Source organism: Carettochelys insculpta, chromosome 27, assembly GCF_033958435.1.
Source record: "Carettochelys insculpta isolate YL-2023 chromosome 27, ASM3395843v1, whole genome shotgun sequence".
Taxonomy (NCBI): Eukaryota; Metazoa; Chordata; order Testudines; family Carettochelyidae; genus Carettochelys; species Carettochelys insculpta.
In genome coordinates this window covers 9,624,912-9,913,269 of record NC_134163.1, presented here as the reverse complement: position 1 = coordinate 9,913,269, position 288,358 = coordinate 9,624,912, and the positions used below count along the sequence as shown (strand labels likewise).

Sequence of the window (288,358 nt, the reverse complement as noted above, 5' to 3'; positions counted from 1 at the left end):
GTGTATTTTTATTTATTTATTTTTTACTGTTTTCTGCAGATTCTGGTCTGAGCAGCCCTCTCAGTGACCCTGAGTTTGACTTTGAAAGTTAGTTCCTGTGTGTTTTTGTTCCTGTTGGTTTATAATTTTTTTCCACTTTTTTGTTTGTTTGTTTCTTTCATTGTTTCTTCTTTCCTCCCTTTTTTGTTGGTATATTTTTTTCTGTTTTTTGTTGATCTTTCTGTGTGTCCCTGCGGCTCTCGCCATCTCATCCCTCTCTTGTGCCATCTGTTTGTCTGAGCCACGCTTCCAGTTTTACAGTATTAAATGCAGGTCTTGTGCAGAAAAACAGCAGGTGGGACAATAACAAAGGGACAGGGTTTGTAGTGGCAGAGTTAAGAGCCCTCGTCCATCCCTTTGCCTGTGTCTTTTTCTCTCTCAGAAGAAAAGTCTGGGTTTCAGGGTTGCTTGTTAAACGTATTTCAAGTATGAACTTAGAACAGTCGTCAAATGCTCAGCTATGTGTGCATCATTCTGATTTGTGGGAGAAGGTAGCTCCTCGTACACTGGTTTGTGTGTGTGTTTGTTGCTCCATTGTATGGGTTAAAGTTCTGTAGCTGAAGACCGGACTCCTGCTTTTTCCTCTCAAGAGACCCACACTGACACCCTTTGATGACACTAGGGAAAGGCCATTTTCTGTACCTGTCAGGTGTCGCTCCTTGGCAGAGCCCTGAAAGCACAGTCTGTATCTGCACCCCCTTGGGGTTTCACAAACAGCACCATCCTGCTGCAGGGAGTTTGCTGTGGCCCACAGCCGATGTCTGGGTGAGGTTCTGGCCAGCACACTGAGAGGGGAGTCCTTTGGGATAACCTTAGATAACGCTCGAGTGATTGAAATGTGAGAGGAGAACCTGCCGTAAGACTTTGCCTCCATAGAACCTGGGATCCCGGCTCCTAAGTCCTTTTGCCATGTTAGGCAATTACTTACCCCTTGGCTAAGGGCTTCCAACAGATGCTGACTTCAGTTAGAGTGGCAGCTGCACCCCTACTGCCTTTGCATGGAACCCCAGATGATAGTACTGGAATAGGTCTCTAGACAATTGTCTGTTGTTGACATTGAGCCGAAAGAACCCTCTCCTCTTGGTACGGGTGTGGTCCCAGCTGGGCCCATCTGTGCTCCTCTGCGAAACGAGGTTACCAGCTGCTTGTTTAATCCAAACCCATATCTTTCTTCTCCCCCTCGACACAGTGCATTTCAAGTTCTTATGGGAAACCCTGATGTGCCTGGCAGCCTGGCCGGGAAAGCGTTGACTCATTTCAGAAAACTCCAGCCTATTTTCCTGATAACGAGCCCTCAAAATGGATCCGACATGGGGTATCTGCCTTAACAGACCACGCATTCCAAGGCGCTCCCAGCTGCTGTTATGAAGTGTGGGGCAGGGGCAGGGACACTGGCACTGAGAGCTTCTGAGATGTCCGCAGCTCGATCGGGGCTCAGGTTTTTTTTTGCTGGGGCTCTAACAAAGGAAACCGCTCCTGAAATCCCTTAATCACTTCTGTGGTGAAAATCTGGGATGGGCCTTTCCCATCGTCCCCTGCATGATGAGACAGACAGAGACCTTGTACTGTGCCAACTATTCCAGGAGCTTTTCGTTTTCTTGCTTTGTTTGCTCCTGTTAACCTTTATATTTATTGTGTGAGGGTTTAATTTATGACTCTGTTTCTAATTTCTCTTCAGTTAATAATATGTAGCTCCTCATGGCAGAGTCAGATTCAGGTGGCAGCAGCTGGTCCATATGCTGGCTGCCTGCCTGGCTGCCTCCCGCCCCAGGTGGAAGGAAATCAGGGGCAGGAGTGGGTAACATGTACCGATCTGGAAACAATTTAAGTTGCAAGTTGTTTTGAATAGAACTCCATTTGCACAAATGATCGAGGGTGTTTTTGGCCCTCTGTACACCTCCCCATTACACTCCAAGAGGGCACAAGGAGAAATGAGGGCTCTGCACTGAATGTTTTTTATAACATTAGCATCGCACATCACTTCTCCTCTATGTGGAGAGGCCACTCGTCAGCCAAAGCTCTTCACACAGACAGAAAAAACCACTTCATTTCTGCTCGTGGCACACAGCTGTCTCTGGGGTGGGATGTGGCCACGCACCAGGAACAGAAGGGAAATTCACACATCCAAGTCCAGTCAGAGGTGTGGAGAAAATCAGGCTAATTAGAAGGGACTGTTACCCCTTCTTTCCATGAGCCAGGAGAAACCTGACCCCGTGGGGAGTGAGAGGCCATACTGGCCCACCTGTCCTCCAGCTAACTTTTGCCTCCTGGGTTTTTTTCCTCCCCCTGGCTTCCCAATTCCTGAACGGATGAGTTGATAGTTTGCAAATAAAAGTGTCTGACTCATGGCTCCGAGCTCGCGCCAAGCCCCCTATCAGTCTGCGGTGAAGCCTCTCTGTGGGTTGAGAAGTAAAAAACACCACACTGTAAAACTGAGGACTCTCATGCTTGCTTTGCCATCTCTGTGCTGAGTTTTCAAAGTAACTGACCATTCTGCTGCTGCTGCTGCTGCTACTTTATCACACACCACCAACGGGGCTCGAAATTCTCCATTGCTCCCACCTCCCCTGCTCCCCTTTCCGTTCTGGGGGGCAATGTGATGGCTTCTCGAAAGGTTGCCCATGCCCTGGCTGGCTGGCAGGGCAATGGAGATGCTGCTGGAGCAAGAGACCAGAACTTCCAAGGTATTAATTGCCTACCTCCCATTGAAATCAGTGGCTGTTCATTGTCTAAATACCTTTGTAGCATCCCGGCCAGAGTGGTTTGGTACAGATGAGCAGAGTGTGGAAAGCTTTTCCATGCTGATTTCTGTTTGAGCACTTGAGAGCAAGGCAGTGGGTGGCAGGGATTTTTCTGCAGAGAACTGACTCCATGAATCTGAGTTCCTGCTCCCTCAATCAAGTTTTCTGCTGTCCCTTCTCTAATCATCCCAGCTACAATCTGAAAGCGGGTGTGGAGAGCAGAATGATTGTAGTAGAAATACCATTTTGCTCATCAGGCCAATTGCTGGCTGAGCCTCCCCATCTTTCTCGTTAACCAGCTGTGACAGCCTCCTCAGTACCCAAACTTCACGGGACCGGGTGCCATTTTATGCCTTTCCACAGCTATGGCCAGACATGCCCATGCTGCTGCAAAGGGGGTTTCCTTTTTGTTCAGAGACCTCTGCCATGCAGCACTCAGCAGAGCATGGTGTAAAGGGCTTAGGGTGCTTCAGCCTGGCAAAATGCCTATTAGGTGCCTGGTTTGGAGAGGACATGGGGCATTGTTCTTTCATTGTGGAAGGTGAAAAGCATCCCCTTCTGGTGCCACTTTGAGCAGTGTGTGTCCTCACCAAAATGGGCTTGAGTCACCAGAGTCTGCCTACAGTGTAGGCGTTTTTCCCTGCACAGCTGCTCCTTTGAGCTGGTCAGGGGACTCAGGGAAAGAGCACTTAGATGAGAAAACCACGTCACAGCAATCCGCTGACTGGGTGCTTGGAGTTTTGTTGGCAGAGGGAGCCTCTCCCAGAATAATGTGACGTTTCCTACATGCCGTGCAGGGCAGCTCTGGATTAAAGGCAGTTGTCCCAACCTGGAGCATCAGTGCTGGAAATGAGGGTGCTTCTGCACCTCTGGACCTTGCTACCTACAGGGTTTACAGTTTGGTTCAATGGCTCTCAGCCACACTGCACAAATTACTGAGTACTGAACCTAGGCCAGCATACTCCTCAGTGAACTCAAGAGGGGTTATTATCCCCCCCAGAGCCCCAACACCAATTCTGAAAAGCCTCCACAACTCTCCCCTCTGCACGCCCATTCTCATCGGTCAGCGAGAATTCTGCCCCGTCCTCATCTTCCAGTTGGTGTTTGTTTATGACCATGCTGAGCGTTGTGACATTTGCTGCGTAGGTTTCCTTTGGCAGAGTTTGCTCATTTTAAGGCCACTACTGGAATCACTAACAAGCATCTGCTCTTTGGATTCTGTTTTCCCTTTTATTTTCTTTTGGTACGTGTTGTAAATGGGGCCATCATGAGGGAAAGCTAGCTTTCATTTTCCTTTTGGTTTTCTTATTTTACTTTCCAAGGACACAATTTCGAGCCCTGAATCTTCTCTCTTCTAACCTCCCTCCTTTCATTGCAGAGCTCACATTGTAATTTTTTTCTTGTTTTTATTGTTTCCCTTATAAAATATGCAGCATCTATAAATGGTCGGGAATATTTCTTAATTAAATGAAATGTCTTTCTCCTGCTCTCTTTTCTGCTAGGTATGCTCAACCACCCGCCAATCCCCATCTCTGAGCTGGCAGAACACACAGAGCATCTCAAAGCCAACGACAACTTGAAATTATCCCAAGAGTATGAGGTATGGGTGAACAAAGACCCTCTGGCTAGGCCCTGAGAAGCATGCGATTCGGAATCCACCCAGACCTCAGTCCAGCAAAGCGATGAGGCACAAGCTTAATTTTGTGCACATGCATAGTTAAGCTGAAGTCAGTGACACTAAGCTAATATGTAAAGTGAAGCTTTGCTTTGTTTGGGCAGCACAGAGCAAAGAATGTAGTATAGAAAAGTTGCCTTGCAGGAGCTGGCTCGTAAGTTCTTTGGGGCAGGCACCATCATTTTGGTCTGTGTTTGAACAGTGCCTAATGCAATGGGTCTTGGTCCATAACTGGGGGGTTGCCAAGAGCACCTCCTAAGGTGTTTTCAAATACCTGTTGAGGCCTACAGGTTGTAGGAAAGTCTGGGTGAGACTCAGCCAGCTGCTGCAGCAAAGGGAACTGGGTGTCCATTGCTAACAGAGGGGAGAGGACTGTTGTAGATTGATAGCTCTACCTCCCCAGTCAATAGCAGGGCCCTTGAAACATTGCAAATAGAGCTCAGTGAACGGGATAAAAACCCCAGGCCTCGGTCACTCCTCCAGTTTGCATTTTGATTTGCCTACATCCAGAAGGATCCCCTTATTGTTCTCTGCAAACATTCTGGTGCCATGCATTCAAGTGGTAGCCGAAGCCAGCTGGTAACTCAAATGTTACTGAAGGTCAGTTTCAGAGCTGTGTGGGTGCCCATAAAAATTCATGCTGCATCGGTGAATTAGGTAAATCCCAGCACCAAGTGCAGATGTCACAATCAACTGTCCCTGCGTATTCTGCAACGTACATTACGTAAACTGCAAATGGACCAGACAATTGAATTGTTCATAATATGTCCCGGTAGTTGCTAGCCAAATGATACAGAAACATAAGACGCTAATGTCCTCTCTTGCTGTTTAGCACTTCTAACTAATGGGCATTTCGTAATGTGTCCTGGACCCTTACTGTGTCCCAGCAGGAACCTGCTAGCTCCCTTGCCCTCCCCTCAGCACCCTAACCTTAAGTGTTCCCATTCGCCTCTGGTGTGGCTCAGATCTGGGTCTGCTCCTTGTTGAGTATTCTTGGCAAAATTGGAAGCCTCTCTCTAAAAACCTTTCCACTAAAATGCTAATTAGCAATAACATTTGGCATCATGTCCTGCAGTCCTCTTCCTAATTGTAGGAGTGGACAAGACCTCGAGTTATCTAGTCCAACTCCCTGCTCAAAGTATGACTGATCCTAACTAAATCGTTCTATACAGGGTTTTGTCAAGCCTGGCTTTGAAAACCTCTAAAACTGGAGATTCCACCACATCCCTAGGTAACCCATTCCAGTGCTTCACCAGTGGCTAGTGAAAGTTTTTACTAAAATACAGCCTAGACCTCTCCCTCAGCAACTTTAGATCAGTCCTCTTTGTTCTGTCATGTCTCCATTGAGAACAGCCTCTCTTCATCCTCTTTGGAACCCCACTTAAGGTAGTTGAAGGCTGCTATCAAATCACCCCTCACTCTTCTGGAGACTAAATAAATCAAGTTCCTTCAGCCTCTCCTCTGAAGTCATGTGCCACAGCCCCCTAATCATTTTTGCTGCCCCCGTGGGACTCTCCCCAAATTGTCCGGGTCCTTGCTGTCATGCCGGGGATGGTGGTAGCAAAACTGGATGCAACCCTACAGCACTGTTTAGGGCATGACTGAATAGAGGGGAATAACACTTCTGTCCATGGAGAGCTCACAGAGAGGAAGGAGAGATTTGGTGAATAAGGGACTGGTTGTGAGTTTTATCCCGTAGCTCTGCTTGCTTGCTCCTTGCCGTAGGAGGCGTGGGTGTAGAAGAGCAAAGATCTGTTGGCTCTGTTGGGGTCTTTCACCCCCCATGTCAGAGTTTGGGGAAGAATACAGAAGCCAGAAGCCAGTTAATGTGCTCTATGCAGATTTCAAAGTCTAATTTGCATAATGCAATATCCCAAGTGCCCTGGCTTAGTGCCAGCAAAACCTCCTCTAGTTGGGGAGCCAGAGCTAAACAAACAGCACTAATGAAATGAAAGCGAGGCAAGATTAGAGGGATAGAGAGCAAACAGACACATTACAACAGTATAAATACCCATTAGTTAGAAGCGCTCTGCAGCAAGAGCGCGAGAGGACATTAGTGTCTTGTGGTTTCATACCAGCTTTTCCACCTTCTCTCAGCTGCATGGCTCATAAAATACACACCAAGAGCTCCAGATCTAAGCCAAGCCAGAGGAGGATAGGAATGTTTGGGGTTAGGGTGCAGAGTAGCTGCAGAGCGAGCTAGCAATTGCCTGTGTGCGCACAGCAAGGGGCCAGAGCTCATGGGAACTGGAGTCTACTTCTTCAAACAGTGTGCTTGTATCATGCCTGTCCTCTCCCCACCTCAACTCATACATCCCCAAGACTCTCCAGAACCATGACGGAATTAAGTCCAAGTTGTGTTTAATTCTCCAGCTGAGGATTTAGTGGTAAACATAATTAACCTAATTTCCATATCTGGGACAGCTGGACTGAAAATACACCAACCCTGGCATAAATCACCAGGACAGGCAGAGAGGGTTTTGCTCTCCAGTGCATTCCACTCTCCCCCAGCCACCACCCTCCCCATCCCTTTATCCATTCCAGGAAAGAGCTTCTGTTGATTCAGTATCTTAGGACTGGATTCCTTAACCGTTCTCTGCCCAGGCAGATGCACCTTTTTTCTCCTGCCCAATGGGCACGTGCCACCTACTGCAAGCAAAGTTGCCCCAGGTCCTCTAGTCTATTATTTTGCTTATTCAGAAATGTTCCTTGCTTCTCAGTGCTCTGTCCAGTTTTCAGATATTCCAAACAACACTGCTTACTCCCCTCTCTTGAGATAGGGCAGTTCCCTTTCCACTGTTGAATCCCCCTCACTGATAAAGACGGGTTTCTCTGAGATTTAGCTTGAATTTTCCCTTCTCACTTGTATTCCATGTTGCCTCGTTACAATTCTTTGCCTCAGATAACAGAAGATTGAAGTCTCTCCATTTAAGAATTTCTTAATCAAAATATATAAATCTCGCTCTTCCAATTAATCCTCGTAAGTCCATCCCTTTAGCCTCCCAGTTAGATCTCTTTTCCCAGCTCCCTCCCAGCTGTCATTACCTTTCCAGCAATATGGTGCTCAAAAGAGAAAGTGGTAATACAGATTGAACCTTGCTCATCCAGCACCCTCCAGACTGGTGCTGAATGAGAGAATTTGCTGGACTGCAGAAGGTCAATATTGTCTAACACGTTACCAATACTTTCGCTGCTGACTGGGCTCTTAGAACGCATTCAGGGGTAAATTAGAGCTAAGTAACAGCACAGAACACTGAGAGCCAGGACTGGTGGCTGTAAACAAACTTCATGGGACCACAGGAAACTTGGCCACAACCATGATAAGTGGTTGTCCGGCTAACTAAAACCATGCCAGATTACAGCCATTGCTGGATGAGAGAGTGCCAGATGAGAGAGAGAGAGAGTCAACCTGTAATAATATTTTGAGTCACAGTTGTGCCAGCACTATAGGGAGAAGAGTTTATCACCTCCCAGTGCCTTGACTTTGTGCCTCTGTGTATGCAGCCTGAAATTTCAGTGGTCTTGGGTTTGTTTACACTGTGATAGATTAGAATGGAAAATACCGCAAGTGCCCCTCTGGATGTGCCTGGGACACGTCACAGAAAAGGAGGGGGGCACAGTCCTGCTGCACCACAGGGATGTTACTGAAAGCAGTGAGGAGAGGGTCTGTTACTGCTCTGCAGGTGGGAGATGAAGAGTACTCCATTCATTGGCTAGATCTGCAGAGCCCTAACTTGACCCGCAAGTGGCAAGATGGACAGAGTTGACCAGCGCTGCTTCTCCTTTCTAACTATCTTGTTTTCTTTCCTGATTCTTCCAGTCTATTGACCCCGGACAGCAGTTCACATGGGAGCACTCGAACCTTGAAGTGAACAAGCCCAAAAACCGCTATGCTAATGTGATTGCCTATGACCATTCCCGTGTCATCCTGCTGCCCATTGAAGGTAAGACACAGATCTCTCCTCCTGGACATTTTGACTAGAGTGGCTTTTCTCAGGAGAACACAGGGTACCATGGTCCACAGAGTCCCAAGATACTGCTGTCTGCTCTTCTCTCACTAACTCCATGGTAGGAGAGCAGGCAGATTCCCATGTCAGTCATGAGAATAAGTGCTGATCCTGGTCACGTTCCCTGGTCCTACATTCTTAGTTTCAAGCAGAGGTGGGAAAAGTACTCAAAAAGTTACTTGTGAAGTGCAGCTGCTTTCACTTCTGGATACTTGAATACAATCGTGTGTGTGTGTGTTCTAGCAGGGCAAAAAGTTTTCTAGAGTAACTTTTTGGGGTACTTTTTCACCTCTGATTTCAAGGTACCATTTATTTAGAAGCCGCGTTCTCTTTACTTGAATGTTCAGCAGCCAGCTGGGTATATTCCAAAGCAACAGGAAGAATCCAGCTAATATACTGGTTGGAGGAAACCCGAGGAGAGGTGGTGGTAGTTTCATAATCCGTTCCAGACTTGGAATAAGAGTCAGTAGTAGCTTCCGAGATCCAGCTGGTGTCCTTGACGTGGGCAGTGCTGGTTCTGCTCCTCGTCAAATATTTATGGCAAAATTGGAAGCCTCTCTCTAAAAACCTTCTCCACTAAGATGCTAATTAGCAATAACAGTTGGCTTTGTAGCCTACAGTCCCTTTCCTAAGTAGTTTTCTGAACCCATGTAACTGACGAACCTGAGGTCATCATAAGACTTGCAATAAACTTTGCAGCTCCTGGTTCTCCTGGCAGCTCTAGCCACCAATTTGCGCCTGGAGTTAAGCGGTGCTTTAGTGCAGTAGTTCTCAATTAGGGCTACACGCATGCTTGGGGTACACTGTGATCTTCCAGAGGTTACATCAGCTTATCTAGATATTTGTCCATTTTTCCAATTGCCCACCTAAAAAGAACTACCAAAGTCAGCACATACTAAATTTCATACAGACAATGGTTTATTTATGCCTATTTATATATTATACAGTGCAATGTAAGTACAATATTTGTACACCAGTTGATTAATTTTATATTTATATGTTAAAAATGAGAGAGGAATTTTTCCGTAAAACTTCTGTACTTTTTCTGTCTGATTTTGTAAGCAAGTAGTTTTGAAGTGAGGTGCATTATGGGAGGTGTATAAGACAAATCAAACTCCTGAAAGGGGTACAATAGTCTGGAAGGATTGAGAGCTGGCGCTTTACTGGAGCACAAAGGGTCATGCTAACAAAGTTCTGCATTGGGCATTCTTGGAAGGCTGCCCTTGAAGTGACACCCTGCACAAAGCCTCTCACCCTTCTGTATTGCCTGGGGGGAGGTGCCATTCACAGCTGGCCTTCTTCAGGCAAGAATTGTCCATCGAGGCATCAAGAGCAGGCAGCACCTGAGACAAGTTCTAGTGTCCCCCAGTGCCGAGCAGGTTAATTCAGAAGTTCTAGAGCTAGAATCAGTCCCATGGCAAAATCATTCTGGGGTCTGCCCATTCCCTTTCTGAGGAAGCCTTGAGAATGAAGGTCTGCCAAGAAACCGGCATGCATTTGGCTCAGCCCTGGCTGTTGCTGAAGGAGGACTGCTAACATTTTCATGACAAAGATGACTGTGCCTCAGCTTGTTTTCCTCTGAAATTAATATTGCATGAGCCAATTAAACCGTAGAGCTCAGCTTTCAAAAGTCACATTGTCAGATTCAATGGAAGCAAGAAAGAATTCCTGGTACTTTTGGAACACCTGGCTTCCAGCAAGGAACAGTCTAATTCTGCCCAAAGCCAAGGGAGGCGCCACCAGTTGGGGGAGTGACTGATCATTCTAGTTAAATATAGTGTTCGCTGCTGGCTTGACAGTCCTAGGTCTAGAGTAGACACCTCCATCTATAGAATAAGCAAAGTCTTTGCATCTCTGCAAACAAATTGGTGTTGGGTTGTACAGCAGGGACACCTGCATCCTAGAAACAGGACTGAGTCCCAAGTTATCTCTCACAGGCACTGAAGAGCCACCACATGTTAAGAGCTTCCCCTGGTTTCATCCAAACAGTGCAGACACCCAGCAAAGCCCTCCAGTGAGCTGCTGGAGATGGTAAATCTCTGTGCCTAGGTGTGGCATGCTCTTCTGCTTCTTCAGCTCAACCCCTCAAGATCTGTGCTAGGCTACATCTACACTTCCAGGAAGACAACCTGACAACCTGGTCAGGGTCGATCTTCTGGTGTTTGATTTCATGTGCCTGGTAGAGACATGCAAAATTGAATGGTCTATAGCTGGCAACCCCCGGGCTTCTCCTTATCACAAGGACCAAGGGAGGTTGATGGAAAATCTTCTCCTATTGACCTCCCTCCATGTGGATGGCCAGGTAAGTCAATTGCAGATAAATCGATTCTAGCTATGTAGTTGTTGTAGCTAGGATTGGAGAGGTAGCCGAGTTAGTCTGTATCTTCGACAACAAGTAGTCCTGTGGCACCTTTATAGACTAACAGATATTTTGGAGCATAAGCTTTCATAGGCAAAGACCCGCTTCGTCAGATACGTCTGACGAAGCGGGTCTTTGCCTATGAAAGCTTATGCTCCAAAATATCTGTTAGTCTATAAGGTACCACAGGACTTCTTGTTTGTAGCCAGGATTGCATATCTCCAGTTGACTTACCTGCCTGGTGTAGACCAAACCTAAGCATCCTGTGCACATGAATAAGCCTGCACCCGTGTAGCACTGGGCCGTTGGGCAGTAACCAAAATCACTGTCAGGGGAGGCATATTTTGCTCCAGCAGTTCCAAGACAGCAGTGGTATCTTCCTGTCTTGTCTAGCCGTTTTCATGCCCTTAACTACAGAGAGATGGTAATGTGAAAGAGGAGCTGGCAAGACAGTACGAACATATTTGCAGCCCTACTTGAATGTTCTGCAGAGAGAATTATTGAAGCCACCGTCCTTTCCTCTGCACTAGCTGGTACTAGGTTCCTTCCCAGCATGCTGGGGGGCTTTTTTTTTTTTCAGTTCTTTACATTCTGCTTTTGTCAAGTCTGCAGCACGTCAGCTCTGCCCAGCGAAGTGCAGGTAGTTTTCTTGCCGCGACTTCTCTGTAGCAAGGCCTGTGACATGGCAAAACGTTGCCTGAGTTCCCCGCCACCATTTTAAACGGCACAGCAGGCCCAAAGGGGCAGCGGAGGAGATTAATTCCAGAAGCTCAGCTTTTGTTGACACTCGTGCTGCTGCTACACAGCTGCTCTTCAGCTTTGGAAATTTTTACACTTTGGAGGAGTGGAGGCTGGGATCCCTCTAGAAATTCAATCAAAAACTGGTTACACAGGCACCTGAAATTATCCACTGCCTTTGAAGACTGGCAAGCAATTCCGAGTGGGTTTAACATTGCACATAAAGAAGTCTAACGCTGCTGGCAGCAAAGAGCACTGGAAACCCATTTGGTATTGGGGCGCCCTCCCTTTTCTGAAACTTAAGTGAATGTTTCTCTGATGAATTAATCTAGGGATAACAAAAACCTGTCAGTACTGCCAGCAGCTCTGGGTATAAGGAGATATGGGAGAAATCCCTGCAGAGCAGTAGTCCTCCTGGCCAGATGTCTAACGGTATGTCTACACTTAACAGGAGATTGATCCTGAATGGCTCAATCTCCCAGAATTCGATTTCATGCTTCTGGTAAAGAGGCGTGAAATTGATCTCTCCGTGGTCCGTGGTTGACTGTACTCCTGCTCTCGTGAGACATAAGGGAGGTTGATGGGAGAAACACTCCTGTTGACCTCCCTCAATGAGGACAAGACCTTACAGTGGACGGCAGATATGTCAATTTTAGCTATGCCGTTGCTGTAGCTAGAATGGTGTGTCTGCAGTCAACTGTAAAGTCTAGTGTAGACCAAGCCTTAATCTAACCCTTAAGACAGGCACGTGTCAGGGTCCATTTCAAGTCTGATGTGGCTCTTCTCCCACCATGCATCCTGCTTTTCACCATCCACCTAAAAACTCTTTGCCAAAGACTTGGGCAGATAGTTATCATACGACACCCTTCAGTTTGTGCATATGAAAAAAAAAAACGTCTTAAAAATTGCAGTTCATCATCTACAGCAAGTCACAGTCTGACATTTCCAAACCAGCTACTTCCCCTGCAGACTCCCAGTCACTTTTTCCATGCCTCGCCCAGTCACAATGCAACCGTGTCAGTCTGTCCTGTGCATATAAATAAGCCTGCTCCTGTGTCATGCTGGGTAGTACTCAAACATGCTGTCAGAAGAGGCATGTTTTGACCATCGTCCACAGACAACCCAGCGTGTCAGCCACAACATCCTAAACCCCCCAGCAGAGAGGCGTGTAATATTTGATATCCTCCCACACCACCTCCAAAAGTAAACGTCTAATAGAGATGTACTTGGCCAGATCCCCAGCTGGGGTAACTTGGTAACTTGTCACTGCTGACAATGGAAGTACCCCGATTTACCCCAGCTAGGGGCCTCCCCCGCTGTCTGCGAGCAGGAATTCAACCTACTGCAAAGCTCTTCCCTCTCCCCTTCCTGCCTGCCAGTCATGCAAAATCACCTGACTCCTTTTGCAACTTTCATGCAGGGATCGTGGGCAGTGACTACATTAACGCCAACTACATCGATGGCTACCGGAAGCAGAACGCCTACATTGCCACACAGGGCCCGCTGCCGGAGACCTTTGGAGACTTCTGGCGGATGGTGTGGGAGCAACGTTCAGCGACGGTTGTGATGATGACTAAGCTGGAGGAGAAATCACGGGTAAGGAACTTGAGAGAGATGCCTGGTCAGTCAGGATCTGGGGAGGGAGAAAGATGGAGACACCAAGGTTGAAGAGGTGGAAAGCAGCAAATCAGCTGCATTGCAGCCTGTATCTGCTCCGTCGGGAGATTCTGAGCTGTTGTGCTGGCCCCCTGCAAACGCTGATTCGTTGCGAAAATACTGCCCAGCTGGGAAGTCTCACATCCTGTTGATGTTCTAAAGGACCCAGAGGGAACATGCTCTAAGTCCGGCTCTGCATTACATCAAGTGGCAAATTCAGAATCCTATTATGTCGTGCGACATTATATTCTGGGGCATTCTGCCTGGCTCTTCGGAGTCACTTAAATCCATCATGCATCAGGCCGCCAGTGTGCTCAACGCAGTGTTTGACGTTTCGTGCTATTTCGCTCTGCCTTGCCTGGTGCCTGTATTTAATGTCATGTCACCATGGCTTTAGGGAGTGTCCCCTGCTGCGTGCTGTGCTCCAAGGATTACGTTCTAGAACTCATCAGTGGCTTTTGTTTTCTAGATCAAGTGTGACCAGTACTGGCCAGGCCGGGGCACGGACACCTACGGAATGATCCAAGTGACTTTACTAGACACCATTGAATTGGCCACGTTCTGCGTTCGGACGTTCTCCCTTCACAAGGTGATGTTTCTCTCCAATGCCACGTCTGTTGCCCCATACCTACATTGTATAACCTGCCGCCTAAGCGCCCCAGTCCTGGCCTAGCTCACCCTACTCTCGATTCCTCTGCCCCTCCTCAGAACGGCTCCAGTGAGAAGAGAGAGGTGCGCCAATTTCAGTTCACCGCATGGCCCGACCACGGCGTTCCCGAGTACCCTACCCCGTTCCTGGCGTTCCTGAGAAGAGTCAAAACCTGCAACCCGCCTGATGCTGGCCCGATCGTAGTGCACTGCAGGTACTGACCTGCTGATGACCAAAACCACAGCCTCTCCCTGTGTAGAGCCCCTGCTAGAAGAGAATCTCCCCTTTGCATACAAACACGTTCCTATCACACCTCTCAGCTGGCGGGAGCTGCCTCCTCTCAGGCTCCTGGGTAACGTCTGAGGAGGAATCTCCCATTTTGGTTGCTGTCAGAGCAGCATTTCCCGAACAGAGCAGGGCTGGAGTTGGAATGGTTGTGCAACAAGCTCCAGTTGCCAGAGAACTGCCCAGTATGTACTGAGTTTCAGGAGGATGTAGGTTCGTTGCTGTCACGGCAGGGAATGGAGAAAAGATGAAGTGGGACGTAGGAAGCAGTGTGGCCATGGGAGGCCGGGAGGCCAAGTTGGCTGAGCTGGCCAAAGGGAGAGAATTAACAGTGGTTTGAGCCATAAGCATTCTGAGTGGAGTAGCGGGTGACAAAGCATAGGTCCCCTGGGCAGGTAGCACTCCCGAATTCAATTTGCCATCCAATGGGGAGCACTTGCAGACTCAACACAGACAAATCCCCTTCATGCCTCAGGAGAGACCTGCAGGTCACTCGTTGGTGGGGAAAGCAACATTTGAATTTTACAGGCAACCAGGGACTTTAATCCTGCCTCTCCTAGAGGCCGTCTTTTAAAGTCTTTGTAAGTGGGCAACTTGTCACCAACCCAGCAGATGGCAATTATCTTGTGCCTCTTCGAAAATGAATAAAAAGGGCCATCAGCAGGTGACTTACCATGGCCAGATCCCTGATCGGCATCTCAGATCTTGCCAAAGCTCCAGTAACCTGCATGGTTCAGCTGTAACACAGTCTGATTAATGGAGATCAATGGAGTTTTTATGAAAAGAGGCACCCCATTTAACTAGGCAGAGGGATCTCTTTATTACTAGTGGTGAGTGTGTAGAACCACAGAGCCCTGCTGATTCATATGCAAGTGTGATGTTAAGTTTTTTGTGCATGGGAGGGACAAGGGTGACGCTTGTTGCTCATTACACAGCATCAGTAGTTCCCAAGCTGCCTGAAGAGCTGAGTGATGAAACAAGCTTTTTGAGCCATTAGATCATTCCAGGCCTTTGTTCAGATCTGGAGCCCTCTCGCTAGAATGATCGTAATTGCATCTGATGGGCGATCTCCCATTGGGGTGATGTTGCAAATGAAGATGGGTATCTAGGAATGATGCACGTTAGCAGACGGAACTTTCCATATTGTGCCATACTCTCTGAAGTCCTTGGTACGCTGGGCTCAGACTTGCATCACACCTCTTTAGAGTGGCAGCTCTCTGGGGCAGTGTGTGTGTATTTGCTTAGTGGAGTACATTGGAGTTGCCCCAGGGCTCATAAAGAGGTGAGGTGACCTTTTCGTTCATAGTTGTGACCACCTCTTTCGCTCATAGATTGGCAGACAGTTGGCACACAGCTGTAGCTCACAGCAACATCTTTCTGGGTTGCAAGGCTCTATTTTAATGGTGCCTTTTGGAAAGGGTGTATTCTTGTTCTCTCTTCCTAACCTTTCTCCTTCATGTTTCAGATCCTGTGCCTACAAAAACTAGTGTGTATGTTGCATCTCTAAAGCGTGGACACACTCTGCACTTTTGTAGGCCCCTCCCTTGGAGAATCCTAATGCTCATGATAAAAACGATTAAGTGCTGCAGCTTCAGCAGCTGTAAAGTGGTGCGACATCCTTGACTTTGTTGGTGCTCCATCCGTTTATAGCTGCTGAGGATCTGGCCCTTAAACACCCTGGTGATGCAGGGAAGTGCTGTTTTCCCTTATGTGTGAAAAAGAGGGGAAATGACTGAATCATTTAGGGCAGTGTTTCTTAAACTATGTTGCATGGAGCACTGGTGTTCCCTGAACAACTTGCAGGTGCGCCCCGAGTGTTTGACACCTTTCTGATATCATACACTGATAGTCAATATTTTCTGTTTTTAAAATGAGATAATTTATTACTTCTTCATTGCTATGATAACCTGCTAAAATTATTCCTGTGGTTTTTGCTGTATGTGTTGCTGGTTTTTGGTCTGACAGTTTTTTTAAAGAAAATTTTCAGACGTGTTCTGCATAAAAAATATTACTGTTTGATGTTCAGCAGTCTCAAAAAGTTTAACAAACACCGATCCTCGCGTGTCTCCCCTGAGTGCATTTTTCTAGTGATTTGTCTCATCCAGCTTTAAGTGACTGAAGCAAAAGGCTTTTCCCCACTTCCTGTGGAAGGCTATTTCGCTGCCTGATAGATTTGACATCAGGAAGCTTTTCCTGAGATTTTGCCTGGATTCTTTTCTCAGTTCATCGTGTCTCTTCTAACTTTAACCGTTGGCTTTACATCCCCTCCACATAGTCACACTCTTCAAATGTTTATGACTAGCCTCATCCCCTTTAACAGTATACAACTTCCACACAGCCTGACTGTAAAGCCCACCCCTTCATTTTCATTTCTGCTAGCCCCTTTCTCATTGTTCGTGCTCTACTCTGAATTCTGTGCTGTTGTGGGGCCTAGGATTAAATGTAATGTTACAGGTGTGTTCTTACAAGGGTTACTGTTCCCCCGCTGCTCACGGATGAGACACATACACCCAGGCATCCCCAGACCTCACTGGGTTTTCTTTTACTGCCACACCACAGCTGGGAATTGGTTTCAAGTCTGCTGTCCATTGTCACCCCCAGTCACTCTTGGCATTACTGCTTTCCTTTCTCTCCCAGTATGGAAGCTGATGGTGAGATGATTTCTGCTGTAGATGCATTAACAGGACTTTTGCCAAGTGGAACCTCATTTGGTTATTTTTCTGCCCCTAGTTCTAACCTGTCCCCAGGTAGGTCCTTTGTGTATTTCTGTCCTTCCTGGGGGGCTGCAATGCCTTCTGAATCAGTCTCATCTATGAGTTTATGATTCCGTTTACTCTGCCCTCTGATCAATAATGGATATGATGATAACGTCCCACCAGTTTGTTTAGCACCCATTCAGTCCCTTCCCCCAACTCGCTACTTTGCAGTCCTTTCAGCCATATGAATGTTTGCCTCCAACCCAACCCGAATCCTTTCAGAGTAAGATTTTGTGAGTCTTTGTCTCCGATGCTTTACTAAAAATCAGGATATTACATCTCCAGTGCTGCTCCGCATCCGTTAATTTTGTAACTGTCAACAAATCATGCCAGGCAAACTTGATTACTTTTTATTTTTATTCATAAAGCCACACTGCTTATGGCTCAGAATTCCATTATCCTGCATGGCTACAAATCATTTCCTCTCAATGGCAGATCAGTTGATGTACCTACCCGGCTTGCAATTAACTTAGCAGATAACTGGCAGGATGACTTGTATCCTTTTGTATAAACCAATAGCACCTTTTCCTTTTTTTCCCCCCCATCACCATTACATCTCCAAATGATCAGATGCTGTGTGATCGGCTGCTATGGCAACGGGACAGAGGACAAAGCCCTGAAATGGGGAAAAAAAAATATTCTCCCTGGGTGATATTTTAGAAGCTGGTTGGAGAATATAGCCACACAACTTCCGCGTTGTTGGTAGAGCCCTGCAAACCAGCAACTAGCTGCAGCTCGTTTTTGTGGCTACAGCTGTAAATGAAAATTTTGTATCTCGAATTCTGCAAGTTTGCAGTTATCTGCTTTAGAGCCATGGATCATTTTTGCCGACACAGCCACAGATACCAGTTTTGTATCCGCACTGGGTCCTCGTAGTGGAGTCAGTCATTTAGCAAGTTCCCCAAACACCCCAGAATGAACAAAATATCTAGCCCCACTGTTCTGTGTTCTAGTCTTCCACTAATGCATCCCACCTGTATTGTTTTTTTTTGTCTAACTATATTCACAAGGTCTCCATTGTTTCCGACTTCCCTTTCATGTCCTTCACATACTGCACGCATTGTCGTTCGTTGTCTACCTCTCACATACACATCTGGCAATTCTCCCACACTCACAATGGCTCACTCCCTCCAAGCTACTGTCCCTTCCCATGTGTTCAGCCATGAAGGTAAATTCTTCCGGAGAAAGGGGGCACTGGGGTTTGGATTAGGTCACCAATCTGCCAACCTCTTCTTTCAGCGCGGGAGTCGGACGGACGGGCTGTTTTATCGTGATCGACGCCATGCTGGAGCGGATCAAACATGAGAAGACCGTGGACATTTATGGACACGTCACCCTCATGAGGTCCCAGCGGAACTACATGGTACAGACCGAAGACCAGTACAGCTTTATACATGACGCTTTGCTGGAGGCAGTTGCCTGTGGGAACACAGAGGTCCCAGCCAGGAATCTCTACACTTACATCCAGAAACTGGCACAGATTGAGGTGGGCGAGCACGTGACAGGCATGGAGCTGGAGTTCAAGGTAACCATGAGCACTAAGCGTGCAGTGGGGGGGCAGGGAGAAGAATGGGGGCAAATGATTAGCACATAGCTTTAACACGGGGGTTCTTGGAATGCTTTAATAGTGGGAGTGCTGGAAACCAGCCCCACTTCCTTTGTCCACCCCCTCTACCCACCTCCCGCAAACTGGGACTGTGTTTCCATGTGGAAGGGACCTGGACAGGGGTAAGGGGGCTAAGGCTGGGGGCACAGATGGAAGCATCTAGTACCCTGGGTGTGGGGTGCCACGCAAAATGTGGAAGTACGGCAGCACCCCTAGTTCCCAAGCCTGCATTTTAACCCACTCCAGGGCGGCCAGCACCTAGACAGCAGACTGAAGCCTACCTGAAACTGCTCTTTTAAGAGAGATGGTATTAGGAACGTAAAAAGAAAATCCCGGCCCCTAAGGAACCTAATCATAATTACCTCCTCCCATTGGAAAGGAAAGGTGGGGCGGGGAGGGGAGCTCTGTGCTGACAGGAGCTTTTTGCAGCTTAAGCTCCACTGGATGACAGACGACTGGCCCCTTGGAGTTGAAAAGGATGTTTCTGTGTTTGTATATTGAAGAAGTAATTACATTTCTGACTCAGGGGCTGCTGCAGTAGCTCTCAGGGGAAAGACCAGCTGCTGTTGCAAGACTTTGGTCCAGTTCTCTGAAATCCAGGTTGAGTTTCTCCTCTCCCTTCCTCATACATCTGATTTTAATTCTGTATTTCAAATGTGAAATGTCACTGAAGCAGAAGCCTTTTCAGTGGGGAGGGCCCTGGTGTGTCCAACGCTTTGCTTCTGGAGTTGCCCTCCAGAGAAGTAAATGAAAGCTAGAACCACACTGGGGAACTAGGAGGGGAAAGAAGTTCACCTGGTTTTGGGCTGGCTCAATGGGAGGGTGCAAAAATGCTGGTTTTGAACCATTTGTCTAAGATCAGACCCAGACTAATGGAAACTTTTTTGTCCTGTCCACCTGAATAAGCCAGTCTGTCCCAGGCAGGTGAGCAGTTCTCCCCGTTTTCTGAGAGCTGGAGTAATACCTGTTAAAAACAAGTGTGTATGTGTGTGTGTTTTTTCCTTCAGCGACTGGCCAACTCCAAAGCCCACACATCCAGGTTCATAAGCGCCAACCTCCCCTGCAACAAATTCAAGAATCGCCTTGTCAACATCATGCCATACGAGACCACCCGGGTGTGTCTTCAGCCCATCAGGGGCGTGGAGGGATCAGACTATATCAATGCTAGTTTTATCGATGGATACAGGTAAACAGCAATGCCTGGCAGCCTGCTGTAATAAGAGGGAGTAATTCAAGCAGATTTCCCTTTTTGCAAGGTGCTCAGACACATGCAATGTAAATGGGTGAGGAAAAAAAGGGAAGGAAGGTGGAACAGACTGATTTGCCAGCCCGAGTCAGTGCAGCAATCTGTCATTGGTCCGATCCAGGCCACACCTGATGCTTCAAAGGAACTCAAATCCCATCCACCCACCCTCTGCCTCCTGTGCAATCATGAACCTTTGCTGGGCTGATTCCTCCCCGATGTTGTGTTTACATTAATGGTCACAGCATTATCGACCTCTTCTTTAACCATCCAGCTGCAGTACGACAGTATTAGACTGAGTAACTTGAATGGATGGATTTCATTATGGAACAGCTCATTCCCAACTCAGCCTTTCATCAGCTGCAGGGAAACCATCCTGGCTGCTGGGTGTTTTGGTGTTTAGAGCCAGCGAACACCCACATGGCTGTGCTCCAAGACCTTTTGACTGTACAGTCTGGCCAGAGGCTGTCTGCAGAGGAGGGAGGGCATTGGGCAGCATCAGAGGCAGCCTGGGCTCTCTTTCCTTCATGCCTCCAAGTGCACAGCCAGTAGTCCCCAGAACACGGTGCATGCAGCCACTAGCCCTCCCCCATGTTTGCTCTGACAGTGCGAGCAGCAGGATGGCCTCTGGATCCTATACACTCATGTGGGAAGACGCTGGAACCTTCTCCTGTATGATTCATTAAGATTTAGTCCATAGTCTCATAATTAGGGAAAGGGAACTAGGAGTAAGCCCTAGCACAGGAGTCAGCAACCCCAGCACGGGTGCCAAGAGTGGCATGCAAGCTGATTTTCATCAGCATGCAAAGCTGGAGCTCAGCCCCACCCCTTCTCCCCCATGCAGCCGAGAGCTTGCTCAAAGCCAGGCCACCTGTGGATTAACAAAAGACCAGCTAATGCCACCTCAGCAGGAAAACTCTGCAACTTTATTTATTAGTGAAGCTGTTGTGAGTAGGACTGTTAGTGAATTTAAAAAGAATCACCAGCACTAGGACCATACGTAGAGGTCAAAAGAGAAAATTCGGCATTCTGCCTTGGAAAGGTTGTGCCCTAGCACAAGGCCTTTGAGTCACAGACCCATCCTGGTGCAAACCTGGAAGATGTCTAGGGAGCTGTCCTCCTGTCCAGTTCATGGGTCTTCCAAATGTCTGGACCAGTGGGGAAAGAAACTTACAATTTCTTGTAGGTACTGGCCAATTGCAACCCAGGTCCCTGCCAATTCTTTAAATAGCTCCCTGCTGGCTTTTGCCACAACTCAGCCCGCTCTTGCCAGAGCTACATAGCAGGGCACACCCGCTGACTTTCACCTCTGTCTGCTCTCGTGCTGTCCCACAGTGCCTCAGCCCATCACCCCGCACTCTGGGCTAATAACTCCTCCCTTTGTGTGGGGTTTGTGCTTTCTTTCAGACAACAGAAGGCCTACATTGCCACTCAAGGGCCGCTGGCAGAGACCACCGAGGATTTCTGGCGCATGCTCTGGGAGAACAACTCCACCATTGTGGTGATGTTGACCAAGCTGCGAGAGATGGGTCGGGTAAGCATGGCTCCATGGCCAGGGCAGTTGAGGGATGGGAGGGCAACTCAGCAACATAAGAGGGTATTTGTGTTGTCCTAACGTGGTGTCTCTTCTCTCCTCGACAGGAAAAGTGCCATCAATATTGGCCTGCTGAGCGGTCAGCACGGTACCAGTACTTCGTGGTGGACCCCATGGCTGAATACAACATGCCTCAGTATATCCTACGAGAATTCAAGGTTACTGATGCCAGGGTGAGTGCTCTGCCTTCTCTTGTTTCTGGGCTTGGAACTGCAAAGTCTGTGTCTGTACATATCTGTCTAGTTTGGAGTCTGCACCAGAGACAATCCAGAGAATAGCCCCAGCTCAAGATTTCCAGTGTGGCAGAAATGCAGATGGGAAAACAAGCCATGAGCTCCTTTCTCCTGCTATGGGGTGAGGAGCAGAATTATTAAGTGAACATTGATATTCAGAACCTGTTGAAATCTGCTCTCTAGCTTCCATCTTCTTGGGCTCAATGCTTGTCCCAGGATGCAGCTGTTTGCAAAACCTCTCCTAAAGCCTTGACTCCACCACCACGTTCCAGCTGGTGGTATTCCCTTCCAGCTGTTGGGTAATGCCTTTGAATTCTTTTCCAAAGATCATCAAGTTCTAGGGAAAAACAACACGATGCACTGACGAAGAGGGTCTTTGCCCACAAAAGCTCATGCTCCAAAAAATCTGTTAGCCTATAAAGTGCCACAGGACTTCTTGTTGTTGTGCGTATACACACTAACACAGTGACCCCTCTGAGACTTGTCACCATGCAAGTTCTAGGGCGCTTCTGGAGCAGCGTCAGCAGTGCCTGGTTGGATGCTTCAGCACAGCAATAGGCAACCTGGGCTAGTGAGTGGGCCACATGAGTGGCCCTCCTTCATCTCAGAGGGCTGTCAGATTGTCGTCAACAAGACAGTCTCCCATAATTGTGCTTAAGTACATAGAATTTGGAGTTGTGGCCATTGAACCATTGCAGCACTTTGGATGCGGTGGGAGCCGACAGCTCTCAGTCCATGTTGTGTGCAGTCAGCACATGCCCCATTTCACGTACCCTCGTTTTATGTATGTGCCACTTCAGTAATAGTGATAGGTAAAAAACTACATGGAGGGAAATGAGTGGAATCTGGGAACCCTGCCTGTGGACAACAGCAGACAAAATGTCTCGCGATCCACACCCAGAACCTCAATGGGGCCGCAGGTTGCCCACCACTGCTTCAGCAGAGTTCTGTATAAATCGCCATGGCTGGGGAGGTGTTTTGACAAAGCATGTGTGGCTGTACTTGGTCTCTCTGAGGTGGGGAATGATCACTAAATAGACTTTTTCTGGACATGCCATCCTCACCGAGCACTGCCGTCCAGGTCCACTTGTTTTCATTCATAGCAAGTGAATGAGGATGTTGGCTTTCCTTGCTCCACTATCTCCATCGTGTCTTTTCCACGTGCTGAATGCCATCCTGCTTTTACAGGGCAATGCCATTGGCATCCAACAGGACAGAGGCATGCAGGTGAGATGCATCCAGCTCAGAATGGCAGAGAGATGGGGAGCGGCTGAGGGTGATACACAAATGCTGTTGCAGAGATGACCACGTGAGAGGACAGGGAGGAGCCCCGTGCTAAACTAGGGGAAGAAGCAGCAAGGAAAGGGGGCACACAAGTATTGTGATTGGATTTACAAAGAAGGGAGGGAAATTTTGAGCCACATCTTGAAATGAATGAAGTAACCCCTGGAGGCGTCCTAGGTTAGGAGCGATGGGGCTGTGCTGCTTTGCTCGGCTGTGGGGAGGCTCTTTGGTATGTGGAAGGTGGGGCATGGAACTAGATTCACAAGAGCAGTTTTGTACTAACACACAGTGCCCTTTGGATCCTGGTATGTGCAGGAACTGAGCTTCAGTCTACCCAGTGCAACAGATTCTACTACAGTCTTCAGGTCGCTTCTTTCCTGCTCTGCTTTCTAGAGCTGGCCAAAACTCCGAATTTCTGTTCCGTGGAAAAATCTGAAATTTCCTTTCATCCTGAGCTAGTACAAATCCACCAAATTTGACATAGCCCACCAAGCCCAAAATATCTAAAAACAGTTATTTGATCAGCTTGTTGTGAGCACGTGGAGAGAACATTTTCCTTTGGAAGTCTAAACATGATACATCGTCACATTTTGACAAAAGGGGATGCATTTCCATTTCATCAGTTCAGCATTCCTGATGGAAAACTGGTCCCTTGGAAAAAGCTTGACAGGATGGCTGCCTTCCTTTTAGAATGGGATTTTAATTTCCCTGGAATGGGACAGAGTGAAACCAGAAGCCACCTTCTCCTTCAAAGAAATATCCCATAATGGACACCTTCCTAGTCTGGAGCTGTGAGGAAAAAAGAAGAATGGCGCTGTCGGCTCCTTCCTTGATTAGCAACTGCATAGGTTCCTGATGGGGAGAGATGAGCTCAGAGTCTGTAGACTAACAGTATGGAAGAGACTTCCTTGGTATCAGCTCCAAAAGATTTTAAAGCCTTCCAATATCATCTTAGTAGAGCTGCGAGGCATTGAGCTTTCCACTGTGCAAGTGATGGCAGAGTAGCTTTATCTATAAGGATCCCCACAAAGGCTTGTGGATGGCACCAGCCTACATACCACTCGCTTCTCAGAAGACTGATTAGATAGCACCCTTCCCTGCAGCATTTGATTATTCTTTCCGGCGTCAAAGCCGGCTGAGGGTCAATTTGATAGCAGCCTTCAGCTTACTGAAAGGGAGCTCTAAAGAGGATGGAGAGAGACTGTTCTCGATGGTGACAGATGTCAGAACAAGGAGCAATGGTCTGAAGTTACAGAGTGGGAGGTGTAGGCTGGATATTAGGAAAAACTATTCACCAGGAGGGCAGTGAGGCATTGGAATGTGTTACCTAGAGAGGTGGTGGAATCTCCATCCCTAGAGGTTTTTAAGCCCTCGCTTGACATTGTCATGGCTGGGATGATTTTGTTGGGGTTGATATTGCTTTAGGTGGGGGGCTGGACTTGATGACCTCCTGAGGTCCCTTCTAGCCCTAGGATTCTGTGATTTTCTGATTCCTTAGTTGTCACTGGAAAAACAAAGTCAAGAAGCAGACTCAGGCAGACCTGCTAAGATCAGGCCATGAGACACAGATAGGAGGAAGAAGAAGCGGCTGTCCCAGAAGCTGTAACTCTATGGCCACTTCTGATATCTGGGACAAGCTTGTAAGAGCTTTGGGGACAGGAACTGTCTTTTTGTTGTGTGTCTGTGCAGCACCTAGTACCCTGACAGCCAGGTCCATGACCAGAGCCCCTAGGTGCCACCCAGCAGTAATATCCTTCCTGAGGAGCTGAAGTAGCACCAGAGTAAGGAAGTGCTTCCTGTCAGGCTTCAGGGGCAGGCTCCTGAGGTGTAGCCACAGCTACATCATGAGACAGTACGCTAAGCTGAAATGCTCCTTTCCCTCTCTCTGGACCATTGCAGACTTGCCTTTGAGAATCCATGGATTTAGTTAACCGGTAAGCCTCACCCTAGATGCGGCCCAGCCTGGCTGAGGGGCCCTCATCTGCGGTGGGCCTGGAGTGCTGCTGTTCCTGCCTCTCCATTTATCCAGTTAATGAATTCAGAGGGGAGTTTACATCCCTAATTTCTGGTGACAATACGCTTTTAGGTGCCTGTGCAGGTTTTACAAGTCTCTGGGCCTGTATCAGCTCTCTTTTGATAGGGGCGCACCTTTCAGGCACCAAACGCCAGGTGCACCTCCTTGCATGTCATGAAAGAGATCGGTCAGACAGCCTTTTATGTCAGGTTGGCACGCTGACACCCTGTTGACAGAAGCATGGCTCTTCCACCACAGCTACGTCCCTCCTCGGCCAGACAGAATATCAGCAGCTCGTGAGTTTTTCTACAAGCCAATAGAAGTGGGTTTTCTTTGTCCTGACCACCTCCGCTCACTTCAGCAACAGTATTTTTTTTTTCTTGGCAGCACAAAATAAAACTACCTCCAGCACCCAGGCAATCCTAAGCGGCTCTGTTGCCAACTGTACACTGGTTGATTCCTTTAATGAGAAACTGCTGAGGGGTGAAATCACCTTTCCCAGATACAGCTCAGAACAATAGAATTGGCCCTCAACAGTATGGGGTGTGCTTTGGATATCTCCTCCACCCAAAACCCAGCGTACCATTCTTGTCTTCAGGTTAATCAGGATGGCCCTTGTGTCCACAGAGCCACGTGGCCAGCACACAGGAGGTATCTTTGAGTCAGAGGGGATCATTAACTGTACAAAGATTTACCCTGTGGCCTTTCTGCTGCAGTCAAGTGAGTTACCAGCTGCCAGGCTTTGGAGGCAGTTTGTTGGAGATGAAGGAGAATTCACATCTTCCTGTGTCTCATCGACTGGCTAGCGCAGGTACAGGAAGGTGCATAACTTGTGCAATCTGCCCTGCCGTGGCCTGGTATCTACTCACAGCCTTTTGGTTTAAGGATAAATTAAGATGAAACCATGAGCTTATTCACTGCAAAGATTTCGGGTGCAATGACGGAGGTTTTACCTACCACAAGTTTTCAGGATTCATGGAGCATGATTCAATGCTTTTTCTTGGCGGGCTAGTCTGCCTTTGATAATGTCCTCCCCCCAGTCGATTTAATAAGCCATCTCCCGGGCATAAGGAGTTCTGCCCGTGGGGAGCGTTGGCCTCTCTGCATTGTGACACTGCTTTTGTGTGCAAATAATACTTATGACTCTTTACTCTTTCACTATGTCAGCTCACTGTCAAAGTGATGTGAGGGAGTGGAGTGAGGAGTGCTGCACTGCCAGGAAACCCCCCAGCCTCACACCTAGCTTTGTGGCGTCCTGAGGCTGGGGGGTTTCCTGGCAGGGCAGCCAGATTTGGACCTCTCCTCCATCCTGGTGGAATAAAATGTACTTGCTGTAGTGTCAGTGGGGCATGACATGGGGGGGGCACAACGTGATCAGCCTCCCCCACAGCAGCTTCTGCTGCCTCTCCTGGCTCCCCTAGCCTCCCCTCTCCCCGCCTCCTGCCGTGGCCTCCACTGCTGCTGTTGCCAAGGGAGGACAGTGACCGATGGGAATGGCGCCCCACACGCCTGGCCAATCAGACCCTGTGGAGGTGTCACCAGCAGGCAGGCCCTGAGCCAGGCGGTGGGGGGGCAGCTGGCGAGTTCCCACCTAGGTAAGGGGGCCAGTCTAGTCCCCACAGCCCACTGGCACCTGGGACATGCCCCCCCCCGAGATGCCAGTGCGGAGCGAGTGCTGCTGACCATGGGGGCTGTGGGATGGCACTGCTGCCACCCATTAATATGGCACAGGCTGGGGTCAGCACCTGCCCACCCTACAGCAGCACCAAGCTCTGCGGCCAGCAGCACAGCAAAGGTGACAACTACGAGGCGGAGGCAACTTTGAGTCCCTCGCGTGCCCTCCTGGGCTCTTCTCCCTCTGCCCCCCTCCCCCTTTGGGGCACCTCCTGGAGCTCCCCAGCCCTTCCTGTGGTCCTCCATCCGGTTGGGAGTGGGGTGGCCCTGCTAATTGCAGGGACAAAAAGTGGAGCCCAACGTAAAAAGGTTGCTCCCCACGGCTTTAGAGGAATCTATTTGTCAGAGTCAATGGAGAAATTAGTCTTCTGCTGGAGATCTTTCTAGGGGAGGCGGAATGGGGTCAGGACCCCAGAATGGTGGGCACTTTCTGGGCATAAGTATGTGCCATGGGCTATTCCAGTAACTCCACTTACAAGCTAGTAAATTAATTTGGCCTGTCGCTATGGAGGTGTCAGAGCCCAGCGCAGTGTGCTTCAGGTATCAGCCCCTCCTTCCTGAACTGGGCAGCTGGGAGAGGTGGCAGTAGTATTTATTCTAAGGGCGTGAACACACCACCCATTTTTAACTGCCATGTTTATTCTTTCCTGCTGCTCTTCCCCAGGATGGTCAGTCCCGAACCGTTCGTCAGTTCCAGTTCACTGACTGGCCCGAACAAGGCGTGCCAAAATCTGGAGAGGGTTTTATTGATTTCATTGGACAGGTGCATAAGACAAAGGAGCAGTTCGGTCAGGATGGGCCAATTTCTGTCCACTGCAGGTAGGCAAATGAGCATGCAAAAATGTCCTTCAGTGGGGAATAGAACGTAGCTGGAATCTCAGCTGCTGCACAAGTTCCTCAGTATAGCCTGGGTCCCTCTCATATTTTGTAATTTCTGTAAGCAAAGCTCCTTGGACACACCAGGCGCTCCAGGCATTCCCCTGTACTGCGTCTGCGTGGGCCTCATGCTCCTTCACTCCACCTCCAGTACTTACTCCCAAGCAAAATAGAATTAATGTTATCATGTTATATGCAAACAGAGAAATGCCATGAACAAGGGGTGCACGAGGGGTCTGAAGGAGGGCAGGGCTGGCCAGCAGCCAGCTGGGGAATTAGCAGGGCTGGAGGGCCAGCGCTGACAGGAAGACTCTGTGTCCCCTTCCCCGCTCTCTGAACTCACCAGCAGGGGTGAGGGAAACACAGCTACTGCTCAAGGGGAGGGGGTAAAATTACCCCAGCACTCCCTGGCAGCAGAGCTGCACAGCTGGAGACCAGCTTGAGCTGGGGCCACTTTGCTGTGCTTCCACTCCTTCCCCCTCCTGCCAATGAGTGTGTGGGGGAGGGTGTCACGGATCCCTACTATTAGCACTGGCCCTCCAGCTTCGCTTGTCCTCCGGGCCACCTCAGATGGGGAAGAGGCAGAGCTGGGGTGGAGAGAGGCAAGGCTAGGGGAGGGGGGGGGGGTGTTCCTCTCCCCATTTACCTCTGGCCTTCAAGTTGAGTGAGGGGAAGGGGGCTTGTTTTGCTCACCCAACAAATGTGAATGAAAAAAAGATGACACAGCAACTGGCAAAGCCCAAGGCTACACTGAAAAATGAACTATTCTTGCACCCTGACTGGCTGGAGCAGACAACAGAGGGTATTGCCTCCTCAGAGCCTTGGGAACTTGTCATTAAATCAGGTACTTGTGCGTCTGAATCAGGGCTGTTTCTCCAAGTTATTTTCTAACTGCAGTAAAACAATTTCCAAATGGAATATTTATCCATGGCTGGAGCTTTTGACATTTGTGTATCAGTCACTCTGGTGGCATCAGTATTTCCATTGCTGGCAGAGGACATTTAGTGGGAAATCTGACAAGCAAGGACTGATAGGCATGGACTTTCCAGCTCTAATTTTATGATGTTTATTGGACATGGATGCCAATCTACTGCTTTAAGAAACATTAGAACATAAACAAAGCCTTCACAAATGCTACACGTCCAGCTGCTTCCTCACTCCAGTACAAGCCAGGGTATAACACAGTGTATGTTGTTCTCTCTCGTCCTTAGTGCTGGAGTGGGCAGAACTGGGGTGTTTATCACGCTGAGCATCGTCTTGGAGAGAATGCGTTATGAAGGGGTTGTAGATATTTTCCAGACGGTTAAGATGCTGCGAACACAACGACCAGCTATGGTGCAGACGGAGGTAAAGAACTTGGTGGTGATTCCAGACTCTGTCCAATGCCAATGTTTGTGAATGGAAGAGTGAGCAGGAGAACACAATGTTGCTTCTTTACTGTGTTGCTGTTAACCTTCCTCTGATAGCTGGAGGCTGAATGAGCCTTTCTAGCCACCGTGCTAATAGGACACTAACTCCACGAACTCCCTGGCTACATCTACACTGGAAGCATCTGTCAACAAAAGTTACTGTAGGAAGAGATGGTCCGACAAAACTTCTACCAACAGATGGCATCTACACATAAAAGTGGATCGATCTTTTGATCCGCCCTGTTGACAAAGGGGGCCTCCGGTGCATCTACACAGCTTTTTTGTCCACCCAACAAATTTTGTGTGTAGATGCTCTGCGAGTTTTGTTGACAAAAGCCCAGTTTTGTCTACAAAACTCTCTCATGTAGATGTAGCCCTTAGGCACCAGGGCTGCAATCCTCAAAGCTATTTAGGCTCCTGATTTCAGTTGAGGTTTGGATCCTAAATAATTTGAAGTTCTGGGCCAACGTGGCCAAGGCTGTACTGCTGAATTACAGTGTGGAGAATAGCAGAATTATAAGGTACAGTGGTACAGGCAATCTTCAAAGGCAGCTGTTGTCTGACTCCTAGTCCCATGCTCTGTCCACTAGCACAGTGGCGCTCAGCCTTTCCAGACTACTGTCCTATACCCCTTTCAGGAGTCTGACTTATCTCACATATCCCAAGTGTCACCTCACTTGAGAACTACTTTCTTTTACAGAAGCAAACATAAAATTACAAAAGTATCACAGCACACTATTCAGGAAAGTTTGCTTATTTCCTCATTTGTATCATACAGTTGTCAAATAAATAGGAATTATAACTATGGTACTTGTACTTCCGTGTGCAATTCAGAGAGCAGCATGAACAAGTCATTGTGTGAAATTTTAGTTTGTACCGATTTTGCTAGTGCTTTTCCTGGGTAGCCGGTTGTAAACCTAGGCAAATATCTAGGTAAGTTAATGTAACTGCTGAGAACCACCGCACTTCTGACCTCCCATGTCCGTGGGAGAAGGAAGACAGCCTAACCATGGCTGTACAACTGGGACAGCCATGCCTACCTTTCCTAAACCTCTTACAAGTGCATTTATCCATGATCCCTACCAGTGTTTTCCCTGGGACTTTGTTTCTTCATTTCCAGTACAGTAAACCCCCACTTTACACAAGTTCGACATACGTGTTAATTGTATTAACGCGAATGTTGAAATCCCTGGCTACAACCACCTGCTTCCCCCAGCTGGGAGGAGCAGGCCACTGGAGCCTTGGCAGGGCACTGCTTTCCCCAGCTGGTGGAAGCCAGGTGGACAGCATTGCTGGTAGGAGGAGGAGGAAGCCCTTCAGCCTCAGTGAGCTGGGAGCCAGGCACAGCAGCGCCTGGTCAGTTTTCCAGCTCCCACAAGCAGCAGGGAGCAAGGAAATTGACCAGCTGCTGCACCTGGCTCTACACAGCTGAGCAGGAGCCTGGAAAGTAACCAGGCGCTGGTGTGGCTGGCTACTGGCTCCCAGGGGCTCAGAGGAGGACAGAGGGGGTCCCCCTTCCTTACTAGGCAAAATTTAAGTTGCATGGAGGTTGCAAGGAACACAACCCCCATGTTACTCAGGATTTTACTGTATACTCACAATTCCTCCTGTGGCTGTTCCTGTCCCCAACAGCATAAAATCTGCCTTGGCAAGATATGAAGGAGTTAGTTGAAATGTCTGGGTAGGGGGTTGCAACAGCTGTTCCACAAACACTAACACTTTGTTTGTCTCCCCTTCACCACGTACAGGATGAATATCAGTTCTGTTACCAGGCAGCACTGGAGTATCTCGGAAGCTTTGATCACTATGCAACATAAAAAGCCATCCGTCTTGCAGACTTTACCAACCACTTAAGTCCTGGAAGGCCTCTTCTGACCCAGGAGGAGTGCTTGAACTTAACAAAACTGACTCAGAAGAAGTACCTTTTCATTTGGACAATGCAGTGGGGAGTGGGGGAAGGATTTGAGAGGAAGACCCCTTCAGGAACTCCATAGTGTAACCTGGAACGTGAAGAGGCAGCTGTGGAGGGCATGCAGAAACGGGCGTCTGTCATCAAACTGACCCACAACCAAAAAACGCCCCTTGTGAAATGTTACTGAAGGGAGCGGAGAGGGCTGGAGAAGAGCCGGATGCCAGCTTTGGTTACATCATTAGAGTTCAGTTTCTTTACTAATCTAGTTGGCCATCTTTAAAGGACGTCACTTGCAGAGCGAGAGGGACTGTGTAAAAACCAAAATAAATCTCATTACTAAGCAAAATTAAGGTCAGCTGGAGTCCTAACATCCCTTTAGTATCATCATTGGGCTAATTCAGTACCTCTGCCAACCCTGTTCCCTCAAGGCCTCTGCCCTACAAGCAGTTTTACAGCTCATCTTTTGAATACTTGCAACATTCCTCCTAACGCCAACATTTATTTTATTTTTTAAGCTACATAAAGAAAAGAAATGGCTGTGCTTTCCTGTGGGCGCAGCCCTGAGGTGGAGTCAGGTACAGACAGGTTCTCCGCTGATGGGATACAATGACTGTTGGTTCTCTTCAGCTCATCCAGACACGGGCACTACTACTCTGAATGAGACCTGTTAGGAGACTGAGCTGTACGCAGATAGGACTTCTTTCTCCATTAAACCACCCCCTTCTTTTGCACCTAAGCTGTTTGTGTTTTCCCCTGGAAGAGGGGGAAGGGAGCATTCTAGAATGGAGCCCTTACAGAGTTGATTCTAACAAGGCCTCTGTAAGAGATTCATTCCCAATAAGCTATTGCTTCTTGCTGCCAATACAACAGATCTCAGACACGCACTTGGGAGGGTCCTGCTACCCTATGTCATTTCAAGTTCATAGGCACAGCAATGAACATGCCCTCGCGGCATGATTGTTTGGAAAGATCACGTAAGAGGCACCCAGTGGCATATGCTGTGAGTGGCTTTCTTTAAAGTATCGATGTAACTGTACCAAGTGACATTACTTTTTTTTAAATAGTGTATTTTTTCCTTTTTTAAAAAAAACAAAGAATATCAGTCAATGAATTTAAAAAGAAAAATTTGCTTATTTGTTCATATTATGTTCAAAGACAGTCTATTTTTTCACTGTAGAAATGTTACGTGTAATGGCTGTGATATATTAAAAAAAAAAATGCAGTGCAAATTGCTACTTCTACATATTGCTTTTCTACCATGTAAAAGGTTTAACTTGCTCATGTAAGAACAAAATGTCTCTTTTTATTTTAAAGCTCAGACATATCAGCTGTCTCTGGAAGAGTGTGAAGTTAGCAGGGCTGGCTTAGATGTGGTTGTAGTGCCAACTCACTCCCCCTCCTACCATGGCCATGTTGCCTGCTCTTTGCAGGGCTAGTGGTGAACCAGGAGATGCAATGATGCCAGTGTCTTACAAGTGAAGTAGCGAGAGGCGTTTCACAACCAGGCAGGTGCCCATAAAGACATGCACATAACGTTTTTAAACATTAGACCAAGAGTGGGTGCTATAATAACAGCCCAAGATTCTTCACGCATTGGGCCAAGCATCCTACACTCCAGCAGTAACACGTGAAGAGTACTCATGTTGCCAAAGTGTGGTGAGGAGAGAGGGTCATGAAGAAGAGATGCTGCCCCGATAACTGCTCTCCCCTGATTATTATTTTTTAATTATTTTCTATAGAGATAAACATGGCCACAACCTGGTACTGTTGGGAACTAAACGCAACCAAATGGCCACCCCCCTCCCAAAAACAGAAACCAACCCATGTCCTGTCTTGAAAGGGAAAAAAAAACGGTTTCTTTGATATTTTACTTCCTATTTGTGTGAAAGTTTCCCAAATTTCTAAGTATGTTGCAGCAAAATCTTATTGGGAGAGTTGGGGGGGCAGGGGAGTTTTTTTCTTTGTATGAGAGCAAAGTGCTGTTGCTTTCACACTGTTATTTCAAACTGAATCAGTAAGTGGTTTTCCAACCACTGTGTATGTAGATATATTGACTTTGTATTAAAGGAAGATTGTCTGAAAGGCCTGTGTGCAGACCCTTTTGTTGTGTGGGATGCATGCCCAACAGAACCAACCAGCGCAGCTACTTCACCTAAGTATGTTTTGCACGACTCCAGGTGTTCATTGGAGGACCCTGGAACCCTTGTGCTGGCAAATAAATGCATCTGCTGTCCAGAGAGCACTGTGAAGGGATGCAGCCAGCCCCACATGAACAAAGAGTGGCATTTGTTCCACTTTGGTTTCTTCTAACACTATAGGATAGCTTCAGGTGTAAGGCCTCCAAGCGGGCAGGACAACATTACACAAAGATGGTGCTTAAAGGAGCATCTCCAGTTTCCACAGTCTGCCAAGGCTTTTCCTGGCTCACAGATGCCTTGGATGCTGAAAGCTAACCATTAGCATATGCTGCTCATTATTCCACCTGCCAGCACACCTGTGCTATTCTGCCTTTCTTACAGACTAGCATGCAAGCTGGGCCAGGAGGAAGAGGCTTTTGCTTGGGTTTGGGAAGATCAGAGCCTCAACAAGAGAGGAGAGAACGGGCTGCTTGCTTTCTTTTACAAAGACCAATTCAGGCATCTCTACACCACAGAGCCCTGGCAGCAAGTCTTGGCCTGGCAGGTCGAATGCGAGGAAGGTAGATTGCAGAGCATGGGTGGGATCCTAGGCTCTGATTCCCACCCCACTTCTGAGAGCACGAGCATCTCCACTGGTATTTTTAGCCCTTTAGCATGAACCCTGTTGAGCCTGGATTTGGGGCAGAGACTTGCTGCTGCTAGCTGTGTCCATGGGGCCTTAGGAAATTAAATCTGCTAGAGGGAAGGGAAACAAAAAGAGGCACCTGTCGTAAATCTGTAGCAGTCACTGCAACTGGTGTGCCCCAAAGCAGCGCTTCGTGTGCCTCAAAGCCGTGTTGGGAGTGCCATCCACCATTCTGTGCAAACCCCCCACCACTTTGGTTGGGGCAATGCGCCGGCAGCCCTGGTGGGTCCCTGGCATCGCGTTAGAGCTGGGGGGAAGCTGGGGTTTCTGGCTCTGGGGGAGGGGATTGGGTGTGCCATGAAATTATAATGAGTGCTGAAGTGTGCCACAAGGTGATAAAGGTTGCTGAGCACTGAGCGAGAGGACAGGGAGCGCAGAAAGGATGCCTCCCCCTCCAATCATTTAGCCGAATGAGGCAGCTGGCATCCTGGGTCCATCAAGCCCAGCACTCATTATTTAAACAATGGACAGAGCAGCTCATAAACGATTGACAGCTGTACTGTAGGTCAGCATGCGGATGATACAGCAGGCCTGAGCAGACTTGAAATGGATCTGAATGGGGGGTGACAAGAAGATGTAAGACTCACTCACAATTTACATTACAGACCCCAACGGGCTGGGACTGGATAGCCAGGATACAGTGTGCAGAGATGCAGGTTCTGTCCACCAATGTTCAGTGAGGGGCCACCCCTGCTCACCACAGTACCAAATGCAGGCTTGAGAAAAATCCTTCCTGTGGCAAATTATGAACAAACGCACTTGTACAAGCTGCCTATGAACCCCAGGGTGAAACAGCTAGAATTCTAAGGCTCCTGCATCCACCTAGAGCTTTTAAACACCTGTTCTCCGGCCAGAGCGGCAGAGGGAGGTTGGTTTTCTCATTAAAGAGCCCATTTTCTAGAGCAAATGCAACGCAGCAGGTTCTCAAGTACTTACTCTGCTAGAGGAGGCTACTTCAGAGACCCAGGAGTACAGCTCAGCTGCTTCACTCGGGGAAAGACAGACACCCCAGAGAGCTGCAACCTGCAAAACAAGGAGGCGACACCGACTTAGGGATAGGGGAGATGACAGCTGCTGCCTCCTTTTCATAGGGGAGTTCCTGACCCCAAAGACGAGCCCTCTCGTTTGGGCACCTAGAACCTTTTGGGCTTCACCCGGCAGAGTATCATCAAAGGACAAAGCACTTTGAAAGAGGAGTGATGACTTAGCCCACCTGTACAGCTCCCTGGCACCTGGCCAAACTTCCCACCCATCTCACCAGTCACCTCTTTACCCACCTCTGATTTTTTTTTTCTCCTCCTATAATACAACAAATGGAGTGAGGGGAAAACAAGTTTAATGTGAGTCCTTCAAACAGCACTAAACTCAGCAGCATTCAGTTGGGCTCTGTCAGGAAGCACAACAGCTGTTAGCAAAACCACCTTGTGCTCCATCTAGTCTAACCCTTGCATTGAGCCAGTAGCAGATGCTTCACAGACAATTGCCAGCATCCTCGTTATGGACCATTTTGGAATAACCTGGCCCTGGGGGGAATTTCCTCCTTAACTCCCTATATTTAGGGCATAACCCCTGAAGCAAAATTTTCTTCCTTCGATGATCTGCTTGGAGATAGTTCTTCCTTGCCCACCGACAGACAGGGACTGAAGTGTAATGCCCTTGGCTAGCTGAGATGTATTTGCTGCAGAAGGAGGAGAAGTGCTTTTCCCAAGCGCAGGAGTCTGGAAGTCCAGACGTCGGTCAGTGCAGTGCTCTGAGCATGCTGCAGTCTGGCGGGACGAGCGCCTCACCGCACAGTCCTGGGAACCCTCTTTTGACCCTCCTTGCATTCAGGCTAGCTGCATTGGCTCAGTTCAAGCCTAAAGGGAGGGGAAAAGGTACCTGCATTCCAGTGTCAAACACTTCCTCTACATGGAATGACGTACCTTATTGCCTCCAGCGACAGGCTAGGAGATTTACCAGAAGCATCTGAACTAGCACAGAGGATCTGGCGGCAGCGGGGGGCGGGGGGAGGAGATAAAGAAAATCCCCCCCCTTTTGTATCCTGTCAATCGTACCTGGATATCCTCTGACACACAGATGACTAATAATAAGCCGTCCTCTGGCACCTTAGAGACTAACAAATTTGTTAGTCTTTAAGGGTACGTCTGCACAGCAAAGTTCAAAATGACTTTGCTAGAGTCTATACAATGCAACCACTATTTCAAAATAGCTGTTGGCTTATTTCAGAACAGGGGCAAAGACAGGGAATAGACCCGATTTCGAAATAAGCCCTAGTGCATCCAATGGTGCTGTTTCAAATAGGCTCTGTTGGGTGCCAGTGCTCTATTTGAAAATAGCTGAGGGCTATTTTGAAATGCATGTTGTGTGTAGCTGCACCATTTCAACATTAGCTGTTCTGGAAAATCTCTTCCAGAAGAGCCTATTTTGAAATAATGCTGCTGTGTAGACATCCCCTAAAGTGCCACAGGACTGCTTGTTATTTGTGAAGCTACAGCCTATCACAGCTACCCCCCCAAGCCATAAATGACTAATCATACTTTGAATCCTAGGGAGCGCTTTAGGTAAGTCTGCAGCACAGCAGAAGCTAGAATTAAGTTATGCACTTCTAGCTATGTGAACTACCTTAATTCAGGTTTGTGCACCATCTCCACTAAGGGAGGTCAATGGGAGCCTGCGTTCCTCTCAGCTTCCCTCGCTCCAAAGGGGGGAGGTGTACCAGTGCCAATGCAGGCACCCTTTAAGTTCGATTTAGCACATGCCTGCAAGTCCCACTGAATTGAACTCTGGAAGATTGACCATGGCAAAGTCGATCTACCTTGTAGATGTACCGCTAGAGACAGCTATAACTGACCTGTGGAACGCAAAGCTACCAGCTGGACATTATGTAAAAGGGAAGTGTTTCTTTTTATCAATTTGTTGACTTCAATCTCCCTTTATCATATTAGCAGAAGTTATTAAGAACTCTCCAACTGCCGTTCTCTATGTTCCATCAATTGCCTACCTATTTTCTGCTCTCTGCACTAAACAGTCCCATTTTAACTCTGCTATTGCTAATCATTTTCATCACCTGTCTTCAGCCTCTTATTTCTGCTCCATCTTTTCCAGTTCTGTGAGATGTAAAAAAAATCCTCCTGAACATAGAAAAAATGAGCTGAATGATACAGAGAATTGGAACAGCAGCTGGGAACTGAGCAAGCCTTTCCAAATATACATATATATCGCTACAGGAGGAAGTCATTTAGACAAGCAAATGTAAAAAGAAATCGCATCACAGTAAGAGTGAAGTCCATGAAAGCACGAAAACCTTGTACTAAATTGATTCCTCACATACAGAATACGTTAGTCACGCCCAACAGTAGCACCTCCAGACCCATCTTTGTTCCAAACTCTACATTGTAAAAAGAAACAAAAGCATTATGGCATTAGCTGGGCAGCGTTTTTTTTGTTCAATGGCTGAAATATGTGGTTCTGGAATGACCAAAAATATTCACAAATTCCTAGAAAGTTTGCCACGAAACTTGGGGGGGGGAAAAAAAAAACCCAACTTAGAACAGTTCAGCCATTTTCTAACAAACGTTTCACTTGTCCATTTCAAAATGGTGTGTTCAGAAATTCAGTTAATCTGTTACATATTTTAAAGGAGTAAAAAAGCTCCTGAAAACACATACTCAAAAAAGAAACCAAATGCTATTTTGGCCAAACAAACCACTTAGCATCCCAAAGCAAATTTTTACAAGACTCTTTTCCCATTCGGTCACTGAACTGAAAAATCACACTTTACCATTTTGTAGTCCTGGTTCTACCAAACTCATCCCTGCAAATCCAATGGGGCAGTGGGAATTTTAGAAAAGGCTATTTGCAACGAAAGCTAAGGGAAGAATGTAAACTCTCCAGCAGTAGAGATGAGCGCCCCCCCCCCCCAAAGTCCTGTCACCAGTGACCTCCACATAGCAGGAGCACCATGCAAAGGAGGCCAGTCTCCCCCAAAGGAGTATAACTAGCGAGAAAGGCAGAATGGGCTCTAGTCCTGAGGTCTACTGCAGAAGCTATGCAAATCCCTTCTCCTCTCAAAGAAAAGAGCTGAGACGTGAAAGGAGAGAGCTTCCACAGCATCACAGCCATTCTCTAGGATCCTCAGCTGTAGCAGAGCGGCAGGCGTTTAGTGTGCCATATCAATTGTACCACCTTTGCCTGATTTCTGCAATAACTTTGTGTCTGCTGTTGCTTTGCCATTAAGCTGGTAGCATGCCTGAGTACTTGCCGCCACAACTGGAAACCCAAACAGCAGGGTTCAGCATTTTTCCCAGCAATCACAATGCTGCGTACCACTTTTGCGACGGGAAACCAGATGTGAGTCGTCAGAACTGGCCTATGCCTTTCCTCTGTTAGCTCCATATTCAGGGCTTCCCAGCAAAGGCTGGTGGTATACAAAGAGCAGATACTAAACACTAATGCTTAGTGGCAAACAAGGGTGATGGCGGACCAGCCACAACCTTATCTCAGCCCTGGGAAAAGAAAAAAAAAAAAACACCACCCTCCTACCTGGAAACCATGCCTTACGCAGGTATAACTTGTACTGCTGCTCAATGCAAACCCTTCCCTTCATGATACAAGACAGCCAGCATAAATTATACATGCGCTTAGTTGAGCCCAAGCAGCTCTGGCCCACTGGGAAACCGAGACTAAAATGAACACACGCAGAAATCTGTCTTTAATAGCCTAGCCGATGTAACTTTTTACTTGGGTTCATGAGCTGCTGAAATTACATTTGCGTGCATTGACTCTGAATGCAAGAGTCTGACATGTTTCAGGTTTAAGTGTGCATCAGTTATGCTAGGTTAGGAGGGATGCATAAGGCACTGGCTCTGGCGTTACAGTGGTCCTTGTCAGTGCTGGAACACCCGAGGTGGCGGCTGAATCACCACTACACACTTGCGTTGTCAAGCTTTACTAGGCTGCCTGCAGGAACCTGGAACACCGTCCATTTTAGAGCGCCGTCTCATTTTTAAACCAAAGCCTAGTTTTTGGGTTCTTAAAGAAAATCAGCTTCCAGGAAGGCACGGGGGCAGGGTCTGGCTAGCCACGTATTACTGAGCCACAGGAGGAGCATTTTGCTTTACTTTTAATATTGCCTTGGGCTGGTCCCCTGCTAGGTCACTGAGTAAGCGGCTGGAAAAACTGGTGCTGGCCCTCCATGGTCCTGGCTCACTAAACCACCCCTAGCCACGGCCTGAAATTTAGGGTTTGGCCCCCAGTGTTTTCATTTTCCCCCTTCATTGGTGCATCCTCAAATGCCCAGCCACCACTTTTCCCAGAGGGGTCGTGTGGGGGCTTACTTGATCCCATGACTGCTGGGTGGACAGGCTCTGTTTTGTGTCCTTAGGCTGCTGAACTGGGCTCCTGCCTCCTTGTTAATCACCTGCCCCGACCCCAAGCAGGGCTGCCAACAGGGGCAGGGGAGCGAGCAGAGCCATGGCCATGGGGCCCAGTATCTCAAAGGGGCCTGGAGCACCAGCTGCCGCCACTGCTGCTTGGGCAGCAGCCAGGACTCTGGGACCCTTTGAAAGGCTGCAGCAGCCCTGCTCCGCTGCACCCCATGGCTGTTGGAGGGGGGGGAACAGCACCGCGATCCACACAGCACGAAGGGCTGACTTTCCAAAGCCCTGCCCCCTTCTGCTCACGCCCTGCTCGCGCCAGGGCCCCAACCAGGCACAGGTGACATTGCAAATCCACGTTTGAATCACGAATTCTGGGCTGAACTCCCCTTTAATGGTTACTTAAGACCGTGCTGTAGCAGAGACTATTTCAACACAGCAGTAGGAGCGGTGCTACTTATGCATCCAGGCAGCAGGTGAACCACAGATGAAATGAGCAGGGTGTATTAGCACTGTTTTTATTGTTCATCCTGTTGCTCAGGGTGGGGGGACAGGGGACATAAAATGACCATGCACTTTCTTTGGATGGACAGGGTCCCAAAGGGACACAATAAACGACAAACTCAGAAGCCGGCAGGCGTAATGGAGAGAGGCTTTTTGCTCTTCATGCACACAGGTATGTAAAAACGTGCCCCCAGCGTGCAGGCCTATGTGTCTTCTACCATTTGTCTCAAAACAACAAACTGGTAATTCTTGGAACAGGGTGAACGTTTTGCATATCACTCAAATATACACATTGGGTTTGAGCTTTAGCTTATGCGAATCATCCCCAGTAGTAATAAATTACTCGAGCCTTTCAACGCTAGCAAAGGGATGGAGGCCTTACCGACAGCCATATATCTCCGTTTATTAATAACGTGCTTGCTAGCCATCTATCTAATCTATTCAGCCAAGTCCATTTTTAATCAGACTATTTTTCTGCTCTATCTATTTATCTAGCCAGCCAGCCATACCTTAGATCCCTTTACAATTTGTACAGAGATTAAATCCTTATGTTGCTATCTAATCGCTTCCTCCTGAAAGACAGCCACCCAGAATTTCTTGCTAGTTATTAAAGACACAGTGATTTCGGTGGAAATCTGTGGTACCCATCCAGCCACATATGTTGAGAGTGGAGATATACATATATATATCTATTATATACTGGACATCTGGGCCATGTCTACTCTAGCCCCAAACTTTGAAATGGCCACACAAATGGCCATTTCGAAGTTTACTAATGGAGCGCTGAAATGCATATTCAGCGCTTCATTAGCATGTGGGCAGCCGCGGCGCTTCGAAATTGATGTGGCTCTCCGCCGCGTGGCTCGTCCCAACAGGGCTCCTTTTTGAAAGGACCCTGCCTACTTCGAAGTCCCCTTATTCCCATCTGCTCACAGGAATAAGGGGACTTCGAAGTAGCTGGGGTCCTTTCGAAAAGGAGCCCCGTCGGGACGAGCCGCACGGCAGCAAGGCGCGTCAATTTCGAAGTGTCGTGGCTGCCCGCATGCTAATGAAGTGCTGAATATGCATTTCAGCGCTTCATTAGTAAACTTCGAAATGGCCATTTGCATGGCCATTTCGAAGTTTGGGGCTAGTGTAGACATGGCCCTGGAGACACAACTATGTATGCAGCTCACCCTCTTAGATTATCAGGTTTCCACCAAACACTAAATCCTCTTCCAAGAAAAATACAGCATGCCCAAGTGATCAAACAAGCACAGTTTTGTAATTCATTTCTGAAGGTTTCTGAGTGACTCTCTCTCTCTCTCACACACACACACACAAGCGCGCATACACAAAGCTGAGGTCATGCCTAGTAAGACCAACATACCAAAGCTGGTAAAAAAACATTGCATCGCCAGGTCAGTTTTCATCTCACTTTTCTGGAAGGCAAAGCTGTGCAGTGCATCAGTGGGATACTGGACAGCACCACAGGGACACCCCCCCCACCCCCTGAGCTGAGGCCATGCAGACCCCCCCCACACCCCTGTAGCCATGAAATGGCTTTCACCAGAAGCAGAACTGGGCCGTAAACATTCACTCACTGGCAACGGCCTGCTTCCAGGGCAACAGGCAAATGCAAAGTTGGAGCCTTGAAAGAAGCACACACTCACCCACAGCTTCTTGTGAGGAGAAGGGAAGCATCCAGGCCCTCCTGCTCCAGTGCTTGTAACAGGCTGCAGCTGCTCCTACCTTAATCAGCAGCATTGGGCAGGATGTCATCAGAGAAAGGACACAAGGGGGCGGTGGACAAAACAGGAGAAATACACCAGGAGCACTTCATTGCTTTGGGAGGAGCCTAAAGCTTTTCTAGGTGCCAAAAGCCAAGGAAGTGGGTCTTACCCACAGCTGCTAAATGAGGAAGCAGTGCAAACTGCTTCTGAAAATCGAAAAAACGAAAACCATGGTCTTTGGTGAGAGACAGTGCTCAGAAGGAAGACCAGTGGCGGGCTCGAACTAGAAAATGTCGAGAAATTCACGTAGCTGAGGTGCAGCATGGTGTATGTAACAGTAAGAAGGCACTAGTGACAAGCCTAGTGAAAGCAAAAGCGAGTTTGCCGGTGATGGCTAAGATCTGGCGAAGCAGAGAGATTAGCTTAGGAATGACGCTGAGCACCTGGGGGGGAAAAAAAAGTGTGTATTTAGCAGCATGTTGTAGGTCTGTGAGACGTGGATAAGGATATTGGCATTTGCGAGGACTTAAAGAAAGCATCTGAGAATAGGAGGGATACGGAAGGTCACCAACAAGGAATTCTATACGACAATACAACGGAAAGAGAAGCTACTGCAGAAGGTTATACAACAGGAGTTACAAATAGTATTCAGGCATAGCTGCAGAATGAATGCAAAGTCAAGCCCCTGGTATTCGGCATAATGGGTAGATGATATAGTAGATTGGTGTGGAGCTAGGCTACGGAAACTAAGCCACTCCGCATTGGCCAGGGAAAGCTGGACGGAAGTAGTGAAGGAGGCATCGGACATCAACGGGTGCTGGGCCTATGGGTGCTGCTGCTGAAGGGGGTCTTATCCAAGAAAGCTCTTGACATAATAAATAAAATTGTTAGTCTTTAAGGTGCTATAGGACTGCTTGGCTTTATTAATAAGATCCTCAGATGACCTTCAGGACTTCCATTAGCCTTTTTAGCCTAAAGCTCCTCACGAGGGCTCAGCTGATCTCCATTATGCATCTTGGCTATCCCAGGTAGCAGTGTCACTTCCACCAATACAGCTACTTCCACATTGCTGGCAGAAAACAGTAGGGGAAGGGGAGCGAGGAAAGTTCCTCTCCCTCAACTGTCTGCCCTGGAAGAGTGGCCCATGTGCACCTAGCTTCGGAATTGAAAACAGATTCTGTAATGTGGGCAAGAGCCTAGGTACAAGCTGGAGGAAGAGTTGTGTGAACACAAACCAAGAGCCCCCCATTATCTGGGGGCCCAGGAGGGGTAGGTGAGTGAGGGGGTGACTCCTGCCTCACCCCCTCACCAGTGGGGAACATGATGCTGCTCCCCACCTGTTCCTTGCCCTCTCGCCTTTTCCCTCACCACCTGTGCTGGCTGAGCCAAGCCCCACGACTTCCGTTTATGGGGCTCCTAGGGCTGTGGAGAGAGCCAGCTGTGCCCTGCTTCCGGCAGCTTGGGGGTACCAGCGCTGCCCCTGTAGTTCTGCTCGACGAGGGGATGCAGTGCCACTGGTCAGCCCCTGTGCCAGAGCCCTTTGTGCCTGGCACCACTGGGGTAGCTGCCCTTTCCTGTGGTTGCTGCAGGGGAAACCAGAGTCCCATGGCCTACAGCGGCAGCAGCAGAGGGCAATGGAGAGCTCAAAGGGATGCATTTGTGTCCTGTTTTAAGGCTTCAGATTTCCAGGAGAGACTGTTCGGAAACAGGCGAGTCCTGGGCAAAGCAGGACCGGTGCTCTCTTGCACAGGGGCAGGTAAAGGAAGATTTATGGGTGCTGCCATGATATTAACAGGATTGAGTCAGTCTGGGCTCACTTAGAATTTCATCACAAAGCTCTCTAGTGGGAGTTAACCCGTCTGGTTCTTCCCAGCAGCTTGGAAAACTAGCAGCAAAAGCCAGAATATTATGCTCTCACTAACCAAACCCCCACACACAAGAACCTGGCAGAGCATATGGCAGAGGAGGGGGAGTAAGTCAGTTGCTTGGGGTTTTCTTTTAAATACAGGTTGAAACTCCCTCGACTGGCACTCTCTCACTGGCAACAGCCCTCGTCTGGCAGGACAATGGTTTTGCTGGACCAGAGAGCATTTGCGGGACCCCACCTGGAGGAACACAACAGCCCCGTGGCTAGGCCACAGAGCCCTGCTGGCAGCCCCACCCATGGGAACACCTGCCAGGCCGGGGAAACCCTGGCAGCCTCCAGCTGGGAGCAGGCTGGGGCATGGAGACCTGCTAGCAGACCCACAGCTGCAGGTCTCCCTGCCAGATGAGGGACAGCACAGCAGCCTTGTGGGGGAGACCTGCAGGAAAGAGCCCCCACCGCACCTCCAGGCAGCTGGTCTGACCTCCCCCTCATCCAGCAAGTCCCCTCGGCCAGGACCAATCGGATCCCAAAGGCACCAGGTGAGGGAGATACAACTGCACATTCTGCCTTCTTTAAACACCTAGCACTGATTTGAGTAACAAAAGCAAGAAAATCTGTTTTTTCACAGACCCGGCCTCAATTATCAAAAGCCAGGTTTTGGATTTTTGGTGTTCCCAGTTTGGTTCCTTTCCCACTTTGTTTTGAAAGCCACCACGTACAGAGCCCTACACGCTGTGTTCTGTCACCTTTGGTAAATGCAGCAGTGGAAAATGGCACATTTAAAATGATTTCATGGCCCATTTGGTTTGTTAATCCATAAAATCAGTTTCCAAGTGCCATTTCCGCTGCTGCATTTACCTAACGTGACAGAACACAGTGTTGGGAGCTATACGTGTCTTCACCCAAAATAAAGTGGAAAAGCAATGGACTGTGGAAAATAAGTCTATGGCGCAATCTGCTAATGCCTGTTTCTCTAACTGCACTTAACATATGCTTTAAAAAAAGGTGGATTAAAGTAAGATGCAACTAGCAAAGCATTTACCTCAGGGGAACAAACTAGTCATTCTGATTGATCCATAGACTACAGTCAAGGTGTGAAGCACTGATTCAGGAAAGGTACAGCTGCAGAGCATATCAGCACCTCAGGTCCCTGTAAATATCTGGAAAAAAGGGGAAAGGCTGAGGGGAAAATGTAGCAGGGTGCGAGGTTGAGACTGAAGAAAGACCATAAGGGAATGGCTAGTAGGGAAGGAAATTGCTCAGTGGTTAGAGTATTGGCCTTATATACCCAGGGCTGTGAGCTCCATCCTCGGGGGGGCTTTCAAAGGTTTAAGGCAAAAAACCCCTTTAAGGAAAAAAAGAAACAAAAACAAAAAAAAAAACCTCTGTCAGAGGACCATGGATCCTGCTGTGAGTCCAGACACCTGGACTTGACCTTTTAAAATACCTTCCAGCTTTATGAAATATGATTTGGCAGAGGAACTCAGCACATATCACTACATACCTGTGACTCTGCAATAATGCTGGAAAGCCTATTATGCTGTCCTAGTTCTCCAATAGCTCCTGTGTGGTTGCAGCAAATGATTCACATTCTGTCACTGGGGGAGCATTTTCTGGCAACAGTAGTGAAGAGCAGATGCAGTTAAAAAGCAGTGGGAATGATGCCGGGGGTAGAGGGTGCCAGATGGGGCAGAAAAGATATCAGTGTGGCTGATGTACAGAGTTAAAATCTGGTCATCTCTGCTGACCTGGTACTTCCAAGCACCCATAATCCTCTCAGACAGGTGGCCATGTTAGGGCCTCTCTACATTACATGGAAGACAGACCAGGTCAGAGTCAACCTTCGAGGGTTCGATTTCGTCTGCCTTGTAGATATGTGCAAAATTGACCTATCAGGGTTCAGCACTGTACTCCTGTACTCCTTGATATCGTGAGGAGTAAGGGAGGTTGGTGGAAGAGTTTCTCCAGTCAACCTCTCTCTGGAAAGACAGCCTGGTAAGTCAAAAGCATGTAAGTCAATACTAGATATGGAACTGCCCTGGCTAGAATTGCACATCTGCAATTGATTTACCTGCCTAGTCTGTAGCTTCACAAAGAGCAAGCCGTCCTGTGGCACCTAAGCGACCAACAAGCTTTTGTGGGTAAAAACCACGGAAAGTTCCCGACCTAATATATTTGTTAGTTTCTAAGGTGGCCCAGGACTGCTTGTTAAGGATAATACCGTGTGGCTGACTTTCCGAACCTGGCCTAATTCTGTGGGGTTAAATTAAGGCCCCAGAAGAGAATTTTTGAAATTTTTATTAACTCAACCTGTCTTTGAAATCTCTGCAGCTGTGAAGGGCAGAAGCGGACATGCTCAGCTCCCCACATGCCCAGGGGACACAAGGCAAGGAGAGAGGACTGAAGGGTAAACATACACATCTTTTAGAACTGGAAGGGCCCTCAGGAGGTCATTGAGTCCACTTCCATGCCCTCGTGGCAGGACCAAGCACCATCCCCTCTTTTTTCCCCACCACAGTAAGGGCAGTTTAGCATTTCTACTGGGAAGCAGCAAGGTCTGGAAACAGTACACATCTAATATTTTTCCACTTATTCTACAGGTCAGACTTCACCCCTTGCCCACTGTTTTCCATACAGATTGTTCCTTCAGGGACCCATCTGATCTTCAAATAAGAGACACTTTTTTTCTCCCCTCTATAAGCGAAGCAGAAAAAAATATTTTTTGTTGACTATTCTCCACTGAAATGGGATCAGCTGAACTGGGGACCAAAGGAGTAGAGTTACTGAACAATTGTCTAGTGAAAGAATAGAGCTTTAAAAACAGTCACATAAATAGACACTGAAATACAGGCACTATGAATAACACAGGCATACTTGCAGGACCAGCCAAATGCAGTTTAATATTCACAGTTATGCACTGTTATGTATATATTTGATGTATAACCTGGATAATTGATTAAACACATGCAGTGATCGGTAACTAGATGCAAATTTTAAATAATATATTAATACTATTGTTATTATTAAGTGGCAGTATGGTAGCTCTGAGAGGCCTCCAATCAAGACCGGGGCATCGCTGGGATGGGTAAAGCTGATCAAATTTCTGAATTTCTCTCCACTAGGACACACCAAGATTTTGAACAGTATCAGAAGGGTAGCTGTGTTAGTTTGTATCCACAAAAATAATGAGAGGTCCTGTGGCACCTTATAGATCATGTGCACCTGACAAAGTGGGTCCTTCCCCGTAAAAGCTTATGCTCCAAGAAAATCTGTTAGTCTATAAGGTATCACAGGACTACTTGTTGTTTTTGTTAAGATTTTGAAATTTGGTTTTGTGCTGAAGCAGGATGAAAAGTTGAAATTTCAGAAATTTTGAATTGTTCAGAAAAGTTTTTTTTTCACCCCAATGCACTTATCAGAGGAAGATTTGTTACACAAGAGCCACGTTCCCTATTGGTTTCCTTGTCAGCAGTTTCAGCAGAGATGACAATGACTTAAGTAGATCTTGGAGGCTGATGATTCTTCTCACTTCAGAACTGTGTAATGCCGATCAGGAAGGAACTGCATTGGCAGGCAATCACGTTGCCTCTGTTATACCTGCTCTGTGACCTTCCATCTCATTGGCAGTCAATGCAGCACCTTTGACCCATATTAAATTATCACAAATTTGAAAGAAAAAATGCTATTTTTTCAAACAGCAGCAAGCAATCCTGTCAGACACTTGGCTCATCAGCTGAATGACTTTTTGAAGTCACAGCCGTCTAACAGTGGACAAGGTGGTCACATATATTTTCAGTAAATAGGCTTGAGAAGAGTCTGTGAGTGTGTGATGCTGAGGTTACAAAGAGGTGATCCCAACACACACACACACGCACACAAGAACAATAATTATACAGCCAAAGAGGATCATTGACCTTGGGTATGTCACTTAGTCTGTATGTAGCTCACTTCCCACCTATACAAAGGGGAGAACAGGCCCACAGGGATACTGTGAAGCTGAATATGTTACAAAAGCACTTTGAGAGTTACTGATGGAAAACACTGTCTAGGAGCTAGCTATTCTATTCTGTGGCGATTGCCCCAGGGTGCTCATCTCACCACATCCCATAGCTCACTGCAGTCCCTGAGTACTTCTACAGTTCTACTACTCTTGGTCGTCATGTCTAACTCTTGCAGGCTGCTCTAATTTATACTTCTAACGAATGTGCCTGCAAGAGCACAATACTGCTGAAGGATTTGGGGAAGGTGTCCATTAGAGCTCATTTCCATGAAAATGCAAAGGTGTACACAGGTAATACCTTGTAAACAAAACCTGATGGGTAGCAGGTGAAGCAATGAAATGTCTATTGTAAACAACATGTTGTTGTAAAGTCACAATTTATGCCATCATCCAGTGTAAGAACTGTGGCATCTCACCAATGCTTGAAGTTGTTGTGGGGGTACAGGACAATCATCATCACTGTGTAAGATATGGATCACACAGGGCTCCCCCCATCAGAGCACAGTGAGGTGAGGAGGGGGTAGGGATTGAGATTGAGCAAGCTGGCTGGGAGGTTTTTGGTTGTACAGCTGTAAAATTGGTTTGACTAGTTCTCTTCTCTCTCTCTTTCTCCTGCCCCACCTGTTCAAAGATAGAATTAATGCTAGGGGTCTCTAGTTATTTTGTGAGAATCCACTTTGGTGGATACTGAGATATTGTGGCTAGGTCCAGAACTGAAGCCACTATGAGTTGGAATCACAGGGCTTTACCTACAGCAAAACCCACAAGAAAGCAGGTAAATGGCCAGTGGAGCACAGCTGGCAAGAGCGACCAGCCGGTGGCCAGCACGAGAAGCAGTGGAGAAGCCAGGGGAGCAGCTAGCAGGAGCAAGCAGAACACCAGACGAGCACAAAGACGATATTGTCTCAGGCTCAGTGAGGGAATGCATCAGGGTGATGTGTCTGGGCCTCCATGGACTGGACAAAGTCATAAGTGGGACATTTGAAGAGGCTGTATGGAGAAAATTTGGGTGTGTGAACGCGACTCTTACAATATTGGACTGGTGAGTCTGAGAGGCAAAAGATACTGCTCAATCCACTTGAGCTTGGACAGTTACTTGAGGGTTGATTATGAACTCTGGGTGTGGTATTTTCACAAGATAATGCTACATGAAGTCTCTCCAACTTTCATGAAAAGTTTCTTTTCTACACTGTGACTCTGTGCTTGTGAGTGGGGAAGCACGGCCTCTCTGAGGGGTCCAGGGGTATGGGGAGTTCCCAGGCTATGGGGTGAGAACTTGAGCCAGTTCTATGCAAGATGGATGAAAAGGATGAAAATCCCTAAATATTGAACCCCTAGGTCCCTTGCCATCGTACTGCTGGTGAGCCAGCTGATCCCCAGCTTACAACAATGGTTGGGATTCTTCTGCCCCAGGTGCAGGACTCGATGCTTCTCCTTGTTGAACTGCATCAGATTTCTTTTGGACCAGTCTTTCCATTTATCCAGGTCACTCTAGATTCATTCTCTATCCTCCAATGTATCTACCTCTCCCCCTAGTTTTGTGTCATCTGCAAGCTTGCTGAGGGTGCAATCCAGTCCCTCATCCAGGTCAATTCCTCAGTGCTAAAGATCTCACTCCTCCTCCTCGTCTCTCTGGCTTCATCTACGCTAGCAAAGTTTTTCAAACAAAGGGGGCTCTTTCGAAAGATCCCACAGAGCGTCTGCACATAAAAACTGTTCTTTCTGAGGTAAATCAAAGAATGAGGTGCTCCTCTCGAAATTGTTCTTCCTTTCCCATTTCAGGAAGAGCGCCCCCTTTTGAAAGCTTCTTTCAAAATAAAATGTACGTAGATGCTCCACAGGCCCTCCCTTTTTTCCCCCCCTCCAAAAGAGCAGTCCCCATAGGCCATGATTTTTCAATCCCTGGCCCGTTCTTTCGAAAGAGCAGGGGCTGCGTGGATGCTCCCTTCCAAAAGGGCAGATCTCTCTTTTGATCCGCTTTTTTGTATGCGGATGCACTCTTTCGAAAGCAGTTCTTTTGGAAGAGATCTTGCGGACAGGCTTCTTTCGGAAGATCTCTGTAGCGTAGATGTAGCCTCTTTTAACTCTCATCATCTGCAGTTTATGCACCAGTGACTCTCTTTGCCCATCCACAGACCTTCAATATCTCTGGCTATGGTTACACTACAGTGCTCTCCGGCAAGTCACTGTTGGAAGAGATTTCCTGACAAAACTTCTGTCAACAGAGGGCGGCCACATACAAAAGCCAACCGGAAGCTTGATCCGCTCTGTTGACAGAATGGCTGGACTCCCCGGCTACTCTCTTGACAAAACAGGCACCTGGAAGCACAGCAGACAGGACTACCCATCGTCCTGGATGCCCCGTCTGTCGAGAGAAGGCCTCCCAGTGCATCCACATGGCTTTTTTGTCGACAGAATCTGTCAACAGCAGCATTATGTCTCATGGCTGAGGCAGGACACTGCTGGAGAAAGTGCTGAGTTTTGTTGACAAACTGTCAACAAAATGCGTTTTGCACGTGGAAGTTCCACCAGTTTTGTTGGCAAAAGATGCTAGTGTAACTGTGGCCTCCGTGTCTGCCTGAGGCCCTGTTCCCAAATAGAGCTCTGTTTGCTTCCCAATCACAGCTGCCTTGCTCGCTCCACAAATCCGCCCCTTGGTCAGGTACTGGTGACTGATTTACATTTTGGAATATCAGCACTCAGTCACAAGGCGGTTGTGCTGGTTTTTGGTTGGCTGCGGCCATGTGTGTGTTTTCTAAAACAAAATTACTATTCCATCAGGAAAACTGGACAAATTGCTGTGCTATTTTTTATCTAAATAATGTTTCAATTTAAAAGGCGGGGGGGGGGGAACTAATTACAACCTTGTGTGGAAGATCATAAATCACATAATTACAATGGGAACCTCTACATCTCCCTGACAGACTGAAAACAGACTACACAAGTTCTTATCTCATTACAGTTTAATTAAGAATTATGTTTGAGCATCTTCTTTTTAATTATCGCCGGGCCCAGATGACTTCTAATCTTTTTTACCCAGAGTGACGGGGGGTGCAGTCCAAAATGGGGACTAATGAATTCACAATTTGCTCTTTTGGGACATTTAATAAATTTAGTCCACACAGAAGATTAACAGTGATAAAGTGAGCTTCTGAGGAGAACATTTGGTTTCCAGCAATTAGCATCCTACGCGTGCCAGGAGCATGTGGTGGGGAGCCTGAGGAGCGACAAGATCTTGGGGCAAGGATGGGGGTTTCAGAGTGGGAGATAAGATGGTAAATATGCTCTTGGCTAGTCTCACCTGCCAGCCTGCAACCACCAGCTGCTTCCCATGCTGCAGTGCGAAGACGCTGAGGAAGAGGAGTGTTAATTGTTATTACTGAGCACCCTCGAAACTAAATTAGCAGCATCAGGGGTTTTTTTTTGGCAACACACCGGCTGATCACGGGAGAAGGTCCATGCAGAATGCCTACAGTAACGGGCTACGCCTGTCACTTTATCCAGATTCTTCCAAGTCTGAATTGCCCATGCCAACGCAGGCTGGCCTCTGCCAGAGTCCAGTTGCCTTTGATCCCAACACCACACAGCATGAGGGACTGGCTTTGAGGAACTATGAAGGTCCCCTTATAAGGTTCTAAAACAGGGGTCAGCAACCTTTCCAAGGCAGGGTGCCAACATTTGACCTTTTGACCTCTATGTACAGTCCAAGTGCCGGTGATATTTTTTAAAGTCACTAATACTCCTATTTACAATGGCTTCATTAATAAATAAATGCAGAGGCAGAGCTTTCCTGTTTCAGTGGTAGTTGGTACCATTAGCCGGTCTTTTGTTGATCCACAGGCAGCCTGGCTTTCAACAAGCTCCCGGCTGCATGGGGCGGGGCGGGGGAGAAGGGGCAGGGCTGAGCTCCTGCCTCATGTGTGGATGAAAATCAGCTTGTGTGTAATGCCTGCTGTGGGGTTACTGACCCCTGTCCTAAAGCGTGTGGCCCTACCAGCTTTGAGTCTTGGGCTACCTGAGACATGCACTGTGAGGACAGGCACCAGTGGGACTGAGTTTCACAAAGGCTGTGCTTTAAGTTCTAGGCCTAATTTAGGAATGAGCAGCATGGGTTGTTTTGGCACTACAGAGCAGGGTTCCCTCTCATTTTTTCCATCCATGGGCGGAAAAAATTTTATATGCACCAAGGCATGTGTGGATGTGCACCACGAGTGTAGACACACTGCTGGCTGTGGGCGCTCTGGTAATCAGCTGGGTGGCACCTGATCTCTTCTGGGTGGCCACCCAAACACTCGGCTCCTAGGAAACGCTGCTACAGAATTCGTGGGGGAACAGCAATGCCAACCTGTCGCCCTAGTCTCGTTGCAGTATATGCCATTCGAAGGAGCTGACCTCTCAATCTGCAGCTACCCGGGGCCAGGTGGGGTGGAAGCATGTCTCTGTCCTACAGGACGTGGGTTTGTGCATACCCACGCAGATGTACATTTTCAGTACAGGTGTGGTCACAGGCTGCCACCAAAGGCTCCACTTTTATGAGCAAAGCTCTTTCAGGCTGGTAGCTGGTGTTGCTATGTTTCCTGTTGGCTGGAGCTGCAGGCTTTTTTGAGCACAATGCAGGGCAGGGAAGAGGGTCCAGGAGGGGAGGAGAAAGTGCTAGAGATACTTTGCTTCTGGGTCTGATTACTGGTAGGATCACTCCTGAAAGAGAGCTGTTGACCTATGGAGAGAAGCCTCTGATCTGCCAATCAATCCAGCACCCACCATTTCCTACTGCCACGTGCAGACAGAGTTTCAGCAAGAGTGAGAGATGAAATGCAGATGCCTCAGGGCTCCAGGTGCTGTTTGCCAGGGTGCATGAACTCGTAGCAAAGACAGAAAGGGCAGAGAGGAGGGGACTGAAACGCAGGAGAGGAAACCACACTGCTGCAATGAGCACAGTATTTAATTCTTTGATACCTGGAGTTGAGATTTCCCCGGGCTGGAATAAATGCATTTTGCACTGGTGCTTAGCAATGAGGGGAAGATCAACAGTAAAAATAGACATTTCATATGTAGCACACACACAAGCTTAACCACCACCCTGCACTTAAAATAAGTGCTGTTCAAAATGGGAACTAGTGAATTTATAACTTGTTCTTTTCAGAAGTTTAATAAATTTAAAAACAAAAAGTTCTGGGGAACCTTATGGACTAACAGATGTTTTGGAGCATAAGCCTTCATGGGAAAAGACCTGCTTCCTCACTAACTAAATATCTGTTAGTCTATAAGGTGCCACAGGACTTCTTGTTGTTTTTGAAGATACAGACAAACTCAGCTACCTCTCTGATACTTAATAAATTTAGTCCATCTAGAAGATTAACAGTGATGAAATCAACTTCCAAAGGAGCACTTTTGGTTCCTAGGAACTAAAATAAGTTAATCAAAAGTCCACACCTAAGACAATGGAGCATGTGGGCCCACCCAGAAATAGCAGCATGCAGACCTTGGACCAGAGGGGTGATTATCTCTGAGAGAGATATTGAACAAGCTGCTAGCCCCACAACTGAAAAAATTCAGCACTTGTGGGGGCTTTGTTTGATTCCTTCGGTCTCCAAAGAAACAGGACTTTGCCTATTTCTTTCACATAAACAAGCCTATATCAAAGTAACTACCAGATTCCATAGTCAATTTCTATCCCCAGATGGAACACCTGCCAGGCTGACACTTGGAGTAGCCACTCAGGGCAATACGCTACTTAACCCTACTTCAGGGGGCAGAGGGACTAGAAGTTCTCTTGAATTCCCTTCTAGCCCTACAAGTTGCCTGTATGTGGCCTCTGGGTGCCACTACACTATAATAAAAGAAGTCCAGAGGCTTAAACACCAGCATGCACCTGTTGTTAATGGCTTCAGGAAGCCACACAATAGCCAGAATGCCACCGCGGCAATTGCATTATCCTCCTTTCATCCCAGCATCTGACCCAAGACCCAGAACTTGAATGACGGGGAGATGACGACTGCGGAAACTTTCAGATCACAAGTGGCATGTTTTTACCACCCAAAACACTTTGAACATGAATGTCATGGCCAGGACAACTACAGACTCATTAGGCTGCATTGTTAAACCGTACCAATTGTGAAATTCAATGCTCTGAGCTTTGTTTAAGCTTCTTTCCAGCTATCTGCCAAGCCCCAACAAGGCAGCAGATATGAGTTAATTTGCAGCTTGCAAAAGGACATGATCAGATTTCTGAGCCTGGTACATACCCACGATTTGTTAGTTTCCCTCGCTGGTACCAAGATGGCTTCACGTTCCCCCACTGGAACCACCATAAGCCTATCAAGAAAATCTCTGTAAATGCAAATGGTTTTTGCAAGGGCTGCAGGACAGTTCAGCTGCAGCTCACCAGGACACACACACTCACCTGGGTTGCCACTGCTTAGGAAGCTCCGAAACATGTTCTCTGAACAGCCAGTTTAGGTTCTCTCAAAAGCCCAGCCTAGCCCAGTGCGAGCTGGGAGAATGGAAGTTGCAGTTTTTCTGTGCTTGCTTCTCATGAGATGAGGGAGGTAACCTAGTGACAGTGACAGATGATATGGAAGAAGCTGAATTACTCAATGCTTTTTTTGCCTCAGTCTTCACGGACAAAGTCAACTCCCACATGACGGTCCTAGACGATGCAGTATGGGAAGGTGGAGGGCAGCCATCTGTGGGGAATTAACAAGTTCTAAGCTATCTAGAAAAACTAGATGTACACAAGTCCATGGGTGTGGATTTAACGCACCTGAGGGTACTGAGGGAATTGGCAGAGGTCATTGCTGAACCTTGGGCCATTATCTTTGAAGACTCTTGGAGATCAGGGGAGATACCGGATGACTGGAAAGAGGCAAATGTAGTGCCCATCTTTAAAAAAAGGAAAGGAGAACAATCCAGGGAACTATAGACTGGTCAGCCTTACCTCAGTTCCTGGGAAAATACCGGAGGGGATCCTCAAGGAATCCATTCTGGAGCACTGGGAAGAGGGGAAAGTGATCAAAAGTAGCCAACATGGATTCACCAGGGGCAAGTCCTGCCTGACTAATCTGATTAGCTTCTGCAACAAGGTAACAGGCTCTGTGGACACGGGGAAGTCAGTGGATGTGATATACTTTGACTTCAGCAAAGCTTTTGATATGATCTCCCACAACATTCTTGTCCATATGTTAAGGAAATACGGTTTGGATCCTTGGACTATAAGATGGATGGAAAGCTGGCTTGAAGGCCGGGCCCAACAGGTCATGGTCAATGGCTCAATATCTGGATGGGGGTCGGTTTCAAGTGGAGTGCCGCAGGCTCAGTTCTGGGGCCGTTGTTGTTCAACATCTTAATTAATGACCTGGATGAAGGACTGGATTCCATCCTCAGCACGTTTGCAGATGACACAAAACTAGGGGGAGAGGTAGATACTTTGGAGGGTAGAGAGAGAATCCAGAGTGACCTGGACCAAAAGAAATCTGATGCAGTTCAACACGGAGAAATGTACAGTCCTGCACCCGGGGTGGAAGAATCCCAAGCACTGTTATAGGCTGGGGACTGACTGGCTCAGCAGCAGAACGATGGAAAGGGACCTAGGGGTTATGGTGGATAAAAGGCTGGATATGGGTAAACAGTGTGCCTTTGCAGCCAAGAAGGCTAACGGCATACAAGGGTGCACTAGGAGGAGCATTTCGAGCACATCTAGAGAATTGGTTATTCCCCTCTATTCGGCACTGGTGAGGCCACATCTGAAATATTGTGTCCAGTTTTGGGCCTCCCAGTATAAAAAGGATGTGGATGTGCTCGAACAGGTTCAGCAGAGGGCAACAAAAATGATTAAGGACTGGAACACAAGACCTACTAGGAGAGGCTGAGGGATTTGGGCTTGTTTAGTTTTCAGAAGGGAAGACTTAGGGGTGATTTAATAGCAGCCTTCAACTTCCTGAAGGGGAGCTCTAAAGAGGAGGGTGAGAAACTGTTCTCAGTGGTGTCAGATGGCAGAACAAGGAGCAATGGTCTGAAGTTACAGAGGGAGAGGTATAGGTTTGATATTAGGAAAAACTACTTCACCAGGGGGTGGTGAAGCACTGGAATGTATTTCCTAGAGAGATGGTGGATTCTCCATCCCTCGAGGTTTTTAAGTTCTGGCTTGACAAGGTCCTGGCTGGGATGACTTGCGGGGGGTTAATCCTGCTTGAAGCAGAGGGCTGGACTAGATGACCTCCTGAGGTCCCTTCCAGCCCTATGATTCTGCAAAGCCCAAGGCTAAGTCTATACTTATCGGGTGTTCAATGTGTCCTGATGGATCTTCCGGAGTTTGATTTTGCTGCATGTGAAGCCCAGTGAGCTGCTCCACCCGGCACTGTCCCCGCCAATATGACTAGCCTGTGGTGCTGCTCCAGACCACCAGAGCCCCTGCCACTGCAGCTCACATGGGCCTCATCTCCAGCTGGTGTAGCTCCTGCTGGCATAGCTCGCATGGGCCCCCGCTTGGGCCCCAGCGCAGACATGGCTCGGGCCCTGGCTCGCACTGCTTGTGAGGTGGCAGTGGCATTGGTAAGTCACTGCACTCATGTTGTGCTGAGAGTGCCTGGCTCCAGAAGAGAGTTAAGTTAAACCCTGAACACCAAGTGGGGCATAGGTCATCCACAAGGCTCCTCCACCTGGATCTATCTTGGGCAACGGCTTCAATCTGGTCCCAGGAATATCCCAGTTCTTGTGCTTCTGTGACTGTAGATCTCCTCCATGTTATTCAGGGTCTTCCTCGGCTGCGTTTCCCCTGAGGATTCCATTTTAGGGAATGTCGAACAATGCTGGATGGGGGTTTCCTCAAAGTATGTCCCAGCCATCCCCATTTTCTCCTTTTTATTTTGGATCCCCCCTGGCTCTTGGCCTGTTTGTGTCCACAGATGTTCATTCGTGACTTTGTCTTGCCATCTTATTTGTAATATGTACCTCAGGCATCTATTCAAAAAGCGTCTGCAGTTTGTGTGTTGAGGACTTTGTGATGCACCATGATTCACAGGCATACAACAGGACGGACTTTACATTTGAATTGAAAATGCTCAGCTTTGTTTCGACAGAGATGTTATGTGATCTCCACACTGGCCACAGAGTTTGAAATGCTGCTGTGGCTTTGCCAATCCTGGATTTGATGTTTAGGTCAGTACCACCATCTTTATTCACAACACTACCTAGATAAGTAAATTGTTCGACATCTTCGAGGGTTTCTCCCCCTAAAGTGACATTGTCTTCTTTAGTGTGGTTGACCCTCATAGTTCTAGTTTTACATCTACTGATTTTCAGACCTGCCTTTGAGGAAGAGAGGGAGGGCATTTATTTGGGGTGGTTGGGGGGCAGGAGGAAGCTGGCTCTGGAGGATGGGAAGGGGATTGGTTTAAAGGGAGTAGCAGGGGGTGGAGAGGGGAGTGGAGATTGGGGATTTTGCATGTCTGAAAATTGTGGGCACTGGAGTACTTACTTTTTTTTTTTTTAAAAAGGGGTACTTTATAAAACAGTTTGAGAAATGCCGGAGTAGAACTCAATTTAATTGGTTTAACAGCTGGCAGAAGGCATCTAGCTGTTAAACCAATTAAATTGAGTCTTATTCTTTCAACCCAGCAGGGAGCTGCCCCTGCCACAATGTTTGCGGGATGATTTGGGTATGCACAGAGTCTAAGTCTGGGCGCAGGGGGTGGAAAGGGGTTTAAGCTTGGGGGTGGTTGTCTGGGGCTATTTTTATGTTCGGTCCCCAGAACACGTAAAAAAATTGCTGTGCCCCCCCCATGAAAAAAGTTTGGACACCCCTGGTGTAGCTCGGGTATCTGAGATCAACTTTCTCCTTGAGGGTAGACCAGGCCTGAGCTTTTCAGATGGGAACTGGGGGCAGCTACTCTCCCCTCTGCCTGCTGTCTCCTAGCTGGAAGGACTTGGAAAACACCCCAGGCTGCCATACATGACCTCAGCTCCATTCAAGCTGTGGACTTATGAGTGGCTTGCTGTCAGCAGGATAAAATATTCAACACCCGTAGATTCTAGACAATGTTTCATGCCTCATTGGCTGCCAAAGGTTTTCAGATTTAGTTAACATCCGAAGAGGAAATCCCAGGGTAACTGCATTTTCCCCCTCCCATGTGTAAAGTCCAAACGTGTTTCGTTTTTCTTTGTTTGTTTGTTTTTTCTTTTTTGGCACTTTGTTTCTATTTAAAATTTGTGGGTATTTTACTTCAGATTAAACTAGGGATATTATTTATAGCCCTTAACAGAGGGAACAACAAACAAAAGACAGTTGCCTGTTCTGTAGTTGATGTTCTTTGAGATGTGTTGCTTATGCCCATTCCACAGTGGTATGTGTGCTCACCACATACATGAATGCCAGAAGTTTGCCCCTCAGCAGCATCCACAGGGGAGCGGCTCTGGTGAGCCCTAGCATGGTGCTCTCATGGCATGGTATAAAGGGCACAGCTTGCTCCCCTACATGCTGTTCCTTTGTGCCAGAACCTCTGACAATGGAAAAGGAGGGCAGGTTGTGAAATGCACATGAGCAACCTATTTCCAAGACTGCCAATTAGAGAAGCTGATACATGTCTTTTCTTCTTCTCCAAGTCCTAGTTTATGGGCATTCCACGTCAGGTAACACCAAGCAGTACCCTTGAGGCAGACAGGAGTTCACAGTCGTGCTGATGGCAACACAGCTCTGCCCAACCCAGCATTGTCTCTGGCTTGAGAAGTAATGGTGTAGTGAGACATGAATGTATGGACCAAGGCCCATGTCTCAACTCTAGAGATGTCTTGGATTGGCATGTGCCTGGAAGGCTGCCAGTGATGCCTGTGCCCTCGTCAAATAGACCCGGACAACTGTGTGTGTGGGGGGGTGGCTTTTGCCAGCAGGTCCATATGCAAGAGGTGATCCAGTTAGAAAACCTCTGCTATGACACCAAAGGCCCTTCGTCCTCTTGGCTGTAGCGACAAAAAGCTGTCAACTTGCAGCAGGGCTTCATCAAAGGCCGAGGCCCCCCAGATATCCAGGAGTTGAAGACACCTCTCTTCCACTGTCTTCTGAGGTTTGGATCAGAATGCAGAAAGACTATGTCTTGGTTCACGCAGTCAGAAGAAAACATCTTTGGCAAGAAGACCAAGTCGGGACACAACTGGACCTTGTCTTTAAGGAAGATGATGTAAGGCGGTTCCAAAGTCAAAGCTTTAATCTCTAAGACCTGACTCACTAGCGTCACAGGTGAAAAGACCATTGTTATTCTTTACCATGTATACTGCACTAACACCTAAAGGCCACATGTGCTGTATGAAAATATAGTGATCCACGGTCTCTGCCTCCAGCAGCTCTCAGACGTAATGGGGTGGGTGAGCCAGAGAAGTGGGCTGGTGCAGGGGATGCAGGATAACAATAAATGCAGCAGGATATGCTGAGTGGTAGCCATTCAGTAGCAGTAGAATTATTTACAGTAAAAGCTCAGGTATCCAGCACCCAGATAACCAGTATATTGGATTAAGTGGTATGCCGTGATGACCCGGCTGGAGACCATGGTGCCAACTGATTGGCCAGGACCAGCAGATGCGGGGCCAGATGACTGGTCAGGGCTGGTGGTCACATGGCTGGTTATTTGTCATCTGTAATACCAAGTTCTTCTTGGTGACCACTCGATAACAAGTAGGATGTCTTCATGTCATCCTCTTATTTGTGAGTCTGTTGATGGCTGATCAGTCTGATTCTGAAGCAACTGATCTTATCACAGAAGGGGCAGGTGCTGGTAGCTGTCGGAGGGGTGCGGGACAGTTTTTGACACTCTTCTCTGCCTCCTTCATCTTCACTGTGGCGAGACCTCTCAGATTGTGCCACCCCCTACAGACTACCTTTCTCCACAGGGGATGGTCTTGGGCAAGATTCTCCCAACTGTTGATACCGATGCTGCACTTTTTCATGTGTGCTTTCAGCATGTCCTTATATCACTTCTGCTGGCCCCTAACACTCCTCTGTCTTTCCTCCAACTTCAAAAACACAATCTGATTTGGGAGGCGCTGATCAGACACCTGAACCACATGATCAGTCCAATGTAGTTGTTGATAAATTATAATGGCTTCAATGCTGGTCATGTTCGACTCTTGCAGGACACTAATGTTCATGCGTCTGTCCTCCCAAGAGATATTCAGGATTCTCCTGAGGTGGCCTCGATGATATTGCTCAAGTGCCTTCAAATGACGCTTGTATGTTGTCCATGTTTCACATTCATGTAATAGTGTTGGAATAACCACTGCATGATATACAAGGAGCTTTGTCTTGGGATAGATGTCCCAGTTCTCAGAGACCCTTCCTCTCAGGAGGGTGAAAGCGAGCTTGCACGGCTCAGATGATGCTGGACTTCTGCATCAATGTTGACTTTAGTGGAAATATGACTTCCAGGGTATGGGAAGTGCTCCACATTTTCTAAAAGTTCTCCGCTGTCTTCAAGAGAAAGTAAAAGAGATTGCCTCATTGGTGAGGGTTGGTAGAGCACCTGGGTCTTTTTGATGTTCAGTGTGAGGCCAAGATTTTTGTGTGCTTCAGCACTTGAGATGGTCTGAAGGGCTGCAGAAGAAAAAGCAGCAATCGTATTGTCATCTGTGCACTAGAGCTCTATGTTCAAAGTTGTGGAGGTCTTGCTTTTAGCCTTCAGTCTCAGATTGAAAAGCTTCCCATTCATTCTACAGACCATCTTCACCCCATCTGGAAGCTTGCCATCAATGAGGTGAAGAGTCATGATAATAAAGATGCAGAACAGTGTCGGGGCAATGACGCAGCTTTGTTTGACCTCAAAGGGGTCATTCTGGGATCCACTGTTGCTCAATACTGCGGCAGGCATGTTCCCATGAAGCACCTTCTAGATGTTAATGAATTTTTTGGGGCAAATGATCTTTGAGAAGTATTGCAAGAATGAAGAAAGAAGTGCATGCCAAGGCCAAAGTCCAATGTAAAACACGAACTCTGAAAAAACAGTGGTGGACTGAGAAGGTGCAAGAACTCCAGCATCTCACACACATCTATGATACAAGAATTTTCTTCAATGCTGCCAAAGCTGTTTATGGACTGACGAACAATGGAATCAATCCCCTTAGATCAAAGGATGGTATCCAGCTCTTGAAAGACAATGACGCCATTACTTCTCACTGGAGAGAGCACTAAAATCAGCTCTTGACCCCACCCCCTCCACCGTGGTCCTCGAATCACTTGACCAAATCCCCCAGCAATTGCCTAAGGATGATATTGCCACACAATACCGCCTACAGTTCTGGTCTCCCACATTGAAGAAAGATGAGTTCAAACAGAAAAGGTGCAGAGAAGGGCTATTCAGGTAATGAGGGGAATGGAGAGCTTGTCTTCTGAGAGGAGGTAGAGAGGTTTGAAGTTGCTGGCTGGGTATCTCGCTGAAATGTTAATGTTGATTTTCAATGACTCTTGGAAGACAGGGGACATTCCAGAAGCCTGGAAAACAGCTCATGTTGTGTCCATATTTAAAAAAAATGATAGACGGGATGACTTGAGTAATTATAGCCCTCTCTTACTCTGACAGGAATCCAAAGGGCTTTATAAGTCTTTTGCAGATTTTGATGATGGAAGCATTTGATTGAGGCTTTGGTGAAAAATTTAAAGCTGAAATCTTTCAGTTCTGATGCACCTCTACAGTGCCTTAGAGGCAGGGCTTGCAACAAACTTCACCAGGCCTCAGGCTATTGAGAGGGTGAGGTCTGTTTGAGGGGGTGGGGCCTAAGACAGAAGGGGTGGTGGGTCTATTGCCCATCCCGGGCCCAGCCCACCTTCAAGGCTGCCTGGACCACACGGTACAGGGCTCTAGTGGTAATTTAAAGGTTCTGGGGCTCCAGCCACTACTGCTGCCCCATTGCCCACTCCCCACCATCACTGGCCCTTCTTATAAGTGCTGTAGCTTAGGTAATATATGCTCCCATTTTCCTCTATTTAGAAGTCCAGGAGGAGGACCAGCGCTGGGCCAGCAGGGTTCTCAGGCTGCCTAGTGATGGCATTTGCTATGGCCTCCTGTTCCGATAGGTGGAAAAAGCTTTCTTCAACAAATTGCTTTTCACTGACAGAATGTTTATGTCCCACCCTTCAGGCTGACCACCTGAGGTAAGAAACTGCATGGAACATGAATTTAAAAAAAAAGACAAACCCCGCATACCAAACACCTTTTAGTTCAATTGGTTGCATCAACACAGAGAGATTATTACTTTTCTGTACGATTTAATTCAATTAATTAGCTTGAGAATATCAGCACAGCCAGGCAAGCAAAGAAAAACCGAGATAAATCCTTGCCATAGCACTGCTTCATCTTTTAAAGGCAATTAACTCTTAGTTATTAGCTTTTAATTAGGGCATAATAATGACACCATTAATACAGTTTATTATACTTGTCAGCAGACAGCTGTTCCAAACAGATTTTATTATTGGATCTTGGCGGCTTTTGTCTGCTGTGATCCCAAGTTTATAAGCATATTGAAGTGACTCCCCCTTGCCCCTGTGCAGGGGGTACCACAGCTAAGCCTCCGCTACCAAATGTGCAACTCTTTTCATACCACAACTGCAAAAGCCTCCAATCTAGGATGGATCTGTATCGTCCCCCTGCACACACTGCAGCAGGAACAGGCTGCAAATCTGAACAGCTGGCTAGATTCCAAAGAAGAACAAGAGGGAGGGATCAGAATGAATCTCTCAATTCCCTCTAAAACTTCAAAGGAATTCAGGCCTTATTTATTACTGGATACTTTGGTTTGTTTTAAATAATCTAAAATGGTTTCTCTGTGCCAGAGAATTCTAGCGGAAGTTGGATCCAGTCTTGACTGCACATGTAATGTGTTACTTGTGGGCAATTCACATTCCTTCCTTTGCTTGTTTTCAGTGAGGGGGATGTTGGATGTATGACAAGGCCAGTCTCACACCTCAGCTCATAACATCTTAACTTGTGTCATAAGATGCCAACAATCTCACTATCACTTTTTTTTTTTCCCCACAGCAAGCAATGCAGCTTTTCTAGCTCACAGTTGGCTGTACTTTTAAAGTGTTATAGACTCATGTGGGAGGCATTAAGAAAAAAAGAAAGAAAAAAAAAATCAAGAATCCCAAATAAATTATCTACCCGGTTGAAATCTCATTATTGGCAACCCACCTGGTGCCCACTGTATTATTAGTATCAGGCTGCTTCTACACATGCCATCTCCCGTCGGAGGGGGCATGATAACGAGCTAATTCAAAGCAAGCTAATGAGGCACTAACATGCCTATTCAGTGACTAATTAGCATAGTAGTGGCCATGTGACTTTCAAAGTCAGACTTAGAATTGCAGATTGATGATGTAGAGGCAGGCAACTTCGAAATAAATGCTTCACATTGACATTGCCTTACTCCCGCAGAACTAGATAAGAGTAAGGGATGTCGAAGTGGGGCACTTATTTCAAAGATGCCCCCATCTACAGTGTCAATCTGCAATTCAAAATCTGCACTTCAAAATTAGCGCGGCTGCCATTATGCTAATGAGACACTGAACAGACATGTTAGTGCCTCATTAGCTTGCTTGAAATTGCCTCAACACATGCCCTCTCTGATGGGAGGTGGCATGTGTAGAAGCAGCCCCAGAGGGGTGGCTGTGTTAGTCTGTATTTGCAAAAACAATGAGAAGTCCTGTGGTACCTTACAGACTAACAGATTCATTGGCGCATAAGCTTTTGTGGGCAAAGACCCACTTCGTCCAATGCACTGGAGTGCAAATTCCAGAGGCAGGTCTAAACATAAAATAAAATAATAATAATAATGTATTACTAGAAATAACTGACAATTGTAAAGTCTACAGAAATCCCACACAGTGTGTCCTCTTATTCAAAATGGGTCCTGAAATTTTAACTCCATACCCCTCTCAAGACCCTCCACTATGAGGCACCCAAGACTAACTGCCTAAGGGTAATGACCAGGAAGAGCATCTGTTTGCCAGAACATGGGAATGGGCAACAGGGGATGGATCACCTGATGATAACCTGTCCTGTTCATTCCTTCTGAAACACCTGGCACTTGCCACTGTCAGAATACAGGACACTGAGCTGGATGGATTTTTGGTCTGACCCAGTACGACTGTTCTTATGCTTTTTCGTTAGCATCTCACTGTTTTATCAAATCAAATTCTTTTATGGCTCCAAGCCATACACTCTGCTAATACATACAGCCATAAATTCCTGGTATTGACACACTCATCCTCCCCCTTACTCACCTCTACCATGTTCTACACCCACCTTCTACATGAGCAGGTTTTTAAGCTCCTTGGGGCAGGGACCTTCCTTTGCTGTGTGTGGCACAGAAACCTGCCCAGTGAGGTCTCAAGTCTGACTAGATCCTCTGGGAGCTACTGGGTGAGATAATTACAAATGCAATATATTCCTTTCATTGGGGTCTTTTTTCAGGTTCAGGCTGAAATATTAAATGACAACAAGATCTTGCAGGATGAGCAGTTTCCTGGTGCAGCGGGTCCCCCCGGGAAGATTTTCTAAACAATGTTGTCTCTATTTGGGCCACAATTACAAAGATGCCAGACTGTCAGGCTGCAGCAGTTCATGCTGGTGCAGACATCACATCCTCCTGAAAGTGAAGAAATCTGTTCATTAGCGAGACAAGCGGGTGAGGTAATGTCCTTTATTGGCCAGCTTCTGCTGGTGAGAGAGAAGTTTTTCAGCTTACACAGAACTCAGAGAAACTTACATACATTTCAAGGGATCATTCAAGGTGAAGTGGCTCAGTTAGGGGTGGGGGTGAAAGAAGTGGGATAGGAAGGCAGCTATGACTGGAGGGACATCATCACCCACTGCATCTTGAATGTTCCCTGGAAAGATGAATGAACTATTTATGTTAAACAATCTGTTCCACCTTGTCTCACAGGGGTGGCTGGGTTAGTTTGTGGCTTCACAAACAGCAAGAATCCTGTTGCATCTTAGGCTATGTCCACACAGCAGCCTTATTTTGGAATAAACTTATGGAACAAATGTTCTGGAATAGTTTATTTCAAAATAACATGTCTACACACAAAGTGTGCATCAAAATAGTGATCTGCTATTTCAAAATAGACCCTCCACACTGATTAGCCCAGCAGGGCACCCTGGGTGGGGTTGGAGGCCTCCTATTTCGAAATAGCCTCTATTCCAAAATATATATTAAATATATATTTATAGGCACTATTCCTTATAGAATGAGGTATACAGAAGTCATAAGCCACCTGCTATTTCAAAATAGCAGTTTTGCTGTGCAGATGCTTGTGAAGTTATTTCAGAATGGCAGCCATTATTCCGAAATAACTTTGCTGTGTAGACGCACCCTTAAAGGCTAACCAATTTATTAGGTCATGAGTTTTCATGGGTAAAACCCACTTCCTCAGATGAAAAAGAATGCTCATCTGAGGAAATGGGTTTTGCCATTGAAAGCTCATGGCCTAATAAATTTGTTAGTCGCTAAGGTGCCCCAGGACTGCTGTTTCACTTTGTATTTAGCCGCGATGCTCTGGATACATTTTAAAGACATGAAAATAAGGTCTGAGTAGCTGGAAAGCTTGTCTTGCTAACAGAAATTTGTCCAATAAAAGTTATGACCTCACGAATCTTGTGTCTCCAATATCCTGAGATCAATGTAGCTGTAGCACCATGTACAGAAATCTGTTTGTGTCAGGCATTCTCCTTGCACTACGCACAGTGCAGTCAATGGGTCTTTGAAATAAATCAGCCCAACGCAGGAGCAAACCAGCTGCAAAAATCCGAAGAAAACACTCAACTATTAGACTGAAAGCAAGATTATTAAAGGTAGATACTAAATGGAGAAACTTATTTGCATTATGAACCAAAATAAAAACAGACAAGACAAAGGAGGTGAATAAGAAAGGATTATCTCCATTTTATACATAGGGAAACTGAGGCAAAGGGTGGTGAAATGACACATCCAAATTCTAAGTCAGTGGTAGAAATCTGAACAAAATCCATGTCTTCTAGATCCCACTCTAGAGTCTTATTCACCCAACCCACAGTCGCTCACTGGAGCTGTGCTTGCTTATTATAGCACTCTGTTGGCCCTTACCGGCCTAATTATGTACTTATTTTCATCCTGTGCAATGCCCTAGATTTCGATGCAACAGTGGAGCGTGTCTCCTCACACACCAGACTGTGGCCGTAAGAATTTATTTCCCTGTGCAGTGCTGAAGGGAAATGCTGCGGGTGTTTTGCACGCAATGCACAATCTCAAAGCCTTCGAATATTATTGTTTGCACGGGTCACAAAACCTGGGGACAGTCTGTGGTTGTTAAATGAAGCAGGTTTGGAATTCTTGGTGCAATTAAAGCCTCTTTAATAGTGACACACGGGTTTGGAGCATTTGTATCACAGAAAATCCAAAAAAAGAGACTAAATTCAGTTTCACCAGATGTTGTCTCCCAATATGTATTGGGGCTGAGCTCATATGTGAGACATTTCAGCCCTTTTTAAATAAAAATGTAGCACTAAACTGCATTCAACAGAAGCTTGCAAAGGAAGCGTCTTCTCGGCCACTGTGAGCGTTACTGACAGTTCACGTCAATTCATCTTTTGCCGAAGCACTTCCATTTGAGATCACATGCTCACGCAGGACACTTGGAGCCTCACTGCAAGTCACAGCAGAGGGACTGATTCCTCAGACTTCTTAATAAGACATGTCAGCGCAAGAGAATCAAACGCCAAACAGGGGGGATCCCACGGAGGTGATTACCAAGGTTCGGGTTAACTTACCCACGCATTGGAGTTTTGCAAGTAAGTCCAAACTCCTTGGCCCTATCCCTCACTCCCCATATGGTTTCATGTTTAGCTGGCAGCTTGGAAGGGAGAACAAAAGGAGGGTGGGTTCACGCACAGCGGTGAGCACAGCCTCTCCTCTGGGTTCCCTCAGCTCCCGGTGACACAGAGCAATTGCTTCCCAAGAGGATATCTGCAGAGAGGCGTGAATGATAGAGAGGTCAGTTCTTTGCATCTCTTCATTCAAATGGGGCAAGAAAATCAAGCAGGGGGAGGTGAAGGAAGAGTGGCTTGCCCTCCACTTCACAGCCCTTTAACATGGTGAGAGGGAAGTTCAGCAGGTGCCCTGGCTGAGTTGTTAGTGCCAATCCAGTGATCACCGTGTCATTCTCTTGCCAGGGGATTAATTTCTGATTTTACTGCTGCTCTTTATCAGAGACAGCTTTGAAAGGCGCAAATTTTCCATTCCACAATGGACCTGTCAGAATGACAATTATATTTAACAGTGGCAGTTCACTCTCATCTTCGAAGGGCTCTGATTACTGCAGTAAATAGAAGCACATTAGAGAGGTGTTGGGAGTGACAAGACATTGACAGGCTGCATCATGGCACTGCAAGGGGCCAGTAGACGGCAGCTTTTGCAATATGGCATTCTTCTCACTGAGCGGTGGGCGCACAGGAGGGGCAGAAGGGCAACTAAGGAGACTAAAAACCCAGTCCCGGGATATAAAAGCTCTGATGAGAATGCCTGGTGCTAATGAAGTTAATTCTGAAAAACTAAAGGTAGTTTCTCTCTCCCTTCTTTCCTAGGCCTTTCACCCTGCTGAGAGAAAAACACCACAACCCTGCCAGTATAGATTTAATGTTTGGGTATTGACGCTGGGATGGAATAGGACATTAATAGCCTATGCCATTGCTTCAGGTGCCAAGCAGCTCAGAAGAGTGCCTTATTTAGTGTTACCCCAAAAAGACCATTCATCTTATTTAACCTGGACTTTAAAACACTTTTTTTTTTTGGTTTGTGGAAACAAATGTATTTAATATATTTGGAAAGTAGGCAAGGGATAAGGGCCCCCTAAAATATTCCTGCGTACAAAACCCACCAAGCTAGCACCACTGCTGAGATGTTTTAAACACTGCTATAGAATAGTACAGAGAGAGAGCCGTGCTAGTCTACACACTATCAAAACAAAAAGCAGTCAAGTCGCACTTTAAAGACTAGCAAAATAATTTATTAGGTGAGCTTTCATGGGACAGACCCACGTGGGTCTGTCCCACGAAAGCTCACCTAATAAATTATTTTGCTAGTCTTTAAAGTGCAATGACTGCTTTTTGTACTGCTATAGAAGGATAAGTCAGAGGTTAGGGAGGAATCAGCTGTTTAGGGCAGAGGACCAGGAGCCTGGATTTCTAAGTTCTCTTCCCAGCGCACCCACTGCTCAGCCCTCCCCCACAAGGAGCTGCCAAGGTGACTCTGGGAAAGTCACCAGCTAATTTCTAAAACTGGGTGCTTACATGTAGACACCATAATGAACAGTGGACTGGTTTTCAGAAGGGCTGGAGTCAATGGGATCTGCAAACACTCAGCCCCTCTGAAAATGAAGACTTTGGCTTTGACCCACAGCAGTGAGATGGGAATACCTCTTCTCTCCCGCTCAGGGGAGAGTCAGAACTTATTAATGGGGACAGAGTGGTACGTAATCCTTAGGTTTAAGAGCACCATAGACAGTGTTCCTTCTAATTTTTTCCACCCATGTGCAGAAAAAATGTTATGTACATCAAGGCATATGTAGATCTGCAGGACCAATAGAGTCATAAAATACTGGAACTGGAAAGGACCTCAAATGGTCATCGAGTCCAGTCCCCTGCCCTCACAGCAGGGGCAAACACCATCTATATCGCCCCTGTTCGATATTTATTGAAATTGTTCTTAAATATCTCCAGTGATAAAGATTCTACAACCACCGCAGGCAATTTATTCCAGTGCTTAACCATCATGAGAGTTAGGAAATTCTTCCTAATGTCCAGCCTAAACCTCCCTTGCTGCAATTTAAGCCCATTGTTTCTTGTCCAATCATCAGAGACTAAGCCAAATATTTTTCTCTCTCCTTCTAACACCCTTTTAGGTACTTGAAAGGTGCTATCATGTCTCCCCTCTTGGCCTTCTCTTTTCCAAACTAAACAAAACCAATTCTTTTAATCTTATCCCACAGGTTGTATTTTCTAGATTTTTAATCATTTTAGTTGCTCTTCTCTGGACAGTTTCCAATTTCTTCACATCTTTCCTAAAAGGTAGTGCCCAGAACCGGACACAGTTTTCCAACTGAGGCCTAATCAGCACAGAGTGGAGCAGAAGAATGACTTCTCATATCTTGCTCACAACACTCCGGTTAATGTGTCCCAGAATTGTGTTTGCTCTTTTTTGCAACAGTGTCACATTGTTGACTCATACTGAGCTTGTGGTCGACTATGACCCCTAGATCCCTTTCTACAGTACCCGTTCCACCAGCTGGAGCAACATCCTCCACGGCCCTGATGTGAGGCGTTTTGGGATCCGAACTCCCCGCAGCAGAAAGGGACGTAAACACGCCAAGTAGCCTTATGGAAATCAGGAGAGATTTCAGAAGACTGGAAAAAAGCAAATATAGTGCCCATCCATAAGAAGGTGATATATATATATATATATATATATATATATATATATACACACACATATATACACACACACACACACACACACATACACACACACACACACACGCATTTATCAATGTGTATGTTGTGAATAATTTGCAGTAACTTGGAGTAGATAAGCTTAATAAAGTACTATTATCCCTAACCGGCTCTGTGTTGAAGCAAATCCCATAAATCCCGTCCGGCCTTGGCCTTGTGAGTTGACACTTAGGGTCAAAAATTTCAGGCACATGACTCAGGCCAAGTCACAGCAGCCTCAGCATACATCAGACTCAGGCACATCACTTCCTTGGCCTCATTACACACTCAAAACTCCAAACTGACGAAATGGTAAGAGGCCAAAGGAAGAAGAGAGACAGCCCTGATCCACAGGAATAAGGTAAGGAGGCCGAAGGCTGTTTGGAGAATTTAAGTACAGCCTTTCATCATCACATCTGCAAAATGTGTCTGAATCCTCCTTCCTCTAAGAGGAAGACAGATTCTTTGCTGGCAGTTGTCCAGTGGGTAAATCTGTTCCTCTCTGCTGTACTAATTGAAAGAGAAAAAACGATTGCAGAAAACATTGGCTTGCATCAAAAGTAAGCAACCATCCTTCTTCAACCCATGCGGATCTGTGTGGTCTGCAGCCAGCTTGGCCAGATGAGGCACATGAGGAGAGCATATGTCCATTCACTGATTATTAAACCATAATGAGGATGAGGTCACTTGTGCTGTAGAAACAGCCTGGCCAGCAGCCCATCGGCTGGAGAGAGGCTGCAGCTCCGATATTCCAGTATTAGCAGCCATCATCCAAACTGCTGAGCCCAGGCCTGAAAGGTAAGCCAAGGTCAGCTACCCACTGCCATGTATTGCTGATACTCTGCCAGATTCCTGTTCAGTCCATGGACGAATGGCCAAACTATGGATAGAGTTGTACAGTGACCCGCAGGCTGGAGGATAAAGTGTTTCCGCTCCTCTTAACCTGAATAAATAAAATGTCTCCCAACAACCTTATACTGGCACATAACTAAAAGAAACTCATCAGGCAGGTCACTTTTCTTCCAACGGGCGATGCAGAGCAATTCTTGTTGAATATTCATTTAGTGCTAAAGCCCCAATAACCATTTACAGCTGGGATGAGGGTTCAGTCACTTATGGGCTAGGGCAGGGGTATCCAACCTTCTTTCATCAGGGGCCACATAGCAATTTTTTACATATTCTGAGGGACGAACACAACATAGCCCCAAACCCAACCCCCATGCCCAGGCTTAATTCCTTGCAGATCCAAACCCGCACCGCTGTCATGAGGCTTAATCCTTCGGCGCCACAAACTCACATCCCCACACCCCTAGGCTTAATCCCTCACAGCCGCAAACCCGTCGCCACATCCCCAGGCTTAATCACTGGCAGCCACAAACCTACCCCCAGCCCCCGTCTCCAGGCTTGACATCCTGCAGCCCCAAACCCAGGATTAACTTACTTCACACAGGACTGCTACATGCCACCAACCCCCCGCTGTACGTTTGCTGGGCTGCCTCCTCCACACCCTCATGGCTGCATGGCTCCCTCTCAGACTTCCTACTCCCTTCCTCCATGTACAGTGTGCAGCTCTCTGCCCTAACACAGTGAAATAATGGGACTCAGTTTAATTGGTTTTATGGCTAGATCCCTCCTGCCAGCCATTAAACCAATTAAATTGAGTTTTACTCTTTCAGTGTGGCAGGACAAGGAGCCGGAGGAGAGGTGAGCGGTGGCAACATCCAGAACTGCAAATGACTCCTTACAGAGTCACCCAGCAGGCTTTCAAAATGGCACAGCTGCCAGCTCCATAGGCTGGCTGAAAAGGCTCCATGGGCCAGATTCTGGCCTGCAGGCCATGTATTGGATACCCCTGGGCTAGGGACTGAGTAAGGCCTAATCTGAATACAGGGCTGGGAGACAAGAACTTCAGGCTGTCATGCAGTCTGCTCCTGTGATCTAGGGAAATTCACTTGCCCTTTCTGCCTCCGTTCTCTGTTTGTGTTGTAAGTGTGAAATATCCCACAAGGGTGTTGGAAGGAGGCCTAGATCTGAAAGGCTATGAGGAAGAAAGCATTCAGGATTATTCAAATCCTGCTCCTCGACCCAATGACATTAAGCACAGGCTCCCTGCTTAAGTTCTTGGCATGCCACCCCCATGTGCTGTGCAGACAGAACTGTCGATTTCCGACAAACAGCCCATGAAATGAGGTCTGTGACATCTACAAGAAAGCAGGGGCAATGTGCAGAGCTGTCTGAGGGGGTCACATGCACACCCCTCCCGCTCAACACCCGCACTGTTAACGCCACAGCAGGGGAATCATAGCAAGGAGGCCCCAGCTTGTGCTGCTCTCCAGCCACACTGCGCAACTTCTGGTGAGTGCGGGGGTGGTCCTGCCCCTCCCTTGAGCAGCACGGTTTGAGAGCAGTGCAAACTAGAACCGTCTTGCTCTAGTTTGCACTGTTCTGGGTCCCCTTCCCCTTCATATTAGCCACAGAAGAACTGGCAGAATTTTAAAGAAACCTGATTGAAGGCACAGGAACAAACCATCCCAATGCACAGCAAGAGAAGCAAATATGGTAGGCAACCAGCTTGGCCTAACAGGAAAATCCTGGGCGAGCTTAAACTCAAAAAGGATATGTATAAGAAGTGGAAACTTGGAAGGATGACTAAGAAGGAATATGAATATATGGCTGGAGAATGTCAAGGTATAATCAGAAGGCGAAAGCACAATCAGAACTGCGGCTAGCAAGGAACGTGATGGGTAACAAGGAGAATTTCTACAAGCATGTTAACAATAAGAGGGTGATCAAGGAGGGTGTGGGGCCTTTACTGGATGAGGGAGGTAACCTTATGACAAATGATATGGGAAAAGCTGAATTACTCAATGCTTTTTTTGCCTATGTCTTCACAGACAATGTCAGCTCCCAGACTACTGCACTAGGCAATGCAGTATGGGAGGGATGTGGGCAGCCCTCGGTGGGGAAAAAACAAAGTTAAAAGCTATTTAGAAAAGCTAGACATACACAAATCCACGCATCTGGATTTAATGCATCCAAGGGTACTGAGGGAATTGGCAAATGACATTGCAAAGCTTTTGTCCACTATCTTTGAAAACTCCTGGCAACAGAGAAAGGTCCTGGATGACTGGACCAGACCAGGCTACCTTCCCTTGGTGTAAATGAGGGTAAGGGGCAGGACAAAAAGGCAAGGGGATTTTCTCAAAGTAGTGGAAAGGATTCACCTTCCTCAGTTCTAGCTGAAGAACCTGCTAAGTGAGTCTTCATTTTCTGCTTCACCCCCCAAGGTTGCCATAGAAGAGGAAATGTCTAAAGCAACACCCCGATGTGACGTCCTTACCTTTAATCCTCAAAGGAATTATCCCCAGAATCAAGCAAACAGAAATACTTCCTATTTCCTTGCCCTAACACACGCAACTTTATTACCCTATTGTAAGAACCAAGCTCCTGTTATCTGAGCTACTGACACCACACAAGAAAAGAGGAAAGAGATGGGCAAGATGGAAGTCCCTGAAAACAAAGATGCTGAAAGGTTGCACCAGTTTTAAGTTAATCATGTATGGAACTTGTGAAGATGCTATTACGAGGGCTTCCTGAGGTTTAACTTAAACCTGACCAATTCAAGCTACATTGAAACAAGTCACTCAAACCAAAGTAAGTCCACCCCCACAGCAGGGCCACACTGCTTCAAAAACAATCACACCTTTATACATTGATACAACTTCCTCACGTAGCTGAGCCCTGAGAGTCAATCCATAGGAGTATTTTTTTCCATTCATCTATTTAGAGCAGGTGAAAGGTGCAGGATTGATAGCCTTAGAGACTGAAATCCTATTAACTCAAGAGGAGACGTAAAAACTCAGGAAAAAGTAGGGTAAGCTTTGCCAACTGATATGCCTCTGAGTTATGGAGGAGACCAAATGTAAGAGTAGAGCTGAGTGACAATACCTCATTCAGTCTTTGGCCTCTCTTTTGAGATCAACAGCAAGAGGGAGAGCCTCATGGCAACAGTTTTAAGTTGTGGGTATTTATCTCAGGCAGATGGACTGGAGTTAACCACATCTCACACGGGCCACGGAATATCCATGATTTTTCAATCCCCAGAGATCTAGGTGGGATTTGAGCTACTAGTTTAGATGTTTTTTTCAAATCTTATCTTCTTCCCTTACCAAATGACAAATCCTTCCAATCCCCACTCCTTGGCCACCCTCAGACAGGAAACAATAAATGAAGCATTCCCTTCATATTCATGTTTAATTGGATTCATTGCATTCATCTCCTTCAAATATGAGGAAAGCTGAGTGGAGTAAAACACAGATACATTCCAGAGACTGGAGGAAATGGGAACAGAAAGTATACTGTGGGAGGGCAGGAAGGGGGAGAGAAAAGGCTAGCAGGGGTCTGCAACCTGCAGCTCCAGAGCCGCATGAGGTTCTTTAAAAGATTTCTTCGTGGTTCTCAACACTATAATTCCAAAGTTTAAAAAAAAATTATTTTCAATAAACAGTGATCATCTAAAGGCCCAATAATGAACAACTCACATCTAAATAGCAAACGATATGTGATCTTGAAACGTTGGATAACTCCCCTTTAATATGTGCAGGGCACTGTGGGATATGATACTGTATCTGTTCTGATCATGTTGCCAATGAAGTCTTGACTTTGGAAAGGAAAAGGAAGTTCGCAGCATTCATGCTGTGAAGGGCAACACACATTTTAAGAAAGAAAACTGATACTAGACGTGAAGTGAAACTGGCCTAATTAAAGTGGGTTTATGGGTGAAAGTCTGGAAGACAGTGGTACACACACACACGTAAAGTATGATGAAACAGAGTATGTAGAAAGTTTGGGAACGTCCTGCAATAAACAAGTATCACATTATAAAACATTGTGTGTGCACTGTTCTTAAAATAGAGGTTACAAAAAGTATGGTTTGACGTTATAGATTAAGGACTGTCTCGTATTCACATGCGCTGCAGCTCTCGAATTACTGAGCTTTTACCAAATTTGAAAAAATGGCTTTTTCGGTTGCTGACTCCTGGGCTAGAGAAACATTCTCCAGCTTCTAATTCAGGGGTATGGACAAATCTCCCAAATCCTCAGGAACATGAAAGACAGAGATTGGAGGAAGAGACTAATGAGGGGCAATCAAGAAATGCTCTACCCTACAGCAAGGGGTGCTGAAAGGACTAGGATGGAGAAATGGCACGTGAGATTCTTAGCTAGCTAAGCAACATTCACATCTTATCCCAGGGCAAGCAAAATATGGCTCATGGGCTGGATTTGACCTGCTAACGCTTCAAGTTTGGTCCACCACAGTCCTCTGAGCTGTCAATGTCCTGCAGCCCAGCGGAACCCTCAGTCTAGCTCTCCGCTTCCCATTGCCCACACACCGCTCAAAGCGGCCTGCTGAAAGGCCATGTGCATTTCTCTGCTGCACACCTGATGGGGGAAGATCTGCCCACTACCCTGACCTCCACCCCAATGCTCACGGCTCCCATTGGGAGTGGATTGGGCCATGCTTACAACACAGACAAGAGTGCAAAACCCCATCCAAGGGGTGCACAATGTGCAGACACACATGGCCCCAGTAGCTGGCTCGTTTAAGCAGTGTGCACAATGGGCAGGGAGCCTGCCTGAGGGTCCTGCAGGGCTGCTGACTGAGAGCTGCCTAGGTTAAGTATGTCCTGGCTAGAGCATGAACATGGCATCTCACCTCCTCCCACTCCACAACTCCCTCACAAACACTGCACCCTCTCCTATACCCCAATTCCTGTTCCTCCGGTCACAACCTCCTCCTCCACCCAAACTCCTTCGGAGATCCCACCCACCTCCTGCACCCAAATCAGTTACCCAACCTTTCTGCATCCAACCTCCATCCCAGACCCTGTACCTCCTCCATTAATATCACAGAAGAGTGCAGCTTTGGCCTCTTGCCAAATTCTTGAAGTGGCCCCCATCAAAAAGGATTGCCCACCCCTGCCTTCTCCTCATGGTGTTCACATTGCAAAATGACATGGGTAAACAATCTTCTACTCAGCTCCACAGAATTTACCTCGGTGGAGACTAACTAAGGGCTGAAACTAGTTCCTAAGCCCACAGAGTGTTAAGCTTTGATAAGACTAGCCTGGAAGTATCTACTCCATCCTCGTTCTATAATACACTGATTGGACATATTGATTGTTGTCTTTCTGATCACTAGTCCAAGGCCCTTGCTTGCATACATTTTAATGTTCCTTAATGTGGCTTTACTGGCCCATCACAAAGGGTTATTGGTTTTGGCATGTCACAAGACAGTGGACCTTAAAAAAATCATAGGACAAATTTTCTGCTAGCAACTGCAAGTGAGTTACATCAGCAGGGACTTTGGCTCCCTCATGCGTCTCATGCCCCAGGATCAAGTAATATGATTTTCTCAGATTACCTTGAATAAAGCTAGCTTGCAAGTGTCAGTGAGCTGAAATCTAAGAGAATTGCTTTCAGGTGATCTCAAGTTTTAGCCACTAACTGTGGCAGTTTGTGAGCTCTTGCTATATCACATCAGACATCAAGGGGGTGGGGAGGGTTGGTGGTAATCAGAAGGGTGTGATTTTAAAAGGCTCAGGATCTGTGAGACTTACAAGGGCTAGATAGCCCTAAACCACTAGTGAGATGTCAGGAAGACAGATTCTCAGTGCATAGGACTGGTAGGACCTCAACAGTTATATCAACTCCTGGACCTTGTAATTTCAATTCTAAACTGAGTGGACGTGCAAGGGCAGAGTTCGCCTGGTGCTCCTACAAGAAAAGGGACAGACCACAATTCACCAACCTCAGCTTTTCATGACTGAGCTACCAGTCAGATTTCACCAGCCACTCTGTGCAGGGAGATTTCTTCCCCTTCAGTTCAGTAGCTTTTACTTGGAAATGAAGAGACTTCAGCCCCCTAAAAACTGTAATTCTGAAGTGCTCAACAGCCTTTAATTCAGAGGCACAGAAAAAAAATGCAAAAAAAAAAAAAAAAAAAAAATCACATCCTTAATCTAAGAGGGGGAAAAAACAATATTTTTATAGCGCATAATCAGACACTTACAAAGATATTTCACTGGGGTGGAAGGTGGGAAGAAGTATGCATTTCCTATTTCCTTTTCCATAATCTGATGCACATAAACCTTCAATGTGGCCATTATAGATAAACCACATACGTCATTCCTGAACCAAAACTGAGCTTTAAGAACCAACAAAAAGGGATGCATCTAGCAAAGCAGGTGTTTGCCCACGAAAGCTTATACTCCAACATATCTGTTAGTCTATAAGGTGCCACACGACTTCTTGTTGTTTTTGCGGATACAGACTAACACAGTTACCCCTCTCATATGTAACAAAAAGGGAAAAACCCAGCAACAAAGAAGGGCGTTCTACAGTTCCAGATTCACGTTTTAACAAACTCACCAGCGGAATATGGAGGCAGGGACACACACTTTTTTTTTTTTTTAAACAATATAAATAGTATTTTAAAAGGTACTACATATGAATACAGCAATGGTGCTACTTCAGTCAGGACTTTTAACATGCAGAGGAAATCCACCCATCGCTCACAACCACCCACCCCAACCCGCCCCTCCTCCCATTCCCCTCTTCAAAAAAATCCTCTGCTGTTTACATTTTCTTTCAATTGTTTAAAATATTTCTCTGTGACCTGGTGACCATTAAAACATCATTTTTTTTTCCTTTTATACAAGCAAATTATCCTTTAAATCATGTTCTAGCCAACAGGAGACAGCTATGCAGGAGTAATTGCTACACAGGTGCAGCAGCAAATAAAGGAAAAGAAGTTTCATCTAGGTTTTAAGTCTTCTTCTATCCAAAATGACATATAAACAGGCTTTTGAGAACCTTGTCCTATTTTTTCCTTAAAAAAAAAGTACATTCTTCTTTTATAAATTCAGTCTAATGCTTTTCAGGAGACAGAGTTATTTGGAGAAGTTGAAAACTTAAAAAAAAAAAAAAAGAGTAAAGCTACCTGAAAGATTTCAAACTGTTTTTTAAAAAAAACACACTTTTAAAAAAAAAAAAAAAGAGAGAGAGAGCGCGAACATCTCAAAGCTGAGGCAGCAAAAAGTTGCAGGGAATTAATTCACCCAAGAATGAACCTTCACTCCACTTCCATTTACTGACTAGGACAGCTGAATATCCCTCCAGTCACTTAAGATGCTAATTAACATCTTCACCTACCAATTCTTCCCATTTACTCCCCCGAAGAGGTCTGAACAGTCACTTAGAAATACTGACTGTTTTGCAAGAGAATCTTGTTCCTCCCTGCCCAGGAATTTCAGGGGCACAAATGGAAAAGTTTACTGAGGATGTGTTTTCTGAATAGCTTTGTCAACTCTCAGGCAAAGATATAAATGTGGGATGCTGTACATGTACCATGCCTCCCCTGCCCTCCTGTCCATAAGTCTCAGCTTCCTGCAGTTCTTCACAAACTGTATATTATTTCTCTTCACTTCAAACCTGACTCTCATTCTGGTGAAGTCAGTGGGAGCCTCTTTTCACCAACTTTTTTGGGCTTTGGATCAGGCCCTTTATGTCATGCTGTTCCAATAACGGCTCTCCAGCAGGAGATGCTCACGTTGTATTCAGGTGGGATCCGCCCACTCAGTATTTCAAGATTTGTTTCTGACTTTAGTACTCAGTGAACTGAGCCCAATGGAATGCCAGCTTTCATCCTGCTTCACCAGGGGCATCTCAAGGGCTCATTCCTTACCTAGGTAAAGGATGTCACATCAATCAAAGGTGTTTGGGGAATTCCTTCTTTAATGTGGGGGGGGAAAAATAGAATATACATACACCTCTAAGGCTTCTGTCATGGAATGAGTCGCACAACTGTAAGCTGCATAGCTCAAAATAAAACAGAAGAAAAAGATTCCTAGGGAGGAAATGCCTAGCAGAGAGCCAAAACAATCCCCTTGCGTACCACTTTCCCATAGGAAGGGAGGAGGAAATGCCTGAAGGGGATGACCACAACAGAAGTATGCCTGTCAGATCTGGGAGGGGAAGACGAGTGGCATGTTTGAACTGAAAGACATGCATGCTAGATGCTGCAGAGGCTAAATGGCTGCAAAGACGGGGAAGGCAAAGGCAAGGAAGAGGTGTTAGAGGAGCAAATACCAGCGTCCGGCTGACAGGACAGAAATGCACACACCATGGGTTAGGAGACATTTGTTGTCCTCATTCCCCAGGATACAAAGAAAACATTGCTTTAAAAAATAAGCCACAATGCCTGTTCTTGTTCTCTCTCTCTCCACTGCAGAGTTAACGTAAATTTCAGTTATGGGGAGAGGGAGTGGGAGAGGGAAATGCTTTTTTTTTTCCCCCTGTTTTAAAGCCACGAGCTAGAAAAAAATTATTTGTGGAAATTGTCACTTTCCTATTTTTGTGTGTTTTTTTTTTTTAAATAATGCTCATTTATAGAAAATGTCACAAAGGTGATTTATATGTACAGAAAATCAGGATTCCAAAGGCTGCTTCAGTAGTCAATGAAATAGCACCTTTTAAAGACAAAAGAGTTTGATGTGGTTTAAAAATCTGAGTCCTTTCATTTGTCATCAATTTTAACCCTTTCCAAACCTTACCCCCCAAAAAAGGGAGCCAATCACAGAGCTCCATTAGTACAAACTCTTCCAAAGTCTTCATGTGAAATGCTGTCTGAAGGGGTTCTGAGCTCCCTATCCTAATAGTCAGCAATGCATCTGACAGAGTAGAGGTAGCCTGTAGCCAGACAGGATTTTCTTGCAATCCAAACCAAGAGCAGAAGAAAAGACTTCACAGCAGGCTATTGCACGAGGCTGGCCTTTTGCTCCACAGTTTCCTGGATATTTTTCCTCAGGGTTGAAAAGGGTCAACTTTCTTTATTATTAATCCCAGTTAAAACATGTTGCTTTGCGGTCCTGGCTGGTACTGTGTTTGCAGCAGGGTCTCCATAAAGGCCAAGTAATCTGGGTTCTGTCCATAGTCCTCAGGATTCTTGGAATTCCCCACGCGAGGGCGCTTGGCTGCCTTCACTTCGTCCCCCGAAAACACACCTTCCTGAGGGGCCCCAGTGCTGAGGGACTAGAGGAGACATGAAAGCATAATCGTTAGAGGAAAAGCTGCATGACGGGGAAAGAGAACACTGCACTATGTGCATGCTACAGCACTACTGAATGCTGGAGAGAAAATGGACTGGGTCAAAGAACACGCTGGGCTTGTGCAACCAAACTCAAAACCATCAAGTGTGCTTCATTTCTGTAGCTGGGGCTCTTGCACCATCTCCTGTCCACAAACCCACTGTCGCTGAAGCCCTTCTCTGTCTGCTCATGTTATTCAGTCATCAGACAAAGCACCTCAGTAAAGGAAGCCTCTCTTACTTCCTTAAGCACAGAGAGATCTATCTGTTGTAAAGATGACATGACATTGCTTATACACTGCCTCTTGCTCTCAAAGCAGAGAGAAGGTTCTTGAGAAGCGTGGTTACTTCCTCTTGCTTCCTTCCTTCAGCCAACTGATTTGCATCAAAGTATCCTGTATGCCACACACCTGGACCTCTTCCTAAAAATCCCTGGGAACAGGAAGAATTAAGGGTTTCAACTTAAATGTAAGTGACACAGTTTTCTTCGTGTCTGCACTTGCGCGTGGGAAAGCATAAGCAGGTGAGCGTGAACAAAGGGGAGTGGATGTGTGTGCCAGTCATTCTGGAAATGTTACAAAGCCTGTAGGTCAGTATCCATCAGAAGTTACATCTCCATTGCACCCTCCCTCAACACTTCAGTTCATCAGCTCTGCTGAAAGGCACTGCACTAGCTAGATAGTAACAAAAAAACCCTGTCTAAATAAAACTGACGAGTTCTGTGCGCCTGATAAAAGCAAAAAAGTAGTGTCTATGAGCCTAGAATCCACTTTAAGTAAAGACAAAGGTAAACTGCACACATCATAGTCAACTTGTAGAGTTCATTGGCACGAGACGTCTGATACCACAGGACTCAAAAAAAGATGAGATATCTACATGGATAATGACAACACCTAGAGTTCCATTCAAGACAAATGCATTTCAATATTTCTTGGCAAAAATAAACCTATAACCAATTGAAACGTTTCTTCCTAATCCCCATACATGTTTTATATACATGCCCATTACAAGGTTATTTTATGTGCCACTTCAAACATTGGTCAGTGGCCAAAGACAGAGTTAAGGGTCAGACGAGAGAAGGGATTCTGGCAACCACCAGTCGAACTTGGTATGGCAGTTCTGATAATCCTATAAGAAGATTTTGTCATCTTGCAACAGCTGACAACACAGGCATCTACAACCAAGCAAGAAGCTGTACGTGTGTCACTGCTCTGGGCATCTGATCTCACTCTCTCACTGGTGGGGGGATGGTTTGGGGGAAAAACAAAAACTCTTGAGCCAGAGATTCCAGTCTTAGTATTATCAGCTCAGCCCTTCCTACTTTCTAGGGCAACAAATTCAGCCACAATTCAGCACCTGTATGGAACTCTACCTATGCTACGGGGTGTGATTCCCCCATGTGCTTACCCATACCCTTGCTGACTCATGCCCAGATAGGATCAATATGAATAGTTGTGCAGCCAAAGTAGTATGGGCAGAACTTAATGCATGAACATATACATGAGCAGGGGTATGACACAGCCGGCTTATAGAGTAGATGCAGACTATATGATGCTCTTCAAGAGGAAGCTAAAAATAGCACTCTCTGTGTTCCATGGGATTTTTTTATGTCTGTTTGGAAGTCTGTTTATTTGATAAGAATAGGTGTCTGTCCTACCACTAGCCAACATTCCCAAGACACCACTGGGTTGCAGGCCAGTTCATTTGACCACTATCCTCTTGGCCCACAAAGGGATTTCATGTAACAAGGTTCAAGACATCACTTTCCTGAACCGAAGATAAATTAGCTTGGGATCAGAAGTCAGGTCTTGACAAGCAAAAATTATTTAAAACTTTTTCAAAAAACTCTTCATTAGTCATTTTACAATCTCACAAACATTCTGGGAGCGAATAAGGGTCTTACAGCTCTAGAAGGGAGAGGGACATTCTTAGGTCACTTTCAAACTGCCTGTAAAAGACAATCTAACAACCGGCCTCCTTTCCCTCCTTCCCCGAAGGACTTAATACCCACCAGACGAGATTTCACTCTCTTAGGAAGCTCCTCCTCTAACGTGTAAATATCACCACGTTTTACCATCAACTGGGAGCCATCTTCAAACTCCACCTGCAGAGGGAACAGCAGTAATCAGCTTATTGGCATCTCCATTTTTATTAAGTGAACATCCACAAGTTAACAATTCTCATCTCATCAATTTTTTTTTTAAGATTGAAAGGTCCCCAGGATATTCTCATGGACACAAAACACAAGGAGGGAACCATTAGGAAAAAAAACACCCGTTGTCATAACATGGATTTGCATTCACATAATAAGTAGGGCTGTTGATTAATCACAGTTAACTCATGTGATTAACTCGAAAAAGTAATGTGATTAATGGGATTGTTAAACAATAGCCTACCAATTTATTACAACAGAATGCCATTTACTTAAATAGTTTTGAATGTTCTTCTACATTTTCAAATATATTGATCTCTGTTAGAACACAGAATACACATGTACAGCGCTCATTTTAAAGCAGAAAGGGGCCAGTGCCATAAGGCTGTGGCAAGCAGGGAGCCTGCCTTAATGGCAGCCCTGTTCCACCACTGGAGATTGTGGTTGCCTGGGAGACTCCCCAGATTGACCAATTCACGGTGATCAACAGTTGCTGACCACTGCTTTAGAAAGTCTACTAAGTCCTACTTCTTGTTCAGTCAATTGATAACACAAACAAGTCTGATTACTGTTTGGAAAAGATAATACTGCCTGCTTCTTGCTTACAGTTACCACCTGGAAGTTAGACTGAATGTTTGCATGGCACATATGTAGCTGGTGTTGCAAGGTATTTGTGTGTCAGATATGCTAAACAGTCATATGCCCTTTCATGCTTTGGCCACTATCCCAGGGGACATGCTTCCATGCTAGTGTTTGATGCTCATTTTAAAAAAAATGCATCAAATTTGCAACTGATCTCCTTGGGAGAGAATCGTATGTCTCCTGTTCTGTTTTATCCACATATGGCCATATATTTCATGTTATAGCAGTCTTGGATGATGACCCTGCACATGTTCATTTTAAGAACACTTTTCACAGCAGATCTGACAAAATGCAAGGAAGGTACCAATGAGAGATTTCTGAAAAACAGCTAGAAAACTTGAGCTAAGTTTTAAGAATCTGAAGTGCAGTCAAAAAATCTGAGACACAAAGCACAGAGAACTGCTTTCAGAAGCTTTAGAAGAGCAACACTCCAATGCAGAAACTACAGAACCCAACCCACCAAAAAAACAAAACAAAACACTCCATCGTCTGGTGACATCTGATTCAGAGGATGAAAATAAACATGTATGAGTGCTGATGAACCTACCATCAACATTGAGGAATGCCCTCTTTAAGACATTAAGTATCACACCAGATGCTACAACAGTGGTATGCAAACCCTTGTTCTCACTTTCAGGTGACACTGTAAACAAGAAGCCAGCAGCATTATCTCCTGCAAATTCTAACCAAACCTCTTTGAGCAATTGGCTGAACAAGAAGTAGGACTTAGTGGACTTTAGGTTCTAAAGTTTCAACAGTTTTATTTTTGATTACAGTTATTTTTTGCACATTGTTCTATATTTGTAAGGCCAACTTTCTTGATAAAGAAATTGCACTGCTTTACTTGTAATGGGGGAAGTGACAAGTGTTGTTTCTTTTGTTTTTACATTGGAAAAAGTAATAAAATAAATATAAAGTGAACACTGTACAATGTGTTCTGGTTTCTAACTTAAGTCAATGTATTTGAAAATACAGAAAACACCAAAAAAATTAAATAAATGGTATTCTATCACTGTTTAACGGTGCGACTAATATTTTTAATCATGCGATTAATCATGATTACATTTTTAATCGCTTGACAGCCGTACTAATAAAAGCCTTTTTCCCTTTTTCAATTAAGGTGGGTTTTTCAGTCAAGTCAAAATAAAACAATTCCACAAACTAACATACATTTGTGTTTTAACAAGGAACAATAATCAGTCAGGTGTAAAAAACGATGGTGTTAACTTCTCATTTCAAACCTCTTTCACTGAGCACTGATTACATCATGAATTATGCAACAGGAGATGTTACAGGGATGTTTATTCATGAAAATGAGCACATGAAATTTTAAACTATAAAATAAATGTTCTTGGAGTCTCTTGCTCGCTTTGTTGAAGATTTACAGTAGCATCCTGGATAATGCAGAAAACACACAATATGGTTTAAAAGAAAGGGAGGGTTGGGTTTAAACTGGGAAAATTCAGAGGGACAAAGAATCTATGGGTAGGTCTATGTCAATAGAACTTGTGGTGCTCAGAGGTGTGAGCAGAGTCCCTGAGCAACACAAGTTATACTAACCTAAGCACTGGAGTGGGTAGCACTAGTCCTACACCTCTCAAATAGCTGGAATAATTAGGTTATCAGGAGACATCTCCCATGCCGGCATACAGCGTCAGCAACATACATGCTATAGCGGTGCAGCTGCATTGGTGCAGCTGGATCAGAGTGGCTACTTCTACTATAGACCAGCTTTATGCTTTGAACTTGCCCATCAAGCTGCACCTGCATATTATGGTTCATCAGTTACGCAAGGGCAGGACCATCTACTGTAGTCTCTGACAAAGATCCATCAACTGTAACAATTATGCACTGGGGAATGAGTTATGGGTAGTTTAAATCTCCATTCTGAATACACACACACAATGGAGATTTAAAACAGAACATCAGAGTACAATTTTCAAAAACCATGCACCCAACCTAAATACACAAAACATGGAACAGGGAACTGCACGAGTTGCAAAATGCACATACATCTGAATATTTGCTCTCATTTAATAGTGTTAATAGATTTTTTTTAAAGCTATTAATGCTATTCTAAACATTCAGTATGTGAATTTCCTATATCAGTGAGCAAGTAGGACCAAGATTCCAAGGAGCTCTTTAGCGTACAAATCTGTGAATTCTGATGCTCTTTTGCATTCACAAAAATTGCTTACAGGCTTGATGTCCACAGACTAAACAGTACAGTAGATCCCTCTTAAACAAGAGATCTGAGAAATCTCCCCAGCTATATTTTTCAAGTATCAGAGGGGTAGCCATGTTAGTCTATTTCCACAAAAACAACAACAAATCCTGTAGCAGCTTATAGAGAAGGTGTCAGCAACCTGAGGCTCTGGAGCAGCATATGGCTTTTTAAGGAGCCACTTTGCAGCTTTTTAAGGAGCCACTTTGCAGCTTTTTAAGGAGCCACTTTGCAGCTTAAGCAAAGCCCGCCATTAAAATGAGCTTTAGTTTTTTTGTTTAAGTGGTGTCAGGGAGTCCTGGAAGAGGAAGCCAGTTCTTCTCGCTATTTTGGTTGCAGACCCTTGTTATAGACTAGCAGATTTTTTTGGAGCATAAGCTTTTGTGGGCAAAGACCATGCATCTGACGAAGTGGGTCCTAAAATTCTTGGAGCATAGGCTTTCATAGGCAAAGACCCACTTCATTAGATGCCCACAAAAGCTTATGTTCCAAAAATTGTTAGTCTATAAGGTGACACAGGACTTCTTGACACTTTTCAAGATTACTCAGGAACACCAGTCAACACTGCACAAAATACTGTAGTTCTTTATAAGTTTCATTGTGTGTGTCTAGTTAAATTGAGATGCAGAAACCCTCCATAATCCTGGTAATTTTGAAATTTCTTGTGGCCCATTTAATGTAGAGGTAGTCAAATGAGAATGTTGATTTTTGTGGAATCTCATGTTGAAATGCTGACTCTATTTCAGCTTTCATCATCCTTTCCTGTTGGCTGCTAGCCTCCTGCAAACAGAAATCCCATGTGGTACAAAACACAAGGCAACTGCTTCAGCATTCAACCTGGTGGACTGCAGAATTGGCTGCTTCTGTTCTCTGCTAGACAAGGTAGCACCATGAATGGAGGTGGCAGAATGTCAGGACTGGAGACTGAAGGCTGCTAATTATTCCCAGAACAGATAAAGGATAGACAGCAGGGGGACACTCTTCCCGTATAGTGCTCTCCTGTGAACCTTCACATGACCCTCTCCAGGGCAAGAGCAGTCTCCGAGCCCCTTTTGCTCCTGACCTCCACTTTTACTGAAAAGACTGTTTTAATGACCTAAGTACCAGTTTGCTAGGAAGTGGGGGGGTTACAAAGCCCATTTCACATAAGCCACTGAACAGCCACTAGGTCACTTTTCATAGAATTCTAGGGCTGGAAGGGACCTCAGGAGGTCATCTAGTCCAGCCTCCTTCCTAAAGCAAGATCAACCCCATCTATATCATCCTAACCATAACTATGTCAAGCCAGGACTTAAATACCTCTAGGGATGGAGATTCCACCACCTCTTAGTAACGCATTCCAGTGCTTCACCACCCTCCTGGTGAAATAGTTTTTCCTAATATCTAACCTACACCTCTCCCTCTGTAACTTCAGACCAATGCTCCTTGTTCTGTCCTCTGTCACCACTGAGAACAGCCTCTCTCCATCCTCTTTAGAGCCCCCTCTCAGAAAGCTGAAGACTGCTATCAAATCCGCCCCCCTCAGTCATCTCTTCTGTAAATTCAATAAGCCCAAATCTCACACCCTCTCCTCAGAGGTCATGTGCTCCAGACCACTAATCATCTTCACTGCCCTCCGCTGAACCCTCTCCAATGTGTCCACATCCTTTCTATACTGTGGTGCTGAGACTGGACGCAATACTCCAGATGAGGCCTCACCAGACAGGAGTTGACGGGAATAATAACTTCTCTAGATCTGCTGGAAATGCGTCTCCTAATGAACCCCAATATGCTATTAGACTTCTTGGCTACAAAGGCACACTGTTGATTCATAACCAGCCTCTCATCCACTGTAATCCCCAGGTCTTTTTCTGCTGCGCTGCTACTTAGCCAGCCGGTCCCCAGCTTGTAATAGTGCATGAGGATTCTTCTGTCCCAAGTGCAGGACTCTGCACTTGTCCTTGTCGAACCTCAACAAATTTCTTTTGGACCAATCCTCCAATTTGTCCAGGTCACTCTGGACCCCACACCTACCTGACCCCCTACCATAGCGCCATCTGCAAATCTGCTGTGGGTGCAATCCATCCCCTCATCCAGGTCATTAAAAAAAGATGTTGAACAGTACTGGCCCTAGAACTGATCCTTGGGGCACTCCACTTGAAACCGACTGCCAACCAGACACTGAGCCATTGACCACTACCCGTCAGGCCCCGTCTGTTAAGCCCGTTTTCTATCCATCTTACAGTCCATGTATCCAATCCATACTTTCTTAACTTATGGGCACAGATATTGTGGGAGACTGTATCAAAAGCTCTGCTAAAGTCAAGGTATTTCACATCCATTGACTTCCTCATGTCCACAGAGCCAGTTACCTCATCATAGAAGTTAATCAGACAGGTCAGGCATGACTTGCCCTTGGTGAATCCATGTTGATTATCCTTGATCACATTTCCCTCTTCCAAGTGCTCCAAAAGGGATTCCTTGAGGATTGCCTCCATGATTTTTCTGGGGACTGAGGTGAGGCTGACTGGTCTATAGTTCCCCGGATTGTTGTTGTTTCCTTTTTCAAAGATGGGCACTACGTGTGCCTTTTTCCAATCATTCGGGACCTCTCCCAATCTCCATAAGTTGTCAAAGATAATAGCCAAAAGCTCTGCAGTGATATCCGCCAATTTCCTCAGTACCCTTGGATATATTAAATCCAGACCCATGGATTTGTGTGCATTTAGCTTTTCTAAATAGCTCTGAACCTGTTCTTTCACCGCTGAGGGCTGCCCACCTCCTTCCCACACTACAATGCCTAGTGCCATAGCCAAGGAGCAAACCTTGTCCGTGAAGACTGACGCAAAAAAAAATCATTGAATACCTCAGCCTTTCCCACATCATCTATCACCAGGTTACCTCCCTCATCCAGTAAAGGCTTCACACCCTCCCTGATAACCCTCTTATTGTTAACATACCTGTAGAAGCCCTTCTTGCTGCCCTTCACATTCCTTGCTAGCTGCAGTTCCAATTGTGCTTTCGCTTTCCTGATTACGCCCCCCCCCCAGCATTCTCCAGCCATATATTCATACTCCTCCTTACTCATCTGTCCAAGTTTCAACTTCTTATATTCATCCTTTTTGACTTTAAGCTGGCCCAGGATTTCTCTTGCAAGCCAAGCTGGTTGCCTACCATATTTGTTTTTCTTACTGATCATCAGGATGGTTTGTTCCTGAACCTTTCATAACACCTCTTAAAAATACTGCCAGTTCTCCTGAACTCCTTTCCCCCCTTCATATTAGCTTCCCAGGGGATCCTACCCATCAGTTCTCTCAGGGAGTCGAAGTCTGCTCTTCTGAAATATGGGGCCTGTATTTTACTGCTCACCTTTTTTCCTTTTGCCAGAATCCTGAAATTTGCCATCTCACGATCACTGCAGCCCAGGTTTCCACTCACTTCTATTTCCCCTACTAGTTCTTCCCTGTTTGTGAGCAGCAAGTCAAGTTGTGCCCGGCCCCTAGTCAGTTCCTTAAGCATGTGTACCAGGAAGTTATCCCCAGCATTCTCCAAAAATGTCCTGGATTGTCTGTGTGCTGCTGTATTGGTCTCCCAGCAAATGTCTGGGAGACTAAAGTCTCCTATGAGAACCAGCACCTGTGATTTGGAAGCTTCTCTTAGTTGTCTGAAAAAAGTCTCATCTACCCGATCTGGTGCCTATAGCTGACACCAAACACTACATTACCTCTGTTACTTCCCCTTCTAAGCTTAATGCAAAGATACTCAACTGTCTCTTCTCCCCCCATAAACTGGAGCTCTGAAAGATCCTATTGTTCTCTGACATAAATCCCAAATCCTCCTCCTTTTCTCCCCACCTGTCCTACCCTGACCAGTTTATACCCTTCCAAGACAGTGCTCCAGTTACGTGAGTCATCCCATCAAGTCTCCGTTTTTGCAATCACCTCATACTTCTTTGACCATGTAAGGGCCTCTAATTCCTCCTGTTTGTTTCCCAGACTTCTTGAATTCCTGTACAAACACCCTAGATAATAAGCTGATTGGCCTACTTCCTCCTTTCAAACTAGGAGTCCTCCTTTGTTGTACCTTCTTCCTTCCTCACCTACCTCAGGGCTTGGGTCACTGTCCCCTGATGAACCTAGTTTAAAGCCCTCCTCACTAGGTTTGCAAGCCTGCCTGCAAAGATGCTCTTTCCTCTCTTTGTTAGGTGGATCCTGTCACCTCCTAGCAAACGTTGTTCTTGAAACAGAATCCCATGGTCAAAGACACCACATCCCTCTCTCCGACGCCACCTGCGCAACCATGCATTTACTTCCATGATTTGAGGATCTCTACCTGGACCCTGGATCTCTACCTTTCGTCAATAGGGAGGATGGATGAGAATACCACTTGTGCTCCATATTCTTTGATCTTCCTTCCCAGAGTTACATAATCCTCAGCGATCTGCCCAAGGCTGTTCTTTGCTGCATCGTTGGTTCCTACATGGAGAAGTAGGAAGGGGTAATATAATCCGCAGGTTTGAGGATTTCTGGAAGTCTCTCTGTCACATCCTGGATTCTAGCTCCTGGTGAGCAGCAAACTTCCCAAGATTCCTGGTCTTCATGGCAGATGGAAGACTCAGTCCCTCTTAGGAGGGAGTCCCCGACCACCACCACCACTCATCTTCTTCTCTTGGAGGTGGTGGTCATAGAACTGCCATCCCTAGGACTATTCATCCTCTGCCTTCCAGCCAGTGGGGTCTTCTTGTGATCTGTTCTCTGAGAGGTCTCTTTCACAGCATTCTCCACTCTATCACCCATGCACAGAGCTTAAAAGTGGTTGCTTACCTTTACAGGAATTGGAGGTAACTGAACTGGCTTTCAACTCCTCGAGATTACGTGCTTCCAGTTTACGTCCTCAGTTTCTACTGCCCTCATCAGTTGCTCAACCTGCTGTGCCTACAGTACTAAATGATGCCTTCTATCAAGGAAGTCTTCACCTTCTCTGATGGACCGAAGGGTTGATATTTGTACCTCGAGTCCTCTAACCTTTTCTTCCAAGATGGCGACCAGCTTGCACTTGGTACATACGAAATCCCTTCTACCTTCCAGTTGGAAAACAAACATAGCACGTGCATTGCAGGTCACAACAGCTGCCTTGTCCGTAGACTTGTCACTATCCATTTTTTTCCCCTTTCTTCAGAGAATTCGTGCAGACGATATTAGAGCTGACTTGAAGGGCAAAAGAGAAACAAAACTATTTAAAAAAAAATCAAATAATAATATGGGGCTCTCCCCAAAGCAAACGCCCAGGCAAACTCCCCTGCTAATAGCCCCGACTCCTGCTGGTTGCTAGCCTCTGGCTTGTGAAACCTTCTTTCCTTTGGTCCCTCCTACCCCTGGTGAGTCACGGGGGAGGGGGCTCACACACACAGACAGAGTAACTGAAATTCAAATTCACACAGACAATCAGCCTAGCCAACTGAAATTCAAATTCAAACAACTAGCCTAGCAATCAAACTCACCCACAAGTAACTGAGATCAGTCAGTAACTGGAATTCAAATTCAAACCACCAAACAGCCCAGGAAACAAACACACCCAATAGCTCTCACCTGATTCAGTGGCATTCACCTTCTCTCCAAGGCAAACTCCACTGTTAGCAGCCCCCTGTTTGCAGCTCCCAGCTGATCACACTTCCACTAGTCGCTAGACTTGGTCACATCAGAACTGATGTTCTAGCAACCCACTAACAGTCCCAAATCATCCAGTCCTCCCCCAACGGATCTGAATGTTCCCTCCCCCACCCTCCCACAAGCCAGTTCTCTATTTTTTTTGTAACTCCTCTCTCACAAGCTCCATACTGTAAGTGAAGACTGCGTGAGGAACACGTAGGGAGGGCTTACATTTCCCATCAAGGCATGTTGCAGAGATCAGGACCTCTGTAGAGTAGTGATATTTCTTTATTGTGGTAAAATGTTTATCTTTAAGAAAGAAAGAAAGACTACTCTGTGCCAGAAATTCTATATTAAATTTAACAAGTCCTCTAAAGGTTCACTCACCACTTGCCCCTTCTCTACAGCTGCTTAACATCCTTTTTTCATGACCGAGAAAGGGTGTAAATAAAATAATCCACTCTAAGAGCAGATATGTAGACAGAGAGACATGTTTGTACAGATGCACCCACAATCTGCCACTGAAGACATTATCCTTCTTCAATAAGGCCATTACCGTTCCTGTAAGAATACAGGAAACATTGCCTCTAGACGTCCCATTACATCTTCATGAATAGAAGAAGCCTTCTGCACCTGTGAGGTGTAAAACCCTGTATAACACACACGTACTAAGGTGGGGTTTTTAGCCCCCTCCCTACTTACCTGATAAATCTGACTGATCTGGGCTGCAATGAACTTGGCCTTACAGATGACTCCATCAGTCCACTGCAGCTGAACCAACTCGCCTTCTGGAGGCGGTCCCATTTGAAGGCAGTCTCTGCTCTAAATATAACATTGTGAAAAAACGTCAGGAAGAAAAACATAAATGGATGGACAACGGGGAGTAAGTTAAACATCTCTGTCATAGTGACTGCCCCGTAACATACTATAACAAGATAAGGTTTTAACACAGTAACAAAGAATGTTACTGCACCATTACAACTGTTCAACAACTCACAAAGCATATGCAGGTTACAATCCATTACTTAAGTATTAAACCAATTGTTTTCTCCAGCTGCTAGTGATAGTATTTTGTAGTTCTAGGGAACTCAAACAATGTCCTCAAAGTATTACAGACCACCGTATGATGTACTACCCTCTATTTATAAGCACAGGTGAATGGGTATTAGTTGTCTGGCCTGCATTATTACAGTAAACTCTGTCTTAACCAGCATTGTATCATCTGGAACTTTCAAATAAGTGGCATTTTAACCACTAGTAAACTTTAGTTATGTTTTCCATGAGTACAGTATAGTGAAAGTACATATAAGCAAATACAGTATAAGTTTACAGTGTACAATACCACTGTTGTTGGTAAATAAAGTACTCTGCATACATTTATTTATTTATTAATCTCCTCTTTTGGAGTTTTTGTTTTTGTTTTGTTTTGATTTTTTATTTTTATCTTTTATTTTTTTAGTGTCATATATTGCTAGGTATACCTCTTTATTATCCAGAATATTTGAATATCCGGCAACCTCCCAGTCCCAGGACTGCTGGAGATGAAAGAGTTTACTGTACATGGCAATTCAGTGGCAGAACTGGGAACAGAACTCAAGAATCTTGTCTCTTAGTAGCCCGCTAATAGATATACAATATTAAAACAACCATTGTGCAGGCTATTTACCCACAAAGGGACTTGGGAGGGAAAAATGAGACACTTCAAAAAACACAATTAGTGAGAAAGACCGAGCAAACTACATTCTCTTACAACAGCAACAGAAACTGACAGAAGAAACAAAAGAAGGGAAACCAAGTAATAAATCAGTAAAGCCATAATTATACGAGGGGATACACGAAGAACACTTTGTGCATTTGCTATCAAGCCAGCAACAGTTTTTAAACCTACTGTAAAATTTCTCATGATATGCTTTGTTGTTCCTTCCCATAAAACAGGCAAAGATGCAGAAACACCCTACAGAGTCTATCTGCAGTTACAGAAGAATATAGAGTTTCTTACAGTAATGCTTTCTGGGTAAACGTTGTCACTGTAAGAACCGTCGTCAAAGTTCACTTCATAGAAGGTTTGTGTTGTCATGCCAATCACTTTACACCTGTAGTAAAGTCCATTGCGGTTCTTCGTAATCACAGTCTGCCCTAGTGATATCTCCCTCCGAATCTGGATCTATGGAACAGAGGAAAGGAATCAATCAGGAATCACAAGAGGCATGAGAGAAAGAGTACATAGGAAGGATTTTAAATAGTAGACACTTACATTGTGATTGGCTGCTTTATGTTTGAAGCAAGTGATAGATACAACATACGGCCAATCATCTGGTTCCATGGGTACTCCTGCGGCATGTGCACAGGTCACATGGAAGGAAGTAGAGCAATGCTCATAGGAGCACTGAATGCAGGCACCGGAAACCTTCTTCATCCGTTTCCGGCAGTACACACATTTCTGAAGTGAAACACAGGTTCACATTATGCAATGCAGACGAAGTCAGCAGCAGCTTTAATCAACATATTTGAGACTGGAGGCAAGAGTTAGACATCCAATTACCAGATATGATACAAAACTCCTTGTTATCAACATTCACCCTAAAGCAGAGCTCAGATGTCTCAACGAGGATCAAGGATGTCTTATGCAGGGCACTGCAGACACAGGAGCTGTCAAATTCCTTCCACTCTACCTGCGCATCCACATGCACTCATTTAGAACCCATCCCGAACCAAAGTACACCCTCCCGCCAAATATAACAAACACCCAGATGCTTGTATATTAGACAGACTTCAAACTCTCTTAGACAAAAAATTAATGGGCACAAAACACGCATAAAAAGACTCCTAATCCACAAACTGGTCAGCCAGCGTTTTAATGGAGTGGGCCATTCTGTTAATGACCTGAAGGTTTGTGTCTTACTGAAGAGGAATTTTCACACTACTTTGGAAAGAGAGGCTGCTGAACTCTCTTTTATATTCAAATTTGATACATTAACATGTGATTTGAACCGGGATAGGAATTTTTTAGGTCCTTATGGGGCGCTCTTTTGCATACTTGACAATTTAATTCTTGACTCCCCCTCTGCTCCTCTACTCTCTGATTTGCTCACCTTGATAATATTTTTTCTGATTTGTCAACCTTGATAACTATTTTCGGTTCTGTGACTTAAATATTGAGTCTGTTCTGGTATGGCTATGATCTGAAGAAGTGGGTCTGTCCCACGAAAGCTCATCACCTAATAAATTATTCTGTTAGTCTTTAAAGTGTTACTGGACTGCTTTTTTGTTTTGATAGTATATAGACTAGCACGGCTTTCTTTCTGTTACTACACAGAGCTATGGTTCACCTGAACAGCAACAAGATGACAACTTAATCTCTTGGGCAGCTGTCAACAACACAATCCATTGGACACACGTTGATCAATGAGGTCCTCACAAGAATATTTTGGGACAATATTCTCTGCAATGTAACAGTCACACTTTAAGGAAAAAACTTCTACTTCCATTATACAATCATAGATTTTTAAATGTAAACCCATCTGAACGCATTTCAGAGCTGCAACTTGACAAGCAAGTTGCTGGAAGAGACTATTTTCAACTTTAGGCCCAACATATGACAACAGTTAAACATCTTATTTTAAAATAGACTTTATTTTTATACACACACACCCACACAGAATACACGATGGTATGGCGTACTGGTCTGACTGGGCATCTATGTATGATTATCTAAAGCTAGAAGTTTTACTCTGAGTTGCTCGTGTCCTTAATTATTTTTTTCTTTTCTTCATTTAAATCATTGCTCTGGGGTTGGGCGTAGAATGATGGATTCAGTATGTGGCTGCCCCAGGCAGAAAGCTCTACCTCTACCCTCTCTCACTGCAGCAGCTTGGGGCCAGGTTAGAAGTACCTCTCCAGGGCTACTGTAGTTCCAGCAGGCACAGCCCGAGGAGGGGTGCGTGACCCTCTGCTGGGGCAGGTCCAGCTTCATCTGTCCCCTCTGCTCCCCGGCCAGAGTGAGGAATGCAGCAAAGTGTGCACTTTCCCCTGGCTCCCTGACGAAGAGGAACGGCCAGATACGTTCCCTTACGAATCGGGGAAATTGTGGGGGAAAGTAATCCCAGCCAGCCACTTTCAGCTGTCTGGTGATTGTCTCTTTTCCGTATGATTTTATGATAGGCAATCCCATTTCGGGCACATCCCATTTTTCTGGCACACCCAAACCCAGACTTGCTTTAAGTCACGAGCAGAAGCTGTAAATCGAATTTGGTGGTCCTAGCTCTTACAGTTTAGGAGGAGTTCTTGAACAAACAGAAAGATGCAGACAGATTCTCAAATATATGGTAGATATATAACTCACTGCTTTATCACTCTTCAGTAAACAAAACCTTCACACTACAATATGTATTTTGAATGCCACAGATGTTACAAAAAATTATAAGGATACTTTAAAGTCCAGCCTCCTCCTCTCCACATTTGGACTATTTCTTGTATTCCTTTCTGTAAAGCCAGCTGCTGTGGTTACTATGAGTCCAATTATGCAGGGATTACAAAGGAAAGCAACGAATAAATATAAAGACTTGTCTACACATGGAGATACTCCAAAATAAATATTCAGGAATAACTGTTATTGTGTGGACATTCTTCCTCCAGAATAAATGTGCCATGATCACACAATCCACTTTGAAAGCTGATCAAACTAAACTGGAATGAGGCACTCTTCTCTGGAATCAGAGCATTATGCACTGGCTATGCAGCCAGCAATACTTTAACCTATTACATATTATTCGTATCATGCCAGAATAAAAAAGTGTCCACAGATGAAATTATTCTTGAGCAATTATTGTATTTTAAATTCACGTAATCTTAATCTAAATGAACTTTCAAGCCCAGATAAGCTTTAAGACGCCTTTGAAACAGCTCTGAAATGGTCTTCCTAAACAAACATGTCCTTGTTTTCAAAGTCCAATATCTCATGTTTCTGCAGAGTTGGCAGTGAGCACTGTTTGCTTGGGAAGCTGAGAAATACCCCTCGCCAATGGTATCAAACACCCACTTCCAACCACAGAGGTTATGTGGAATATCAGACTTTTAGACTGGGATTTCCAAAGTAGCATTCATTTCCATGAGGAACTGTCCTTCTAAGTCCTATCATCCCAGCCTTAGTTCATATAAATGTTTACATCCCAAAAAGCTGTCGCTGCTGGTGGTGGAATCTTGCCCTGTATGGGCTGCAGACTGGAATAACTCAAGGAAGAGGAAATTCCAAATTTTGTGGAGGGAGGTGAGTAGCATTACCCTTTAAAATGAAGACCAGCTGTTTCAAACTGCTCACCTGCATAGAATCTTGGGGAGATGGATTCATGGGCAAGTGATTGTGACAGAGGTATGGGATAAATATTTATCAGAGAAATCATCTCCCCATATCCTATAGGTAGAGATAGGGAACGGTGGTAATTTTTAATCAATTTAAGATTAGTAATATTCTTTTAGGCTAAGCTCAAAATAACATACGTATTTTGCAGTGCGCAAATTGCGTAACTTATTTCAGAGCATCTTATTTCGAACCCAGCTATACTGCACCACAACTCAAAATAAACGCTTATTTCTAGCTTCCCAGAAACTCTCACATAATGAGGACTGCCAGAAACAAACACCACACTCAGAATAGCCCTGCTATTTCGAGCATGGTGTTTGGCCACAAGATTTCTAATTCAGGATACAAATGTACAAGTGTAGCCTTAGCCTTGCTTTGGGCCTCTTCTCTACTTCCTGTTCCCTCTGCTCATCTAAACTTCAGCACCCAGTTTCTTCACAAGAGTCAGTGCCTTCCCTCCCCACTCCCTTCCCTGCCTCATCTGCACTAGGTGCTGTAACAAGGACTGTCCCTGCACCAAAGAGGGAAAGATAGTTCCCCTCCCTACCATAAAGTGAGAAAGGAAGAGAGGAAATCACACTTTCTCCTACATTCTTTCCACTCCCAGGGATACCCAGGTAGATCAGAAACACTCCTATAGTGGATGCAATAAACCAAGTTACTTTCTCATGTTAGTTTCAAAATTGGTGCCCAGTGGGATGAATTTCTCCCTGTGCTTTCACTCTGAATTTCCTAGCTTTTGTTAGTCCAAGCCAGGCCCTCTGCACTGCCTGACTTTAGTTTTTTGTATTTAATAAGCTACACACCCTTATCACTCTGTAAGCCATGCTCAAAAGCTAGATAAGCAACTTAGCAAAGTGCACCACACGAACACAGCACTGAGAGCAGTCAATAGCAACGAGATCTCATTATTAAACTGTCAATAGCTAATTCACTCCCTAGCAGGGACAACCGCTGATATACGAAGTGCTCAATATAGGCTCTCAAGGGAGTATTAACCCTTGAGTGCAGAGTGTCTATTTTTATTGCTGTAAAGCTTGCTTCCAAGCCTGAAGGATTAACATACATCTAATGGCAGCCCAGTGGCAGAGAGACACCCTGTTGTGCAGAGCCACCCCAAAAGGAACAATTAGCCAGATCAAATATGAATCGGGGGACAAAGGAAAATTTCGGTTACAGGAACCTTGAGATGTGAAGCTTGGTGAAAGGAGAGTGTAAGTAGGAAACCTGGAGGTGTAGGATATGAGACTAACAACCCTGTAAGCCTGAGCATGGTGGGGAAGATGCTCTGACAGGTATGAATTAACTGCGAGGAGGTGGGAAGAGAGAGAATGTCTAAGGTATGGGAGAAAAATATTCTGAATAAATGTACACAGAAAAAAAACCAGACCACAGCTGAGAGTAAGGAATGGGCTGTCTACAGCATGATGAACACTACTATTCATTTAGTCCAGTGAGGGATGACAGCTAATTATTCTGAATTTCCACGTCATAAATAATTTACACACACAGGCCTGTAATACACCATTAATCAGAAGCCATGCAAACTGCATTCTTTATAACAATGCAGCATGCTCAAATGAACTGAGAGGTCTATGCTTTCAAGGGGATCCACTATCTTAGCACCTAACACACATTTTCATATCAACTGGACCCTCTTTTCAAACAAGTCAGCCGAAGTCTTCATCCAGCAGCTAGGGAGAATGCTGGCTCCCCTCTCTGCTTTAAAGAGAGATGTCAACAGTATCAAAATGCACTTGGATCAATTGGAAGGATATCTCCTGCCACCTCCCTTCTTCAGCTAAACAAGCCCTTCCCATCATTCTTCACCCTTCTTGCCCTTTCCCTTTCCCTGTTCATGGAAGCCTATTAACCCAGCTCCACACACTCACTTCAACTCAACCACTACTGAAATTTTTCGCCTTGCCTCCTCGGCTGCTCACCTTGATTCCAACGCCCTTCACATTCACCACAAGCCCCATCACACACACTACCTCTAACACACAAAGAAACATGACAATCATCCTGCTTCCTCACCCCATCTCAAAACAACTCCACTGGTTCCCCCAGTTGTATCATGATGCACTTGCCAAAAACCTCAATGGACTTGATCCCTGATATCTCACAAACCAGGTTTCTCTGGACACTCCCTCTGTTTATCTACCTCAGAATTCCTCAGTGCCACTTCATACAATTTTACCATGGCCACAACTTCAAGAGCCTTCTCCCTTCCATACTACCACCCAGAATAAAGCCCCCCTTTATCTCTGACTCTACATCTTATTTCAAATTTTAGCTCAAAATGTAATTCATCTTCCTTTAGTTGTAACGCTTTTGAAAGGAAAGCAGTATTATATATGGCAATACTGCGACCCATTATTGTTTCCAACACTAGTAGGTCTGCATGTATTATATGGCACCACAAGTAGGGAGCCAGTCTTAGCAAGCAGACATTTTAGTAACGTGGGGTAAAGGGGCTAACAGTCAGCCTAACTCTTTCAAAATAGGGTGCCTAACGCCAGGCTTTTCAGGGGGCTGAGCACTGGCAGCTCTTACTGATTTTGGGTTCGGTCCTGCTTAGAGCAGGGGGCTGGGACTCGATTGCTTTGTTAGGTCTCTTCCAGCTCTATTGTTCTATGATTCTATGATAATGGCAGCAGTGGGTGCTTAGAAAAATAGACAGCTAAGTAAGTGTCCTGAGTGCCAATGGGAGGCATCCAAATGTGAAAATTATATACCTCATAAGAACACTGGGTCTGACCAAAGCTCCATCTAGCCCAGTACCCTGTCTTCTGACAGCAGCCAGTACCAGGTGCTTCAGAGTAAATGAACACAACAGGAAATCATCTTGTGATCCCTCCTGTGCTGCCCATTCCCATCCTGGCTAATAGCCATTGATGGACCTATCCTCTATGGATTTATCGAGCTCTTTTTCTAAACCCTGTTAAAGTCCTGGCCTTCACAACATCCTCTGGCAGGGAATTCCACAGGTTGACTGTGCATTGTGTAAAGAAATACAAAGGAAACCACGGGGGACATTTTTGGACCATGCCCTTATGGATGTTCATTCCTGGAATAAAACACACGTCAGAATGACTAACTGTTCATGACCGAAACAGCAGGAATTGCTCCAACAGATTTCAGTGCGGTCCTAGGACGAGAATAATAGGGAGTGCTTCACACTGGGTATGAGTAGTCTGAGGTTTACTGATAGAGCTGTACATGAGACACTCGTAGCTGTTGCTCACACTCTGCTTAGCTTTAGACCATGCTATCATTGTCCCAACACTGCCCTTCACTTGGCCTGCTCTGCCCCAGTAATTTAGCAGATCTGGCAAACCTTAACAGAGAGCTCAAACCCTGTAATGCTTTAGGCATAAAACTCAACTCCTTCCCCCCATACTTCTCCCACATACATGTTAAGAGTATACATCAGCCTCTGTATTGACGCTTCTGAAAACTTGGGCTTTCTTGTTTCTTTACATTATGGCGTGAAAGAAAAAGACTAGTGACGTGGGTGCATATACAAAAGGTATGTTTGGGCTGACCTGGGGATAAAGCAGAGCTGGCTGGGATGCCATCTAAAGGAAGAATGCTATTTTAGTATTCAGTCATCACAAATATTACTTTCTCTGCCCTACACAGCAAAACCCCACAGGTTATCTAAGAAATCCCTATGCTATCCATCTGCTGTAAGTCAAGTTCATTCACACCTAGGAAAGTCATGTTTCTCTTCAGGCCAAAAACTGAGGCAGCTGAGTCCAGTTGTTCTTACTGAGACACTCAGAACAGTTAAGCTAGTACAAAGAGTGCTGTTCTTAAAATGTTCACTGCAGTTAACTGAGGGACATGGGATTTTACTAGGATACTGGATAGGATTATTGAGTAATGCAGGGTACATGTACTGTGTATGAGATTCAGCTCAACGGCCCAAATCAGGATCGTGGACCAATTAAGCCAGGTGTTGTTCAAATACATGCTTCATATGAAGGCTCATTAAATCCAAGATGCACTTGGACACTTGTAAAATGCTCACAGTGGACAGAAACCCATGGAAATGTGTTACTTGATCACGTGGTATCACATCAAAGGCTTCCCAATGCTCACTTTTACTTTCCTGGCACCAGAATTTGTGGTCTCCTCTCCCAGACCCCCAGTACCCATGCCATCCCTCTTCTAAGTATCTTTGCCCTGTAAAGTCTTTCCCTTTAATCCTAGAGTCCTACCAAACAGTCTGGAATTCACTATGAAAAAGTGATGCTGCACAGTGGCATGGCAGTCATGCAGGAGTTAACAGGCTTCCTTGTGAGGGCCCATTAAGCAATACAAGCAACTTCTGTGTAAAAGGATTTTTAATTCATCGTTACAAGTGGTGCTAATGAAGAGGATGCATGCTGGAAATGTCAGACAATCCATAAAGAGCTGGTGCTTCAAGATTTATCACTAGCGTATCACATTGCTCCATCACGCAACCTGAATAATGAATGCATTTTACATTCACATTTGTGTACAAAAGCCATTTGCACAACAGAGGAATAACTCTAGAAGCATATACAGATTCCTCCTAACCTCTCATCCAGGGGCTGGCTGGGCTGCCTATACTAAATAGCAGCGCAGTTAACAAATACATTAGTACTAACTACTGAATACATCAATGCTAATGACATCTTCCCTGAATATATCCCATTCTTACTGTCCAAAACTGACTCCCACACTAAAGAAAAGCAAAAGACACAATTTATCTACCAAATGCATTCATAGCAGTGGGGCATTCAGAACCAGCAGGGAAAACATAGCACCCTTGGCAAAGCCAAGACTCATTGACTTCACGTAATCATTAATCACCTATTAGTAATCCCCTGGGATGAAGCTAGTGCACCCTCCACATAAAGGAACTCAGTTAAATGCCAGTAACTGGAGTTCTAGCCATTCATCTTCTCCAAGTTCCCGCCTTGTAAGGATGACCACAAGGGGGCATTTGTTAATTTCTGCACAATTGATGGACATGGCAAAGACTTCCTGATGGAGAAAACAAAACATTTTAAGGGAAAGCAGACACTCTCAGCCACATCCAAATGGTGCTGCTTCCTGAGGCATTTCTGGTGATAAATAGAACATCCTCCATCCCCTGCAGCCTGAGGCTCCTACACAACTTTACTGTTTTTCTCACTAGTAAGCAAAGATCTGCTATTACACAAGCAATCTTGGGAAGCACCTACCAGCTTCCACCTCTGCTCTGGAATAGCACTGATATCCACAGGATGGCGCTCTAATATGTTCAGGAAACGGGCTTCTGGGACAGCAATAGCACAGATTATATGGATCCACCTGGAAATCAGAGAAATTAGGAGATGCTGTATTTTTAAAGAATATTTGGCACATTTATGGACTGTATAAACTCTGGAGGGCTGTTAACATTTCTCCCAGTTTCCCTTCTATAGTACCTGGACACATTTATGATAGTTGACAGCACTGGTAGTATTAGCATCTGGTTATTAATCAGAAATTGCACTAAGGTCTCTGAAACAGAGATCAAATTTCTTCAGCAGGGAACCATTCCTGCACGGTGCTGAGCACTGTCTGAAAGATGCTGAATTTGACGTCAATGACATTAAAAGATGTTCAGTGCCACACAGAATCAGACCCTTCATAGCACAGAAATCCAAGTTCATCCATCTACACTAGAGAGTAGAAATTAAGCATGTGAGGAAAAATTACGATCACACATTGGAATACTATGATGGGTGTTGACAGCATAAACAAACTTAGTTGCACTAGTGCCTGATCGAGAGTGCTAGTTTACATACAGTGTAGTTGTAGGCGTGCTAGTCCCCGTCTATTAGAGACACAAGTTGGGTGAGGAAATATATTTTATTGGACCAATAAATCTTATACTTTATACTGCTGCTGAGAGAGCTTTAAAAAGTGGTAGGTTCAATAAAAGATATGATGTCACTCATCTTATCTATTATACATGCAGGACATTTTAAATCCCACCTACCTTCCATCAGTGGTTGTTTGAAGAGCTCCTCCCCTGAGATTACAAAGGCAGCAGTCCTACAGTTAAAAAAGAAAAAAAGAGAAAAAAAAAAAAAGAAGAGAAAATCACACATACCACATACGGTTTAACTGAAAAGGCAACCAAGAAAATCCCAAACCAATCTCCCTAGAGATTTATTAAGCTGGGACAACAGCATGCAGGGAGATATCTTCCATTCCCCTGTCTCCCCACTGTGTTGAAGCATCCAGTTAGCTCTCCCCAAAACAACTACTTTCCAGCCTCCTCTACAGGGGATGCTTACCGCTGCCCATGCATTGGCTGAGCACCGGGAACAAGACCAGCCTTCATTTACCAGATCAGGGCGTATTCCATAGCAACCTGAAAGAAACCAAAATATCCGCCTCACACTCGTGGCAACACGTACATGAAGCCCCCCAATTTCTGACAATTCATGTTAGATGCACCCTGGAAATTAGACGCAGTGTTTGGAATCAACAGATTCAAAGCTCAAAGAACCACAAAACAAAGCTCACAAGGAAGAGGAGTCGCGTTGAGGTAGGATCGATAGGATTTATGTTGCATACTAATGAAATAGTTTATGAAAACCAACTCATTCTTAGGGCCAGAGATTAGGAGGAGAAGCCTGGCATGCCATTCAAGGGACTGGGCTCAGAAGGTATGGCCCTAACACACACTAAGGGTGCATCTACACTAGGAACCAACTTTGAAGTTAGGCACTACTTCAAAGTAACCAGCAGAGAGTCTACATGCACTTTCCCTTACTCTGAAGCTAATTTTGAAGTAGGGAGCCCAACTTCTAAGTCCTTGCTCCATTCCCAGGAATGGAGTAGAGCCCTACTTTGAAGTTGTTTTTGCTGTGTAGACACAGCCTAAATGAATACATTAAAAGGGGTAAAACCAATCAGCTGATTTTAGCCCAGTTGGTGCAGGGCATCTTTGCAGAGAGGACAAGGAGAATGTTATTAGAAGAGGAAAGGTGAATAAACTAACTCAGCACTGAATGGGCTTACTGTTGCACATGACATAGGAAGTCTCTGGTAGAGCAGGGAACTGACCCTTGATCTCCTGAATCCCAAGCTAACCAGTGAGGTCTTCCCTTCTCTTGAGCAACTCATGAGAAATTTGCAGCTTAACATACTAAATGCTGGAAATTGAGGTGCTACCATCTCAGCTGAACAGGCAAAAAAGGATCTCTAGCATACAAAGCACTGCAGTACTCAGTGTTAATAAATTGGGTAAATGGAAGGTAAATATGCAGCTATCCATGATATCTGCAACAAGTAGCAACCTAATGTAGATATTCTCAGAAAAGAATCAGTAATATAAACCCATGGTTGCATCCTGTATAGGAAGTTCCTTTCCATCATGTGACAGGTCATAAAAGGAGGGAATCTTCTGATGTAAAACAGCTCTCCAATGCGACAGGGAGAGACACAAACTAAAGAATGAAAGAGAACAGGAGCCCAAAGAAGAATATGTTTCTCATGTCAGTTCAATACTCATGTTTAATTTCAGGAAATAAATTAAACCTTGCTTATTAAGAGTGAACCAGACTAAAGCTGCTCAGACTAAATTCTGAACTATGGGTGGCATTGCCTGTTTCTCAGGAGCCAAAGTGCTGCAGAATGTAGCTAGGAGGCAAAATCTCATCCATTTAAACAGGAGGTGAGAGAGGGGAAGAAGCGTGTGCTGAGAGGAACAAGAGACTGATTGAAGTGCAGAATCCACATTTAACCCAACAAAGCTAGCAAACAAGCAAAGTAACCACTCTCTCTACTCAAGAGGTAGTGGGTTTAGACAACTTGGTAGAGGTTTCATGGTGTTCCTCCTGCTGTTGCAGCTGGGCAAGACTCCTCTAAATCCGACTGTCATAAAAGGATTGCTGAGCAATTTTACAGCACCCAGTCAGACCAGCTGCAATAAGCCCTGATGCTGTCACCCTCTTTTACAAAGTGAACAACCTAGTTTCACCACACCAAAGTCGAATGGAATCTGCAAGTGCAAATGGATAGGGAGGTACCTAGAATGAAGCTGCTAACCCCAAGCCTCATGGGTCCAGCATAACTAAACCTGATTAACAGTATGCACCAGTCTCTGTCTAGGACTGCAGATTAACTCTGCTTTATCCATATACACAGCTCTCTCTCCAAATCAGAATTTGGCTTGCTGAGATTGTTCTTGCATGCCTTTCTATTGGAAATGTATGCATGTACTGGATAAAAAGAATTAACTCTCCAGCAATGACTAGTTCCAAGATGAGAAAGCCACTCCATCATTGGTGCACTCACTCTGTGTCAACATACTACACACCATTAGTCAGAAGTGACTGTTGTAGGGATGCAAGAGATGTTCATCCTTTTTTCTAATTCTCCACAAGAGATATTTGTGCTCAACTGGTTTTGTCTATAAAGCTGAAATCATAAAAGCAATTTTTGCTGATACAAGTTGAATAAGTGTCTGTCTGCCAAGGTCAAACAGCAAAACAGTAATCTACTACAACTCCTAATACTAGCGCAAATCTTAACTAGATGCTGTACAATCTACAGTACTCCTGACACAGGCCAGCACATTCAAGCAGCTGCCACCAGAAATCTTCTCTTGGGCATAATCATCAAAGAAAGGTAACGATTTGCAGTGTTGTTGTGGCTGTGTGAGTCCCAGAATATCAGCAGGAAAATGGATGAGGTAATATCTTTTACTGAAGCAACTTCTGTTGGTTAAAGAGACAAGCTTTCAAGATTCATTGGGCTCTTTTTCAGGTGTGAGACTTTTCCAAGAAGAGATAATACGTCATCCACCTTGGCTCTCCAAGGAAACAGATACATGTGCTTCCTGTGATAAACCAACACTGTCACAAACAGCAACAAAGACACTGGCTGGGTCTACATGTGCCCCTTCCTTTCAAAGGGGGCATGTTAATGAGCAGGTTTGAAAATGCTAATGAGGCGCTGCAATGAATATGCAGCGCCTCATTAGCATGCTGGCAGCCACAGCGATTCAAAAATGCGGCTTTTCGAATTGCGCGCCGCCTGTGGAGACAGGACCTTCCGAAAGGACCCCCCAGTTTTCGAAAGCCCTTCTTCCTATCTGTGATTGGAAAAAGGGCTTTCAAAAACTGGAGGGTGGGTGTCCTTTCGGAAGGTCCCGTCTGCACGGGCTGCGTGCAATTCAAAAAGCTGCATCTTCGAATCACCGTGGCTGCCATCATGCTAATGAGGAGCTGCATATTCATTGCAGCGCCTCATTAGCATCTTTCGAACCCTCTCATTAACATGCCCCTTTCAAAAGGAAGAGGGGCATATATACCCAGCCACTACGAAAATGCATCTCAGAAACTAATTTCATAAACTTAGGCTCTCCCATGAACAGAGGCCCACAAAAATCACGGGCTTAACTACCCTTTTTAAAAAAAAAATAAAGCCTTGATAAGTGGCTCACCTAGCAGACGAACATTTGAACATGTGAAAGGACTGTAAGTGACTTACTTTGCAATTTCTGGTTTCTTAGGTATGACATACATAAATGGTAATTTGCATGCCCACAGGGTCAGACTCCTCATGCTGACAAAGGCAGAAAGAAACTAAGGTACTTTCAGAGAAAGGAGCTGCTCAAAGATGTCTGCTCTAGAGTTTTCTCATTTCTAACTATGCATTATCACAGATAACCACATCCAACTGCAAAACTAGTTAGAAGTAATTCCAACTTGAATCCCCCATGAATACAACGTGCATTTGATGTATTCAAGCTGTACTCACTGTAACAATAGCATGGGAGATAGAACTCTTAATGCATTCTTTATTCCCCTTTTTCCATTCTACTCCCCATTTAACTCACGTAGAATTGCTGGCACCTGTATTCTTTTTAACCCTAGCGAAAGGCACATCATCGCTGTGTAATCATTCAACAAAGATGGGCAGTTTCTCTCAGTGGAAGTGCAAGTATAAAACCGGCATGAGGACTCATCATATTACAAGGGGCAAGTTAGCAAGATGGAGGTACATAAAGAGCCAAGGATCCACTCTGCTGTCTCAATGAGGTGGTTTTATACTTTTGAAATGAGAAGAAGATTTCTGAGACTGATTCTCTGTCACCTTAACTGCTAAAAAGAGATTTCAGGATTCTGTTTACAACCTCACTTACAGCAAAAGGACACAGCATCCTGTTGGATTAGTGCAGACTCAGGGTGTGGGGATGAACGAGCTGAAGGACTTTAGACACAGGCTGTCCTCTAAAAGCTCCAGTAAGTGTGCCATTGTAGCTTGTAAGAGAGTATGCTAATGGTAGAGATTTCAGGAGAGAAATTTAAGAATGTCTCTGTCCTCATGAAACAAATCTGGAACCTAAGTTACCATTCAGGTCATACAGGGTTTGACAAGGCCAATCTATAAGCAATGTGTCAGAAAGACAAAAGTGCACCATAATATAATGGACTTTCCTTTAACAGACAGTATCTCCATGGGAGCCCAACCTATAGCTCAAAAAATTTGAGAGGCTCATCTGCTGGAGCTTCAGCTGCTACTAACTATTGCCCTTAAGGCAGTAACAGGGGGCATTGCCAATCAACTACAGAAATGAAGGATGACTCACTGAGATGAATCTACCAGTTTTCTCTTCCTCAGTTGTTTCTCTGTAAGCAGATTTTAATCAGCACTATGGCCAGTCACACTAGCTAAGATTTCTGCTTGGTGTCCCCCCTCTTGGCTGACATGATAAGGCAGCATTGCTGTATTTACCTGGCTTCCCTATCTCTCAGACTCATCCATGTGGCTTAGGGAGAGATCTTGCACTTTGGGAGTTTACAAGGAAGATGCCTATACAAGAAGGGGGCTTCTGCCAGTCAGAACCTGATATCTCCCTTGTTCAGGGTCTTTCCTCCCCCTGCCAGACAGCGATGATAATTCCAGGGGGAACAGAAAAGAAAGGGACTGCAAGATAGACATACAGCACTATATAAAGGATGGTCACAGCCAAGATACCCCTGAGAACATAACGAAGAGGAAATACTAACATATATCACTTCAGGAACTGGAGAAAGGGGATGTGACAGGAACTGTCAGCATGCCCAGAAAGTGTCCAGGCACAGACAGCATAGGTGTAAAGAAGCTTATTAGTGTCTGAATGCCAAGGCTTCTTAGCAGGGAGGGAGGATCACTTACTCGCATGAACCTGCAGGCAGCACTTGGCACAGGATATCAGGAGGCTGGTTCCATCTTCTCCAATGTATGAATTAGAAGGAAGGGGCTCTGTGTTTTCACCACCTGAGGTAAAGCACATCTCAGGGATCAAAGGCTTTGTCTTCTGTCCACACTTTGAAAGCTGGAGCAAGGAGGAGCCCTCCCCTATGGAGACCTGGACAGCCTCTTTATCCATCTGTAAAGACTTAAGTAGGAAAAGGAAACAATGGTACACAGTCTCCACTTTGCCCATCCACCAACTGTTCTAAATTTCAAAGGATTTTTCACAAGGGCAATATTAATCCTCACTTGCTCACACTGTTTGCAACCACACAGCAGATACGCTTACTTCATTTCCTATTTGCATGACGGGAATCTTGTTGCTCTCCTGCGTCTTACTCAGATGTGTCTTGGGATTTGCCGTTTGGTTTGAAAGCTCAAGCAAGCATTACAGTAACAGTCGGCATGCACTAGTTTTTGTGTTTATACTTTTATAAAAAAGATCAAATCCCCAAACGCTGCAAAAGAAGAATAAACCCCCCGCTTTGGCAACATCTCCAACTCTTTCATCAAGACTTTCTCGGCCAAGACGTTTAAAGGTAAAATAGAGTTAAACAATAGATTGAAAAGCCCAGCTGCACCCACGTCTCCTCACAATCCATTAAACAGCACCATCATCATGCAGACCTGGAGAAATACTTTATTTCCTGTCTGGAGAATGAATCAGGGATGCAGGGGGAGAACCATGAAGGCTCCCAGTGAACACACAGAACTGTGTCTGGCTCCATGTGCCATATATTATGCAGAAACAACCGTGGACAGAGTTGAGCAAATAACATATCTAACAAATTTTGCCTTCCTGCTCCTGCAATATCTGAATGTAAATGGAAAATTCCTTCAAGCTGATGTTCAAATTCATTGGATGATTTTTTACTCTAATTTTACTTTTTGATTGTGAATATTCAAAAGCCCAGGTGCTGTGCTTAGAAGCAAGTTGTCAGACAAACAGTATTGTGTGTGTGTGTGTGTGTTCCCTGACTGGAGCAGCGTGCCAGGATTTCTGGTGCAATGATCTGCACATGTGATTTTAAATACCAGTTTCCAAAACACCATTTTGAAATCTGCTTAAACAACAAAGGAAAGCAACACACACAGAGATAAACTGGGCTTATGCACATTTGGACAACAAAAATACTGCACTAATCATCTATTTAAAAAATTCAAACAGACCCACTGGAAGAGCAAGAGGCCCACCAGGATTTTTATTCAGTGTTGTAAAATAAAGGAGAAGAGAATCAGTGTATCTGTAAAAAATGTCATCTTGATGAAATTGGATGTCAGAAAATAGAAGGCCATCAACCTAATAGCTGGGACACAAGAGTCAAAACAAGCATATTTAAATAAATTATGATAAAAAACAAAACAAAACCCTTCTCCTCCATTCTATCTTTATGTCTACAGGGAAGGGATGGGCAACCCCGAAAAGTGTGTGAGCTGCATGAGTGGCCCTCCTTCATGTCAGTGGGCTGCAGCTGCCTGCAGTACATTGGGGCTCCACCTGCAGCCCCATGGGGCTCTCCCCCAGCTGCCCCTCTTCCTCAAAACACCAAGGCATCAGAGCCCCGCATTTGCCTGTTCAGCTCTGGGAAGGAGAGTGCAAAGGGGGGCGTGGAGCATGACTCAGGCAATTTGCTTACTCTGAAAGCTCTGGTAGGGAGGGAGAGGCATAAAAAGTGCAGGGGTCCAGTGCCCCAGTGTGTGAGATGCACACGGAGGAAAAGGGCAGCAGGGAAAGTCTGTGGGTCACAGGTGGAGCCCCAGTGCACGTGTGAGGGTAACTGCAAATGGCTACATACAAATATATTCATACACAGAATCATAGAGGGAAAGAATTGGAAAAGGCCTTGTGAGGTCATCAAGTCCAATGACCTGCACTCGTGGCAGGCAGAACCAGGCACCATCTAGATCCTCCCTGACAGGTGTTTGTCTAGCCAGTTCTTAAAATAATCTCCAGTGATAAGAGATTCTACAAGCCCCCTAGGCAATTTATTCCAGTGCTTGACCACACTGAAGTTTTTCCTAATTTCCAACTTAAACTTCCCTTGCCACAACTTAAACCCGTTGCTTCTTGCCCTATCACCAGGAGTTAAGGGCCATTTTGAAAGTGAGATGCTAATGAGCCACTCGGCAGATGCTAATGAGGTGCTGCTATGCATATGCAGCACCTCATTTGCATAATAGCAGCCATGTGTGTTTTGAAAGTGCTTTCAAAATGCACGCCACCAGTGTAGACATTTGGTTTTGGGAAGAACAGACTTTCAAAATCTGGGGGGGGGGTGTCCTTTCGAAAGGCCCCCGTCTACGCCAATAGTGTGCGTTTTGAACGCAGCACTTTTGAAACGTGCTCAGCCACCATTATGCTAATGAGGCGCTCTATATGCATGGCAGTGCCTCAGTAGCATCTGCTGAAGTGGCTCATTAGCATCCCCCCGGGGGAGGGGGGCGCTAGTGTAGCCACAGCCGAGGAGAATAATTTTTCTCCCTCCTCCTAGCAAGCCTTTTAAATATTTAAAAAGTGTTATGTCCCACTTCAGGTCTTAGCCAGAGCAAACGAACCCAGTTCTTTCAATCTTCCCTCATAGGTCATATTTTCTACACCTTTAGCCTTTTTTTTTTGGCTTTTCTCTGAATCTTCTCCGATTTGTCCACCTCTTTCATGAAATGTGGCATGTGTGCGCACACACAGAACCCTATTACTACACGGCTAACTGTTCTTCAAGGATACCACTCCGCACTACACCACATACCAATCTGATGCACACACAAGTGCAACAGCACTGTATATATTCATGTCTGCTCCTGGAAAGCAATACAGAATCCAAATGCGTCAGTGTGTTACATCTTATTTTTTCCACTCCCCTTGAAATGTGCTGCTTTAGTGTTTATGTCAGACAGAGACATTATCAGCATTATGTACACAATGCACAGAAGAATTTACTATCTTGAGAGTTAAGATGCTTTATGAATTTTGAATACCTCCTGTCCAGTGTGCTCTTATTTATAATATACATTTGATAGGCGGGGCAGGGTTATATTTGGTTTTCAATGTTTTGCTTGGCAATGACAGCCAAACAAATTTGCATCTGAAACTGAAGTTCCCAGAACTTGAAATCCCAGCAGCCTCTTACGGCCAGTATGAAAGGCTGGACGTGCTCAGAAAACCTATCTGGATATTAGCTCTGATTTACTCAAATGATCGGAAAATTAAAACAAATTACACATCACAAAGATTTACATATGCATCTCTCCTTTCTACTGCCTTCTACAATGTCTCCAGCATTACACTAACCTCAGACTTCAAAGCATTAATTTATAAAACCAAGACCAACACCATTGCTCTTATTTGCATAACTGCCATATTACAGCTGCCTGTATTAGCCTGGGAAAAGAGGGTTGCTGTAATGTATGCTTGGAATTCAGTAGCACTGAGCTTTGCCTCTTGTAGGTAGGGATAAAATCCCAGGAAAGACCTGGCATTACTCTCAGTTGGTAATTTGTTGAATTCACTCTCAAATTTCAAACAACCCAGAATAAGGGCAGAACAGCATACAACAGATCCAGGCAGAAACCTCTTTCAAGCAGGCAGCATGTCTCAATATTTCTACACTGGGTCAGCAAGTCCCAGAGCCTAGGTGAACTGACTCAGCCTTAAGCTATGAGCTTTAAAAATAGCAGCAGAGACAATTCTGCTTGGTCAGACGCTTGGGCTCAGAAACCCACTCTGATGGGTTGCTTCAGAGCCCAAACTGGAATGTCTACACTGATACTGTTAACCCCACTGCACAAGTCCTGCAAGCCCAAGGCAACTGACGCAGGCTCTGAGACTCACTGGCTGCATCTACACTAGCCCCAAAACTTCGAAATGGCCACGCAAATGGCCATTTCGAAGTTTACTAATGAAGCGCTGAAATGCATATTCAGTGCTTCATTAGCATGCGGGCAGCCGCAGCGCTTCGAAATTGATGTGGCTCTCCGCCCCGCGGCTCGTCCCGACAGGGCTCCTTTTCCAAAGGACCCTGCCTACTTTGGAGAGCCACGTCAATTTCGAAGTGCCGCAGCCGCCCGCATGCTAATGAAGCGCTGAATATGCATTTCAGCGCTTCATTAGTAAACTTCGAAATGGCCATTTGCGTGGCCATTTCGAAGTTTACTAATGAAGCGCTGAAATGCATATTCAGTGCTTCATTAGCATGCGGGCAGCCGCAGCGCTTCGAAATTGATGTGGCTCTCTGCCCCACGGCTCGTCCCGACAGGGCTCCTTTTCCAAAGGACCCCGCCTACTTCGGAGAGCCACGTCAATTTCGAAGTGCCACAGCCGCCCGCATGCTAATGAAGCGCTGAATATGCATTTCAGCGCTTCATTAGTAAACTTCGAAATGGCCATTTGCGTGGCCATTTTGAAGTTTGGGGCTAGTGTAGACACGGCCACTGTGGAGTTGAGGTATTTTGGTGGGTTTTGGTAATTGTTTTTTTGTTACTATAGATGCTCCCAGAGAGCAGGGACTGCTTTCTCACTAGGGACCCCTGAAGTGTGCCTTCTCAGCTTGAAAAGCTGTCGAGCTCTCGGTGTTGGTTAAGAAAATGGAGAAAGAACATGGGTCCACCGGTTTTCAGCAGAAGGGGAAATTCTGTACAGTCCTGGTGGCCTTGTGTTGACCTGGGGCTCCGATTCTTTTTTTTTTTTTTAATTTCTCAGCCCCTGCAGCCCTCAACTTGCTGTAAAAATTCCATAACGCACCTCTGCCATAACAATTTTAACCCACTAGATTAAAAGCCAGGGCTGGAGTTGGGGGTAGCAAGCAGGGCTACTGCCCAGTGCTCCATACCACAGTGGGCTCCACAAAGCTGACTTGCTCAGGCTTCGGCTTCACATCCAGATGGTAGGGTTCAGGCTTTGACTTTCTGCCCTGGGCCCTTGTGAGCCTAACACTGGCCCTGCTCTCTGGTTTGTTTGGATGGCCCCCTAAACTGTCTCGTGGATCCCCAGAGGCCCCAGACCCCTGTTTGAGAGTTGCTGGTGTAGACAACATTAATAATAATAATAATATTTTGCACTTATCGTATTCCCCATCTAAGGGTCTCAAAGAGCTTTGCCAATCAGTTCTCATACCATCCCCCTGAGGTGGGCAGTATTCCCATTTGCAGATATGGTAATGGAGGCAGAGAGATTAAATGAGGTTCTGAAGGTCACATAAGAATTCTATGGCAGAGCACAACACAAGACAATTTGAGTTTAGTGGCATAGTCCACTGCTACAGAAATTTCTGTTTTACTTAAGTGAAATTAAAAATTAAAGCAAGGAAAGATGAAAAGCCAACAGGCTTTTTGCACTGCCTCTGCTCTTTCCAGATATAGCTCTATGGTGCACACATCCAGGGTTCTGACTTATTAATTTACAATAAAAATCTAGATCATCACACTATGAAAACAAACATATATTAATCTGATTCACATACCCACTGCAGCAGCATCAGAAATTACCTGATTATAAGGGTAGAAAAGAGTACAGACGGCACAGTAGGGCTCACTCAGGGCAGCAGCTGCATTGAATTTTCGCTCAGCTGGGAAGTTAGGAGCTTTATTTTTCCACTGTAGGGAAAGTAGAGACTTCAAAGCCTCTGGGTCGCTCACATCCTCCTCCCCAGAAAATGGAAATGTTTCTGGAGTAAAATGAGCAACGGGAAGTGTCTTCAGTACATAGGAAATGCAGCAAGAGGATGTAAAATAAACATTCCAGTAATGGGAGAAGTTAAAGAAAACACACCATTTACTTAGTTCTTCTAATCCATAGCAATTTTCATCCATAGGTGTCAAAGCACTTTACAAAATCAGCCACTGTTATCTTCATTTTACAGATGGGGAAACTGAAGCCTGGACGGACAGTGACTGGGCCAAGCTCACATGGAAGATCAGTTGGAAAGAAAAGACAAGAACCCATGTTTCCCAGCCTTCTGACTCTCAGTACGTGTGGATTGCACTGTACAGACTCTCCTAATTAAGCCAAGTTCAAAGTGTGAAAACAGAGCTATAAGAAAGCCCCTACCCTCCAGGCAGTAGTTTTATATTTCAGGAAAACTACTGGATTTGTTCAGTCAGGCCAGCTCTCAAGAGGAGTCTGAGCATCATCCAGGCTCAATCTGAGAGTGGCAGCTCTGGTCTTAATTACTGTAACATGGTGCATTCTTTATTCACCTGGAGATTTAAATCATGCCTGAAAGCCAACTTCAGTCTACACTTTTCTGACATTTTCCCCATTCCCTTCCCACTCTCCTTCTTTCAGCAACTGCTATCTACTGAGTACCCTTGAACAGCTTCTGGCACAAGTGTGACAGGCAGCAGTTTGCACTGAATTAGTTTCTCTCAATTCTTTGCGTTCACAAACTTTTGATGGGTGGCTCCAGGCATTCTTTGATTCTGCAGCTGTGGAGTCCACCTCTTGCCTCAGTTCTGTGACCCAGGTTCTAAGCATTCATTTAAAAATACTTTTGAGTCCCCACAAGTGCAATGAAAACTTTCCAAGCATGCACTAAGTATAAACTAACATAAAGCTGCCAAAGTCTGCAAACAGCCCAAAGCAATAGCTCTGAGTGTGGGGAGTTTGCCATACATCTTGGTGCTATGTCAACTCCAAAGTCCACTAACACACAAGGATTGCTCACTATTCTTCTGCTGATTATTTTAGCAGAAACATCCTTCTCATTTGCTTCTTCCACAACTCTAAAATTCTTCCCTGTTGTTTTCTGGGGGCCAAAAGTGCCATTGCTCCTCTCCCCAGCTGCCAAAGCCTCTGACAACTTCTGTACATGCCAGGACATGGAGCATGCAGAAAAATTAACATTAGAGGCAGAATAAAATATTAATGTAATTTAACATTCCAATTAATGCCAGGAAAAATTCTGAATCTGTTTTCAGCCTGCTGCACTGCAGGACCACAGGAATCAAAGGGGCCAGCAGTCAAGTTTAAGTTCCAGTTTGCCAAGGACCTCAGCCTTTGACTCTCTCCCTCACATAATTCCATTCATTCTCTATGAGGACGACGAGCTACACCCAAAAGCAGTATCCTCCTCTGGCTCGGGATACATCTTCTCTAGGAGTTATGGGTGTGACTCTCTCTCAATGAGCACCACTCTCACCAAGCTGCACTAGCACTATGAGAGGCATACATACACACCCAAGAGCTAGCGCAAGTATGTGCACATTGGCAAGGAACTATATCCCTAGCTAGTAGTATAGAAATAGCCTAGGATGCTAAACTGCATTACCTCTGTCCAGAAGGGCAGCAGTGACAGCCATGTACAGAAGGCACTTCTGGGAAGCATATAAACTGAAGAGTCAAGTACAGCTTGGCTGACTGAAAGTGGTTTTCTAGGCTAGTACCTTGAATTCCTAATCCGCCATTTGAGTAAAATCATAGACACCCCCTTTCTCCCTCCTTCTCCACTTCACCCGCAGCCCGGCTCTAACAGGAATTCAATCACCAATTGCCCAAAGCATTCTCCCAAACTTGCCCATTATGTTTTCCCCACATCTCCTGTAGACAATAGATCTCACTCAAAGTTAGAAAAAGCAAACGAGAGCTGGATTTAGTGTTCAGCAACACTTCTTTCTGAGCACATAGAGCCCTTCACCAATTAAGTAAAATGTGTAAGAACCTTGGGCACAATACAGACCACACCAACCATTTTTCCGGGCCTGACAAGCTCTATAAGTTGCCCCAACACATCAGTACTCCAGACACCCTTGTGGGTGTACTTACCTTCATCACTCGAGGCCTCCTGCTTAACCACAGACAGCGGGGAACGAGTTGGTGGTTTGCCCAGGGGATGACGGCGACTTTTCTTTATCTCCATCTTCATTTTTGCTAAAGCAGAAGTGGCCTGAAACAAACCAGAACATGTTGTGTGGGAATCCTAGACTTTTAGGGAGCAGAAGTGCAACAGAGGCCACCTCAAGCTAATTCCCCAGGCTGGGGCCTTTAACCCACATGAGAAACTCATCATTTCCTTTGAGTAGGATAAGAAAAAGACCTCCCCAGCAGTCATTTTTGCAGATGAAGCCAACACCTGCCCCTAAGATCATGCCAGGTAGAAGAAAAATGACATTTTCCTGTAACTATAATAGTCTCAAAGTCAATGTGGTTTGCCACTGTCACTAGTCTCTGAAAGGTTGGCTCAGTTATGTAACATGCTGCTGCTACTTCAGCTGGAAACTACAGGGTGAAAATTCTTCCCCTGGGTGAAATTCTTATCTAGCGCAGGGAGTTTCATAGTGTTCTTCATTACAATATCAAAGGTAAATGAAGTCTGAAGGTAGATATCCTTTGTAGATTACAAGGAACTTTCTGCTTTTTGCCACTTCCTGGACAAGGTAGCTTTGTAATGAAAGCACACAGAAAATCATTCCCAGGTCAGATACAATGGAAGTGTTTTGTCAAAGAGTAAGGTTTTGCAGTGAGTCTTTAGTGGCTATACTCCAGAGGGGCTTGTTGTGGCCCACTCCATTGAGGAGCAAGAGAGCTGTATCCTGCACAAACTGGGAAATTTGCACTTTATCCACAGTCAGTCCCAGAGATGGTAAATTTCAGTCACAAATTCTAGAAGTGACCAAGCCTTGTCTACACTAGAGAAAAATGATAGACTGCATGCGACACCTTTCAGTTGGTGGAAAGTGCCCTTCATTCCCACAAAAATTTGCTGTAACAGGTTATTTGGCAGGCATCAGTGAAAGTTAACCTGAAAATTTTAGTAGCAAGTCCTAATCAAGGCTAACAACTGACTGAGCATCCATACCCATTTCAGTACAGAACATCATTTCACTACAGAACATGCTGTGCCCTACCTCATCAATCACTGCAAAACTGGCCTCTGTGGTCAGCTTTCTGCATGCCACTGCACAAGGATCGGCTTCACAGGAAACAATCTACCCACACACGTAGCATCGCCTGGAGTTTGATTACAAGTCATTTTCAGAGTAAGCGACTTCTCGAACAGTATTTCAACTCTGATTGCAATTGTTGTCATCGTCTTGTCCCACGGTAATCATACCAGGCCATGAAATTCATGAATGAATTCAACAACTTGCACACAATCATTTCGTAAAGACTTGATTCGAAATGTCTAATTCAAAACCAAAATGCTACTTTCTTTACATTGTTACGCTCAAAAGTATGAGGAGGAGTGAAAGCCTCATCCGATATCTTGCAGAGTGGACATACTCTGATCCCCATCACCACTGATTTCCACTCTTGCAGTGTAGTGAGGAGTTGGACCTTGTCAGACAGGACCCATTGGCAGCAAAAGCCACACAGTAATATTGGCCTTGCCAGATTACAACTCTAGCTTCTGAGCAGCTTAACAATCATAGAACATATATATACTCACTGAGACCATTTCATATAAGTTTGGAGAACAAGCTTGGGGTTCATATGGCTGCTACCATTAGCATTTGTGGAAGGGTAGATACAGCTACACAAGAATGTAAACATCCACTGCTCCAACATCCCCTTCCCTTGTTATAGCCTCCTCTTTCATGCCTCTCACTCTCACCTCTACTGTACCAACTCCTGCTATAATCTCCCAGCTCTTGCCCAGGTGTACCGAGCCAGAGGGAAATGACAGGTTAAACGGCTAAGCTATACTATGCAGCCACATCCAAAGCAGAAGACAAACAGCAAAAATTGAAACCAAAATTTAAAAAGGCACAAAGAGACCACACTTTTAGCTGCATAAAAATAGTATTTTATATCTCCAGCACAAACCACACAGGCTGTGGCTAAAACATTTACATCCTATTGTATCCGCCAGCCCACATGCCACCCAGCGGCAGCTACACAGCATGCACTGGTAATCACAGTACTGATGGCTTTCTTTTGTGTAAGCACATACATAAGAATCCAAGTTGGCTGGCTTTGAAATTCACAGTACAGGGAGTTAGCGGTTCAAAGGCAGCATCACTGTCCTTATTATGGCATTAAGAATGAAAGTGAAGTGCATTCCATGCTACACAGTAGAAGTGCATGCACCATCTGCAGCCCATCACAGCTCCAGCCATTTGTCAATTTTAGCCCTGATCTTCTTCCAGTCTGCAGCCACTATATCAGAGAAACATTTATATAAGAGGTGTTTTAATTGGGCCACCACATTGCATGGCAAAGCATACTTCCCTCTGCCTCCATGATAGCTAATAGTGCCTTGCCATTCCCTCAGCTTATCAGGTGGAACCATACGGTAAAATAAAGCTATCGCATATCTCTCTGGCTTGCCGCTAACTTTCTTGAACAGTTCCCTTCGCTCCCTTTTGGGAATCCTCCTCAAGGTGATATCATCCAGGGATAAGGAATCCTGCAATAGGTTAAGGGATGTTACTGTATTTGTTACTGAAAAGTGATCCCCAACGTCCCATCCACCTCCCAACACTGCATCACAAAAACACTCTTGGACAGGATTATAGAGAAGCCCAATACTGAGGGTAGTGGGTGGGAAACAGAAAGCCTTCTTGCTATTTGGCATAGATTTTGAAATTAATCACAGTTTATAACTGGAAGCAAGAGCTAGACAGACATCAAAATTCTGCTGCACTCCAAGGCCTCTGTGAAGGGTTATGATGATTATTGACTCTCTCACTATTTTACCCTTTGACAGCAATTGACTACTGGCAGCTGCAATCAATAAGCAAGCCGTCTACCAAGCTGCACAATGACACCAAACTGACACCACCCCAACTTAAGGCAGAAAGCCAAAGACCAAAAACAACATGCCTGCTGAACTGATAAGCATTGCAGAAAGTTTACCACTTGCAGAGGGGGAAACCCATGACTCATGGGCCTTGTTCTGTTTCTCCAGCCTACGATGACCCAGACATTGACAGGTATGCAAGGTAGTAATTGGTCTCCTGTAATTCCCTGATCTCCTCTCACAATACAGGATTGTATAGAGGGGCATAAGAGCTGAATGAAAGGCATGTGTCCTTCAGTACTGCTTGTTATAGGACTCTATGTTCCTGCTCAGTAGTCTGCATTTTAAAATACTGAAAATATCCTGTATTAGAAAGTTCCCTTCATCCCACTTCTTGGTCCCAGGCCTATCAAGGAGAGAACACACACACAGACACACACACACACACACACACACACACACACACACTCTCCAGGTTTACGTCACAAAAGCATTCTAAGTTTGTATGTCTATATATGTTTTTCTTGGGGCATCAGATCTGCTCTAATTAACTCATTATTACATTTCAAAACAAATATTAAGGCCATTTTAGAATGTATTTTCCAATGCAGGAATGCGACAGGAAGGCAACGCGTACCATTAGCGTAATAGATTTCGCTTCACATAAGGATATCAATAACTTGACCAGTGGTTATAGGCCTATCACAGGAAGGGAAGGGTGAGGTTCTGTGGCTTGTGATGTGCAGGCGGTCAGACTAGATGATGACGACAACGGTCCCTTCCAGCTTTACAGTCTAAGAGACCACGAAAAAAAAAAAAAATCTACATCCCCCACCCCAGATGCCCACACACATTCCCTTCCTTGTGCCCTTCATATAGCAAATGAACACAGGGGTCACAAGATGCTGGCAATGAAGTGCGCGCCTTCGCCCTGTTTTCAGAAAACATGAACAGAGCATCCCTGATTCTAGCAGCCCTTCAGTTGGCTACTCTGATAACAATAGTTCTTGCCTCCACCTCTGCACAGCCTGATACAAGTGTCTACAAGTCATTATACCAAACATCTTCAAACATCAAGCAGACACTCATTGCAAGGTGGCCTTCAGTTTACCACCCATCCCACTGATATCCCCCGTGTGCTCAAGATATAGTTGAGTCTTCCACTCCCTTGAGAATTTATTCTAATAAACCCTGGATGCACAGACGCAGAAGAGAATTAGGGACAGTCACTTCACTAATGTCAATGCAACTGAGGGAAGAACAGAGGCCTGTTTTTTGGTCTTCGTAGAAAATGAATGAATTATAAAATCACTAGCAGCTTCCCAGGCCAGCCAAAAAAGACGTGCATGAACTGCCTACAACGATACATCATGATGATCTGCATCACAAAGGAGTCCTACCTCTTCTTGTTAAAGCCTCCAAAGGCTTTGCAGAGATTGCAACTATTTTTCATAAATGCATTGGTACAAATGAGGAAATAATAGTTCAAATCTTGTTATAATCCCCTGCATGCTGATCACGTCTCTTGAAGTGCATGGTTCAGTGCACCTTTTTCCCAAAAATGCCTACAGTGGACTTATGGATTCGGAACCAACTCCTACCTGTCTAGTAACTAATTGGGATAGCTAAGTTGAATGCTGCTATCACTGCCCATTTTTCTAGGCTGGCAAAGGGTCACATTCTGTTGCTGTAATGTATGGGTTAGCCCAGTAAAGAGTTCCAAGAAAGTCTGTCTCCTTTCTGAAATTTTGCTGGCAATGCTGGGCAGCACATTCTATTCCCACAACTCTATACTCCTGCACATAGCCAAAAACTTTTCTCCTCACCATGGGAGGAGCTCATTCAGAAATAAATCAGAGGAAGGTACTCCTCACTCACGTTGACAGATGACTCGAGATACCATTCTTTTGGTCTCCCAAAACTCAGCATGAAGTCCAAGAAAACAATACACTGCATCCCACCTGTTGCCTCTCTTGCCTCATGTTAGTTTTCGTAAACTGTAGCATAAATCTTTCTTCATAGGTGAGGGACACAATCAAGAGTGTTCCAAAAACTTTGGAAATAATCCTGACAACAAGGTAAATCCTGGGATACCCCCCAGCCAATTACTGGAGCTTTTCCAAAGGGTATGGGAATTTAACCCCTCCCACCCAACACTGTCTTAGGTCTTCAGTGGCATCCCACAGTACCTAGCAAGTGTTATCCAATATAGAACAGACACCAATACTGGGAACTTGGCTAAATTCCTAGCAGGGATGGCACCTCAAATCAGTACAGCATGACTGCAGAATTGCAAGTGTCTTTAACCTGGTGCATCTAAATAAATGTGGAATTACTCAAATGGGCAGCTAAACAATTAAGCATAAAGCCAATACTGAAAGGCCACTGATTTTTTTTTTTTTTTTTTTTTTTAAGCATAGACAGGACCTGTGACACTGTTCATTGTAACAAGCTCTTCATTCTGGGGGAAAAAAGGCAGAATTTCCAAGAAAGCTCAAGACTGCAGCTACTAATCATCCTAGACACAAGATCTGAGTCTGACGGGATCCTGAGGCTGAGCATGTCTTTGGAAAATGTGGAGGAGAGGAGGTGAATGCAGGCAAGTGTCGCAGCAAGTTCTTAAAAAGCATTTTCCTCTTCTGACCAGCATCACTATAGCCTTTTCCTAGATTTAGGTTCAGTACACAACTTTCCATCACACAACAGACCACCACAAAACTGAATTAAACCTTGCTGGGGTAAAGTGCAACAGGACCAATCAATCTTCCAGAGGATCTAGATACATTGATTCTTGTGGCTATCCTACTAAGAAGTTTAAGTCCCTATAAATGTAAGCGATTCTGCAAAAGATAAGAATCCCTTGATGAAAAGCATACACTCTAAAGGCACAAGTGGGCACAGTATATTCCACAGCTATTAAACAGAACAAGACACAGCAGAACACTATTTTTTGTTCTACTACATAACATGGGGAATGCTCTTTAGAGCTAAATAGACACAACAAAGCCAGGTTTTGGAAGGAAAAGATGGAGAATATACATCCTGGAAGGAAGCTCACCAAAACAGTGGTTCTCAATCTTTTCAAACTACTGTACACCTTTCAAGGGTATGATTTGTCTTGTGTACCCCTGAGCTTCATCTCTCAAGAACTACTTGCTTACAAAATCAGGCATAAAAATACAAAAGTATCACAGCACACTAGCACTGAAACATTGCTGACTTTCTCATTTTTACCATATAACAACATCATGAATCAACTGGAATATAAAAACTGTGCTTATACTTCTTGTATGGTATAGAGAGCAATATAAACAATCACTGTAGAAAATTTTAGTTTGTACTGACATCACTGGTGATTTTTACATACCTACTTGTAAAAACTAGGCAAATGGCAAGAAGAGGTGAAATATCTCCTGTAAGACTTCTGTGTAACCCTACAGGTAAATATAACTCTCGTCAAGAACCAATGCTCCAAGTATTACAGAACTCTAGCTCAGATCCTATGATTCACACTACTGTCCCTTCCCTTACCTCGGACCTTCCTTGGAAGCAATATTTATTGTTAACCTGATAGTCAAGAGTTACATCAGCAGCAAGTGCTACTGGATCCTCTTTCTGGCACATACCTGTAAGTCACTGACCTCAGGAGCAACATCTGCATTTTCTGCTTCGCCACTCTCCTCCTCCTTCACAGTAAGCTCCAAAGGGACCGTCTGCTCCCGCCAAACCTGGCCTTTTTGTGTGGCAAATTGCTCAAAGGCCTGCTGGCAGGACATCCGCTCCTTTTCAAATACCACCTTTTTGGTCCGTGGAACCACATAAAGCATGGGAATAATGGGTCGGGGCTTAAAGTCCTCCTCCTCGTTTGGCACCTCTGAGGGCTGGATGACATTGAGGGGAGCAGAGGGTAAGCTGTTCTCTACTGTGGCTGGTGCTGCTCCAGGAATTAGAGACTGTGCTGCTGGTGCCTCTTCCTCCACAATTTGCTGCTGTGCCTGGGGAGGAGGTGGTGGCTGCTGCTGCTGCAAAGGAGGCTGAGGTGGCTGCAGGTGATGATTGTGATGGTGGTGATGCTGATGATGAGAGTGCTTCTTCTTTCTCTCACCTTTTACTTTGTGGGGACGGCCCTTTACCTTGCTGTCTCCTGTTAAAGAAATGGGCAAGAATCAGTGTCACACGTTGAAATGGCAGGACATGCTTCTATTTCATCTTTCCCTACATACAGGGAAGTTTAATGTCGGTCATAAAGCACTGAATTAATAGGACAGGAAGTCCAAACCATGCAGGATACACCATTAAACAGAGTCAAAACTGGAAGGAACCTCAAGAGATCATCAACTCCAGTCTCCTGCACTCAAGTCAGGAACAAACATCTCTGGACCATCCCTGACAGGTGCTTGTCTGATTTGCTCTTCAAAATTTTCAATGATAGAGATTCCACAACCTCCCGAAGCTATTTATTCCAGTGGTTACCCACCCTTAGGCCATGTGTACACTTGGTCAAAAATCCGAAATGTCCATGCTAATGGCCAAATTGGAGAATACTAATAAGGCACTGAAATCATAGAATCATAGAACACTAGGACTGGAAGGGACCTCGAGAGGCCATCGAGTCCAGCCCCCTGCCCCAATGGCAGGACCAAGTACTATCTAAACCATCCCTGATAGACATCTATCTAACCTGTTCTTAAATATCCCCAGCGATGGAGATTCCACAACCTCCCTTGGCAATTTATTCCACTGTTTGACCACCCTGACAGTTAGGAACTTTTTCCTAATGTCCAACCTAAACCTCGCTTACTGCAGTTTAAGACTGTTGCCTCCTGTTCTATCCTGAGAGGCCAAAAAGAACAAGTTTTCTCCTTCCTCCTTATGACTCCCTTTTAGATACCTGAAGACTGCTATCATGTCTCCCCTCAATCTTCTCTTTTCCAAACTAAACAAGCCCAATTCTTTCAACCTTTTTTCATAGGTCACATTCTCTAGACCTTGAATCATTCTTGTCGCTCTTCTCTGGACCCTCTCGAGTTTTTCCACATCTTTCTTGAACTGCGGTGCCCAGAATTGGACACAATACTCCAGCTGAGGCCTAACCAGTGCAGAGTAGAGCGGAAGAATGACTTCTTGTGTCTTGTTCACAACACATCTGTTAATGCATCCCAGAATCATGTTTGCTTTTTTTGCAACAGCATCACACTGTTGACTCATATTTAGCTTGTGGTCCACTATAACCCCTAGATCCCTTTCTGCTCTAGTCATTCCTAGACAGTCTCTCCCCATTCTGTATGTGTGAAACTGATTGTTCCTTCCTAAATGGAGCACTTTGCATTTGTCCTTATTAAACTTCATCCTGTTTACCTCAGACCACTTCTCCAATTTATCCAGATCATTTTGAATTATGACCCTATCCTCCAAAGTAGTCGCAACCCCCCCCAACTTGGTATCATCTGCAAACTTAGTAAGCGTACTTTGTATGCCAATATCTAAATCATTAATGAAGACATTGAACAGAACCGGTCCTAACACAGAACCCTGCGGAACCCCACTTGTTACACTTTTTCAGCAGGATTGAGCACCATTAAGAACTACTCTCTGGGTATGGTTATCCAGCCAGTTATGCACCCACCTGATAGTAGCCTCATCTACATTGAATTTCCCTAGTTTTTTGATACGAATATCATGAGAGACCATATCAAATGCTTTACTAAAGTCTAGGTAGACGACATCTACCGGCTCTCCCCTATCCACAAGGCTTGTTATCCTATCAAAGAAAGCTATCAGATTAGTTTGACAAGATTTATTCTTTACAAATCCACGCTGGCTGTTTCCTATTACCTTACCACCTTCCAAGTGCTTGCAGATAATTTCTTTAATTACTTGCTCCATTATCTTTCCTGGCACTGAAGTTAAACTGACTGGCCTGTAGTTTCCTGGGTTATTCTTATTCTCCTTTTTATAGATGGGCACTATATTTGCCCTTTTCCAGTCTTCTGGAATCTATCCTGTGTCCCATGATTTTCCAAAGATGATAGCTAAAAGCTCAGATACCTCCTCTATCAGCTCCATGAGTATTCTAGGGTGCATTTCATCAGGCCCTGGTGACTTGGAGACATCTAATTTTCCTAAGTGATTTTTAACTTCTTCTTTTTTTATTTCAACTTCTAACCCTACCCCTTTCCCACTAGCATTCACTATGTTAGGCATTCCTTCAGACTTCTCAGTGAAGACCGAAACAAACAAATCATTAAGCATCTCTGCCATTTCCAAGTTCCCTGTTACTGTTTCTCCCTCCTCACTGAGCAATGGCCCTACCCTGTTCCTGGTCTTCCTCTTGTTTCTAATATATTTATAAAAAGCCTTCGTGTTTTCCTTTATGCCTGTAGCTAGTTTGAGATCATTTTGTGCCTTAGCCTTTCTAATCTTTCTCCTGCATTCTTGTGTTGTTTGCCTATATTCATCCTTTGTAATTTTTCCTTGTTTCCATTTTTTATACAATTCCTTTTTTATTTTGAGATTGTGCAAGATCTCCTGGTTAAGCCAAGGCAGTCTTTTTCCATATTTTCTATCTTTCCTACTGTGATGGGGTTCAGGGGTCCCCCTGCACTGCACCCCGTCCGCTGGCAGGAGTGACTCTCACTCAGCAGGTACAACAGAAGGTTTATTAGACAACAGAAGCCCAGTTTCTCACAGAAGCGACAGCACAGCAGCCAGAGACAGTCCTTCCAACCTGTTCTGGGGGGAAGAGCCCGAGGGGTGCCCCTCTGGGGTGTAGCTTTCCCCCTCCTCTGGCTGGCTGCATTCCAGCTCTCCCTTTTCCTAGCCTCTAACTGCCGCCCCCCGATTCAAAACCAGCTCAGCTCCTCCCTGGCTCTTTGTTCAGGCAGAGGTGTTACCTGCCAGTTGTAGCCCCAGGGTCATCCTTAGCCACTGGGAACTGCTGCTTGCCTCGGACATCCAGCCTGACTCACACATGCACTCCCCCCACTCCATCACATCTCTCCCCCCTTCCAGACCGAACTGAGCGGGGTCACTTAGCCAGTGACCTGGGGAAGTTCGGGGCCCTCCCTGCGTGACAGGGCATCGGCTATGGTGTTGTTGTTCCCCTTGACGTGGACCACCTCCATGTCGTAGTCCTGCAGGAGCAGACTCCACCGCAGGAGCTTGGCGTTGGCCCCTTTCATGTGATGCAGCCAGGTCAGGGGTGAGTGATCGGTGTACACGGTGAAACGCCGTCCAAACAGGTACGGCTGCAGCTTCCCCAGTGCCCACACCATGGCCAGACATTCCTTCTCTATGGCTGCGTAGTTCTGCTCCCGGGGCAGCAGCTTCTTACTCAGGTACACAATGGGGTGTTTCTCCCCTTTGTCATTCACTTGCACTAGCACCGCCCCCAGCCCCACGTCTGAGGCATCGGTGAACACCAGGAAGGGCTTGTTGAAGTCTGGATTTGCCAGCATTGGGGCCCTGACCAGAGCCTCCTTCAGCGCGCAGAGGGCCTCTTGGCACTGCTCGGTCCAGACCACCTTGTCAGGCTTTCCCTTTTTACATAGCTCCGTGAGGGGGGCTGCGATGGAGCTAAAGTGGGGCACAAACCTCCGGTAGTACCCCACCATCCCAATGAAGGCCTGGACCTGCTTCTTAGTCTGGGGTGTGGGCCAATCTCTGACAGCCTCCACTTTAGCTGGCTCTGGCTTTAAGCAGCCGCTGCCCACCTTGTGGCCTAGGTAGGTCACCTCAGCCATTCCCACCTTGCACTTCCCTGCCTTGATAGTCAGACCAGCCTTCTGGAGTCGGTCCAGCACCTGCTTGACCTGGGACACATGGTCCTCCCACGTCTGGCTGAAGATGCAAATGTTGTCCATGTAAGCCAGGGCAAAGCTCTCCATCCCTTTCAGTAGCAGGTCCACCAGACGCTGGAAGGTAGCGGGTGCCCCCGTGAGGCCAAAGGGCAGGACCAGGAACTCGTAGAGCCCCACAGGGGTGATGAAAGCCGACTTGAGCCGGGCATCATCGTCTAATGGCACTTGCCAGTACCCCTTGGTGAGGTCTATGGTGGTGAGGTAACGGGCTCCCCCCAGCTTGTCTAAAAGGTCATCAGGCCTGGGCATGGGGTAGGCGTCCGATACAGTGATGGCGTTAAGCTTGCGATAGTCCACACAAAACCGAACAGACCCATCTTTTTTAGGGACTAACACCACGGGCGAGGCCCAGGGGCTGGACAAGGGTTGGATCACCCCCAGAGCCAGCATGTCTTCAACCTCCCCCTCTATGTCCTGAGCCGTCCTCCCTGCGGCTCTGAATGGCACACACTTGATAGGGGCGTGGGTGCCTGTCTCTATTCGGTGGACAGCCAGGTCAGTGCGTCCGGGTCTGTCCGAGAACAGCTGTTGATGCGAATGCAGCACCTCCTTGATCTCCGTCTGCTGGGCATGGGTCAGCTGGTCTGAGAGGGGAATAGACTCCAGCAAGGAGCCGGCTCCAGTCCTTGTGAGTAAATCCACCAAGGGATCATCCCCCTGCCCCTCCCAGTGTCTGCACACGGCCAGCACCAAGTTCTGTCTGTCCCAGTAAGGTTTCATCATGTTCACATGATAGACCCGGTGGTTGTGGGCCCGGTTCGACAGTTCCACCACATAATTCACGTCATTTAGCTGTTTGACAACCTTGAAGGGCCCATCCCAGGCCGCTTGCAGCTTGTTCCGCCGCACAGGTACAAGGACCATCACTTGATCCCCGGTGGCATAGGCTCGGGCCCTGGCGTTATGGTCATACCAGACCTTTTGCTTCCTTTGGGCCATGGAGAGGTTCTCCCTGGCCAGGCCCATGAGCTCGGTGAGTTTTTCCCGGAAGGTCAGTACATACTGTACCACTGACTCCCCTTCAGGAGAGGTTGTCCCCTCCCACTCTTCTCTGAGCAAGTCCAAGGGTCCCCATACCCTCCTTCCATACAGCAGCTCAAACGGGGAGAACCCCGTGGATTCCTGGGGCACCTCCCTGTATGCAAACAGCAGGTGGGGTAAGTACTTGTCCCAGTCATGGGGGTATTGATTCATGAAGGTTCTCAGCATCTGCTTCAGAGTCCCATTGAACCTCTCCACCAGCCCATTGGTCTGCGGGTGGTAGGCTGTGGCCCAGGTGTGCCGGACCCCACACTTGTCCCACAAGCTTTGCAGCAGGGCCGACATGAAGTTGGACCCCTGATCTGTGAGGACCTCCTTGGGGAACCCCACTCTGCTGAAAATGGACAGCAGTGCATCCGCCACGGTGTCAGCGTCGATAGAGGTCAAGGCCACAGCTTCTGGGAATCGCGTGGCAAAATCTACCACTACCAAAATATATTTCTTCCCCGAACGCGTTGCCTTGCTGAAGGGGCCCACTATGTCTATAGCCACTTTCTGGAAAGGCTCCTCTATGATGGGCAGTGGCCTCAGGGCAGCTTTCCCCTTGTCCCGGGCCTTCCCCACCCTCTGGCAGGGATCGCAGGACAGGCAATACAGACGGACAGCTGCAAAGATCCCTGGCCAAAAAAAGTTCTGTAACAACCTTCTCCTGGTGCGGTGGATCCCCTGGTGTCCGGCGAGCGGGACATCATGGGCTAGGTACAGCAACCTGCGCCGGTACTTTTGGGGGACCACCAGTTGCCTCTGGACCTTCCATGGCTCTGCTTTGCATCTGGGAGCCCACTCCCGGTACAGGAATCCTTTTTCCCACAGGAATCTCTGCCTGCAGCCCTCCCCCAGCTGTGGAGCTGGGCTGAGACTGGCCAGTTCCCTCAGCTTCTGCAAGGAGGGGTCTCTCTGCTGCTCTGCCTGGAATTCTTCCGCTGGGGCAGGGGCGGATGCTACTCCCCCATCCCTGCCTGGCTCCAGCACCCCTGGCCTGTGAGATCTGGTTTTTGGGGGCCCCCTTTCTCTCAGGGTTGGCCCCTGTGGCTCCTGTGACTTTGGCTGGGCCTGTACCCCTGAATCTGGGGAGTGCACCCCTCGTTTTCTTTGGCTACAGGTCAGGACCAGGGCACGAGGGCGTTCACCTTGCCAGTTCTCCAGGTCAGCCCCCATCAGTACATCCGCCGGCAAATGGCTGTGCACGCCCACTTTCTTGGGGCCTTCCTTCTTCCCCCATTTCAGGTGCACCCTCGCCATGGGCACCTTGAAAGGGGTCCCATCAATTCCTGTTATCGTCAGGTGGGAATCGGGTATCATGCAGCCCGGTGCCACCACCCCGGGTTGGGCCAGCGTCACGTCAGCGCCTGTGTCCCAGAACCCCGTGACCTTTTTCCCATCTACTTCGAGGTGTTTGAGACACTTGCTCCACAGAGGTAGTGCCGCCCCCACTCTGTAAACTGACCTCTGAGCATTTGGTCCCCCTGAGGAGCTGGTCTGTGGGGCGGACTCGGCCCAATCCGAGTGCCCATTGTCAGCACCACCCGCCTTGGCCGCCAGCCCCTCTGGCTTCTGGGACCCCACCCAGTTGACTCCATGACCCCCCGGCCTGCTCAACCTGTCTGGGAGCCTGGGGCACTGGGCTGCTCTATGCCCCTTTCGCCCACAGCGATAACAGCCTGGGTCTTGTTGTGTCCCTCGGGCCGGCTGCTCTGTCCGGGCTCTGTTTGGCTCTCTGTGGGGTGGGTGGCTGGCCCCTCTTTCCTTGGCCTGCCCAAGAGGTGGTCCCCTCTGTCGTACAGTCAGGGACCAGTCTCTCTGAGATTCTCGGTCTCTCCGGGACTCCCTCTCCCTCCGGGACTCCCTCTCTTTGTGGGGCTCACTTTCAAACCTGGCCCGGCTGTTTGTGAAGTCATCTGCCAGTTTCCCTGCATCGTGTGAGTCCCCCGGCTTCCGGTCCACGAGCCACACCCTCAGGTCAGATGCGCACATCTCGTAGAATCGCTCCACGACTGCCAGCTCGATCAGGTCCTCTACAGACTGGACTCCCATTCCGAACGCCCACTTCTGGTAGTATTGCTTCAGGCGGGCAGTTGTATCTACATGGGTTTCCTCTGGCCTCTTCTGCGCCTCCTGGAACTTCTTTTTGTACATCTCCGGGGTCAGCCCGAACTTATGCAGCAGGGCCTGTTTGAACCATTCATAGTCCCCAGGCTGCAGCCCCACCAGCTGGCTGAGCACCGCTGCGGCCTTCTGGCCCAGCAAGGGGGTGAGGTGCCGGAGCCACTCATCTGGGGGAACCTCATGCAACTCACAGGCTCGCTCAAAGGCGGTAAGGAACTCGTCCATGTCCCCTGGGTCCTGACACTGGGCCAGCACGCGCGTCTCCAAGTGACTGGCCACCCCGAGCCGTCTGGCCCTCTCCCCGCTTACCGCAGCTGGGGCCTCTTGGCGTCTCACCTCTGCCATGGTTTGCTCATGCTCCCGCTCTCGCTCTCTCTCCTCCCGCTCTCTCTCTTGTAGCTGGCGCTCGTGCTCACGCTCTCTTTCCCGTTCCTGGCGCTCATGTTCCCTCTGCCGTTCCTGGCGCTCGTGTTCCCTCTGCCGTTCCTGGCGCTCCAGTTCCTTTAATTTCACCTCGAGTTCCAGCCGTCGCAGCTCTGCGGTGGGGGACTCTGCCCGCGATGGACCACCGCTAGCTGAGCGCGACCTGGCGGGCACCGCGTCTGTCTGACGGCGTCGAGCCCCTGCTCCTGTCGGAGAATCCGAAACGCTTCCCGAGGCTGACCAGCCACTTTCTGCCGGGACAGGCTCTGCCCCCCCAGATCGGTCACTCTCTTCCAGCTGGGCAATCAGCTGAGCCTTGGTCGCCTTCCCCACGGTCAGGCCCCTCTCTCTGCACAGCCCCGCTAGCTCTGCCTTCAGGAGTCGGGTATAATCCATCTCCCCGCTATCTCCCGGGGTATCCACTCACCAGCAGCAGCTGCAGGAATGGCTCTGTTCCCCCTCTGGCTCTGGTGAGACTCCTTCCTTCTCTTGCGCTCAGTCAGCCACTGCTGGGAGCTCATCCGTGGGTGCAGTGCATCCCACTTCTGACACCAGTGTGATGGGGTTCAGGGGTCCCCCTGCACTGCACCCCGTCCGCTGGCAGGAGTGACTCTCACTCAGCAGGTACAACAGAAGGTTTATTAGACAACAGAAGCCCAGTTTCTCACAGAAGCGACAGCACAGCAGCCAGAGACAGTCCTTCCAACCTGTTCTGGGGGGAAGAGCCCGAGGGGTGCCCCTCTGGGGTGTAGCTTTCCCCCTCCTCTGGCTGGCTGCCTTCCAGCTCTCCCTTTTCCTAGCCTCTAACTGCCGCCCCCGATTCAAAACCAGCTCAGCTCCTCCCTGGCTCTTTGTTCAGGCAGAGGTGTTACCTGCCAGTTGTAGCCCCAGGGTCATCCTTAGCCACTGGGAACTGCTGCTTGCCTCGGACATCCAGCCTGACTCACACATGCACTCCCCCCACTCCATCACACCTACACAGCGGGATAGCTTGCTTTTGGGCCCTTAATAATGTCCCTTTGAAAAACTGCCAACTCTCCTCAGCTTTTTTCCCCTCAGCTTTGCTTCCCATGGGACCTTACCTACCAGCTCTCTGAGTATACCAAAATCTGCCCTCCTGAAATCCACGATCTCCATTTTGCTGTCTTCTGTTCTACCCTTCCTTAGGATTGTGAACTCTATGATTTCGTGATCACTTTCACCCAAGCTGCCTTCCACCTTCAAGTTCTCTACCAATTCCTCCCTATTTGTTAAAATCAAATCTAAAGGAATATTCAGTGCCTCATTAGCATGCTGCCAGCCGCGGCACTTCAAAAGTGCCTATCCTATTAGCTGACAGGAATAAGGGGATTTCTACGTTTGCAGGGTTCTTTCGAAAAGGACTCCCATATAGATGGGCCGTGCGCAAGTGAAACACGGCACATTATTAGTGTGCTGCTGGCTGCAACACTTCCAATGTGCTGAATATTCATTTCAGCACCTCACTAATATTCTCTGATTTGGCCATTAGCATGGCCATTTCAAAGTTTTCCCCTACTGTAGACATAGCCTTAGAGTTAGGAAATGTTTCTTAATGTGCAAGCCACGCCTCCCTTGCTGCACTTTAAGCTTCTTGTTCTGTCATCACAGGATAAAGCGAATAACTTTTCTTCTACCTCCCCGTAACAATCTTTTAGTACTTGAAAGCTGTTACCATGCCCAGTGTTCTCTGTAAGCTGAGGGTGTGGGCAGCCACCCAGGAGAGATAAGCAGCATGCCCACAACTAGCAGCCTGTGTTTCTACTGGTGGTACACAGACACATGCCTCAGTGCACAAAACAAAATTTATTCATACAGTCTGTCTTTTCTTTTCCAAACTAAACAAATCCAGTTCTTTCAATCTTCCCTCACAGGTCATATTTTCCAGACTTTTTTTTTTTTGGCTCTTCTCTGGATATTTTTCCATATCCTTCTTGAGGCCTAATCAGTAGAGTGGCCCCTGAGCATCCCTCTCACTTCTTGGCACCCTGACAAAACCTAATCTGGAAAATATGGCATATGGCCCTAAAAGCCAAAAATTATGACATAAGTAAGGAGGCCTCTCTGTTTTAGGATTCTGGTTTGATATCGTCAGAGTCCAGAGGTGGAAGGATAGTTCTGCTTTGACAAAGCCTGAGCATAATTATATGTATTTGGAGGACTTCCCTACCCCATTTCATGTTCCACTTCAAAACCATCCTCAACTACAATTCCTTCCATGTACAGGCACTGCTGGTTTATGAGTCTTATTGTGTATCCAATGCAATCAGCAATCCTGGGAAACGAATCATTGTATCAAACTGCCTAAATCACTTTACTGAAAGGCTTCTAGTGCTGGATCCTTAGGAAGATGCCTTTAAAACATGAATCAAACACAGCATTGAAGCAGGTCTATTACCAACACCATCTCAGTACTGGCTACTATGCTGGGCATTTTCAACGCTTGCTTTCATCTCTCCCTCCCGACATACCGTCATTCATTTTATCTGCATTCTGTCACATTTTTCGTACAAAACGGTGACAGCACACAAATTCCTTGGGCAGATAGATGCCTCAATATTCTTCTACAGAGATGGAGACTACCCATAAAACAGAGACCTTCTCTGCTCTCCCCACATTTTCCCTCCCACTATAGCCCAGTTAAATGATTGGGCCAATTTGACTGCAGAGCATTCCAGAACAGCCATGATTAAAATGCCTCCTGGTCCTTGGTGAGCATCTCTGGGTCAGGATGGAAGATGTCTCGACTATTTCCCTTATTGCATCCACAGTGAATTATGTTCCCTATGCTCACCCCTCCCTGCACTTCATGAATAAAGTTATCAGCCCTCTCAAAGGAAAGTAAATAATAGATGTTCCACAGACAGATGCCAGCCTGCAATTTGTTTAATAAAAGATTGTTTTCCAACTACAGCTGCTAAGACTGGATGACTCTGTTGCAAAAGGTCACCCTCCCTACAAATAGGACAGACAGGGAAAGGAGAAAACCACAACATGGAAGTGGGATGGCAGAGGGAGAAAATGTTACCCTAATAATGAAGGTGACCAACCAACTCCCCAGCTCAGAATCTGCCATTGAGAAGAGTAGCAAAACCAACTGGCAAAGCTTAACCTGCGGCAGAAAATCAGATAAGCTGTGACTGAATAATGTGATACTCTGTAATAATGATTAAACCCAGAGTAAGATGAAGCTGTAAAAATTCCTGCTGAAGTCTATTTTAGGTGGACATCTAAATCTGGACATCTCCCAGGAGCGTATGTTCAGATAGTTTTATTTACACAAATTTAGAAAAATGGCAACAAGGCCAACCAAAATAGTTATTATTTTATTTGTGTAAGTAGCACTTCAGATAAACTGGTTTGTAGCATCACACAGAAAGGAATACTGAATTCCTTAGAGAAACAAACATATTGAATGAAAGTCAAACTGGACTTCGCCTCAGTCACACAAGACCAGATCATGTTTACTTTCTATACACTGAGAGAATTCTCTACACTAGCAACAAAATGAAAGTCATTCACTGGCTTTGTTGACTTCTGACTGGGCTAATTTGACAGCAGCTGATATTCAGGCCTATGTTTAAAAGTTTTGATGTTAAGAAGACAAAAGATGTAGCTTACAGGTGTATCTTCAAGAGGCAGTACATAACCAAAACCAGAACTGAGAAATAATAAAGTGCAATTTTAAAGGGAAATCTGTTACTCAGGGGTGCTTACAGATGTAGAAGGGATCTGTATTTTTAAATCACATTTTCATTATGATGGATTAGTGGAGGGGCCCTGGGCAGCTAGCCATTCATGCATTGAAGGTAGATACAAACAGCACAGCAAGTAGACATGAAAACTTAAAAATGCAACAGCAGTTTCATTTTTGGAGGGAAAGAAGGAGAGCTGGCTGGGGCAGAGAGGCAAGTAGAAAATTTATACCACTTTCCATGGAAATTGCAGGTGCTTAGTACCTCTGGGGAAAAAAATATAAGCTACTTACATTGGAGTCTAATTTTAAACATCCAGACTTGAAATCTTTGCAGATTACTGGCTTCACCTGCTACTTAAACAACTATAAGCCCAAATATCTGCACTGGCACAGAAGACTTGAGACAAACATTAACAGCAGCAATTCAGGCTCAGCTGTAGCTAAAATTGTTGTTGTTGTAGTTGTTTTTTTAGTTGTCGATGATATAATTTAAGGAACTATAAGATGGGCACATCAATCTACCAGCACAGCAATCATAGAATCACAACAAATTATAGCAACAGTGTGAAAGAGTCTCTCAGTCATGGAGATTATTTCATTCTCTCTTCCCAGTAATAGCTCCATTTTTCACACACACACACACACACACACACACACACACCCCATTTTTTTTTTTTTTAAACTTCAATTCATCACAGCTCAGTGTGGACTCCACACCCTAAACATTCCTCTCCATCCTTTATGATTACACCCTTCAAATTATTTGTGGAGGAACCCAGTGGGCTCAAACTTTCAAGCTAACAGAAGTTGGAAGTGATATAAGAGAGGGATGCTCAACCAACTAGGAAGGAAGCACCTTCCACTAGCCACATGCAGTCAAATGAAGGAGCACTTCTGACTCCATGGAGCAGGTGGTAGATAGCATGAAATTACACTTCCTAAGTAGAATTCTCATGGTAGAAGAAGTGTCTGTCCCAAAGGATGCCACTAAGTGACCTGAAAGATCCTGCTGGTCAACACCACTTTATGTTTCAAAGTGGTGTTGTGATTGTGCATTGCATTCTGACAGGACCATGATGCCGCAGAAATGTATTTAGCTACCTCAAAACAACACTGGAGGAAAATAGGGAGACACAGTAATGTCCTACTGGACAATAAAAAAACTCAAGATAACATGTCCATTGTGCCCATAACTGAACTGTAGCATTCAGGTTTTGCATGGTTGCCATGTGCATGTGTGCATGAGAGAGAGAGAGAGAGAGTGTGTGTGTGTATGCATGCAACTAGTGTGGTTGCATTTAAAGATGACACAAAGTGGTGCACAATAAAATGCATATCTAACCACTGCACAGTTAGCTGTCTCATTACTTCTTTTCATATCAAAAGACAGAGTCCTCCTGTGAAGCACAGGAGCCTACATCCCAGCCCTGCAGCACTAACGTGCACAACATGGCACACAGCACATGCTGGTATATGCACTGCGCTCTTTCTAACTCAGAGAGGAGCAGAGCTAAAATGCTCTCCTTAATTTCTAGTCACAAGGAAATCTACTAAGAAATTCTGAAAGCATTGATAGTGAAATGATAATTTATGAGCATAAAGGTTAGTCATAAAAGGCAAATAGAAAACACTGTCAAATTTCTGGGTGCGAAATCCTTAAAACCACAGCTATTAATATTCAAGAAGTCCAAATCAACAACATGAAACAGACTTCTTTCTTGAAAGCTGCCAGTGATCTCTGCAGAATCCCACTCTTCCTCCTCTCCCTCCCTACTCTCTTTGCCCCTCTTTCTGGGATAAGTGAAAAATCCCTTTACAACCAGACTAAAAATCAAAGCAAAATGAGGACATGGGGATGGGGAAGAGATAGGAAAAATGGGGAGGAAAATATTCAACTCTTATGTTGAATTCAAATATGCTCTTCACACTCTGAATAGGTTTTAACAGTAAACGAAGGAATCAGATTATTTAGCTGAAATCTGTCTGAAGCCTGAGGATGAGTGGAGGATGGAAGTTTCTGAGGCAGGTTATGGTATTCTGCTAAAGACCCCCTATTTGAATCCTGAAGCCTGGAGTAGGCCTATACTCTTTCAGTTCAGAAAATCAGTTAGCATGAGTGGAGAGATACCTCGCTGCCGCCCCTGACCTGCCTCCCTCCCCACCCCGCCCCGGGTCATCTCACTCACAAGACCCAGGCAAGGTCATCCCAGCTTGGACCTGAAGGAAGTCGCCTCAGTAACCACATTCCACAAAGAGGCCCTGCATACGAGAACTTAGTTATGGTGTTTTCCCCTCTGCCATCCCAGACTGGTACTCAAAACAAATGTGTTATTACTCTATGCTGTTACTGTCTCTTTTGCTTTAATCTTCTAGATAAGCACCCCTGAATGTGCCCGAGTAAAGGAGCCATCATTGCTCTTGTAGACGAACCATCCATCCAATTAGGCACACAGATGTTATTGCATGTCTGCTTTGTTTAAGTAACTTGTTAAGAAAAACCACTTGTACTAGAGATAAAATGTTCTATAAGCAAAGGGTGTTGATACGCTAACATTTTTAGATTATTGGCTTATTCTGCTCATTATGTCTTGCTGCTAAGAGCTATCCAGGCTTGGGTAACACCCATGCCGTAATTTACCCCCTCACCCACTAATACTTTATATAATCAATTGCAATCTATTGTCTGGCAGTGCTCCACTGAGTCCTGATGGGCAAAGTGGCACTCCACCAGCGCTGTGTGTAATAAACCCTCCTGCTTGCTGCCTACACGGTGTCTGGACTTTGTTCCAACAATAAGAATGCATTCTCTGGCATTCAAGGCATTGGCAAAATCAGGTGTATAACTTTTTCAGCTTCACTAAGACTCCGACCCATTGCTTGCAAGTTATCAGCACACTTGAAACTGCACTGAAAACAGACGAGCTGCTTGTCCCATTTTCTGCAATGGTGTTGGAAATGCTGTTTCTCTCTTCTCAACTAGTCATTTTCAAAATAAGAACTAAGCATGTGATTTAAAAATCTGTTCACCTAGAATGCAGCCATCCCCCCTCTCCTCTCTTCCAGTCTAACATGTGCAGATTTATCCTTGAGAGTTCTATGTAGCCTCCCATGAAACACCAGCTTTTTCAGGCAAGTTATTAACAAGGAGTAACTGTTCAACTCATATGCAAGCCATGCATACAGTTGAATGTGCTATTGGCACTTTCAAGATGAGGTTACGGGTAGTAGCTAGCTATTCGTGAGGTGCTGCTCTCTCTCCATATGGTAATATGCTACATCTTGCCATCTTTCTTGGAGCAGGAAGGGAGCACTGTCTAGCTGATAGATCATGGGACTACATCAGGAAGCGGGTTCTAATTCCAGGTCTTCCACAGACTCTCTGTGTGACACAGGTCACTAAGACATTTAAATCTCTGCTGCCTCAAGTTTTCTCCAAATGTAATTGGGAATAATAAGGGTGTACACACAATAAGGAAGATGAATTCATTAAGGCTGTCAAATGTTCCTCAAAAGCTCACCAGCATCATCAATTGCCACAATCCATACAGCGCTGAGAGAAAGTGCTGTGGGGCAACAGAAAGTGTCCCTACTGCAAAAAGCTACAGATGTCTAAGGAAAGGTTGGTTCTCCCACCGTGAGCATCAATATATACCATGTCATCTAAAAAGACACACACACCGCTCACCATACAAAAGACAGGAAACACACTGTTCCAGATCTTCCATATACTTTCTCCATTACATGGTGCCTCTAAGCAAAAGCTTTTAAAGCACTTTAAAAATACTTTTACAGCAATCTTGCATTATTAATAATTGATACATCCAAAGAATGGATGTGTAAAAAGCAGGTTAAGTGACTTGCCAAACACTCTCAGAGATTAAGGGTCAGAAGTTGGGGAAAGCAGCCCTTTGTCCTGACTCCCAGTTCCCTGACCAGACTGGACTAAATCTTTTGCTCCTGAAGTGAAATTTGGAACCTGTGCTAACTTAGGTCTGCTGATGGGGAAGGACAGGCATGAGAGGGGTGAAAAGGAGCAACTGCTGTAGGATCTGGTGATTCAAAAGGGTCCAGGGCTCCCAGCCACGGCTTCTACTACTATGCTGTCAGCAAGAGCCCCACGCCCTTTAATTCACTGTCAGAGCCTCGCACAGCTTGCTCAGTGCAGCACTGAGGGCTGTCTCGAGGAGGCTAGCCCCCAGCCCTACTCCTTCCGTCCAAGGCCCTGCCCCTTCTGGCAACACAGAGACAGCCACTTCCACCCCAACTTGCTAAGGAGTCCGGCAATTCTATCAGCCTCCCTGGATGGCTTTATAGGGACTTGCGCCAGCTCATCTCCTCAAGGGTTATATTTATCTCCCCACTCCTACAGATGGACTAGAATAGAAAATAAGCTCAGTCAAATTTCTGTCCTCATTCCTAAAGATGTAAGAGATCCCCAGGTGCCACAGATCAGGAGGGAGAGTGAATCTAATGCTCTCTGGAATGTGCTGGCTATTCCTTCTCACAGGAGGATAGCAAGACATTCCTTTATTGAACATTTTATTACAAAAGTCATTCTGTAATGTATATTTTTACAAAACTACCACTCTGGCAAAACTCCTATGTCCTGCCAAGACAACTACGTGGATCACACTCTTACAGTGAGAAATCAATTGCTGCTGTACACGACTGTGCTTCAAAAAGTACAGTCTTACTACTGGAAAAGATTCCATTGATTGCACAGGAGGAATACAAACAACACTAGGTAAGTAACTTACAAATGCATTCTGGAGAAACAGTTTACCCCAGTTCTGTGTTCTAACAATGTATTATCAGTGTGCAGGAACCTCACCTTCTCCTGCCTCAGCCACTTTGCTTCTCTCTTCTTCATCGAGGTCTGCCCCTCTTTTCAATTCCTCCTTCATTTTGACTTCTTCCAGGGCAGTTTCCATAGCAATGACTTCCCCAAGAGATTTCTGGTCCTCGGTTTTATGCCTTCTGGGTTGACTTCTTTTTCTATGAGACCTGAAGGGGCAGAAATAATGTTTCCCATAAACAAACAGCCTTCAGACCATAAACAATTACTGTCTTGCAAAGAGTTTGTTGTAGCAACCTAACACTACCTTCCTTGGAGAGTGAACACAGGATGGCGAACAATGGCCTATGCCCACACAGGGACAGAGTGGATCTTAAAAAATGGAATATCCAGCCCCAGGAACCATGAAAGGCCATTAATTTGAGGAGAGTCCCTAAGGTTCCCCCCAAAAGTTTTCACTGTTAATATAAACTTATGTTGTGTAGTTACAGCAATTTCAATCTAAGCCCATTATGGACAAGTTCTGCATATTTTTATGGAAATAGAAGGAAAAGTGCCATATTTTGTTTTCTGCCTGCACTCCACCTCTTCTTTTTCTTTCCAGATGTGTGTCTGCCTCCTTATAGAAATCAGAGTATTCTGCAAAGGAACATAATCCAACCGTCAAAAACTACCAACTGCTGCCAATTTATAAAAAGCAAGGTATGGACTACTTTGGGCACTAGGTCAATATAGACAATCTAAGGCTTTCTGAGAGATGTAATACAGTAGCAGGACAATTCACAGGGTTCAAGGATGATGGGGAAAGCAAACTAAAGGAGCACATTAGCTATCAAGTATCAATCTGACACTAAAGACTTATGGAAGACAACACCTTGAAAGTGACACAGCCTGCTGGTGAAGTCCAGGAGTCAGAAGATTACAGATAGCAACTGTGAGGGGGCAGGAGACAGGAAACCAGGGAGTCTCTTCAATTTATGAGCCACATTTCAGTTAGTTTTCAAAATATTATCTAAAATAGATCTCTGAACCTTGGGTCAGAGCCTAATAAAATCCTTTATCTGCAAAGATCGATTCAGAGAGCTGGGACTTTCATCATTTTAGCATGCAGAAATTTTCAAAAGTAGCAGCTTCTGTCCAATGTCCCCATTTCATGACCTTGCATCTGCCACCACACTACAAAAGACCACAAAGCCATCTATGGCAACTCATCTGCCCAATACTCCATGGGAGCCAGAATCCAGCTTCACATTCTCAGAGCGTGTCCAGAAACTCAGTGGCTAATTAGATTTGGAGTAGGATGAAGTTAACAGAGCCGTTAATGAGGCAACAAATAAAAGAAATAAATTAAAAAACCCAAGAAATAATGAATGATTAATAGAGAAGAAAAAGTTCATCCACATGCACAGTAATTTATAATAACTAGACTCTAACCATATGGTCACCCGTTAAGTATAGATGTTAACTTCACACCTGCAAGACATCCATTAGACAGAACATGCGGCTAAACCCAGAAGGATCAGCTCTTCTCTTCACTAAGATCCTGAAAACATACCACATCCTCAGAAGACAGAAATGAACAAAATTCTTTTAGAAGTTAAAACTTCTGCAGCTGGTAAAGTAGAATCAAGTTTTGGAAGCTATTTGTATTAAAGGATGTGGTTTTATCTTGATTATTCATAAGTACGGTGCAAAAGTTGAAAAGGCTGTAAAGCTTTAACCTTATATTGGATGCAATAACAGTTTCACACTGCTCTTCTCCCTCCTGAAACTGCAGGGAGATAACCAGGGAAAGAAAGAGAGCACTCACATCTGATGAAACTACTCCTGGAGTTACAAACAAATGGGTTGACATTACTAGAAGAAAGATACTATACTACCTACCCGGACACATTTCCAATATCAGAAATGGCCCAGTTGTCTGTGAATCTGGCTAAATGGAAGCGGTGGATAGATATTCAACATGACCACATGAAATTAAGCTGATCTTTCCAGGAGAACACTACTGCTTTGGAAAACTCCCAGTATGGAGCACTTTTCTGATTATGGGGTTTGAAAACTGTCTGGAAAGGATGAAATAAGCCAAAGAAGTGGCATTTGCCAAAAAAATATTTCAACATGACTTAAACTTTCAAGTGTTTGGACAAACTCACATAACAAGATAAAAGTCACCTAGGAAGGAAAACAGGAATATTCAAGCAGAATACTTAGTGAATAGGAACGGCTAACACGGAGATTCATGTGGGAGTTCTCCAGGTGACTACAGGACCCTGTGGTAAGTGGCTGTCTATTGTGTGTGCATGTGTGGGTTTGTGGTTACTCGCTGACAAGTATCAGAGAGGTAGCCATGTTAGTCTGTAGCTTCGAGAACAACAAGAAGTCTTGTGGCACTTTATAGACTTAACAGATATTTTGGAGAGTAAGCTTTCGTGGGCAAAGACCCGCTTTATCAGATGCATGAGTGGGGGTGGTGGTTTCAGAGGGGTATTTAAAGAATGGGGTTCCAGAAAAAGGGAGGGCCAGAGCTGACATGGTCTATTCAGCAAGGTGGAAACGGCCCATTATCAACAGTAGGTATCAAAAGGTATCATGCATCTGATGAAGCGGGTCTTTGCCCATGAAAGCAGAAGCTCCAAAATATGTTAGTCTACAAGGTGCCACAAGACTTCTTGTTGTTCTCTGCAGTACAGTTATCCAGCCAGTTATGCACCCACCTTATAGTAGCCTCATATAAGTTGTATCTGCCTAGTTTATTGATAAGACTATCATGTGAGACCGTATCACATGCTTTACTTAGGTCTAGGTATACCACATCCACTACTTTTCCCCTATCAACAAGGCTTGTTATCCTATCAAAGAAAGCTATCAGATTGGTTTGACGTGATTTGTTCTTTACAAATCCATGCTGGCTGTCTCCTATTACCTTACCACCTTCCAAGTGCTTGCAGATAATTTCTTTAATTACTTGCTCCATTATCTTTCCTGGCACTGAAGTTAAACTGACTGGCCTGTAGTTTCCTGGGTTATTCTTTTTCTCCTTTTTATAGATAGGCACTATATTTTCCCATTTCCAGTCTTCTGGAATCTATCCTGTGTCCCATGATTTTCCAAAAATGATAGCTAAAGGCTCAGATACCTCCTCTATCAGCTCCATGAGTATTCTAGGGTGCATTTCATCAGGCCCTGGTGACTTGGAGACATCTAATTTTCCTAAGTGATTTTTAACTTCTTCTTTTTTTATTTCAACTTCTAACCCTACCCCTTTCCCACTAGCATTCACTATGTTAGGCATTCCTTCAGACTTCTCAGTGAGGACGGAAACAAACAGATCATTAAGCATCTCTGCCATTTCCAAGTTCCCTGTTACTGTTTCTCCCTCCTCACTGAGCAATGGCCCTATCCTGTCCCTGGTCTTCCTCTTGTTTCTAATATATTTATAAAAAGCCGTCGTGTTTTCCTTTATGCCTGTTGCTAGTTTGAGATCATTTTGTGCTTTAGCCTTTCTAATCTTGCTCTTGCATTCTTGTGTTGTTTGCCTATATTAATCCTTTGTAATTTGCCCTTGTTTCCATTTTTTATAAGATTCCTTTTTTATTTTGAGATCATGCAAGATCTCCTGGTTAAGCCAAGGTGGACTTTTGCCATATTTTCTCTTTCCTACACAGCAGGATAGCTTGCTTTTGGGCCCTTAATAATGTCCCTTTGAAAAACTGCCAACTCTCCTCAGCTGTTTTTCCCCTCAGTTCTGCTTGCCATGGGACATTACCTACCAGCTCTGAGTTTATCAAAATCTGCCTTCCTGAAATCCAATCTCTCTATTTTGCTGTTTTCCCTTCTACCCTTCCTTAGAATTGTGAACTCTACGAATTCATGATCACTTTCACCCAAGCTGCCTTCCACTTTCAAATTCTCAACCAATCCTTCCCTATTTGTTAAAATGAAACCTAAAACAGCTTCCCCCCAGTAGCTTTTACAACCTTTTGGAATGAAAAATTGTCTCCAATGCAGTCCAAGAACTTATTGGATAGTCTGTGCCCCGATGTATTAGTTTCCCAACATACACCTGGATAGTTGAAGTCCCCCATAACCACCAAATCCTGGCCCTGCATGACTTGGTCAGTTGTTTAAAAAAAGCCTTGTCCACCTCTTCTACCTGGGTAGGCAGTCTGTAGTAGACCCCTTAGCAGGACATCACCCTTGTTTTTTTACCCCTCTTAGTCTAACCCAGAGACTTTCAACACGTCCATCTCCTATGTCCATCTCCACCTCAGTCCACATGTGCACATTTTTAATATATAAGGCAACCCTGCCTCCCTTTCTTCCCTGTCTATCCTTCCTAAGCAGGCTGTACCCTTCAATACCAACATACCAATCATGTGTATTATCCCACCACGTTTCTGTGATGCCAACTGTAATGAGGATTTGAAATCTATAACCTTCTGTTCATTGGTCAAGCCTAACCAGGGGGTTGGGCCACCAGGAAGACCAGGGCTATATAAAGCCCACCAGTAAGTGACCAGGGAACAGCTAACAAGGAGTCTTCTGTGAGATTTTAAAGGGGAAGTTTGAAGAGGGCTAGATACACTTGGCATTCTTTAAAACCTCTTTTAAACTAAACTAAAATGAAAACTATCTGATTTAAATAAAAACCTTATCAAGAATCTTATTATCTGTAGAAGGCAATGCAAACAGAAGTACAGCAGCAGAGTTTGGGGGTTATCCTGTTTATTTCACCCAGTGTAGCATGCATGATTGATTATTTGCCGTGTGGAGGGGTAGCTTATGTGTGCATTTGATGCTTGGAAATTGTGACCATAATGTAATGAAATTTAACATCCTTGTGGTGGAGGAGAACATGGTGGTATTTTATTTCAGAAAAGGAAACTATACAAAAATGACGTCTGTTAAACAGAAATTAAATGGTACAGTGACAAAAGTAAAATCCCTGCAAACTGCACAGAAACTTTTCAAAGGCACCAAAAATAGAGGCCCAACTTAAATGTATACCTCCAAATCAAAAAAGTAAGAGTCCCAAAAAAGTGCCACCAGGGCTTAACAACCAGGTAGAAAAGCAGTGAGAGATAAAAAGGCATTGTTTAAAAAGTAGAAGATAAATTCCAGTAAGGAAAATAGAAAGGAGCATGAACTCTGTCAAGTGTAAAACCTTTGTAAGAAAAGCCAAAAAGGAGCTTGAAGAACAGCTAGCTAAAAACTCAAAATATAACAACACAATGTTTTTAAGTACATCAGAAGCAGGAAGCCTGCTAAAAAATAGTGGCCATTGCAGACAAATTAAATTTTTTGTTTCAGTCTTCACAGCTGAGGCAATCAGGGAGGTTCACAAACCTGAGTCATTCTTTTTAGGTGACAAATCTGAGGAACTGTCCCAGACTGAGGTGTCATTAGAGAAGGTTTTAGAACAAATTGATAAATTTAAAAGCCATGTCACTGGGAACAGATGGCTTTCACCCAAGAGTTCTGAAAAACTCAAATGTGAAATTGCAGAACTATTAACTGCAGTTTGTAAATTATCCTTTAAATCAGCTTCTGTACCTAATGCCAGGAAGATGGCTAATGTGATGCCAATATTTTAAAAGGGCTCTAGAGGAGATCCTGGCAATTACAGACCAGTAAGTCTAATGTCGGTACCAGGAAATTCAGCTGAATCTATAGTGAAGTATAAAATTGTCAGACATGTAGATGAACATAATGTGTTGGGGGCAAGTCAACATGGTTTCTGTAAAGGAAAATCATGCCTTACTAATCTCATACAATTCTTTCAGAGGGTTAATAAGAATGTGAACAAGGGGGATTCAGTGCATATAATATACCTAGATTTCCAGAAAGCCTTTGACAAGGTCCCTCATAAAAGGCTCTTAAGTAAAGTAAGGTGCCATAGGATAAGAAAGGTCCTCTTGTGGATTGATAACCGGTTAAAAGACAGGACATGAAAGATAGGAATAAATAGTCAATTTTCAGAATGGAGACTGGTAATTAATGGTGTCCCCCAAGGGTCCATACAGCAACCAATCCTATTCAACTCAAATATAAATGATCTGAAGAAAGGGGTAAACAGAGAGTTGGCAAAATTTGCTGATGATACTAAACTGCTCACTATAGGCAAGAACAAAGCAGACTGTGAAGAGCATCAAAAAGTTCTTGCACAACAAAGTGACTGGGCAACAAAATGGCAAAAGAAATTTGATGTTGATAAATGTGAAGTAATGCATACTGGAAAAAATAATCTCAACTATACATACGAAATTATGAGGACCAATCTAGCTATAACCACTCAAGAGAGAGATCTTGGAGTCATTGTTGATAGTTCTCTGAAAACATCCACTCAGTGTGCAGCAGCAGTCAAAAAAGCAAACAGAATGTTAGGAATCATTAATAAAGGGATAGAAAATAAGACAAAGAATATTTATTGCCTCCATATAAAATGATGGTATAACCACATCTTGAATACCGAATACAGATGTAGTCACCTCATCTGAAAAAAAAGAAAGACATATTGGCATTGGAAAAGGTTCAGAAAAGGGCAACAAAAATTATTAGGGCTTTGGAACAGGTGCCATATGAAGACATATTTAAAAGACTGGGACTTTTCCTCTTAGAAAAAAGGAGAGTAAGGGTGGATACGATTGAGGTCTATTAAATCATGACTCATGCAGAAAAAGTGAGTAAGAAAAAGTTATTTGTTCCCATAATGTAAGAACTAGGGGTCACCAAATGAAATTAGTAGGTAGCAGGTCTACACTAACAAAAGGAAGATTTTCTTTATGCAGTGTGTGGTAGAACTCCTTGCTAGAGGATGCTGTGAAGACCAGGATTTTAATGAGGTTCAAAAAAGAACTAGAGAATTCATGGCGGTTAGGTCCATTAGTGGCTATTAGCCAAGATGGGTAGGAAAGGTGTCCCTAGCCTCTGTTTCAGGCTGGAAATGAATGACAGGAGAGGGATCACTTGATGATTTCCTGTTCTGATGCCCTCTGGGGCAACTGGCATTGGCCACTGTCAGAAGACAGGATACTGGGTCAGATGGACCTTTGGTCTGACCCAGTATGACCATTCTTATGTAATTATTTCAATCCAAGAGTTGTAAAAATACTGGTTAAGCAAAGGTTTCTGGATCAAGTAACACATACATGTTCAACAGCTTGAAATGTGCATCAGAACGATTCTAGAATAACTGGAGAAGCAATGAGCAAAGCGGACGAGGCAGACAGATGTTTTACAACACCGCAGGTTAACTGAGGGGTTTCACTGCTCTGCAGTAGGTCCACAAAGAGAAAGAAGGGTGTAGGAAGTAAAGAAAAAGAGCAAAAGGAGTAAGACTTACCATCCATAAACTGCTCTATGCTGACATTAACATTCACAGCACATCAGGAAAGCAAGTATCATTTTCAATGTACACACAGAGATTAAGCGATCTTGTTGAAGGTCAATAACTAGTCACAGTCTAAAGAACCTGAGAGTTCCGACTTCCAGACCATGCTGACCTTTCTGAAGCTTAAGTGGGAGAAGAAAAAAAGGCTGAAATTGATTTAGGAAGATTGGCTCTGAGGTGGAGCAATATTTAAGAAGCCAACTACCTGTAAAGGTATCACAACTGAAGTATTTTAGGACCCTCACATAAAATGGGCATTCTGAGAATTTCCCCACACCACTCAGTTTTCTCTGAAGTAACAGGTCAATTACTGCATGCAGGAAACAGGAACGCAGCAGCAGCGCATGCGCAGACCAGCTGGTTACAGCTAGAAGAGTCTCCAACCTGTGGAGCAGGACGAGCTGAGCACCTACATTGGAGCACCCAACGGGCACATCACTTGAAGAAGAGCCACCCAAAGCAACAAAGGGAGTCTTGGAGAACAACATAGGACTACATTAATGCACAGAGATAAGCTCCAATTAATACAAGCACTCTCTTTTTTGCCTAAAGTTTCATAATGCCTGAATTTAAGATAATGGACACATTTATTAGGTCTGCACGTTTTTTAAAACACTGGTCACTCATCAGTCTGGCTTCCCAGTGAAGATGATCTCAGATGCAGGTTTCTTTTTTTTTTTTTAAATGAACTTAATTCTTTGGTTTAGGGCAGTGTTTCCCAAAGTGTGGTCCACAGCCCAGTACCAGCCCTTGGGAAAAAAATACTTGTCCTTTGAAAATATACAAATTATTGCTATGTACTACTATTATTGTGAAAAAATAATAAGCAGTGAAAATTTATTCATTTTTTATATGAGTTCATATTTTTGGGCCGCAAAAAAAGGTACTGAAAAGAAACCGGGTCCCAACTATATCAAGTTTGGAAAACCCTGGTTTAGGGTATCAAAAGGAGGTACAGGCCTGTTGTGATACTCTGCTGGGATTACCAATGTAAATAAAATTCTAATAAAGAGGAACCATCTCCAGAAAAGTTCTAGCACTGTGCAACACCAGAGGAAGGGACAGAACTATCCTGCACATTATAAACTAAGCAAGTTGGGAAAGGAAAGGAGAGGAGAGGCAAAGCAGGACAGTTCACAGAAGAGAACACACACTGAGGCTGTGGCTACACTTGATCAAAACTTCAAAATGGCCATGGCAAATGGCCATTTCAAAGATTACTAATGAGGCGCTGAATTGAATAGTCAGCACCTCATTAGCATTAGGCTGCTTTCGAATGCACGTGGCTCAGCGCGGCTACATGGGGGTCTTTTTCAAAAGGACCCGGCACATTTCGAAATCCCTTATTCCCCTCAGCTAATTCCCCTTATTCCCCTCAATTCAGCGCCTCATTAGTAATCTTCGAAATGGCCATTTGCATGGCCATTTAAAAGTTTTGGCCAAGTGTGGCCACAGCCTGACAGTTTTGGCTTCTATCTGAGCACATTAAATCTCTACCTACCATAATTCAATTTCCTCTTTATAAAGATTTTTCCTCTTAAAGAAAGCATGATGAAGGGAAAAATTCTTCTCCTTCCAGATCCTGTTTGCTTTTCCTATTGGCAGCCCATTTATAAATCCTCCTAATCCAATTGAACTTTTTGGAATGCAGCTGCTGTTTATTGGCAACCCGTCTGTTGACCAATTAGCTTTAGCCACAATCAATTAACCATTATGCAAATACCATGTCAGTGTAGCACCTTCACTACACTGGGTTTATTCAGTGTACCAGCTGCACATTCAAGAAAGATGGACCAGAACTAGAAGGAGACAGTTGGAGCTCCTGGAAAGTCTCTCCTGACAGAAGGAGATGCATACCAGTAAGAAATCAAGCAAAGATAAAACAAAGGAGTCCTCAAAGATGGCACATGAATATCCTCCATACCCCTGAGATCACACGATTCAACTGTTGATTTTACAGCTGCAGCTGTTGAAGATTAAGGATGGTACTAGTGGAACAACAGAGATCTACCCAAAACAGGAAAACATCTTGATTTTTAATAATAGGAGACTGTTTACCGAAAGTGAAAATAAAATAGAGGCAGGGTTATTTATGCAGGCAGGTTAATGGCTGCAGATGGCAATTAGTTTGCAGAAATAAATGATGTAAGCTTGGTGATGCATCAGGTATAGTTTGGATAAAAGGACAGAAAAAATGACTCAACATTCAAGGACATGGGTCTACGCTACAGTTACAGGGCACAGTCAGGAAACAGATTAGGAAAAAAAATCTTCTGATAAAGCAACCTTAATTACAGCATTCCAATTACTCATCTTTTCAAGTGACATGTAAAGTGGGCAAAATTCAAAAAAAAGTAATCAAGGTCCCAGAGGGTAGTGTAGAATTGCTTTCTTGCACAGGTTGTTGGAAAAACCTTCACAGTTGTAAGCTATTTTAAACTGAATCCTGAAAATAAATTCGATGTGGCAAATACAGTTGACATTGACAACCATCTAAAATCCAGTACCACAATGAACTCAGCTCAGTCAGACATGAGGCATTAAATGACCTGACAGGGATATTCAAAATTATGAAGGGATTTCATAGAGTGAAATAAGAAGCTGTCCTATACTAGGAAAAAAGATTTAAAGGCCCAGGGATACATTCAACAGTAGGAATTTAGGAGCAAGTTTGGAATTCAGGCCAACATATTTCTCTCCTACAGAAGCAAACACAGAGATAACATAGTTTAGTTGAAACTAGAATTGGATTATGTGAGCAAAGCATAATAAATGTTTACTGGCAAGGTTTGAGAATGCAGAATGGGAAGAAATGGCTAATCATCAGCTAATCTCTTCCCACCAAAGGAATTATAGGTAGAATAAAGTGTTCAAACATTGCTAAAGAAGTCAGACTCATCCTCTTGCTCTAAAAATGTATGCTATGGCTCACGCCACTCAATACTATCAGAGTCTTGGGCTTGGGCTCTGTTCAGTCCAGCAGCCCACTATTGAAGAGTTCAGTATTCCTTTTGTCACTGCTATAAAGTAACATCATTCCTCTTTTCCTAATGGGTACCTCAGGCAAATACGGAAGGGAAAAGGGAAACTGCATACCGATAATTTTGTTTGTTGTCCTCTTCTTCATCTCCCATCCTACAAAACAAGATTCCAGAAGAGCAAACCATTAGAGCACCACAACCCTGTAAAGCACAGGAGATGTATATGACCACGTTCCACTTCTTTCCTGTCACATAATTGAAAAAGCTCCAAAAAACCTGAATAAGGACACACAGACTTGTGTAAAATAGAAACAAGGTGTAAGTGTTGGGAGGAAGTGAAGATGGGAGAAAGGTGGGAGAGTGGGGAGGGAACACTGCAAACAACAATTACTGTTATGTAATTTTCCGCTCGTGGCATGTTGACTCTTCCCCCATTCTACAAAACAAGAATCCATATGTCTATGTGAAAACCAAAATCAACTTTATAAAGCAAGGAAAGATCTAAATACTACAGTATCTGAGAAGAAGATAGTGACCCTATCTATAATAAAGGCCCTATATCCTCACTAACAAGTTGGCCCTAACTTCTGAGGCAAGGTATTCTAGATTTTTGGGGAAACTGAAAATTCTGCACCTATTTCATTTACATTAAATACAGAGGGTTTTATTAAATTAAATAGGAAAATACAATAAGGCAATCAGTATAGGAAACCCAAGCTCTACATTTCTTTGCTTCAGTGGGAAAGTGAAAAAGTCTGTAAACTAAGGACATTAACTGGTATTTATGCTAAAATCAGTACTACACAGCTGAAAATGAAATGAAAGTGACCATCTCTTTTGGTTTCAGAGTTAACACCCCATTGAAATGAACACAGCAATTTATCCCTTGCAGAGCCATTTCTTCAGGATATCTGCAGACTAATGCAGACATCACCACATTGGTTTGCATTCAGCTCACATTTTAAAGGTTATTTTTACAACCATGGGAGATAGCAACTGGTTTTTAAATTAAACCTTAGATTCTGGAGTACAGTGTTCTGCCAAAGGGTAGATTCCACAGATGCAGAACCACAGCCTTCTATAAATCAAATCAACTACATCAGATGCTTCTGTCCAAGTGGTAGCAGTGGCTCTAAAAATACGTTCTTAAACAGACAAAAGGAAGATCTATGCGCCTGCCTCTAGGCCACATTAATCTTGTAATCAACTAATAATTCTTTTAGAAGCTATTCACTCCTGTTCTGTCAAAAGAAGCAGACTTCTAGGCTACACATAATGTAACAATATACTTCATCTCAATCACAATTTGAAACCCTCGGTGCAGGAATTGCTAAGACAAGGAACTAAATTTACAGAAAAGATTTGGAAACTTTAAGGATATTTAATATTTTAAGTGCTCAAAGATGTAAACTGATATCTAATAGGTTTTTTTTTTAAAGGCCTAAGAAAATAAGGTACCTCACTCCATCAAACATCAAAGCAAGACAAAACTAAAAGCCTAAACTGACCAAATCAAGCAAGGTCTGAACACCCAACTTCAAATATTGACTTGCCCCCTGTGGAGCCTTACATTGCAGGATTCTACTAGATCAGTGCTTCCCAATTTCCCTGGCCCTGAAATCTACCCCCCAAACCCATCTCCAGACTCAACCCCTCTGAGCCCTAAACCCACATCCCCATCCCCAGGCTTAACCCCTCTCAGCCTCAACCCCACTACCCAATCCCCAGGATTAACCTGCCTCAGTCCCAAATAGGCCCCCAGGACTAACTCATCTGTGGCGCTGCCTGGGGTGCCTACACCAGGCGGTCACATGTGTCCAGTGGAAGGAAGGCTGGAGTAGAGGTGTTCTGCTGGCATGGGCGAGCTGAGCCACACCCACCAGAGGGGTGTCACCGCTTGGGCAGTGGGGCGAGTGAGGGGCTCTCTGCAGCTCCCTGCCCTGCCGCTGCTGAAACAGTAGAACTAAATTTAATCAGTTTAACAGACAGATCCCTCCCACTGCCCTGCTGGGCATTAAACCAATTAACTTTAGTTCTACCGTTTCAGCAGAGGCAGGGCAGGAAGCCTCAGAGGAGCCAATGGTGGCAGCATCCAGGGCCGCAGACAACTCCTTAAAAAGCTGCATGTGGCTCTGAAGTCTCAATGGAATTTTCTCACAGAACCTTTATTTTCACTTTGCAGAACCCCGGGGTTCCATGGAACACCATTTGGGAAAGACTGCACTAGAAGCCCACCCCATGTTCATTTTCTGACAGCAGACTTGTGTCATACTGTTCATTATGAATTAAATACCTCCATTCATAAAAAAATGTAAGCTGGTTAAGAGCACAACTCCACATAGCTTATGGGCAGAAAATGTAAGGAAGAGACCCATAAGGGTTAAATTTATCCCTTTCTGGAAAAGAAACACTATCAGGACCTCACCAAAAAAACTGGGAGATAAACGCAGCCAAGACTCAGCAAATGAGTGAAGCATGAGAAGTGCCTGTGTTGCTAAACTGAAACAGACTAGCTGTTTCCTAACTAGGCACGCTTTCCAAAAAGGTAATAGCCATCATTAAGAGTACAGGTGAATCCTGTGTTGCTGCTGATAGCCAAAGCTGAAAGGTCATTTGCTTCTCTTTTGTAGACTGGGAAAAAACAACACAGATAAAGAGGACAAACCGTAGACTTAAACGTAGTTAGCAAAGAGTGGACGGGCAAGAGGAAAGGAATGAAGGATGCCCTCCAGGAGGTCTGTTGCGTGCTGCAATAAAGACCACCACACAAATATGGCAGCTAGAAGAGAAGCACAGTACCAAGCAGGCCTGAGAGCTTACCAGCAAGCCCATAGATATGTGTGAGTATGCAACAGACAGTAGGAAAACACAGAGGGAGAAGTGAAAGCAGCGACTTAGGGGAAGCACAGAGAGACGGAACACAGTTGCCTGCAAGAACAGAGCAGAAAATTCCACTTAAGTAGGGCTTGGATTCCCTGAATATAGTACTTTCCCACCGGATAAGTGAACGGAGTCTGAAGGTTACACACTCGTCTGAGGAAAAACCTCAGAACCACCCTAAGAAAATGACAAGAATCATGGCCAATGTTACCCTAAAATTTTTCATTCATGTGTGGATTTTTTCAAACCACATGTGGAATAATTTTTGTGTATGTATCAAGACCTGCAAACATTAGGAAGCAATCTCTCCCCATGTCCCTCTATATCTGTACTCATATCGTACCAATAGCTGAGATAGGAGATACGCACCACTGCAGAGTGGACCAGGTGAACTATGGCTTTAATATAGCTTTGTTTAGGAGGTGCTAGGTACCATCTACTGTCCGATAACAAGATACTGGATTCTGGGCTGTTAGGGGAGCTTAAACCCGTCTTACTTGCCTGTAAACTCCTCTCAGAAATACCAAGTCCCTGAGCCACTACATATCCCAAGGAGGACCTTTTTGACAACACTTTCCGTATAAGCCAGTTGCTTTAGGGTCCATCTATAATAGTGAATGATGCCGTAAAATACCCAGCTAGATGGGAACTCTGAGCCCTAGGAATTCTGAGCGACTAGTGGACACCATCCTCCTTACCTGCGAAGCAACTTAGCTTTCAGGTCAGCCTTTGTCTCATTCCAGGCATCCAGCTCTGGGCTGGTCACAGCTGTGGGTTTCATGTGATCCAGAACAGCACTATCTTTCCCTTGTTTCCATAAATCATAACGTTCTGGTTGCAGAACTCTCACAAAAACATCCATGGAGATCTTCACCATGTCTTTGCGGCAAGTGCACTGAAAGAGAATTCCAGATACTGCGATCAGTCAAGTACCTCTGCCAGTGTGCCCAGCTCAGGGGAATTTCCATTCCAGCCCCGTCCCCCAGGCTTTCACATCTCTCACAGCAAGTTAATACTTTGCATATCTATTTTATAATTCCCAGAGCTGATATTGGGGTGTACAGATGTGTGTATATGCCAAACACTTTGGTAAATGAATTACTCCATCTGCCCAGAGAACAGATTAGGCAGAGACTGTGTCAGCTCCCTATGCAGATCTGCCAGTATCCCTCATCAGTATATTGTCATCCTGGTGAAACTTGACAAGGGTATTTGAGACCTCAGCCTGCAATTAATCCTTTTCCTGTCTTCTAAGCCTGTCAACGAAATTGCCAGTTAGTAAGGGGATGCTGATCTACTGAGATTGATTGATCCAACAGTCATTAGATGGTAAGAAACTTTGGTTACTATAGACTTGGGCAAGGGTTTGACCTGAAGCCCAGAGGTGAAAGAGCCTTGATCCCCATTATCCAATCACCTGTGAGCATGTAACTAGGAATGTTAAAGAGCAAGTAATCTGGTAACCAAGTAACTGCCAAAACTTCTGTTGTTTACTTGTCTAACAGCCCCTCTCCCCTGCTGCTCTGCATTTAAATGGCTGAGCTGCACATAGATTGGCTTAGCTTCTCTCCCCATTGTGAGTGGGGGAAGGAAATCAAGCATCCAGAATCAAAGCCTGTTCACTGTTGGCATGGGAGCACAGAAGGAATGGGAAAATAAACATTGTTCAGATGTCCCCATCTATCAAAAGTTAACTGACTAGTCAGCAGGAGTTGAGTGAGAGGGGATTTGCTGACTCCTCTGGATGCAGCTACAAGTTGAACCTTATCTGGAAACATCCATAATCCAGCATAATTTTAATTAGCCAGATGACCACTAGTCGTGGGTTTGGCCATGTTTCCCATAAAGTTTGTGTACAGCCACCAGTCCTGACTATCAGTGTTCTGCGCTGTTGTTAGCTTCCATTCACCCCTAAATATCTTCTAAGAGCTCACTAAGCAGTGGAAGTGTTGGTAACATGCTAAACAATATTGACCTCCTGTGGTCCAGCAAATTCTCTCGTTCAGCACCGGTCAGGTCCTGAGGGTGCCAGACGAAAGAGGTTCAACCTATAATAACCAAGAGGTCTGCCTGGCAAACACAAAACAGACAACAACAAACATAAAGATGCACATTGAGTGGTCAATCAAACAGCCTCTGGGAGGAAAAAAAACGGACTCCTATTAATTTTGTCTGCATTTGATTACACTTCAACCATGAGAATAAATTTATTCATGTTAATGAAATAATTTTTTATTATTAGAGTATCAGTGGTTAGATGGTACCAGTTAATATTTCAGAACTGAGCATCAAACACAGAAGCCTGGCTATATCCACCCATAGCCTCTGGTGACTAAAGACGGGAGGACTACCACAACGAAAAATGATCTCTGCTACTGCAGCTTCAGAAGAGAGCGGTAAATGCAACTGCAGGGGATACAGAGGGAAAAAAAGCTGAACAGATGGGACGTAAGCAAGAGGCTAAACAGCAATAACTGACATCTAACGGAAGCATCTCTAGAGCAGGGAAATATTTGTACCCTTTCTGGGCTACCAAGACAGCATTGAAATTGACCAGTGGAACTATAAACGCATATTTATTACGCTGTGCAGCTGCACGAGAGACAAGACACAAATGTATTTTAGGTGGACAGATTTTCACCATGCCAAACCACATGAGCCACATATGAGACTATCTACAAGTCATACCCCTTACAGAGAGTTTTCTGTCTCCAAAACAGAAGCGCCAGAGCACCGGATGCCTCTGTACATTGCATATTTGTAATGGAGATAGTGAACTTGACAAAAACCAACTTATTGCTCCGAGTGTATACTCCTTTTCTGGGGCTCGGAAACAGATGGCACCTTACTAGCTGGGCTCTCAGATAACCACAACTCCTATTTTGTTTTGCACTCACATTGGATTTCCATTCTGCTTTGTAGTAAGAAGATGACGCAAGACATTTTCCAGGACTATATATTTAAAGCTGTTTCACACCCACACCCACCCCTTCCAAGCCATCTGGTTACATTTCTACCATTTTCTCAGCAGAAGAGCAATACATTAGACAGCTCTGTTGCCTCCCCTTTCTTCTCTCATTTGTTACTAACATTATTAAAATATTTATGGCCTTGAATGTGAAGCAGCAAAGAGAAGAAAGGCTTTCTGCAGAGCCTGCCAGAGGATTCCCCCCTCCCCTTCTTGTTTTTCATTTCATAAGGAGTGCTAACCGTTTTCTGCTCTACAACAGAGTACTGACTTGAGGAGCAAAAATAACCTGACTGTACTGAGCGGGAATATTTATGGCCAGACAATTTCCAGCAAACTCAATTCATTTAATGAAAAACAGTGCAGAAAAGAAAGGCTTGGAATTTAATTTGGCCAAGGAGTTGCCAGAACACAGATGGTACCCCATGTTTCAGATTCTGGGCTAGGCAGAAGCTTTCCCCAGTGTCTCCATCAATAGTGGCTTAAGGGATTTGTATAGAGCAGCTTTCCAATTGCTTTCCCTTAAGTAATTAAAAAAAGGTACCTATGCGCTCCTGTGCGGGGGAACTTGAAGATGCACCCTGCGGAGCAGATCACAAGCTGGTCCCAGAGAATGTCCCTTTTCCGCTTTGCAAAGGGCTAATCCAGACAAAAAGCTGTATAGACAAGTAACATCCCCTCTCCTGCATCTGCCGTGGTACCAGCATGTGTTCAGCACACTAAGGTCATCTCCCTTCAGGCAACACAGAGCAACTATCCAGCGAGATGGGGCTAGGTGTCCCGAACGCAACCATGAAAGCCAAGACAGGTAACGCAAACTCCTGCAAGGTAGGGGCTGGAGGCCTCAAAGGCTCAATGTACAGTACAAAGACTGCCAGGAATTCACACAGTGGGCTATTTCTGGTCCAATTTATGGCCACTGTTATTCCGGGAAGTGGCAATGAAAGCTGCAGTCTGCCTGGCTTAACCTCTGCAATCCTGCTTCTGCAGCAGCCAACCTCTCTGCCTTGCACACAAATCTAACATGATGAATGTTTATATTTCAATTTTAATTTTATTTTATTACTTTCACACTAGCAAGCATGAATAATTTACACACAGCCTCTCTCCTCTGGGGCCTCTTCCAGCTCATGCAGTGATATTTCCTCAGCCACTGCAATTGTGTCATATTCCTGGTCTCACAATACCCAAACAATTCTTCCCCCACTCCCTTCCCTCTGTCACACCAGCATAATCCTGATTCAAGCAGCAGCAAGGCAACTGCAAATGAGGGCTTGTGGAGGTTCAGGAGACTAGCTTTAAATGCATCAGCTGCTTCTGTAACTGAAATAGGACAAAACAAGTGCATATTCTTCAGCTCCTGTTTAGGCAACTCACCCAATTCTAAGCATTTTTCCCCCATCTCCACACCCCCTTACTCATGATTCTATTGTTGCAGCTATTTTTAAGTGTCCAAGTGTGAAACAAACACTACCATTGTTGAAGACTGCTGATGGACACCTGCACACGCACACAAACAACACACACACACATTCTTTTTCTCTCCTCCCACACCCATTTAGCTTTCCTCAGCCAAATGGGACAGAATGCTCTCTGAAAGGGAGTTTAGCCATGCCCATTAGTTTCTAATAGAAAAATTAGGAAAAATGGAGAGAGGAGCAATTAAAAGAGGTTGGAAAAGGTTTTCTCAAGTACTGACAGAGCTTTGGGGACCTGTTGTGTTCCAACCATTGCATAAAAAATGGCAAGAGACCAGGATAAAGGAATAACTGGTGCACCCTGAATGACTTGTACTGCAGAAGCACTGACTTTGCTATATAGATATCTCTCTTCATGACACAGTCAAGTCAAAAATGGCGACCACGTTAAGGAGCCAGGCCTCTTAGGCTTATAGTATAGCTATGAATAAAAGGAGCAACTCTTTTTCCAGGATTTTCAGAAAAAGGGGCGCAGAAGACAAGGACAGGTTCAGAATGGAGAGGAAATAACTTACAGTTCCACAGTTTCATATCTCAGGTAAGTATGGGCCCAGATGAGGGATACTGACCAGCTTCATCCCTACTCAAAGAACAGCAGAGCCACCATTTGGATACAAGGAGCTGACATTACATTAAAACTTCCTCACTATCACTCCAGGCTGAATATCATGCACACAAGCCACGTAGATGACCTCCTCTCTCCAGCCCTTTATTTACTGTTACAAATTCCAGTAATAGTGACAACACCTTCAGCTGGGGCCTGCATGTGGATACACCTGACATCTTGATGAGCCAAACTTTAAGAAAGCACCTCTGCATACAGCTGTTTGTGACAATTTAATCAATTCTCTGAATGTCTGTAATGGATTTCTCTTTATCTAAAGACTTACTGCTACAAAAACCATAGATTAGACACCCATTTCCAAGTTAACAACCCTGCCCATCTCTCTCCTCCCAGTTCTCCTTACTGGAACGTTAAGATGGGGTAAGTAGCACTGTCTAATTATAAACAATGTCACTAAAGCTGGCACACTGTGGCAGTTTGCCTGGAACACTAGAGAGAACATGCAACACCTGCATGCAACATGGATACTAGTGCTTCATAGTTATGATGTATCTTCAAATTATAAAGTATAAATAGGATAGAAAATAGAGTAAAAATAGCCTGCACATAAAGGCTATGTCTACTCTAGCCCAAATCTTTGAAATGGCCATGCAAATGTAGTGTAGACATGGCCAAAGTGTGGTAAAATAGTCCAAAGCAGAACTAATCAGGTTTAAATTTAGCTACATGGAATCCTGAGACTTAGTGGCACATTACAGAGTTCAATTTGCTTTCCAAAAATCTATGCTTTCAAATTAAAATATGCCTAGGCCTTTTAGTTGCAGTCCTATAAAATGAGCAAGTCTACACCTGACTGATAACATTTAAGGAGAAGTATGAAATCTCATTCCCATTCAGTAAGTCCCTAAAAGCTGTAACACTTTTAGACAAGATGGTATGTCTTGAGCAAGATCTGGACTGGATTTTAAAAACTACACAAGGGGAAAAAAAACAACCAACCAAACGAACAAAAATTGCAGAGAACATACTATCCCAGTGGCACAAAACCTTAACAACTGCTACTTTTTTGTCTAGATTTAACAGCTGATGGATTTGATCTGCTATGCTGTTTAGCCAGCATGTATCAGGTGAATCACTTTTTAAGCAATAAATGTGTTTGTTCTTCAAAAAATGGTACCTGACAGACCTATTTGGTGCAGACTGGTGTACAGAAACCCTAATGTGAAGTCCCAATCTTCACCAAGTAACAAGCCCATCTCTACTTTTATCCCCTATCCATTGATAAGTGCTGCAAGTGAAATGGTGCAAAAACTCCCACTGAAGCATGCCCAAGGAATCTTTATTACAGGCTTCCTTCTCTGTGCTCTCAGTGGAATTCATCCCTGCTTTAGACCCACAGAAGGACTTGGAGTGACAAGGTCACCAAAAGTATGGACCATGACTAAATGGCAACATGAAGGCCATACACTTGTCAAGTCAAAATGACAGATGAAAAAATTTACAGTTATGGAGCTAAGGGACTCTGGGATCTAATCAAGCATCTTTGAGTCTCTCCTCCTCTCATTTGGTACCCAGACTGCCCTACCAAACTGCTGGGGAAAAGCGTGGCTGTCACCATGCATGCTGAGAAAGTGACAGATCAAATAGCAGAATATTCATAACCAGGGTCTCCTAGGACCTGCTGGCAAGTTCTGAGGAAAATGAAAGTATGATGTAGGGTTTGCTGTTTTCCTTCCATTACAGAGAATCAGAGACCCAAAGTGGCAACAAATTGACTTCTGAAAAACACAATAATGACAGCTCAGTGAAAAAGCTTCACCCAGCAAACCCCTCACTGGCCTGCTGATAAAATCCTGCACCACAGGCTGAATGCTGACCATTTTTAACACAACACACTTCCTAAAATACTGGCTGCACTCTAAACAGAACACAGGACAGGTACGTACATGAAGCATAAAAGGGCAGAAAGCTGTAACCATGTGAACCATAATTCTTAGACTCAAGGGCCTCATTTAGTGAAATAGCATATATATTATACATACATACACTATACACAAACACACCCATGCAGTTTTGGTATTTCCCTTGACTTAACTAGTTAGTAAAAAGTCTATCTTCCTCATAGCCCAGAAGAGATGTTTAGGAAATCAATCAAATCCCATAAGAACATAAGGGCATAAGAACGGCCATACTGGGTCAGACCAAAGGCCCACTTAGCCCGGTATCCTGTCTCCTGACAGTGGCCAATGCCAGATGCCCCAGAGAGTGCGACCGAGAACAGGTAATCGCCGAGTGGTCCCTCTCCTGTCTTATGTTTCCAGACTCTGACAAGCAAAGGCTAGGGACACCATTTCTACACATCCCAGCTAATAAGCATTGATAGACCTAGCCTCCATAAATTTATGTAGTTCTTTTTTGAACCCTGTTACAGTCCTGGTCTTCACATCATCTGCTGGCGAGGAGTTTCACAGGCTGACATGGTGCACTGTGTGAAGAAAAACTTCCTTTTGTTTTAAACCTGCTACCCATTAATTTCATTTGGTGACCCCTAGTTCTTACATTATGGAAAACTACAAAATAACTTTTCCTTCTCCACTTTCTAGATACCTCTCACGATTTTACAGACCTCTCTCATATCTCCCCATATCCCTCTTGCCCCTATCCAACATCTCATTTCAGAAGCTAGTAACTTCACTGACTGCCTCCCCATGGAGCAACTGGGATCTGGTTAGCAAAAGATAATTTAAGAAGGTAAAAGCATGGCAGGGATCACTTAAGATGAAAGAAAAGGTAGAAGGATCCAGAAACAAATCTGTTCAGATAAACTGACGAGCTCAGCTTGGAGAACCATCAATCTTGAACTAATTTCCCTCTCTTCCCACTATCCCGGAAGACAGAGTCCAGGATAGTCTACTGTAGTGCTGAAACAGTGCTGATTAAAATACAAACAAGATACATAAGTAAACAAAATACCCACCTTGAATCTGCAACTTATCCCAGCCCAGCACCACTCAGACGTTTCACAGCCTAAGTGACTAAGACTGAGCAAAGCACAATGAAGCTCTTTTTCTAAAGAAGCAGTGTCCTTTCCCTGGCAAAGGCTAAAAAGTTATTTCATTTTCATAGTCTAAATGGGAGAGCTGGTTATTTAGTCAAGGCGATGACTTCTTCCCCATTCTCTCTCCTTCTTCTCACCATTCCCAGTAGGTGGGAGGAAGCAAACTAGTCTCACACCAACCTTTTACCGCAGTGGTGTCAAACAGAAATGTAAGGACCGCCACAGCAACGCACACCCCCGAAAGACGCGCACACCCCACACCCAGAGTCATGCTCTGTGCATGCAAACAGGTGATACAGCAGAACTGCCACTGCAGTTGGAGCTGCGCCTAGGGCTGCGCCTGGAGCTACTGCCGCAGTCACCGTGTGCTTGTCCCACCAAGCGGTGCAGCGCATGCACAGAGCAGGTGGAGAGCACTCCCTGGGTGCAGCTCTAAGGAGCTCCACTTTGCCACACTGCAGTGTTGAATTTGCCACATGCAGCAAATGGAAAGCAAACTGGGCACTGCAGTTTCCACGTGTCCTCCCAATGAGTCAAATTTACTTTTTATGAGCACTGATAATGCTCTGTAAAAGGACACAAATTAAATCAAATGACACCTGATAAAGAGTAGCAAAAAATTAAACAAATATACAGAAAGCTGGATATTGTTTTAACACTTAAGGAAGTTGGATTCTCTCCCCACCAACTGACTTCATAGACATACAAAATTAGAACTGGAAGGGACCTTGAAAGGTCACCGAGTCCAGTTCCTTGCCCTCAAGCACCATCTAAACCTTCCCTGATAGATAGTGACACAGAGATAGCCGTGTTAGTCTGTATTCTATCAAAACAAACAAGCAGTCAAGTAGCACTTTAAAGACTAACAAAATAATTTATTATGTGATGAGCTTTCATGGGACAGACCCACTTCTTCAGATCACAGCCATACCATTCCTGATAGATGTCTATCTAACTTGCTCTTAAACATCTCCAGAGATGGAGATTCTATAACTTCCCTAGGCAATTTATTCCAAATTTTAACCACCCTGACAGGAAGTTTTCCCTAATGTCCAACCTGAACCTCCCTTGCTGCAGTTTAAGCCCACTGCTTCTTGTCCTATCCTCCGGGGCCAAAGAGAACAATTTTTCTCCCTCTTCCTTGTAACCTACTTTGAGGTACCTGAAAACTGCTATCATGTACACTCTAAGTCTTCTTTTTTCTAAGCTGAACAAGCCCAGTTCTTTCAGTCTTCCCTCACAGCTCATGTTCTCTAGATCTTTAATCATTCTTACTGCTCTTCTCTGGACCTTCTCCAATTTCTTGAAATGCGGTACACAGAACTGGACACACTACTCCAATTGAGACCTAACTGGTGCTGAGTAGAGCAGAACAATGACCTCTTGTGTCTTGCTCATGACACTCCTGTTAGTGCATCCCAGAATCACATTTGCTTGTTTTGCAACAACATCACACCATTGACTCATGTTTAGTTTGTGGGCCACTATGACCCCCTAGATCCTTTTCTGCAGTACTTTTTCCTAGTTTGTCCAGATCAATTAGAATTACATCCCTATCCTCCAAAGCAGTTGCAACCCCTCCCTCCTTGGTATCATCTGCAAACTTAATAACTACACTCTCTATGCCAATATCTAAATTGTTGATAAAGTTATTGAAGATGTAATGCCCCAAGTGGAATGTCAACAGACCCAGGTTGCTAGCACCAGGGATTGAACCTGCAATCACAGGGGCTAAAGCTCTGTGCTCTACCGCATGAGCTAAAGGCCAGCTGGCTCTCAATTAAGGCTCCAGAGCAGAGACTTCACTCACCCTAGTATGAGGGCTCAGCACCTCTGAGCGCTACAAACAGAACCGGTCCCAAAACAGACCCCTGCAGAACCCCACTTGTTATGCCCTTCCAGCATGTTTGTGAACCATTAATAACTACTCTGAGAATGGTTATCCAGCCAGTTATGCACCAGCCTTACAGTAGCCCTATTTAAGTTGTATTTGCCTAGTTTATTGGCAAGATCATGTGAAACCATATCAAATGCTTTCCTAAAGTCTAGAGTGCCACATCCACCACTTCGCCCTTATCCTCAAGACTTGTTTTCCGATCAAAGATAGATATCAGATTGGTTTAGCATGATTTGTTCTTTATAAACTAATGCTGGATGTTATCTATCACCTTATTTTCTTCCAAGATGTTTGCAGATTAATTCCTTAATTACTTGCTCCATCATCTTTCCCAGCACAGAAGCTAAACTGAGTTGTCTATATATATATATATATATATATATATATATATATATATATATATAGGTTGTGGTCTGGCTATGGTCTGAAGAAGTGGGTCTGTCCCACGAAAGCTTACCTAATAAACTATTTTGCTACTCTTTAAAGTGCTACTTGACTGCTTTTTGTTTTGAGTGGTCTATAGTTTCCTGGTATGTTCTTATTTCCCTTTTTATAGATGGGCACTCCATTTGCCCTTTTCCAGTCTTCTGGAATCTGTCCTGACTTCCAGGACTGTTCAAAGATGAGCATTAAAGGCTCAGATACCTCCTCTATCAGCTCCTTGAGTATTCTAGGATGCATTTTATCAGGTCCTGGTGTTTTGCACATGTCTAACTTTTCTAATTTTTAACTTGTTCCTTTTTTATTTTATCTTCTAAACTACTCTATTCCCACTAGCATTCATTATGTTAGGCATTCCTTCATTAGCCTTCTTCGTTTCCAAGTTTCCTGATACTGTTTCTCCCTCCTCACTGAGCAGTGGACCTACCCTGTCCCTGATCTTCCTCTTGCTTCTAATACATTTATAAAATGTCTTCTTGTTACCCTTTATGTCTCTAGCTAGCTTGAATTCATTTTGTGCCTTCACCTTTCTAATCTTTCCCCTGCATAGCTGTATTGGTTGCTTATGTTCATCCTTTGTAATTTGTCCTAATTTTCACTTTTTATGAGACTCCTTTTTGACTTTGAGATCATGCAAGATCTCCTGGCTAAACAAAGGTGGCCTTTTATCATACTTTCTATCTCTCTTATGTAGTGATATAGCTTGCTTTTGGGCCCATCACAGTGTCCCTTTGAAAAAGTGCCAACTCTCTTCAGTTGTTTTTTCTCTTAGTCTTGCTTCCTATGGGACCTTATCTACTAGCTCTCTGAGTTTGTCAAAATTTGCCTTCCTGAAATCCAATGTCTCTATTTTGCTGTTCTCCATTCTTCCACTCCTTAGAATCACGAAGTCTTTAATTTCATGATCACTTTCTCCCAAGCTGCCTTTCACTTTCAAATTCTCAACAAGTTCTTCCCTATTTGTTAAAATCAAATCTAGAACCCAATCACCCTCTACTAGCTTCTTCCACTTTCTGAAATAAAAAATTACCTTCAATTCAGTCCAAGAACTTACTAGATAGCCTGCCTCACTATTTTAGTTTCCCAACATACGTCTGGACAGCTGAAGTCCCCCTTTACCACCAAATCCTGCACCTCTGATGATTTTGTTAGCTGTTTAGAAAAAACCTCATCCACTTCTTCTATCTGGGTAGGTGGTTTGTAGAAGACTCCAACATCATTCTTGTTTTTTTAACCTCTTTTAACCTAATACAGAGACTCTCGATTCATCTGTCGCCTGTGTCCATCTCCACCTCAGTCCAGGCATCTACATTTTTAACATAAGACAACACCTCCTCCCTGTTTACCCTGCCTATCCTTCCTAAGCTCCTAAAAGAAAACAGAATCCAATCAACTCAGTGGCATATGGAAAGTTAATGCAAAGGAACATTCCCTCCCATCCCCATGCAGAAACACTTAAGTGAAATAACTAAGTTTTACAATGGCACTTCTGTGCCTCCTGCTGAAGGTTCAACGTTTTGCTGAACTGAAGACCTGGCAATATGCGAGATCTCTTCAGATTGAGCTAAATTCCATTTTGCTTTAATATTCATTTACGCACCAGAAAAATGCACACGCTCAAAAGCTGAAGTTCTCCTCCCTTGAAGCCAGTTCTAAAAGCAGGTCAGAACCTTTGGCTTGAGGCCTCTAACTCTGGATTGGAGTGGAAGCATATATTGCTAAATTCATCTCACACTGCCTCTTTTCACATAACATTTCAGAATGCTAACTGAGAAAGAAGGTTACAGGGTTTCTGTTAACTACTCAGAGAGGTAGGTGTCTCCAAATGGCTCCCTTTCCTGTAGGTTTACATCTTTGACCTAATTCAGGCAGACTATGGTTCAGCTAATTACTATCCCCCACATACACATAGCAAAGGAAACATGGTCGCCTCTCCCTTCTGTAAATTTTCCTTCCACTGAATTCCACATTATGCAACTTCAAGTGAACATCTCTCTATCTTCCCAAGTTTTGTAAAATGGCCAAGGCAATTGCAGGAAGATGACTGCGTGTAATGGAAAAGGCAGTTGAGGTCTACCTGCCCTCAAGTTAATGAAAAGTTAAATTTGGGAGAAAAAAATAGAAAGAGCTAGAAGAGTACATTTGCATATTTACTGGCTGGTCGTTGAAAGCTTGTGGGAAGGAATGAGCCCTGACCCCCTGTTTCTGGTGTAATTACTAGCATGGCAGTAAGTCTCAAAAACAAACCAGTTCATTAGGAAATCCACTGGAAACACACTGTAGAGTGTTTCATAAACAAAACAATTAGGGAAAAACTCCCAAGGACTCCCTCTAGTCCTTGGCTACAGGGCATGCGTCCTCTCCACATGCATCTTTACCACTCTGTACAGGGTTCTGTGGGTAGCATGACAGTGGAGAGGTGGTGAACAGTGTCAGACAAGGGCAAGACTTACGCCCACTCTGTCCATATACAAGATCAAAACAGATTTCTGGTTCAAGCAACAGAATAGCTGACTGCTGAGAAGCCTCTCTCTGGTAAAATGTAACAGCTTCTTACAAAACGGTGTTTGAGTTAAACAAAGCAGCAGAAATGTAGCACTTTAAAGACTAATGAAATGATTTATTTGGTGATGAGCTTTCCTGGGACAGACACACGTCTTCAGATCAATTTCATTTCCAATACAGACTGACATTTATAAGTACAGAGGACCAAAAAGAAAAAAATTGCAATAAGAACTGATAAATCAAACAGGATTGAAAGAAAGGGGTGAGTGGTGGGGGGATGTTAATTCTCCTGTCTGAGATAATTACAACCATCAAAGGACAGGAAGCAGTCCTTGTAATGTGTGAGGTATTTGATGTCTCTTTTCATACCACATGTTAATATGTCGAATTTGAATGTGTACCCTAATTCAGAAATCTCTCGCTCTAATCTGTCGTTAAATTCTCTATGTTGGAATTAGTGATCTTATACTAAATGCTTCTTCTGGTACCAAACTAAAAACATAATTTGCAAAAACTACTGTATGCCTTCCCTCAGAATTTTCACAATGTAGGCTGAAAAGTAAAAGAATCATTGAGGGAGTGAGGCTAGAACAGCCTTCCAATAGGAGCAGCGGTGGCAAGTGACCTAGCTAGTTTTAAGATGCAACTTGGTAAGTTTGTGAACCGTATTATATTTAGTATTTACATTCGTATTAAATTACCATCTCTATAGATCTACATCAGCCTGAGATCTATTATACATACACAGGCAGTTCCTCTACACAGCAAATAGAATTACAGTACAGAACAAATTCCAAATTGGTGAGAGACAGATTTTGAGCCCACCAGGACTGTCAAAATCCTCTGCAACATTACCAGTGGGAATTCAATAAAAATACCAACTCCTTTGTTTTTTGACAGTCTCATTCCAGTTTGAGGGGCTAAATAAAATGACTGCCTGCGTAGTAAGCATTTTATACATTTGTAGCGAACAATACCTGCTGAGTGTCTCGAGGCATTAGTAGGAAAAAGTTCAATTCCCTTCACTTTTGTACAAGATTTCAAGGTTGGCCAAAGGCGACTACTTTGTACTTTTTGAAGTATGTAATTTCAGTAGCCCACTGAGAGCTGTGATGCTATGGAACCACAGAATATTCAGACGTTGTATCAACTTTACAAATGTTTATATAACTTTATGGGCTGGCTCATGAGTTTATACGTGGCTCAGTGGGTGAGCTCAAAGACTTCTCGTGTAGGAACTAAAAATCAATGCTGAAACTAAGTAGATAACAGGTCTGCTGAATTCTTGAAGTACTTGAAATCCTACCAGACTCTCCCTGTGACAGGTGAGTGACCATCTGATAAAACAGATATGTATTTAAGCTACTTGCCATTATGATTCGTCTTCTCTAATGTTTTTGTTCTGAATAAATAAGACTCTGCATACAGATGTGGTCGCCTCATGTCTAAAAAATAGCATTGGAAAAGTTGCAGAAATAGGCAACAAAAATGATCAGGGGTTTAGAAGCGATGCCATATGAAGAAAGATTAAAAAGACAGACTTTTCAGCTTAGAAAAAAGGAGACTAAGGGGGAATACGATAGAGGTCTATGTAATCATGACTGGGTTGGAAAAAGTGAATAAGGAAAAGTTATTTACTTGTTCCCATAACACAAGAACTAAGGGTCAGCAAATGGGTAGCAGGTTTAACCCTAACAAAAGGAAGTTTTTCTTCACACAGAGCATAGTAGACCTGTGGAACTCATTGCCAGAGGAGGTTATGAAGACCAATACTTTATCAGTGTTCAAAAAAGAACTAGATAAATTCATGGAGGTTAGCTCCATCAATGGATGCTAGCCAGGATAGTTAAGAATGGTGTCCCTTGCCTCTGTTTATCAGAGGTTGGAAATGGATGTCAGGAAAGGAGGCTAGAGATTGCTTTCGTGATTTTTACCTGTTCCGTTCACTCCCTCTGGGTGTCTGTTATTAGCCTCTATCGGCAGACAGGATACTGGGCTAGAAGGACCTTTGGTCTGACCCAGTGTGGCCATTCTTATATTCTTGCTCTATGAAAGCTCACTGACCATTGATTACCCATGTCATTGCCCCAAGAGAAGGCTACAGGAGCTGAGCTAAAGCAAGTCTGCTAAGAAAATCACAGTGAATTACAGGAATCTGACACTTTAGGTCCAGATCTAGAGGGAGAAAAGTCATGGGACTCTACCCCAGAAAAGATGACACCTAGATGGTGAGAATTTAGCAGAACAGCCTTGAGGAGGCCACAGTGAGGTCAGAGGTGCTGTTAACTACAGTCAGCATTTCTGGGTTTATGCTTTAAATAAGCAGATAGCAGTATCCACACAGCTTCAAGCTGCTACGCCACAACAATCCTAGACTACCCCGTTGAGTGGGTAAAGTCGTCTCTAGCGCACTCTACTTTCCGTGTGTGTGTTTTTTTGTTTTTTTTAACCTTTTGTAGTCAAGAAAAGAAATCAGAGATCTGTGATTTCAGGTCACATGCAACCAAGATATGTAGTGAAGGCATCCATCCCTGTCACAGTACTGGAGAACCATAACTGCATAGTGGAACATAAAACATCCATGTCCAAAGTGCCACACTTAAGATTTAGGTACTGTTCATGAAAGTACATTAACTGGATCATCTGTAATCAGTTTCTCTCTTTGTACCAGGTGACCAGGAATGCCTTGGGGCTCACAGCTGAGTCCCACGCCTATTGGAAATAACACACTGGATTACGTGAAGCATAGGACCCTGACATTTTGAAAGGAAGACAGAACACGCAGCTTTGACTGCTGCACATCAAGAAACCAGCTTGAGAATATCTTGCCTCTCTGCTCCCACTTCCTCTTTCCCCTCCACAAATAGGCATGCACACACTTTTCCAAAAACTGAATCCAGAAAGCACACTCTACTAACTTTGCCTTGCTTTTCAGTTTAGGGTGAATACTGGCACCTCTTTCAATAAAAACACCCTGTTATGGTATTGATAAGGCTGCGCCTGGCTTTGACACTTCAAATGCAGAAGGTACACTTTAGAATTGGACACGTAAGGTCCAGACCTAGAGGGAGAAAAGTCATGGGACTCTACCCCAGGACAGATGACACCCAGATGCTGAGACTTTAGTGGGACAGCCTTGAGGAGTCCACAAAGAGGTCAGCAGTGCTGTCTCACTATAGTCTCAGCATCTAGGTGTCATCTGTCCTGGGGTAGAGTCCCATGACTTTTCTCCCTCTAGATCTGGGCCTTAAGTGTCAGATTCAACATCTTTATTAATGACCTGGATGAGGGGATGGATTGCACCCTCAGCAAATTTGCAGATGACACTAAGGTAAGGGGTCAGGGGCAAGAGAAAGGGTCCAGACTGACCTAGACAAATTGGAGGATTGGGCCAAAAGAAATTTGATGAGGTTCAACAAGGACAAGTGTAGAGTCCTGCAATTGGGATGGAAGAATCCCAAGCAATGTTACAGGCTGGGGCTGACTGGCTACGTACAGTGTAGCAGAAAAGGATCTGGGGATTACCGTGGATGAGAGGCTGGGTATGAATCAACAGTGTGCCCTTGTAGCCAAGAAGACTAGCAGCATATTGGGATGCATTAGGAGAAGCATTTCCAGCAGATCTAGATAACTTATTTTTCCCCTCTTCTTGGCACTGGTGAGGCCACATCAGGAGTATTGCATCCAGTCCTGGGCCCCCCAGTCTACAAAGGATGTGGATGCATTGGAGAGGGTTCAGTAGAGGGCAACAAAAATAATTAAGGGGTTGGAGCACATGGCCTATGAGGAGAGGCTGAGAGATTTGGGCTTATTTAGTTTGCAGAAGAGAAGACTATGGGGCAATTTGATACCAGCCTTCAACTTCCTGAAAGGGGGGCTATAAAGAGGATGGAAAGACTGTTCACAATGGTGACAGATGGCAGAACAAGGAACAATGGTTTGAAGTTACAGAGGGAGCGGTATAGCTTAGATATCAGGAAAAACTATTTCACCAAGAGGGTGGTGAAGCACTGGAATGCATTACCAAGAGAGGTGGTGGAATCTCCATCCCTTGAGGTTTTTAAGTCCCTGCTTGACATAGTTATGGCCGGGATGATATAGATGGGGTTGACCCTGCTTTAGGAAGGAGGCTGGACTAGATGACCTCCTGAGGTCCCTTCCAGCCCTAAAAATCATGATTCTATGAAGGTGGGGCCCACAACTTAGGACCTCTGTTCAATATGGATTCATTGTCACTCTGAAGAGAAAGGAAAACAACTCACAGCCTGTGCTCACCCCAGGGGCATAGCCGTGGGTGGACCTGAGTGGGCCATGGCCTACCAACTTTGCATCCGAGGTCACCCCCCCACTAGCCCACCCAGCGCTCCAGCAGGGGATTGGAATGGTAGCACAGGGGCTTACCCTGCTCTGCCTTGATGCTCCAGCTAGACAGAAGGTTCAGTGCTTACCCCATGACCCATCCCTACTGTCCCACTCATTCTTGCCGATCTCCCTGAAGTCAGGACCCATCCAAGTGGGCCCACTGGCTACACTTTTGACTCACCCACCCATCCCTCATACTTGCATGACGACCACCACACTCTTGCCCACATGTGCCACCTGAGGGCATCCAGAACATGCACTCTTTTAGGGAAGATGAACAGGACAAACATGACATGACTCGTTTTCCCCTGAAGCATTAACATGAAATAATAAAGATGCATTTAAGTTACATGTGTAATAGTTTTTAGGATTCCCTTCACATCTGAGTTAGTTTCCTGGCAGCAGCAGGAAAAAGCCACAGGAATAGAGATGTTCAGAAATTTGAATTTCTTTTACAACAGGCAGCCAAGTACTCCCTTTCTTTGAATGGTTAAAGCTGCTCTCACTTGTTAGGAGGAGGAACAGAGTACCAAAATGACAGCGCTGGTTTCAATTCAACCCACTCAACATTCATTCAGTTACACGACAGCTGCATTGGCCCTGATTCCAGCACAGAGAGAGCCTGTAGCCGGCCCCATCAATCAGGAGCGTGAAAACACTTTTCAGTCTCAAAGCACATCTGATCTCAATAACCCAGAAATGACTGTCCTTAAGGTAACTTGCTTTCCAAACCAGCTGCTCTATTTTAACTAGCATATTCATCAAGAATACTAGCTTTGTGTTTGGGCTTCACACAGTAACAAACTGTGCCCCGCCCCCGGAAACTGCCATTTTCAAAACTGTCATATAATTAAGTTTTGTTCAAAGTATGCCTTGTGAGACATCATTCTGGAAAAGTCTTAATCTAGGGAACATTTATATCCTGTTAAGTTGCAAGTGTTCTCATTGTACAGTTAACTCTTTCATATCCAGCAGCCCCGGGACCCAGAGGCTGCCGGATATTCACATCACATTGCAAGAAACCAGACTGGTGAAACAGAAGGCTCACCTGTACTGTGGATTCAGGTGGCATCCCTGATTGGGAGAGGACCCATCACACAAAAAATGGGAACCTGAGTTCTGGGGAAGTAGGGAGCCTATGAAGAGTCAGCCTGTAATTTACCTTCACCTCTCCAGTCAGTGGAGGTTAAGAGACAAGCAGCATTAGTAATGTTCAAAACTTACCTAACCTTCAGGGTATGACTACACCACCCAGTTAGTCTGGGTACTCAGATTGCCTGCTCTTGAGCTAGGCTCTCTCACAGCAGAGCCTTAGTCATATTATAATTTCTGTAGTTGCCCATGTGTATCTGCACATATCCCATGGTTCTTTGGGGGAAGAAGAAGAGAAGTCCTCAAAAGCACCAAAAACTATTTGACTTCCACTATACAGTAATTCAGTTCAAATTAAATCCAGCTGAGTGTTAGACCCATCCTCTCCTTTTAAAGTCCATATGAGTGCTGAATTGAGAAATACCTCAGATGGGCTGACGTGGGGCTCAGTGGGCTGAGACGCCACAGTGGTGCACAGCAGAGCAGGTTGCCGCTCGCACCGCCCACAAGGTGAGTGCAGGACTGAAGGGGTGAGTGGAGGTAATCCCCTGCTGCAGCTGCCACTGCCGCCTGCCTCCGCTGACTGCACCCTGCCCCAGGTAATCCTCACTCCTCCCATTCTTCAGTCTTGCTGGATAACTGCTGCAGAGCCCAGGGTGGCTACCACACCTCATTCTAGGCACTGGAAGGCTCTGGGTTTGACTTTTGTGCACATCTCAAAAATCAAAATCCTTATCGTTCCACATCATACTGGCAAGGTGAGAAATTCTTCATTTAGAAGTGTTTTCAAGGCACCAAACTGGACTTAGGTCAACGACAGACACACACAGATAACATAATACAAAGTTCTGATTTCTACAATTTGTGAGATATAGATGCACTACCAAATTATCCTGCCAACTTTGCAGGAATTATGGTGACTAGAAAATAAACCTACCTTCTGCGATATAATCCACTGGCAACAGTGTGCCAAATAGGCAATGCTTTATTTGGTGCATCCCTAGCTTGTTGTCCTGCTCCTATTTCATAGCACCTTTGCTGTACACTGCACTTTATAGACAAGATCACTGATATCCAGCACTTAAAACCTCAATTTAGTCATGTATCATGATGACAAATGGCAAGCTACACTGGAAAAGGTTATGGGGCAGGAAACTACGGGGAAGAAATACAGCTCCTAAAAGAGCACACTGTCCCAAGAAAGGTAGGCTATATATACTACTGCATGGAGCTTTGAGTGTTTTTTTTGTTTTGTTTTGTTTCTGCTTTTTGTTTTTGTTTTTTAATAAAAGGAAACAGGAGATCTGGATTAGGGAGTGTCAGAGTAGAGATGTGTGATGGAAAGCTACCCAGGAGGAGATGAAGGCTGTTTGTACCAGCACATAAAAGTAGGGCTCAGGCAGACAGAGCATCTTGACCTCACTTTGTATTGAGACAGATAATTCTAGAAGCATCTTTGGAGCAAATGGGAGATGAAATGAAGCTATGAAAATGCCAGCCTGCAGAAACACAGATGTTATCAGCCTCTAATGTCTGCTATTAATATAATAAGGAATATAAGAAATTTCTCACATCCACCTACGTTCGGTCAGGTTTGCAAAAGAAACAGAAAAGCTGACCTGTAAGATGCACATGAACTTCTTGAGTAATTGCAGGTTCAGAGGTGCCTTCCTGAATAACAGCAGGCGATAGGTATATGCTGTTCAGGGGGTGCTAAATGGACAACATAAAAATGACCTCTATTTAAAGGGCTATTAATAATATACTTGATCATAAGCTCTACTGATTGACAGCATACAGATGACAACCAAAAGCAAAGTCAACCAGAGCAGAAATACAGATGGGATTGCAGTCTTATGCAGCAAAACTATATATTAGTAGGAAGAGAAAACAAATCAGTGGCTTTATTTCAGCCATAGCTCCTCATGGATAGTATTAGACAGGAAAACCAAACAAAACAAAATTAACTAGAGACCACTAATTGAAGGGTCAGTGTTCATAAAGAGATGTTAGAGGGGACAAAAACAGGTGACCTTAAGAAGAGTTCTCCTCCTACAATATTTGTGCAACATCAAAACAAAAAGCAGTCAAGTAGCACTTTAAAGACTAGCAAAATAGTTTATTAGGTGAGCTTTCGTGGGACAGAAAGCTCACCTAATAAACTATTTTGCTAGTCTTTAAAGTGCTACTTGACTGCTTTTTGTTTCGATAGTGTATAGACTAGCACGGCTTCCTCTGTTACTATTTGTGCAACAATCTGCCTATAAACACAGATTACTAACATACAAACAACACACACCCACACTCAAATAAAATGTATCAGAGAGGTAGCCATGTTAGTCTGTAGCTTCGAGAACAACAAGAAGTCTTGTGGCACCTTACAGACTAATAGATACTTTGGAGCATAAGCTTTTGTGGACAAAGACCCGCTTCATCAGATGCTTATGCTCCTGCTCCAAAATATCTGTTAGCCTATAAGATGCCACAAAACTTCTTGTTGTGCTCAAATAAAACGGTAGTACCATTTGTGTTACATTGTTGATCCAAACACGCAAATTCAGAGGACAGGCTTTCACCTGAAACACGCCTTCTCCACACTGAAACCCTTCAATATTATCCCCTTAGCAATCTTTCCACTCAGTAAATATAAACCGATTAATGCAGCCCAGCTCCAAAACCATCAGAATCTTGAAAAGTTAACCTTCCTGCAAGAGTTACACTTCTCCATGTGACATACCAAAGAATCTAGAAATGGTTGGGAAGACCTGGTGATAGTGCTCCATGATTATACACACCAATCTAAAGGTTAATGTGAGCTTCCTAACTCACCCCATAGGCCAGTAACAGCTATTATTTTAACAAAGACAGCCAGAAACAACTTGCAATGCTCAACTTCAGCTCCTTGTGGTGAAAGGGCACTGGCAAGCTTTGGCAGGTTCCATTCAAACCTTCCTCCTTGGAAGGATGATGACTTCAACAATGTCTTGAGAACAAGTTGAGGCATTTACAAGGAGAATGATCTGAGGGCTCTCCGTTCAATGAATTCTGACTGATTTTATATACTCTGTGTCTAATTCCAACCTCCAATTCAGAGTATGCACACCAAGGGCTGATAAAGACAACATCACATAACACAGCCCTTGGCCGTAAAAGGTACATAACTATAGTCATTAACAGTTCAATAACTGCTCTGGAAGGCCAATAAATATATTAAAAATCGTGCTTAACCTGGTAGAATCTCATTATTTTTGGTGGTCTTAGAAACTCTCCAGTCGACCTCCCTTACCCCTTGCAATATTGAGTCTCTACCAAGCACACAAAATCCAACTCCAGACGACCAACCCTGACCGGGCTGATCTTCCCAATAGCATACACATAGATTGACCAAATCTCAAAGAGCACTGCAGACTATTGAGGAAACTGAGGCAGAGACTGGCATTCAGGTGATCTTTATTTTGTCTAGATCTGTTTCACTCTTTTATTAAATAAAAAGTAATTCTGTTAGAAGACTGTGCTTGTTTGCAACAGCTACCAGACGCCCCTGAAGAGGCAAATGGTAAGCTATAGCACCCACAACACTGGAGTTATGGAAAGGATGTTATTAAGCAACTGGGTGCATGGGGAAGCTGGCACCAGTTTCGTGCCTAGGCACCCGGACCATGAGTTTCATTCCCAAGAAGGGGGGCTTGCTGATAAGAGTACATCTGATAAGGGTACATCTACTCTGAGTGAACTAGCACACTAAAACAGCCTCTCTACAGCAGCATGATGTGCTAGGCCTCCCAAGTACTTATCTCAGTTCTTAGACAAGTCTGTACTATGAAGCAACTACACTGCTATTTTTAACATGTTAGCTCAAACAATGCTAGCACAGGTACACCCACCTCCAGCAGTAGTACAGATGTACGGCAAGAGTGTGCCAAGAATCCTAGAGCCAGAGGCACCAGAGACTCAACTCAGTTTAGAGGCAGGAAAGCTTAAAAGCACAAAGTAACCCCTCCCTAAACTGGGTTAGTGACTTGGAAACACCCCTTCATTAAGGGGCAACTGAGGTACACATAATAGGAAAATCTTCACTACTTTGAGAGAATTACGCTTAAAATAATTCTATTAAGAAGTGCCAGAACTAAGGTCACTGACCCTCCATTTTCTTTCCTTTGTCATGTTCATGTTCACTAAACAGGACTAGGAAGGTAAAATCCTAGTTACTCGACCCATGGTTTTCTCACACCAACATTTCTGCTTTTAATCATGCTGTAGCCAGGTCAAAAGACATTTTGTAACTGAGTCTACCCTCCTGTCCCTCCCCCCTCCAAATATTATGATTTTGGGGACACGTACATCTCTATAGCAAATAGATTACACATGTAATATAAATGGACACAAAGGAAAGAATTACAATAAGAGGATGGAGAGAGAATGAATCCACAAGATGTAATCAAGCCAAGAAAACTGATCAAAAAGAAAGAACTAGAGGACAGACGTCACAACACCAACATCACTTCTATGCGAGAGAGCAACTGGGCATCACAATGAAGTCTGAAATACTTTTGGAAATGCAAAAGGAAATGTACACGATAAAGGGGTTTTAAACCCCTTGATTTCATTGGCATGTTATGAGACAGGATTTTGAGGTCTCTTCTGCCCTTTTAGGAGCAAAAAATATTAAGAAATCATTTCTAGCCCAAAGTAACCTCCCTTGATAGAAGCTGGTCATGAGGAGTTATACAGCTCTCGAGGCAGAAAGTATTTTACTGATCACAAACCAATACCTGGCAAAGAGGCCAGAAAACAATTACTAGACAGATTACTTCCTTCAAATCAGGTTGACTGAACATCTATTCTGACCAAAGAAGTGGGGGGTGGGAGTGGGGTAAGTCTTGAGAGAAGTTGGCTGGCCATCCATTTTAACCTACCTGCCAAGAATCGCCTATATTTGCTTACTGGGTCACCGACTCAAGTGACATTCAATATAGGCCACTACACTATTCTAACTTGACAATCACACCATGCACTGATCCTTAGCCTAATTAAGGCAGAGATTTCTTGGATAAACATGACAATATGATAGAAGGTTATCAGTGACTACCAGACAGATAAGAGTTCATGTCTCTAAATATTCCTGTTCAGTTACAATTACACACCCCTCTAGCCATTTTGATTATTTCCCATGTTCACCTCAAATATTTAACTTCCATTGGAATCTTTAAAAAAGTCATGCTGTAGCAGCAAACTAAACACTAAAATGAACACCAAACCAATCGCCGATTGATTCTATTTAAAAAAAGTGTTAACTAGCCCTCACTACAAGTTTACATTGACATAAGGTACACTCATCTGTAATTAGTAACAGAGAGAAAGCTGTGCTAGTCTATATATTATCAAAACAAAAAAGTAGTAAAGTAGCACTTTAAAAGACTAACAAAATAATTGGTTAGGTGAGCTTTCATGGGACAGGCCCACTTCTTCAGACCATAGCCATACCAGAATAGGCTCAATATTTAAGGCATTCTGGTATGGCTACGGTTGGAAGAAGTGGGCCTGTCCCACAAAAGCTCACCTAACAAATTATTTGGTTAGTCTTTAAAATGCTACTTTACTGCTTTTTCGTATTCATCTTTAATTAGTTGCCTACCGAACATTACAGTTATTGCTGAAGTGTTGATATGCTGTTCACATTGATGCTTGTCCTACAATTACAGCAAAACTAAATTTCCAGTAAGCTGATCATTAAACTCTGCTCTGGCTATAATGCATTTTTGCAGTCTAGACAGGTTCTCCTATAGGTAAGAGTGCTTTCTATCCACCTGACTGGCACTTAGTGCTATTATAAGTAGGTTTTTCTAAGGTCACCAACCAGTGCAGCACATGTACTGTATGCCAGTAATGTCTTTCCCTCCATTCACAGCTTTAAGCAGTGCAAAAATCTATGCTCTGGGTCCCTAGTGTCAGAGCATATGGAAAAAAAAGAGCACTGTCCATCTGGCTAAGTGTGCAAGGCCTGTTATTGACTTGCTATGTTGTGGTAGGACAGGAGTTGGCCCTACTTGTTGCAGCCTGGACAGAGGAGAGAGAGAACAAATAGTCTGACTGTCCATAGTGTTACTTCTAAGAACTTTTATGAACAATTATAGTGACTTAGTGAAAAATCGCTCCGCTAATAAGCAAATATAATCCAGCTGTGTCTGCCCACAAAAATACAAAACTAAACTAATGAACCAAATTTAATAGTTGCTTTAGTCAACTCATTTTTAAAAAATCATACTAGTTAACCAGAGCAACTGTGCCCAGAATTTGTCTTTCATCATGAAAAGCACAGGTTATCTAAGTTTATGCATAACACAGCCATCTGATATTTATTTAAATGTTTACTTAATTTAAAAAGGAGATGTCAATGAACTTTTTGCCCATATAGCATAACAGAACTCATACCTCATCTGGAATCCCCTGCCACAATAACAAATGGTTAACATATACAATTCCTGATTTTGGTATATTAAATGGAATCCTGTTAACAGAAGTATCACCTGGAACAATGGAAATAAATTGAGCATCTCCTTCCACCCTCTAATTTCCTTTCCCCAGATCTGCTCAGAGCTTTCTATGCTGCTTGTTCAGTAATTTCACGCTATGCCGCTTAACTATGTGAGCATGGAGGCGCCATCTAAATCTGCACTTCCCAAATGTCATTTGTTTATGAACACATGGCTGAGCTCAAAATTGCTTTTAATATTAGAGTCATGCCGAATGGCGCTGCTGTAGTTAAGGCTTTGTCAAATTTTTCACAATAAACCCCTTTTCTGTGGTTTCAAACTCCAGAAACATTTGCTACAGACAAACTTAGTATACAAGGTTGCAGTAGACCTGAACTTTATTTTAAAATTCCAAATCAATTTTGCATTTAAAAAAAAAAAAAAATCATAGGCACACAAAATGTACTTAAGGTCTCCTGTGGGTTTAGGTTTTTCTTATTGCTTTAACCCCAAAACAGAATGTCAGAGTTATAGCTTTCATTCCACCTTTTCTTACTCTGTAGAGCTCAGCTATAAATAGTATATAGCTTAGTTTACAACCTCAATAAATAATATGATATCTAAGAGGGCACAAACACCCTTCGTAGTGTTCAGCTATTTGAGTGGGAAAAGAGGAGTGCAGAGGCAACTACAGAAGATCTACATAATCCCATAGTTGCTGAAATGTTTCTGCTTTTAAGCTCTATATTTGATTAAATGTCAGGATTGACCAAACATCGTTATGCTTTGGTGTTTACACCCCATGGAGCTCTATCTATCTATAAGAAGTTTTTCCTTTAAGTTTCATAGCATTACACAACATACTGGTGCTAGATGAAAGCACTGGCATTGGCAGGCAGCAGGTTACCACTGTATATCTCCTAACTTTTCAAAGATGGCCTAGATAGCCCTATGATAAACATGCAATGCTTTATCTTATTGCTCCCACCATTCCCAGTGATAGCTGCAGTGATGCTACCCCAACAGCGGGAATTTTAAGAAAGCCCAACACATGCAGCATTTGAAATGAGGACACTCATTTCAGCTGTCTTGCCACCTTGTTGATTCAGAGAGCACTGGATTGATCCTATGAGATTTTTCATCGTAAGCATGAAAGTTGTAAGTTTAATGTTTTTAACTGATGCACACTCCTTTAGAGAAGAGTTCACGACATATTGGTCAATCCCTACTCGATCTGTGTCAGACACAAAAGGAACAGTTTAAAGCTGACACAGTCAATACTATTAAGAATTTCTTATTTTGTAGCTTTAAGACAGCCCATTCTCTCACCCTGGACTGAGAGGGTTTGCTGGGCATTATTTCGATATAGGTTAGCTTTAATTGCAATCTAAAAGATAAAAAAATTAAAGCGTCTGAAGCAGCTAACTACCATCTGGTCAATACTGCCAGAACCTCCCTCTATCATTCCTCCAAAAAATTGGGAAGAAGTTTTCTTTCGAAGGAACCCTGTCTACATGGCTCTTTTGCAATTCGAAAGCAGCACTTCTGATCCTCCAGGTGGCCGCCATCATGCAAATGAGATGTTGAATATTCACATCAGCACCTCTAACATTTTCTACCCGCTTCATTGAAGGGCATGTGTAGACATAACCACTAAGTCCAAAAGCAGAGTCAAACTGAAAGAGGAAAATGGGCACTGATCACAATATGACAAGACTAGACAGGCTGGCTGATGAATTCTCTTCATGCCCTCAGCAAGATCAGCACTCAGTGGAATTCCCATCAAGCGGTCTCACATCTCCTCCAAACTGTCAATAAAAAAACCTGCTAAGATGTATGTTTGTGGAGTTAAGGGGAATTTATTTTAGAACAAGCACAGAGTTCAGATGTCAGATTTGTCAGCTAATAATACAGCCCCCGAGATCACAGGCTGCAAATTATCGGAAAAATAAATGAGACAGGCATTTCACCTTCCAGTAGCCTAAAGGAATGGGCATACTTTCTGTAGGATGAGCTGCTCAGACACCGAACATTATGGCATTTGATAGTCACAGCCAGTCTGTACTGGCTTAGGCAAATTCACAGAACTCTGAACAGGAATGGAAAGGAGATGCAATAGAGTGACGTGTTTCTTGGATGAAGTCAGCCACAAGTACCTTTGCTTCCTATTTGGGTAAGTGGTGTAAGTCCAATAATGAATGACAACTTGAAGGAAAACAAGTAGGGAATATAAATAGCAACACTTCTTAAAGATATAATGGCTTCTGTGATTCCACAAGTTCCTTGACAGCCTGGGATGTGAGTAACATGCAGCCTCTAGAGAAAAGGCAGTACCTCCCATAACCCAAGAAGCTGCCACTCATGAGCTACATTTACACTACAGCGGTCCTTCGAAAGAAGTTCTTTTGGAAGATCTCTCTGGAAAAAACTCCTTTCGAAAGATTGCAACCATGAGCAGCCACACTCCAGCCACACTTTGAAAAGAAAAGGCCAGGAAATGCCGCAGTTTGAAAAATCCAGCACCATGAGGCCTGGTCTTTCGAATAAAGGACCCCCAGCACAACTACACACTTTTTTCCTGAAAGAATCTTTCAGAAAAAGGTGTTCTTCCTCATCCGGGAGCAGAACAAGGCTGCCAGCAAACGTGTGGCATTGTCCCGAATTAATATGAAGAAGTGAGTTAACTCACGAAAGCTCATGCTCTAAACTTTTCTGTTAGTCTATAAGGTGCCACAGGACCCTTCGTTGCTGCTACAGATCCAGACTAACACGGCTACCCCTCTGATATATGAAAAGAATGCATTTTGTGTGTAGACACTCCATGGGATTTTTTGGACGAGCCCTGGCTTTTCGAAAAAACTCACTAGTGTAGATGTAGACATGGTGATTAATTAGCAGCACTGATTAGTTCTGAATAGAATCCTGTTTAGAATGTCCCAAATCAGTTAGGAAGAAAATGGCTGAAGTAGCTATGGCTTGAAGATGGGGATGTTAAATTGAGAGAGTTAACAAGAATACTGATGTCCCAGGGGAGATGAAAAAATACTTTGATGACTAACCATGTACCTCCTCTTATCATTCCCAAACACAAAGTCATTTCTTAAGGAAAAATGGACATTACCACCTTTTCTGGACAAAACTGAGCCTTCACTGTAAACAAGATATATGCAGTTCAGGTTCCCAATCCATGAACAAAATATTATTTTGATCATTATGAACACTAGTGTCCAGGTATCTCCTCCTTTGCCTGAACTACACATTTGCTGAAGGATATGCCTGCAGTAAGCTACTCGAGGGCATAAAATTGCATTTTCCTCCTGGTTTGGAAAGGAACATGACGCATTTTGGTCAACACCCCAAACTAAACCCAATATACTCCTATATCTTTCATCCTTTTTTACTGTCTGTGGGAAGAGGACCCATCAAAGGGCCAGAAGTGATATCCCCCTATTCACACTTTCTACAAAACTCCCACCACGTCTGACCACATCATTCACATGGTTTAACTACACTAAACCACACATGTAGGACCAGGCGTAGAAACTCTTCTGTCATCCACTAGCTCCATTCGTAATCTTGAAAGGTATCTCCTTTCTGCCATTAGTAAACACTCAGATAAATATCAAACCAAATGCAGCATACACTGTACCATAAAGGCCCCCTGCTCTAATTCTGATTAAAGTCAAAAGGAACAAATTACACAGGAACAGACCTTCCACTGAAGAAACTTTGCAGCTTGCAGAAAGAGTTTTGGCCCAGGAATCAAAAGCTGTGGTACTTCAGTTGATTTTAAATGAGACAGAGTTACTGGGTAAAGGCATTTTTCAAGTATCTGGGAGTGGAAGCAAGGTGTATATGAAACAGAAATGGAGCATTTTTGTCAAGACTACAAAAAAAACCTATTTTGCATTTGGTACACTGCATTAGAATCTAGATGTCACAGGCTATTCTGGGATAAATTTTCCTTGTGTAGAAGAATGCTACCAAACCTATTAAAATGTATCTTATTAACATCCCCTCAATACAGGTTGACCTCTCTTGTCTGGCTCCCTCAGGACCTGACTGATGCCAAAATCAGGTCAATATTATCTAGCATAATTACCAACACTTCCACTGCCTACTGGGCTCTTAGAAGACATTTAAGGGGTAAATTAGAGTTACATAACAACACAGAACACTGAGGGTCAGGGCTGATGGCTGTGAACAAAGTTAATGGGACCACAGGAAACTTGGCCACACCCCTGATGTGAACATCTGGCTAACTAAAATCACACCAGATCACAGTTTATGCTGAACAATAAAGTGCCGCACTTGAGAGTTTCAACCCCTACCTATATACTAAAGTACTTTTCTCCACAGAACGCAAAGCACATAATTCACTCAAGATTACTAAAACTTTGGGATAAATTAAAATTCCCTCACCTCCTACCCCACTATCTTGTGAGCCTTCCTTTCTCCTTGCTAACTATGGACTTTTAATGACAGCAGAGGACAATCAAACGCAAAAAGAACAGAACCCTTAACTGATATGTGGAAAGCGTACGTTCTCAGATAAATCATATTTTCATTCTTGCATGTATTTTAATATGCATGTCTGCATTCATTTGTATTTAAATCATCTAAAAGGTATTAAGAACCCATGCATCCAAACAACAACACTTACTTGCGTAGCCATTTTGCCATAATCAATCCAGCGCAGCGTGGCAAAGTTGGTGGACTCAGCACAGTTGAAGCCATGATTGAATCCAGCATGATATCCATAAGGAAACGTAATCATGAATTCCCCAGCCTCTTGGGTGATCTGAGAAAAAATAAAGACGACAGACATAAAACTGATCCTTTGGGGGATATCTGGTGGCTTGAGAACAGGGTTATAAAGTTACAGAAATATGTGAAAAGTCAAATCAGTCTCAGTCTAGCTCCTATGGGGTATCTGTGTGATAAAACACAAAAACCACAACTTTAGAACAAAAGTAAAGAAGAAAAAGACCTGAAAGGGCAGGAGATGTCCCGTTAGTCTGCCAATGTCTGGATCTTCAGCAGGACGAAAGAAAACAAAAAAGTTGTCATGTAGCACTTTAAAGACTAACAAAATAATTTATTAGGAGATGAGCTTTTGTGGGACAGACCCACTTCTTCAGATCTGGAAACACCTGAATCCCTGTCAGTTTAAATTATTCAGTTTATATATTAACACCTGACTCACAGGCAGGGGGACGGGAAAGGGTGCGATTGCCCAGGGGCCTAACAACATGAAACGGCCTGGAGTTTTCAGCCACCACAACCACAGGAGCAGCAGAAGCTGGAGTTCCAGGGCCTTTAAATGGCTACCAGAGAGCTGTGGGGAAAATTCCAGGCTTCCCTGAGGGATGGCTGCCCCATCCCAGCCCCTTCCTGGTGCAGAGCCGACACCCCCTCTCCCCCCACACACCTGACCCAGGGGCCCGGTGAGTGTCTCAGCCCCCTTGCTGAGAGGGTGGAGTTTAAAATTATAAAATAGGTCTCTGGTTTTAACAACTCCAGTGCCCTACAGATCTCTAAACAGTGAGAAGTTTAGCTGATTGTAGCACCAAGCCTACATGAACATATAATCTGGAGTTGTCTAGCCACGTTGGAAGCATCAGACAAAATTATATTCTCCTCCACAACATGTCCATCATGTTACTGCTTCCACTTGGAAATGAATCTACCTTTCATGTAGCTTAGCCTTACATTAGCTTACTACATTATTAACCCAGCTCAACACACTAGACTCATTTCTATCTGTACATGTATAACATGGTAAACAGAAAAAATACTCTATTTGCCCACTTATTAATGTGTATTTTGTTTTTAATTTCATCCATGTACACTATCGACTTCAGAAAATGAAGGAAGCATAAAACTCACAGTGAGAAAGAAAAACCTCAGCTATAACAGTTGTAATCAGAAACCACTCAAAATTACTTGGTTTTCACAATTAAAATTAAACTTACTGAGAGCAGAGAAGTGTTGAAAAAATACCTGACTGATCAAATTTATATTATAAAGATATTTAGCACTCATCCAGTACTTTTACATGAATATACTGTCTCAGAGGCTGGTGGTAGTATCTCTATTTTAAAGATTGAGAAAGACAAAATTTGATCTGACCCTGTCTTTTTAATACAAAAAGCACTGACAGATCCTTTATAGTAAGTGTAGTTATGGCACTACCAGTTATACCCAAGATATTGCCTATCAAGAGGAACTTATTAGTTTACAACCTAAAAAGGATTCTAAGAACTTCAATCCATAGCTAAACATGCTCTAGCAGTAAAAAGCGTCAATTAAAAAAATCCAACCTTAGGAGACTTCATGTGAGTTTCAACACTACCATGAAACACCAAATCAAACAGAAAAAAGGGAGGCTGGGGAAGGGTGTGTTCATCAGACATGTTCTACAAAACCCTCTGAGGATTGAAAAACTGGACAAAGAAAATATTCTCTGTCACAGGTTCCCAATTCATTACTTTCCTTAAGACATGCTTAGCAAAGTCCTACTCAAAACGGTCTGACTCTCAGTGAACAATGTGAATGTCCTTCCAAACTAAGGGCTACTGAACCTCAAGAATTAATCTACCACATGCTGAACAATTCACTCAATAGCCAGAAAGGAAGTGAAAGAAAGTAGGTTTAAAAAGACGATGTTCAAACTGCTTGCCTTCTTCAGATCACTGGGAAATATACTGGGTTAAACTGCAGTCAAGCAGCATACAGCAGAACACTTGAACTTAAAGGCTGTCGTTTGAAAAGGATCCTGACCACAAAACAAGAGCTGTATGCTGCAGACACAGTGCTGCTTACAATATGAATTTCTCTTCCTGTGTACTTCATATATGGATTTTTATTCTTTTCCACTCACTTGACGTAGGACACAACGAACATGAGGGAAATAAATCAAAGAAATATCAGAGAGGGACAGACCTGGATAAATGTCTGGAAGGATTTAACAAGGTATTTTAAAGCACATTTTCGACTTCTAGCAGTATGGCAATGCTGAGTTTGCACGGGGTTGAAGCTCTAACCCTGCAGTATCTAATAGGTTGGCCACTTGCCACATGCGGCAAATGGGACACCGTGGTGCAGTGAATCTGGGCTTTGGAGCTGCACACATGAATGCCCTCCACCCACTCTGCACCCCAGAACATGGTGGCAGCAGCGGTGGCTCCTGCCCCTCCACAGCTTGAGCCCCCTGCTGCTGCAGCTCTGGCCCCCAGTCCCTGCACAGGTCCTGCGGCAGTGGCTCTGGGGGAAAGAGAGGGCATTCAGTTTGGGGGAGAGCTAGGGGAGCCTGGATCGGGGGTGGGTGTTGTTTATTTGCAGTAGGAGAACTGGGGGAGCCTGGCTCTGGGGGGGGGGGTCACTTATTTGCAGTAGGGGGGCTGAGGGGAGCTGGCTCTGGGGAGAAGGAGAGGGCATTTATTTGGAGGAAGGAGGTGACCGATATGGAAGGATGAAAACCAGAAGTGTGGTGATCCTTGAATTACTATTGAACACCACTCCTCTAATCTCGTCTTTACAACAGTTAACTGCATAACAATAGAGAAAGACTGTTATATAATGGTTGTTTCAAGAGATTTCTGTGAGATTTTCTGGGTGAGAAAAACTCAAGCCCAATCTCTACCCAGCTTAATGGAGAATCCTCACAACCAGCCCCCTTCATAAATCAAGGTAAAGCTGCATATTGCTAAATTAAGACGGCGGAAAGATTATGTTCCTGTCAGAAAATCTACATCCTGGTGTCTTCATTTCAAGCCCACAGTGTATGTCCTCCATGTCACCGCTGTCAACATTATCCCAACAATAAATTAGAAAGCACTCAAGATGATGGATAGGCCATGTAGAAAAGTAATAACTAGTGAGGGAAAGCCAGCACAAACTGCCACTCATGGAGAAAGCCCTGAATTTACTGACTTCTGCAAGCTCTTGCAGAATAAATGGAGAAATCAATAGGGGATTACAGAAATACACATTTTTAATTATTAAAAAGCTCTAGTATTGATCTGGGTTTTTTTTCCAGAAGTAAATACCATTACAGAGATTTATAAATGTGTGTGTATTCACTTGTTTGATGTCTGCCAGGAATATAGATGAAGGGAACCTGCTTGTATTTTCAGAGGAAGAGCGAAAAGAAGTATCTTCCCCTGTAAAATACTGTCCTTGAAGCTGCTACTTCTAGCTATGATGCAGCCAGATGGGGGCTGCTCAGACTAAAGAGGTTCCCCACACTTACTATTAACTGTTAAAATCCCTTCCAGTGAGTGCGTCCAACGGTCATAGGTGGAGAAGGGGAGCTGTCATGAAAGCACATACCTACTCATCTCTGCAGGTCAGGCTTCTGAGATTTAGCCTTGTAAAAACCAATCCCCCACCCCTTTGAAGAGTTCAGTCTTCAAAAGATTCTTTTTTATTTTTATTTATTTATTTTTTTTTAACACTGGTCTCTCTTGGCTTGTAATAAACTTCAGTGACAGACTGACTGCTAACACTGGCACAAGACAGACTGCTCTCATATTTTTCTGGGTTTTATATACATTCAGTAGAAAGCCTTATCTGTTGGACACTTGCACATTTTCTTTACTTTGGAAATCAAATGATTTGGTGAGGATAGGGACAGGGGATAACAACTAGGAAATGGAAAAAGCCCTTTCACTAAGGAGTGAATTGGAAATCACTTTCCATTTTATCCCAATGCTCATATTGTCCATTATACCCTCCTTGGATCAGTTTAGAGAGAGGCACACCCTTCTTTTACAAACTTTCTTGCAACACCATCACCACCAGATATTTGATTAGTTATTCATCAGAAATCACTCTTGTTGCACTCACTTAGGATGTTCTTGAACATCAGTGTAACTTTTGCTCCAACCAATAAGTAAAGGGAAACACAAGCATATTGCAACTGGTTTGCAAAGCAGAAGACACCATAACCTAGTAAATGCAACAAACTGAAACCTTGTGGGATGTTTTCTACGTTTACTTCAAGTTTTGGACTCTGACCAAAGCAAAAACAATCTCCTAGCAGGCTGCTTGAATGGAATATTAGAAACTATTTCCCCATTTGCTGCTGTTCCTCTACTGCAGGGCAGCACGGCACTAGAGGGACACAGTGGCAAATTCTTCTTACTGGAAGAGAGTCAAAAATGTGTCCATGCTGCCTGATTTTTATCACCACACTGAGATGCAGCAGTGCCCACTCTTTGGGCTCAATCCAGCTGATTATGTTCCCTGTGGCATGGGCTTCTAAACTATCAGAATAACAACGTGAGAAGCAAGTACTAGAGTTCAACCAATACAGGTGTGGAAAGGAAGACAACGAAGAAATCCCTAAAACTGAGTCAAATTTTCAAAGCTCATCTGCCATTTAGGGTCCACAATGAGCAACCAGGTCTCTTTTGAAGATCTCTGAACCACATTTCAAGGTAAGTGGTGGGGACACTGAATTTCCAAAATCCTTTATCAAAAAAAAACAAAACAAAAAAAACAAAAAACCATCAAACAGCCACTTCTGCATTACCCTGCGACACAGCCATATTGCTCCAGTCCCTCCATCCATTCTCTCAAGACAGTGAATTTACACATTTACACTGTGCACATCTTAAGAGGATATCTGAATCCCACGTTTGGGTGCTCCCTCTGGAGTTTGGTTGTGTAAAGCAAGTATTTATATGCTTCCATTTGAAAGCTGGACGTTAAAGATTCAAGTTGGCTAATCTCCAATGAACAGCAATTTAATATGGGACAGTGTGCACAAACTGGGCCCCAGTCAAATGTCTGATGCTGAACCATAGGCACCACGTTGCATCTCAAAAGCTTCCACAGCACTGACAGCAAGTCCATCTGAGATGTCGGATGACTGAACTTCAAATTTCATCCATCACAGCCTTTTGCTAGGAAAAATGAGGCATCTTCTGGAGCAGTAAATTGAATGAATTCATAGCCCTGATGCAGTATAAGAGCCAGGATCTTTTATTTCAAAACAGATATTAATTATATCTCAAATGATGAAGGGGCCTTTCAACTCAGTTCTGTACTCTGACTCAGATACTAACTCTAACGCAATCCGTACTTTACTTAGAAGAAAGCATGGTGGTAATATTCTCATTCAGAAATAGGGATTTAAAAGGGAGTGAAAAAAAATTAAGACACACATGCCACCGCCTCCACCCTTATGTTTAGGTTGGCAGAACGATTTGGGATGCTCATGAAAAGATGCTACTTGAGTACTGGAAGTACTTTACGAAGATTTGTTTCCGCCAAGTCCCGAATGCTAATTTTTAAACAGCCACCTGGTTTTAACAGATAGTATAAATGTTACACGACAGTGCATTGAGAAATTAAGTATTCTATTGCCAGCACTGCCTGGCCTGAAGCTGCTTCCTTTAAGGAAGAGAGCAGCCCCAGGCTGTCAGCAAACTATAGATTTCTCTTAAAACAGCCTCTCTACATACCCGGTCAAATGGGATACCGTATTTCTTTAGGATGGAGGGAGAAATCAGGGTCATCTTGTGGCGGAGGAAGGCATCGCATCCCTGTGAGCTTCCTGGGAAAAATCCTGCAGAGGGATTCAGAGGAAAACAAAACATTATCACAGGCAGATTTGCCCAGGAAAATACACCCATTCATCAGCAGACAGCCAACAAAATGTTAGTCTGCCCACACATTTTGTAGACAGCTGAAACAACAGGTACAAAATTGCAGGTTAAGGCATAAGTAAGTAGCAATGCCCTCATTGCCAAAAATATAGTGACACGGGGACAACGGTAGTCTTAAAACAGAGGTCTAGCAAGTATTACCCTTTCACAAAATACAACAAACCTCCTTAATGCTACCAACCTTAGGGATGAAAGATGCACAGTACCTCATCTTGTGCCAAAAGATGCCTTATCAGTGCTCCCCAGAAATACATGATATGGGGCCTCAGATTTCCAGTGTCAGCCATCCTCCCTGCAACCTATAGTTTTCCTGGCCTGAGACCTTATGACATTTCCACAGAGTACTGCTACAGATATTGTACACTAAGCCCTATGAAACTGAGTAATAACTAGGATGTCTCACAAATACCGTCTGATCACTGCCTGCACATACTCCTGATTCCAATTATGTAATGTCTGAAATTTAAGAACAGAATGCTCATTCTCACTCAGAAGATGTCTATGTACAGTACTTACATGACACCCTTCCTCAAGCCCTGTAGTACTGGAGTGCCCAACAATCCTTAAGGAACTTAAACTTCACAGTGCCCCTGTGAAGTGGGAAAGTGCTGTCATCCTTATTTCACAAATGGGGATCTGAGGGTGGGATGACTTGCCCAAGGTGACATACAGCAATAACTGATGTCTTTTAGAATCTGAGCCATCCCATCCATAGGACAAGTTGGAGCAGCTGCCCCAGCCCTGCAATTTAGGGGACCTCCACTGATCGAAAACTAAATAAAACAGCAACTCTCACGACCTATTAAAAAAGAAAGCTATTAATTCAAACACAACCAACAATCCATTGCAAAAAGAGCAAAAGCAAAATTGCAATTGTGGTCAACGCTTACAAATAAATGCACACCATGTTGTAACAAATGGATTAACATACAGATAGCAATGATTTAGCATAATGTTATTCAGGCTTAACAGAAATCCATCAAAATGCACATTGCCATCTATTGTCAAACCCACAGTGCGACCCAAGGACCTGATATGTATGGAGTATTCAGCTTTGCTAATTATTCATTGGTGAGAGTAAAATGTGCATTGTAAGCCCCACCCCCAAGCTTCTCCCGCACCATTTAAAAACACATTTTGTGGCTTCAGAGGGCCCACCCTTCCCCCAGTTTGAAAACCTCTGTTCTCAACAATGTTGCCTGTTGCAGGTGGCTGATTAAATCAATCCAAATTAGCAAAAGAAGAAGAAAAAAAAAAAAAAACACCTGGGGCGGGTGGAGGGGGAGAGGGAGGACAGAATATAACCCCAGCCCTTGGAAACAAAACTAAATTGATAACACATAATGTCAGAGGTTTTAGAGAGTGCAAAGGATTACTGGATTCTGGCAACTTTTTTTTTTTTTAAACTAAAAGCATTTCAATTAGAATTATGACTGCTTGCCACCCAGTTTGTCGTCCTTCTCTGCAGTTCCTCTTTTTAATGCACAGTTTAAGTGGCTCTCATTAAAGCTACTAATAAAGGAGCACATTTTAAGTGATTAGCACCAATAACGTGGCAACACATTAACGTTCTCTCCATGGGCTCCACAACTCTCCCAGAGAGCCCATTTATAGCTCAGCTATTCATTTTCCATATTAATCGCAAACTCATTTCACTGTAGCAAACATCTCCATAATACAGTCCATTGACACACCAAAGGGGGTGGGGGGGGGGATGTTTAAGAAGTAACATTATATCATTTTATTTTCTGAACTACAGAGAGTGATGGCAGGGTACAGGAGTGGGAATCCAAATAAAGACTACCATTGGTTTCTGTCTCACTGTCAGTAAAAATATATTACAAAAGAGAATTTAAAAATATCCCTTAACTTTTAGTTTGCTATATAATTCCATTCCTTTAAAATGTATATCATCATCTGCATTTAGGGGCTTTGCTGATGGCTGAAATGGTAGTTTCTAAGAAACCTGACACGACCACAAACAAAAATTGTATGCATCCATAACTGCTTTGAGTCCTTAATTTTCCAGATAGTGGCTTTCAACACGTTATCACTATATAGTATTATTGGTGAACATGGCTCTTAAAAGGCAAGAGAAAAAGGCTCCCTACCCTGGGAAGTCCATATGAGGCAGTTACTCACCTTGTGCAGTAATGACAGTTCTTTGAGATGTGTCCCCCCATGGATGCTCCACTCTGGGTGACTATAAAGCAGTACTCACAGAATGCAGGTGGGCTTGCAGCTCAGTCACTACCGCAGTAGATAACACAGCATGGACCACTTGGATAGAAGATGTGATGGTACACAAGAGAGCGTAGTGCTGAGCAAACATGTTAGTGGAAGGTGGAAGACCATGCGGCCACTTTACAAATGTCCATAAGGGGTATGTTCTTGAGGAAGGGGATAGTGGAAGACATGGGCCGGGTTGAGTGAGCTGTGATGGCACCTGGTAGCTCTTTTCGATGAAGTGCGTAACAGGTATGGACACAGGAGGAAACCCATTTGGAAAGTCGCTGAGAGGAGATGGGCAAACCTTTGGACTGCTCCATGAGGGATAAGAAAAGCCGGACAGACATGCGCCATGGCTTCGTGCAGTCAGAATGCAGCTATGGACAAAATGTAAGTAACAATCGGCTCATTGATGTGAAACGGCAAGGGAACCTTGGGTCGAAATTTGGGATGAGATCAAAAGGTAACTATTTTTGGTAAAAACAGCGTAGGGAGGCTCAGCCATCAGGGTGACTAGCTCCCCGATGTGCCTGACCAACATAATCGCCACTAGGAATGAGACCTTCATAGACAGATGAAACCAGGAGCACGTCGCCAAGGGCCTGAAGGGCGGCTTCATAAGGCAGCGAAGCATTTGGTTAAGGTCCCAGATGGGGACTATAGGATGGACTGCAGGAAAGGTGTTTTGAAGGCCCGTTAAGAAGCTTTTGGTGATAGGATGGGCCAGGAATGGAAACCCATTTTCAGGTTGGTGAAATGCCACCAAAGCCATGATATGTACTCAGACTGTGCTGAGACTAAAGCCAGACTCATGCAGGTGCAATAGGTAATCCAAGAGGATGGAAAGAGACGTGGTATGAGGAAGCTTGGAATGATGGGAGTGCATCCAGTGAGAAAACCGCAGCCATTTATAAAGATAAGACTTGCATGTCGAGTCCCCTCTATTACTGACAAAGATTCTCCTTACTTCCTTGGAGTATGTGGTTTTGGCATTGTAGAGCCATGAAGGAGCCACAATGGGAGATGCAGTTTGAGGAGATGGGGTGCAGAGTGCAGCTAAGATCCCGGGACAGAAGGCTGAAGCAAGGAGGAAATTGATAAGGAGCCACTACTGACATCCGAAAGAAGTAAGGGTACCAAGTTTGCTTAGGCCAGGCTGGGGCTACTAGAATGACAAGAGCTTGGGTCTTGTCTGACCTTGAGTAACATCCTATAAGTAAGTGGAATGGAAATTCATAAGGAGCCACTACTGACATCCGAAAGACGTAAGGGTACCAAGTTTGCTTAGGCCAGGCTGGGGCTACTAGGATGACAAGAGCTTGGGTCTTGTCTGACCTTGAATAACGTCCTGTAAGTAAGTGGAATGGGAGGGACTGCATGCAGCAGAGGCACATCCCACATGATGGTAAAGGCATCCCTGAAGGAGTGACCCCTGAACCCTGCTCTGGAACAGTACCAGTGACATTTTCTGTTGGTTCTGGTGGCAAACAACTATAAGCTCAACTGTCCCCAAACTGAGGAGGTGCTGGACCTCCTAATTGAGGAGCATCTCATGAGAAAGGTCACTGAAGAGGGATGGGGTAGGGGAGCATGTAGAGAGAGGACAAATGAAGGGGGTGGAGAATCCTTGTGCCACCAGTTCCAAAACCCATCTCTCTGTGATGATGGCTTGTCACTGATGCAGAAAAGGGCAGAGACTGTGGTGCAACGGTTGCATGGTGCCCTGATGGAAACAACGGATCAGACTCTCAACCATACCGTCAAAACTGCTGTTTGGAGGGTTGAGAGTGAGACAGCAAAAGCTGATGGCTTAGTTGATCTCTGCCAGAAAATCAGCTGTGTAGCCTGTGCCTCTGTTGTTGTGGAAACAAATGTTGTTGTTGTGACTGCTGGTACTGGTCTCAAGGATGCTGGACTCAGGAATATCAGGTCCCTTTAGCCAGGGGTGTATACTTCCCCAGAATGCGTAACACCATCCTAGAATCTTTCATGGAATGGAGCTCATCATCGGTCTTATCCACAAAGAGGTGTTGGCAGTTGAATGGGAGGTCTTCAACCTTGTGTTGTAGCGCCTTTGGTACCCCCAAGGGGATAAGCCATTAGGTACTGTGCATGGCTACCGCTGAGGTGGTGCTGTGTGCCACTGTGTCAGCTATGTCCATGTCCAACTGTATGACTGTACTGCTGATGATATGGCCCTTTTTAATAATATGAGAGAGAATCTGGCCGCTAATGTTCAGGTAACTCCAGCACCAGCTCTTGAAGTTTAGAATAAATTTGGAAGTCATAGTCCGCCAACACGGCTGTATGATTAGCGCCATGGAGGAGAAGGGTACCAGAAGAATACACTGTCCGGCTCATAATGTCCCATTTCTTGCTCTTTTTGTCTTGAGGCGTGGAGCAAAAAGTCTTTGTTTTTGTTATGTACTGCATCCACCACAAATGAGTTAGGAGGTGGGTGAGCAAACAATAATTCAGTGTCTTTGGATGGGACAAAATACTTCTTATTGGCCCATTTGGTAGTAGGGGTGATGGACACTGGGGTTTGCTGCAGTGCTGTCGCTGAGTCCATGATGGCCTCATCTTTGGGCAACCCCACCCTGGAAGATGACGGAGGCTGTACTGTGAGCAGGAGCTGCTACTGCTTTACTGTGACTTCCTGAGCGTCCTTATCCAAGGACCATACCACATGGCAGAAAACATCCAGGAATGAGCAGGTGCCATCCATCAAAGGAAGTGCCAAAGAGAGTACCACATCATCTGGAGAAGCAGATGGGTGCAGAGGAGGGCTCCTTCCCCTTCGGAGAGTGACTTTTCAATGCAGGGCACACTGACCGTGGAAACTGTGCCATGGATGGCCGTGGGGGTGGGGGGTATCGTTCCAACACAGTGGACGATGCTGACTGGATGCGTCCGTGCCACAACGGCTCATGCCATGAGGGCCACTGCTGTTCCAGTTAGGAATAGGGGTGGACAAACTATGGACGAGGTGGTGGGTGGTACTGTATGGTAGCTGGCAACAGAGGGATATCCTGCCAATAGGGTACAAGGCTGGAGAGCTGAAAAGAAAATACACTGGTGCTGTCAGATCTGGCACCTGGTGTTAGGGCCCTAACATCAGAGGTGAATGACGATGCCGAACAGCAAGAAAGACACAGAGAAGCTGACAGTCTTGACAATGAACAGTGCCGACGAGGCAGTGCCGCCCTGGGCTGCTGTCCAGTCAGTGCCAGTGTTGGTGCTGGGTCTGTTGTTGCCAACTGCTGTAGCACAGAGGGCATGGATGACAAACCATGCTTATGGTGATGCCGGACCATGTTCCCAGTGCCCAGGAGTGGAGATGGGTATCCACCCTGGTCTTATGCAAGGTGCCTTGTTGCAGTTAGCATGAGCGGTGCTGGTTTTGGGCGGGTACAGCTGGAGGCACACACACTGGAGTGGTCTGTCACACCTTAGCCAATGGTGGGCTTGCCGGTGCCAGGGACATTGCTGGTGCAGACAAAGTCGACATCACGTGCTTTTGATTCAGTGTGGAATATGCTTTTTTGGACAGTGCCAGCAAGAATGGTGCTAGAGACACTGGAATGGTATTCCCTTCTGGTACAAATAGTACAGATGGCGCCAGAGGCCAGGAATGGTCAGGAGAGGGATCCAGTACAACAATGGGAGACCCTTTGGAAGCCACGGACAATTGGTATCCACATCCTTGGCTGCAACCTGAACACCTGGCTTATCCAGGGCTGAAGGCAGCAGGGACTTCTCAGAGGAAAGTCTTAAGCCTGCAGCCCAATCTTCACAGGCTCTGGCCGTCAGGCTGGAACAGTGGATGCAAGACTGTGTCTAGTGGCCTTCTCCAAGACATTTTATGCAAGACGCATGGCCGTCTGAGGCAGGCACGGTGTCCTTGCATGTGGTGCAGCACTTGAGTCCAGAGGAGCCCGACATAGCGGATTATGCAGCATGCTAAACCTAACAAATTATCTTAAACTTTTTTTTCTTTTTAGTTTCAATAGCATAGAACAAGAGTGAATAACTTGGACTAGAGAACAACAACAAACTAACAACTCTTCAATTCTCTTGCAGAGGCTAGCGATGCTCCATCTGCAGCCGAGGACAGTAGAGAGGGAACTGAGGAGCCTGTGCCGCACGTGCGTCAGACAGCACAAGGAGGCATTCCTGCATATGCGCAGCCCAGGAAACCATGGCTATGGAAGACTCTCCAAGCGCCAGCGCAAGGACGCACCAACACCCAGAGTGGAGTACCCATAGGGACACTACTCAAAGAAGAAACATTTGACCCATGCATTGGGTTTTCACACAATGACATGAGCAGTAAAAATGTTATAATGTTAACATTTCTCACTGATAGCCTAAGTATATTTTGTAGTTGGCACCAGATTAAAAACTGAATAGAAAACAGTTTTCCAGGCTATTTTACCACCCTCTTTTGCATAATGACTGAACAAGGAAGAAATCATCTATATGATAATGACTGCTTCAAATCTGTAGCTGAAAGCTTGCCTCACAGAATGGGAGACAGTTTTTAGTTAGCAATTTCAGGGAAAGGACTTTGGTTGCTACTGATTACCTGATTTACAGGGCCACGTGCACCTATAACTATAAAGAGAGAACACACTATTTAAACAAAAATAGTATAAGGATCTTTCTGGAGCTAGTCACCAAAACTGAGGATCTTCCCATTCTAGTCTTCTCTCATTTAAAATCCACACAAACATTACCTCCCAAAATAAGAGGTATCCACAACATTAGTTACTGGTGCCATAATACACTGGAGGAGGAAAGCAGCCCGAGGGCTGAAGTTGGTAGGATATCAGGCAGGTGTGTATACACAAAAGCATTTTAGCAGTAGAAGCTGGGAGGCTCTCTGGGAGGCCAGCAAATTGCAAGAGGCTTGGTTGGAAATGGTCCTGGGATATGTATATGCACCAATCAGACAGCTGTCAATTTCATTTACTTAGCTGTCAGGCAGCTCTGCAGACGTCTAAAGTACGTAGGGGTTACAGAATCTGACCATTCTTATAAAATCATACAGGGATGGCAGGGCAAGAGCTGGGTTAAACCTATGAACCATTGTATGTGAATCACTGGTGCTCAAGGGAGGAGATAAAATGTTCGTGTGATCCAATGGCTATATGAAAGATGTCATATAAGACCTGCTGCTTCTGTTATGGGGCTATTCTTAGTTTCAGTGAGCACACGGTCTCATGATCACAAGAGTATGAGAATGGCCATACTGGGTCAGACCAAAGGTTCATCTGGCCCACTATCTTGTCTTCTGACAGTGGCGAATGCCAGGTGTCTCAGAGGAGTGAACAGAAAAGGTAATCATCAAGTAAATCCCTTTCCTGTCACCCACTCCCAGCTTCTGACAAACAGAGGCTTGTGACACCATTCCTACCCATCCCGGTTAACAGCCATTGATGGACCTACCCTTCATGGATTTATCTAGCTCTTTTTCGAACCCTGTTCAAGTCCTAGTCTTCATAAAATCCTCTGGCCAGGAGATCCACAGGTTAACCATCACATGAAGAAATATGTCTTTTTGTTTGTTTTTAAAGGGAGGGGGAAAAAAGAAAAGGCACACAATTTTCTCATAGGAATGCCTCAAAATTACACAGGAGAAGGTGGTAATATGGGGTCCCATCTACATTGAAGACATACAGAATAAATGTGATTAGATGTTACCCTTTAAGGATTCTGTGACTATGTTGCAGAAGCCACGGTTACTCCTCCTCTCCTTTTTCTTTACATATTAATAAGAAATAGTTGTCCAACATTCCTTATCTCTTCTACCTTCTTTTAAGTACTTCTAAAAAGAGTGGAAAACTGGATGAACTGTCTTTTTAATAGGAAGATGGGAGTGGATGTTTAACAGCCGAACATGAAGAGAACTCTTCTCGTGGTATTAAGCATTAAGATTACCACAACGTACATGGCTGGGAAGGACCTATTAGACTCAAGAGACCCAGGGCATACTTATAAGGATCCAGCTGTTGTTGAATAAGCTCTGACTCCACACTGCACTGGAGACAAAACTTACACTTGAGTATCACTTGGCTAGTTCAAACTCTATTCATTGCCATGCTTCCCCCTGGGGGGTTAAAAAGCTTCCCTTCTGTGCCCTTATTTTTAATCTTATGAAAATGAATGGTTCTAGAATATAGCATACCCAAGAAGAGAGTGTCCCATTGTTGCAGCTCACTATGGTTGTGCCCCATCCCTTTTCAACATTAAGTTTATTATAAAAAGAGGCACAATCTGTCCAGATAACCGTCCTCTAGTAACAGAAATGTCACCAAAGATGGCATGTAAGTCATTCCATCCACCTTGAACAGAGAACTCCCATAATTATAGCCACTCTATCCACTGTTTCTGAGTCTGTATGAGCATTTTTTACGAAAAATTCTCAGTAACAATCAATACACATGCAGTTTGTATTCAGCAGAGTTATGAGGGAAGGAAAAAAGATTACTACAATACTCTCTTTCAGCCGTTTCTCCTAGCAATAGGGGAAGGGAAGCTGCCATAGCAGTTCTAGTGCTGGCCTGCCACATAAGGGGACCAGTAGCACACTCATCTTACTGACCAGGTTTGAACGTGGCAACAACTGCACATACAAATGGAAGAAGGGCTTCTGTTTGAAATTTGTTCCCAGCACAACAGAGTGGTTCTACCTCAAAGGCTCAAAATTACAGTTTTTTTTTAAATCAGTTTTAGTCTGGCCTTGATGTGTCAGGAGAGTGTGACTATGAAAAACCAGAGGCACCAGTATTTACTGTTTACAGAAATAGCGATGAGACAAGAAGTTTTCAGCCCTCAGCAGCAATGATACTGAATCTAGCACAACCAGTCCAAAATTATTGCACAGCTCTATATAACATTCAGTGTCTGAAACAGCAACATTAACAAAGCAAGCAGGGAAAGCTTACCTTTTGCCAGGCGTTCCAATCGCTTGCCATGCTCTGGTGGGATGGCATACCTGTAGGGGAAAAAAAACACCCATCAGGAAAATAAATGCCATACCTCAGATCAAAGATACAGTCAAAGAACAGAAACAGATGGGGGTGAATGTGGTAATCACCATTACTATAGTTTAACGTAGATTGAAAGGAGGACGTATGAACAAAAAGTGAAGAAATCTGAAAGGTATCGATAAAAACATGAATACAGTTCTAGGAGGAAAGCCAGATGGTAACTGAAGGAGCTGAGGATCTCGGCAACGTCATATAGTGAGTACTTTTTTCTGCAGTATTTTTATTATGTAGGGCATCACAAAACGTCACAGAGTGTGAATCATAAGCTAGAAGAGAAAGGTTTTAAGTGAGATTTAATGAGGTAAAATGCTGATACAGTGCAGTATTGCCCCGGAGTAAACAAATATAGAGATTTACTTAATTTCATTTAATAAAAAGATGCATACAAGATAAAACTGAACCTAACAGCTAAGAAGCTGTAGGCTAAATATTTATTTCATTAATTTGTAAGGCCTTAATAAAAGTTGTATCTAGGCACTCAACATAAGCAAAAATTCAGCAGAACGTATGCGACAGGAGTAAAGTAATTTATATACTTATTTTTGTTCTCAGGGCTTGTCAATACTTTCCCAGGAGATCAATGCTCCAGAGGCTGATCTCCTAGGGGTCAATTTAGAGGGTCTAGTAGGGACATGCAAAATCAACTGCTGCTTGCACTCCCATCAACCCCAGTACTCCACAGGGTCACAATGAGTAAGGAATGTTGATAAGAGAGTTTCTCCAACTGACCAGCCACGGTGGGGATGCTGCAGTAAGCCAAAATAAATTACGTCAACTACAGGTATTCTATTTGTGTAGCTGGAGTTGCATAACTTAGAACTTTACCCCCTAGTGTACATATGCCCTTAGAGATAGCCCGAAGGTTACAAAATGGTCTATTCAAACAGACAAGTGGATGGTTCAGTTACAAGTACCCGTTCCTTGCCAAATATCAACATTACATGGAGCTAGAAATGGGCCTCTCTCCTCCTCTCCTGGGAAAGGGGAAGAGGGGGCCAGAGTAGATGTCTAGTATCTGTACTACAAACAAAAAGATTAGTAGAACAGTAAGGTCAGAAACACAGACAAGCATTCAGAAGTTACGAAGTGCCAGAACTCAAGTGGTTTGTACCAGTTAAAAGTCTGGCAAAATTACAGGCAACTGAAAACAGTCTAATGACGGAAAGAGCTGGGCATATCTAGTAAGCAGTGCTATCACCTTTACCAACAGTGACCACTCCCAAAATCATTAGAAAGGCTACATTACTTCTGTAGGCCAGTTCCCTTCATGTTGATCCTGAGTTTTAAGACAAGGGAGTCATTTATTCAGACTGCCCAGAGTAATGGGGGGAAGTCATACCACAAACTCTCCTTGTATGAAACCAAAGTGAGTTCCCCTCTATAGTGCTCTGGAGGCACATGATCTAATGGACAGAGGATGACAGGAGGTGTTTTAAGATTTAGCTTCTAAACTGATTTAAACTGGCAGTTTAAATACACCCCCACTGAGAATTTAAGACTGCAGAATCAGATACTAATGTTCTCCAGTACCTTTAGACATCACTTCAAATTGTATAAATATCAAACAATTTCATTTGTCTTGAACAAAGCTAGTAGCTTTGTATTTTAAATGGCCATTTATCACTTACATAAAAGTGACAAAAAATAATCCTAACCCTAAACTCCCTTGTGGGATTAACGTCCCTTAAATATGGAAAATGAAACATTCCTTTCCTTCTGGGAAAATATTGAAAGACTGAAAAGAACTAATTTATGTCTACAAGGCTGCTGCTGATTAATGTAATATCCCTGGTCTACAATGCTAGTTTCACTTAATTAGAGCCTGTAATTGGGAGTTGTAAAGATAAGATTAATTGAATTCGGAGGACGTTAAAAGTTTAATACATTGAAATATGGCCATTGTGTTATCTGAAGCTGCAGGCTGCAAGAAGCTGAGCTGAGTCCACAGAGAGCCTGAATAAGAGTTGATTGGACTGGAACCCAGCAGAACTGAATTTTCAGCGTGTGCACAAAACCTGTAAGTATAAAAATCTGCCAGTATCCCTGACATCACCACAAAGCTCACATGTGCACAGAGTGCAACTGGCTCAAAATTTACAAAATTCTTTACTGCAAACAGACCACTGCAAAGATGCTGTACCATTTATCAATCTGATTTTGTTGTATGCCAAGAATAATCAGAAAACAAAATTAAAAGTGGGCTGAATTCAGCCTTTAGTGCACTCTCTCAGTCTCACTGAATTTCATGGGGTTGCACTGAGGTGGGTGGAAGGAGTTTGGCTAACTACATTTTCAGAAGACCAAAAAGAAGAAAACTCTTCTTTTTCCACTGTAAGTACTGTGCAAATTTACACTAACAAACCCTATATGATCAGGCATGAATTATTAATCAGAAGGCAAAAGAAAAAGGTTACAGAAAGATCAGAAATTGCCATAATCAAAAGAATTACTGTAATTATATCAGTAAAAGAGCTGACTGTCATGGATGGCCTAATGGTATTATCTTTGTGCATTCACTTTGTTAGCACTATGAAAAATGGCAATTGCTTCAGGTATAAAATCTTTGAGAGAAGCAGCTGGAAAAAAAAAAAAACGCTACCATTCAATAGCAGCTGCTGCAACTTCTCTGAGATACCCAAAGTTTGGACTCTGGTCAACAATGAACACCTTTAATTTCCAAGACAGCTTTACCACACACTATCTGTCAGTACAACATGATTATTGTCTGTACCTGATCCTCTTCCTCATGGCACATACATCATGTTAACACTTGGCGATATCTACCTAGTGCTAACTAGTAATTTAATTTCATATTTAAAGCATTCTCTCTCTCATGCTGAGAGACAGATAACTTTAATGTTTGTCCTCAGGGAAAACATCAAAATGTTTTGGAAAAATCAAAATACTAATTCATTTACCACAGGATGAGGTGTCAAAACAAAGAGATAATTAGCTGCCCAGAAACATAATGCTAGTCTACAATAAAAAAGTTACATCCACATAGCTATGTCTCTCAGGGGTGTGAAAAATCCACCCCCGAGGCACAAAGTTAAGCTGACCCATTAGAGACCACACTAGGTCTATGGAAGAATTTTTCTGTCTACTTTCTCAGGGGGTGGATTACCTGAACCGCTCCCATTGCTACAGTGTCTACACTGCAGCACTATACTGGTGCAGCTTCAGTGCTGCTGCTGCAGTGTTCTGAGTGTAGACATACCTATAAACTTTTGCAAATTGCTTCAAAACCCTTACAGCACTGAAAGATTTGCTCATCCATCCAAGAAATGGCTGCAGAATGTTTTGAGAGATAACAATATACCTCTGTCAAATCTTAAGTTTTTTAGCTTTAATGGACAGCCTGCCTTCATCTCTCTAGAAAAGCATCCTGTACAACACACACAGGTTAACAGTAAGAGATGCTTACTTAGTTTAGAGCAAAAGAAGCCTATTTTTCTTCTGCTGGCAACATGGATCATTTGTGAGTCTTAAAACAACTCTCACTGAAGGTACAAGGACAAGTAAATGTATTTAGCAGAATGCCTTTGTGTCTGGCACTCTGGAAAGATCTTATTAGACCTTTCCCAGAACAGGGACCCTTCCACTCTCCTGATGAAATGGAGGCAACACATGCCTCCCTTGCAAATCACACACAGCATCATGAGTTAAAATTACATGTTTCTTCTGGCTACTGAACTAGCCAATTCTATTACAGTCAGATGCAGACAGAAGAAATTCTTAAGAGGCAGACAGGGTCTCTTATAAAACCCATTAATCCAATGACTCTTAACCTTTTCAGGTAATTGTATCTTTCAGAAGTCTGAATTGTCTCGTTTACCCCAAGTTTGAGCTAACTTAAAGATACTCGCTTAAAAAAAATCAGATATTTAAATACAAAAATGACACAGCAAACAATGAAAAACGCTTACTTTCTCTTTCTAACCATAGAATTCTAAGATGAACCAATTAGAATTTAAATATTGAATTTACAATTCAGTTCATAGTATATAGAGTAGTATAAACAAGTCATTTGTCTGCATGAAATTTTTGTCTGTATTGACTTAGCTAGTACTTTTTATGTAGCTTGTTGTAAAACTAGGCAAATAAAATATATAAATTTTAAAATAGAACTGGAGGTACACAACTCCTAGAACTGGAAGGGACCTTGGGAGGTCATTGAGTCCAGTCCCCTGCCCTCTTGGCAGAAACAAGCACCATCTGTGACATCTATACCCCCCAATCTCTAAATGGCCTCCTCAAGGATTAAACTCACAATGTTGGGTTTAGCAAGCCAATGCTCAAACCACTGAGCTATCCCTCCCCCCAGATGACTCAATATACCCCCCTAAAGACTTCCGTGTACCTGCAGACGTATACGTACTCCTAGTGGAGAACAACTGCTCTAATAAAAAAATAACACCAAATGAAGTGTTGGGGCTCTTATTCCTGCAGGAATAAGATTTGCAAACAAGCAAAAGTCCTGCACTGCCAATTAAAGGAAGTGGTCCCCTCAAAAGCAGACTGTCATTTAATAGAATCATAAAAATGCAGGTCTGAATGGAATCATCTTGTCTAGCCCTGCACAAAGAGCCAAACATACCTAGACTATTCTTTACAAATGTTTGTCTAACCCTTTCTTAAAAACCCCTCCGACAACAGGGATTCCACAACCTCTCTCTGAAGCCTTTTCCAAACGACACTATCCCTATCTGAAAGCTCGCCTAATAAACCATTTTGCTAGTCTTTAAAGTGCTATTCGACTGCTTTTTGTTTTGATAGTGTATAGACTAGCATGGCTTCCTCTTTGTTACTATCCTTATAAAGTTTTCCTAACACCTAACTTCAGTCTCCTTTGCTCCAAAGTAAGCATATTATTTCTTCTCTTACCTTCAGTGGACATGGTGAACTGATCACCACCATCTTTGTAACAGTCTTTAATACAGCTGGAGACTGTTTTCATGTAACACTTCATTTGTCTTTGCGCAAGACTTAATGTGCAGGGTTTTTTTAATCTTTCCTCACAGGGCAGATTTTCTAACTCTTATAATTTGTGTTGCTCTTCCATGGACAGACTCAAATTCTTTCTTAACGACCGACACAATCCTCCAGCTGAGTCCTCAGCAGTGCAGAATACAGCAGGTCAGTTACCTCCCTGTGATCTTATATACAACAATCCGATTAATACACCCCAAAGTCATATCAGCCTTTTTTCCCCGAATACCTCATATTGTTGGCTAATATTCCATTTCTGATTCACTATAATCTCTTGACCCACTTCAAGCAGTACTGCCACCCAGACATTTATTCCAATTTGGTAGTTCCTCATTTGATTTTTCCTTCCCAAGTGAAGTATTTTGTCGTTACTGTATTTCATCTTGTTGATATCAGATAAATATTCCAATTTGTCAACTCATTTTGAATTTTAAACCTATTCTACAAAGTCCTAGCAAACTTCCCCCCCTCCAGTTTAGAGTCATCAGCAAATTTTATAAGGACACTCTCCACTCCTTTATACAAGTCACTAATGAAAATATAGAATAGTGCTGGACCCAGGAAAGGCCCCCTCAGTAGGGCAACCCTCCAGTTTGATAGCAAACAATTCATAACTACTCTGAGTATGTTTCTTCAATTACTTCTGCACCCACCTTATAGTTATTGTATCTAGGCCACATTTCAGTAGTTTGTTATAGAAAGGTCAGTTGGGACTATATTAAAAGCCTTATTAAACAAAGATATATCATGTCTACATTAGGCCAGTAACCCTATCAGAGAAGAGAATTAGGTTGGTTTGGCATGATTTGTTCTTAACAAGTCAATGTTTGCTATTACTTATAGCCCTATTATCCTAAAGGCACTTACAAAATCAATTGTTTAATAACTTGTTCCAGTATCTTTCCAGCTATCAAAGTCAGGCTGACTGGACTATAAAAAAAGAGAACAAAGAGAACCCAGGGAATTAAAGGCGGGTACTATGTTATGTTATTATGACTAACGAGTCATCTAGGCAATGTGCTGATGATGATACTGACAGAGAGATAAAAATCACAGATAAAAGAACATCTAGCAGATGAGCAAGCAGGGTTCAGGGAAGACAGAAGTACCATACAGCAGATACTGGCACTAAGATGGATAGTGGAGAAAGCTAGACGAAAGAACAACAATATATACGCTTGCTTCGTCAATTTTCAGAAGGCATTTGACAATATACATCAGAAAGTGACTTGGTCGGTGTTTGAGCTGCACGGAGTGGATAGCAGACCGATACCATGCCAGGGTCCCTGGAGCCTGACGAGGTGCCTGGAGCAGGAGTGATGAAGGCTCCTGGTGCAGCGTTTGTAGTGGCACCATAATCTGCAGGAGGCCTTGTGCAGCACTAAAGGCCTCTGGTGTCAAGGGCAGCCTGGGAGTCAACGCTTGCACTTCGTGACCACGGTCCCGGTGTGATCTGGCGGACTCCCCCAATGTCCGTCTTCACCCTCTTCTTTCTCGGGATCGACCCCAGTCCAGTCTCTTCGTCTTATGAGGCACCGGGGACTGGCTCTTATGGCACTAGGCGACAAGTCCTGCTCTCGGCGCCGAGAGCCCTCTGACGGCACCAATAGTGCCGGAAAGCTCTGCACTGAAGATGCGGCGCTCCGCGTTCCCACCGAGGAACCATCCGGGTGCAAGGCTGACTCCATCAGAAGAACTTTCAGCCTTTGAGCTCTATGTTTTAAAGTCCTGGGCTTGAAGGCCTTGCAGATAGAGCAGAGCTCCCAGAGATGAGTCTCACTGAGGCAACCCAAACACGCCTTATGTGGGTCACTTTTGGGCATACGTTTGCCACATCTCGAACAGTTTTTAAACCCTGGGAAGCCAGGCATTCCCTGGTGCTGAGGGGGTTAAAGACCCACCTCGGCTTACTAGGTGCTAAAAAGGCACTACTTACCTACAAAGATAACTATCTAAACTGCCTGAGGAGGGTGTGTATGGTTGGGATTCCAGCTTGCTCAAGGACGGCGGTGTTGGTCACTCTGTCCTTCCATGATATTCCAAGGATGCGCCTGAGGCAGCGCAAGTGGAAGACATTCAGCCTCTTTTCCTGACGGACATACAGGGTCCAAGTCTCGCTGCCATAAAGGAGGGTGCTGAGGATGCAGGCTCTGTAGACTTGCATTTTGGTGTGAGTGTACAGCTTGTTGTTATTCCACACGCTCTTGCCGAGTCTGGACAGAGTTGTGGCCGCTTTTCCGATCCTCCTATTTAGCTCAGTGTCCAAGGACAGGGTGCAGTGATGGTAGACCCGAGGTAAACAAACTCGTGGATGACCCCTAACGTATAGCTGTCAATGCTGATTGATGGGGATTCAGCAACATCCTGACCAAGTACGTTTGTCTTCTTTAGGTTGATGGTAAGCCCAAAGTCCTTGCACGCTTTGGAGAACTGATCCAGCAGTTTTTGAAGCTGGTCTTCTGTGTGAGACACTACAGCAGCATCGTCTGCGAACAGCATGTCTCTGATGAGGACTTCCCGCACCTTAGACTTAGCTTTCAGCCTTGCAAGATTAAACAGTTTCCCATCAGATCTTGTGTGCAGCAAGATGCCCTCTGTTGAAGATCCAAAGGCATGCTTCAGGAGGAGTGAGAAGATGATCCCGAACAATGTCGAAGCAAGCACGCACCCTTGTTTGACGCCGCTCCTGACTCTGAAAGCATCCGATAATGCGCCATCATATTGGATGGTTCCTCTCATGTCTTCGTGGAATGACTGGATCATCTTGAGTAACCGTGGAGGACAGCCTATCTTGTGGAGCAGTTTGAACAGACCATCCCTGCTGACCAAGTCAAAGGCCTTGGTCAGGTCGATGAAGGCTAAGTAGAGTGGCTTCCTCTGCTCCCTGCACTTCTCCTGCAGCTGCCTTAGAGAGAAGACCATGTCAACGGTAGACCTCTCTGCGCAGAATCCGCACTGCGATTCGGGGTACACCCTCTCAGCAATCTTCTGGAGTCTGTCAAGGATGACGCGAGCGAACAGTTTACCAGTGATGCTTAGGAGGGAGATTCCACGGTAGTAGTTGCAGTCGTTTCTGTCTCCTTTGTTCTTATACAACGTTACAATGTTAGCATCGCGCATATCCTGTGGAACCTCACCCTCTTTCCAGCACAGGCACAGTAGCTCATGTAGGGGTTCCAGGAGTGTGTCCGCGGCACATTTGATCACCTCTGGTGGTATACCATCCTGACCAGGGGCCTTTCCTGCTGCAATGCTGTCGATGGCTCTCTTCAGTTCATTCACAGTCGGTTCTTGATCCAGTTTGTCCATTACTGGTAGGAGCTCGATGGCATCGAGGTCTGTGTCAACCACAACGTTCTTGCGTGAGTACAGCTCGGAGTAGTGCTCAACCCAGCGCTCCATCTGTTTGGCTTTGTCAGCAATGACTTCACCAGATTTGGATTTCAGAGGTGTCATCTTGTTCTGGGTGGGTCCTAATGCCTTCCTCATACCCTCGTACATTCCTCTGAGATTACCAAAGTCGGCACAGGTCTGGATGCTGCTGCATAGCCGGAGCCAGTGGTTGTTGGCACAGCGCCTGGCTGTCTGCTGTACTGTTCTTCTGGCCTCTCTAAGTGCTTGCTGGGTACTCTGGCTCGGTGAGCGTTTGTACTCCAGGAGTGCAGCACGCTTCTTTTCAATGACTGGAATCATCTCATCGGAGTTAGCTTCAAACCAAGCTGGAATCCCAACCATGCACACCCTCCTCAGCAGCGTCGACTCCACTGGCTTGGCCACGTCCACAGGATGAACGATGGAAGGATTCCAAAAGACATCCTGTATGGCGAGCTACCTTCTGGCAAAAGACCTCCTGGACACCCCCAGTTGCGCTATAAAGATGTCTGCAAGAGAGACCTCAGAGAGGTAGACATCAAGCTGGACAACTGGGAAGAACTAGCAGACGACCGCAGCAGATGGAGGAAGGGGTTACACAAGAGCCTTCAGAAGGGCGAGATGAAGATCAGACTGCTAGCAGAGGAGAAGCAAGTGCACAGAGAGCACAATAAGGACTTGCCAGACACCCACTACATCTGCAAGAGATGCAGCAAGGACTATCACTCTCGTGTGGGTCTTCATAGTCACAATAGACGTTGTAAATGAAGTCCTCAATTGAAACTTTAAAGGGCGTGATCCATAGTCTATGCAGACTGAAGGATGCCTACTACTATCTAAACTATTTACAACTAATTAAAACAATAAAGGCTACCAGGAACTTCAGCAAGAATTAAGCTCCAGCAACCAACAGCGCGGCCAGAAGGAACTGAGTGGGGGGTGGGTCGAGCAGTACATATGTGGGTGGCCATACGGGTGCCACTCCAGGGGGTGCCGCACCAACCCTAAGGCTACTGGCTAGGGCAAAAAGCTTCCAGCAACTGAGCATGCACTCGGCACACACCCAAACTGGAATGCACATGAGCAATCACTCGAAGAATACTGGTATTTGAAGATAAGGAATTAGGAAAGAAGATCAGTGTATACAGGATCGAACTAGAGAACGTAGAGAAGTTCATGTATCTGGGGAGCAATATAATGTATGATCTAGACTGTAAGAAGGAAATAGCAACTAGAACAACAAAAGCAAGAGCGAGTTTGAAGTCAATGGATAAGATCTGGAAAAAGCAAAGCAATTAGCTTAGGATCGAAGTGAAACATCTTGAAAATGTGTATATTCAGCAGCACGTTGTATGAATGAGACACATGGGTGATAATGAAAGATCTGAAGAGAAGAATACTGGCATACAAGAAGAGTTGTAATAGAAAGATCCTGAGAAAAGGATGGATGCACAAGATCACCAACGAGGAATTATATAGAATGATACAACCAAAAGAGAACCTACTGCAGAAGGTTATACAACTGAAGTCACAGCTATTTGGGCATATTTGCAGAATGAACGGTGAACAAAAAAAATCAAGACCCTGGTATTCAGCATAATGGACAGTTCATATAGAAGAGACAGACCTCAAAGAGAATGAGTAGATGATATAGTAGATTCCTGCAGAGCTAGTCTACAGAAACTAAGCCACTCCGCACTGGAAAGGGAAAGATGGAAGGAAAGTGACAGAGGCATCAGATGCCAATGGGCGCTGAGCCCATGGATGTTGTTGCTGATGACGATGATGATTGTGTTTGCACTTCCTCAGTCTTACCTAAGTTTTCTTTAGCCTGATCTTTCCCCACTTCCCTCAGGCTACACCCCTACAGTATCACAGTAAGTCGACCTAATGTAACTGGCATCAACATACCTTAGGTCCACCATCCACAATGTCCAAACCGCCCGGGATTGACAAAAGAAGTTCTCCCATCAACTTACCTTACTCTTCTGGTCTGGTGTAAGGTACTGAGGTCGACTAGAGAGCGATCTGCAGTCAATTTGGCAGGTCTTCACTAAGCCCACAAAAATCAACCACCACCACCAATCTCTGCTCCATAGATCTCAGCTGTAGTACAGATGTAGACATAGCTATTCCTCCTACGGGACCTTACCTAATTCACTGGACATTTTGTGTTTTGCAGTATTATTTTCCCAACATATATCTGGGCAGGTAAAATTCCCCATTACTATTAGTCTTGAGTTTTTGATATTTGTGATACTTGTTCTAGAAATGCCTCATTCTCCACTTCTTCCTGATTTAGTCACCTGTTGTAGAACTCTACCATGACTTTGCCCTTGTTTTTCCCCCCTCTTATTTTTGCCCCAGAGACTTTCAAGTGATATGTTTCACCTGCTTCCAGACCTCAGAATATTCTTTATGTATAATGCAAACCTCTTCTTTTTTACATCTGTCCTTCTTGAATAAGCTGTACCCCTCTTACTAATGAGATTTATCCCATTAAGTCTCAGTTTTGCCATTTACGTCATAATTTAGCTCATGTTTAATGCAACCATTTATTCCCTATTTCCTATACACCTTGCATTTGTGCATAAACGTATGAGAACTGGAGAAGTGGGTCTGTCCCACAAGAGCTCATCACCTAATAAACTGTTAGCCTTTAAGGTGCTTCAGGCCTTTTTTTTTTTTTTTTTTTTTTTAATGAAGATAGAGACTAACACGGCTCTCTCTCAGACTGTTCCATCAGCGTGCTTCAAAATTCTGATTACCAGTGCCTACTTCTAGGGATGAAAGGGGAGCTTTCAGTTGGTGCTTTTGTTGGGGCTGCCAAAAAGACTAAAGCCAGTTGGTTCTCAACTGTCTGACTGGAAACCACCCCCGCAAAGCCAGGCCAATAAAATCTGCAACTTTATAATTTTTCAGCCAAATTCAACATTAGTGAGCAGTTAAATGCCCTCCTCAAAGTAAAAGATTCTATATGTTATATTAACATACTCCTGAACCACCTACACTCAGACATTGATACAAATTTTACTAGCCTTCTTGTGTGTATATATACTTCCTTTATATGTGAATTACCTCTGGAGTTGCAGTTACTCCTTACTCTTCCTTAGGGCTTATTATTTACATTACTATAATGTCTCCAAGACCCCACCAGTGATCAGGATCCCACTGTACTAGGTCTTGACCACACAAGAGGCACATTCCTTGCCCCAGGGAATTTAAGTTTCACCTTACCCTTTTGACTTACACATCTCACAACCCCAAATCTTTCCTCTATCAACTGTAGAGCCAAGTTAGAGGAGAAATTAAAAAACAGCACAAAATAAAAATAAAGCTATTTTAATGCAATAGTTATAGCTGCTTAATGAAAACTCCACCATTTTATACCTCTATATTTTCGGTACTGTTTATTTTCCCCTCACTGATTAGAATTATTTATGTTTGCGAGTATGGAATCTTTGCTTGTTTGCTGATCTGTTTCTCTTTCCTGCCAGGCCAGCCGGGCACTAGGACATCTGAGAGCATGAGTGTTGAATCAGCACAATATCCAACAGTCCACTAAACTGAAAGTGTACACGGCTATAGTCCTGACCAGTCTCCTGTATGGCTGTGAAACCTGGACGTTGTACAGAAAACATATAAAACTATTGGAGTGCTTCCACACACACAGCCTGAGGTCAATACTGCACATTCAATGGCAGGATAGAGTTGTGACCTGGAAGTCCTGGACAGAGCAGGAACCACGAGCATCTAAGCCATGATTCTGAAAGCCCAGCTTCGCTGGACAGGGCACATCATACGAATGGAGGAGTCAAAAATCCCTAAGCAACTCCTCTACAGTGAACGATCCCAGGGCAAAAGGAATCAACATAGGCCTCGCAAAAGATATAAAGACTGCATGAAGGCCAACATTGCTCATGCTGGCTTAAAACCAGATACCAGAGTAGCATGCAAAAGACCAAACAGGCTGGCGTGCTCTCATACGACACGTGTATGACAACTTTGAAGAGCAGCAACGCATATGCCTCATTGATGCTCGTGAGAGGAAGAAAGCAACAGCAGCAGCTGCACCAACAGAGCCAGGACACTTTCCTTGCCCCTCACTGTGAACGCCCATGCCATTCAAAGCTTGGACTCCTCAGCCACACGTGAATCCACAACCAATGAGCCTGTGCAAGCTCAAGACGTCATCATTGCACACAAAGTTCTCTCCTCCTATTTTCTCTCTCTCCAATTATGCATATGGTTGAATTTATCCAAAAGAAAGCAAGACAGCAAGAAGCAGATCTACAAGGAGCAGACAGGTCCTGGCCTTTTTTTTTTTTAAGTGTACCTGACCAAAAACTCCTTAGCATCCTGAAAGAGTTCCGAGTTGAACTACAATCAGCAGGAAGTATCATTCCTTGGCCATTATCTGATGCTTCACTATTGACAGAAGCAGCTTTGTGAATGGCCCACAGAGTACAACCAAGTTAGGGGAATTATCAACCTAACTTTGATCTAACCTTGGTATGATGCTACATTTAACTATTTCAGATTAGAGAGCAGGGATTTTCCAATCTGCACTGAACAAACTTCAAAACTATGCAGACAGGATGGTGGCGCATAAACCATTTTAATAACAGAGAGGTTGCTGTGTTAGTCTGTATTTTCACAGAACAAAAAAAAGTCATGTAGCACTTCAAAGACTAATAAAATAATTCATTAGGTGATGAGCTTTTGTGGAACAGACCTACTTCTTCAAATCTGCTCTGCTCCATGAAAGCTCATCACCTAATAAACTATTCTGTTAGTTTTTAAAGGGCTACATGACAGCTTTTTTGCTTTATTTTAATAACCCTCAACAAGAAGAACTGCATTTTATATGCTAACTAGCAGATTCACCCAGCAGAGCTTGGGTCCTTACCTCAATTAATTTGGGGGGGGGGGGAGGAGAATAAAAGGAAAGCGTACATGCTGTTTTATTTATTATTTTTATTTATTTAAACAATTGTGGGTTTTTGTTTTTTAAATACAGTGTTATTTTTATGAAGTTAAATTTTTATTTTGGATCTCTTAAAAAGGGATTGCTACATTTTGGGGGTTTTGGTAGTATTTTTTTTTTAATGGGAATTCCATCAAGTGCACTTTTTTCTTCATCCCTACAAAATCTTATCATTTGCTATGCGGTAACAAAAAAAAAAAAAGGGCTATAGTCAATCTGGTTTCCAATAACATTTTTTTCTAGTTTTCAAACTTTAAGCATTGATTCAGCTGTGCCAAAATGGAGTACTGCTCCATATTTATCCGTTTTACCTCTTTTCTGAAAGGTTTATTGAGAAACAGTCCTATTCCAGATTCATCCTATTTTTCTGGCTGATCATGGATCAGTTTCTCAACATTTGCTCAGTTATGTCAGTTTTGAGACCTGTACTCAATCTTTTATATTTGGTTTTAGGAGAAGCAATCCCATTCCATGCACATCCTGCTTTCCTGGCCCAACCAAACTCTTATGCTGCTTTAAGTTATAATAAGAGGAAGCTGTATACCTAATTTGGTGGCCCAAGCTCTTACCATTTAGGAGTTCTTGATCAAAAGGACAAACAGGCAAACCCTCTAAAATACAAAAATAGCAGTCCTGCAGCACCTTGAAGGCTAACAATATTATTTATTAGGTGATGTGCTTTGGTGGGACAGACTCACTTTTTCAGATCTGGAGAATATTGATAACAGAAAGGACAAGAACTTAAAAAGACAAAAAAGGAAAGGAAAAAACTGACAAATCAGCTACACAGGACAGAAGGAAGGTTGGGGAGGAAAAAGGCGTGGGGGAGGGAAGAGCCTCTGCAAGTGGGTTTCAGGTATAGAGTTTCCGGTATAGAGTGGTATTGATTTGACTAACAGTGGTTTATACTGTGGTGTCCAGGAAATGTACTTCTTGCAGTCGTCATGAATAAGTCAGACTATGAACAGGAAGCAGCTAGACAGCTCTCCAATCCCACATTTTACAGACCTCTTTTCCACTGGTTTTACTGAGCAATACCAAAAGAAAGTACACAATTTGTTTCAAAAACTCCCTGCCTCTTCTCCAGAACAAATTCACACAGACACACCTTCAGAGCCCTGGCCAGGATTGTTCTAAAATCTATAAACCTGGGAACTCTGGACACCCTATCATTTCAGGTATTGTCACCTTTATCAGAGGACTATCCTGCTATGCAGACTCCTGCCTTAAACCCTGGGCTACCAGCACTCCTAGCTATCTCTGAGATACCACTGACATCCTCAGGAAATGACAGAACATCTGAAATCTTCCTGAAAATACCATACTTGCCACCATGGATGTTGAAACTCTTTACACCAATATTCCACCAATGAGGCATCAGGAACACTATCCCAGATGTTACCATGGCACATCTGATGGCTGAGCTTTGTCCTCGCCCACAACTATTTCCAATTTGGGGAAAATTTATACTTCCAGATCAGCGGCACTGCTATGGGCACATACATGGTCCCAGAGTATGGTAACATTTTTATGACTGACTTAGAATGTCTCCTCAGCTTCCATCCCCTATCGACCCTCCTTTACTTTTGCTACATTGATGATAAAGTTATCATTTGGACCTATGGTAACGAGAACCCTTGAAGAATTTCACAGGGATTTCAACAATTTGCACCCCACCATCAATCTCAGCCTTGTCCAGGAAATGGATCTCTTGTGTGGAATGGTCATCACAGTACAAACCACTACCACTCTATACCAGAGACCCACTGACAGCTACTCTTACCTTCGTGCCTCCAGCTTCCATCCAGGACACATCACACTATCCATCGTTTACAGTCAAGCCCTAAGATACAACCGCATTTGCTCCAATCCAACTGACAGAGACCAAAAACTTCAAGATCTTTACTAGGAATTTGTAAAACTTACTCACTCACTGGAAGAAGTAGAGAAACATATTGACAGAGCCAGAAGAGCACCTAGAAACCAGCTCCTTCTAGGATAGGTCTGACAAGGATAATGACAAAACACTGCTTGTTATAGCCCCCAACTCAAACGCCTCCAGCACATTATCAACAATCTACAACTTACCGGAACATGATGCTGCACTCTCACGGGCCCTAGGTGATAATCCCGTTCTTTCCTTGTTCTGTGCAACCTCAGGAAAATTCTCACTAGCAACCACATGCCACGCCACAATACTACTAATCCTGGAACCTTTCCTTGCAACAAACCCCATTGCCATCTCTGACCACATATTTACACTGGAGACACCACCACTGGACCTAATCATGTCAGTTACAAGATCAGAGGCTCATATTCCTGCACTTCCACTAATGTGATATATGCCATCATGCGCCAGCAATGTCCCTCTGACAGGAATACTGAGAGTGACCATCTGTTCCAGTTTTGGCGGGACAGTCCATCCTGGCATCCCAAATACGGAAGTCCTGATTTATTTTGTCAAAGGGACTAATTGCCCTGTATTTTCCTGCGGCTGCTGCCTGCTTCTCATGGCTGCCCCCCAGCTTCCACTGACTGGGGGAGCCAGACCTGGCTGCAGCTACCCCGCTCCCAGCTGGGAGAGCCAGGAGCCAGACCTGCGCAGCAGCGCAGATGTTCCCCAGCTTCCCCTAGCTCCCAAACTGCAGCTGCCCCACCCCCCAGCTTCAGTAGCTGGGTGTTCCCCAGTTTCCCTTGGTTCCCCCACCATGGCACAGCTGCCTCCTAATTTCCCCCCCACTGGGGGAGCTGGAAGCCGGACCCGCACTGTAGCTGCCCACCCCCCCAGCTTCCCTCAGCTGGGGGAACCAGAGCAGTAGCACATTGGCCCCCCACCTGGGGGAAGCTGGGAGCTTCACTGGGAGGGTGACAGCCCCCATAGGGCAGCCACCTCCTCAGTCCCAGACAGGGTGACCATCCATCCTGTTTTGGCCAGGACGGCATCATTCCCCTTGTCCCACATTTGTTTAGAACTTTAAAAATTCTAAAATACAGATTCAGAAGTACATAACAGTGAAAGCAGATGCCAAACAAGCAGATACAGCATCCACCTGGAATGAAGTCCAACATACCTCCTGGAACAAAGGGTACAAGCAGCAACTTTCTCATGTGCCGAACAATGGTAAAATATTCATGCTTCAACTGTCACCCTAGGTATATTGGGCAAACTGGACAATCACTTTGCCAAAGCGTGAACAGAAACACATCAGACATTAGGAATATGAATACACATAAACCGGTAAGTAAGTACTTCAATTTAGCAGGACACAGAATTTGACACTTAATGGTGTTCATTTTAAAACAGAGAGATTTTAACACCAGATTACAAAAGGAGACATATGAAATGGAATTTATCTTCAAGTTTGATACCTATCACTTCTAACTCCACAAAGATATCAATTATCTTATGCATTACAAGTACAATTTTCCCACCTTTGGCATTGGCGGTGACTGTAGGCACCTCACTTAAAAGACACTTGCAGAGGCGTTTTTTCTCCCCCCTTATTCCCCCTTCCATCTGCCCTGAATTCATCAGGTTTTCCCCCCCTATCATTTTTTAACCCCCTTTTAAATTCTCTTCCTCTCAGTTATCAGTATTCTCCAGATCTGAAGAAGTGGGCCTGTCCCACAAAAGCTAATAAATAATATTGTTAGTCTTTAAGGCGCTACAGGACCGCTACCTTTCTGTCTCTAAAATCCATAATAGATTCTGCTACTGAGAAGATATCTGAGGAGATTCAAAAGAGGATCACTGAAATGGTCTCAGCTTCACCTAGTGTCACAACTGAGGGACTTGTGGAGAGATCCCCCTCATAAAAATTGTTTCTAAATTCCAGAATATCCTAGTAAAAGTCTCTCTAACATGGTCTTCAGAGTCCTAGGGACTTTCCAAAAATTGATTCTGGCCTCACACACAAAAACAATTCAGGACTTCAGGCTCAGGAGGTGGTCAATCAAATGCTGAAGAAATGTTAGACTGCCATCTCCATACGGAGGTGGGCTTTCCCCCTCTTTAGAGAGAGGGAGAGAATTTAACTGGATAATTCCCTTACTATCCTTAAGGTGAAAGCATGAAAAAAGATCCTTCATATTCGCGATGGAGGATGCTATTAATAGTGTAATTTTCTTAGTGTTTTGTTTATTCCCCTGGCATGACTTGATGGATGTGAATAATTATACTATAAAAGCCAGCAAATGTGCTATTTTCTATCACTCTAAATCATCAAACAAATAAAGTGTGAAACAGCATTTCTGAATACAATTTTCCCCTCCAATGGTTTAGAATTATTATCAGGAACAATGAAAATAAACAAACAAATGCCTTGTAAATTAAAAAATTAAATGAGTCAGAGAAGAGGCACAGACCAATCATCATGGGGTACCAGGGCCAGTTCAGAAGCCATTAAAAGATAACATAGCAGGAGATTCACCTTTACTTCTAGCATCAGGTGTTCCGAAAGGCAGTTGCAATCTAGCCTACATTCTACCCTCATGACTGCTGCTTAGGGAATGGGGAAGTAGAGGAGAAATTTATTTTTTTTTCTTAGTCCCAGTCACTGCAAGCTGTTAAAAACTTCTGTACAACAGAACATAGCTATTTCAGGCACTCTGACTGCCCATGTCCTCTCCACTGGAGCTTCCCTCTTTAAACTTAAGTGCTTTCACTTGAAGCAACTCCCTAGATTTTACAGAGCATCGGGCCATCTCCTCCCTCCTCTGATCTTCTTTGGAAGATTCTATACCCTTGCTTGATACAGCTGAGCCCCCTATATACGCAAAGTATCAGCTCGATTAGATAACATACCTCATCTATCCCCACAGCATGCCAGTTTTCCAGTCTCCGTTCAACAACACAGAGCAATTAAACAGCAATTACCTTGCTAAATCTTCATGCACTCTTCTTCAGCAGAATGGGCATCACAGGTAGGAGGTTCAAATGCATGGCTTCTGAAGTGTCACTTCAGTCCAACTCATGTTGGAGGGTAAGAAAGTTAATTTCACAGTCTCTGCACAAGGTCTGGGCAAACAGACCCCACACAGCTTAACAAGATATAATTACTGAAATAAGGCATGATAACAAAATAGAACAGCATACTTAAATGCCTAGGACCACACATCAAGCTGTGGGTTAGTTATCTGTCTTCAAAGCAAATTTACTCATGCCACGAATAATGACCTTAGCAGATTCAAATGCCAACCCATCCCTCCCCAGTTACAGGCAAAACGGAAAAGCCTTCATTTCAGTCTCCATAAAAGGTACGTGTGCCCACAGAAGCATAAAGTGAACCTAATCATCATACTTATAGCAACAATGCCCATAAGAAGATTCTTTGACCCATCAAAAACATTTATATACAGCACCAGCCACACTGAAACGTCATGGCCTTTGGCTTACTAACTATTTACCAATCAGTTTCCCAGCTTCTCCCTGCCCCCACAAATGTAAGCTTCTCTGGCTTGAAGGCTGAGTATCTTTTCAAAGTGAAGTATTTATTATATGGCTAGAAAATATTGTATCGGTCAAGGCATAGTGGAGCAAGAACAGAAATCTCATCTGGTCATTACTTCATTATTTTAGGATAATTTGCAGCCTTTGCTTTTAGTCATTACATGACAAACGATTTTTTCCTTCATCAAAGTTACATGTTATCCATTTTTCCTTCAAAATGCTTCAAGTTGTAGTTTTCCCCCTACTCAGAATTATATGGTGAGCCCCAAACTAGGTCTCAGTACTCCCAAATGCAGAAAGATGACAAAAACAGGGTGAGGTAGAAACATGCCTGAGCTCTTTTTGCTTCTTTATAAGAAGAAAGGTTTCCTCTTGTCAGGGAACACAGACTCAGGTGTGGAAGGAAAGAAACACTTTTACTAACACACAGCTGTGGGAAGCCTCAAAAAGGAGACTTCCTATACAGTATGTCCTGCAGCAACTTTTACAGCCTTATTTACACTTACTAGAGAAGTTAGTACGTAAGCTAAGCAACAGCAATTTGACTGGCTTAAACAATAGAGATACCTTTATCAGAGATAAGTTTACTAACAGGGATGCACCATCTCTTTCTTCAGCAACTAAGCTAAATCAGACCGGTTTCAGTCAGCCTGTTACCAATCATGTGACTCAGGCCACTTTTGGTCAGTCACAAACAAGCTCCAGTATTTTCCGCACACCTCCACATTCCTTCAGCAGCATCCTTGTTCCTGCTCACTATGGTGGGGAACATTTGCAGGGTTGTTTGGGTATTTTGTGTGGTGATAACATCAGAAGCATGAAGAACGTGAAGTTACTTCTTCCTGCACTTTTGCTAAAGAGCTCTTTGGTGGTAGAGATACCCTCTCTCTACCTCCTAAAAGAAACAGGCAGGAGCATTGAATATCTAACCAAAGCGGCCTCTTCCCATGTGTAAGTATTAGATTACACTGGTTTTAAACAAAAAAATGGGAATCTCAGGTAGGAATGAAGAGGTCATTTTATCTCTGTAAGTGACACCCATGAGACTTAGAATACAGTGTTCAATTCTGGTGCCCACAATTCAAGAAAGATGTTGATGAACTGAAGACGGTTCAGAGAATGAACATGAGAATGATTAAAGGATTTAAACTTATGCCTGATAATAGACTCAGAGATCTCAATCTAGTTAGCTTAATAAAGATAAGAGGTTGATTATAGTCTATCAGTAAAAACATGGGAAACAAATATTAAATAAGGGGCTCTTCAATCCAGCAGAGGAATGTATACCATAGCCCAACAGTTGAAAGCTAAGCTGCACAAATTTGGGCTGAAAACAAGATGTAAATTTTTCACAAGAGTAACCGATCATTTAAACAATAATCAAGGATAACAGTAGAAACTCCATCACTTACAACTTTAAAATCAAGATTGAATGTTCTTCTAAATGATCTGCTCTACGAATTATTTTGAGGGAAATTCAATGGCACACTTTATACAGGAGGTCACAGTAGATGATCACAAGGGCCCTTTCCACCCTTGGAACCTGAAAAAGTTTTACATACAACAATCCTTGATTTTCTCAATTTCTCAGATTTCTTATTGACTCTGGTGTTGTTTTGCTAGATCTTCAGTCAAAAATGTCTTTCAGATCAGAAAATCTTAAATTTGTAACAGCTTGGGGTGGGACAGTAATCCTTAAGCAACAGAGAAGAAGAAACTTTTTAGCCAGGTTTTTAATTTTTGTTTTTCTTAATGCTTACAACTAAACAACAGGTATCTTTGTTGAACATTTGTATTACCAGGTCCACCAATATCCCCACAAAATCGAGTCTTCACACCTGTTTCTAATGAGGTACGGTGCAGAAAAAATGGAAAAGGACTCCACAAAAACAAAGCAAACAAAAAAAAAATCCACTTTTCTGGTCTACTTATCCACCATGAAAAGTGGCAGGGAGGCAGAATACAAGACTAATATTTTTAAAATCCTTTTCTGGTCCTTTAATAAAATATATATATATACACATTATATATATATATATATATATATATATATATATATATATATATATATATACACACACACACACACATTATATATATACACATTATATATACACACATATATATATACACACATTTTATATATATATATATATATATAAAAATGCTAACCTGAGTGGGTCTCATGAAGCACAAACAGTATTTTTGCCCTTGCTACAAAGGATCGTGGGAATATTTACAATAGTTGTCCAATCAGCATCAACATCTGAGGCCAACGTAAGGATGGATTAGAAATACTGAAATTGCTACAGGTTTCTCCACTACTTCACTGCCCTGCACCACCCAAAGAATAAATTCAGTCACTAAAAGCAGGACTTACTTCTCACGGATATCTGAAATTATCTGACACTGAACAAACATCTGCTTTAAGCACCCATCCTTTAATGTCAGAGGATCACCATCTGGAAAGGACCCCCTCCCTCCCCAGGGCCCCTCCTTCTGTTGAGAATCTTATTTTATGAATACAAATAGTTGCTCTGGAGATAAGATCTCATTCGGATCAAAGAGTTCCTTGTTGTCAGATAAGAACCTTATCAAATCTCAGCAGCTTTATCTTTAATGGATCATTTTATGGGACAATGGATGATGGAATTTTAGTATCTTTAACCAGCAGTGGCAATGATTTCAAATAATGACTTTTTTATTGAAACAAACAAGTGTACAAGATAAACACAGACTAGGGAGTATCTGTTCAGAAAGCCATGATAAAGAGTAAATAGGTAATGACAGAACAAGACTACAGATACACAGACACCAAATAAACCCACATTATAAAGTCAAAGGAAAAATAAGCTCTGCAGACAGGTGGTCAAATATAATCTTCTCAGAGCCATTATGGTAGGAAGACCAGGACAAGCAAAGGCAGTACAAGGATGCATAGTCACTGTTCAAGCTGCACAGATATTGCTATTCAAGCTGCATATACAGACCTCAATAAAATTAACGTGCGCAGCATGAACAGAGATCAGACATTCCCTTACGATTCATCATGGAAAGAATGACATTAGTACAGAATAAGGAGGAAGACTTTTTCCATCTTTAACATGGTGTTTGCTCAGTCATCTTCAGTTATTCAGGTAGGGTCCAAAATGAGTGAGATCTTAAGCATGGAGGAAAAGGAAAACTTATTTATAATTTATTCCATTTACAAAGAACATATTAAAAAGATTCCACAAGAGTTTTGTTATTTAAAATAATAATTGGGTGGAACTGAGAGAGTGCGCCTTGCTGCAGGAACAGGTACAAAAAGTGATTTGAAAGAGGTGTTCTGTGTGGAAAAAGTGACATGACGTAAGACCATTAAGAAAAATTTAAGATGTGTACATGATTTCATGTGATCTCTCTGGCCTGCAACTGAAGTCCTCCCCTTCATCTTATTACACCCAGTTTAACAAACAGAAGAACCTTGATATTGCAGTGACAGGCAGCAGCAAACTACCCAAAGCCAGCCCTCTAGATTAAAAGAGGAGCTTTCTTCTCCAGCTCAACAGTACCACATATTACATGGCATTTTATGAACACAAAGACAATGGGCCACACTCTGCTCTGTCATATCTATAGTCACAGAAGTTCCTTCCAAATTAGATCAGCCTAACAGCAGAAATTGTTCTGCCTTCTTGCCATCTAACTCAGCCACTTCACAGATTTCATGCCAATTAGAGCTGTTTGGAGGTGGAGCCAACAGCAATTTTGATGCAGGATTCAGATTGCCATTGAATAATCCTTTAGAGTGGAAGGCATCTGGCCTCAAGCCACAAGTTACTGGGGACTAAAACCACGACCAGCCAATGAAGTTTGTCTCATGGTATGAACTCAGCATTAGATTAACACAGTACTGTAATTTAGCATAAGAAATCCCACTTCAGGACATGCAAGTTCTGCTTGCCTGGGCACTCCTCAACTGTATCCTACTTGGAGGGAAGTTTTGCCTATTCAGGAAGGAAAGCGGTAGATGGAGCATCCATCACTGAAAACCACAGGCACTGATTCTATAGATGCACTGCGGGTGGGGCACTCAAGAAAAAATTACGGGTACACAGCACTGGGGTTCCCTCTAATTTTTCCCATCCAAGGATGGAATACAATTTATGTGCAACAAGGCACATGGCAACATACACCACCAGTAAAACATATGCCACTGTTGTGGATGCTCAGCTAATCAGCAGGACAGCACCTGAATCTTTCCTGAGCAGCTGCCCTGAGCACTCATCTTACAGAGAACACTGCTCAGCACCCCACACTGGCCAGTTGTTCAGCTGCTGAGGGAGGTGCTTGGGTGAGGGCAGAAGTACCTAATGGAGGGGCAGAGCCGGGGCTGGAACAAACAGCATGGGTGGGGCTCTGTAATCAATTACTCGTTGGTTGCTCCCAGTAGCATACACTGTACAGTTATTTTAAAAAGAAGCATGGATGATATTCCCAAAAGTATGTTCCTGAAAGTATAAAGGTCACAGAGGTGCAGCAACTGCCAAAATAAGCAGGCAAGATAGCGAGATGATTACTGGCAATATCCTGCTAATGTGAAACTTTACCACCACATTTAGCTTCTATCACACATAAACATTATAAACTCTCCTACAACCACTCTCAGCCAGCTCTGGTTACTTATAGGCAGAACTATAGAACAGATTTTTATGAAAATGGCATGTTCCTCTGCAAAGGAAGCCTTACATTCCCAGCCAGAGACATTAAGATCCTTCCACTATTAACAAGGGACAGAAGTCCACCTTGGTGTTTCCACTAACTCTTGGCAACATAAAGGGCATTTCGTATATGACCATGCTGATGTTTCCTTACATCTATCAGTATCAGGAGTTAACTCAGGTAAAAAAGAAAATGCCAAAACAACTCTTCTTCCAGTGTCAGGCTGGAACCCTGTCTATCCTACATGCCCAGGAGCTCACCCTGTACCCCTTGGTATCTGAGATGACAGAGTGATTTGGACAATGTGTACAACTTCAGGGTGAAATCCCTGTGAGGGGACAGGCAAAGAGGGCTGCCTAGGCTGCGCACTTTCTACAGCTTATTGGCTACGCCGGTCCCTTTAGTCACAACATCGATACTAAATCACTTCTGTAAGTGAGGAGCTAACACAGAGACCTCCAGCCAGTCTCACCACAAGGAATTTAATAAATTCTTAGGGCTGAAAACAAAAAACATCAACCTGTGTTATCAGCAGTTCAGTTTGTTAGATAACAGTGCACTCATATTTCACATATTTCCAATTCTTCCATCTCCTGGACAAGGACAGATTCACCCTTACAAATTTCCCACACTAAGGAAGTCTTCTCCTTAGCAGTAAGGCACCTGAAAATACCTATGAAGCCTACCCAAAAAACCACGCCACAATACTATCATACACTTCCAACAGCCATTTAATGTGGTAGATCAGAACAGAACTGTAGAACGGAAAGAAACATAGTACAATGTTTATTAGCAGAAATGCTAGAAAGATCAAGTATCAGAGGGGTAGCCGAGTTAGTCTGTATCTTCAAAAACAACAGGAAGTCCTCTGGCACATTATAGACAAACAGCTTGGAGCATAAGCTTTCATGGGCAAAGACCCGCTTCATCATGATGAAGCGGGTCTTTGCCCACGAAAGCTTATGCTCCAAGCTATCTGTTAGTTATCAGGTGCCATAGGACTTCTTGTTGTTTCAGAAATATCAAGAAATCCGTTTGCTCTTTAATGAGCATAAGTAACTCTTATGAATTTTAACCAGAGAGTTATGCACATGCACTAAGGGGGGAGACCACTAAGTACATAGCAATATATCAACAGATGTGCTTATCCTGTACCAACTGGCCTGCAAGAGCTGTCCCCCACACTTGGCACCGAAATACATGCACTCCCCTTGTTGTTCTTGGAACAGAGAGAGAATTTATGCCTACAGCAGAACAGAACAAAATAAATCCATCTCTTTGTGATAGTGGCCTCATCTGGAAGACTTTCCCCCCCTCCCTTTTAAACTAAATTGAACTGAACTGGATAAGCAGCCCATTCTAGCAGGAACTTTACAGATCAGAGGGCTTTACTATGATGAACCATATCCTTTCACACAGCAATAGCACCTTCCAGTCTGAAGTCAGGATCCTTGTTCTAGTCACCCACTGCATTAAAGAGTAAAACAGACGCATTCCAGAAAACACACCAATGAGCAGCTTCCCTAGATTTCTTTACGCCTCCGGACTCCCAAGTCCAGTTAAGTGCATTTTTTAATTACACCTTTCTCACATAGGAAGAGGAAGTAGTTGATTCTTGCATAGAACTCTGTAGGTGTAAAGCATTAAAGCACTGTAAGAATTCTGCTATTTTAAATTACTCTTTACTGGACATGTACTGTTCTTGATCAATCTCCTTTTCTGCGTAAAAAGCAAAACTCGACTCCTGCCCAAGTATTAAGAAGGTCAGAATGAAAACAGTCCCCTGGTGCTAGTGGTGGGTCCTTTCAGTTTTAGCCAGCCCATTTGCCACTGGCTCATGAATCCAGAGTCTACGAGCTTATTCTCCCACAAGGCTCAAGTCAGATAAGGCTGAGAGGGTTATCTGAAGAGGGAATACACTTCTATCTCTTTCACATCTTGTATCAATGACAGATGCAATGTTCAAAAGCCTGAGTTATTAAAAGCAGTCTGTGATCCTGTCCGACTTCCATAGATCTTCATTTCAAATCAGGTTTGAGCTTTGAGCAGACACTTGCAAAACTGAGACTGAGTTTCAGCAAGAGTCTTCTCTCTCATCAAAGATAGGCCTCTCTCAAGCCAGACTGTGACTACACACCTGTGATGAATTATTACTGCTGGAAAGGAGGTAGTTCATGCATTATACACTAAGCCATCAGAATAGCAATCCAGTTAGACACACTCGAGCAGAAACAGGAATGAGATCATTAATCCTGCTTATTTCAATAGAGCCTTAAGATAACCAAGAACTGTGGGGACCCCACTATGCTAGGCACTGTACAAACTCAATAGTAGACAGCTCTTGCCATGACGAGCTTACAATCCAAATAGATACGACAGGTACAGGGTGAGGGAAAGGGGTATACCAAGATGAATAAACAACATGACGACAGGAAATGTCATATTAGTGCCATTATTTCTGGAGTATGGAGAGTGGGTAACTATGAGACAATCAACTAAATGGAAAGAAAAATAAGGGAAGTGGGATGAGAGGAAAAGGGCAGGGTGCAGAGAATAAGAGGGACAGGTGTGGAAGGAAGTTGAGGTGAAGAGACTAAGGGAAGAGGAGTTAGAGCAAACAGCCGATTGACTTGGGGCAGAGGATGCCCAAGCAAAACCATAAGAAATTCTCTCTGTGGTCCAAGGCCCCTGGTTTACCTGTTTCTACAGCCGCTCTGAACATCTGGAGCCTCCAGTTGATTCTTCTCTGCACTGTTTTCTCAAGGCTACACTGTTGTGGAAAGAAGTCACCACGAGCATCCACGGTTTGTGGGGAGATCCCCCCTGAACAGTTCTAAGGACAAGAGGTTCCTGGCGGAAGCGAAAGTGGTCCAGGGTGGTCTCCTTTCATACCCTCCCCTCCAGAGCAGCACTCTCTGCTTTGACTGCTCCTACTGGCTGGAGAGTCTGTCTCGTTCCTCTCTGAAGGTTCTTCCCCCAAGAACAAATGGGGACTCCACATGAGTCTTAGTGCAGAGTACGTGTTGGGATAATTATTAGTTTACAATAAGTCCACAATGAAACACAATCATTTAAACTTTTATCTGCTTACCTACCATTTCTCATTGTTTTAACTGTTGAGTCCTGCTCTGGGGAAAGAAACAAGGGCTACTGAACTAAACTAAAATTCCTCAAAGGCAACTATGGTTCCCTAACAGCATAAAACCATTCAACTCATCTAGGCTTCAACCTCCTTATAATACACTAATTCTCTGCCCACTAAGAATAAACTGTAAAAGCAGTGCTGCTCCTGCCATAGATTACAGCATCTTTCACCATAGTGCCCTCTGCAGTTTGTCTCCATGTCTGGTTAGCTAGTATGTGGGGGAGCCTGCAGGATGGCTTGTTTATTAGCAGTATGGCATGGTTTGTATTGATTAACTAATGACTGCGGTATATGAAGCTTGAAAGCCTGCATTAATAACTCTCTGCTGCATTCCTCCTATATATCACAAAATTACAGGGGGATACAACTCTGCATCTCAATACATCATCCCTTTCGTGAATCACAGAGCAATCAACATGTACACAGAGATTCTTAATGCAGAAGCCCCATTCCAGAGCTGTTTTGACCAAACACAGTGGGTGACTGCAAGGGGTGGGGAGAGGGAGAAGCTGCTCTGCCTATTAATATCCTCCCCGTTAAAAGAAGTAAAGGGCACATGCATTATCCAACCCCCACCCCAATCAATTGTAGAGAGCCTTGTTTTGGCAAAACAGCCCAAGTACAACGGTGCTTCGTCTAATCCATAAATCAAACATCACCATAAATTCTACCCTCTCTCCATCCAAAACTGCAGAGCCATAAAACAGATTACATGGAAGAACAGAGGCTGGAGGGCTCCCCGCACCTCACAAATTTCCTGTCACTACATCAATGGCCTTCCCTCTGCTTCCCCATACTGGTAAATCTCTTCTGCCAGAATGAAACATACAAGCAATGCAGCTGCACATTGCACACATCTGAAAGCAAGCCAGCCCCTACTTGCTTCCTGTGTGAAGCTGCTGAACGTGTCAGTGGGGAGGGAAAAAAAAATCCTGTCTCCTATGAAAGTCTCCCAAAGCAAAGAGTGAAGCAAACAAACAGAGCAGAGAAATACCTACATGAAGCTGAAGCAAGGAAAAAATTCTTAGTGGAATGAATTTAAAACATTCTCAGTTGCCTAAAGGTCAACACATGCATACAAGCTTCCAGCTAATCTGCCCATAAGAGACTCCCATGCTCTCTTGGGTATATGGGGTTAAAGGGATCCCATTAATCAAGTCTGATCATCACAGAAGATCAATTTAATATTTTAACACCCTGATGTTATGGCACCCTTGAGAGATTAATAATCTAAAGGCAATAATGGGGAGAGGGACAAACATTGCCAAACAATTCAGTACCAGATACTAAACCCAGCAGCCTTAAATGAGATTACACCAAGGTCAAAGCAAATGGCAACATATGTGAGTGTGTGTTAAAGTGGGTGGGGGGCAAAGAACACCCCATACGGGAACCAGGGATAAACAAGGACAAGGACTGCCTATGCATTTAGAACAGGGAAAGAAAGAAAGAAGCCGTCGGAGCTGAGTTCCCTGATAACATTAGGCAGGTCATTTTCGCTCCCAAGGGATTAACATTTTCTATCCTTGAGGGTGGAGAGGACAAGGGTTCTGGCCAAGACAGCTGCAGTGCACCCTGAGACAATAATGAAAAACAAAATCTGCAGTAAAACCATCAAGTAGGTCTTCTCCATTTGCAGCTGCTATGCTATTGGTCAGGAAAGAAGGAGGGTTCTCAAATACTTCAGCAGAATAAATATCTTAGCACAGAAACGAACATTTGTCAGTTGAATCTCCTCATTTCATCTACCCTTAAAATTATGGGAATTCAGACCCTAACAATGTTGGCATCAGAAACCGGCTAGCTAGTGAGAACCACCCTTGCTTAAACATGGCTGAGGCAACTGAGGTTCTCATAAGGCTCTTCCTGACCATTGTAGACATATTTATCTTATGCACGGAGGTAACTCCCCCATTGCTTTGGCTTAAGCTGTACTTTTGTGAGAAAGTTCTAGAGAATGTTATTCCACTGGTGTTTTGGAAAAAGAAAAAGATCAACTAATGTGATCATACATGTGGTGGGACGCTCACAAAATAGCTAAGACGTACCCTTGTCACATACTCAGTGGGGTCCACACCACAGCTCTGAGGCTGCCCATCAGCATTAGACCTACTGTCTCATGTACATAAGCAACTACATCCAGGCTGTGTCTACACTTGCCCTCAACTTCAAAGGGAGCATGTTAATCAGGGCAACAAGAGATTACTAATGAAGTGCTGAGGATTTTCATAATATTTGCTTTATGAAACTAGTTAAAATACAGAACCTGCCCAGCCACCAAATGGGTGCATTACACTAAAATCTTCCCTGCATCACCAAACAGGAAAGACATTACACCTACTGTCTCCTGTACATAAGCAACTACATCCAGACTGTGTCTATACTTACCCTCAACTTCTAAGGGAGCATGTTAATCAGAGCAACAGGAGATTACTAATGAAGTGCTGAGGATTTTGAGGAGTAAAGGGACTTCGAAGTAGCAAGGGCACTTGGAAGTGCTCGTGGCTACACACATGCCAGCACTTCCAAGTTTGAAGCTTCGAAGTTGCCGCAGGGGAGAATTAGCATAATGAAGTGCTGCGGTGTTCACTAGTAATCTCCCATTGCCCTGATTAACACGCCGCCTTCGGAGTTGGGAGCAAGTGTAGACAAGCTCCCAGGGTATCCAGCTCATTCATAATTTAAGGACTTGTTTGGGTATAGAAGGATTCTCCATACTACAGCAGAGACATTGAGCACAGACTAGACTAGCTTTAACACTCAATGGACAGCTTTTCTAAAGCCCAGACCACAATTCATAATTTTTCCTCTAATCAATTGCACCCCATAAATTCGGAATTCATTTTCTAACTATCTCAGCAGATTAAACAAGCTGCATAATGGGAGCCACTGACAGCCATTCTGCTAACAACTTACTCTGTGAAATGGGTATATATTAACAGTCATCTACTTCAGAAGGCTCATTCGAGCCCATGTCTGGAAAGCACTTAGAAATCTTCCAGACTGATGACAACAGACAGTGCAAAGCAGTGTTATCCCCTCAAGGGCTGGTTCAGGTACCTTAAACCTGCATGACTGCTACTTCAGCTTTGAGTGGAAACAGTGAACAAGATTTCACATAGCAGAGCTTATACAAATGCAGTACATTGCATCTTGTAGCACTGCTATGGTCACTGCATCAGCACAAACCTTTCAGTTCACAAAGGCAGAGACAAAAAGACATCCAGTAGCAGAGTGTGAGAAGCAGAGAGCATTGGTCTTGGCATTCAATGTAGTTGCTTTTGTCATTATCAAGTCAGTCTCCTGTTAATGTCAGTTGACAATTTCCTGCATTTTAAATCTCCACACACGGGTATAGAGAAGTAATTATACATAATATGTATAATTGATACAGTAAAAATTCCCACCATAAGAGATTTAATGCAGGCTGCAAAATGGAATAAATTCAAGTTTTAGAAAATGAAGACAGACTACGAAAAGGTTGTAATTAAGCTGCTAATGTAAGAGGAACAGTATTTTGTAATTAGGGATAGACATTCAAGTAAGAGTCTCAATCTGGCAGCTCCATGATTGTGAAGCTTAAAACGAAATTACTCAACAGCTCAAAGTCTCCTGAAATGTGTGTTTGAGGCAAGGTACCCTCTTCCTACTCCAACCCTCAAAGAATGGTTTCTGCTGTGCTTAAGACAGCCACATGGTCATCACAACACACTATAAATTAATCCGAACATCAGGGCATAACAGGAGACACGATCAAACTTCTCTGACAAGAGGCAAGCAAAATACACTGTCCCCTTTAGGCTGATGTCTGCAGTGGGAACAGCACCAACTGAGGACACACACTGTCAGCCGTGCCTTCTCCCATGTGCTATGTGGCATGAACACCTAGAACAGGGGTATTCAATAGGCAGATTATATGGAAACTGGACCACCAGACTCTTCTGAAAGAACCCCAGACATTTTTATTTACTGATTATTCTTTTCATTATTGATCTTGATTAAATATGTTTTCTGAAGTTCATCCGTGATTATACATTGACCAAGAAATTTGGATCTTGACAAAATAATTATTGACTACCCTTGATATAAAAGCTGAGACATCCAGGCAATTGTTTAGCGAGAGTTTGGAAACAGAAAGAAAGCTGCTCTTCTTGAGGCCTTCCATCTCTCATCACTGGATGACCCTCCATTGTCTGCACGCTGCACTCTACTCTGAGTATTTATCATCTGCTTCCTCTGGAAATGAAACTTAAGGAGGAAATGATTTTGCCAGTTTGTTCTGCTCAGTTTCTGAAACTGAAGTAACACAAGGAGGTGCTGGCACCAGAGTTTCTGTGCAATAAGAGACTCACACAGACAAATGGCCATATTGGGTCAGACCAAAGGTCCATCTAGCCCAGTATTCTACTTTCCAGCAGTAGCCAATACCAGGTGCCCCAGAGTGAATAAGCAGAACAGATAATCATCAAGTGATCCATTCATTTGCCCATTCCCAGCTTTTGGCAAACAGGCTAGAGATACACACAAAACAAGCAACTGTACAACCAAACAGCTTGAACTCAAGGCAGTTAAGAAGTCATCTTCAGACACTGAAATGCAAACATTCTCTGTAACCCCCAAACCAACATACACAATGCTTTGTGGGAGGATGCCTTACCCCCAGAATCTCTGGAGACAGGAATGGAGAGGCTATTCCACTATGTCATCTTCTGTGCATGTTCCCCTGAGACTCATCCATCCAAAATCTCTCCTCCATATTGCATTTGAGAGCCTTACCATGTTCACTATATCTTCAGTGTAAAGGCCTGAGGTGGCTTCCCACAGTCCAAACTTTCCTCGCCCTCCTTAAGGAGGGTTGAAGGGCTTCATCCCTTTACCAAGCCCATAGAACAAAAAGGGCAAGAATTCCAGCAGAACCCACCAGGGCCAGAGGCTGGGAAGCAACCTCATGGAGCCTGATTTCTGACCTCTTCCATACAGGAGGAGGAGGAGGCGGCGGCGGCTAAGGAGCGTCTTACACTGGGCAAGAATTCTGCCCTCTATAGCAAAGCTGGACTACTCACTGAAATAATCTGAACAACAAAATGAAAATTATTTATATTTAATGGGACAGGGAGTTTGACTGACTGATCTATGTCAAGCAGGTGGAACAGCACCAATACCGAAAGGATCATTCCATTTCAGGGCAGAAACATCTCTAGCTGAGAGCCTAACAACAGCCCTCCCTCAATTATTGCAGAACACAGCCCCAAACTGGTGGAGTTTGTAACTCCTGCTGTTCCCCAAGGTGCCTCTAATATGATCGCTGCCAGGGTCAAACAGTCTATAAAAAGGATGCAGGAAGCTGGGAAATTTCCACAGAGGTGTGGCCAGAAAAACACTACCATCATCACAGCCATCTCTGACTGAGGGCAGCCTGCTGTGCAGGAATCTCTGCTCTAAAGTGTAGGAACTCCCCCCATTGACTTCTGAAAGCACTGCAACCACAGCTGGGAGATGAGAACTGAACTAACATGCCTAAAAGTTCGCAGGTCTGCTCAGAGCAGTTTGCAGATGCCATGCTCCTTAGCAGGCAATGTACTTTCATTGAAGAACTTCAGAAATCATTAACTGGACCTATCAGGGTGAAGAGCAAAGAGGAAAGAAAGACTTAAGTGACTGGCAAGCTCTAGCCTTGTGCTTAAGGGGACAGCAGAAGTCCTACCAAACAAGAAATGGCATCTTGTCACAACACATCCACCTTTCTGTTACAGACTGTCATCTATATAACAAGCTCAGCCCAATAGAAAAAAGGTTTTGCCCAAACCATTGCCTGACCTTAAGATCCTTATTTTTCATAATATTTGCTTTGTGAAACTAGTTAAAATACAAAACCTGCCCAGCCACCAAATGGCTGCATTACACTAAAATCTTCCCTGCATCACCAAACAGGGTACAATCAGATCTCCACTGGCAGCAGAGTACTCCCTTACTGTGGTTTTAATAAGAAAAAACAAAAATACACACAGAGATCTCCTAAGTCCCTTTAAATGCAGGTTTTTCATTACTCCTCCCCAACCCAACTCCAACCACTGTTGTCTCCAGCAACTGCAATTCCTCTTCTCCATGAGGAGCTGGGATTCAGTTTTTGCATTTCTACTCTCACTTCATCTCCCCCAACCCCCAATCTCCTGAGCAAGATGAGAGAAATGAAAGCAAACGAAGCCTGCTTAGCGCTTTGGCAGCTGTTGGCTCTACTACACAAGTTGAGCTTTCAGTTCTCCCCATTTTGCTGCCTTCAGATATCTGTGCAGGACACACAGACATCTCTTTAGCCACCAGCCCACTTCTCCCACAGATACAGGAGCCAGTTTGTCAGAAATCTCACTGTTTATTGCAGAACTGGTCTTGAGGGAAGCCACAACAGCATTACAGGAAGATCTGGCTGTCCTTCTGATAAGCATCACTGCTTGTTATTTGTACTAGTCCAGGAAGAACTTCTGAAACTCGAAAAATGCAGGGTAGAAGGGCAACATTTCAAGTCAGGCCTCCTACACCCTCGGTGCCACTTAAAAATGGCTTCTTTTCTCTTGTCTATTCTTAAACCTTCACCCACAAAATCCATGCTACTGTTTGAAGATCGCTGCAAAACCAGTTCATATTAAAGATGGGTGTATGCACCATTTTATATATTATATATATATATATACATGCTGAAGTGTGGCTTTAGACTGCCAGAAATAAAATATTCTGCTTCGTTTGATCATGTTCGCTCCTATGTGGTTAAAAGACCGTAAAAGGTTCTGCTGCAACTCTAGCACCACCTAGTGGACACCAGGACCAAATAAAGATTCAGAAGCACTGCTTCCAAAAGACAACTTGATGGTACCTAAAATGAAAGTTTGTCACTTTTTATTCAGAGCCAAGAGATCCACACCTCCTCAAGTCACACTAGTTTATCAGATAGCATAGCTGTGCCTGTAAGTCCTTTCACCTCTGCCTGAACAACAGGAACTGTGAAGTTAGGTGAGCCAAAAAAAAAAACAAAAAAAAAAACCCCACACTGAATCACCCAAGGGAAGATCTCAAAGATTTGCACCAAATTATACTTGAATGTGTCATAGACCAGCCCCTCCTCCTCATTCCCTCAACATTAAAGGAACATCAAAATTATTCATTACAGTCTCCTTGTTTCTGGTAGCTCTCTCACACCCACAGGCTCTATCTGACTGCAGATAAGTGGCAGCAAGGGAGACACATATTGTTGAGAGATGGGAAGATCTTGGCTGCCAGTACCAGGACACAGTGACAAGAGCTGTACTGTGACATTTAAACTTCAATTTGCATGCAAATGTCAATATTTATTAGTCACATCAAGATACCCTGCAAATCATCCTTGGGTCACCAAAGCTCTCCAGTTATACTTTTAAACAGCAGGAGGACCGAGGACACCATATCTACAGGCTTTTTGTAACCTATTCAATTCCATCTCCACCGATTCCCCCCATTTCAACCTTATTTTCTGATTATCTTCATAGAATGTGAGTTTAGGAAATGCCTAAAGACCCCCACAAATACCTAATATGCTTATTTAAGAATAGTATCGGAGGGATAGCCGTGTTAGTCTGGATCTGTAACAGCAACAAAGGGTCCTGTGGCACCTTATAGACTAACAGAAGTTAGTCTGTTCTGTTAGTCTATAAGGTGCCACAGGACCCTTCGTTGTTATTTAAGAATAGGCCCTGAAGAAGCACTTCCCTCACCTGCCTCTCCACAGAAGACATGGGACACTGGGAATAGCTTACATATTGAACACTATAAGCAAAAGGTAACAGATACTTTCCACCACACAACAAAATGTGATGACAGCAGTGTTTCAGTACTGAAGTGCTTTGGCATTGCTCATAGAACACTAGAGCTGGAAGGGAGCTCGAAATGCCAGAGTCCAGTCCCCTGCCCTCATAGCAGGACCAAGCACGATCCAGACCATCTCAGACAGACGTCTGTCTAACCTGCTCTTAAACATCTCCAGTCATGGAGATTCCATGACCTCCCTAGACAATTTATTCCAGTGTTTAATCACCCTGACAGTAAGAAGTTTTCCTAATGTCCAACCTGAATCTTCCTTGCAGCAATTTAAGCCCATTCCTTCTTGTCCTATCCTCAGAGGCCAAGGAAAACAAATGTTCTCCCTCCTCCTTGTAACCCTCTTTTAGGTACTTGAAAACCACTGCCATGACACTCTCAGTCTTCTTTTTTCTAAGCTAAACAAGCCCAGTTTTTTCAGTCCTCCCTCATTGCTCATGTCCCCTAGATCTTTAATCATTCTTGTTCCTCTTCTCTGGACCTTCTCCACATCTTCCTTGAAATGTGGAGCCTGGAAATGGACACAATACTCCCATTTTATAGTCCGAAGGGTAGCTGTGTTAATCTGTAGCTTCACAAAAAAAATCAGTCCTGTAGCACCTTAAAGACTAACAAATTTATTATTAGGTAATGAACTTTTGTGAGTACAACCCACTTCTTCAGATCAGGAGTAGATAATTAAAATCCAGGTTTTATATAGCAGGCGGGGAGGAGCAAAGGAGGGAGGGTCACCTGTCACTAATAGGACCAATGGAAGCAGTAAAGTGCACATTTACTGCATTTACAAGCAGGAATGGCACACATCCCACTTAACCTAATTTACCTCTTCAATTGGTCCTATTAGTGAAATGTAACTCCCCCTCTTTTTCACATCCTTCCTCCCCACCCCACACCCAATCTCTGGATTAGAATTATCTCCTCCAAATCTAAAAATATGAAGAAGTGGGTTGTACTTACAAACGTTCATTATCTAATAATGAATTTAGTGCCTGGCACGTTGAACAGTAACAGAGAGGTCGTCGTCTTGGTCTGTACCCCCAAAAAAAACCAAAGAAACAGAAATACAGCTCTTTAAAGACTAACAAAATGATTTATTTGGAGAAGAGTTTTTCACAAAAGCTCATCATCGAATAAATCATTTAGTTTTTAAAGTGCTACATTTCTGCTGCTTTGTTTTGTAATAATAAATTTGTTAGACTTTAGGTTGCCACAGGACTGCTTGTTCTCTAATAGACATCCTTAAAGAAGGATGTCAAAGCTAGAACTCACACTGAAATTAGGCTAGTTTCCTAGAGATAAGGGTTAATGACTATTTCTCTCATCAGCATTCTACCCACTTACCAGGATTTCGGCTCCCCAAAATGCAAGTAGTTGATGCTGTAGAGATCCATGTCTTCAGTATGCCATGCAAATGTTGTTTTCCACATGCCGAAGTAAAGATAAGGGGTGTTCACACCTTCTATGATAATCCCACACTCATGCTCCACCATGTCCAACAGGGTATTCAGATTCCCAATATTCCATTCTTCTACGTTCTACAAGACAAAAAGGCTCGATTGAGCACAGTCCTAGTACAAATGCATCAAGAGCTACTTTAGCAGAACAGAATGATAATCCTTGATTTGCTCCATATTGTGGCTACAATTTTCGCTGAAATCAGACATGTCATAGGTACAAGTACAGCATCATCATTCCTTCCATACTGTGCAATGCACATCACTAAGAAAAAAGGGCTAACTTCCTGAGCCCAAAGAGATATTAGTGCATGCTCTGAAGAATGAGTGTGACAGACACTGCAATTGTTTTTTTTTTATTCTCGTTAATATGAAACCAGAGACTACTCATACATATAAACTGGATTAATTTTTTTTTAAAAATCCATACTTTTTATGTACCACATCTTTTCTTCCCCCCATGTGATTATAAAAAGCTACAAGATTCGGAAAGAGGTTAAAAGGAGTTATGTTCACATCCAAAATTTTACCTCTCTTTAAAGCCTAAAATTTGGATACAAATGTATTCTAGTCTCTTACATTTTCCTGGCAGGTTTCTGCACTAATTCAATCCCTTTAAGATCCAAATCATTTCCAATACATTTATTTTTTAACATTCATTCATCCTCATCAATAACCATGGGCTCACCACCCATTGGTGTCTGATGTCTCTCTCACTATTCCTTTTCATCTTTCCCTGTCCAGCATGGAGTTTCTGTAGACTAGCTCCGCACCAATCTATTATATCACCTATCCCTTCTCTGAGGGGTCCGCCTCTCCTATTCAAACCGTCCATTATGCCGAACACCAGGGTCTTGATTTTTCATTCATTGTTCATTCTGCAAATATGCCCAAAGAGTTGTAGCTTCCCTTTTGTAACCTTCTGCAGTAGGCTCTCTTTCAGTTGTATCATCCTATCTAAATCCTCATTGCTGACCTTGTGCATCCATCCTGTTCTCAGGATCTTTCTATAACAACTCCTCTTGTATGCCAACATTCTTCTCTTCAAGTCTTTCATTATCACCCATGTCTAATTCATACAACATGCTGCTGAATACATACATTTTGAAGATGCTCAGCTTCATTCTAAAGTTAATCGCTTTGCTTTCCAGATCTTATCCATTGCCTTCAAACTCGCTCTTGCTTTCCCTATTCTAGTCATTATTTCCTTCTTACAGTCTAGATCATACGTTATGTTGCTCCCCAGATATGTGAATTTCTCTACATTTTCTAGTTCAATACCAGACACTGATCTTCCTTCCTATTTCCTTATCTCCAAATACCATTGTTTTTGTTTTATCGATGTTCATAATCAGTCTGTACTGCTTCCCTTAACACTTGCACCGTTTTGACTAGCTTCTCCTCATCTCTCTCAATGATAACTACATCATCTGCAAACCCCAAGTTAATTTTTTTCCTGTGTACAGATATCTCTTCTACCTCTTCCTTGATCTTGTCCATTGCTCTCTCCAGATGTGCAATGAAGATACTTGATGATATTGGATCTCCTTGTCTCATACCTCTATTTGTTTTAAACCAACTTCCCAACTCCCAGTTCTCACCACTGCCTCCGCGTTGTCACTGATATCCTTCAACAACCATATCAGTCTGCTATCCACTCCGTATGACTCCAATACCACCCAGCTAGCTTTCTGATCTATACTGGCAAATGCCTTTTGAAAATTGATGAAGCAAGTGTATACATTCTTGTTCTTTCATCAAGCTTTCTCTGCTATCAATCTTAGTGCCAATATCTGCTGTATGGTACTTCTATCTCTTCTGAACCCTGATTGCTCGTCTGCTATATGTTCTTCTATCTGTGATCTTAGGCTACGTCTACACGTGCACGCTACATCAAAATAGCTTATTTCGATGTAGCAACATCGAAATAAGCTATTTCGATGAATAGCGTCTACATGTCCTCCAGGGCTGGCAACGTCGACGTTGGGCAGCACCACATCAAAATAGGCGCTGCGAGGGAACGTCTACACGCCAAAGTAGCACACATCGAAATAAGGGTGCCAGGAACAGCCGCAGACAGGGTCACAGGGTGGACTCAACAGCAAGCCGCTCCCTTAAAGGGCCCCTCCCACACACTTGCACTAAACAGCACAAGATACACAGAGCCGACAACTAGTTGCAGACCCTGTGCATGCAGCATGGATCCCCAGCTGCAGCAGCAGCAGCCAGAAGCCCTGGGCTAAGGGCTGCTGCACATGGTGACCATAGAGCCCCACAGGGGCTGGAGAGAGAGCGTCTCTCAACCCCTCAGCTGATGGCCGCCATGGAGGACCCCGCTATTTCGATGTTGCGGGACGCGGATCGTCTACACGTTCCCTACTTCGACGTTGAACGTCGAAGTAGGGTGCTATTCCCATCCCCTCATGGGGTTAGCAACTTCGACGTCTCACCGCCTAACGTCAAAGTTAACTTTGAAATAGCGCCCAACATGTGTAGCCGTGACGGGCGCTATTTCGAAGTTGGCGCCGCTACTTCGAAGTAGCGTGCACGTGTAGACGCGGCTTTAGTCTCTCAGTCAGTATCACCACCAGACACTAAAAAAAGATTTTGCTACTTTTTTTTCCATCAGGCTTCCAGATAATGCAGCTTCTAATTAAACACTTTCTCCAAAGTAGGCACTTGTGTTCTGTGGGTGATCCACCACTGGTAAACTGACTCCCTCAGAAAAATAAAATTGAATAAAAATAAATTATATTTACATACTCTTTTCAAATAACTTGCAAGTAAAAGATCCACTTTGGGGACACTGAACACATGCACAGGACTGTATACAATGCTTTCAAAGTGCCCTTAAACAAGGAGAAGGCATGAAAACCAAAAATAAATTACAGAGCCTCATCTCAAACACTAGCTAAGTGAGGTCTGAATGACAAAATTGGGAACTGAAATTTTGTTATTTTCAAGATTTTAAGAGCATTAACAGTGGAAAGGGAAAAGTACAACAGTTCCTGTTACTTGATTTTCTTCATCTCAGTAGATACTGAGAAGACCACAGATGAGCATAAACTAGCAGTGTAAAAACTGTCTGAGTGCAGAATTTCCAAAAAAGAAGCTAGCAGTAACCTTCTTCTCTTTTTTCCCCTCTAGGATGCCCCATATATGTATTCAAAACTGTTCTTTAAGTACCTGCTTCAGCTTGCTTGTAGCACCTGTAAGTTTAGTAGAGATTCAAGTTGCATCCACACTTCTGCTTTTGAAAAGCAGTTTAACCTAACATGGTTTAGATAGCTAACTGTTAAATTAAACCTTTGTCATTATCATGTTAAAACTTCTTGACTTATGCCAAGGATCAATTCAAAACACACTCTGTAATACATGGAAATGATGAATACATTAACCTAACTATCCTGATTCTAGTTTTCACATCAACCTGCACAGCACCACAGAAAGGATCCAAATTTTAAAAAAAAGGGAAAGTGGGTCACAGCAGATGTTATATAACCACATTTGAGCATTCCAATACCTCAGACAAAGCCAGTTACCAAGAGTATGCACATACATTTAAATGTCTGATAATCCAATTATATGTTATTTGTTTATACAAAGTGAATAACCCCTACTTATAATGTTCAAATGCTTGTGCAAAAATCAATTTTGAACTGTAACTTTTGAAAAGAATTGGCTTTACGGTGGGTCTAAGTTATCACTGGAACATGCCACAGGCATGCAAGAGATACTAGTATTAATGTACTGAAATCAATGTATGTTTTGAGTAACAACTGCCGTGGGAGGCCTCAATAATATATATTCCAAGTCAGACGAGTTGGGGGAGGGGGAGAAATGTTATTTTTCTTTATACACTCAAGAAGTTCTATTGTGCAATGTTTGTTCCCACTGTTTTCTCTAATGTGTACACAGAAGCACTACACGTTTGACAGTATGATCTCATTTTAACTGTCTAAATATTACAGTCACTCAGTCAACGCTCCAGAGATGCAGCTTTCCACTAAAAAGGAAATAAAACTGAAGAGACTATTTGCTCTCTTCAATGGTGCTGTGGATGAGTCATGAGGACAGACCTCTTCTCCCAACTTGGCCATTGGCTTTACACATGTGATCTTTGATAAGGCACTTTTTCTCTGATTTTTAGAGAGGCTAAACACTCACGGCTTCCACTGACTTCATTGCCCAGCACTCTGAAAAATTAAACCATTCCATTTCCCCATGAAGAAAATGGGGACAATACTTGCCCTCACATAGGTGTCACCAAGATAAATTATCCGTTTTTAGAGCATACTGTGATTCTAGATGCAAGACACTGTAGAATTATCACTATTTATCTGATCTAACAAGCAGCTGACATACATGTATATATCACTTACTGCATCATATAGTGAGCCACTGATATCTGCCCCATAAATTGGCGAGACAAATGTCAGATTCTTCCAGTATTTGCGTTCCAGGTCTTCAAAATCTTGGTGACGAGGAGTACAGTACCTGATCAGCAAATGGAAAAGCGAACATTTTAGGAAAAAAGTCACAGAGCTTAGAAACGTACGTTCAAGTGACAGCATAACAGAATAAACTGCTCGGCTTTGTGAAAGGCAGAAGTGGAATGGCTAGCCCAAGAGGTTAGCACAGCAATAGCTTACAGCTATGGTTTGGGCAGCAGACTCTCCATAGTGTGTAGTAGGAGGTAATACACAGTAGGTAGGTACATAGTAAGTAGTGCAGAGGAAAGGTGCAGTGATGATACAATGGAGTCCTAGAGCAAATTGTTATACCACCTTGTAACCAGAGCACAGAAAAACATTTTTAGAGCCATCAAAACACTGCATCAGGCTAGACATGTCTAACAATCCAAGCAGATGCCTGGGTTCCGAAGGCAACATTTCGATGTTAAGTACAGTAACAGTCTTTGCAAGAAGCCTGCATCAGAACTCCTAGTTAGTCACTCTGTTCTGCTAACTGTAAGCGACTGACTACAACTAGTGTGTAGGTTTTAGAATGGGAGTGTACTTTGGGCTAGTTCCCTCTCTGCTTTTTTACAATACTTTTTTACATTTTTATGGCAGCTTCCATCTCTTGATCTCAAAGCACATTGTAAATGCAAGTGAGTTAAGCCTTACATTTTCCTTCCTAGAAGATACCAAACAATAGATCCCAAACTGTGGAGTGCACCCCCGTCACAGGGAATGTAGGAACATTTGGGGAAGACACAGTGGGGCCAAGACCACCTCAGTTGGAACTGGGAGCACCTCTCAGTCCTGCTCTGCCTCCATCTCCATGCTGGCCTCAGCTACACCCCACAGACCAGGCCCCAACTCTGGTTCTTGATCTCAACCTCAACCCTAATCCCAGCCCCACTCCCAGCCCCCACGAAGGATGGGGAGGGAACAACACCATCCAGTTCTGGCCTCAGATTCACCTGTAAACAATGCCAAATCCCATAGTTCCCAACTATGACCAGGCCCCTAGGCAAATTATATTACAGGTAAATGGAGCACAACATAAAAAAATTAGAGAACGCTGGTATAGAAGTATTATCCCATTTCAGAAGGGAGAAAACTGTGACAGATGGAGACAACTTGCCCATGATCACAAAGTAAATCAATGAGAAAGCTAGGAATAGCAGCCAGAGCCTTTTGCTCCTAATCCTGCAGTTTAAATACAAGTTTCACAATCTCCTCTTTTACACTATTCATTTTCCAATGCTGAGGTTTCCTGAAGGAATATTTTTAAATGGCATAAATTCATCCTCCCCACACCCTCCAAAAAAGAGAGAGAGAGAGAATGTGTTCAGGCTACTCAGTATGCATGTCACTTTTAACTCTTGGAGACATATAATTTACTGCCTTTGAAGTCTGTATACATAAGCACTTCACATATATTGAAAAACATTTATGTTCACAACACTTACATGAAGTATGGCTGTATCAGTTTCCTAACTGTAAAATGGGGATAAGGCACAGAGGCAAAGCCATCTGCCAACAGGGTTTGTTAGAGTCAGGAACTGAACCAAATCAAGGATACAAGGCATAGATATTTTTCTACTGAGTATATTTTTGTGTTGATCCTACTGTTGCGAAAGTTCCCATAACCAAAGAACAATATACTGCACAAATTAGAAAGGACAATATAGCTGCTCAGTTGGGTGAAACTAAGTGACTTTTTGTGAAGCTCACCAGCCGCATAGGTCTTGAAATGTACCCATGTTTTTAGAGGGACATACACACCACCACCATTAGCGTACATAGGTCCAAAGCCAGCAGCATTGTAGCTAGGCACCAAAACACGTGTGGCACATTCTCCATGTGGCTACCAGTCTGGCAAGTCACAGTGCTAAGACAAACGGACTCCAGAGCTTCAGAAGCAATACTCCTTCAATGAGGGCCCTAGGTTGTGGGATCACAAAATCCACAGTCCGTTTTGGTCAATTTCATAGTCATAAGCAATGTTCCCTGTAAGCGGAGAGCTTGTGCAGCTGCTCAGGAGAAATTCCAGTGCTGCCCAGCTGATCAGCAGAGCGCCCACAGCTAGGTTGTTTGTTTCTACTGGTGATGCACATTCCCAAATGCCTTGGTGCACATAAAATTTAATCTGCACATGGACGGAAAAGATTGGTTATAAGATTTTTAAAGTCGTACATTTCTTAATTTCAGGTATCTAAATCTGCGTTGTAAGTATAGAAGACCTGACTAAACTCTGAAGAGAGCAGCACAGAAGTAAGAGTGGAATGGTGTGGAATTATCTCCCCTTACTTCTGTGCTGCTGCTACTGCTAGGGCTCTCACTTCAGAGCTGGGCACCTGGGCAGCAGCCACTGCTCTCTGGCCACCCAGTTCTGAAGGCGGCGAGAAGTAAAAGTGGCAACATCATAAGCCTCCCCATTCCCCCAATTAACTCTGTTACTTCACAAAGGACCGAGACACCCAGTTTCAGAAATGCTGACCCCCAATGAAATCTTTATAGTACATGGAAAAAGTGCACAACAGACCAGATTTCAAAGGGGAAACTAGATTGCACAGGCCATGTTGAATTTTTCACAGGCATGAATTTGGCAGGGCCCTACCCCTAACCATTTTCTCAGTGAAAAAGCCAGCCACTGAAGATAGCCATCAAACAGGGCCTACTATACTGGTTCAACCCCACTTACAAGAGTGCTCCTACTCAACCTCTTGCAATCATTAATCTCAAACATTTTAAGTCCAAGCCACACCACGAGAATGTTTCCAAATTAACAAGTTTGGCTGCAATTCCTTCCCAGTTTGTAAAGAAGAAAGGCTTCCCATGTGCTCTTCCCAATTCATAATACAGCACCAGACTGCCATTCAAAACAATTACATACTTCTCACTGTTGGCCAGACGTCGGTATTCTCCCACTGTCATAGGTTTCTTCTGTATATTGTACTGGGTGAATAACCCCGACTGTCCAGTCACCACCTGCTGGATAGGTGCTGGGATCACCATGTCATCGATGTCATCATAAGTCTTTCGGGGCTTCCATTCCTTGGGAGGAATCACCTAGAAGAGGAGGAAGAGTAACAAAAGTCACATCTGTGCCATGCAGACATTTAGCTTCTGTTAACACAAACACTGGTGTAGGCATATTTCACACTGCTGCAGTCTTTCACATATAGATCAGCCACATGAGTTTTAATCATCATGTCACCTAATCCTGTTCAGGATCACACTGAGGTGACACAGCGTTAAAGGCTGGTAACCTGTCTACTACAAGCTCTCTCACTGACATACCAGAAGATGATCAATGGTGAGAAATGTTTTTCTGAAGCTAGTTTACACACAACCTGCAGCACACCAAAATAGTTTATATCCTTTCCTGGAAGAATACATTTTCTGTTCTCCTGCTACCCTAAGAAAACTAATACCAGCCCTGTTGCAATACAGTATGCCTGACCCCTAAGTGACAGAGCCTTTTAAAGATTTCAAGTGATACTGTGATCTCTTTTCAAGAAAAATAATTAAAACAAAGAATGACATTGCTTGGTATAACTCCATTAGTGATTTGCTTTTTTCTGGTTAGAAATTTGTAAGTTCCACATGAAAAGAGGAGGTAACACCTGAAGAAAATCACAAGGGATCTTACCAGTTAGATGTCTGCTGCGGAATACTTCAGCATAGGACCCAATCTAACCCAATACTTCCACTGCTTTTACTAGGAATTAGAACATGCCTGTGCCACAGAACTTCTTTTCCACTGGATACGTGGAGTACCACTCAATTTTTAATTTGCTTCAAGGAATGCTTTCAGGATCAACAATAATGTGCAGTAGGCCAGTAAACCCAGCTGAGACTGTCACATTGAAGTCTGAAGATTATTAAACACTTAGTTTTCAAGAGGCTTTCAAGTTTTCTCTACATGAAATAGGAACACCATTAGCCAGATGATTTTCATACATTATGCTTGCTAGAGAAATGTTAAATTACTTTGTTCTTGAACTGCAGAACAGGACTTGGATTAGAAAGAGTTGTTTACAACAGTTCCAAGCACCCTTCCACACAGAACTGCCAATCCTCCATGATTGTTCTGGAGCAGCAATCTGCAACCTGCAGCTCCAGAGCCACATGTGGCTCTTTAAGAACTTTTGTGACTCCCAACATGAAAATTGCAAAGTTTAAAAAAAAAAAACCCCTACTGATCATTTTCTAGAAATGGTCAATGTCTAAAAGCCTAACAACGAACAACTCATATTTAAACAGCAAACACTATGTGATCTCGAAATGTCAGCTCTCTCACTCTTTAATATGTACAGGGCATTGTGTATATGACACTGTATCTGTGTTTTGATCGTGCTGCTAATAAAGTCTTGCTTTTGAAAAAGAAGTGTGTGGCATTCCTGCTGTGAAAGGCAACATGCATTTTAAGAAAAAACTGAAATTAAACATGAAGTAAAATTGGTATAATTAAAGTAGGTTCAGGAGTGAAAGTCATGAACATAATGGTACAAACATACATACGTAAAGTGTGAGGAAACAGAATAGGTATAAAGTTTGTGAACATCCTGTAGTAAACATGTATCACATTACAAATCATTGCGTGTGCACTGTTCTTAAAATAGAGGCTACAAAAAGTATGGTTTGACTTAATTTATTAAGGACTGTCTCGTATTCACATGCACTGCGGCTCTTGAATTATTGAGTTTTTTACCAAATTCGAAAAAAAAATGGTTCTTCTTGCTATTTTGGTTGCCGACCCCTGTTCTGGAGTCTTCAGCAATTAACGGTTTATCTTTAATTAAAAATTATGTCATATGATGAAAACTCCAAGAATACATCCCATCAAAACTGGCGAGCCTACTTCCATACTATAACAGCAAAATAGTCAGTAGACCTGATTAACACAGAATGGCTACAAACTGTATTCTGAACATGTTGTGAAAGCTGGTTACAATATGACTATCCCAAAAGTGCATAGAGCACAGCTCTGTCATAAAAACACTGACAGGAAATTAAATAGCTCTCTAAACCATGCTAAAGCATTGGGTGACAATTCAAGAACACTATTAAGCCACTGTTAGGTTCCATTATGAGTAAAACGCAACAATTTTTAGCCATGTCTGGGGAACCCACTTACAACACTGGTAATTTTGGGTATCTGGGCAGGATTCAACTCATTTGAACCCCTCACAAAGAGGAGACACTGCTATAAAAAGAGTCTGATAGATTAGGACACGAAGGGGGTAAGTAAAATTTTAGCCTCCTTCTAACCACAGCAATGTGGCAGGATAGTCATAGTTTGTAGAATAGATGGACAAAAAAAAATGAGGGGGTGAGGGTTTGAGAAGAATTGTATTCTACGTCTGTATTCTCTGACCATCTGGAAAATGAAGATAGCATTTGACTTTTTCCAGAGACGTTGAGAAGCTTAATTAGGTAGATAGTATTTATAAAGTGCTTGGAAAGCGTAAAGCTCTATACAGGTACTCAGTATGATGGTTTGAAACCAACAGCCTTTATTCCTGTGCAGCTTTTCTTGTTACCGTGCTTAATACATGGCCAAACAAATATGTTCTACAACTAGGGCCTAGTTGAAATAGGAGCAGTTATTTAGAGTTCATAAGCTTAGTAGAGGCAGTTTGCTGCAAAGCTGGCTTAAAAAGGAATTGCTACTGTTTTAAGCAATGAAAACAATTAGAACAGGCATGTATCAGAACAGAAAGCAATGTCTGATGAAAAGACAGAAGTGCTGTCCATATTATGGCTGAAGACCTACCAGCAATACCTATGCGCCCGAGAACTGTGCTAAAATTACTGATAACAGGACACTGGATGCCACCTGACGACATAAGGGTGATCTGCTGAATTGTAGAGCACAGGTCTTAAAAAACAAACAAACAAACAAACAAAAAAGCAGTCAAGTAGCACTTGAAAGACTAGCAAAATAGTTTATTAGGTGAGCTTTCGTGGGACAGACCCACTTCTTCAGACCGTAGCCAGACCAGGGTCTGTTCTGGTCTGGCTATGGTCTGAAGAAGTGGGTCTGTCCCACGAAAGCTCACCTAATAAACTATTTTGCTAGTCTTTAAAATGCTACTTGACTGCTTTTTGTTTTGATAGTGTATAGACTAGCACAGCTTCCTCTCTGTTACTATTAAACAAAAAACAAGTATGTCCCACACCGGTCAGGGAAACCCTGCTGGGCAAACTCCTAAACAGAGATTTTAGACTCAGCCACAAAGGCCTACGAAGGGAAAGCGCAAGACAAAAATACAATGATGATGGACGGAGGCCTCACTTTAATAAGCGAGACACTAAATATATAAGCACTGGGTCTTCTAAAGGATAGACATCCCACTGTTCCTTGGCTCTTTCAGGAAAATGATGAAGGTGTGAAAAGAGAACGCAGAACAGTGCAGAGTTTGGAAGATGAAAGTGTCCACTTAAAACAGACTAAATCTAGGTCTAAATGCTGTGGAGGGCTTTAAACTAGGTTCAATGGGGAAAGGTGACCAAAGCCCACAGGTAAGTAAAAAACCAGGAGACCTGGGAGCTGGGTTGGAAAAGGGAGGGATCATGGGCTATAATAGCAGACAAAAAAGAGGGACCAGGCAGTACCTGGGGGCAAAAGCAAATCAGTATCTTAGACGCCTATATACAAATGCAAGCTGCACAGGTAATAAGCAGGAAGAACTTGAAATCCAAATAAACAAACACAACGATAATATAATTGGTATCACAGAAACTTGGTAGGATAATACGCGTGATTGGAACGTTGGTATAGAAGGGTAAGACTTACTCAGGAAGGATAGGCCTGGTAAACAGGGAGGAGGTGTTGCCTTATATATCAAAATGGGCACACCTGGACTGAGGTGGAGATGGATGCAGGAGACAGACATGTTGAGAGTGTCTGGGTTTAGTTAAAAAGGGTAAAAACCAAGGGTGATGTCATGGTAGGGGGTCTACTAAAGATTACCTAGCCAGGTAGAAGAGGTGGATGAGACTCTCTCTAAGCAATTAACAACACAATCCAAAACACAGGACTTGGTGGTGATGGGGGACTTCAACTATCCAGACATATGTTGAGAAATTAACACTGAGGCACAGAATATCCAGGAAGTTTTTGCATTGCATGGATGACAAATTTTTTTATTTCAGAAGGTGGAAAAAGCTACTGTGGGAAGCAGTTCTAGATTTGATTTTAACAAATAGGGAGGAACTCATTGAGAATTTGAAAGTGGAAGGTAGCTTGAGAGAAAGTGACCATGACATCACAGCATTCATGATTCCAAGCAATAGTGAAAGGGAGAACAGCAAAACAGAGAGAATGCATTTCAGGAAAGCAAATTTTGGTAAACTCAAAGAGATGGTAGGTAAGGTCCCAAGGGAAGCAAGATTAAGAGAAAAAACAACTAAGGAGAGTGGGCAGTTTTTCCAAACGGACATTATTAAGGGCCCAAAAGCAAACTACAGTATACCACTGCATAAGAAAGCTAGAAAGTATGGTAAAAGACCACCTTGGCTTAGCCAGAAGATCTTACATGATCTCAAAATCAAAAAGGAGTCAAATAAATAGTGGAAAGTAGGAGTAATTACAAGATGTATACAAGCAAACAATGCATATATGCAGGGGCAAGATTAAAAAGGCCACGGCACAGAACGAGCTCAAATTAGCTAGATATAAAAGGTAACAAGAAGTCATTCTATAAATATATTAGAAGTAAGAGGAAGACCAAGGACAGGGTAGGCCCACTAATCAGTGAGGAGGGAGAAACAATATCAGGAAACCTGGAAATGGCAGAGATGCTTAATGACTTTTTTCATTCTTCACCAAGAAGGCCGATGCAGAAATGCCTAACATAATGCATGCTATGGGGAAGGTGGTAGATTTAAAGGATAAAATACATAAAAAAATTAAAAATTACTTAGAAAAATTAGATGTCTTCAAGTCACCAGGGCCTGATAAAATGCATCTTAGGATACGCCTTGAGCTATCACCTTAAAGTCCTGGAAGTCAGGAGAGATTCCAGAAGACTGGAAAAGGGCAAACATACTGCCCATCTATAAAAAGGTAAAAAAGAAGAACCCATGAAAGTACAAACCAGTCATTTTAACTTCTGTGCTGGGAAAGATCATGGAACAAATAATTAAGGAATTTATCTGCAAACATCTGGATGAAAATAAGGTGATAGGTAACAGCCAGCATGGATTTGTAAAGAACAAATCATGCCAGACCAATCTGATCGCCTGTCAAAAAAAAGAAAACTAATAAGTCTTGTGGATAAGGGAGAGGCGGAGGATGTGGTATACCTAGACTTTAGTAAGGCGTAAGACACAGTCTTGCATGATCTTCTTATCAATAAGCTAAGCAAACATAACTTAGATGGGGCCACTATAAGGTGGGTGTATAACTGGCTGGATAACCGTTCTCAGAGAGTAGTTATTAATGGTTTGCAGTCACACTGGAATGGCATAATAAGTGGGGTTCTGCTGGGATCTGTTTTGGGACCAGTTCTATTCAACATCTTCTTCAATGATTTAGATACTGGCACAGAGAGTATGCTTACGTTTACAGATGATACCAAGATGGGAGGGGTTGCAACTGCTTTGTAGGATAGGCTCATAATTCAGAATGATCTGGACAAACTGGAGAAATAGTCTGAGGTAAAATGGATGAAGTTTAATAAGGACAAATGCAAAGGGCACCACTCAGGAAGAAACAATCAGCTTCATACATATAGAAAGGGAACTGACTGTCTAGGAAGGAGTACTGCAGAAAGGGACTTAGGGGTCATACTGGACCATAAGTTAAGTGAGTGAACAGTGTGATGCTGTTGCAAAAAAAGCAAACATGATCCTGGGATGTATTAACAGGAGTGTTGTGAGCAAGACACGAGAAGTCAGTCTTCCACTCTACTGAGAGCTCATTAGGCATCGGTTGAAGTATTGTGTCCAGTTCTCGGCACCACATTTCAGGAAAGACGTGGAGAAATTGGAGAAGCTTCACAGAAGAGCAGCAAGAATGATTAAAGGTCTAGAGAACATGAGCTACGAGGGAAGACTGAAAGAACTGGGCTTGTTTAGTTTAGAAAATAGAAGATTTAGAGGGGACACGATAGAAGTTTTCAAGTACCTCAAAGAGGGTTACAAGGAGGAGGGAGAAAAATTGTTCTCCTTGGCCTCTGAGGATAAGACAAGGAGCAATGTGCTTACACTGCAGCAAGTGAGGTTTAGATTAGACATTAGGAAAAACTTCTTAACTGTCAGGGTCATTAAACACTGGAATAAGTTACCTAGGGAGGTTGTGGAATCTCCATCGCTGGAGATATTTAAGAGCAAGTTAGAGAGACACCTATTGGGGATGGTCTAGATGGTGTTTGGTCCTGCCAAGAGGGCAGGAAATTGGACTCGATGACTTCTTGAGGTCCCTTCCAGTTCTAGCGTTCTATGATGTTCCCTTGTGCATGGAAGGTTCAAGGTGAAAAACGATGAGGAAACAGATTTCAAACCTGAAGACTAGAATATGAGAGTTAAAACCAAAAAAAAAAAAAGAGAAAAAACATTAATTACAACTGACAGATACAGAAGGATAAATTTGATTTTCATGTTAACAGGTTCTCCAGAGTAAAATGGGCTCTCTTACCAATTAAAAGGCACAATCTGGATAAAGTGGCCAAGGCACAAAAATCAATATTCTGTAAGCTGGGGGTACAGTACTGTCAGAGAAGCTACCTCCTTCTGAGGTTTGGAATTGACCAACAGCTTTTAGACTACTTACAATAATCTACTTCAGAAGACTCAGAGAATTAAATCATTAGTACGGTTGAGTGAGCAAGGGAGCTTTCTTAAATCAACAGCAGGCTCCATTTTACGATGTAATAAAAGCAGTAATTGACCTAAGTTTTAACAAGGAGCTATTCTCTCATGCCTAACAGTTATGGTCACAAAAGGATTCTTCCTAGTTAATTTGCCCTGATTTTCTCAAACATTTACATTTATAGTATTCAAACATGGAAACCAGATGTGAACATCTCTCAAAATGGCCCAGTACTTTGTTTCATGTTGTTTCCCACTCCCACAATGGAATATTAGACAAAAAACCTTAATTGATTTTTTTAAACTATAAATGGCTTTATTTTTAGGAGAGTGAAGTGAGTATCTTTCACAAAATTTATTTCATTTAATTTTCTCCTAAAGGAAGACAGAAAACATCTACTTCTCTGACTAATCGCCAGCCATGTTTATTCAATACATTTACTGCAACAATTAACACTAAGTATTACACACCGATTATCTGTTAATTAAAAATAAATGTAAAACACCCTACAGAATAGGGAAATCTTTTCAGACTGAATTTCCCGTGTTTTAGATCATATATACCTGCTATTTTTTCAGCAGGAGGGAAGAAAATGAATGATACATTTGAACTACACTGACCTGGGGGTACCTTTTAAAGGGTGTTAAAAATTCCCTATGGAAAATGCAGTAATAACTGAGGCCAAAATAGCACTTTTCAAATTTCAAAGCACTTCACAATGAACCCACTCACCCCTTAACGGGGGTAACATTATTATTTTTACAAATGGGCAAACAGGTTCAAAGAAATGATAGGTACGATTCAAAGTTGCCAAACAGAATGATGTGCATAACTTTCATCGGGATTTGGGCACTGCTGCATCCTGCATAACTGGCTCCAGGTCAGAGCATGCTCACAGCAGTACCAGAAGCAAAACTCAGAGTTCTGACTCCCAGCACACATTGTAACTTTTGGTAATGCTGCTTTGATGCTAAGGGTTGTGTGCTATTAAATAGGAGTCTTTCAGACATTGTTAACACAAAAAAGCAGTGAAGTAGCACTTTAAAGAATAACAAAATATTTATTAGGTGAGCTTTCATGGGACAGACCCACTTCTTCAGACTATAGCCATACCAGAACAGACTCAATGTTTAAGACATAGAGAACCAAAAATAGTAATCAAGGTTGACAAATCAGAAAAAAAAATTATCAAGGTGAACAAATCAGAGAGTAGAGGGCAGGGGGTGGGGTGGTCAAGAATTAGCTTAACACACGTTAACACAAGTCAGTGTCTAGTTCTCCAGGCATAAATAAAATATCACCTATTATATTTGTAGAATAGGGAATAATCCTAAAGGGTTGGCCATTATGCCTCCTCATTAATAAAAATGTTCACGATAACATACCAAATATAGAGAGGCATGCACAGGGCGCTATTTTTACCTGGATAATCCATGCACATTATGGCTATGTCTACACAACAAAATTGTATCGAAATAACAGTAATTATTTCTAAGTAAATTTTTTAGCATCTACACAACACAATCACTATTTTGAAATTTTTTCAAAATAGGTAAACTTCACTGCACAAAGAATCGTGCCTATTTCCAAATAGGCTCTATTCCCTGTCTAAACAGCCCCTATTTCAAAATAAGCCATAGTGCATCCAGTGGCTCTATTTCAAAACAGGCTCTGTTGCATGTAGATGCTTGAATATCTTATTTCAGAATAACACTGCTGTGCAGACATACGCTATCTGTAGTCTCAGAGGAGCAGCTGTGTTAGTCTGTAGTTTCACAAAACACAAGCAGTCCTGTGGCATCTTGAAGACTAACACTTTTATTTATTAGGTAATGAGCTTTTGTGGGTATTACAAGAAATAGACAAGTTTGGCCCAGTTCTGATTCTTTTTAATTGACCTTTTAACTTGGCACCTTTCATGAATTCCTTTGTATCTCAGTGCCTGTTGTCAGTAATTAAAGAGAAATCCTCCTTGATGAAATAATCTATACAGTAAGGTCCCAGAGTATGCAAGGGTTCCATTCCACGCACCCTTGCGTAAATCCGGATTTCGTGCAAGTTGGGGTCTCGCTTTTTCCCTGACAAAACACATGTTCTGCAGCTGGGGAAGCAGCTGAAAGGTAAGTCCTGGGCTGGGGGGGCAGTTGGGGAGGGTTACGCCTGGCAGTGGGTTGGGGCTATGGGAGGCACGCAGGGGCAGTGAGCTAAGCCTGGGGTGGGTTAGGGCTGCAGGGGGGTGAGGGGTGGAGTTGAGCACAGATAGTGAGGCGGGGAATTGAGCCGGAACCAGAGCCATGCCTGGGTGGTGAGCCGGCGGGGGGGCTGCACCGGAGCTGAGCAGGGCGGGCAGCTTGTGCGCTGCGTGGGACGGTCACACTGGAGCTGCACGGGGTTGGGGGAGGGCAGGGGGTGGGCAGCGGCGAACCCATGCAGGCGGCATGTGAGCCAGCAGTGGGGGTCGCATTGGAGCTGTGCAGGGCGGGCAGCTAGCAAGCTGGCAGGGGAGGGAGGGGTCACACCAGAGCGGGGGGCGGGGGGGAAGGTGGCTTGTGAACTGGCATGGGGGTCGCGCTGAAGCCACATGGGGCAGGCAGGCAGTTTGTGAACTGGCAGGGGGATCGCGCTGGAGCCCCACGGGGCAGCTTGTGAGCCAGCAGGGGGGTTGCACCAGAGCCCTGCAGGGTGGCAGGGGCGGCTTGAACCAGAGCCACTTGCAAGTGGTTTACATGGGGCTGGGGGGGTGGTCAGGGTCAGACGCGTAAGAGCAGGGTTGCGCACTGAGTTCACGTACTATGAGACCTTACTGTATAGTCTACTGTTCTTGTATTGCCCTCATCATTGTAGTATGGAGGGGCGACTAAAGCTCATTACCTAATAAATAAAATTGTTATTCTTTAAGGTGATACAGGACTGTACATTATATGTAGATAAGTAAATGCAAACTATTTCTAACACTGTTTTTATAGACACCTATTTCCAGACCCCTTTCTTGCAACATAACAGGTACTTCTCAATTGAGATACTGCATCCAACTGTTCATGAGTCCAAGGCTGAAGTTTCCAGCTTCTCTAAATCAAATAAGTTATGTTGAGATCAAGCTTACCTTAGCAAGCCCTGCCCTATGAGCTCCCTGTGACTCAATGTATGCAACATATTTTCCGAAGTCCCGAAACTCCTCTAGGGTGGGACGAAAGGTCATGATCTTACAGCCAGGGTTCTGTGGACTTGGGTTTTCAGACCCCATGTTTCCAGTAAGTTTTCAGCACCTGAAAAATAAAAAAGCAAAAGGGGTTGGGGGAAAGTGTCAGAGAGAGAGAGAGAGAGAGAGAGGTTAAAAAGGGGAAAAAATTCCTTTCCTCATATTCTCTTTCACAAATATCAACAAAAACATATTTTTCCCCATCTTCTCCATTCTTCCGTCCGATCAAACATTTCAGAGCCCCGTTAGTAAGGAGGCTTTTTCCCTTTGCCAGAAAATTTGAAGAATAATATATTTTTATACCCAGTGCCCATAAACCCTATGCAGAACCGTGACTGTAAAAAAATTTCTATTGTAAGCAAGGTCTGAACAAGCTCTCCTCTGACATTTAGTGATGAGTCTGGGAGGGAGAAGCGAGAAGAGACTTCAAAGCCAGATTATATTTACAAGAACACACCTACTATGCCTACGTATCCAGCAGACAGAGCTGTGTTGGCCAAGTGATCAGTTTTGATTGGTGCTGGAATACAAATCACTTTAGTATTGAATGCAGAGGTAATGAAATGTTGTTGTCCTTATCGTAAGAGTAAAGGGCAGCAGGTCTATACCAAGGCTCTATGTACACAAACATTTTTGTTGTTTGGGATATGAAAAACACCCCTTGACCAACATTTCACCCACAAAAGTGCTGGTGTGGACAGCACTATGCCCCCAGGAGAAGCTCTCCTGTGACAAAGCTAAAGCCGCTTGTTGTAGCTGGTTTAATTATACTGGCAAGAGAGCTCACTGTAAGGTCTGTAGAGTATATGTAGCAGCAGCCTGTCCTGACTGAGGGAAATCACCCAGTTCAGAAGCTATATCACAGTGGAGGGGAGAGCACGTTTGGACAGGTGTAGCCACCTGGCAGGGTGGGTATCGCCTAAGAGTCACAGGCACCATTTTACCTGTTGCCTCCACTGTTTGAAGACAGAGCTGATTAGGTTACATTAAGAGCTTATTGTTTTGTTCAATAACCACTCCGAGTGATTTCAGCTCTAAATCAGGGCTAAGTGATGAGCCTCAGGATAAGTCAAAACTAGCCAGCTTACAGAAACACAGCTGTACCAATTCAGATGCGCCACTGTAAGATCACATGTGTAGCCACTCTATACCAATGACAGCTCTCCTGTATTTCAACATAATTAATCCACCTCAATGATCTTTGTCAGTGGGAGACGCTCTCCCACCAACACAGAGATGTCCACACTAGTGTTTCTCTCAGTGTAACTTTTGAGGCTCGGCGGGCATTTTTTTCCACAAACGTGAGCAACATATATCAACACAAGTACTAGCACAGACTGCCTTAGACCTACTGCAGGGAGAGTTTTTCTGTGAAAGAGACTGGACAGTGTGCACTAGCTGCTAGAATCACTTAAGAGATGGATGGAACTTCAAAAGACGGACTTGCAGAGGTCACAGTAAAGACCTAGTGGCAGCAGAAGATGATGGCAAAGGACCATCAGTGGTGGAGCATATGACAAATGACAAGCAGCATGACAAATGACAGGAGGCAATCAGCAGCAACTGTGAACATTTGTGGTGGCATCAGCAAATGAGGCCTCCCCCCAGACCATGGACAGCAGCTCTAAATGTAGTAGGAGAGAGAAAAAGGGAGAGTGGTATATTAAAGGGACATTTGTTTGACTCTCACATTACAAGGTGAGATATGAAATGAAAGAAAAGGACAGTGGCCAAAGTAATCTGGGCAGGAGTTTTATTCATAGTCTGATGTTTGCAAATCATAACATTTCCAAAATTAATGCCAGGTTTCTTTCATTGTTTATTAGAAGTTCTCTGCTATAGACAGATTCAGTGCTGGTGAGTGGAAAGTAATGCATCTCAGAAGCAGCCAGAGCAGGGATTAATTTCCCCAGATTACTTAGTAGGGCGTGAGCCAGTTCCAGGTTGCGTTGTTAAGAGTGAACCCTTGATACTGAACCTGGCCCTTGTTGCTGCCATCTACACCTGACAGAAGGGCTGTACTATATTTTAGATGTTTGGTTCCACATTTTTTTTTTTTTTTAAACTTGGATTAAAACAGCACACTCCTATTTTTCATTTCAATAGTTTCTTTCCTTTGCTGATGTTTACAACTTTATTTACATTCTACTCTTTTCAGTATTATACTATACAGGTCTGATATGCAGTTTTTGTATTGACATAACTGTGGGCTAGGGATATAATTTTTTTTTCTACCTGTATTATAGTTCTACTCATTGACAAAGGCCCTACTATGGTCACAGTTATATCAGTACAGAAGTGTCCTGGATGCAGAAGAGCTGGACCAGGGAAGACAAGAATAATCCTGGTCAGAAAGAAATAACACTTAGAGAGCTAGATAAGACACAGTCATGCACCATTAAAAGCACACAGTCCTCATTAGTGAAGTGGCGCAAAGCCTCTGGGTCCTGTTTGACTCCACACTAAATCTGCTGACCAGGTAGCATCAATTCCCCTCTTACATCTGTAACTTTGGGGGAAAAAATGTGCCCTCTCTCACTGATCAGGACCCAGCCACAGTTATCTATGCATGTCACCAGCTGAAGAATACTCCCGGGGGAATTCTGCACCACTGCACAATGCAGAATTTGCATAGAATTAACCGTCTGTGCTAGGGTGACCACTCATCCTGAATTGTGCAGGACAAGCCTGAAACGCAAAGTTCAAGTTACAGTCTCAGTCTGAATGACTTTGGGTACAGCATAACTCCTAGATTCCCTGCAGAATGGCTCTGCATCTGCCCAAAGCTCAGCAGCTGTGCCAGCCTCTTCCAGACAAGGGAGCTGAGGTGGGCCTTAGCTACCTCTCACCATGTGGCACCACCTCTGGCCAGGCCAAAAGCCAGAGTTTAGTGATAGTAAGAGCTGCCCAGGGAGCCAGTGCTGTTGTGGGGAACCCCAGAACTTCCAATTGCCTTGGACAACATGTCTTGGGGAGGAGGAACATGAGCTGCAGACTGCTCTTGGGCCCTCTGAACCCACCCCAGAGCAGATGGAGCGGACTGTGCTCCCTAGGTGGCTCTTACCACAGTCCAGCTCTATGGGGAAGTGACCTTGGTGGAAGAGGAGAGACTGGAACCAGCGCTCCTGCATGCTTCCCACGTTTGCTCTTGAAAAGGTGATCACCCTATTCTGCAGGAATTTCATTTTTCCCCAAAGAACTGCTGGCCACCAGACCCCACACAGATCAGCTCCTCAGCTCACAAAGAGTACATTGCCTGTGGTAGGGGAAGGGGTTCTCAACAGCTGCAGCACCCAGCAAGCACAGCCTGCAGGAAAGAGGTGGCATGCAATGAGTGGAGCGGCTGACCCAGCAGAGATGAAAGGCCTTGTGCAGTGTCAGCCCTACATAGCCAAACACTGAAAATCAACCCAGGAAACTCTCTCACCATGGTGAGTAAACTGCAGCCCATTGGGGTTCTAGGTGTAGCCCACAAGATATTTTATTTATTGTTGCCCACACACAGGGTTGTCAGATTCCTCTGGTTTCCATCCACATAACTTTTTTCCCCACTGGCATTACTAAAGTGGCATGCACATAGAGCAAGGGCACATGCAGTGAGGCGCTTGCTGATTGCGCATAACCTTGCCTGTGAGAGCCATGCTCCCCCTCTGTATCCAATCAAAGCACTGCTACAGTTCAGTTGTCACAGCCTGCAAATTCTGGTATGCAAGTGCAGTTAGCAAAACTATCTTTATACCAGAAAACCATCTTCTTTACAACTAGGGATGTAAAATCCGATTTACAGAAGAAGTGGGGAAGGGGTTGGAGAGGCTGCTCCAGCCTAGTTCAGCTTACCTGTAGTGCTCCGTGACTACCACACTGGTACAGCCTCCCCAGCTGTCTGGCTGGGCTAGAGTGCCTCTGACCACGGCGCACCCAGAGCTGCTCCAGCCCTGCTGAAGCATCCCTGCTTGCAGCATGCATGGGGCGGCTACAGACAGGTGCTGCTCCAGCTGGGCTGAAGTGACAATGCCCACAGCAGTCCCAGACCAAGCCCACTGAGGACAGGGGCTGCTTCACGCATGCTGGAAGGCCCCACATGCAGCAGGCCCTGTGGAGTAGCAGCAGCCCCCTGCCCATGGCAGCTGGGGGGCACATCCAGTTTGACAAGACTCAGGCTTTTTCACACTCTGGATCCCTGAGCTCAGGGCGTTAGGGTGTACACATACTTGTGAAGCAGGTGTCTAACCCTACGCCTGGGCTCTTGTGTGGGGGTGTATGGGGCACAGGAAATTAAGAAGCTTCCTCCAACACCTCCCAACTGTGCCTGTCTTTCCGCTCCCCCTTCACTGGCAGTGTTTTCTATTTGTAAACTTCTAGATCAGTGGTGGGCAATTTGTGGCCCACTCCTTTCCCCATGCACCTTTTGCACATGCAGAGACCTAGTGCGAAAGGGGAACGGGGGGAGGGACATAGATAGAGGGCCTGCTGGCCACAGGTGGAGCCCCAGTGGGCCACAGACCACCCACCTCTATTTTCGGTTGCCCATCATCACTGTTCCACACAGTAACCCTACAGGGGCAGGGTGAAAAATGAGAATCAACTACATCTACAGGGTGAGTAAACTTATGTTGGGCCCCACTTTCATTTCTGCAATTAGCAGGGCCCCCACCTGTCTTAATGTAATCCAAACCAATGGAAATTTCAGTTATGCTGATACGAGGAAAAAACAAAACAAAACACCTTTTGGCATATGTAAGAAAATAAGTACGCAAAATGTAAGCACTTTATTAATTGGTACATAAAATGTGAATACACACAAAACCAGTAACATATTTCAACATTTTTAATTAGATGGAAAAGCCTGGGACCTAGCAGCCCATCGTGCTGCAACCCCTTTTGAAATTTCACCCCGCAAAGGGCCTGTCCCCTACTTTGCGCATTCCTGAACTAAAAGACCTAAGGGCAGAGTTTCCTCCCTGTCCCCCTCCAGCACGACATACCCAGACTCAGGCACCAGAAGTGTAAAAGGAGAACAGGAACTGGATTGTTCATGGGGATTCTTCAACTCTCTACTCCTGGAAGAATCTTACTGATTGTCTCTGCTGTTTCTGCCTGAGTGGAAACACATACTACCAGCTGTGGGTGCTCTGCTAATCAGCTGGACAGCATCTGCATCCCTCCCAGGTGGCCTCACTAGCACTCAGCATATAAGGAACACTGGTCAGCAGTGCCGATAGAACAGTGGTTCCTAACCCCTGCCTTTTGGGAATCAACTATACAGAATTAGCACATTTATACCAGTATAACTTGTTCATATGGGGGTAAAGGTTGTAGAACTTTTAACATCTGCGGGTTTAGGTCAAGGCCCAAGTATACCTAATGGCTTATCTACAATTTTTAGTTTCATCCATTCATTATATGCTATGGGTTGTCCTTGAATGAACATAATGACAGTTCAGCTTTTACACCAACTTCAGCCCTTTCTATTTAAAAGGTACATGAACATAAGTGGTTGTCATTTAAAATTGTGGCAGCATGATTTTTCCTTTTCCTCCATCTGTTTCAATGGCAGCAACTCATGCATTCAGTGGAGGGAGATAAAAATGGTATCTTTGGTTTTTGCTTTAGTGTGAGTTTCTCAAGGTTATGATAAAAGCTATTTAGTAGGTGAACCTTGCATTTGATTAAATCTGCAGGTTGTATGGAGATAAAGAAGCATCAGACACTTCATAAAAATGCAGATACATCATTTTAAAACTCTCTACCAGCTAAAATAAATATTAGTATAACTTCCTTTAAATTTTCAGTGAATTTTCATGCTAACCTCCTGAAAGTAAATTTTTCAGGAATTAAATTTAGAAAATTACAAGGGTGGCAAAAACAAGTCCTACTGGAATTCTGATTGCAAACGCAACTATAGAGAGAAATGAAATATTTGAAATTGTGGGTGCGTTTTCACTATATCCATGGAAATACACTAGAGGGCAGTAAAAGGCCTTCTGAGATCTGACAAAGTCACAACCAAAGTGAAGAATGGTTGGACTGGAACAAGTCGATACGGATATGGAATATGGCCAAGAAAAATGCTGGTGCTAAAGGAAGTGATTCTGGCAACACATTTGTGTCTGTTAACACTGAACCAGCACTCAGCAGTGTGCTTGGAAAAAATTATGGTCTTGTCACCTACAATTTGGAAAAAAAAAAACCACAACTTACTTGTCTAAAGTGGATTGGTAAGCCTGGCAGTGGTGATGGAAAATTTCCCCTATGGGCTCAGTTGCGTACGATATTATTTAAGTTCTTATTATTTAATAAGAACTTAGAGGTTTGCTAAATCTGCTAATGTCCAGGATTATTTTCTGACAAAGCACCCTATTTAATAATATTCTTTCTTCTTGCCAAAATAAAGACTTTACACACTCCACCACTGTGCTTATAAGGTGTTCTTTAGTGAAGGACCAAAAATATCCCCATTAAAGTAGTATGGGTCCACTTCTTACCCCATCCTTCTTCTCTGTGTACACATCTGCTTGGAGCTCATTAGTTTCTGCTTTATTTCTGTGAATTCTTTCATATCCAGCATCCTATCATCCCAAACTCTCAATGAGCTGGCATTTTCACCATAAGTAAATTTTAATTACTGTTTTCCATATGTACAGTATAGTGAAAGAACATACAAATAAATACAGCAAATACAGTATAAGTTTACAGTGTACAACACTGCTATTAGTAAATAAAGTATTCTGCATACATTTTTCTTTCTTAATATCTAATCTTGTTTTTCGTTAGTGAACAGGCTGGTGTGCTCTCGTACAACACGTGTATGACAACTCTGAAGAGCAATGACGCGTACGCCTCATTGATGCTGGTGAGAGGAAGAAAGCAATAGCAGCAGCCACACCAACAGAGCCAGGACAATTCTCTCTCCCCCCCACACCCCCTGGTGAACACCCATGCCATTTCAAAGCTTGGTCTCCTCAGCGACATGCAAGTCCACAACCGATGAACCTGTGCAAGCTCCAGACATCATTGGCGGACACGATGGACTACCTACAATATGCATTACTAGGTGTACTTCTCTCTTATCCAGAATAGCTGAATATCAAGCAACCTCTCAGTCCCACATGCCAGATGTGCAAGAGTTTACTGTAATACTACCAGTAAACACACTCCTTGCAGAGCATATGGGGCAGGGCTGAGAGGTCACCAAGCAGAGCAGAACATCAAAAGGTGCACATGCTCATCAGCAAGACAATGAAACTGACTTTAAGTGCTGTCAACTGCCACAAAATCAAGAAATTGGAAAGACAAAAATTGCATCCCCCTCTAATTCCTCTCTATTCTAGTAGTGTTATGGGTTATAATTTATTAGCAATAGCTATATAATTATCAGAAATAAAATCTTCAATCTGATAATCCCGTTAAGCAACTGACACAATTCACCATTCACAAATCACTGTATTTCAATGAGTGAAAAGAAAGATTCCTACTTATAGTACTTAACATATAACATAAGTAAACCTGTGGAACTCCTTGCCAGAGGATGTTGTGAAGACCAGAATTTTAACAGGGTTCAAAAAAGAGCTAGATAAATTCATGGAGGATAGGTCCATCAATGGTGTCCTTAACCTCTGTTTGTCAGAAGCTGGGAGTGGATGACAGGAGAGGGATTACTCAATGACTACCCGATCAGTTCACTCCCACTGGGGGCATCTGGCATTGGCCACTGTTGGAAGACAGGATACTAGGCTAGGCAGACCTTTGGCCTGACCCAGTATGCCCATTCTTATGTTCTTAACATGTTTTGGGATAATTCTACATTAGCCTGCAAGTTCCTACGCAGGAAAAAATGTTCCATTTCCTTTGTATGGACCATTTACACTTCCTGTGTCAGATAAATGTTTTACAATAACTTGAAGTGTCTCCTTTTGCCAGGGACTCACCAGCAGAGCTGATTCACATCTGATGCAGTTGCATCAATCAGTAATTTTCTTATTACTTCTTCAGGAAAATGCCATTTACCAGGAAAGCACAGCAAGCTGGCACTGAATTCAAAGCAGAGACAACAAGTCAACACTCAAGAGTAAATTTCAAGATGAGATTTACAAAATCACAAAAGCATACAAAGTCTCAAAAAGGCTTCACAAACTGAACCTGAAAATATACAAAGATCTTTTGCCCAAGCAAAAGAATCAAATTCAAGTCTTTTACTAGCACTCTTCAAAAACTGGACTAAAATATTCTGGCAGAGGGCACAGCCTCTGGAACACATTAAATGCCAATGCTGTTGAAGCCAACTGTCCCAAGGATGCCTCACAAATTTTGGCAGTTTTTATTACAATTCCCTGACTGCAATACAAATACTCATAGCCAGCTCTTATTCCATCTTCTCAACTCCTTTCAATCACTCTGCTTTCCACTCCATCTGCCAGAGAGGACAGCTAACAAACTATGATAAGTTTTAACAAAAATGGAAATAGTTGTTATTTAGAAGGCTATTTTATCTATCACAGCTGTGGATTCAAGTGCCTACTATTTCCCAGAAAAAGCAAGACTAATGTGTATTTCAATGCCCCAGAGCTTCACACAAAAGGAATGAGCAAAGCACCTTGGATTTTTTCATATTTAATCTGATGCCATTTTCCTAATGAGAATCTTGACAGACACCTCAGATAATACTTGATATGTTCAGCTAGTTAACCTAATTAAGCTCTAACAAAAGCTAACTATAGAACTCATGAGGGCCAGGGGAGTCAGTTCTCTTACTTCTCTTCATTCTGATTATAAAAAGGATAAGAAGAGGAATGTGTATGTAAACAACATCCTGTTACCAACCAAGGGCATGTGTTGCTCTACAGGAGTAGGAGCATAGATACTGCACCTGAGCACTCAGTGAGCTGGTTTCTGTGATAAAGAAAACAGGTTGTTTTTTTGCCCCCCTCTTTACAACAGCTTTGGAAAATGCTGTTGTGTTGTGTACCACCCTTTACTGTAAAGTACTGAACCACTTTACTGCTGGCTGCTCACTCTGAGATGAGACACCACAGAAGAACAGAATGAGCAAGAAAGCTGTCGAGACAACAAGTCATGCCATCAGAAATTTTGCAGTTTCAAGGAGGAGACAATGTTAGCACACAGATGTGGCAAGAATGCAAGAGTCTGCTAGACTAACTTTGGAAAGGTTTCATGGGAGAATCAAGAGCTGAAGGAACTATTCTGAAAACAAACATGTACAAGATGAAGTTTCATTCACAACTCTCCTATCATCCAGACCTCCATAATACGATATCTAAAAGACTAAGCTAGGAGAGCTTCCATATGTGTTAGGCTACATCTACACCAGGGGTCTGAAACTCACAGCATGCAGACCACTACAGGGAGTCCCATCAATCCAGGGAGTGTGTTCGTCCCCATCCTCCCATCCCATCCCACTGAGAGGTTTGGCCTTGAGGATTACTGGGGTGACCTGGTACAGGGGCCTGAGCTACAAAGCGTAGACATGAAGGAAAACTATTTCACTAAAAGATTTTGAGGAAATTCTAAGCCCCATCAATTCCTAGAAAGAAGCATTAGTAATCCTTAAATATTCTAAGTGATCCATTTTAGTTGCAGAGAACTACACGACAGAAATAAATTCACAAAGAAAACACACCTTGATCAGTATTTTCCCCTGAAGATACAAACAAACCTCACATAAGGACTGTATTTGTTTGGCAAACTGGACACTACTAGAACTAATGATAGGCTTTTACATATTAACCATAAAGCATGTTAATTACCCTCGCCTGCCATAGGCAAAAGCTAAGAATGCATTACCTCCCATACATACTTAACGAAGAATATGCATGAGAAAGACAGCCTATGTTTAATCTACGAAATAAAGTCGAATTCATTGATGCAGTCTCTCTACTGTCTGTTTGACTGCGTCAGCAATGAATTGTGGGTACCTATCCCATAATGCCTGTTGCCCCATTGGACTCTGGGATTTTGTTACAGTGGATTACAGGGAAAAAAAATGCACTGGAAGTGCTTGTGAGTGTCTGATATCATCCCAGAGTGCCATATCCCTAGTCCCCTGCCACTGGAAAACAAAGGGCCGACCCAAGAAATTTCAAGGCATTTTTCAGGCCATTTTTCAAAAGCCTGCCCTGGCACATGCTGCTGCATGGTGCTAGCATGGATCCCGAACAGCTTAGAGTCATTACACATGTGTTATGGACACTTCCTGAAATGTCAGACCGTATTTTATTAGACAAAGCTAGTGGGAGGATGAGATGGATGTGGATGATTTGGATGCAAATACTGAAGAACTGGAGAACAGGAATACAGAAATGCTGGCCACCTTGGATGCACTGCTTGCAGTGGAGCACTGGTTCTGGAGACATAAAACCAGCACACATTGGTGGGACTGCATCATTTTGAAGTCTGGGATGATCAACAGTGGCTGCAGAACTTCCGCATGCACAAGGCCATTTTCATGGAACTCTGTGATTTGCTGTCCCCTACCCTGAAGCACTGTGATACCAAAATGAAACCTGCTTGACAGTTCACAAGTGTGTGGCAACTGCTCTGTGGAAGTTTGCAACAACCAGTAGTTTACAGTCAATGGGAAATCAATTTGGGGTGGGCAGATCTACCGGGGGAGGGGCAGGCTGCAGTGATGCAGGTAGCCAATGCAATCTGTAACTGATGTGGAAGACCATGACCCTCGGAAATGTGCAGCACTTAGTGGATGGCTTTGCTACCATGGGGGTTTCCTAACTGCAATGGGGCAGTAGATGGAACGCACACCCCATCCCAGGACCAGCTGCCCTCAGAGTACATAAACCACAAAGGGTATTTCTTCGTGGTGTTACAGGCATTTGTGAATCATGAAGGTCATTTCACCGGCATCTGTGTGGGCTGGTCAGGAAAGGTGCATGACGCATACATTTTTAGAGACTCTGGTCTGTACAGAAAGCTCCAAGATGGGACTTTCTTCCCAGAACAGAAATCAAGATTGGCAATGTGGAGATGCCCATAGTGATATTGAGCACCCCTGCTTACCCTCTGCTCTCTTGGCTCATGAAGCCATACTCAGGTCCCCAGGACTACAGCAAGAAGCACTTCTATTACAGGCTGAACAAGTGCAGAATGGCGGTGGAATGTTCCTTTGGCCATTTAAAAGCCAGATTCAGGTGCCTTCTAACCAGTTTGGACCTTTGCCAAGCCAACATCCCCACCATGGTTGCAGTGTGTTGTATTCTCCATAACATTTGCAAATCAAAGAGGGAAAATTTCATAGCCACATGGGCTGCAGAAACAGATGTCCTAGGCAGTGCAACAGCAATCAGAGAGGTTTTGAAAAATAGCTTTACAAATGAGCTGATAGCCACGTGAATCTGCTGCATTTAAACTACTGTGATACCACCAGCAACCCCCAACAGTGATGTGTGCTTGACCTTTATAAAAGCACCTCCAACTGCACCCCACCACATGTGAACCAATAAACAACACTGTGGTTTTCATAAAGCTATTCTTTTTTATTTAGAGCGGGGACAGTTAAGGTAGGTAGGTAGGTAAAAGAAGGGAATCCTGGCACCACATGTAGTGAAATGTGAGCCTTTTGCAGTGTGGAGAGGTCCTGGACATGGAGCAAAGACTGTCCTTACCCTCCCTCCTTCCCTGCTCCCACATTCAGGGACCCCAATGAGTGGGGGTTCGAGCCATACTGAGGGGAGGCTAGGCAACAGCGTGTGGATGCCATGTAATGAGTCCTGTGGTGGGTGTCCCTTTGCAGCTCCAGCATGCAATACAGGATTTCAGTTTGCTCCCTGACAGCCATCAGCAGTTCTGCTGAGTACTTGTTCCTGCACTGGAGCATGGTTTGCTGCCACTGCTGGGTCCAGCTTCTGTCAGCGGTGGCCTTGACTCACTCCCTGCCTGCCTTTTCAAGTTCGATCCTGTTTGGATCTTTTCTTTCGCCTCAGCTCAGAGGCTTTAACTCCCCCATACATGCCGCCTGCTGAAGACAATGAAGAGCAAAATGTTGATATAATTTTTAAATGTGACACACGGTGCTTACCCAGAGAATGAACGGGCTGGAAAATCTGCCAAAATGCTCTGTGGTGCCATGATGCCAGATTACTTACTGGTTGCATGGCACGCCACTATAAATCAGGCTTCCCCAAAAACCTCATGTGAAAAACAGAAGAATACCTGGCTGAAACCTTTATGGAGATCTCCAAAAAGGAAAGGCACTCCATCCCCAAAAATATTAACAAGCTGTTCTAAGGGGCATAGATCCACTGCACCTGAGCCACAACCCACTTGTAATGGTTTAAAATAATCATTCACCAGAAGAGCCCTCTGCACCTTTGCTGGAGCCTGGATTATTAAGTGTCAATGAGGAGACTGGGTTGAGGTCAAGGGCGATGAAGAGCTCCAGGCTCGGCAGGATCAGCTTCATCAAGTGCCTGCTGAATGTCAACATCCTCCTCTACATCAGCCTCCTGGTCCTTCTCTCAGCTCCCACTGAAGTCCTGAAGACAGTCTCCTGAAGAGTCCTTGTTAGCCTCGGGGAGCGTGGCTGGGTTTCTACCAAGAATGATGTTCAGCTGCTGATAGTAACATGTCTTGGGAGATGACCCAGATCGCCCATTGGCTTCTCTCACTTTTTGATAGTTCTGCACAATCTCCTTTATTTTGACCCAGCATTGCTAAGCGTCTCAGGTGTGAGTCTTGATCATGCCCCACAAAATCTTCTCATAAATGTCTGCATTTCACTGTTGACTCACAGTCCACTCATTACTGGTTCTTCACCCCACACAGAAGCGAGATCCAGGATCTCATTGTGGTTCCACACTGGAGCTCTTTTGCAACCTTGAGAACTCAGATCAGAAGAACCCTGAGTAGCCACAATGGCTAGGTGCACTGGATGGCTCCTAAGGTGTGCTATCCACGCCGGCCAGAAAGAAAATTAATTTAAATTCCTGGGCTTCCTATTACCTACTTCCTGCACACCTAGAGAGCAACAAAGGTGAAAGCCGCCAGAACGGACACTTGCAGGGCATTGTGGGATACCAGTGGGACACTTATGGATGGCAATAAAAAAATCGATTTAAAGTAACGGTGTTTCCACACTAGCATTAATTCAACCTTTTAAATTCAAACTTGGAGTTATGCTGCCTTAGAAAGTCATCGTGAGAAATTCTACCTTAAAATTGACTTTATGCTGTAGGGTTGACACAGCCTCAGGGCGTGTCTACACTGCACAGCTTTTAGCAACAAGGCTATGTCAACACAGCTCTGATGCTAAAAGTCAGCGAGTGTGAACACTGTCGACATTTCTCACCTAAACACTTCCACCCCAAACGAGGGGGGTTTTCACTTTGTCAGCAGTAGAGTACTCCCGCGGACAAAGCAGCACTCACACATTCACTTGCCACAGCCAAACTTTATCGCAGTGCAGACATACATTTAGGAACTTAAAAATGAACAAAGACCAGCAAATGTTTTCGAAGACCAAGCTAACTATAGAACTCTCAAGTGTCTCCAACTCGGTTTGTGTGTGTTGCAGCTGTTCTGCTGTACTGCTTTAAGTAGGCTAACAGTAGAAATTGTGCTAGCATAATCTTCTTGGGACTGCAGAATTGAGGTCTGGATGGGGGCAGAGCTGTGACTGAACCTCCTCCAGCTGACAATGCCACCAAACAACATCCATCCTCCCATATCCATCACATGTATTAAAGTAACGCCTCGGCAGTCACTAAAGCCAAAAATATAGTCTCAAGAAAGGAGGGAGGAAAGGCTTAAAGGTTGCTTTTGAAATGGAAATTCTTCTTGTAAAAGCAAAGTTTCACCACAGAACTTATATGAGATTTTAGAAAAAGATGTTTTAGGCAGAAAATGAACCAAAAATATCAAAAAAGCTGCCCTGGCCCTCCCACCCCAGTCATTAAATTAATCTAAAAACTTAACAGTAAAAGGATTTTTGTTTGGGGGTCCAGATAGGGAAGGAAATGGGGGGTCATTCACAACAGTCCCTGACTTTCTGCTGTGGGGTTTAACAATAGTGCAGACATCCTCTCTAAGCCAGGAGATGTGATTTCTCCAATACCTTTGCCATCAGGAGCGTATTGTTCCCACTGTCAAAGATTTAACAAGATTCATGGATTCCAAAACCAGGCAGGACTGCTGTGATCATCTAATCTGACCTGCTATATAACACAGGCCATAAAACTTCCCCAAAATAATTCCATGAGCACATTTCTTTAGGAAAAAAGATCTCATCTTCATTTTAAAATGGTTACTGGTGGAGAATTCACCAGTATGCTGGGCAAATTGATCTAATAATGAATTACTCGCTATTACAATTTATACCTTATTTTTGGTCCAAACTTGTCTCCACTCTTCTCCGCTACACTGGAAAGCCCATTATTAAGTATTTGCTCCCCATGTACATACTGGCAGATTGTAATTTAACATTCTCTTTTTTGAGCTGAATAGACTGAGTTGAGTCTTCTAGTATACAGCACTTAGAGAAGAATGTATACTCATCAAGCACACCAGTCATCCTCATCCAAATGCATAAAAGAAATACCGGAAGTAAGGCTGTAGCTGTAATGATTTGTTTTTAAGATTATAATGATATATTATTCATTTTACAGACTGGCCAAAGTTCAGGCTGCCTTCTAGTATTTCCCCACCAGCTGGCTCCCAAGCAAATAAAATTGCTCTGCTGATGTCAAGGACCACAGGTTTTGAATCCTGGTCCACAGGTCCCTTAACAGCCAGATAGTCCCAACCTGCCACCCTGATCTGGCAACAGCAGCTAGAAAAACAGCTAAACTTTAACAGAGGATTCTAGTCTGGCAATCTGACTAGTGCAACACCAGGACTCCCAACTGTCCGCAGCCTTGATAGAACTCAAGTACAAGAACTTGTCCATGCTGGGTTCTCCCCCACTCAGAATTGCTTCCCCTGCAATATCTGCTTCTGCTATCATTTGCTGATATCCTGCAATCTGACTCCCAGTTATCCTTCTGGCCTGCCTTATCTCTGACCTCCTAGCATCTGATCCTACCCGACTCCCTGCCTACTAGGTCAGACAACCCATGCCCCAATCATGACAGCTAATTACAAGTGCTATATTTTTGCAACGTAGGCATTACCTTATCCCACAAGAAGATAAGGTTATTTCTGTAAATATCCTCTCCAACTCATCTGATGAAATGGGTTTTACCCACAAAAGCTCAAGACCTAATTAAAGTTTTCAGTCTCTAAGGTTCCACAGGGCTGCCTGTTGTTTTTAATAGCCTTGTGTTCATGAGGTTCTTAAATGTGGTTAATATTCTTTCCCACAAAAATAATTTATTGTGATTCTGTCACTTTAAGAAAGCATCCTTCCACAATACAGAACAGCAGCAGAAATGCAGCACTTTAAAGACTAACAAAATGATTTATTTGGTGATGAGCTTTCGTTGGACAGACCCACTTCTTCACATCAATTGAAGTGGGTCTGTCCCACAAAAGCTCATCATCAAATAAATCATTTTGTTAGTCTTTAAAGTGATACATTTATGCTGCTTTGTTTTTTTGGACTACAGACTAACATGGCTACCTCTCTGTTACTTCTCCAATACAGGTTTTTCTTTTCAAATGAACTTATAACATTTTCATTTCTTTATGTTTAGATTTTGCAGAATTTTATTTTTTTATAATTTTGACATCCTGGGAACATATTGCCTTCATGTGATGATGTATGATGCATGTATATCCTGCAGTCACTTTATCTGCTATGGGTTCAAAGTCTGCTACCACATAGCTAACCCAGATACAACCATGATAAAGTACAAAGCAGCTGGGATGTGCTAATTAGCTCATAATGCCCAGCACTGCTATTTGGGCAAAAGCTAAACCTGTGATGCTCAGACCTCAGTGGCTCAGGAGTCAAATTAGTCAGTCATTCGCATTTCCCAAAAGAGCCACAGTAGTGTGAATTTATTATTTCATTTACTATAGTACTAGATATTCACATTTAAACAGCATGACTGGGGAAATGCTGTGTGTGTGTTTCTCACAGCAAAATGACTGACCAAGTATTATTTTATCAACTACAATTGGCTAACAACTGAGTAAAAACACGCTTATTGGTTAATAATTAGATCAGATGGTGTTCAATATGCGCTGCAAAGAGTTTTAGGAGACCCATTTGCAGCTCATGAGCCCCAGTCCGAGTACCACTGAGCTAAACCAAGGACTTGTCTATCCTACCACTCTACTGCACTGTAGCCATTTTGCTCAGGAGTGTGAAGAAACATCCTCCTCTCCAAGCACAGCAAGTTACAGCACTATAAAGCACCAGTGTAAGCAGGGTCCCTGCACTGGAAGCCACACGCTCAGTGCTATGAGTTTCTCCTAGCCTTATGGACAGTCATGTACCTATATCATTGGGAGAGTTCTCCCAGACCTGGTGCTGTGACCTCACTGCCATATTAAAGCACAAGATTCTTTTTTTTGGTGCCTGGAGTTCTGTAGTTTCCACAAAAGCGTGTTGCTCTTTCAAGTCTTCTGAAAGCATACCCCACACCTCATCCTTCTCAGATTTTGGATGACACCTCAGATTCTTAAACCTTGGGTGCAGTGCTGTAGCTATTTTTAGAAATCTCAACTACCTTCTTTGTAGTTTGTCAAATCTGCTTTGAAAGTGTTCTTAAAACGAACACATGCAGGGTCATTATCAAAGACTTCGATAACATGAAATATATGGCAGAATTAGGGTAAAACGGAATAGAAGTCATACAACTATCCACCAACAAGTTGTCTCAAAATTAACCAACTATGTTTTTTAAACAAGCATCATCAGCATGGATGCATGTCCTCTGGAATTGTAGCCACCTAAATACCTTGCAAACCCAGCTACAAAAGTGGCATGCAAATGCCTGCTCTCACTTTCAGGAGGCTTTGTAAATAAGAATATTATTGCTTGGAAATGTAAACAAATTTGGCTGTCTTAGTTAGTGACTAAACAAGGAGGATTGAGTGTATCTGTAGGCTCCAAAATGTGACACTTCTAGTGTATTTATGTAAATTACACTTCTACGAAAAAAGATTGCACTATTGTACATGTATGAGGTGAATTGTACTTTTTTTAATTTTATGTAGAAAACATCCCAAAAATATTTAAATAAACTATTATTGTTTAGCAGCATGATTAATTGTGGCACAGGCTTGACAACCCTACTTCAAAGTGATTTATGGCAACATGAAAAATCCATGCCCCCTTGCTCCCTAAGCTGTTGCTTTCCAGTTGCTGGAATAAACCTGATTTGCTTTCAAGCTTAGCGTCAGAGCATATTTACATTGCTTGCATTGGTCACCATGAGACTGAGTGACAGGCTTTAGCAGCCCATCATTCTGTTTAAGTCAAATAAGATCCTCCGCCAACACAGCTCAACTTTTAGGCGCATGATTTGCATGTCAGACATCCAACAACAATTAAGGATGTTGATATTGGGAATTCTGTCCCACTCATCAGAACCTGCAAATAGCCTAGATCAAGTTTCGTAATGCAGCAGTGACATTCTGTCCACATTTCACAACCATACATAAATGTTTGTAAGCACAAATGCCCTATAGTCACGTAATTTAGTGAGAAACAATGTTGTGTCTCTTTCACCAACTGAAGTTGGTCTAATAAAAGGTGACCTCACCCACCTTGTGTCTCATATCCTGGGACCAGCACTACTACAACACTGCAAACACTTTGGTCACTACTGATTTTGAAAAAACCCCATCATTCTGTATCAACAGGCAATGCGACTGCATTCTAAACACAGATCTTGCCATGGCTATGAGAGTAATACCAACTGTACCATGCTGTGCCAGCATACTCTCTAGATAGCAAAATTCATCCACGCAATTATGAGGCATGTTGCTGGTCTTAATTGAGTGGACATACACATCTCTAGGCACTCACTCGTACAGTATTTCAGTTTTCTTTAGGCTGACTAGAATGCCAAAATGATTGCACAAATGATGTAAACACTTATAAATTGAATATCAATTGATGATTATGCACTGGCACTCACTCAGAAAATAAAAGCTCCTTAAGTAAATCTGCCACTTCTGTGCAAGCACAGGAACACTATCAACTTAGCAACTTCTCACCACTGTGGGACTAGACAAATACTCCATCAACATCATGAAATTAATCCATAAGCAGGGAAAAACAAAACAAAAACAAAAGAATGTAAGAGCACAGAAGCCACCCTCACCACTTACCAGCACAGCACTGTGGCCATCATCCTTTTCACAGGAGAGCCAAATGACAGAAAAAATTTGCAGAGCACCCAAAGATGAACAAAAGTTTCCATAGTCCCTTATGATTTACAAATTACAAAGCATTAGTTACAAACACCATATTAAAACTATGGTTTTGCTCCCAGCTTGTTTCCTGTACGTTGGGGGCTGTGAGGATCATGCTTACGGTGTATGATCCCCACAAAGTTATGGAGGGTGACTGATTGTCTCAAGAGTATACTCTGCATGACCCCTACAAGAATTTTTGGGGCAAGAGAAGAGGGAGATGATATCGAAGTGGTTTGAGCATTGGTCTGCTAAACCCAGGGTTGTGAGGTCAGTCCTTGAGGAGGCCACTTAGGGGCCTGGGGCAAATAGATTTAAAAAAAAAAAAAATCTGTCAGAAATCGTGCTTGGTCTTGCCAAGAGGGCAAGGGACTGATCTCACTGACCTTCTGAGGTCCCCCACAGCTATATGAGATGTGTATCTCAATATGTTTTAATTTAACCTCAGAGATTCTTAATTTGCCCTATCACCCTTTAATTTATAGAGATGGACAACGCTGGCATCCTTGAAATCCTGTGGCACAGATTCTACTTCCCACATAATGCAGGAAAGTCATGTGAGGTGCCTTGCAGTGTGGTAAGCACTCTGCTGGAAAGCCATCTGGTCAAAATGATTTCACTTGCGACATATGCATGATTAATGTTATTGTCTCATAAGGTAAGAAATAAATGCAAGTTTTTTAACAGGTGTTACAGAAGAGCACTGCTTGCTTTCTCAGAAGCACTGGGAGGTGGAGGCAGCAAGGTAACTAAACTGTTCCATGTCAAGTATTCTTCGTCACCTCAGAGCTGATCTGTGCTTCAAAAACCACTGACGGCAATACTAACCGGAGGTGTTCTCCCATCAGTGTTGGGAATCCGCTTCTTCCACGTGCTCAACTATGGCACACAGGGTTGTATATTTTTCAGACTGCTGAGCATTGTACCTGGGCCAATTGAGTCTTCTAGTTTAGACAGCCGTAGGAGTTTACTGCGGTTCACAGTTCAAATAAGGGTTACCTTGTTGCACCAGGGCCATACACAGTATGAAGGCCAGCAAAAAGATTTTTGGTGTCTGCTGTCTGATGCCAGTTTTAATTCCACTGCTTTCTTTTCACACTATGTGCTTTTCATATGTCATAGTCTGCTTTAACCATCTGTTTTGCTTGATGATATGCAGCCTTCCTGGATGATGAATCTGTCTGCTACATGTTCAATGGACAGCATGCAGTGTGCTCAAGAGCAGATATATTTCAGTATCATCCTCCTCAAACTAGTCCTAGTTTTTCCTCTTTGTAAAGTCAAGCATTTCACCAGACATGTGTACTGTCCAACTGAGGATGCTGCAACTAGTGGAAATGCTTCCGTGATTTTCTGCTGGAATTCAGATTGTTAGTTTTCCAGGCTTGAAATACTGACTCTCTTCATTGGCTTAAGATGCTATGTTGCTTAAGAGTGACATTTGATTCCTTAAAAATCTATGGTCTGATGAACAGTTGATGCTTCTCGTGACACAAGTGAGTATGACATTAAGGTAACCAATCCCATAGGCTGGGTCTACACTTGCCTCCAACTTTGAAGGGGGCATGTTAACCAGGGAGACGGGAGATTACTAATGAAATATTGTGGTAAATATGCAGCACTTCATTAGGCCAATTCTCCCCCACGGCAACTTCAAACTGTCAAACTTCAAAGTGCTCGCATGCGTGCGCACACTACTTCAAAGTGCCTTTACTCCTCAAAATTTTGAATTTTGCTACACACATGCCAGCACTTCAAAATAAGGTTGTATTCAGCGCACATGGACAGTACTAGCAAGTTTTTAGGTCACCACTGAGTTGGTAACACAAGCTCTATCTCATTGTCCCATTATGTATAGACATGACCAGATTTACTATTAAAATCATCTAGAGATTCCATGGCAGCAATCTGATAACACTATCACGGGTTTGACAGAAATCCTCCTCATCTGGATGAATCGCTGTTGGTGAATACATCCTGAGGACAGAAAAATTATGACAATCAGCAAGGCCAATATGGAGGAGCCGGAGTCCATTGTCAAACACTTTTAGGCAGCAAGCCAAGTTCCTGGACAACCAAAGAGCACATGGTAAACCTCACACCAGAGCACCGCATTCATCCTCAATTTGCACATCCAATCCTAGTCTCCACTCAGGAGTTTGTCATCCCAATCCCAGTCTCCCTCCCGACTCAGTATCAGCTTCCCTCCTCCTAGTTCCTTATCTTTCTATCTGCTTCTCTCCGCACTCACTCTTAAGCCCCAGACTGTCTTTATACGGTCTTCATCAAATCTTAGTCTTCCACCCTCACATGGGCATTGTCCCAGTTCTCCCCCATCTCAGCTCCTTGTCAAACCCGGTGTCTCTCCACACCCATCCCCACACTACTAGGGATCAGTGAGTCCCATCCCCATTGCATCTCCCTTATCTCAGTGTTTTCCCCACCCTCCAGACTGCCAATTCCAACTGCCCCACTTCTCCTGTTTCTTTGACTGATTCCCAGAATCACTCACACCCCAGCTCCCAATCACCTTTCACAGCCCGTCTGTGTCAATCCACTCTATTCCCACCACTAGTTTGTCTTCTGTCACCTCTCCTCTAATTTCAATTCAACTTCCTCCTCAATACTTCCTGGATTTCAGCAAGTGGGAGGAAGGGGTGTCACTGAGATCCTAGAAGAGAGACTCCACGCTCTCACCTACAATTTCTGATCCATCCTGACACAGAGCAACAATTAAAGGAAAAGCCATCCTCAGCTATGTAGCCTAGGCTAGAGCAAGCTGAGCCGCTCTACCAGGATGCTGCATACACAGTCCAGTTGCAAAAAGGATGTGGGAGATGCCAGAGCATCCTCAATACAGATGGATTCACTGGAGATTTTAGAGGTCTCTACTGAGCATGTGAAAGCTGGGATTTTCCAATGATATTGGTCCCCATTAGAAGTAGTAAATGATGAATTACCAATAATTCAGACAAAATTCTCTCCATTCCACTAGTCTCTTTAGAGGATGTTAAAAAGAATTGTCTGAAGTCAGACAGTTTTAAATCTGTTCCAGGTAACTTTCATCAAAAGAGTTATAAAAGAAGGGGCTGAGGAGATTTTAAAGATCAGCATTAATATTTCAACAAAGGCTTGAAGAACCACGGAAATTTGAGACACCTGGAAAAAAAAAATCTAATGTGCCAATTTTTTCAAAAAACAAAAAGAAAGAATAAGACAATATGGTTAACTATAAGACAGTCAGGCTAGCATCCATCTCAGGCAAACTAATAGAGTGTCTGGTATGGGACGCAATTAAAACTATTAAAAGGAGAGAAAGTAATGAAAACAAATCATGGCATACTAATTTGATTTATTTTTTGTGAGAATACAAGTTTGGTTGATAAAGTAACAGTGTTAATGTAACATTTAAACTTCTGTAAGGCATCTGACTTGCTACTGCAAGACATTCATTAAAAACTAGAATGACGTAAAGTTAATACGCCACACATTAAACAGATAAAACACTGGTTAATAAATGTCAAGATGTAAACAGGCTGTTCTCATCAAGGTGATGTGCTTCCAGTGGGCACAACAGGTTCTTGGCACAACACTTAACATTTGGAGGAGTAATAAACAATGAAGAGGACAGGCTGGTAATTCAGCGTGATCTGTATCACTTGGTAAACTGAACACACACAATGTGTGTTTTAATATGCCAAAATGTAACCATCTAGAAACAAAAATATGCAGGCCATACTTACTCAAAGGAAAACTATCTGGGGAAGCAGTGTGCAAGAGAGGCTTGGGCGTTGTGGTAGACAATCAACTGAACATGAGCTCCAACAAAGAAAAGGGTCAGCTTCCCAGCATCAACTTCCTCCATCCCATAACGTCATCCATATCCCATTGTTTTCACCTCTTAAAATTTTTAAAATCCCACAGACCCTCACAGACTGCCTCATTGCCCTGTCTCCGCTAACCAAAGAGTGGAACTTGCACAGCGCTGCACTACTGTCATAGCTGCTACAAGCATAGGATGTACAATCCTCTGGGACTGCAGACCCAGAAGAACAACCAAATCAGTGGGGAACATCATTTTATTGAGGACAGCCTGCTGGAGCATACAGCAACATCCAATTCATGGTTGTTGGTGGTGTACACAGAATACCTGCAGATGGTGAAGTGCCAATTCTAAAACAAAGGAGCAAGCATCGGTAGCTTACATCATGATGCAGGCTTGCGATGACAAGCAGCAGCTACACAACCTTTGTATGTACAAGGCCACATTCCTGGATATGTATCAAGCTTGCCCTAGCCCACAAGTACCAAGACACCAGAATAAGAGCTATACTGACAATGGAAAAGCAGACACCAATCATGCTGTGGAAACTTGTGAGAGGGATAGCTCAGTGGTTTGAGCATTAGCCCCCTAAACCCAGGGTTGTAAATTCAATCCTTGAGGAGGCCAATTTAAGGGTCTGGGGTAAATAGATTAAAAAAAAAAAAAAGTCAGAGATGGTGCTTGGTCCTGCCAAGAGGGCAGGGGATTAGACTCCATGACCTCCTGAGGTCCCTTCCAGCTCTATGAGATGTGTGTCTTCATTTTCATAACCTGCAATGTCAGAGTGCTATAGGTAAGTGGAAATCATTTTGGAAATAGCCAACACATTGGATTTTCTATTTCCATGCAAGTGTGCAAGGCCATTAATTACCTTCAGCTAGGCAGGACTGTGACTAGGCAAGGTTTAGTATATAGTGAATCAATTTACAGTAATGGGATTCCTGGGCTACACTGAAGCGATTGATGGCACTTACACAGAAAGGCTACTTCTCTAGGCTTATGAAAGCACTGGTTGATCAACAAGGATATATCGCCACCAATGCTGGTTGGTCTGAGAAGGAGGAAGACATTCACATCTTTAAGAACACAGACCTGTTCAGAAAGCTACTTTCTTTCCCAACCAGCAGATTACCACTGGTGATGCTGAAGTGCCAGCAGAGATTCTGGGAGCTTACTGTGCTCCCTTGTTCACAAGGCCATACACTGGCCACTCAACAGCATCAAGGAAGGATTCAAACAACCAGCTCAGCAGGAGCAGAGTAACAAGGTGATGTGATTTTGTTGAACTCAGAGGGCACTGGCACTGTTTATTCACAGAACTGGACTTCATTGAAAAATAAGCCCCCTAAAAGGTGCTGCCTGCTGTATCCTGCATATCTGTGAAGCAAACATGGACAGTTGCCACAGGGTGGAGGTGCACTGCAGAGTCTGAAACCTGAGTTTGAACAACCAGGCACAAGGGCTATTAGAAGAGCTCAATGAAGTTTAGAGAGTAACACACTGTGGTGTACTATGCCCTACCTGACTCTGCTGTTTTGGGGACTGTTTGTAATTTCATGGTAACTTGGTGTACAAGTATGAATGAAACACTGGCAATGCACCATTTAATCATTAACTTACTTTAAGTATCTCAAAATTATTACACAGTTTTTGTCACTAATCCTGACCACGCACAGCACCAGCCAAGATGAGCATAGCAGGCATGGAGAAGGGAAATAAAGAAGCTGTTGAAAAAATATTTAAGTACGAGGCATCTGCACTGAAAATGGACACCATTTTCCACAGGCAGTGATTTTAACTGGCCTATCACACTACTGAGGACGACAAAGGCACACAGACCAAAAGCTAATGCTGATACACCAGAGCTTCCTGCGCCCATGTGCAACTAGCCTGTTTAACTGAATGGTCTTGCAAAATTATCACTGAATGGCACAGGAAAGTGTCCCATCATGGAGGAAGAAATGAGGTGGTACTCTAGAAATCTTTGGGAGAAGATTTCAGAGTACCTCCATGAAAGTTTAATTGAGATCTCTCAGGATTCAAGGGTCACCCTTGTGTACATAATCTGCTCCATATGGCCAGCGGGTTGGCTTGTCAGCTACCAAACACTACAGGAAATGCAAAGCAGATAATTCTACCACTGTCCTTGCACCATCATCTCTTCTAGCCAGATGCAACTAATCAAAGAAGTTAATAGCTGTGTCCTGTTAAGCTGGGGTATCAGTATTTCACTCCACTGGAAAAAATATTCACACACAACGTTCCTTCTCCTGTATCAGGCTCACTCATGCTCAGCTACTAACACTGACACCACTACAGTGGAGCCTCATAGAGATCCTGGCTCACAGCACAGGTATACCCTTTCCCCATCTTCCTCCTCCTCAGCGTTCACAGCAAGAGCCTGCAATTAAAGGTACCTCTTCAGTACAGGGAAGCTTGACCCTGCCACTGTATATCTTCCAGAGGCTGATTTAGCACACCTAGTAGGGATGTGCTAAATTGAACTTACAGGGTGCCTGCATCAGCACCAGTACTCCTGCCCCTCTTTGGGAGGAAGGGAAGTCAACAGTAGCATTCTACCTGCCTTAGTGGAGACAGTGCATACCTGAATTAAGGTATGTCAACTCCAGCTACTTAATTAACATAGCTGGAATTGTGTACCTTAATTTGATCTTCTACTGTAGTGCAGACCTTCCCCTGTGTTCCTCAGATATATTCAGGGTGAAACACAGGGTGGTGGCAAGGTGTCTACCAAGTACAGCATGTAGCTCTTCACAAATGTGGCAGGACTGTAGCTGAGTACTGAACCTAATGTTGCCAGCCCTCCCTTTGCCTTCTGGGACACCTGCAGCAATTTCTTCGCTCTCCCAGAGTGCTTCTGCTGTTTGCAATCATACTTTCACCTGCATCCTCCAGGAATCTGCTTGTAGATTTACACATTCCTAGGGCTGGTCCATAGATGTGCCTGTCCTGGAAATCCAGTATCTCCAATCCATTCCAAGTCAGAGTGAATCTGGAGCACATAGCTAGTTAGCATGGTCAAAACAATGGAGAACTGCCAGGAGTACTCACATGCAAGACACTCAAAAAAAGGCTTTTTAAAAAAGACAGATTTTCAATGGGGTCCGGAGGAAGTGCAGCTGGAGATCTGTTAAGGTTGACACAAGTAATACAGTGTGCACACACACACACTCTCTCTCTGATCTGCAACCAAAATAGCAATAAGAGCCACTTTTTCCCCAATTCAATTAAAAAAAATAAATTAAAAAAAAAAATCAATAATTCAAGTGCCAGTCCTTATTAAATAACATCAAAAACTATACTTTTTGTAACCCCTATTTTAAGGGCAGCACACACACAATGATTTGTAATGTGATACATGATTACTGCAGGACATTCACAAACATTTTACCTATTCTATTTTCTCACACTTTACCTGTGTGTTTGTACCACTGCTTTCCTGACTCACTCTCAAATCTCCCCCACCCCCCACCCCCGGAGGAGGTTAAGGGGAGTTATCCAATGTTTTGTGATCACATATCCTTTGCTATTTAGACATTAATTGTTCATTTTGGGCTTTCAAACATTCACTGTATTGAAAATAATGAGAAGGTTTTTTTTTTGTTTTGTTTACTTTCCAATTACAGTGTCTGGAGCCACAAAGAAGTCTTAAAGGGCTACAGACCTCTGCACTATGTCAATCAGGGCGGGATGCTATTCAGGGAAAGGCGGAGGGAGCTGAGTACTACATTGCCATAACACCCCCCCCAAACAGCCTCTAACTGCAGTTTGTACAGCTAAAGAATAGATACAAGATTACTGGTTTTCTTCAGTACAACTGTTCTTTTCTTACAGAATGCTCTAACCACTTAAACTAATCAATGCAGACAACTAACATCACTGCACTTGCCTAAGTCTGGTGAAAGTGTCATTAACAATGCAGAAAATTAACTGTCACAGCTCATTATGCTACCTAAAGAACCTGAAAGAGTGAACTACGCACCTTTACAGGAAACAGGCATTATCTACCCCAAGAATAGCTTGCTCTAAAGTAAAATAAAAAGAGCACAAGCAGCCTCAATTTCTGGGAAATAAATGAGAATAGATATAAAAATACCAAACCTAAATAACTCAGATAATTGAAAATTTAAGATTCTTCTCATACAAAAAACTGCATGCACACACAAGTCAAGCTACAGACTATGTATTAGTCATCATCATGTACACACTCACCTTATCAGTCAGTTATGACTAGAAATAAATATCAGCACAGGCTCAACTTTTAAAAACATCTTAATGGAACTTTTTACAGCTTCAGTTCAAGTATTTTGTAATTTGAACATTTTTAAATTGTTTGCAGTCCCATCTTCACAGCTTTGTACAGAGAAAGCATCCAGTCTAATTTTGCCATCTACGTTGCTGGAAGAGTTAAGTTCACCCCTTAACTGACAATTGATTTCAATGAAAGTTAGTATGCACCAATCCACCCAGGTCTAACAAAATTATTATACCCCACTCACCACTGTGATAATTGAACAACTAGATTCAAGCCCCTTCAAGATAGTGGCTTTATAAATTAAGTTGCTCGACTTCACGTTTGGAAAGGTATCCCTGAAACTATGAACCACCTGGTAAGCAATGTCTTCCCTAGTCTGCAGACAATCAGTTCTCCTGTGCCTGCTTTAGATTTTCTGAGCAGCAGAGCAGAATAAACAAGCCAGACCAGTTTCCTTGCTGCTAGGCCAAACCCCATATTGGCAGCAGTGAAAGTGTCAATCACATCAGTTTTATCTTACTTCTTTGCAACTTGCTATCTTGCAACGTAGCGACAAACTAACACAGAAAATGGCACTCTTATTCTAGAAAAAGTGTGCCCACCTGGAGGGCTGCATCAGCTGTAATATAGTATTATACCTGTGTATTTCCTCATATTAAGAAGGTATGAGTTATAAAAGTGGGAGCAGTGTCATCTGCATATCTAGATAATCAGTGGCAATATGACCTAATGCTAAGACGTTGCTCTTAAAGTCAAGAGACCTTCCCCTAATCTCCCCTGTGACTAACATTCTGTTTTTCTAGGCCCATTTTACAATTTTAATAGACAAATATGGGGACCCCTTAACTACAGTTCTACAATACAGGTCTATATACGCTATTGTAAGAGGAATAATAAATAATATTAAGTCATTAAAATGTCAACTGCTGCAGAAGCTTGATGTATCAATTTGCAGCATCAATTTCAATGGGGAACCTTCACTGCTGCTAATGCAATGGTGGCGAGAATTTCACAGTGTTCAATGTACTGTGTACAAACTACCCCATACTAAATTTAAACCAAGCCTACTAACATGCAACTTGCACTGGTACAATCAAATTGAGCTTGGTTATACTTGTGCAAATTCATAATGCATACTTTTATACCAGTTTAGGTTAACTCAAGAATTAAGTCAGCTTGATTGTGATTTATATCTATCTAGTCACAGTGGTCCATGTCCACCGCACTTTTTTAGCAAATGTTTCTTATGATTTTCAATTAAAATTTAGATTACTAACTAAATGACCACTCGAGCTGTAAAAGTAGCGGTTCATTAAGATAAACAGGTGAACTGTTCATCTCTTAATACTAGTATCTACCTCACTGCACACATTTGTTTTTGTTGGGCTGGGAACTACATTTTTATTAAAGCAAAGTCACAAGAAAACATTAACTTAGTACCTCATGCATTGTATATTAACCTAATCTTAAATAAGTAAAGACCCTGGTTAAAGATTGTGGCTTGCTGAGGCTGTCAAGCCCTCCTCCTCCAAGTACACTAAGAGAAATGGTGACCAAATTTCTAAATACCTATAGTCTTGTCATCGTTCTTCTTGGGTACGTGCTTGCTATGAACATGAAAAACAGTTCTTGATTTATTTTGTATTATTTCACTTTTTACCCTTTTAAGAAAGTCCCAAATTGCATAAAATACAGCCACAATAGTGAAACTCATGATAAAGTCTCAAATTGCGGATTCCACCATTCCCTGCTCGGTTTTATGTATGAAACAGGAGTAAAATAATTCAATGGTGCATTAATAGCTGTAATTCCCTCAATAACTTTCCTCTGAATATGGGTAAACTAATGCACAGTTCTTCATTCCTTATTTCAACATGAAGTAAAACCATGCAAAGTTGAAGCCACAACGAAGCTGTTTATAAGCAGAAAGTACTTTATATGTTTTAATCTTACAGTGACAGCAACCTAATGTATAGTAAAATAAAATTATTCAATACTACCCTATCAATGTAAGAAGCTGAACCACAGACAGTTTATTTTAACTAAATTCATACCCAAATTTCAGAGGAATATCTATTGCTCTCTAAAGGAGCACAGCCTAGGGAGGTTTCACAGAAGAGAAACAGAGATTAAAAAGCAGCAGACTCAAATAGAATGAACCTACGACCAGGTACAGTCCCAAATGCATAGTCTCAAGTGAGTCTGTTCCACGACAGCTCATCATCTAATAAATCATTATGTTAGTCTTTGAAGTGCTACAAGACTGCTTTTTGTTGAGTTAAAATAGTTCAACTAAGCTAATTCAGCAGAAGGAATCATGTTTCCTCCTAATCTATAGGGCAACCAAGAGTTAGGATTCAGAACATAAATACACAAGTTATCTACTTACTACAAATAAAGCCATATGCAGGTCTAAAAAGTGCCTTCTAGCTGACAGCAATTGCACAGAAATAAACAAAGCATTGTCCACAACCTTTAAGTAACCCAAAAATCACCAAAGAAAATTTGTTTCAAAATGCCAAAGTTTTTGCTATTTCAAAACAAAAAATCATGGAGGGTCACAAAACGGTGCAGCAGCCACCACTCTATTGAGTTGAATGTGAGACACTTCCCGATTTTTATCCCACTCCTTCCTTCCTATTGGCTGCTTTCCTGCCCCCCCGCCCCAAAAAAAACCCACCAGTTAGAAGGCTTGCTTTGCTGTGGACAACAGAGATCTCTTCCCAACAGTGAACATGCAACACGGCTTTTGTTGCTTCAGAGCAATGTATTTGGTCCAGATGTAAATATGACCCAGTGGGTGTTTACTTAAAAGGCCACCACACGGCTACAGAGGAGTAAGGTGAGCAGCAGGGCTCTAAGTGAAACTACTCAAATTTGAGCACGAGACAGTAATTTATACCCACAAATCTCTTCTGCCACTGATCCAGTACCTTTTGTTACCAAAAGGCCTTTCAAAAGCAGCCCACATTGGCAAAAAATTAAAATCACTGAGGTTAGCAACACTGACACACAGTAAAGAAAAGGTAAAAATCCACAATGTTCTACTCTGCATTGCTATGCTGGGTACTATACTTTATCACTCATCCTAGTTTCTCCCTAATGAAAGCAGCTTTGATAATACACTTAACTAGGATACACAATATGAAGGAATGTCTATACTACGAATGCTACAGCATTCCATGTCCAGATACTGTAGTGCAATCACTGTAGCAAAAGAAGGGTTTATTTCATCATTGTGGTAAACCCACCTCTGAGACACAGTTACCTTAGATCAGGATGGGCAAAATATGGCCTGAGGGCGGGATTCAGCCCAGAACCCTGCTGTGGCCCAGCAGGACTCTGGGGCAGGCTCACTGCCTTCCATGCTCCCACATGTCACTCAAACAGACCTACTGCGAGAGCTGTGTGCATCTGTGTCCCCTGAGGAGGTCGGGGGGGTTTCACATTCTGCCCCTACCTCCATCACAATCTCAATTCCCACTGACTGAAAACTGGCCAACTGGAGCTGCAGGGAATGTGTGGAGGCACCTCCCCGAAAGGGGCATGCAGGACACAGAGGTGCATATGGCCCCTGCTGCTAGATGCTTTGAGTGGCTTTTAGGGGTGAAGCACACAGTGAGCTTGTCTGAGGGTCCTGCTGGGCTTCTGGCCAGGAGCTTCCCAGGATAAGCACCTCCCAACCTGAACCTGGCAACCCACATCCTTCCTCCAACTCCGTGCCCCAGATCACAATTCCCTCCTGCACTGAAAGCCTCTGCACCCCTGCCCCACAACACAACCCCCTCCCAGACCCTACACCCCTCCTCCAGGTCAGAACCCTCTCATGTACCCATATCCCCTCCCAGACTGCAGCCACCCCTCCAGTACCCCAGTGTCCTACCCCAAGCTTCCCCTTGCACCCAACCTTTATCGCAGACACCACACCTCCTCCTCTATCATAAAAGCAGAGTGCAGCCCTTGATCACTCACCAAATTCTTGAAAGTGGCCTCCCAATCAAAAATTATTGCCCATCCCTGCCCTAGATGCTTGGAACAACTTTTTTGTCAACCTAACAGCATCTACACTGAGGCGTAGATCACCTTAATTTCATTGCATTGAGTGTGAATTTTTTCCATAGTTCTAAGCACTACAGTTAAGCCGACCTAACTTTGCAACCAGCCCTGAGGAGAATTCTCCACTTCAAATGTCATGGCTGTGGTGAGAGGTGGCTTCTTCCCCTTGGCATATTAGCTTGAAAAGCCAAGTACATCTCTTACTTATACTCCTACTTAGTCATGGCAATAATTTTAAGATCTTTCCACAACACCTGATTCAGAGTCTGGCGTGCTACAAACTTGAGAATGTTATGAGGTGATTTACAGCTTATAAATTGATTTTTGGCTATCAGAGCTTCTGAATAATTTTATACTTTTACACCTTAATTACTCCATCACTCAGTGATACTCCCTTGGTAGATGAATACCTTCACAAAGCATAAAGATTAACTCCCAACAGAAACCTTCAGCAACCCTACCATGATTGCAATCGTGCAAAAACATTTCAGCCATTTGCTCACTCTGGATTGTAGTAGACTAAGAACCTATAATTTCAAATACTTATTGTTCATTTGCATGAGATTTTAATAAATGTTTACTGTTCTATGAATTCAAGTTCTCATTTGCATTCTCATACAAGAGGCTCATATAGGCCCTACCTACAATGGGTGTGACACACTGACCTAGATTCAGAAAAGGACTGAGTATGCGTTCAAGACAGCAAAGAAAAAAAAAGGGACCGAGAAGCAGAGTGTACTCTACTTGCCTCTAAAATTATACATCAGCAAAAATGCTATTCTGCAAGAAAGATTTAAAACATCAAAATAATTTGAGTTAGCAGGAATTAAGATTTGGCTTTGACACATATTATAGCTTTGCATGTTAAAAGTTTTCAAATCTACACTATACAAATCTGTTTCCTGAATTTCAATTTCAAAAGCATGTATAAAAAGTTCTGGTTTCAGAAACACTTGCAAATCAAACCCAAAGTGTAAACAAAATCTGGAACAAAAAGCTAGTTTCATACAGAAAACAAGATGCCTGGCATACAGAAAAACAAAAGCAGAGAAGCAGACATTTTTATATTTGCAGCATATATGTCACATGGGAGGCAGCAAGAGTGAGTCCCTGTTGCCTTAATCGCTTATGAAAATAACATTCTCCAACTCAGCTTTAATAAGCAGCTTTTTTCATTCAAATCTACGTCTTCAAACCCTGAAATATGCATTACTGACGCAAAAGAAAATTCTGGCTGTTAGGTCAACAATGAACCATTACCATATTTGTCCAATATCACAAAATTTCTTCCATATTGTAGAAAGACGTATGACCTCCGAGTCCTATTGAGCTCTCTCTAGTGCTCTACGTTATCTTGCAGATTCTTAGCAGTATTAGTTCTAACAAACATTTCAAGGCAAGCTCTTGATGACCTCTGAACTGCACACAAGATTACCTTTTTACCAAACTGCAGCTTCAAATATAACGATCCTCCAATATCACTCAAAAAATAAATATGTGAACCAGTCCTGTCTCTTTGGGGACAGGGAAAAAGACTACTAGTCACTCGAAGTAACTGGCATGAAAGTTTGTAGTCTTTCCTCCGCACTATCACCATGGCCCAAGCATAGAAAGAGAAAAGATCTTACTACACCAAAACCAACACAATAAAGCACAGGTGTGTTTTAGTGCCTTCAGCCATCCAACAATTGCATAATTATGGAGATGTACAAACTCACAAAATGAAATATGATTTTAAAACATGCAAATATTAGATACGTATCCTATCACCACATCTTATTAATTAATCTTAGAGCCAACAGGTAACATCTGGTCTCAGAATGACAAAAAGCTCAAGTAGTGTAGAGTATTAGTTTAGTATATCAAACTCAAGATGGGAATATGCCATCCCTCGCAACAATGGTTTACTATAGATCAGTGATTCTAAAACAGGGGTATGCATACCCCCACCCCCAAGAGGTTTTCCCCTGGGGTATATCAACTCATGGCTATTTGCCTACTTTTGCAACAGGCCCCATACAACACACTAGCAAAGTTGGTAAAAACAAAAATTATACAGTATCTTGTTTATAATGTTCTCTATATACATTGAAGTGTAAGCACAATATTTATAGTCCAATTAATTTGTTTTACAATTACATGGTAAAAATGAGAAAATAAGCAATTTTTCAGTAATAGGGTACTGTGACACTTCCGTTTTTTTTGGTTTTTTTTTTAAACACGCAAGAACAGCCACGCTGGGTCAGACCAAAGGTCCATCTAGCCCAGTACCCTGTCTGCTGACAGTGGTCAATGCCAGATGTCCCAGAGGGAGTCAACATAACAAGAAATCACCAAGTGATTCCTTTCCTGACATTCATTTCCAGACTCTGACAAACAGGCAAGGGACACCATTCCTACACATCTTGTCTATTATCCATTGATGGACCTAACCTCCATGAATTTATCTAGTTCTTTTTTGAACCCTTTTAAAGTCTTGGTCTTCACAACCTCCTTGGGCAAGGAGTGCCACAAGCCTACTATGCACATGTGAAGAAAATCTTTGTTAGTGTTAAACCTGCTACCCAATAATTTCCTTTGGTGACCCCTAGTTCTTCTGTTATGGGAAAGATTAGCTGACTTTGTAAATAATTAAATAGTTTAAATGATGTGAAACTTGGGGTATAAGACAAATCAGATTCCTGAAAGGGGTACAGTAGTCTGGGAACGTTGAGAGCCATTGTTAACAATATATCCAGAATCACTGCTATTGGGGACCCATGTGTTACATTCTTTGTAACAGCCTCCCTGTAGTTATTACAGCTATTTCCTTTGCTCTGAAATAATATGAAGTTGGCCTAAGTGTACATTTTCATTTCATCCAACAGATTTTTTTAATATCTTGAGTTTAAGACCAGAAAGGATCATTAGATAAGTTATTCTGACCTCCTGTATGTTACGTGAGACAGAAAATATTTACAAATAAAGTGACTGGAGGATTTTATGGCTAGCCCATGACAAAGCATTACTTTGTATATTTAAAACTGGATTTAACATCTGTGATTTGTATTTTATATGCTTTCATTTGAAAAATCAAGATTTATTAGATAATGCAGCACATGGATTATAAAACGTATTATTCAAACATTCCAACCTGCATTGCCACAGCAAACCATAACAGCTTCCAACAGTATTACATGAATCTCTCACTTAGATCGCCCAATTCTATTTGGAAATGGATGACTGCTAATGGATATTATATTGGACGCAGTGCTGCTCACAGATGCAGATAGCCATAGATTCAGTATGAGAGAGGTAGCTGTGTTAGTCTGTATCTTTGAGAACAACAAGAAGTCCAGCGGCACCTTATAGACTAACAGATATTTTGGAGCATAAGCTTTTGGGTGCAAAGACCTGCTTCATCAGATAAAGTGGGTCTTTGCCCACGACAGCTTATGCTCCAAAATATCTGTTAGTCTATAAGGTGCCAGAAGCAGGTCTTTGGCCACAAAAGCTTATGCTTCAAAATATCTGTTAGTCTACAAAGTGCCACAGGACTTCTTGTCATTCTCATAGATTCAGTGGTCTAGCACCACAGTACACAACTCAAAACGCTCATGAGGTAGAAAACTCTGAAAACTCATCTCCCAGATTTTTCTACCTCCCCTATGTTTCAATTTAATTAAAAAAAAAAAAATCAAAAGTTTCTACCCGTTTTGTTTGCAATTATGTGATGCATCACTGTCTAGGTCTGCAGGATGAGACTAAAACAACATCACCAAGTGTGAACTTCCCTAATAATCTTAATGAGGTGTAAACCTTATAGCCTAATTATGGCCACTTAAATGCAAAGACATTGTTTACCCTATCACAGGTCATTATCCCACCAGAAATCTGTGAACAATATAACTGCTGATAAGTTTTCCCCAAAAATCAAACAGTCCATGTGCTTACCCACTATGGCCTGATATGAAAGTTTTTCACAATCATTAAAATTCCTCTGAAATGTTCAAAAGAACCATTCATGTCTTGAATTGCAAGATACCTGAATTTCTTACTGTTCGCTCCAGATATGTGCTATCATCTGTAAACCAGTAAAGTAAACCACACCTCCCAGTTATCTGTTAAGGCAGTGATTCATAAGGCAGAGGAATGCATAAACCTAGGGGAACACAGAAGTTTTCCAAGGGGTTAGGTACTTGTCTTGTTTTACAACAGACTACCTAAAAAGCACTAGCAAAATCCATGCAAATGGAACTTTCATATAGGCAATGACTTGTTTGTACTTTGCTACATACTATATGCTGATGTGTAAGTACAATAATTATATTCCACTTGATTTTATAATTATATAGTAAAAATAAGAAAATAAGCAAATTTCAGGTATAGTATGCTGACACTTGTGCATTTTTATATCTGATTTTTATGCACAGTTTTTAAATTAAGTGGAATTAGGGGGATTACAAGACAAATCGGACACCTGATAGAGGTACAGTCATCTTAAAAGTGCGAACTACTGTGTAAGGGATGAGACTCTAGTGTGGGTCAGGCTACCATATGTTCCCATTACATCTGAGTGAACAACAGTTTAGCTAAATACGAAATCAGAGAATCACACAGCTGGAAGGGACACAGAGTCACTTAGTCCAGCACCCCTCATGCAGATGCAAAACCAAGAACTCCTACAAGCTGGGCAAACATCTGTCAGGGATAGTTTAGGATCTAAACCATCCCTGACAAATTTGTCTAAGCCAGGAGCAGGCAATAATTTTTGATGGGGGAGACACTCAAAGATTTTGGTTAGTGGTCTTTTCTATGGTGGGACTGAGAAGACTGGAATGGAAGTGCAGAAGGCAGCTTAGAGTAGGTGACTGAGGTGCAGGGGAAGGGTGTCTGGTCTCGTCCGACCAAGGAGAGCTGCACCGAGCAAAACTTCTCAGCACTTGTTTTGGCTGGTTTTGTGCACTGCTTCCACCTCCAGCAAAATTTCTGAGCTCCTATTGGCCCAAAAGCGGGCGGTCAGAAGCAGCACCTAAAGCTCTTCCCTCTCTGCAGCCTATGGGACAGGCCATAGGCAGGATCTGGCGTGCTAGCTGGATCTTGCCCACATTTGGTCTAAACAGTTCTCAAAGACCTCCAATGACAAGCATACCACCACCTATCTTGGAAGTCTACTCCAATAACAACTGTTCTTAAAAGATAAAAAAATTTTTCCTAATACCTACCCTAACTTTTCCTTGCTACAAATTAAGCAAATTACTTCTTGCTCTACCTTCAACAGACATGGAGAAAATCTTCATAATAGCCCCTAACCGATCTGAAAATTTGTCTCAAGACTTCACATATCCAGTTTTTAAAATCTTTCCTCATTGTCAGGTTTTTTTTAAATCGGGATTGTCTCCAGTTTTGACACACCTTTCATAAAGCACGATAACCCAAACACATCACAATGTGCATCTGAGCTCTCATGCCTGCTGAGTACAGTGCGACAGCATCTCCATACAATCCCATTAATACATATACCAGTAAGGTTCAAATGCCAACAAGTGACTAGGAACATAAAGCTACAAAAATTAGGAGGGAATTACAGAGGCTGATGTAGAACTGCCAACCTTTAACATTAAAAAACAGTCTGGATTTCAAATTGTCAGAGCTTCTTTAATGAGGTTGTGGTCCTAATTTTGGGAAACAGATTGCTAGGGGGGTCTGGATTTTACACTGAGGTCATATCCTTACATATAACATTTGTTCACCATGTGAGATAAGGGAAAAAAGCACCATTATAAAGCCAAGACTTTTTGCTCAGTTCTGCCATTTTAAAAGCACAAACTATAATCCAACTTACTTTTCACAGTTTATGTTAGCCCTACAGATGTACCCAACACTTTCCTCTTAAAGAATTCAAGTTCTCCAGTTCAGGGGCTACTAAACTTTCTGACAGGTTAGAGCACAGCTTAACTCTCAGACAAGCCCACAAAACAGTCATGCTTGTTCAGTCATAGAGACTGCCCACCTCCCCTAACATGCTACACCCCAGACAGCACAGTATTTTACATATTTCAAGCTATTTTAAAAAAACAAGTTAACTAGAAACAAGAAAAGGACAGCACTATGACTGACCTCTGCAGACCACTGGTACAGTTTGGAAACTACCCAGCTAATGATTTTCACTTTCTCATTCAGCAGCTCAGAACTGCAACATTCGTTCTGCAAACGTTGCAAGACAGAAATTTCTAAACATACACACGGCCGTTCCCATTAAAACGGGGATTTTTAGACCTTAACAGCTTAAAACTGTTGGTCCTAGACAGTTGCCAATCCCAGTACCACAACAGTACTCCCCACACGTCCCCTAAATACGAGCCTTTAGCAAACTAGCGAGATATTAAAAGGGCACCACGGACCTAGCCGCAGCTACTCAAACCAAGTCACAAAAGACACAGAAACACCAACCTCTCGTTGCACAGAGGAAAACCCTGCTGCAAAAGCGCCCACCAGCTCATTTACTATTCGCCGCATAAATAAATCCTCCATCATGTAACTGTTCACGAGCTCACTGACACCCCTCCTCTCCTCCCACGAAGACCCGCTGCTGGCACAGCCGCGTCTAGAGACATTTGGGGCCTTGGCGCATCACGTTTGCCCGGTTAGCTTTATTTTAACTGACGCGGAAGGGGGGCCCTCCTGCAAACTGTCTCACCCCCGCGCACCCTGCGATCCCTCCTCCTCCTCCGCACACGTCCGCCCCACCCTGGGCACAGAGGAGGGGGATCCGCTGCCGCCCCTCCCCGGGAAGCGGCGGGGGGGTGGCCCCTTCCCCCGGCCTAGCATTAGAGAGCCCCCTGGGGGGCGGCAGTTAACGGTGCTGACATAACCGCCGGCGCGAGGCCCCCCCCCCGAGACAAAGCGAGGCCAGGAGGGGGCTGAGAGAAGAGACGCTTCTGACCCGGAGAAGAGGGAGATCCTGGGCGAGGAGAAGCGCCGGGGGCGGGAAGGGGTGTCCGGGAGAGAAAGGCCAGGCCGCATCGAGGGAGGCGGGGGCAGCTACGCCGAATCCGGCGGAGGCGGGGCGGCTCCATGGGGGGACGGCGGAACGGGCTGAGGTGAGAGCTTAGGCGGCGGGGAGCCCGAGCCCCAGGCCGCCGCGGCCAGGCCCGACCGCCGCTGAGGCTAATCCCCATGTCCAAGCGCCTCCCTACCTGAGCCCGCGACCGCTCAGCCGTCCCCGCGCCGCCTCCTCAGCAGCCACCCGGCAGCTCCCAGCCAGCGCGGCCCGGGGGAGCACAGCGGAAAGGGGGCCGCGGCTGGATATTGGCAATACCCCACAGCCCGCACCTGCCGCCCGCCCCTTTCCCTCCCTCATTGGTCCAAACTGCCCCCACCTCCGCGCTCACTGGTGGGCACGCCCGTGACGGACGTCGGCCTCCACCATTGCCTGGCCTCGCGGGCGAACAACAAGCCAACAGCACTTCCTCAGTCGTAGAGGCGGCGCGGACACGGCCCGCCCTCAGATAGACGCGAATCAGGCAGGGCCATGGCTGGCCTTCACGCCACTCAGCGTCCTTCCACCTACCCGATAGGGCAAAGAAACAAACCCGCCCCTGCAAGGTTGTTATTGGGTAAGAAAAGGTGAAGAACGTAGAGAGGGGCTGCTGGAGATGTCAGTCACCCCACCCCCTACCCTGCTGTCAGGCTCAGTTGCAGGGAAGCGCGTACGTGAGGAGCGGCACAGCTGCAGGGGTGGGGGGGGAGGGAGGTTGCAGGGCTCCGTGCACCAATAGGGCTGGGGCCCAGGGAGAGGAGGGGCTGATACGCGGCTACGCCTCTTTCTCCTCCTCGCCCCCAGCCCCACCCTTCGTGCAGCCCTGAAAGTGTAGGGCTATAGGGGCCAGCCCCTAGACATTAACATAGAGGGCAAAAGGATAAAGCTTAGAGGTGCTGCACCCTCTACCTGCATGTGCACGCAGATCTGTGACAGTCCGAGGCACAGTGCCCTTCTAAAGCCACCTACCCTTCACCCGTGCCTGATTCTCTTGCCTTGCTACCTACAATGAAAAATGCTGCTGAGGACTACGTGCAGTCATTACAAATACTTCCATCTTGCAGCTGTGCTTTGCCTTCACCTTAGCACTACAGGAAAAGTAACTCAAGATAAAAACCTGCATACTGTGACTTCTCAAGTTTTTCCAGCTCTTATTTGTATTTCAATGCCCAGTAGCACCTAACTCTTCTTTCGGGGCAGGGCTGAACTCACTCCTGAGAAAACAGTTCTCTCTTCCACACTATCTTTTGCATCCACAGGCTGGCTACAACAATAATTGTTTGGATTACCTCTATTAAATTACCCATATTCTTGCTGTTGGGGCATCAGCATATGCTTCTCCATATGCATCCCACTAATTGAATTTTTTGGGTTCCATTATAAATGATGCTTAAAAGTTCTGTTTTGTGAAAACCCAGATTTTTCTACTGTACAACAGCTACAAATGCCCCACAGCAGTCTCACTTCACCCCATGCCCTTCTACTGCTAAGCCAGGCAACAGCATAATGGTTTTTAAACACTTTGCTTATCTGCACAACACTTACTTTGGCACCACTCTTGTCTCAGGCAGCTCAAAAAGCCAGCACCCTTCACCCCACCATGCTGGTAAAAGCATTTCCCCCGTGGCCTTGCAGATATTATGCAATACATAGCATGCAACAACAGGAATATCTTTCTTGCTGATACTAAGCTTTGTGATGAGACACATGCACCTGCTCTTCAATTTTCCAAATGCCCCACACCCATCTTGAATCTGCTCAGGCAAAACTTAAAATCTTTCTGCCCAGGTACAACGTCATAAGCTAGAAAGCCAATGGGTGGTTGGATTCCAGAGAATCACAGTTGGTGCTGTAATAACAGCATCAGCTGGCTGGTCTCGGGGGAAAAAATATCTGCTTTCATCTCGTCAAAGACAGACCACTATTCCTACAGAAAATAGCATAGTGGACCTTCTCTGACCAGACAACTTTCACATCTATAAGTTAGCCATGGTGAAGTACTTCTGCAGTTTCAGTATGGAGAAGCATTTTTTTTTTTTTGGGGGGGGGGGGGGAAGAGGGAGAGGCATGGAGACAACTGGGATAACTATTCCCTCTCTCACTTTAACACTTCTTTCACAGACTCAATTTATTTCCTACATATTGTGTTCATCATGACAAACCTGTGCATAAAAGACAGTCACTTTGCATGCCCTGAGTGAAGTGAGACCCCACACCCCTTGCACATTTTTCCAGCACAAAAAATGATTATCTATAGACCAGTAGCAATTGCCATTCACTTCTCTACTGGCACAGCAGTTCTTACTGCAGTGCCCAGCACTCCAGAACATGCATCCAAAAGCTCTGGAACCAGTGCTGACTTTGAAGTTCAGTGGGCGGGCAGGAGCCGTTTGGCCTTGGCCTCAAGCTCCAAAAGGGCCTCAAAAATTTAGACCCTTTTTAATGTTTTGGTATTTTACAAGTTTTGCTATGTGATAAATTTTGCAACTTTTTATGCACATCCCTCAATAATTAATGCATTTACACAGAAAAGGCATTGTGTTAAATTTAAAAAAAAAAAGTTTAAAATTATGTATTTTGGGTGCCTTTTTCCAATTAATGGCATCTAAAAGACTGAAGCACTCTTCTGCACATAAGCCCCAAACTGCTGTTTTGTTTTTTTTTTGAACATATATCTAAATCTGCAGGAATATTTTGCATCTTTGTGTAAATAATCAACTTGCGCACACTAAACATAGGGATTGTACCAAGACTGTTTTGTTTTTCCAAGTGTTATGTAATCTTTTCCTATAGCTTTGTTACCCGGCCAAAAATTGTGACAGAACTCAAAA

General features: G+C 44.0%; 2 protein-coding genes across 10 annotated transcripts in view; one reads left to right on the top strand and one right to left on the bottom strand.

Annotated features, from left to right (window-relative positions):
• PTPRS (protein tyrosine phosphatase receptor type S) overlaps positions 1-32,826 on the top strand; it is a 267,499-nt gene extending 234,673 nt beyond the window's left edge. For 5 of the 7 annotated variants that reach the window (XM_074978298.1, XM_074978303.1, XM_074978300.1 and 2 more), the window contains 13 exons: positions 40-87; positions 4,283-4,380; positions 8,276-8,399; positions 12,980-13,155; positions 13,685-13,804; positions 13,924-14,078; positions 18,145-18,430; positions 19,519-19,697; positions 21,162-21,288; positions 21,396-21,521; positions 27,218-27,372; positions 28,641-28,776; positions 30,587-32,826. In XM_074978298.1, coding sequence (XP_074834399.1) covers positions 40-87; positions 4,283-4,380; positions 8,276-8,399; positions 12,980-13,155; positions 13,685-13,804; positions 13,924-14,078; positions 18,145-18,430; positions 19,519-19,697; positions 21,162-21,288; positions 21,396-21,521; positions 27,218-27,372; positions 28,641-28,776; positions 30,587-30,655 — 1,799 coding nt within the window. In that variant the 3' untranslated portion in view covers positions 30,656-32,826. The remainder of the gene's footprint in view (positions 1-39; positions 88-4,282; positions 4,381-8,275; positions 8,400-12,979; positions 13,156-13,684; positions 13,805-13,923; positions 14,079-18,144; positions 18,431-19,518; positions 19,698-21,161; positions 21,289-21,395; positions 21,522-27,217; positions 27,373-28,640; positions 28,777-30,586) is intronic. The other 2 variants (XM_074978302.1, XM_074978301.1) reach the window with 1 other exon arrangement.
• Positions 32,827-76,125: 43,299 nt separating this feature from the next.
• Positions 76,126-285,818, bottom strand: KDM4B (lysine demethylase 4B). Of its 3 annotated transcripts, XM_074978255.1 has the most exons (23): positions 285,685-285,818; positions 247,923-248,085; positions 237,893-238,068; positions 234,928-235,042; positions 230,433-230,626; positions 194,496-194,545; positions 185,113-185,216; positions 179,304-179,441; positions 150,500-150,696; positions 147,037-147,075; positions 136,587-136,759; positions 120,238-120,755; positions 113,695-113,815; positions 111,420-111,598; positions 105,861-106,083; positions 100,985-101,061; positions 100,684-100,739; positions 99,902-100,010; positions 91,578-91,763; positions 91,323-91,487; positions 90,026-90,145; positions 80,690-80,782; positions 76,126-78,623 (listed from the first exon to the last, which is right to left on the bottom strand). In XM_074978255.1, the coding sequence occupies exons 2-23, from the start codon at positions 248,061-248,063 to the stop codon at positions 78,438-78,440; spliced, it is 3,360 nt and encodes a 1,119-aa protein (XP_074834356.1). In that variant the 5' UTR covers positions 248,064-248,085; positions 285,685-285,818; the 3' UTR covers positions 76,126-78,437. The 3 variants fall into 3 exon arrangements, with proteins under 3 accessions (XP_074834356.1, XP_074834358.1, XP_074834357.1); XM_074978257.1 differs by lacking the exon at positions 147,037-147,075; XM_074978256.1 differs by lacking the exons at positions 76,126-78,623; positions 80,690-80,782; positions 90,026-90,145; positions 91,323-91,487; positions 91,578-91,763 and adding an exon at positions 99,018-99,155.
• Between the last annotated feature and the right edge of the window lie 2,540 nt (positions 285,819-288,358).

Excerpts from the sequence above, each read along its gene's own strand:
- KDM4B (XM_074978255.1), bottom strand. The coding sequence starts at position 248,063 with ATGGGGTCTGAAAACCCAAGTCCACAGAACCCTGGCTGTAAGATCATG. Across the intron at positions 150,697-179,303 it reads ATGGCAAAATGGCTACGCAA|TGCACTTGCCGCAAAGACAT; the intron begins GTAAGTGTTGTT and ends ATTCTCTTTCAG. Across the intron at positions 111,599-113,694 it reads GGAGGCCTCGAGTGATGAAG|AAACATTTCCATTTTCTGGG; the intron begins GTAAGTACACCC and ends ATTTTACTCCAG.